The sequence below is a fragment of the Fringilla coelebs genome, assembly GCF_963513975.1.
Source record: "Fringilla coelebs genome assembly, chromosome: 5".
NCBI classification, from domain to species: Eukaryota; Metazoa; Chordata; class Aves; order Passeriformes; family Fringillidae; genus Fringilla; species Fringilla coelebs.
Genome location: NC_140033.1, coordinates 70,842,428 through 71,130,785, shown reverse-complemented (window position 1 = coordinate 71,130,785; position 288,358 = coordinate 70,842,428). Strand labels below are relative to the sequence as shown.

Sequence of the window (288,358 nt, the reverse complement as noted above, 5' to 3'; positions counted from 1 at the left end):
CAACCCTGCCTTAAATTCACCTAGTGCTTATTAAAAATCCCACTCTTGTGAGGTGTAAATAACATCTTGCCCCAGCAAAAAGATGTTTGACAAGAGAAAATTATGTAATTAGGATTAGGTCTGCATGTGGCTTGGTCCAAGAGCAGCCTCAGGAGAATTAACTCTGGTTCTGTGTTTGACACATCCCTGGAGGGGAACGACTACAGGGTTTCTGTCAGCCTGGGGGAAAGGGATGGAAGGGGGTAGGACTTGCATGGGGCTGCCTTCTGTCACCACTGCAATCTGCCTCTGGCCAGACAAACTCTGGGAAAAGGTTTTGGAGGAGCAGGCTGGCTGCAGGGAGGTGGAGCTGGCTGTCAGAAAGCACGAGGCAGCGCTGCACAGAACACCCCTGATGCCTTGTGCTGCTCATCCAGCAGCAAGTGACATCTGCTCCTGTCATTATGGGCTAATTCACAGATTCTGGGCGCTCTCTAATTGTGAAATTGGCTTCAGTAAGTGAGAGCCCCTGTGTGTGCACACTACTGGGTGCAAAGGAGAGGGTTTTGATATTGTAGAAATTAAGTGAGGTTATTGGTGCCTGCATAAGCATGGGCTGGGTACTCAGATAACACTAAATCCTGGATGTGCTCAGTTACCAATCCCATCTCCTGTTTCACAGGAATTACATTTGCTCAGTGCATCCCTTCTGTTTCCTCCATGCTCCAGTTGCATGATGCTGGGACAGATGTTTAAGAAGCTGGGAGGATGTCTATTATGTTTATCAGCATTTTATTTAGATCAGATCTCAAATCGTGGGGGAATACGACAATTTATTCACTTTTGTGAACATTTAATGGCTTATGGTCATGCTCAAAAATCAGAGTTCCACTGTTGCTATCCCTTATTTACCCAGTTCTCAATATACCAGTGAAAGTCTTGTAATCTTATTTTTTTTTCCTTAGAATCACAGTTTCTGAAAACAAGTAATTACTTAATGATGTTGTATTCACTTAGTGCAAGGTTAGGTTTCAAACCTTTGTGCTTGTAGACAGGGGGTTGAAAAATGAGACTTGAGGGAATTTCAAAGGCTGTATAAAAATACCCTCAAAATTCAAAGAGGCAAAAGCATTTATGATTATTGTGGTTTTAGTTTTTTTAAGTCTTAAAGCTGAGCACGAAAGCACCTCTGCAAAAAGAAATAAAGTGCTAAAAATTACAGATGATAACAGGAGGATCATGAATAAGATTTTAATTCTACATAACATCAAATTATGAATAATTAAATTATTATTAATTATAGTAATTATTAATAAAATCCATATAGAATTATTATGGACTGGATAGAAACACTTTCCAAAACTATGTTTCTCACAACTCCATTTTGCACACAAAGCCCCCCAACCCCTCCCAGGCTGGAACTGCAAACTTGGTGCTCTTGCACTTTCCCCACGGGAGTTGTGCTCTTATCCAGGATTTTCTGTGGGATATTTTCCCTCTCTGAAGGCACCACAGCTCCCAGACTGCTATCCTGCCATCTCCAACCAGAGATACTGATGGATGAAGGCTGATTAATGGGGCCTGGAGCAGCAAATATAAGCAGTCATAAAAAAAAGTCTTAAGTAGTGCCCTGAAACAATCAACAGCTTTGAGCTGTTTAACCAGCTGACCTAAGATAAACCGTGGATTTCAGGATGACTTGACAAAAAAAAAAAGGTTTTTTGGGTTTTTTTTTTCTCCTTGGCAAAAGTGATGCATTTCCACAGAAAATATCAATTTTGCTGTAACCACAAATGTCTGTCAAATCATTGCAACGGCAAAGTTTCCAACCAGCTCTAATCATTAGTCACTTGAAAATGTACACTGAAACAAAGGACGTTTCGGTGTACATCTGCAGCCAATCAAGAGATTAATTTGAAACAAAAGAAGTCCGTATACAGTTGGAAAAACAAAAAAAACAGCCAAAGTGAGCAGCTGCCAAGAATGCAACCTCGAGAGAGCATCTGAACGACACCAAGATATGCTGTTCCACACTGATCCCGGAGAACCTCGCTGGATTGGGATGGATTTCTGCCCTGTGCCACTCTTTAGCACAGCTCTGCAATGTTTAGGGCTACCCCAACATGTGACCATCCAATTCCATTCACCCTATTCTATTCTTCTGGGGTTTTGACAAAGCAAGGTTCTACTCCTTATATGAATTCTGAAGAATAAAACAAAGGAAAAGGGGGAGAAGGGGAGGAAGGAAAGGAAAAGGGGGGGGAAAGGAAAGGAAAAGGGGGGAGGAAAAGAGGGGGGAAAGAGGAAAGGAAAAGGGGGGAAAGGGAAAGAATTGGGAAAAGGAAAAGAAGGAAAAGGGGGAAAAGGGGAAAGGAAGGAAAGGAAAGGAAATTTCAAGGAAAGGAAAGTTCAAGGAAATTTCAGGGAAAGGGAAAGGGAAAGGAAAAGGGAGGGGAGGAAAGGGAAAAGGGAAAAGGGAAAAGAAAAGGAAAAGGAAAAGGAAAAGGAAAAGGAAAAGGAAAAGGAAAAGGAAAAGGAAAAGGAAAAGGAAAAGGAAAAGGAAAAAAAGGAAAAGGAAAAAAAGGAAAAGGAAAAAAAGGAAAAGGAAAAAAAGGAAAAGGAAAAAAAGGAAAAGGAAAAGAAAGGACCACTTGAGTAACTTTTATGGTTCTCAAGGATAATTCAGGTGCACACTGTAAGTGGCACCACCTCAAAGTCCTTTTAATGACAGCCTTTTATTGAAGAGCTACATTCAGCATCCTAAAACATTAGTTCTGAAAATGTAAATGGCTTTCAAAAAAAGAGCCCATTGTTTGGAAAAAAAACCAAATAACGTTAAATATCCCTCCTGGGAGTTCAAAATTTCTTCCTTGTCCCTGTTGTTCTAGTAAAACAGAGATCTGCTTAATTAATAACTAAAACAATTGGCAGCCTCTTTGCTTTCTCTAATTTACCAATGATACCAAAACCAATGTGAGAATTTCAACCAGCCTATTTAGGAAGAAGGAGGATGAGAATATGTGAAATATTCATCTAAAAGCTGCTGCAGCACCCCAGGTAGTATATATTTCAAAACTCAGCAGACACTGCACACAGGGAGGTCTGTAAGAGTTTGAAGTATGGACATGCAGTGAACATCCATCTACAAGAGCCTGGCAATAATTTATTTATGCCCTGAGAAAAATATTGGACATGTAGGTGCTGTCAGAAATGGAGACTGAACATCAGAATTGATGTTATTTTCCAGAAGAAAACCATCATTCTAGCAGGCAAAAACAAAGCCTCAAAGATAAAGTAGCTTCTAACACAGATCCCAAGCCCTGCAAGATGATACTGAAAGATGTGGCTCCTGCTGAAATGGGAATTGTCCCTGCCAGCCCAGGGATGGGATGGCAGTGCAATGCATACTCTGGGATGTTTGGTGGGGCAACACAATTTCACTGCCTGGAATGAGGACAGTGCCTCACAGGAGCATTTTAAATTTCAGTTTCCTGACCTGATTGTTGCCATGTTAACTCTGAGAGCTAATCCAAACTTGTCCTTCTGTTTGACCACTTCAGAGGGCCAGCCACGAGGATCAGTTTGTCAGGATCTCACAGCTGAAGCCACTCTCCAGGGCTGGTGAGGTGTCTGAAAAAAGAAAAAAAATTTAAAAATCACTGTGCCATGAAACATGGCAGGCCTGGTTTTTAACTCCCCTTCCAAGAGCTGCCTTCTTGTCTCTTCTTTCCTTTCCCTCCCTCCCCAAACACTGAGATTCCTGGCAGGACTGGTGCCGTGCTGAATTCCTGCTCTGCAGAGAGCAGTGGGAGCACAGGAGCAGCAAGTGGGGGCTCAGGGGGGAGACCTGGGGGTGTTCTGCCCTTCAGCAGTGTCTGAGTCCCAAACCAGCTTTGGGATCAAATCAGGCTTTGCCACTCCTGCAGGTCTGCAGCAGTTTGGGCAGGAAGGGAAGGGTTTGGAAATAGAACACATTCACAAGAACACCTTCCAAGTGAGGGGCTCCAAAATAGCATTCTCCTTTATAACCTGATTGAAATAATCAGCACACAGTTTGTTGGTTGCACTCAAAGCAAAACATGCTTCCAGCTGTGAGAGATAATTACTATTTATTGACTGGCTTTTGAGGACTTTCAGGCTATATTTAGTTTTAGGGCTGTTTGGGGTTTTTATTTGCATCAGAGGCATTGATGAAAAAGGCTGCTGCTTAGAGCAGTCAGCTGCCTTCTCATGATTAACCTCTTATTTCACTTCAGAATATGTTTCACCTGCAAATGTGCTGGGAAATCAAAATTAATCCTGGGCAAATTCCCACAAGGGCCCCGTTGAACCAGCAAGTGCATTCATCAGCACTCCCCACTGATGGCCCTTTGTTCCTGGGTAGTGCTGGGGGTTCTATTTGAGCATCCTCCCAAAGACCAGAAAGGACAGTTAATTATAACCAGCTTGTTACAGAGGGGGGATCTTAGAAGGGGCTGCAGCAGCTGGAACCAGTGTTCTCTCCAGTTAAGTGTTCCTACTGCCTTCAGTGACCTGCACTGAGGCAGAATCAGAAACCAAAAAATAAGCACAGAAGAGTTTTAACCCCTTCATCTCCAACAGTTACAGCAGGGCTACATTCTCAAGCCAAGAATTTCTAAATCTCTTCCGGGACAACTTTCTTGAATGCAATTTCTGTTAGCCTTCATCTTTATTTTGTTTGGAGGTGGCTCCAAGCAGGACTCAAGGTCTGTGAAGGCACTGAGGGAATCTGGCTGTCTGTGCTCTGCTTTCTTCCACTTTGCTGTGATGAGAGGACAGTGCAACCTGAGCTGTGCAAAAAATGCAAAAATGCAGTGGCAAACAGGAAAGCTCAGCCTGCAGCCTGGCAGCTGCAGACACGCAGAAGGGAAAAAGGCACAAAGAAGGAACAGTGGCTCAAAATCATTGAAAGGTTTTGCTAAAATATTTACTCAAAATCATTGAAAGGTCTTGCTAAAATATTCTTTCCTAAATCAAGATGTTTCTCTTTGGAACTGGGCCTGAATTTTAAGTCACCTAAAACTGAAGCATTTCATTTTGAAGCAAACAATGTCGCAACTGAAGCGCTGAAAACAAATTTTTTTTTCCCCCCTTATTTTGTTTTGTTTTCACTGAATGGCTCCAAAGATGTCTTCAGACAAATCCAAAACAGTTCTCATCTCCCCCAGCCTGTTGAATATATTCATTAGGGTCCCAAATGGTCTCATCACAACATGCCAATTGCAAAAGTCATCCCCTGCCTTTACAGGGAAGTTGTGGAGCACACATGACTGATCTCAGAATTAAAATAGCCAGAAAGGAACAGCAAGATCAAGCAATAATAATAATGTTAACTGTTTGTAAAAGGTGCAGGAGCACTGGCTACCAAAGAGGATTGAAAAGCTAAGCTTGCCTGTGGTTTTAAAGATAATTGGAATCTACAGGGAAAGTCAGTTTAATATGTCCTCCTTGTGAATTTGGGGTGTGGATTCAGACAATGTGTTGTAAAAATACATCTTTAGAGAAATGTTGCTATCAGCAGGGTAACTCACAATGTTCCACATTCCCCTTTCCTCTATACAGCCAGGAAACCACAGAGAAATAATAAAGAGTCAATTTAGGACTACTCTGAGGAAATTGGAGTCATTATACAGGGGTATTTTTCTGCACTGAATGCAAAGATGGGAGCAATAAAGAGAAGAAAGAGTTACAGAACAGCATTCCTGCTTCTGAAAGTGACAAATAAACTCATTTTGCAGAAGATTTAAGCATCAGACAAGTAGGGAGCTGAACCCCCCTTACCATGAAGGCTGAGATGCAGGCTGTCCTCTGGGTTACTGTAGCCAGCAGCAAACTAAAATCTCAATTGTAATTTCCCATCTGAGGATCCAGGCAGCATGCCTGTCTACAAACCAGGTGCTGCTTTGAGAAGGATTAAATTCTGTCTCCTCTTGGATTTAATGGAAGCCTTTTTTTAACTTCAGTGGGAGAGGGACTAGACCAATGATGAAAATCATCTCCTGAGGCAGAGTGAGATCAAAATATTCTTAACACTATGAAAATCCACAGAATTCCCAGAATGACTAGGTTGGAAGAGACAAGTCCAACCCAAATTACCATTTTATTTTAAAAATTAAAATTAACATATTATTGAAATTGCTGGAGAGTTCAAAATTAGATTCCAGTTGATTTGCAGGCTAAGGGTAGTCACTGAGTAAGGCATCCTCATGTTTGCAATGAAGGACAATAAACAGACAATAAACAGACAATTTTAAAGCAGAACATTCCATTTAAATAACCACCTTCTCTGAATCCAACCATGCTTGCACAAGACACTGAATAAGTGAATAAGATGAAAGAGAAAGTGAATAAGATGAAGCACAAAGTGAATAAAATGAAGCACAAGGTGAATAAGATGAAATTTGAGGTCACTGGGAAGTTGGGGCTCTTCTAGTGTGTCCCCTCCCAATAACATTTGCCATAGCACAAACAGCCAAAAGCCTTAAGGCATATTCTTAAAGACACTCCATAAAATTGACTCCAATTTGTTTTATCCCTCCTTAGCAAAACCTAAAATATAAGAGCAAAATAAAGAGTCAGGGGGTTGGGTTTTCTCCCCTCTGCTGTCACAGCATTGCTCAGTGCTGGTTTTCTAACCACAACTGCTGGCATCAAAAGAAATCAGAAATAAGGTTATTAGCCATGGCCCAGGGCAGCATGTCAGGGGGAGAGCTGCCTTCTCCACCCAGACAAAATGTGACAAATGTGACACTGATGGAGGGGCAAGATGCACTGCAGGACTGAGAATAAATGCTGCAGAATAACAAATCCATCCCACTGTCCCCCACTTTCAATCACAGCCTCTGTTTTGCTCCCCACCTCTAAAATCCACAGCACAGGCATGCCCAAAAGGAAGCAATAGAAACATTATTAGTGTGGTGGACTTGGCAATGCTGGGGGGACTTAATGACCTAAGGGGTCTTTTCCAAGCTAAATTATTCCAGTTTTCTGTGATTGTGAACATCACACCATACAACTCCTTCAAACCAGAAAAAACAAAATAAATTTGTTCTAAGTACTCCATGATGCACTCTGGTTTTCATTGGATAGAACTTGTAGAGAAGAATTCATGATATTAATCCAGTTTTCAGTTGGAAGTTGTGCATATCATCACCAGTCACCTCTTCTCAAATCACCATAAAATGAAAAGAACAATCTGTTTTCATGATTAGAGGTCAAAGCTGAGCTTATAAGTGTGTCTCTGCAGCAGGAACAAGAGAATGGAGAGTTGTCTTCATTGCTTGTTCATGCTGTACCTTGCCTTTAAATAAATGACTTGTTCTAATTCACAGTGAAGTCAACTAAACAACTCCCATTGTCCTAAATAATTAATCTAGTCCAGGAAATAATTTCAGAGCTTTTCAGCACCGCTAAATTAATTCAAGAAGAGGAAGAAAGAGGATAGATTACCCAAGCAAAATATTAAAACTAAATTCCATCTTCTGGTTTCAATGTGAGTGCATAAGATGCTGGACTGTGAGTTTGAAACACTGCCTGCAGTTCCCTGGGCTCTTTAATTTAACAGAACTTTTAAAGGAGGAATAGAAATTTTGAATACCACTATGAGCTGAGGCAGTTTTTTCAAGAAAAGCACATCTACAGCACATGGATTTTGGTCAATTAATTCAAGAAGAGGAAGAAAGAAGATAGATTACCCAAGCAAAATATTAAAACTAAATTCCATCTTCTGGTTTCAATGTGAGTACATAAGAAGCTGGCCTGTGACTTTGAAACACTGCCTGCAGTTCCCTGTGCTCTTTAACTTAACAGAACTTAACTTTTAAAGGAGGAATAGAAATTTTCAATACATCAACTATGAGCTGAGGCAGTTTTTTCAAGAAAAGCACATCTATAGCACATGGGTTTTGGTCAATTAATTCAAGAACATGAAGAAAGAAGATAGATTACCCAAGCAAAATATTAAAACTAAATTCCATCTTCTGGTTTCAATGTGAACGCATAAGATGCTGGCCTGTGACTTTGAAACACTGACTGCAGTTCCCTGGGCTCTTTAACTTAACAGAACTTAACTTTTAAAGGAGGAATAGAAATTTTCAATACCACTATGAGCTGAGGCAGTTTTTTCAAGAAGAGCACATCTACAGCACATGGGTTGTGGTCCCCTGGGGCAGGGACTGCATCACATCCCCGCATTACTCCGCATGAACAAAAAGTCCTCACCTGCAAAGGTGGCAGCAGGACTAGAAGGGCAGGTCAGCCTTGGGTCTGGGCATCCAAATCTCCCCTCTGCCTTTTGAATTCATCAGGCCAGAGCTCAGCTTTGCCCATAGGGGATGGAGATATTGTGATTTCCCAACCTAAGTGACACAAACACACCGAAATCTGAAAGTCCTGACACGCAAACAGGTGTTAAATTCACATCAGAGAGAGGAATAAACTTTAAAGGTGCACATCCCTGTTTCTGTGTGAACCTCCATGAACTTCCCCCGTGGATTAGGCCTTTCTAGCTGTGTTTACAGGAAACTGAAAAATGACTGTGTGGAAGAATACTACGGAAGAATACTGTTTTTTAAGGGCTCAGTTTGCAGATATTATAATGGATAGCTTAACAGATATTTTAATGCCTCTCTGACTAATGCTGTATTTCCTAGTAAATGTATAAATATATCATTGTTAAATAAACAGTCCTCTAACTTCTTGTAATTACACACAGCTGCAAAAACCTGTTTGCTCAAATGTCAGGAAGCAACACAGAACTTTTTGCCTTTTCAGATTTTCCCATAACCCCAGGCAATTTATCCTGAAGCTTAAGATGCCATATATATTTTTTTTTCCTTTTTTTATAATTAGAAATCAATTTTTATTTTTAAGCTTTCATGGTGCATTCATTAATAATATACTTATGTTTTGGCCTTTCCTTGGAGATCTTTGACTAGGCAAAGCTTTCACAAAGATTTTACTCGAAGCAAAAATGGTTGGAGGTCAATGCTGACAATCACAGGTGTCAGCTCCCCATGATGTCCACAGGTTCATTATCTGCAAATTGCTCTGCTATATTTTGCCAATTTAAATCATTGTGCTGCCTAAAGTGCCTGAAAGGGATTGAGTTTCCAATGGGGGAAAAAAACCAAAACCCAAGCAGGGTCATGAACCCACGGAAACCATTTAGAATGAAAGATGGCCCTAAATTAAAGCCTTGATCCAGACTCTCGACTGCAGCTGAAATTCAGGTCCAAACCTATTCACTCAGAAACCAGTGATGAGAGCCATACAAATATTTTAATACATCTACAATATTTCTATTCCTATAACTTCTTGTCTGGCTTCTTTCCTCGGAATGAATGAAATCAGAATCCCAAGTTCAAGCTCTCTATAAAATCTGGGAAATGTTTTATCCACCTCCAGACTCTGACAGCGTTACCCCCTGTTTGAATTCTATGCCAAATAAGAAGTAAAACTTCTGTTTTCCAAGCAGCCCATGATTTAATACTCCACTGTCATTGAAAGGAAAGGAAAATAAAGGAAAACCAAAGATCATAACCAAAATGCCCACTTCTCTAAACTCACTTCAATGTGTTAGAAGAGTTTATTCTTAACCTCTGCTTATCTATTCATCGAATAAGACTAAAGGGAAGTTTGATTTCTTACTACTCTGCAGGATAGATTCCGTTATTAAAAGGGGGTTCATTTAATTAAACTCTGGTAGCTCATTTATAAGCATAAAATTTAGGAATAAAAATTCTAAAGACAAGGATGAGCTCCCATCTGTTTTAGATAAGGTGCTCTCTAGGCCAAAAGGAGAAAGCTATAAATATTTTTAAGTTTAGTTGAGCTGTAGAGTTTTAATATCACCTGATCAAGGCAAAGCTGTGAATTTTATCTCAGAAGATACAAATATTTTAATTAAACAAACTTGTCATTGCCTATCTCCAAACCAACATCTCTGCCACAGGAATGCAGGTCAGACCTGGGAGGGGTCTGAAGGGAAAAGGGAAAAGGAAGAAAAGCCTGGGGGACTGCTTAGGACTCTAATCCCGGAGCATCCTCTTTCACCAGCTCCAAAAGTTCATGCATAGTGCTCTCTCCACACAGCCCAAGAGGATATGGCTGACAAATTCCAGGTGCAATGAAAACCTTTGGGAAGCATCTCAAAAAAAGCAAATCCTTCCACAAACTCTGATTCTTGACCTCGGTTCTTCCCATGAGAAAGCTGAGCAATCACAGTAAGTACCTAACAAAAATTAATTCATTCTCCTGGTGTAAATAGTGAGCAGTAGGAAAATCACAATGGTTTCCAGCAGCTGAAGTACATTTTGATCACAGGGGATTTCTGTAATTGATAAGTCAGGCACAGTTTTTGTCAGATGCATGGAGAAAACAGTGGCTGAAACAATTTCCAGCTTGTAATATTCACTAATATATTTCAACAAAATTCTTCCCTCTGGTTGCGTTTTGTTTTCGAGAGCGAGCTGAGCAGCATCTTTGTGCTAACATCCAGATTGTCAAACAGAGTTTCTAAACAGAGCAGGGGAGCTGCATTCTGAAGCACTTGGGAGCCAACAGGATTGTTAGAGGAGGAGGCTGATGCTCACGTTTCCTGACACACAGACAGGGCAGACACAGCACTCTGCTCCTGCTGAAGGGCTGGGATTTGGGCCAGGCAGCTGCGAGAGTCAGGTTGAGAGGACAGGCAGGCAAAATGATGCTGTGCAAGGGGAATATTCTGTGACCTCCCCAGGCTGGTGCAAACACAGGAACAATGCTGCTTCGCTGCTATTTTTCACCAGAAAAGGAATCTGGGCTTCTTTCCCCAGATGCTGAACTTTGAGTCTTTCCTCTCTGCTTATCAAAGCTGCAGGGAGCCAGGACTGCCTGCAGCTAGTGAAAGGTCTGCTGTTTGCACTCCAGCAGAAACAGATCTGGAGCTCAATGCATTAATGGGTCCGGTGAAATACAGAACATTACTACAATGGAAGGCCAGGCTCTTTTCTTTCATTCATTATTTTAATCACAACCACTTTCTTGACAAGCTGGAGAAGAGGCTAAGGTTCCCTGCTTCAGTGCTTCAGTCCCAGTTATCCCTTGCAGAAGAAAACCTCAGAGCCATTTCTGTGGATATCCATGCCAGCCATCTCATTGAGGCAGGACCAAAACAAGCTACCTCAAAAGTCTATTTTGTTCAGACACAGTTTGCCTCAGGAAACAATTTACTGGGCAGAACGTTCCTGCAGCTAACATGGCCTGCAGTGCTCAGAAACCAATTCTGACACACTTCCCTTAACCAGGGCCTCCCAGAGGAGCTTTCCTACCATCCCTTCTTGCCATCTGCCTGGCAGACACATGAGCAGTGCATGCTCCTCATCAGGAAAAGCTCCCAGCTCGACGAGGACCAGATGTTCCTGTGTCTCAGGAGGCCCCAGCCATGCAGGCACAGCTGGCAGGGCTCTAACGAGGCATGAACAGGTCTCAGCTTCAGCAGCCATCCCTCCATTGCCCAGCTGGTACATGGTCATACAGACACCTTAGGACTTTCAGCTGGCTGCTCAACTCGCCTTGGAGTCAAGGAGAAGGTGGTGTCCATGTCACAATGCCCCTCCTAAAAGTGTCTGACCCTTAGGACACTGCCAGGACCCCAAGCACGCCCCTTTGGCTCCATTAAAGCAAGGCAGGTGCACATCAGCTCCTCCCAGTTCAACTTGCAGCTGCATTACCTTGTTAAAGTTGTGTCTCAGCATTATCCATTGCTGTGGATGATACAAACATGTGGACTTCATCCTCAGAGCACACAGGTGGGGCTGGGGCATGGCTGTGTGCTCCAGCAGACGTGGACAAAGGCAGACAGGAGTTCTGGCAGCTTCCACTGAGGAAATCAGCAAATTGTTCTTGCAGAACTGTGTTTTTTACAGGGCAGGGTTCTGGGCACTCCCATCAGGTGCCTGGATCAGAGATTCTGATGTGCCTTATCACTGCTGCTGCACTTCTGGGTGCCAATTGTGGCACTGAATTATTTCTGCAGTGTTAGGATGACGTGGAAAGTGCACCTTTCCCCTGAGCAGGGCAGTCCTTGACACTGCTTATTCAAATTTTATTAATTTCAAGATGAAATTGCCATAGCCCACTTCTGTTTGAAGAGGTCCCTGAACTCCACCAGAAGCCTTCACAACTGCAGACCTCAGCCTTTCAGGTGAGGCAAGCTGCCATGAGTGCATAAAACATAAAGTGATCTCCCTCCACAGGGTCATTTCAACCAAAATAATTTTGTTGAAGCACTGCCTTATTTAAAATGCTTGTTACATCACTTCAGCTGCACTGAGAGTGTGAGAACCAGGGGGAGAAATGACAAGAAATGTCAAGTCCCTGTCACAAATGACTTGTTTTAAAAGTGTGCCAGGAACAGCTCTGGAAATGGATCATGGGAACAGCATGGGCACATATTCTCCACTAACAGGGATGTCAAGAGCCACAACTTGCTGCTAAGAAGTCTCTAATAATTCTAACTTTATGTGTTCTGCTCGATTTTTACACTGTGGAGAAACAGAGCATGAGCTCCCCAAGATGCCAGAAGATCTTGTTTAGATTTCAGAACACCTGAGGACAGAGAGGGAAGGAGAAGTGCTCTGCTGCACCAGCCTGGCAGCTGAGCTCAGGCTGTCCTGCCATTCCCTCCTGACATTCAAGCTTTGACCAAACTCATCACAGCCCCTGGCACAGGGTGCACACCATGGGGAGTCTGCAAACCAAACCCCCTGCCAGCAGGTACAGTCCTTGATTTTCCTCTCTGGAATGGATTTTCAAAAATCTTTTAGTCTGCTTTATTCCCTTACCAAGTGAATAGAACCTAGAAACCAGACTGAATAGATCTTGATTTTGAAAAATTAATCACCCCTTGGTTTCCTATTGCATCCCACCTCTCCTAGGCATTTATTCCTTGCTTTTACTGTCCTGGTGTTATTTATACTGGGGAAAGCACAGAGAAAGGCACAAAACCAGAGCTGCAAAGCCTGTTAAACCCAGTTCCTACAGGTGTAAATGCCTGCATGAAATTTAAGGAACTGAAGAATTAGGATTGGAGCGTTCAAGCCCTGAATGAAACAGGAACCAGAGCTGGCTGGGGGTTGGCTGCAGGATGAACTCTTCAAAAATAGACAGTAACCTTAGCTGCATGCAGGGGCAGCTTCAAAACCTCTGCATCTTCATCCAACAGAAAATTCCATTGCTCAACTCCAGCAGGATAAAAGAAACCCAAGCCCCTTGCTCTGTCTCAGACATGGAGATATCAGATTTTCAAGGGGTGAGTATACAGGCAATAACTTTTCTTGCAGAAACCCCATCACTGGGGGGATTTGTTACCTGTTGCAGGCCACATTTCAACCATGACAAGAAGAAAGGTGTGAAGGCAGAGCATGGCATGTAGGACAAAAGCAATTTACCTGCTCATGGCTCAGCAGTTATGGATTTTCATCAGTGACCTGATGGTCAGCCTGCCCAAACCCTCTCTGGCAGGATGAGAGCCAGGGCTGCTTGAGGTTTGAAGAAGATGTGATGAGAAAGCAGGACATTAAACACCAAAATTGTTCAGCCTTCTGTAGGTGTGGCTGAGGAATAACCCCGAACTCAAAAAAAAATTCACTTGTCAAGTGAAAAAGGTTTCTACTGTGTTAATTCAAACTTTGCAGGTACTTGCAGGCAATTTGAATTCAGTATCAAGGCTAGAGGAGCTTGCATAAACAATTCTCCTATAAGAGAGATCAGAATACACCTCATTTCAAGAATTTATGTATTTATGATTGGAGAGAAGCCTGGTTTTTAATCATTAACTGATGAACTCAATCCTGTGTCAGATCACCTTTTGAAATAAGATATGGAAAAGCAGTAAAGCAGACTTAGCAATCCCAGGATAAAACCCTCCTAAAATCTCAGGGCAAAAAGGAAAAAAACTAAATAGAATTAACTTAGGTCAGGTTTAGTGCATGGTGAGAGCAAGTGGAATACAAAAAAGTTTTTGTAGTGTGTTTTCCTTCCAGGTTAAAGCAATCTCCTACTAATTAGCTGATGTGATGGGCTATTACCATCATGCGTGTCCACATCCCAGATTTACAGCTGGCAAGGAATTCTCCCTTCTCCTGTAACACTTGGAAAGTTGCACAAACCCTGACTGATATGAATTTAGTATTGAAAGGGAGTCTTGGGTAATGAGAGGGGCTTGGAGAGGGAAAAGCACTTGCCTGGAATGATGTCTGGGGAGAAGGAAATACTCCAGAAGCAATGAATCTGCTCCAGAGCCTCCGGAAATGTTCTTCCCTCTTCCTGCTGGAGATTTGGCTGACAGAGACAGCAGGGATTGTGCTTCCCCTGCAAGGCACAGAAGAGATTATTCCATGATAAGAAATAGCAGCAGCTGAGGACCTTGTGGATAAAACAGGACAGAACAAGAAAGCAGCAGAGCTGAAATTTTGCAACCAAACACCTTAACTCTGTAAAACCCTTCTGTGGTTATTGTTGTTGGTTCAAGTCAGGAGTGGAGGGTGGAAACTGTGGCCCAATTCTGGATGTTACTGGAAAAGAAACAGGGGATTCATGCTAATGTTAGAAAGGGGGATACATGCATTTTCTACTTTAATTTTGTAGGGATTCAGTTTCTGGATTTACCAAACACAGTTTACTTTCCCCTAACAAGAATGGTTTCCTATCTGTGTGTGCATGAGCCCCCAGGGAGGGTGTGCTTATTTATTTCACATTTCTGAGCAAGGCCTCAGCCTGATTTAGAACACACATGGGAGGCAGCCCAAATATTTTGATTCTGGCCATTTCTGCTGTCATTAACCACTTGAAGGCTCCTAATTACAATGACAGACATCTGTCCAAATCAGATGCTGTTTCCTTTTAGGAAGTTGTCCTACCACCAGAGGGAATACATCTACATAAACTAAAAGCATGCCTGCACGACTGTGTGCCAGTACAGACAGCAGCCAGCACATATCCTACCCCATCCCTGTAGAGGTAAAAACCTTTTGCATCTTTTCCAGTCCTGCTGGAGCCCTGCCTTCCCCCTGGGAGGGGTAAAACCCCACTGAGTTCCCAATGGGAAGGCACTGCAACGTGGGGCAGAGATGCCCGGGGTGGATCCCCGTGGGAGCTGCTCACAGCCAGCACCTCTGCTGGGACATGGAATTCTAGATGGAATTCTGGTTGGAGCACCCACCTGAGCTCCAGGGGGGACTCTAGGGGGATCAGGGACAGCCAAAGGGATACAGAGATTCCATCATCAGAAGGCATGAAAAGACACTTTATCATTACAAATCTGTCAGGGTACCTGTTGCTGATCCATCGAGTTCTGGGACTCTGGCTGGGCCCTCCCATGGTCTCCCCTGTCTGGGCAGAGCCTCCTGGAGTGGTTCTGTGTCAGGAAAGAGAGACCCACTGGATCTTTTTTTGGTCTTCAGGTTCTTGTTTATTGTTATCTTATCTAAAGTTTTGCACGCTGTCCACACCAGGCTCAGCACACTGGAAAGGCACCACAGAATGGCCAACAAGCTCTTGGTACAAGGGCTTTTAAAGCTAAACTATCCAATTAAGAACTGACACCTGGATTATTTTCCCTTTTAACCCAATAACTGATCCCACAGAGCTGCAATTTTTTCTGCCCAGTTACAAAATGCCACCCAAACCCATGGAGAAGGAGGAAGAAGCAGCATGAAGAACAAACCCAGGATGACACCCTGTGCCCTCCATCCTGCTGCCATCCACAGCACACTAAAAACCCCAAACCCTCAATTTCTCACCCAGTGACACACCCACACTGCTCTCTATAATCCATTGCACACTTCTGTGGGTTCCAGTCTGTCTTGAAGTCTGGGAAACTTTCTCCATGGATGAGGGTCAGAGTCAGTGCTGCCCTGGGGGTCAGGGCACCCCAGAGCAGACAGAGAAATATTCCCAGAGCCCTGGGTTTGCACAGAAATCTACAGCTCTTACCAAAACTATGGTGGGCTTAAGACCTGATTGGTCTTTTTAGGAATCTTCTTTTCCACTATTAGTGAACTATGAATAGCACACTCTGGAGAACCATATCTATAAACAGTGCTTACAGAAAGAGAGATACCAACTGTTTGAATTCTTCTCAATTTCCTCCAGTTGTCACCCAGCTTCCCAGGATTTTCCTAGGAGAACCATGTCTCTCTCTGTTCAGAGGATATGTGATTACCACATCCACATCTCTGGGCTGTCCTCCCCAGCTTTGTGTGGCCATGGAAAAGGAGAAACCCCTCCAATGGGGCTCAAATGGCTCTCCCACCCCTTGGGGGGAGATGTCAGTGGAGCAGGAGAGCGTGTCCTTGGAGGAGATGTTCCCTCAGGACATGAGCTGAGCCCCAGCCCTCCTGCCCTCAGAAATCCCTCTCACAAGGTATCATCTCCCAGGTCAGAAGCACTGGCAGCTGGTGCTGAATAAATCACACCCTTTAATCTGTTTAATACAGCCTTGCTCCCAGCTCCTAATAAATGAAACTACGTTTCCTTTAATAAGAAATGCATGAAAGTGTGCCATTCATAAAAAGATCCAATTAAACATATGAAGCATATCCTGCTGTGACCCACATCCCAGTGACAATGTGACCTTTCTTTTGTGGCAGTGGGACTTGCTCGGGCAACTTTTGGTTTTGGTTTTTTTATTCTGGTTTTCCATTTAAAACACACAATTCATCCCATTCAGAAAACCACTTCAAATCTTCAGGATTAATTTTGCAAGAATAAAATAATTTTCTAGTGTGAAGGTAAAAATACAACTGCAAAATAAATACAACTAGTTATTTGAATAGAGGCTGTCAAATTGTAATTTTTTTTTTTCTCCCTGAAGCAGAAAAATAACTCTTAATGGAAAATATAGAGGAGTTTTGCTATGGCCCAATTAGATCAAAAGGAATAATGGCAAAATTATTCACAAGAGACAGATCTTTCTTCCCCAGGCTTTTATCTTCTAAATAATTATATTTGGGCCTGAATATATAAGACTAAAATGTTAGATTAAGAGCTGATTCTGCAGAAGTATTTTAAATACCTTTTGCCACCTTTGATTTCAACAGTCTGAGACAGGAAAGAGAGCCAGTGAAGGAAATTATTCACCCCAACAAGGGAGCCCAAAATCATTACCTTGAGAGAAAAGTCCACAAATGTACACCTCACCTTCATATTCATCTCTTGCACAGTATGAAACCACAAAAGTAGTGATTGCACTGAAATGTGAAATGTGGTATCCTAAGCAAATAGATTTCACTGGAAATACTCAAAGCAATTACTGAGCATTTATCTTTCTAATGCTTTTGCTGAAGAACAGGACCATTTAATTAGGAAATTAGATTAAATCCTGGCTCGCTGAAGTCAATGGGAGTCTGCTACTCACTCCACTGGTTTCATCTTCAGATTTCAGAAGGACTGCCTGTCAGCTGAAACTTGAACAAGTCCTTCAGTGCAGCAGGTCCTTAACCTCCAAGAGATAAAGAAAATGGATATTTATTGCTTATTTCTTTACAAAGAAAATGGAGATTTATTATTTATTTATTTATTAAGAAAATGGATATTTTCTTCGTGTGGAGACAAAGCTCAGCTGTGCAGGATGCTGAGTTTTCTGGGAGAATGGTTAAAAATCTCTCACAGAAGCTAAGGCAAGCCTTACCAGAGCCCAACCTGCATTCAAAGTGAACACCAAAGGCTTCTGTCCTTGCACTGCAAGTTTAGCACAAAAAAAAACCCCTGTACTTAGGGAAAACATTTTGGGATTAAAGCACAGCAAAGCCTTAATGCCTGTGGGCATATGATTACCTGAGGTGCCTACAAGAGATAAAAACGTTCACAGGACTAAAACACAGCTATTATAAAATACCTGATAGCACAAGTCTAGGTACCACTGGTATTAAATGTGTAATAAAAATTGATTTATTTCTAACTAAAACCAACACCATCAGAAAATACACCACCATGTTATTAAAAATGCATTACATAGGATTTTTTAAAAATCCATCAAGGCTCATGGAAGTGAGATTTCAGTGGGCATAGCCTGAGGCTCAAGAATAAGAAAAGGTGAGTGGAAATTCAGTCTCACACCATCCTTACAATGCCATGCTGTTGGCACTGGGTGATGCAGGCACATCTCAGCATTACCTGATGAGCTTTGTTCAGTGCTGCTGTGAATTAATTGAAAAGGTTAGCACAAAAGGCCACGGCAAGGACCTGTTACACACCTCAGCTGGATCATGAGACACATGAGAAATGATATGGAGTTTTTCTAAAAAAAAAAAAGAGAATTTATAAAGTTAACGAGGGAGGTCTTGGAGAAAAATGTTATTTATTGCCCCTACAGGTCTGGAAAAATCTGCTGCAGGCAAACTGCATTTCCCAGCACCATTCCTTGCCTGAGAGTCCCCAAGAACATGACAGCAGCCCAAGAGGCTGCTGAGTCTGTTCCAGCACCATGGTCACACACTGTGACATTTGCTGTCACAAATTTCAGTTCTCAAAACCAATTCATTCAATTTTCACAGAATTGGAGATATAACTTAGTTTTGTTTGCTTCTGGGGTAAGCTGACATTCACCTTAAACTGTATGAACACAAGAAATCCATATTTAGGGTCTTGTATAACATTTTGATCATCTCCTTTAAACACAAGAACATTACAGCCACACATGTATGTGCAAGTGCTAGTCAGTATTTTAAGGTCATCTACAGCATTAATCCTGCTTCATATTTTATTAAACCATCATTCTCTTCCACCAAAAATGTTATGTTGATCTCCTAAACCCCTCTGGCTCCAGCTGTAATTCTCTTCCACCGTGGGTTTAGTCTGTTGCAGAAGAAACCCCATTTCTCTGTGTAATCACTGAGATGAGTCAACAGCAGCTCTCACCATGTACCTAGGGGTCTGCATCTTTATTCATCAGCCCTGTCCTCCAGGGCCTGTCATGCTGAACCAAGAGGGATCATCTTGCCAATTAGGATTTTTCACTGTTGGATTGGGATTTTTACTGAGTCACACAGCACTGACATGAAAGCAGAGTGTCAGCCTAAACTCTGCATTGTGGATTCTGCTTAATTAAGACATAAGGTTGTGGCATCATGATCCCTAGCCAAGAGCAAGCATGGAACAGTAAAGAGAGCCCCACTGGAAATGCTCAGTATCAGTGAGAAAAGTAGCACAGCATCGTTTAAAAACTCTGCACTGGACAGGGACAGTGGCAGAAAGAGGCCTTTGAGAACAGAGGGTGACACTTCTGTGCAGAAATGTCAGTTTGGTGTGTTCCAAAAAATATTGTAACATTCAAATATCTGCCTTGAAATGATGCCTCAGGTTTAGCTTTTATATTTTCAGATTCTGTGCTGCTTTAGTGTGTGGGTCTGGGCTTCACATTATGGGATGGTGAGCTCTGTGCACAGAGCAGGGAGACAAAACAATTCCTGCTCCAGCTGGGCACCAAGGACAAATGACCCAAATCTCAGCCAGGATCACAAACCCCGTGGGCTGCAGAGAGAAAAACAAGCAGGGTGGGACTGCAGGGGCTGAAGCTGGGATGGGACAATGAACTGCAAGGTGCAAACGGAGCAGAGCTGATCCCAGGGAGAGACCCTGTGCCCGGCCGGGCATTTTGGGGCCATTTTGGGTCATCTTGGGTGCAGCCCTGGCTGGGCTCTGCTGCTGCCCCAGGTGGGTCCATGGAGGAGATCCTTTGGATAAATCCCTGCTTTATTCTGGAACTCTGCCCAGCCTCTGCTCTAGGGCAACCTCTCAAGGCACCAGAAAGAATTCTGTAAAGATAGAGAAGGTGACATTTTTAAAAGCCTACCCAAATGACACAGAGCTATCATTGTCAAGCACAGTCTTTGAGTAACTGAAAAATCTGAATTAAAAACAATTTGTTGCATAAAACCATATTTAGATACGTACTACATATTCAAATTAACAGCTGAGTTACTTCAGTAAAACAAACTCAAAAGAGTATCTAAGATACAGGCTGTAAACTCAGCCTTCCTTTCTTCTTAATTTTTGCTGCCATTTTATTTCCTGATTAGCCAGGCTTGTCAGGTACTTTCTCTCTGTTCCACATCTTGCCCATAAATTCATTTCATATGCACATTTTTCTCTCTTGTGCTCAGCTTAACAAGAATTAAACACATTATATCGAAAATGGATAAGCTATAATCAAACACAAGAGGCCAACAAAATCCTCCCCTTAATCTCTCATTGATTCTCAGCAATTTCATGTTCCAGAACTTTTGTTATTCATCCAGCACAAAGCACAACATTCCTCATCTGTGCATGTTTGTGAATCCACACATACATTTAGGAAAATTAAAGGCAGCCCTACCATCACAACTGAGTAGAAAAAAATGTTTCAGGAACTTACAGATTCTTTTGCAAATAATTGTGGTCTCTGAATGAAAGCTTCTTTTTTCACCCATATCTAGGTGTTAGTGGTTTCCATGACAACTTTTTGTCAGCATTCCAGCATGTCTTTGAATTGAAGTTTACATATGTTATTATTCAAAGATCAGTTTTAGTATTTTATGAACCCTCAAGTGTTCTTAACAGAGGCTGTTTAGGAGCTGATTTTGACAAAAATGTCACATGCCTGCAGACAAAAGGAAAATCCAACCCAACAATGACAACTCATGCAAACATACCCTTGTTATCGTGCAGCCTCAGTAGCCTAATCAGAGCACATCACTCAAACTCTGTAAGGGGAGAAAAACTTTGAAGAAAATCTTCCAAGAGAGAGATGTGGCAACTTGAGCCACAGCAATTAAAATTAAGGCTGCTGCAGTTTCCCTGGTTTGTAGTCAAAAGCCCTGTGGATACCTTGGGTCCCCTCTTGAGCCACAAAATTCACTTTGATTCCCCCAAGCTCATAAATGGTTGATTCATGAAAGTACCTCAGCTTTCAATTCAATGGAGAAAAAATATAAGTACAGAAAAAGCTTCTATGCAGAATAATGGGGCACTCAACATGGGCAAAGAATTCTGCAACTTCATTCATTAAATGACAAAACTTTTTATTTTCTGCAAAAGGTGGTGGGAAGAGATTTGTTACCATAAGGCACCTTCAGCTTCCAAAAGTGAAGACTGAGAGTTCTGCCATGTCAGAAAAGGGGAGATATTCCAGGAGAAAAAGTGCAACCCAACACCTGAAATTCTCAGGAGAGGCCAAACCTGATCCCTGTTCAGCTGCATCTCTTCTCAGTGCAGACATGGGGGATATCCCAGAGATTGAGAGCAGCTGGGGCTTGGGGGACAGGATTTAGATTTTGGGGGATTTTTTGGTGTGGTTTTTTTAGTGTGGATTTTTTGTTGTTGTTGTTTCGAAGTGGAACATTTGAAGTGATATACAATTCATATTGGCCTGAATAAAAACATGACCCTGTAAAGCATTTAAAATTGGCAAGCAGGCTGGGGTGAGCATTCAAGCAGCACAGCTGGGTGCCTGAAAAGGGAGAATCCAATCAGCAGTGATTGCACATGGATAAATCCTGTGAAGATGGGGGGAAAAAAAAGAATACTGGCAAATTTCTATCCTGCTTAGAACAGGGAAATGAAAACCTTGTGCTGACCTCAGGGAGAACAGTAACATTTAGAGAGTCAAACTTGAAAAGGGAAAATATTTCCTCTTACATTTGATGCTAGACTTCTCCCAAGAAGCATTTGGACACATGAGCTGGAGCAAGGAATGAAAGCACATTTGGGAAAGCCTCAGACTGTGCCCAACTGTGCACATCTGTGACTCTGCACTCAGTTATGCACTGTCTCCTTCAGCCAAACCTCTTTTTGAAACTGAACATCATCACCAAGCAATACAAAGCCAGCCCAAAGTGGAGAGTTTCAGATTTTCTAAAACCCCAAATAACAGGAGTTCCAAACCCAAAATAACACCAAGCATTGCCACGGGACAATCCTGTTTGCTCTGTGTGCATTAGACACACAACTTGAGGTACACAAAGGACTCTGAGCATACAAGAGTGACAAGACAGCAGCTCCTCCAGCCAGAACCATCCAAACGGGTCTTAAAAATGGGTTTAGCATTACTCAGTTCAATTTAATTGTTTTAATAACTTTAATTTAATTAATAACTTTATTTCCTGCCCACTGGGAAGCAGACAGGAAGACAGCCTTGTCCAGCTAATCCAGTGCCTTAATGCATCAGAGCTGTGTCACTTTTCAGAGTTAGGGTCTGGGGGAGATTTTTAGTACGTGGTTGGAGCTGCCCTGATGCTGTTTGCAGGAAAATCCTCACCTGTGAGTGCCAGGATGTTCAGGAATGCAGGAGTTTTCCTTCAGTCCAACTGCAGCAGCTCCTCTGAGGGTCCTCCCTGCTGCCTTTGCCACAGATGTTCTTCCATCTTTATCAGATGAAGATAACCTGAGAAAGATTTCCATCTTTATCAGAACCCATGATGTTCTGCTGCTTCTGCTGCCTCCATTGCCCTTGCAGCCAAGCCAAGTTTCTTCCCAAATCCTCAGAGCACCTCAGAGCTATTATTTACACCTGGGGGGCTCAGCAGAGACCAAGTTTTGGTCGTTTTTCAGTGAGTGAGACCATTTGGCTTTTTAAGCTAAAAGCAAAAGAGCTCAGTGAGCTATCCCAGCACCACAAGGTGGGAAGGAAATTGAAGTGAAGTCCCTCAGCCATCCTTTCTCCTCCTGGAAATATCCAATTCTCATTGCAGATAACAGGCAGGTGGTGACAGATTGTTTGATTCTCTTCTCCTGGTCTCAGGTGAGCATTGCACTGAGGTTTTGTGGCTTTCTCTGAGGGCCACCAATTTTTTCTCCTTCTTTGGAGAAACTGACTGTCCAGCAAACAGCAACAAAGGAAGAGCCCCATCCTCTGCAGAGTTTCCTCTCAGTAAGATCCTGGCCATGAATATTTAAAATAGTTCTGAAGCAAAGAAAAGGTCACAGTTATATATAATTGATTGCTGATTTTGGTATCATTATACTGATTTTAAATGTCATGCAGTGAACTAGTAACTGGGCATTGAGTTCCCCTCTTCACTGTACACAGAAATCAAAGGAATCTTGTTCCTTTCTCTAACAGGAAAAGGGAATTTTGGAGTCTGTTTCAGCTCATTGCCCAACATGACATCTATATTGTATATAAATTATAGATGTTCTTTTATTTGTATGTATATACCATATTTTTATGAGTCAGAACCATCACGTATTGCATTACATGAGGTGCTCAAAGATGTTGTGATCTGGACAAGAAAATGATCAGAGACAGAAGCAGTGGATGGGCCTGTAGCAGGAGACACTTCAGTTTGTAAGAGTTTTTGGGTTTCTACGTATGCCCAAGGTGTCATCACTTGGTTTTTCTATTTATTCAGACTGGCAAAGCTATAAAGCACTGCTCCCATAAGCATCTCTTCTTTCTAAGATGACAAAAACAAGGTTAAAAAATAAAAGCATCAACCCTTCCCAACCTGTCTCCTGAGAAACAAGAGACTTTTGCCCAGGGCAAGGAATCAGCTTGCAGCATCTCAAAGAGCAGGGCTGCAGCAGGGTCACAGATACAAAGCTCTCCCACCCTGAGCACATTGCTTTCACACAGACAGCAAACCTGAGCACAGAGCTGCAGCACTGAACACCCTGGAGAGTTTAAAGCAGAGCAAGAGGTCACCCTGCACCCCTGGGGAAGCAGAGTTCTGGGCAAACTCTCGAAGAACTCTGACAAAAACAGGCAGAGAAGAAATGTGATATTGGTAAAGAAAGTCATCTATCCAGGCACTACAACAATGCAGTCATAAAATGAAGGAAAATGTGTTTTATGATAGCTCTTGCATTTGTACTCAGTCATATTGTCTGAAGTTATTTTTCAAAGTTAATTTCTATGCCTGGTTTTTTCTGGGCCTACAATACCCACCAAAACTAAACCTAAGCCATCATTAATTGCATTGGTTTGTGTTGGACTCTACAGCACTCTCTCTTTAATGTGGGCAGCTGAATTTCACATAACAATTCCCAGCTGCTGCTCTCTCTCTGACAGTCAGCCCCAGTGATGGTGTCCAGCTGAGGTTATTCCAGCATTGTCCCAACTGATTCTTCCTTTTTGTTTTGCAGATTTTATTACCAGCACCTGGTGCAAAGCCACCTGCCTTAACTGAAGACCAAACACCCCTCACATCTATTTTAGTCAAAGCTTTTGCTCTATGCTGTGTGCATTGCCCCTGTAATGCCCTTTTCACTTTCCCCACCACCAGCACAAATTTCTCTATTTCTCTCTTTGGGTTGCTCACCCCCTTGATGTTTGTACTCAGCCTTTTCCACGGTTTCACACCAAAGAGGACTTGGAGGGACATTCAACAAACAGCCTGACCAGTGCCCACTCCAAGCATTTCTGTGATCTGGTTTAGTAAAGTTATGGAAATGTTGTGTTCTGTGCCTTATCCATGGGGAGAAAAAAGAAAATAAATCTCTTTTTTTAAAACTAGCAGAGCACAAAGATGTGAGATTGATGGAATTGCTTTCTTGCATTTCTTCATTTGCCATCTCAGAACAAACAGTCCCAAATCTTCCAATGACATCAAGGGCTGCCAGGGGGCTTTTGTATCACCATGGCAGTGAAATAAATGTCAGATATTTGAAAGTCAGATATTGGCAGATATTTGAAAGATGAAAAGAAGGCAGAGTTGGGTGAAATGTGAAGGTGCAGGTTCACATTTCAAACACAAACGATGGGACAGTGCCACACTGGATTTTACTACAAAAACAACTTCAATAAAATATTCCAAGGAGAATTTGTACTCTTGTCTGCAGCCAGAGGAGTAGTTCAGTCCCACATATACACAGAAATTATCTGGGGGAGAGGAGATGCTTAATCAGGAGCCAAAGAAGAGAAATTCTTCCCCAAAACATCTTTCAGCCCTGGCACCTTGCCATGTGACCAGCACTAAATCACAGCTTTAAACAGATTTGTAGAAACCATTTCTCTCAAACAAAATGTTTCAAGTTGTTCAGTCAAAGACTTTTAACTGAAAGACTTTTTCAGCTGAAGTTTAGGCTTTCCAATAAATGCTGGGGAGGAGTAGGAGAGAAAGAAGTGTAAGCTTGCTACAGAAAAATACATATTGCATCCCAAACTGGAAATCTCTTTTGATAACATGTTGTAGTTCAGGACCTTACTCTTGTTCACACTGTCTCAACTGGGCTCCTCAAACAGATTATATCTAACTATGCAAAGATTTCACAATTTTTATTATGAAATCTGTCCAGGCAGACTGGGAACAAAAGAAAACTGATCTACAACTTCCAAAAGTTCCTTTCTGCAGTGTTTTCAAACCAAATTATTTCATCCACAGGCAAACCTGTTCAGTTGTTTCAGAAAAGACAGAAAAGTTTTTCACCTTACCTTCTGTAAAACACAATGACTTGCTATTAAAACCAAAAAAAAAGGATTTGCAGATTAGTTTGTCCCACAGATGCTCAACTGAAATCCATGAACTACTGGGAGTAAAACTCACAAAGATATTTTAAGCCAAGTCCTAAAGGTAGCCTACCCCAGTCCCAGCCCAGCCTAAGTTAATAATGTGCTTTTAATTAATTTACTCTTCCCTTTGCCTAAGTTGAAGGGTCCAAGCTAATCATCTATACAAAGCTGCTTATCACAATGAGCATTCATAATTTCAAGTATTTGGGGTTATGCAGCTGAGATCCTTGTAAGGATGGGCAGAAGGATAGGAATCTATTTACACTGAAAATGCAAGTTTACAAAAGGGTTTTTTGTTGTTTGGGAGGGGCTGGGCTGTTTGTGATTTGTTTTTTAACAGTTCATCCATATCTACTAAGCTGCTGTGGTATTTCAGAGGCAATATTTCAACACTGGCTGACAAACTCCACAGAGGTCTTTGAGTCTTTAAACTCATTTTACAATTTAAAACATTAGAAATGTTTGCTCTCTGCTTTTCAACAAAATCACTACATTTGATAAATATGGACCAAATACTTTCTTGTCACAAAATATCAACTAAAACTGAAGGTTTAGATCTTAAAGATGCAAGTCTTTAAGATGCAAACCTTTCATCCATTAAAAAAAAAACTTAAAAATAAATTTGGTTGTGGTATATAAAACCTTTTGGCAGAACTGTGTTTAAAGTCCCTCTAGAGAAAATATTTTCCCTACCTGCAATTTTGCTTTGATTTCACAAGCTTCCTGTAGCCATATATTGAAGCATGCATAATTAACATATGGAAGGTCTCAGAACATATTACCACACATTCTAAATATAATCACTCCTCCAGTATGATGTCACCTGAAACTAATTCAGGCCCCTCACAGCAAGGCTGCCCTTTGAGCTCACACCAAACTGGCCATGGGTGTCCAATCTGTCCCCATCTCCTGCCTCCTCCTCCGTCATGGACAGATTTTCTGACAAATACTCTTGCTAGGATTTTTCTCCTGAGAAGTTGAAAACCTCAGAGGAAAAGAAAAACAGTGATTGTCTGCTGCTGTGGGATGCAACAGGTGCATCTTTGATTGGTCTCATGTGGTTGTTTTTAATTAATGGCCAATCCCAGTCCAGCTGTCTCAGACTCTCTGGTCAGTCACAAGATTTTATTATCATGTCTTTTCTATTCTTAGCCAGCCTTCTGATGAAATCCTTCCTTCTATTCTTTTAGTATAATTTTAATATATCATTTTCTTTTAATGCAATACATATCATAAAATACTAAATCAGCCTTCTGAACATGGAGTCAAGGTTCTCATCTCTTCCCTCGTTCTGGGACCCCTGTGGACAGCACCACACCTCCTCCAGAGGCTCAGGGGAGCCTCAGGGTCACCTCCAGTGCCACCCCTCCTGCCCAGGGCAGGGAGCCCAGCTGGCCCTGCCAGGTGACCTTCCCTGCTGTCCCTGGGGGTGGGGACAGTTCAGGTACAGCCCCCAAATCCATCAGAGAAATGTCCCCTCCTCGAGCTGGCTCCTCTTCCTCCTCTGCCCCTGTTCCCCTGCTGTCTGTAGCACACAGTTCTGGGGTTTGTGATGCTTTGGATCAGGGAGCAGGCTCATTTGGGCCAGAACCCACAGCCTGAATACTTGGCTTGCTTCTGCCCACAGGCACAGATTACCTTGAACAAAACCAGCCTAATGATCATGGCACCGTGCTCAGTTATTTCCTTTGCTACCAGCTCTGCTGGTAATAACAGCAGCTGCTGAGTAGTTGACACTTTTAAAAAGCAATTGTCCTTATTAAGTAAATAAATATCAAGTGAGGAACTTATCTTTGGGGACTCATTTTTTTTGTAAACCTTGGCCTTCCTCTGGCTGCTTTTGTTTTTCAAGCTAAATGAATTACAAGTATTATCCCACTGTTAATATCTACACCACTGAATGCCAGCATCAACAGATTCCATTGACAAGCTGTGCTCGGGCTTCCCCCTCCCTCTGTCAAATGTGCCAGTGCTTTAAAAATGTCCCCAAGTAATTGGAATTACTCCCTCAAAATGGAACTGCTGTAAACTTCCCTCTGTGTGGCAGATAATTAGTTCTGGGCATCTCATCCATTATGCCTCGGGGCATTTTCTGCAGATGCCCCCTAAAATTCCAGGAGCTGTGCTTTTCAGTGCAGAATCACAGCCAGCAGCGTGCCAGGAGCAGTAACAAGGCTGCTGACAGCCTCACAGCCCTCCTTCATTCAAAGCAATCCTCTGTGTTTTCAGCAGAGCTTTTTTCTCTGAATACATTTCCCTTCCCACAAATAAGGGCTTTGGAGAGCTCAGCCTTGATAAACAAAACCCAAACCCCCTTTAACAACACATGGAAGAAATGTTAACCCATCTCTAAAGCTTTTCCCTCTCATTCTCAAAATAATTATGCTGGTATAAATGAACAGTAGTTTTATTACAGCACCTGGTTTTATTTCAGTTTCCTACCTCTTCCCATTGCAGCAATAAATGGAGCCCAAGAACAGCTTTTTGCTTCTTATGCATGGAAGGATATTAAGTTTTAAAGCTTTTTGGCACAACCAGATAAGGCTGAGCATGACTTAAAATAAATTCAGTGTTATCCAGCCCAAGGTAACCATCCTATAGGAGCTACATCATTTTATAACATCACAGCAATCACTGAAAATAAACTGCATCATAGCTAACTTTTCTGATCTTGCATTCAGACACTGCCAAGGATTAAAAAAAAGCCCAGACACATATTTTATATCATAAATAAAGGATCAGCAGTTTAGAGATGCCAGCAAAGGCATCTCCACAGCCATGGGGCTCCATCCTGTTAGGCACCACAGACACCAAGACACAGATTTTATCCCACCCAGCTCACACTCTGAAGTTACACAGGAGAAATTTTTGGAGATAGAACACAGACAAAAAAATTCACATATGGATCATCAACTAAAATTAGAAACTTTAAACCTGGATGATTAGACACAACTATCTGTATTTGGACATTAATACAAAACTTTGGAAAACCCAGCACCATTTATTTACCTAAAAACGAATCCAGGTGCCACTGAAAGAGATTCAGCTACTTTCTCAATGTACCAGATTTTGTCTGGGGTTGAAAGAGGGATGCTGGCAATATTTTGTGCTTGTGACACAGGCACAAAGTCATTTCTGCTCCCTGCAGTGAGTTTATTAGGGTTTTTTTGTGCTCAGACAAAGGTTCTTTAGCCTTTTACTAACAGCTCTTAAAACTCCTTTGCTTTGCTGTGCCCTTCTAGTCAGCGTGAGTGGATGGAAAATAAATTGATTTAGAATTTGAACTGTTGGCAGGAAGCAAATCTATATTTTATTGCTCGAATCCATTCTGAGCTACACTGGAAGCAACCTAATCCACCTTTTACCTGCAAATCCTGACCTGGGGACTCCCACAGCAGCCAGGGATGCTTAGAAGAGGTGCTCCAACAAGGCAGGGGTTTTGTTAGGCGGGGATTTATCATCATGAGGAGGTGGTTGTTCCTCAGGAACAGACTTGTTAATGGAAAATGTGAAAAACTCCTTTGCTGCTCTGAATGGGGATCATACATCTACAGCAGACCAAATGAAAAAAATCCAATGTAAGTTCAAAAAGCTAAATTTAAGATAAATTAAATCTGAAATGGGGGGAGAAAAAATTCAAACAAAGAATCCTTGAAATAGAAATGCAGATCAGGCAGAAGATACCACACTAAAGACAAGGCAAAAGCAGAACCATAAAGACATAGGAAATCCTTTAGTATTAAGAAATTTTACTGAGTCTAAACATTGCCAATCTCTAAAACAATTGGAGTAAAAAAAAAAAAAAATAATAGGCAAAGAAGCCCAGAATGAAAATTAGGGCACACTTTAAAAAGAATATCCAGATCAGTTATCTCTAGTAAATCATTTCTTATGTTATGGGAAGCCATAATGGAGACCTAGCAGAGTGTTCTCATGGAATACTGTCAAAACTGTTCTACTAATAATGTTTATGACATGCAAGTAGTCATGAAGTCAAGGAGACACACAATATGCAGTCCCAAACCACAACACACTGTCTGGAACAAAATGTCAGATGGAGAGATTGGTAAGATTCAGGGCTGGCTTTAAAGACTCATCTTGGCAACCCTGAGCACAACTGGCAAGAGGGAAACACAGGAGGAAGGCCACTATTGTTCTGGTTTATTGAACTTTTTAGCACTGATGCTTGAAATGTCTCAGAAGAGACTTACAAGAATAGCAAGGGGAAAGGAAAAAGGCCCAGTTTACTGCAGCTGAAGGATTTTTCCATAAAAGGCAGAAAGAGGTATAAGAGAATGGGATGGTGTTGCCACCAAAGACATGAAAAGGAGTGACAAACATCTGAGCCAAAGCGGCAAAAAAATAAGGTAGAACCTGAGGAATAGTTGTTTAAAGTTGATATTAACTTTGGAAGGAAATCCTGCAGCTTGTTGAGGGACTTGGAGCTTGGCACAGCCAAGCTGGGATCGATTTCCACCGTTCCTGAGCCCACAGAAGGCTCCTGAAGAACTCTGTAACAGGACTCTCCTGCCCCAGCCTGCTCTGCAGCTGTCCAGGCACACAGTGCTCACTGGAAATCTTGGCAGAGGGCTTTTCTGGGAGCCACAGAAGGGAACTGAAAACAGACTCTGAAATTCTTCTTCTTCTTTTTTTTTTTTTTTTTTAATAATATTTGTTATTTTGGATTCAGGTTCAGTGAGAAGAGCAACAAGCAGAAATCAAGTTTCAAGGAAACAGCCTGAACTGGGGAGAAAATACAACTCAGCTTCCAAAGAAACTATATCAACAACCTTTCTGTTTCATATATTTGGATGGATTTCACTGAGAGCTGGAGCAGAAAGGCATTCTTCAAAAGCCTTAACCCAATTCTCTCCAAATTTGGTCAAAAAGGTTCTTTAATTGAATCACATTCAAAGGCAAAAAAAAAAAAAAAAAGGAAATAGAAAAAAATACTCCCATAAACTCAATTACCACCAGCACACATTTCAAAGTCAGCTATCTAGGCTGCATGTTTAGATTCTCATTTTGCAGCACAGTGGTATTTACACTATCAAAGCCAGAATCAACAGTGCTTGTTGTCAGTTGGTTTTTTCCTTCTCTTCCTCCCTTCCCTAAAAACTGGCTCTGGTCAAAGTCTGCAATAAGGCTGTGGCTCATCTGGGAGTCCATCCTGCAAAGGCAGAGAGGCAGGGATGAGGGGCACAGGAGGAATTGCAAAACTGTAAATGCTTGCTCTAATCTCAGCCTGTTTGAAAAATAAGCATATTTCTATCCCCAGTCTATCCTCTATCTTTCAAAATAATCTTGACAACACACACTGCCTGATAGAGTTGAAAGTGTCACAAATGTTTTTTTACAATCGAGTTATTTTCACAGTCAGGACAAACAACTACTCAGAGCTGACCTCAGAGATCTCTCCCAAGTTTTTTAAAGGATCTCTGTTCAGCTCAGCTGTGAAGAATAGCTCTGCCCTGGCTGCCAGGGCCAACAGCAATTGCTCACAGCTGTAACAACTCCAGTGTGCAAGCAGTGTGAAAGCAAACCACTAATCCCAGGCCAGGGCTGTGGACTGAAAGCAGGGCATGGAGGGAACCTTGCAGGAGTCTCATTCCTCTGAAGAAAGTACTAATAACTTAACTGGGCCCAGCAGGAGCCAAAGAAAAGAAAGCATTTTGGTCACAGCTCCTGCTGCTGCTGCTCTCCCGTCTCCAAATCCCGGGCGAGCCCCTCACGTTCTGCAGACAGCAGCACTCCTGGCTGGAGCATTCCCCAGGAGCCTGCCTGGTCAGCTCTGCTGGACTCCAACAACTCCTGCTGACAGCTGGGGATGCCACTAGAATGAAAAGAAAAACCATCTCTAACAAATAATCTCTTCTACCTCTTCAGCTCTCCTGCTAATCAGCGCTTGTCAGAGCCCCAGTCCCTCCTGGCCAGGACTGCCAGGGAAGCAAGGAGGAACAGGATTATTTCTGAGGCTGGTAATGAAAACACATTCACAGAGTGAAGCACTTGCAGAGGAACCCATAAAGAGAACAACTGGATGCCCAGCAAGTGCTTCCATTTTCCACTTCTCAAAGATGAGCTTTAAAAATTGACCCTGATCCACCAAAACTCAGGTAGTTTCTTGAATTAATCAGGACATGAACTATTATTGCCTTTTCCTTGTTTCTGAATCTTAATGCCATTAACAGATTAGCAGATTGATGTGCAATGCAGGTTCATTTTTCAAAGTGCAAACCCACCTTGCTCTTGCAGTGTTCCATAGAGTGCAGCCCTGACTTTCAGCACCAGCACACGCACCGAGGGAACAGCTCATGTGTGAAAGGGCAAAAATTATGACAACAGCTAAAAAACCCCCTCAGGCAGGAATTTCTCTACAGGATGGGAGTATATTTTCCTCCATGACATCTTGCATCCATAAGATTCTTCCAGAAAATCCTTTTACTCGCCCATCAAACCCCTTCCATTTACCTCTAAACACGAGGAGAGCAAAACCAATCCTCTGAATCAACCACACCCCTCCAACACAGAGGACTTCACTCTATGCCTTCAATAGCAAATAATTTATTCCATAACCCAAAGACCACACTTGCACTGCTTACAGTAAATCAATTTTGATATTCACCTGTTTGACCACTGTGATTACATTATCCCTGTGTGCTCTTATCTGCAGTGACAGTCTGCCAGAGCTCTTTTTGTTTGTGACTGCTATTATTTTATTTGCAATATGGGAGAACTGAAGAGCTGCTCTAATAGACACAGAAAAGAACAATAAAAACAGCCTCTGTCCTAAAGATTTCCCAGGTCCAAGTAATTTGCCCAGTCCTCCCTTTGTGTTTAATTTTTTGCCACTGATGAAACCCACTTATTTTACCCTCTTCAGATACTCAAATTTTTGTGTCTTCCACTATAGTTTCCTTTTTCTCTAGAAATGCACCTTTTGTAAATTGACCAGACAAGGCCCCTGTGTCCCCCCTTTCTTCAAAGCTGTCAGAAATACATAAAATTAAGGTCACTAAACCACTTACCTTAGCTCAGTAACTGGTAACAGAAATCAAAGCACCTTCCTCATGAAGGATGGAAACCTTTCATCTCATCCCTTTTAAATCCATCAATGGTGTCAAATATTTCCCCAGATATTATCATTACTTCTGTGTTGGTCAGAGAATGCCACTCATGGCTGCATTTTCACTCTTGCATGGTGCTCTCAAGGAGGAATGAGCAAGATGGGAGGGAGTTTTTGCCAGATGGAGTGGTGGGACAAGGGGGAATGGGTTAAACTGACAGGGAGTAGGTTTAGAGTGGATATTTGGAAGAAATTCTTCCTTGGGAGGTCCTGGATGCCCCTGGATCCCTGAAAGTGGCCAAGGCCAGGCTGGACATTGGGGCTTGGAGCAACCTGGGACAGTGGAAGGTGTCCCTGCCATGGCAGGGGGATGGAAGTGAAGATCTTCAAGGTCCTTTTCATCCCAAACCGTTCTGTCATTCTGTGATTCATTCCATAATTCTGGAACAGTACAGAGCTCTTATCAGACCTTCAGTCCAGAACAACTAATTTGGTATAAAATGAGAGCCCAGAGACCAGGCACAAGAGTTGCTCATTGTTCTGAATGACATGATTTGGTAAGGTATGTGAAGCCACCAATTAGCTGGTAATTGCCAGCAGAGCAACATACCAGAACTGTCTCACAATAGAGAAATCCCAGCCTTACCTTCTCAGGATTCTCAGAATTCAGCAAGTACAACAATTATGATGTACAAAAGAAAAGGAAGCCATCTCCCACACAGCACATGGGGTCACATCTCTCCCATTTCAAGTGGCTCTGTTACAGGGAATCCTCAAAGATCCTTGATGACTCAGTCTTTAAGAGTGTCTGAAAAATTCCTGCCAATTAAAAGAATCATGCAGAGGCACAGAGATGTCTTGGGGCAGAGGGGAGCCAGGCACAGTGAAGGGCTGACTTCTCAGTTCTTGCTTATTAATTACTTGCATTTATAGGCTCTAATCCACCTGCATGACTAATTAATCCATGAGGAAGGGAGCAGAAAACTCCACAGAGCAGCCAAGGAAGGTTTTTGAGAGACACTTATGTGTGAGCAAGCTCTGCAAGTGGTTCAGAGATCCTGAATTAGGAGGTTGCTCAGATGAGCTTTGCCTCTCCAGCCCTGAGTCACTGAAGGAGGTGAGCTGATGGGATTGGAACAGCCAGGCAGGCACTTCTCACCTCTCAGGTACAGGAGGGTGAGGTGTAAGGGATGGGACCCACATCATCACCCAAAATGTCAAACCCTGGCGCTCGTGGGTGGGAATGCAGTCCCTGGGCTCCTTTGGAAGGGTCAGGGATGAAAGGCAAACCTCTGCACCTTGAAAGAGCCTCCATCAAAGGTCCAGGCACAGATGATGACTAACTTCCTCCTGTGAAGAGAACCTTCAAAAGAAACCAGAAAAAGAAAGGGAAAACAGCCAAAGGGCTTGCAGGACTAAGCAGTGTGGATTTATCTGACCTTTGTAAAAGCAAAGATCAATAGGCCTGAGAGAACTTCACAAAAATGAAGGTGAAATCTTCCTCAGATCTCAAGAACAGCAGAATGGAAAAAGAGTGCAAAACTCTCCTAGTGCTGTCACAAAACCTGCTACCTGTGGGAAGCCCCATCCCCAGCACAGGGTGCCTTTTGTGCTCCTGCCATGTTAAATCTGTGACTCTCAGTGGCTGGTGATGCGTTTAGCACCACACTAAAATATGCTCCTTGTCACAAGTTCCCTGTTGTTTTGGTTTGGTTTCTGAGGAATCCTGACACAGAAGCCCTGCAGAACTTGCCTGAGAGCACGTTGTGGTGCAGAAGGCATCACACACAGAGCACTGATGAAACAGCCTCAGACAGATGTCCTCAACTGCTGCACTGATCACTCGGAGGATTCCTAAATGCTAAACTCAGGATGGCATCACGGAAAGGCATTGCCTCTGTTGGAGTGCCAGCTGTGTTTAGTGTAACCCAGAGACAAATAAGGCAGGGAGATGATTTGTTGGAGCTGTAGGGAGCTCAGCAGCCTTCCAGGAGCTACACAGATAAATTTTCTAACGAAAACATTATCACCTAACCGACCTCTAACATTTTGTAAAGGGCAGGATGAGCGCTCATACCAAACGTCTCAAGGATGTCTTTTCCCCACAGAGAGCATCAAGGGTGGATCTACTTGGTTCCCTCAAGCCCTGCAGTCAAGGCACAGGAGCAAAAAAACATGTTAAAAAAAGCTTTTGCAGGAGCTTGATGTCTTCCTTCTGCTTTTCTTGGACATGGCCAAGGTCTATACAGGTGTATGCCAGATGGGCACGGCCACGCTGCTTGTGTTGACAAGCACAACATTTCCAAGAGTTTTCTTGTTTTTCTTGGACACCCTTCTAGAGAATGCCTAAGATTTCTGCCATGTACTTCATTAAATTCTGGAAAATTTTAAACTTCCCTGCAGAAGCCAGGAGAAGATGAGAATGTTGCAGCTGGGGCTGGATGTTGTTCTGCTGGAGCTTGAGGTTTTTCTCCATTCTGTCAGATAGCTGGAGAAACTGGATTTAATGCACCCTTTGAAAGTGAAGAGTGGGCACAGCTGGCTTTGGGCTGACAGGGAGCAGTGAGAGGTGATGGAAGCTCAGCCAGGACCAGAAACACAAGAAGCTGCACGAGGCAGCACACAGAAAATGGGATCAGCTCCTGTGCTGCTCTTGCTGCATCCTCTGGGCTCTTTTCTGGAAGCTGGGCTGCAGGGAGAGAAAATTCTGGCAAAAGGGAAGCCAAAAGGTGCATCCACAAGCAGGAGAGCCATATTTTTTTTGTGATGTGCTGGGATCACCACCCTGAGGTCAGCTCTCCACAGTCCAAAAGCCCTTTTGTCCCAGTTCTGCACTTCCTTGCTGGTTTATTTCTGGGCATCTCCAGACACATAAATGAAGTGCAAGGTATTAAATTCCTTGTCCTTCTTGGTCCAGTTTGGTGGCAGATCTCACAGATGGAAGATGAGCATCATTTGCCTGTGATCATCACTCAGCTAAAGAGAGCTGAGGCCTTGCTGGCAGAAGTGAGGATCCTTAACCAGCAAAATGAAGTTGTTTTAAAAGTTCTCTTCAGAATCCATCAAATTTTCCAGCAAAATTTCATCCTTGTGTCTCAGCAGGGCACTGAGAATGTTCACAGCTGAGCAGCACTGTTCTATACATGAAACAGTTGGTTTATTTAAACCATTGAGAAAAAAGCTTCTACTTACACATTTAATCTTCAGTTCCCAGCATATCAGAGATGCCTGGAATAGAATTTAGCTCTCATTTGTGGATATATTTTAAAAGACATACCAAGAATCTCTGTAAATGTAGATAACTGTGTGTTTGCCAACTTTAAATTTCAGTGTATTAGATATCACTGTTCATAAAGAAGTATTCACCAAGTTTCTCCATATTGAGCCTTTTTTCTAGCATCCCAGAGAATATTGCTTCCACTTTCTGATTACTACCTCTGGATGCCTTCTAGGTTCCTTGGTCCCTTTTGCATTATTTGGCAATTACTCAGTTACTTAAGACTTTAAAAGAAGCCACTCTTTCTCAACAGTTTTCCAGCCTCTTCTCTTAAACATTCCTTCCAACCTAAGGGGCTGCTGACAGTTGCTGAATCCCTGCATTTCTTATAAATTTATTGTAGCACTTCGCAGTTTTTAGATCTCCTTTTGCTCTTTTAAGACCTAAAACGTTCAAATGCATTTATTAAAATGGAATACTGACGACTCAGTGATTCACTTTAAAGCGCAGATTTCCCAAAAACAAATCCTAAGCTGCCAAATCCAGCCCTGCCTTAGCCAGCCTCTGACGTTTTCATGAGGACATGACTGCCAAGAGATGTAAATTGAGTCATTTTATTCTGTCTTTGTCTTCTAGAGTTCAGATTCTCATTTCTCACTAAAGTCATTTGTAGGGCTCTCCTCTGGAAAAAAAAAAAAAGAAGGAAAAAATCAAGATGACCAACTCCCTCTTTTTTTAGCTGGTTCCCTTGTGTTTACTCATTCCTGACTGAGCTGTCACATCAAAGATATTCACCAACTCCATGCAATTATTGCAGTATCTCATTATCAAACACCAATTATTGCAGTATCTCATTATCAAACACCTAATGACTCAGGGTATATCTGTGAGTTTCCTCATCACAGAGTCAGTCACAATGCCATTCACTGGAGGTGAGAGAATGCATCTCATCTGCATGCTGACAGTGGGTCAGTTGTTGAAGCAGATAATTAGGAGTAGCCTCAGACCTTAGTGCTATTTTTCTTTGCACATGACACTGCACAATGCTCCTCAGTGGATTATGGTAGAAGTTTCTAAAGAAAACCTGAGAGCATACAACTGACTTCCTCTCCTTGCTACTTGATGGCTGCTCAGAGATTCTTACAGGACAAATTTATGCAATTTATACTCTGCCAGGCTGAAACTTTGGTCAATTCTTCTTTGGAAGTTTGTGCAATGTCACACAAGTATTTACCAGGGCTCACTTTGGTACATTTTGGTAACACCTATTCAACCACAGACCCCTCCTGGTCCTTGGCTTCCCTTAAGTCAGTGATTTTGTCACACATTTTGTCTTGCACAGCCCAGCCAGGGACTCTGCCCCACAGCAGCAGCTTGTGAGAACACCTCAGAGGGAGTTTGACAATTCTGATTTTATGCCCATGGGCAGGGTGGGCTTGGGCAGCTCTCACACACAAAAGGAACCCGAGCTCCAGGACATCTCCTTGGAATCCACCTCCCTCAAAGAAAACTCCAATACTGCCATTCCTTTTGTAGTTTCTACCTACTCCCCAAGAGGAGAGCATTTTTCCCCTCTCTCTTCTCTTTAAGATCCGTGCTCCATCAAGGCTTTTCCTTTCTGTTAAGAAAAGAGATTTTTCTAATACTATTTTCACTGAACTTGACTGGGTAAAATTACCCAGAGTCCCACAAATCATTTGGAAAGCTAAACATATTGATAAAATATGTACATTTAACATGAATATTGCCTACCTGCAAAACTTTGAGATATCTGCAAATAATAACATGCTTTCACTAGTTTATTAAGAAAATAAGCAAGTTATCAATATTTTTATCTTTACAGCATATTAATTTTATCCCTTGTAAATCCCATGAAAAAATAACACATCTGGTATTTTCCTTGTTATCTTAGACAGAATATCTGAACTTCCCAAGAGTTTGCATCTTAAAGCAGCTTGTGCAATATTCAGCTGTGACTTAGTGCCTTCTCCAAAAGCTCTTTTAGAAAGCACAGCACACTGTCAGAGCACAGAAGTGACGTGGAAAGCTAAGCCCTGCTTGCAGAAATGTCTGGAGCACTCAGAGAAATGGTTCTTACCCACCTAAAGAGCTCAGGCACATTTGCATTGCTCCTGTGCCCAACACCTGGTGCCAGACAGGAGTTTTACCTGTGTCAAATTGTGATTGCTCACTGCTTTATGAATTTCACTGTAATCATTATAATCACTCTGCATTTTAAACTCCAGGGTGAGTTGAGAGATGCAGTTTCTGCTGAAAACTGGTTGTGGTTTGACAACCAGTCTGTCAGTTCTGGTGCCCTGGTTGTGCATTTCACGTGTTGGAAGGAGACATCCAGCTGAGAATCACTCAGGACAACATTTTAATCTCCTCCACTGGACCTGCAAGCAGTGAGAGCAGTGAAAGTTGTTGATTTGAATAGCTTTCTGCTGAGAAATTGGGTAAGGCTGGGTCAGGGAGTGGCAGGACATTGGCAGAGGTGAGAGAAAAGTTATTTTCAAGAAATGATTGCCTTGGAGAGCACCAGCCCAGACCACCAGCAGAGCCCACATGACAAGGACAGCTGCCAGGCACAGGGATGCTGAACAAGCCTCTGGGATGAGGTCAGGCAGGGACACAGCATTCAGGTCCATTTCTTGTTTTCCAAAGGGCTGTTGGGATCTCTAAAGCTTTCCAGGCTACAGTCAAAAAACACATTTTGCTAATCCTACTGTCTTGCTCCCAGTCCCATCATTCCTAAGGGTTTTTCTGGTCAGCTCCCACAGTGCAGGTACTCTCTCACTGTGACACTGCCTTCTGTCTATTACTTGTTCTGATTCCCTCTTCACCATTTGCCCACTGCCAACCTATTCCTGATCTGTGCATCATCCCCACCCTCTCAGCTGAAAAATATAAAAGATTTGCTTGAATTCATTTAATTGGGAGCTGCACCATTCAGGGAGCTGTACCAAAAATAACTTGATTTATGAGCTGGCAGTGGAAGCAGCCCCTCAGCAGCACTTAACAAGGGCTGCTGATGCAAGATGTCTCTATTGATTCAGGGCCATCCAGGTTTGGGCAGAGTCAGGAGCTCCATCTCACATGCATCAGAGTGGCAGCTCACATTTGAGGAATAAACCTGGAACAGTTTTATGGGAAAAGCCAGTTAAGAGATACAGCAAAAATTTACTGTCAAATCTCTGCCTGGGAAAAAAAACCCCACCCCACATCCAGGCTTTTATTACCATTTTTGCATTAAATGCCAAGCAAGGGTAGTAAAATTAAAGTAAATATCTTCTCTCTGTACACTTTGTACTCACTTTTCCCTGCTGATACACTGAATTATGGGATAGGTGGAATATATTGTCTCTGCTTTCCTGCTTTAAACACAACCTGGTGAACTGGCTTTCCTGCAGTGAGCTTTAAGGTGCAAGAGAGTCAGGAACAACTTTGGCTCATCATTTTCACATGGTGCCTGCTCAACATGATCCTTTGTCACAAAGAAATACAAGAGCAGCCCATGGAAGATGCTGGGTGCTGAGCCAAGGAGCAGAGGATGAAATTTCACTTTCACTCTGTGATTCCCTCAATCATCAAGCCATTCAGGGTCACACCTAATAAAGGACATCAGGAAAAAGTCAAGCACTGTAATCCCATTTTTCCTTCAGCTCAGCTCCCCAGTGCACATCCCTGTTTCCAAGGGCAGGAGCAGGGTCCCTGGGGAAGGGAGGTGACTGATACGGGAAGGAAAGAGCAATTGGAAATTGTTATTTTCATATCTGCAGAGGCTCAAGGCTGGGGCAGAAATCTTCTGCTAGTGCCATGCCTCTGAGCAGGGGTGGGAAGAATCCAGCAAAAGAAAGCACATTGCAAGAGTTCACTCAGGAACAAGAGGAGATTCCAAAAGCTCCAGCACAGCCCTGGAGGGCCACAAGCCACTCTAAATGAATTCAATGATTTTGAAAGGTCTTAATTAAAAAAAAAAAAATCCCAAACTGTAATGACACATTTACAGGCAAGATATATCCTATAAAATCCGAAAGCAGAAAGACATAAATTTTGGGATGGGGACAATTACCCACTTGTAAATGTGGAAATAATAGCAGCCCTATGCCCAGTGGGCAATAAAACACATTATGGAGCAAGGCAGCAGAGGCTACAGGGGCTTGCTTGATCAGGGGAGTGAAAGAGATGAATGAAAAGGTCACTAGGTATGAATAGAAACATCTGAGCACTCTGAGGCTTTCACAATTTGTTAACCAAACAGAGATGCTGGAAGAATGGATACTGGAGAAAACAGGGGCAGAGAAATGGAGAGCAGCAGGAGGAAAAAAAACACAATGACTGAGTAATTCTCCTTAAACACAAAAGGCCAGAGGCAGGGTAGTAAAATTAAAGTAAATATTACTTTACTTAAAGTAAAACAAGGCACATGTACTTACAAAACTGTCTCACATAAATTATAGTGGAGTTGGTTGGGGTTTTTTTATGTAAAGAATTAGCTCACATGCTCGCTCCTTATGCAAAAAAAAAAAAAATAGGTGTGCACAGAGGCAGGGGAAGGGGGTGTTGTACAGCTTTAAATCCCATAAAAACAGGCATCAGTGCTGTGCTTCTTGTAGCTGGGCCAGCAGCAAACACATCCCAGGGAGCCAAGCCCCGTGATGGGCCCTGCACGTGTGCTGTGCTGGGGGAGATGTCATGTAGAGCACAGATAACTCCTCTGATGTGGCATTTGCTGGGGCAGCCAGGCACTCCTCTGAGCACAGCAAACCAAGGAACCGTGCAAAACCCACAGCTCATTGCTCTCCTCTTCCCTGAGGTTGAATCAACTCTTCTTTTTTTTTTTTTTTTAATGCAGTATTTAGCTCTTTGAGCCATTCATGTTTCTCCCTCTCTTGTGTTTTTTTTTTTTTCCCCAGCTGCTCTCCCATTTATGAATTTGTGCTGTATATGAATGGTGGCTGCAATTCATTCATGCTCTCTGCATTCAGGGGGTGCAGAAGAGAAAAGACAGGCACATTTCTGGATCCACAGCTCCAGCAGACACAGAGGTGGCCTTGGGTCTCTGAAGGAGGGCAGAGACAGCCTTCCAGCCCTGGCTCCCTCAGAGACAGCCTTCCAGAAAGGCCTCCTGGCTGGGGCTGCCATCCTCTGACTCTTGTGTTTGCAGGGAAATGCCTCAGCAAAGGATGAAGGCAGGAATGATGGATCTGACTCCGTGCTCTCAGAGGGCTGATTGATTACTTCATGCTACTCTATTATATTAAAGAATTCTGTACTATTCTAAAGAATACAGACAGGATACTTACAGAAGGCTCAAAAGATAATAATGAAAACTCCTGACTCTCTCCAGAGCCCCAAAACCGCTTGGTCCTGAGTGGCCAAAGAGTGAAAACAACTCAATAAAACAATCACCTGTGGGTGAACAATCTCCAAACACATTCCAGATCAGCAAAACAGAGGAGAAGAAATGAGATAAGAATTGTTTTCCTTTTCTCTGAGGCTTCTCAGCTTCCCAGGAGAGCACTCCTGGGCGAAGGGATTTTTTCAGAGGTGTGAATGCCACATAACTCATCAAGGCAGAATCCCCATTCCAGGCTGTGCCCTGCCTGGGTTAGGGCAGGAAATTGGAGCTCCCTGAGTGGTACCTGTGTGCTGGCCACGCTGCACTGCCCCTGCTCTCTCCAGCTCTCTCTTTGGGATCCTCTGCTAGACACAGGCTTCCAGCTCTCCTGCCAGAAATAGAGATTTATGATGAGTCGTTCTGGTTTTTTCCCCTACAAACATTCTGTAATTCAATGACTTTAAGACTGAAATTAAGACTAAAAAAAAAAATCTCCATTTTTGACTGGACAAATTTAAGATTTTATAACACCATGGTGCAACCTTTCAATGGCTTTGCATATCATAGCAGATTCTTGCTTATGGTTTTAAGTGCATAGTCACAAAACACAGAGTGGGGGAGGTTAACAGCACTCTTGGATTTATCAAGTTTTCCTGACTTGAATGTCAGTTTGTTTCTTATTTAAATATGTACATAGAGAGGCCTCTGGAGCTTTTAAAGGATATTGTCTATGACCACACACATACAGAGATGCTTGAATTCAATGTTTTAAAATGTTTGCTTACCAGGTGGTCTTATTTTCTCTCTCTCAAGAAAAAAGGCACACGTACATACAATATTGTCTCACATAAATTATAGTAAAGTTGGTTGTTTACATTTTTTATCTAAGGAATTAGCTCACACGCTCACTCCCTATGGAAAAAATAAAAATAAAAATAGGTGTGCACATGTCAAAGATTTCCAAGATGAGTATCCTATAGGAAAACATTGCATCTGGGAAGCAGCAGAAAACAGAACAGACCAAACATCTGTTTGGTTTGTTCTTTTTTTAATGATTTTTATTTTCCAGTGCAGCAGCTATGCATTTATCTGATTACTTTGACTCTCACAACAAGAGCCCTGCACCTGCACAGTCACTCACTGAATTCTAACTCATTACCAGGGAAGGGCTGGAGGGAATGGTGCTCCTGAAAACAGAGATCCCTGGGGATGGGGCTGCAGGAAGGGGTCCCTGCCCTGGCAGGGGGCTGCAACTGGGGGAGCCCCAGGGTCCCTCCAACCCAAACCATTCTGTGATTCTCAGCCTGCACCCCAAACCTGACCCTGCAGGGCTGCAGGATGTCCCAGGGCCATTCCCCCAGGGATAATTCAGGGAGGAAGCACTGAGAGATTGCTGTAAAAACAGCGCAGAGGGATCCCAGTGGGCAACTCTGGGCAGAGCTGGGCACAAAACCTCCCCCAGCAGGGACACAGCAGGGACACAGGGAGGGCTCACACCCAGCAGAACGTGCTGGAATTCCCCAGAGCTGAGCTCCTTCCAGACCCTGTGTGACCCCAGCCCTTCTGGAGGGGCTGGCCCTGCGCTGCAGCAGCTCCAAGCCCTGGTGGGGGCTGTTCCAGGACAGATTCTGGGAAATCCCACTTGAAATCAGGTGGGTCAGAGCAGGGAGAAGTCTCTCTGTTCCCATCTGCAAGGGCACAGCCATTATTTACAGAGAGAAGATGAAATTTAGTTTGAAAGCATGAATAATTTGTGTGCCAATAGGACTTCAGAGTTTTGCAGCAAGACTGATGAAATAAAAAGTTTTGCAGCAAGACTGATGAAATAAAAAGCAATTTGGCTTTGCACAGGACAGACCCTTAAGCATACATAGGCCTCTGCAGTAACAAAACTTCCTGTCTCTAGAACTTGATTTGGTTTGCTCTCTTTCCTAACTGCTGACTGGATGCCTTGACAACACAACAAACCTTTATTTCATTTTGAAGGTTCAGCATGTCATATAACAATAACCAGATCACTCCCCCTAATACACAGAAAAACAAAATTGCTCAGAAGAAAAATCCCATTTCTGTTGTTTGGCACCAATTATTCACCATGTGAATTACTCTGGAAAGCCTTTAAGCTCAAAACCCAGAATATTCATCAGCATCTGTGAAATGATTCCACAGGTATCAATTATTTGTCCTGAGATACAAGTTGAACCAGTGATTTCCTCCCCCAGTGAAGCCCAGAAACTTTTTGTCCTGACATTCATGAGAAGCAACCTACACCTAAAATGGAATGAAAGACAGGAAAGCAAAGCATACAACACGAAACTCGGGTATTTAGATCAGTGGGGACAGAAGAGGGAGAGCCTGCAGAATTAACTTGGATTGAAAACCTCAAAATTCTCATTAGGTGGAGAGGAACAGCTACTAAAACTGTTTTAAGCATGGGACCCAGCAGAAAGACACAACTTCTGTACCCACAGACAGATGAACAGAAGGTTATGCACCATCCATGTTATGGCTCAGAAAAAAGAACCCATCTCCTTCCTGGTACCTTTAAAAGAAAATGTTTTAAAAATCCAACACCTGAGGCTCCACCTCAGTGGATTTTTGCCAGCAGATCCAGATTCTCTGGGGAATTCTCTAGAAGCAATTGAGATGTGGGGAAATGCATGAACATAAAAGCTCCATCTGGGCAAAGTTTATTAAAGGAGTGGGATCCTAAGCTGCCCACACACTGCTGTACCCATTAATATTCTGTTTACAACAAGTAGTATCAAATGATTCACAGATGTTTTAATAATTGCCTTACAAGCCTATATAACAAACTGTGTTTCTATAAACTTGCAGGATATGCTAGATCACCACTTTTAACTGTTTTTAAATGAAAGCTTAACAGCAACTCTGATCTTTAATTTTTACATACAAATCATAAAACTACTAAAAGGATTATAGTTTTAGAAACCATGATTTCGAATGAAATCCAAGACTGAACTCCAGGGTTTGGGTTTCTATTTCCCAAATGCTAAGAACTAATTTTTTCCCCATGTTGTCTGAAACAAGCAGGTTTTTCCTGCCTGCAAACAAGGCTCAGAGGGGAAGAGATGGATTAAATGTTGACTGAGACACTTAAGGTCCTTCAGGAAGAAACACAAATGCCAGGTGCTGACCTAAGGTTCCAAAAGCCTGTATGCAGCATACAATAAAACTGAAATATTTCAAAGTCTCCTACCCTTTGACAGATGTTGCAATCATGTTGTTTCATTTTTCTGGTTTCAACACTCACATTCTTGTCCTTTGGACATTCCTCATGTTAAGCTCGTGCTTCTATCTGTTGTTTGCAGCAAGTCTCTAAGGCAACCACGGGGTTGGGCAAATAGTTTCACTTTGTGCAAGATAATAGGTAATTCAAAACATCTATTTTTTTCAAAGCAAACTGAAGTCATCTACACATCAAACACTGCAGCTGATGAAGAGTCCAAGAAAAACCAATCAACGTGGCCAGTTAGACAATAACAACTCAATCCCAAAGTGCTGCAGCTCCCATCAGCTTCCAGGGTCAGGGCTGAAATTCAGGGGTGTGTAAAGCACAGCCTGCTGCCAAACATCCACCCACTGCAGGACAGGGTGAGGAAAAGCCTGATTAACTGGGGGGTATTGCCAGAGGATACACAGATCCTGTAGGTGAAATTCATTTCAGCCCTTCTGGCACACACAAACCCAGCAGGTGCCTCTCATCCCAGCTCCAGGAGGGTCTGAGCCAGGGGAGAGACCACTCAAATAAAGCACATGAGAATGCACAGCTATCACCCCACTGGGCTGAAGGGGGGCCCTGTTTTCCCCTGAACACAAGTCAAACAGCAAGGGCTTGATCCTGCTGAGACAGGGGCACTTCTCAAGTTCCCTAAGACACACACAAGAGACAGGTCAAGCTCTGGGCTTGGCACACCGAGGTTAATTCCCCAACCTGAAAAAAAAAGGATCTGCCTGCTGTCCTTTTGGATGCAGGGGAACAGAGGAAATGACACTGATCAAACTCAACTGCCTGCACTCCTGTCTGCCAGGAGAAGAGCAGCTCCACTTCAAAATTTCCTGTTATTCTACAGTTGCCAAAAGATCAGAAAGCAGGACTGGACTAAGGCTCTCAGAGCCTTAACAAATGAACCCTTCAAGGGCTGATGTGCTTGGGGCCCTGCAGAGAGCCCTGAAAGGAGAGCCCAGAGCTGGGCCAGGCTCAGCAGGAAGGCTAGGAGCAGCAATGTGCTGCCAGGGCTGTGGCCAGCACCCATCACCCATCCCCTGGCGCAGCCCCTCGAGGACTGCAGAGGATGCAGATGGCACCACCCAGCCCAGAGCATCTCTCAGACATTCCAGGGCTGGGACCCATCCACAGGGGCTGGATTTACAGTCCTGACAGAGCTTTACTTACCACCTCCACTGCTTTATGGCTGTCCACTGTGCAGCCAGGAGGCCTCCAGCCAGTATTGCTGCCCTGAGCCCCTCTGCACAAGAGCATGTGAAGAAAAGGGATAGTTCATTAAAATAAATTAAAAAAAAGAAGTTCAGATTGATTGGCATGTTTTGCCTGGGCTAAGGGGGTGTTTGCTCAGCTCACACCCTGCAGGCCCAGGTACACCCACGGGTCTGCAGGCAGTTTTTCCCTGTTATCCTCACTTCGCAGAGGCGCCTGGAGCACCAAATCCACTCTGGAACAGAACTGCCTAAACCAGTGCCCCTTCAAAGCTTTGCACGTGCTCCTGGACAGCTCAGGAGTTGATCCTGCAAGCTCCTCACCCCCCACTGGAACTGGCTTTCATCCCAGACCAAGCAGGATCAGGCCCGTGACATTTTCTCCCATCTCAGCATTTCCCTGCCTTCTGTGTACTCAGGTGTTCCCAATTTCTAACTCAGCTGGTGACTGTGCTTAAAGCTAAGACAGTGATCCCAGAAACATCTGAGAAAGAGGATAACAGCAGCTTTGCAAGCCAGTTGCAACAATGTCAGTAAATCCTGTGGCCCCTGTAAAAGATGCTATTTTCCCTGAACTCCAGTAGTCTGAAATCAAAATACACGGTGCCCCAAGTGCTTGCAGAGTAAAGAAAGGTCACTCAGCTTAGCAGCAGCAACCCTGAGAGCCCAGCCAGCACAGATCTCACCACCAATGTTTGTCCCTCACGCTGGGGAAGCCCAGAATCTGTGGAGAACTCTTGTCCATCACGTGGAGTCCATCGCTCATGTCCTCCTCTGCCTCCTCCTCCCACGAAAGAGGCACCAGGGGTGCAGCCTGACTTTTCTTTTATTAAACTTCACTGTGCTTGGAAGTGCAAGAGCAGAGGCAGGTTCTGGGTTTTGGTAGAAACTTCTGTTACCTTGTGGTAAATGGTGATGGTTTGAGAAGGGACACAGACCCCTCAGAGTCAGGGGAACCCTGCACAGTTAAATGCAGTCATGAGTGGATTTTCTGATCCAGCAGCACAGATTGCTTCATCCCACAGAGATGCTCAACACATCATTCTACACATCTGATACCTTCACAGGACACCAAGAGCACCACCCAAGTCTGATGGAGAGTTTCACTGAGTTCCCAAAATATTTGGGGAGTGTCCAGTGAGAGGCTGTGCACGGTTTCAGAGGCTGCACAGCAGAACTGGCTGAGGAATTGTCCTTCAGCTGTGGTACACAGAAGACCACAGAAGTGCTCAAGAGCTTGCACAAGGTTTGCAGTTGGTGCCCCATAATATTCTGGAGCATATTATGGTCACAAAATGTCAACCCCACCTTGGGCATCAGCAGCGTTGAGGTGTCACACTCAGTTGTGCTCACACCATTCCATTATGGGAATTTGGAATGAGGGAGTTTGGAAGAGAAGAACCAGACCAAGTCCAAGCTCTACTGCTATTTACAAATCCCAAAGTCTGAAAGGCAGAAGGATTAACAAGAAAAGACCAGATTGTTGCAGTCACAGCTGGTAGCACTAATTTAGATAATGGTTGTAATGGGAATAAACCATCTTAGCTGGTTTTCTTCTGGCTCCCATTGTGCAGTTCCCTCACACCAGAGAGCAAACATCAGCTCATTGCAGATTCCTGAGGACATTTCCAAACCATGGGCTAAGCAGGGTGGTTCTGTTTGCTCAGGTCTGGACAAATTCCTACAGATTCCTGGAGAGTCCAGGTGTGAGTGTGGATTATTTCCTCCTCACTCACTTTTCCTTCAGAAAGATATCTGGTGAATGAGCAGAGCTGTGACAGGTGAGAGAACTGTCTTCTCAACTCACACAGCACCTGAGACACAAGCAGGTGAGAACACAAATTCATCTCATTTAGTTTCCCACTGTAAAATGCTGCCAACCACCTGCTCTGGTAGCTGCAGAGAGACACTTTGTGATAATAATTTTGCTCTCTGGTAAATTGTAGCTGTGTCACTGTAGAATGAATGCATTTCCTGGAAGCTCAGAGTTAAAAAACACTCCTGAGGATATGTGATGTGAATCACCCCTGTACCTGTATCTTCAGTCAGATATACACATGTATGAATTTAAATATATATGTTCAGTATGTATATAAACTCCTCCTGTAGAATCTGAAATGAAGCAAAACAGCCAGTTTTGAGGAAAACAGCATTAAAAAGCAGAGAGAAAAGAAGCAGACTCCTCCAGAGCATGGAAAAAGAGAGTGGTCAGGTACAAACACAACATCCTCTGGCCATGGGAAGGTCCTGTGTCCAAACCAGCTCTGGCCTGGGCTTCTCACCCATCCCACGCTGCCTTTGGAGAGGGGCAGCACACTGGGAGCAGGCAGGAGAGACAGAGAGGAGGAGCAGCCACTCCTCCATGGGGAAGGGAGAGGTGAAACACTTCATTTCTTTTTATACAAACATTTATATCCTCCTGGGGGCAATACCTGGCAGGTGAGCAGTGCCCCCAAGTCATTCCACAAGGGAAGCTACTCATCCCTCTCACCAGGGAGGATCCTAGAGGAAGGTTCCTCTATGGTGTTCCTCCATCCTCTGCTGTCTTTGTTCCTTCACAATCCCTCCCCTACAACCCCAGATGTTATCAGGGGACCATTTTTGGTGCCATGGAATTCCAGGCACTGCAGCATGACCCACCTGGGTTTCAGCCATTGTCACAGAAGGAGCAAAGTCTCCTACTGTGGATCTGCACTGCCTTTGTGCAAACACCCTGCAGATGAGAAAATGGCAATATTTTGGTGGGTGGTTGCTCCCCAGATGGCTTCTGTAGCCACAGTTGGAGTCGTTTTTCATTTTAGCTTCCTTACAAATATTTACCTTTTCTCCAGACACTGTAGCAGCACAAACAGGAACACGTGAGCCTGGTTTTGGAGCAGGGAATGAATGTCCAAACTTCTCTCTGCCCTGGGAGATGGTGCATAATGAACGCAGTGCTTTGTTTGGTATCTCACTCTCTGTACCCCTGCTTCTCTGGAGTACTTGGAATTAAAAAACAAACAAACCCCCTGCCAAACCCCAAAAACAAACAATAAACAAAACAAAACCCAAAAAAAACCAACAAAACCAACCAAAAAGTTCATAAGAAGTTTGAAGAAGAAACAAAGAGCTGCAGAAGAGAAACTCAGACTCTCCAGCTTGTTGTCAAGATTGCTGGGGTCAAAAATAAAGATCTCAAATCCTGACCAGAAGCACAGGGAGACAAATGCACTCCAAAGGAGGTCAATATTCAGAAGGCCACAGCACAACACTGCTGCAGCTGGGGCTCCTGCACACCTACACCGATTTCTACTTGCATGACTGTTTTCCTTGAAAAGCCCCTTTTGTGCATCTGAAGAATGGAATTATTGGCATGTCCTGTTAGAATGAAACAAAGGTATCATTGTCATGGAACTGCTTTTAAAAAAAAATAATAATTCCTAGACTGAAAGAAAAACAACTGGAGTCAGAGTTGGATCAAGAGGAACCAAAGCTCTTGGACTTGCATCCACTATGGCTGGGGGTGAATTGAAATAAACTTCCCATTCCACAGAGCTCTGGCAATCTCCTGGGAACTACACTCACCTCCAAAGCTATAAATAAATAAATAAGCAAATAAATAAATAAAAGCAGCAAGCCCAGACCTCCCACACCATCATATTTGACATAACAGTCCACACTTGGGTGGCCCAACTTGTAAACCAGCCTTATTTTTTTGACAGTAGAAAGCACTAAATCATGCTCATGAAAACTGGATATAGCTCCCAAAAAGACAGGAAAAAGAAACAGAACAAGAGCAAGAGTGAAAAGCGAGTGCAGTACTCAAGAAAGAAGGAGCTGAATGAAAGAAGACATTTAAATGTAAATTTTCTCTGTGCAAAGGGGCATACCCCAGTGCATTTTGATTCTTTTTGGTACTTTCCCCTTCTATTTTCTGAAAGATCCAAGCCTACAATAATATTGGCCAAGACATTCTCCTGCTCCCCACTAGAGAATCCCAATTGCTGCAGACCTGCAAGTGTCAAACACCTGGCATATTCTGGAAAAGAAAGACATTTCCTTCTGACAGAATTCCAGAAAAATGGCAGTGGCTGAGGGGAGTGCCAGAGGCTGCAGTGGTGCTGACCCTGCTCCTCAGGCTGCAGGCAGGGCTCATCATCATGATTCCATTATCAGCATTGCTTCAACAAGGGCTTGCAGCCCTCCCTGGAACAGCCCAAAATCAGAGAAGAAATGTAAGAACAAACACTGACACCCAGGGAATTCTGCCTATAGTTCCATGCAGCTCCTTTTGGAACCTGGACCACACCCTTGGCAAAGCCTGGAACACAGGCAGGTCCTAAACACTCAGTTCTCTGCTGATGTCCCACGTGCAACTGGTGATCCATTTAAAATTTCATAAATCTTTAGGAATAAAAATGGTCACATCCTTCTTTTGAGCCTACTTACAGAGCTCCCTGGAGCACATTTCTCTCTGCAGGGCTAGAGGCTCAGCTCCCACTACCACAGCTGAAAACTGTAACATCACAGCACAAAACCCAACCCCAGAGCATTGCAGAAGATGGATTCAGTCACTCAGATAAAACAGCAACGACAGATTGAACGTTCAGACCTTGGCTTGCAAATTCAGCTGGGTTTATAAGAGCAGCCCTTAGGGTTACATGGAGCTTACCTCTCACATTAACTCACGTGAGACTAAATGCCATCAGCCTGCCAATCACACCTTTCCTGCTCTGGAATAAACCTTGACTACTTGTCATTACAATTGCTTTCAGCTGCTTCAACTTATCAGAGAGAGAATTCTGGTGGATCTCACTTCCATCTCCCCCAGCCACACAATCCTGTGAAGATCCTGCTGTCCCACAGGTGCTGCCTTGTCCTAAAGTCTCACTGCAGGTCTCAGGTGCCCATGAGAAAAGCCTCTCCTCCACACAAAGTCCCAAAAAAACCCACCTGGTTACAATCATATCAGCTGCAAATAATAAAATTACATCATTCAAAAGCTTACATAAAACATCACTAATGGAGATGCACAGAAAAAAAAAATATTATAAAAATCAGCTTCTGGTACTTCACCAGAAAAATCAGTACTTTCTCTTCAAGACATCACATCATGCCATCTCCTTAATTTAAAAACATTCATCTTGCTCCTTTTTACAGAACAATGGTTTTACACCTTGGAAAATAAGGAAATGGGGAAAACCATGGACTCTGACCAGTGAGGATTGCCCCTAGGCTGGGGCTGAGCAGTCTGACACACAACTGCAGCTTGTGGCTCTCTGAAAGCTGCTCAGCAGACACAGGAGAGAGCAGGAGAGAGGAAACTCCAGTAAATTAGGTTTTCATGGCAAGAGGCTTCACAACAAATTCAGCAGCTGTGGACTTCCAATGCTGAAAAAGCTGTGTTACACTGGTAGCTTTAATTTGATCCTATTTAGGAACACACTATTGCAACAGCACCCTGTAGTGAGATGTCTACACTAAACTACAGTCTTAAAAAAAACCCAACTCCCCCAAAAAAATTTAAAAACCCAACAAAAAATAAAAAAGAAAACAAAAACCCAAACAAACTCACAGCTTCTTAATAAGAAGAATTAGTAAATAAGAATTATGAATAAATAAATAAGAAATATGAAAAGTCAAACATACAAAATTTGGTTTTCCTTTGTAGCACAGCTGACTCTCCTGCAGTGTGTCATTTTCAACCTTTTTTTAAAAATTTCTCATTGATTTTCTGAATTTGCCCATACATCAAAGTGCTGAAAAGACACCGATAAGCACAGCATATCTATTCTGTATTGATAATAGATATATGTTTAAGATTGTATGTAAATAAATACAGAACAGTCTGTTCTCTATTCTATCAACCCTATTCTATTATCCAGTGAGGCTAAAGAGACCCATGCCTTTAACTGCTAGCAGTTTTAAGGATTTATGGCTGTTTTGGAAATCCCAGCAGTATACAGCACATCTGATATTCAATTAAATGACACATAATGTCACCTCACTGGGGGGATGATGAAACCCAGCTACCTGAAAACACTCTCCTCAGTTTAGCTCTTGATTTCAAAAATGTTGATGTGACATCCAGCTACCTCCAGTCTCACACTTCTCAAGCACTATTCTGCACCAGCTCCTCATATTTTGCCCACAGTAAGAGGAGCAGTTGGAGCTTGATGCTTGCCACAAGGTGAGGTGCACAAAATTCCAGCTGGATGCCTGAATTGTCAGCAGCAGGATTAAAGTGCCTGCACCTTCCAAACCTGTCGGAGTACCTGCTGATTCTCCAACTTCTGGGACTCGGGCTGGGCCCTCCCAGGGTCTCCCCTGTCTGGGGAGAGCCTCCTGGAGTGGTTTTGTGTCAGGGAAGAGAGACACACTGGATCTTTTTGGTCTTCAGGTTCTTGTCTATTGATATCTTATCTAAAGTTTTGCACGCTGTCCACACCAGGCTCAGCACACTGGAAAAGCACCACAAAATGGCCAACAAGCTCTTGTTCCAAGGTCTTTTAAAGCTAAACTATCCAGTTAAGAACTGACAGCTGGATTATTTTCCCTTTTAACCCAATAACTGATCCCACAGAGCTGCAATGAGGATTTTTCTGCCCAGTTACAAAATGCCACCCAAACCCATGGAGAAGGAGGAAGCAGCAGCATGAAGAACAAACCCAGGATGACACCCTGTGCCCTCCATCCTGCTGCCATCCACAGCACACTAAAAACCCCAAACCCTCAATTTCTCACCCACTGCTCTCTATAATCTATTGCACACTTCTGTGGGTTCCAGTCTGTCTTGAAATCCGGGAAACTTTCTCCATGGATGAGGGTCAGAGTCAGTGCTGCCCTGGGGGTCAGGGCACCCCAGAGCACACAGGGAAATATTCCCAGTGCCCTGGGTTTGCACAGAAACTCACTCACCCTGTGCCTCCTTCTAAGAACCTGCTCACAAAGAAAAGCTCTGTGCTGGGCTTTCAGAGCAATCAATAAGGCAGGAATCCCTGGGAGGGAGGGACAGACATTTTTCACACAGCAGCATGCTGGAGTGTAGCTTCTCTTTTGCAGCCTGGCTTCAAACCTTGTTTGACCTTGTGGTTTGGTGTACTACAGGCAGATGCAATTTCCAGTGCCTCATGTTTTATTGCTGTGTTACAAGCAGGAGCAGCCTGCTGGCCATTACTACATGTACTCTTACTCATGCATGAGAGCCTGCTGTCTCTCATTTCCACACACACTCCAGGCTAAGCCTAGTTAATCTATCACTATCTCAGGGCTGCAAAACAAAGCCTGAGCTGAAATAAAAAAACCTTACAGAATTTTTTCCTTTCACGTAATCATCTCAAAGGCAGCTGCCTGATAAAACAGGCGTAGCACAGTGAATACTTTGTTAATTTAGAAATTCTAGCACAGCTAACTCCAGCATCAGCCCTAGACATGCTGTACTCTCTGCTGCTAAAACAGGACTTCCCGATAACTTGTGTTTACTGAAGGACTTGCTTAATGCATCAGCCCCTGGGTTTCTCATGGAACCTTGCTAATAATAGTGAACAGGTCCAGAAAACTGGAGTCATTTGGGGTCGTTTATCTAGCAGTATTAAACAGACCAGGAATGCAGCAAAAGCAGCAATCATGCCAGAACCCAGAAGTTCATGCAGAGGTAACTAAGAGTCCCCTGACTAGTAGGGCAAACGAGGGGCACAATGAGGCATTAACAGCAGGACAAGTTGCCTTTTTAATGTGGTTTGTGGGCATGTTTCCCCCTCAGTGATGGTGAGGGGGAATTTCTCCAGTGATGAAGAAATCCAAGAGATTTCCTTAGACTTTAAACCTTTACTGCTCCCTCCTTTAACTCTAGAAGTGTTCTTTTTTTAAAAAAAATCTACACATACAAACAAGACATCCAATACAGTTTGGTGTCATACATTAGAACTACAAACTGACTTTACACTGAGAAAAACAGAACCTGTCTGCATGACAAGCACAAAGGGATCTGGATCTGTATCCCAGCCACTTCCCAGTCAGGTATCACATCCTTTCTCAGATACATGTCCCTTCTCAGATGTCCTTTTCCTCCTGGCTGAGGAAAAGCCCTGGTGCCACTGCGGAAAATCAACTACACATTATTACAGGACTACACATTATTACAGGACTACATATTACTTCAGGAATACACAGGAATATGCACAGGAACTCACATCTTGCATCAGTAAGGCCTTGGGGAAATTCACTCTTTTAGACCCCGATGCACTGACAGAAGAGGTCCTTCTTCAGGGACTAGCTGTCCAAGAGATTCACCCCAGAGCACCCAGATGATTACACATTAATTCTCTCAGGTAGGATTAGGTTAAGCTGGACAGTAAAGAGAGTTGGTCTCATGCACACAGCAGATACACTCTGTATCTCTGTCTTGGAAAAAACCTTAAGTTTCTCTAGTCCCTTCTTGATAAAACTCGTCTGAACAGTAAACAAAAATACCCTTTCCTTTGTAGATGACTGAAGATAAAATGGATTTAAATCAAAATGTTTTAGAAAATGGGGGGGAGGGGGAAAGCTGTGTATGCTAATCAATAGAAATGAAAATTATCAGATGTAGACCATCAGAACAATATCCAAGTGAGGGTCTCAGTTTACTTTTTACACAGATTTCTGAAGTTAATTGTGCATCAACTCAGACAAATCCCCACACCACACTTCTGGGGCATTTCAACACCTGTTAGTGTATGCGGCTACTTCTTTGTAACAATTTTTAAAAGCAGCAGGGAGTCTGATTGCTATAGTGTAACACTTGTGCTGGTATGGAACAGAAGATTGAAAGCACATTTTGATATTCAGTGTTGATCAGCAGAATTAAAGTTTCAAGCAGTTTTGAAGGAGGTTGTAAGAAACATATTCCTTCACTCCTCCTTTCTGCCCATTCTCAGTTGGTGATGTTAAATCCAGGACCAAATTCCATCAACTTTGGCAAACATGTTATGCTTTGGTGAGGTGTCCCTGTGTTTGCTGACAGCAGAAAAAGGTACAACCTACTGCTGATGCCTCAGGTTTTAGCTTTTCTATTTTTCTGGTTCTGTGCTGCTTTAGTGTGTGGGTCTGGGCTCACATCAGGGGATGGTGAGCTCTGTGCACAGAGCAGGGAGACAAAACAATTCCTGCTCCAGCTGGGCACCAAGGACAAATGACCCAAATCTCAGCCCAGGAGCACAAACCCCGTGGGCTGCAGAGAGAAAAACAAGCAGGGTGGGACTGCAGGGGCTAAAGCTGGGATGGGACAATGAACTGCAAGGTGCAAATGGAGCAGAGCTGATCCCAGGGAGAGACCCCGTGCCCGGCCGGGCATTTTGGGGCCATTTTGGGTCATCTTGGGTGCAGCCCTGGCTGGGCTCTGGTGCTGCCCAAGGTGGGTCCATGGAGGAGATCCTTTGGATAAATCCCTGCTTTATTCTGGGACTCTGCCCAGCCTCTGCTCCAGGGCAGCCTGCACAAGGCATCACTGCCAGGGAGTTCATTTAACCCTCAGGAACAGAACACGGGGCTTTGCCTCCAAAGCTCACTGGTGTCCTGGGACGCTCCAGCACAGCTGGCCCCAGAGGGAGGGAGTCAGAGGAAGCACAGAGGACTGCAGCTGCAGGGCAAAAATGGAAAACTGTGGAGTAGATGTTGAATCATGACAACCCACACAGAAGAAATTGCTGGACACTAACAGAGGGTGCACGTGAAAGAATTTTTCTGTTCTACCCCCACCCCAGATTTGACCTGAAAAGCCTCCAGATAAGGAGGATGTTTAAGCACTGGAAATCTAACAAAGGTCAGAATAGAAGCAAACTGGCAATGCCAGAGCACCTTTTGTGCTTTTCCCCTGTGAACCATTTGCTGCTTTCCGGCCAAAAAACCCCCAAACCAACCAACAAAAAAGCCCCAAACCAAAACCAAATCGGCTCAGCTTCTTTTGTGGTATGACCACAAAAAAGCTCCCAAACTGAAGCCAATTGATTTTCAAAAGAGGAAAGAGGAAGAAAGTGCACACAAGAACAGAAGGATATGTTGACTTTTGGATTTATACTTTTAAAATACACAATCACTCAAAATGCACATCATCTGTCTCACTGACAGCTAAAACTTTGTCCCTTGTTATAAAAGAAACTGATGAAGTGCAGATGGCAGCTTGTGTATTGAGTTGGCTGCTTCATAAACTGTAATTATGGTGGATACGAAATGGTTCACCTCATCCATCTGGAATAAAAAATGGGATTATCACTTGGCAATTTTTTTTCTTTATAGGACTGCAAAATATCTTGCCTGTCGCTACTCTTTGGCACAGCTTGAGTATAACAATGAAATACAAAAGAATGCAGGGTTCAGATTATCTTTTATTTACAGAAGTGATAAATTAACCACTGGAAAGATAAAACCTGCCCAAGAAATCATTTCTCCTCACTGACCTCATGCTTAGGCACTGCTTGGAATGAAATCAGCTTTGGAAAAAGTTATCCATAATTGAAAACAAATGGTGACCATGCACAAAAAAGATATACCAATAACTGACTTGTAATTTCAAGAGTTTCCTAAGCTCCATGAAAGCCTGAACCTTCCCTAAGTATCCAGCCAGAACCTGGTGACATACTCACCACCACCTGCCAGATTACTGTCATGTGTACAGCATGACAACCAGTGGATTTGTTTGTGAAAAGAAAAAATAGGAAAAACGTGCTCCTTTTGGCTGTGCAAGCCACAAAACAGCAGATCTCACTATGAAGTTGACAGACACACACAAAGCACTGTGGAACACACATTATTATGACTCAAATCTCTCCTTACATGAGCTGACCTTTGGCTCTGTGGTACACAGGCACTCTGTGACTTTGTTACTCAGCATTTGTGAACTCACATTCAGGAGGCACTTCAGGGATGAACCTGAAAGAGTTACCCAAGTTATAGAACTCAAACCCTAAAGCTGATGTCACTGCTGTTGGGGGCAGGGAGGAAATCCACATGGAGAGTAAATGTACCTTCCATTTAGACAAAGATGCTGATTAGAAAGCTTGTAGACAAAGAAAAAACAACTTGCACCATAGATTACAAACAAGACAATCTGATTTCTTCTGCAACTTCTGCTGAGCACCCAGCCAGTATCAAAAAAAACCCCTTAAAACTACATGGATCATTTGAAAACAATTTACTTTGCACAAATGTGAAAAAAAATAGTTCTATCACTGCAAAAAATCCCCCAGAACATCTCAGTCCAGTTTTCAATTGTGACTCATTTACCCCTACCCCATGATTTCTAGATTTATAATCATCCCTTGCCTTCCACATGATGGCAGAATGAGCAAATAAATTCTACACTTCTGCTTTGGCAGTGCTTTGCACTCATTCTGGATAGCTACTGAGTTGAACAACAACAGTGAATTTCACTCAAATTCTAATATAGATGAGAAGTTTGCCAACCCTCCCCACCAAGCCCCCAACAAATAAATATCCACTCCCCATCAAATCAAGAACTGGACCTGCAGGCAGAGAAGAGAGGCTGTGCAAAAAACCTTCCTCTTACCACATTCCCCTTGCACGTCCTTGCCATAGCAATAGTGAGATTTAAGTCCAGATTGAGGGGTTGCCTGTGTTTCACACTTATCTGCCATTAATCTCATGCATTTTTAGCCTTCATTGTTGTCCAGAAACTGGAAAGTATCACCCCACTCCACACAGTGTACTGAGCTCTACCTGAAAGTGCAAAGAGCCAAGACTAACCAGGGGTGCAGCAGAAACTTGGCAGTGACATTACTGGAATCCCTGGAAAGCCACAGAGGGTGGTGAGAACCTGGCCACTTTCCAGGCAACTGCTCAATGCCACAATGAGAGCACCAGCCAGAGGGTTTGGGATGAGAGAAGGCTCAGGGTCTGCAGTTCCTGGGTTAGATGTGGGGCACAGCTTATCCATTGCTGTGTCCCTCCTCTGGGAGCCATGCAAGACAGTTTTTGAGGAGGCAGCTTGAATTTCAGGCTTTAAACATAAGCAAGAGAGACACTGCACATCACAGAAACATGGAATAGTTAGGGGTGGAAAAGATCTCTAAGATCCAACTGTCAACACAGAGATGCCTTGTTCATCACTAAAGCATGGCCCCAGTAACATATCCCTGTTTTTTGAACACTTCCAGGGACGGTGACTCACCCCACTGTGCTCACTGCATCAGCCTGCACCAGTCATGCAGCAATGCCAACCAACTCCCTCCTCACTGGGAACAGAACCACATCCCACCAGCTCACACTCACTGAAGGATAAAGGTTATGTAGGTCATTGCTACAAAACAGCAGACACCATTAGAGACCTCAGACCAATTAAGAAATACAGCAGAAAGCAAACAAAGTAACACCACTTTTTGGGCAAAGGGGTTTCTTGCAGAGTTCTACAAATACTACTAGACAATTCTAAAGGCAACTGCAGCTGGGAGTTTTGGAAGTTTGCTTTAATCCTGCCTTGTACATGGTTACCCATCTTACAGGCAAAAAATTTATTTTCCTGTGAAAGGATTACTCAGATGCAGAAGAAACCATGGTTCTGATTCCAGCAGCATTTTTCACAAAGTGGATAGTAATCTGAAAAGCTCTGCAATTTACAGGAACATAAAAGTTGTTTGGTTTGGGTCTGTTTGTTTTTAGCTCATGCTGAAATTGCCCAATGTTTCATTTCAGAAGGGAATAAAAGCCCAACCACCAATAATCTGATTACCTACACAATTGCATTTGACATGCAACCTACTTGAACAAAAAATACAGAATTCCTGCCATGTCCCTTTAGGAAAATAATCAGGCAGTCAAATGTGCAATCTTGGGCATCACTGGCAAAGAAAAAGTAATCAGAGAAGAGTGCCCAAGCACCATAATGACCCAGACAGGTTTTACAAAATTTGATAATGTTCAATCTTTTCAGTACTTGGGTAATAACAACTTCTTCCAAGAATTTTCAGTCTTGGGAGTCAGTTTTATTAAAAGAGAAGGCAGTTTCTCTTCTCCTCTGCAACATCTGAGAGACACAGACCAACCAGAAAAGCAGTGAGGAGAGCTGTAGTTAATTAACACAAAACTGCATCCTGTACCAAGAACCCAAACTGCACACAAGGAGGCTGGATTAGGAAAGGAAAACACCTTCAGCAGTCTCAGCACCAAGGGATATATTAATTTCTGCACAGTTTAGTGTGGTAGGCTGCTGCCACCTTTTGGTTACAGACCACTGAAATGAGATTTGATCCTGAAACACAGACACAGTGGAAATGTACTGTGACATGTGGGATCTGAGCACCTGGGAGAGCAGTGGGGTGGAACAGGAACATCATTTGTACTTTCTGTAAACTGCACAGTGTGTGGCTGCATGTCTTGGTATTTACTTGATATTTACTGTCTTCCAGCTTAAAATATCTTGAATCCTCTACTGCTGAAATCAGCTCCCACTGGAATGCATGTAATAGTTATTAAATGATGAAATGCCTTCTAAGATTAAAATTAACAAATATTTTAGCTGGGAAGAAAAGAAGAAAGAAGGGTCCAAGGAGATAAATACATCAGTAACTACTGTGAGTAGTTTGTACAGCTTGTAGTAATTACCCAGATGAGGCATCAGCCAAGGTAAGCTTTTGTTTGCACCTTTCCTCCACAGCAATTCACTTCTGAACAAAAAAAAAAATGCAACTTATTTTAAGACAGAGACCACATTTTATCCACAAACCAGCTCTCTGCAATTTTTACAACATACACACAATATTTATCTGCATCTGCCCATTTTAAAAGCTGTTTCTAACGAGTCAATGAGATGTAAACCACACAAAGAACTACCACCAGCATGCATTTGACCTGTGGAGCCTGTTACACCTCCAGCAGCAAATCCACACAGCTCTGCCCATGAGGAAAGTCTGTCCACACTCTGAGCTCTGACCACAACATGAATCTTCAGTCTCCACATCAATGGCAAACTCTCAACAACTGCAGAGGGAACAGCCACAACAAAACTACCAGATGAGCACAGGATTATTAGAGAACCTTCAGATCTATCTTCAGATCTCTCTTAAGGCCACAGAACCCCATCAAATGTCACTTGACTGAGGCAGCACAGGTGTCTGGGCAGCGAGGACACAGAATTCATGCACGGCTGCACAGCACAATGAAAAGGCAGCAACACCACATGATGGCTCTGAGGACAGGGGCAGAGGAAAATTTTTAATAAGTAATTACACATGAACTTGCTCACTGTCAGCAGAATGTCTCCTGACATCCTTTCTGCTTTCCTACCTCCTCACTTATTTAAAAAGAAAGAATCCAGCTGCAGGCAACTGCTAATTAAATACTTGGGCTTTCAGCTACAGTTGCTGTATGCACACATGTGCTCTGCAATAAACAGTTTTAAGTGTAATTGACTTATGTTCCATGCTCTAGGAGAGAATATTTACGGCAAGAAGAAAGAACAAGCAAGCAGGGTCCAAGCCCCTGCCTCATTTTCACTCGGAAGTAAAAGGTGCAAAGTGTTTAAAATTAGAACAGTTTAAAATGCTTTTATTGCTTAGGGGCAGTCTTGAATCTCAACATTCCAAGGTTTTACTCCCAAAATGATACATTTACTAATTTTTTGGCCTTGAAATTATGTAAATCCAAACATATATTTCACTGCCTAGACACGTTTAAGTGGCTCATGTTGAGCATTTTGGCTTAAAGGAATCACAAGCAACATCGTGTTCCATTCCCCCTGATTTCACAATCTGGGTTTCAGACAGGAGATTTGAACAGAGGCAGACAAGTCAAATATCCATAACAATGTCCTCCTAAAATCAACGAGGCATTGGTTAGGCTCCATATGTCTGTGCAAATCCCACCGAGCCACAGGAGCACAGACATCACATTTCATGGATGAAACAAGCCAAAAAACACAACTGAGCAATGACAGTGAGAAAAAGAAGATCTCAGAGTCTGGATGGGGCACTCAATTTCTAATCCTATATCCTGGTTTTGGCTGGGATGGAGTTCATTTTCTTCCTAGTAGCTGGTACAGTGCTGGTTTGGATTTAGGATGACAAATGGGCTGGTATCACACTGAGTTTTTACTTTTTGCTGAGAGAGCTCACAATCAGTCAAGGACAGGTCAGGTCATGCTGCCCTGCCAGGGGGTGGGCTGGGGGTGCCCATGACAGAATCAGGGCAGCTGACCCAACTGACCACAGGGGTATTCCTTCATCATTTCACAAGGTCTCCAAGTTGATCTTTTTCTCCAAGTCTCACCCTTTGAGGCAGTCAGTAGCCCTTGATTAGTCAGAGGGCTCCTGAGTGTCTCAAACCAGAGGCAGTTCTTCACAGTAAATCACTGTGGGGATCTCTCATCCTCCACTGAGGCTACAAACACAGGCAAAACACCAAGGATATTAAAATCTGACAATTCTTTTGAACAGCATCCAACAGACAGGACTCAAATCTCCTGTACACAAGCCAAGCCAAGGGGATGTTATCAGCAATTATTTCTCATTTGGGAAGAAATAAACAGATTTATCATATTACTTAGTATTTGTTGCTTTACTACCAAGGAGGATTTACTAAAGTTCAAAGGGCCAGTTTTAGAATTAGAAAAAACAAATAAAGTAGCATCAATCACAGCATATTAATCTTCACAAACAACTGCAGGACTTGAATTTATCCACAACTGGCTGACAACCAACAGCCCACTTTTTGTTTGTAATCAACACAATTTTATTCTCTTTACTCTTAGAACTACATTTCCTTAGTCTACTGTAAGTTAATTATGACATCAGACACATCCTGATTTTAACTCTCCTTTAGGTAAGTTAGAGGTAAGTGCATGGATGTATGTGGGAGAGAAGGGGCAATGAGCCTCACATCTCTAGACTACAGTTCATTCCAGTCTAGAGCTGAGCACAGTAACATGAATTCTCACCCTTCCAACAGCCCCAAAACTCACAGCAGCATCTCCTTCCCTTCTTTATGCAGGTCTGCACCCAGGATAACACTGACTCCTGGGCTGGGTCACTCCATGAGGACAGCTCAGCACCAGGAGCCCTGGGAATAACAAGTAATTCCCAGTCCTGCCATCACCCCTGAAAGGACAGCAAGCTGCTCTATATCAGAACTCGTACCTATTTTTATGTAAATTCAGAAATTACAAATTAAATTACTTTAAGGTTTTGTGTTGCTCACAGCAGTAGTGCAGGTGGTGCTTATCTCCCCTTCCCCCAAAACACAAAACAGAATTTTAAATAAAAGTTGCTTCAACAAAGTTTACCAGAATATTCTTTGCCTGGAATAAACAAACACCAATGGCTGAAAGAAGCCATGCATTCAGCTGCTTTTTTTAAATGCCAACTTTCCTATTATAGGACTTTTTCTGTTGTACCTGTCACACATTAATATTACAAGAGGAATACTTAGGATAGGTTCACTCACAAATTTAAAATGTCAAGGCAGAAAAGCATTAAGTGAGAGTAAACCATCAATTTCAGACTGAAGTATTAAACAAGACCAGAGTTCTGCACTAATTAATTCATACACAGTACAGAAAAGCTGAAGGGCACAGAAATCAACCACTCAAATTTTGATTATTAAGAACAATGCATGTTTGAACACAATTCACCTGTTTGTTCCAAATGAAGCAAGTCCAGAATTAATGTGCAATTCAATTTGAAATTCAATTTTATATAATTACTTCATGGACTATAGAGGGAAAATATATTGCAACCTATTGCACACTTTGGCCAAAACCTGAAAGACCCACAGTAATTTGAGAAAATTATATTCAAAGTAAGTGTAAGAAAAATACCAATTTGTTTCTGCTCTGTGTTTAATAAACTGATTATTAAGGTGCATTAGCAAACAGAGTAAGATCTAGTATCAAACAATCAGCTGTGTGCTATGCCCAAATGCCAGCCAGTTTTCCCAGACAAGAATTTCCATCTACTCAACAGGCAGAGCTGGTCTTTGAGCCCAAAAGCCAATCCCTCTCTCAAAAATCTTATTATTGCATTTTAGAAAACTGTACAATTCAAGCCAACACATTCCAAAAGAATGGGAGTTTGAACACAGATATTTGTGGGCACTGCAACTCCTGAAAAGTGTGACTTTCAAGGAGCTGACATTTCTTTGCAAAGAAAATAAACACTCAAGCTGGGAGGGAATGCAATCTGTCGATGTCTGGAAAATGTTCTTGAGAAAGACAGGGAGAAACCTTTAAATGTTACATCCCAAAAGAAAGCACATGGAATTACTTAAAAGGGGAGAGGCCAATTATTTCAGAAACACTTTTCAAGAGTAAGAATAAGATTATTTCCAGAACAAAAACATGATCAGTGCCCCCCAGCACACAGTGGCAGTTCCACCTACCTGGTATTCCAACAAAAGTGAAATCTACCCAGGGACAGACAAAAAACTGCAGCAGAGCTTTAGAGAACACACTGGCAACTGAAACAAAACACCACCAAGTAATTCCAAAATTTGTGGAATGCAAATAACTTTCAAGCATAAATAGTTTGTAGAAATTCACTTCCATAACTACAAGGCAAACACCAGCCAAATGTCCACTTACCTTTTGACTATTATGGAAAGTTCAATTAACTCTAGTGTATCCATTTCTCCACAGATGTTTGTTATTTAAACTGATTTTTCCTTCCAAAGCAGAAACTGCCATGAGAATACCAGGTAACAGTTTTCTCAAACCCAGGAGAGGTCACATTTTACATGAACACCACATTACTTGAATCCATGAATTCCCCCTTCTGTAAAGGTGTGTTACAACTTACAGAGGAAACAGCATCATTTTTATATTTGTTTTTGAAAACTCCATTGAAATCGTACAATTTTGAAGCTTATGAAGTTTGTTTGCTTTGTTTTATTAGAAAAAATACTCAGGCAAGGTCTACAATCATCTGTCAATTATAAATGACTTACAAGAAACTCATGAAGCAATAAAATTAAAAAAATACAAATACAAACTATATCTGAAACACTTCTATTTGGCAATTTTATAACAAATTCAAAAAAAAAGAAACAAAGATTATGGATTACTTTATAGGTACAGAAAAAGCAGTAGGTGAAGTGCTCAAGCAAAAAAAAAAAAAAAAACAAAAAAAACCAAAACACTGCATTTCTTCCAAAAATAAAGTCACGTCACTACAGATTTTATGAATAATACCCTTATTAAACAACCATTCCAGAACATCTTATATTAGTGGTGCTTTTAATCTGCACTTCATATCCTTGATAAGATTATTTTTTTGTGTATATAAGTAACATTTTTAACCCACTGGAGCTAAGCAAGACTCGTGTCAGTACCAATGCAGAACGCATTTGTATTACATTAGGATATGCTCACTTCTGCAACCAAAGGGTTACTTTAAGTCTTAATCTATTTAATAAAAATTTAGTGTAAAAACTGCTGGTTATTAGTTTCACTGTAGTAAATTCCTCCCCAATAAGGAGGACTAACTCTGCAGTTTGACTGCATATATCCATACAAATTTTACATATTAGTTCCTTCCGACAGTAAGGAAAAAACTAATTTTGTGTTCACTATTAGAAAGGAGTGCCATGAATTAATTATGGGTACTATTCATCCCTCTAAGATTTCTGGGAAGGATGTTCAATGTATTTTTGTTCTTACAACAGATACTAACAGTAGTATATAGTCCCTTAGGTATGTAAAAGAAGGTTTTTTTTACTGTTAAGGAAGGTGCTTTTTTTAAACAATTCTTCTGGCAGCACTAGTGAATTACAATATCCTTCAATATTATTTCTACCGTAATATATACATTTTAACTTTCATGCCTCTAGAAAAACATCTACAGTACATTTCATAATATAAAAATATATTACAAATCTGCTGAAATATTTACAAGCAATGTCCTATTATCTATATGCAACATTTTTGTCTCCATACAAAGACTAACAGGTTAGACGCATCTCTATTTGTCAGTTAAAAAAAATCCACGGCTCCTTGCTTATTAAGCAAGAAAATGATTTTACTTTCCTTTTCAAAGCCAACTTTGGTGCATAAAGGATTGAATTTCTAGATTAACTTTTTTTTTTAAAAAATACCATTTTCTTTACATCTAGAAAACATTAGGCCAAATAAAGTATACTTTACAAGTGATTGGGGATCCTAGAGGGTCAAAAAAGCAAAATAAATCACCAGTAACACTGACTGCTTACACCGAGGTTTCCCAAACCCGTCCATTGCTAGGAATCACACCAAAGCAGACCTGATGAACACACTACACTACTCCTGCAAAGGGGTCAGACAGACTGCAACACTCTGAACATCCTGCCACCTCACTATATGTATTCAGAGTTGACTGGAAAAGACAAGCATTCCATCAACATTTGTTTCAACACCATAATCCAACATATTTTGGGGAGCTGCGAAAGGACACAAGATCACAAATGACGAATGATTACTATCCACCATACTCAAAGGGCAACAGGATCATCCCTTGGTAGCTGTTCTATTGTCTGGCATGTGTTAGGTTTAGTTAACACTGACAGGAAGCCCAATAGCTTGTTAACAGTTCTCCTGGGAATCGGGAGGAAATGGTGATGGTTACTTTTTCTTTTCATCAAATATAGACTACTGTATTCACTAAAGAAAAAAGCAGCTTAAAGAAGCAAGCATGCAAAGCCTTTTAGTTGTTCCACTAAGTTGCCAGAAGAGTGTTTGCTCAGTCTCCCACTGTACCATTCCATGAAAATGTGGATATACAGTAATATATTAATATATTCCACGGAAGCATCAACTTCATTCACAGAATGTTTACACTAAGCATAAATATTTCTCTAAAAAAAAAAAAGAAAAGAAAAAAAAAAGAAACCAAAAGAAAAAAACAAAAGAAAAAAAAAAAAGAAAAAAAAAAAGATGGGATTTGACTAATGTGCAACTTTATTTCTAAATCCATTGTCAGTGACTAAGACTGCAGGTGTCCCCACTTGCTCGGTTTTTACCTCTTCAACCTCTTCTGGGGCATTGTTCTGTAAAAGAAGATGGTACAGCTTTACATTAAGACCCTGTGATGTATACACTGGTCAGCTGAATGCACTATGAAATCATGACTATACAAAATCTACTTTCATTTGATTGAAACCAAGAGCCATTTCAGATGATCTCACTAAAGTGTACATCTCAGATAATTATTTCAAACTTTCTATTAAAGCAGGCATTTTAGCATGACACTGAATTTCTTTAACTACTCTTTCCTCTTGAAAAGAAGTTTTGGTTTTTAAATTTACATCATTAAGCTCCCTCAGCTGGTCCCAAAAGCTCATTTCAATCACAGACGGATCCATACTGCTAAAAACAGAGCACAACATTACATGTGGGGACCTTAATTTTATGTGGGAGAGACAGAAAGGTCTGCTAATTTTTCTCCAAGGGCTTAATCCAGAGATCATTAAATTTTTAGTTTAAAAGGCTATTTTTTTCTTTTCAAAGCAAGCTAATCTATCAAGCTCAGCAAAGGTAATCAATATAAAATTTTAACACCTCAATTAGATTCTAAAGGTCACTGTGTTAAGCAGCTTTAAAACACACAATCCAATCTCACCATAACATTTTTATGATTTTACCATTAATAGCAATGATTCATAGGCTAAGGTAAGTACTTAAAACACACTTACAAAGATAGCAAATACAGTAGGATTGGTTTTCATATCATAAAGCAAGTTTTCATTAATTTGATTAGTGAAATACACTGAGTATTAAAGGTGAACTGAAAGGCTTATTGCATTGAAAGACCTCAGATTAGTGTTTTATTGACTCCTTAAGACTCTTGGTCACTGGATGTTAAGGAAAAAACATCGAAACACTGAACTTCTGTTATGACAAACTTTCATTCCAAAAGCCATTTTCATGGATTTTTAATATAATCACATATGGATCTATGGATGCTCAACATTTCAGAATGAATTAAGCATTTCAGATTACCTTTAAAAATTGTACACACAGAACTGTGGGTACTGACAATCATGGAAGAGCAGTAATAAAGGGGTGGGGGGGGGAGAATCAGGAAATTATTAGAAACCAGATGGATTAGAAGCCAATCTGAGGGCCTAAAAACAGAAATGTGAAAGTAGCTTAAAGACAAGTAACATGAATTGTTCCCTTTTGTCCCCCTATAAAGAATCTTGTAATAAAAAATAACAGTACTTGAACACAAGTACAAGTTTCAAGGTAATACTGCATGTATTACAGCTGAATATAATATGGAAAGATAAATTTGGACTTTAAAAAAATTGGTATACAAACCAGCATGTGATCTTAACAGAAGTGATCTTTCAGGATTCCACTGTATGTACCTCCTTTACTAGAATTTCTGTACACCAAGCACAAAAAAGTAAAATACACTTGGTAAATACACACATTCCCCGTTTCTCAGTCACTAGAGTTTAGTTCAAGAAGTAATTCTGAAATAACTTAAGACCTCAGAACTTAACTCCTGGACGTGTACAGCACCAAGGCTCCCTGATCTGGTGTATAATACATTAGCAATCCTGATTTTCCAACGTCAAAAAGTTAAGTGAGGCTTAAGATTACATTCAAGTAAAGAAAGTTGCAAAATGAAGATGTTACCTGTAAATGTTTGGGTCCAGAAGCAAGGCAGTATCTTTTGGTAGTTTTGATAAATGAACTACTTTAGTTTTTAATTGATGTCGCTCACTTTCATTTACCCACACATCAGGCAGACTATGAATAAATAAATAAAATAAAAATATTCAAAAAAGATCAACTGTTTTTCTTACCATAACATTATGTGGTAAACTAGTACACATGAAGCAAATTTCACATTTCCCTGGTTAAAAAGCATCTTCACCAGAGTGAGGAAAGGCAGCCAATCTTTACACATAATACTTTGAAGTTTTTCAGGTTCTCAGTTTGAAAAGACACTGAAGAGAATTTAGATTATTCCAGAAGTATATTCCAAATGTACAATGATAATGGCACTGCATTCTCCACTGTAATAATTTAATGTGAAAATGGGTAACAGAAAAAACCAGGCCTTTGAAAATGATTTATTTCACTGGCAGAAATTCCTTGATTCTGTTCAATTAAAGGACAGGATACACTGCAGGCACTGAGCTTTCAGTTATACTAATTTCCTTGCTCCAAGCTCAAAGGTTTCAAAGACAAAATGCTCCAACTTTGCTGAAGTTATTTGTTTGATTATCCTCTTTGGGTTTTTGGTGGGGTTTAAAAATTTTCTACATGTCCTACAAGCCAGAGATTAACTTCAGGTTGAGGGAGGAGTTTGTAATTAAGGTGACTTTGAAATGGGTTTCAAATTGAGAAGCGCAATACTTAAAACTAATTTTAGTGGCTCTTTCTCTGCAAAGCCAAATTTCACAGACTTTTGCACATTATTTCACTGAATCTGTATTTTGCAAAGATTTCACTTTGCATGAAAGTTAGCTGCAACTCAAATACAATTTTTTGGGTAATTCAAAACACGAAATGAAACCCAGAACCTCTAACCCAGCAGGAAAAGGAGTTTCTCCAATTAAACCTTTCAGATGATGGAGGGAGAAAAAAATTTAAAACAACAGGGCAGAGGGGGAGGGAGAACAACTCAGCAGGCAATCCATTTATTTACTAAGTCTCATGGATCTTGAAAGGTGGATCTCCATCATGGAAGTTTTTTAAATAAAGCCAAAAAAATCAGGTTTTGGACAACCATGGGAAGACATTTTCAGTGAGCAACATGCTCAAGATACAAACAGCAAAAAAGAAAACTTTTCACATGCAGAGATTTGAAATATACAGAAAGACAACAAGTCAGTAAGCTGATTTTTTTTTTTTTTTAAGATAAATTCCTGCTCTTAATAAAAACCAAAGCCAACAAAACAACCCCAACCCTCCCAGCCCACTAGAAGTTATTTCCCTCTTGTAGAGGAAATGACTTCAAGACTTGTATTTTACTTTTCCTGCCAAAACCCTGAACATATGGGCATCCTGGAGAAGTTGTGCAGTTTCTCAGGAGGACTCAGTGTGGAAGTTAAATCACTACTGCCAGCTCCATGGGGAAGGCTGATGAGCAGCTCAGGGGAGTGGAAAGGAACCACTCTGAGTGCATTTCACTTCCTGAAGTGTGAGTGCCCTGACAGGGTAACACAGACTGATGGTGTGTGCCAGGACACCTGGGCATCTCCTCTGCTTACATGGAATAATCAAGATGAACTGAATACTGAGTAATTTAAAACCACATCATTCAGTGCCTGAAACACCCACTCTACCTAACCCATCTAACCCAACCAGGATGCAGCAAACAGCAATATAAAACATATTTTTCCTCTGACCTGACAAACCCAATCAAAATTTCATTGGGAATGTCTTAACGTGACTTAACAACTTCTCTCCAATGCAGAAATTCTAATACTGAATTCACCTGCATGAGCAAAAAATTCATTCAACTCTGAATTTAAAAAAAAATAGAATCTGTATTCATTTTAAAAAGAAAAAATTCACAATGCTGTAAGTTATAATACTACCATCTGCCCTAAAAGGAATCCAAAAACTGCCTATTTTGTGAGAATATTTTAAGCTTCTGTCTCTGATGATGAATTGAAACTTGTGACAAAATGCATTAAAAATACAGACGGAAATTTAACTGAACTGGTATTAGAGCCCAGACTTGAAAGTGAAAGCAAAAATCAATACACTCTTTGTTTATTAATTTCTAAATTACTTTTTGAAAAGCATTTTTAAAATATTAATTTTAACACAAATATTCTAAGACACAAAATAATTTAGCAATAGTTCATTGATCCCACTGTAAATCCTTCCCCATTTAAAATGCATCACTAGCAATATACTCACATGTCCTCTGGTGTCCAATGAAGCAAGAGTTTTATTTTGCCAGAATCTTCTTTTCTTTTAGCTATTACCTAAAACAATTACAAAACCATAATTAAAACCAATTTACAGGGTTTTTTTCTCAAAAGTTGTTGTTCTTCATGTCCTACTAGACATTCATAGAAAGCAAAATGTTATACTGCTTGCAAGTTGTGTGTCTGCAATAAATATGCTCTGAAGACTTAAAACTGTTTTGCAAAGAACTTAAGTCCATTTAGGCTTTTAAGTGAAAACTCCAATTCAGCCAGATGTCCACTTAATCCAGCTTTATCTGGAAATAATCTTAATACACTCTCTACATTTCCTGCACTGTCCCAGAAACAAAATGGAAATTCCAAGCAAACGTGCATCAAAGTGGTTTCAAATCAGATATGGAGTTCTGCTGACCTCTTCTGGAAAAAGAAAACAATGTCACACTGTAAATTGTGTGCATTGTAGGCATCTCACTGGATTACTGCCTTACAATGTTTCAATATATTGAAACTATGTAACTAATTAAAATACATGTGACCACTGAACTCAAACACCTGAAAAAGCTAAAACCAGAGAACAGTTCAGTGTTCAATTGTTTTAGAGAATTAATTCAAGCCACTTCAAAAGTTGGAGGTGGCATGACAGGGTAACGTATAAGTTACATTTTTCAATCAGTGTAATATCTATTCCTCAGTTTAAGTAGACATGTTTGGCATGTCTACTTAATTAGATTAAGTAAACATTTAATTAATTTATTTATTCAGAAAATTAAAATACAAAGAATTTGACTCAATAAAAAAAAAGAAAGCAGAAAAAACCCCCTCATAATCAGGTCAAAGGTGTATTCTGTACAGCAAGCACATTTCTTCAGAAAGGTTTTATTAATAACTGCATTCTAAATCTCTCCATATCTACAAAGAAAAGGTTGTGTTAAAAAAGTATATATAAATGAAAGATGTGCCTTTTTAGAGAACATGAAAGGTATCTACAGTGACTGCTTAGAAATTCTTTATACTGGAATATCTGCCCTGAAATATACTGCATTGTGCTGACATTATTCTTATGCTGAGTCGAACAATAAAGCCACATCATTTATGTCTGTTTTCAGACAGCATGGCAATTTCATCTTCCTATTTTTCAAATTAATGTGTCTGTTAATTACACATTTTTTCTTCATCTGAGGGTGGACCACACAAACTTAATATGGCATTTAGCCAGTCACCATTCAGATCTCGTGTCCTAATGCCTTTAAGTGATGCAAATGAGTAGGTGTTTGCATCTGAGGTTAGCTCAGTGTAACACTCCACAAAGCAGCTCCTTGCCTACCTTTTCTTTTTAAAGCTGGTTTCAGGCTGTCTCATCCACAAAGCTGATGTCCAGCACAAGCCAGCACCCCAAAATACAGCATCCAGGGGCAGTGTGGGGCTGGAACCCCAGAGTAGCTCTCCCACTGGTACAAGCTCTCCCACAACTGAGGTTCAAGCAATTCCAGATTTAATCAACCTCCCACCATCTCAAGTGACACATGCACAGATGAGCTAAAAGGATTTGCACCACTTCCTTCAAGTTCATGGGAAGCAGTTCTAGAGGAGATTCCTCCCTCTAATTCCACCTCCTTATGAATTATTCCAACAGCCAGAGCTGTTCTTCCACAACTGAGCAGACTGCCTGGATCACCTTTCAGATTAAAGCAAGCTGTGAACTGGAGAAGAATCTGCTTTTGTCACAGCATTGTAAAATGCACAGTGGCCAGGGAAACTAGAATGAGATTTAAATACAGTAACAGCTAAGCCACCTGTAATCTGCCCTTGCAGCTGGTGCACAATGTACATAAAGTTCAGCAGAAATAATTTGGAAAAGATTTCCAATACAGGCCACAGGTATTTAGAACAATCATCAGCCTTGCAGAACAAGGTGAAATAAGCTTCATGCATACAAAATCATCTTTTATTTATGGAAAGAGACTGGTAGTTCAAGAGTTTGAATGCCATACCAAGATTAAGCTGTTGCTGAAGACATGTCAGCCAGACTCCTTGTTTGGACTATACTACCAATTTAAAACCATCTCTCCCCATTTTGTCCCATCTCTTTCTTCTTTTCTTCAGCCAAGTCTCCACCTTTTGCACGCCCTCATTTCCCAACATGCTTAAGAACACCTCAGGTTATTCAACTTTTTTAACTTCTGATCCTTCTACCCCAATTCAATATTTTATCCCTGGTTTAAACTCTTCTAAATTAATACTGATGTCTTTCCTATCCAAACACAAGTTCTCCACTTGGTTCTCGCCTCCTTCCGGCAATTCCCCAATATTTTGGTGGTAAGTTTATTGAAAGAAAAAATGGGGATGGCAAAAAATTAATTCAGGATTATATCTTTTAAATTGGAGGGAAAAAGGGAATAAACACATATTTCAGATCAGCATCTTTACATATTCAATTAGACACCAAAAATATCTCTTGTGATAAATGACCACTGTCACTCATGACCATGGAAATGCCATCTGAACTGTGCTCTTATTTAGAAGACAAAACCAATTTTCTTCTGCAACACAAAATTGCTGTTAGACATTTCCCAAATGGATCAGACAGGAAATGTTGCAATCCATTCAATCTGTGAGCTACAAAAACTACCACCAATACCTCTTAAAAGTTCATTTACTAACAACAGTGGACAGCTCCACAATACCAAAGAGCCACTATTGCTTATTTCTGATTAAATGTCTACAGCAGTAAGAGGAAAACAGAAATATTTCTTAAAGATTGGATTTTTTTAGACACACAGGTAAACAGAATTCATCATAGAAATACTTACAGTACTATGAAATACAACACTGTGGCCTTTTCCTAAACTTTCTATATGTGCTGAGAGGTTAAAGCAGATGGCTCGATGTCTTATAGCATCCAGTGTTTGTGCATCAAAGAAGTCATGAGGTCTTGCTGGAAAAAAGGAAAAGAGATCCTTAGTGTTCAACACACTGAAAGCATTCAAACACATTCAAGCATGTAAATAGGTCTGAAGTGTCATTAGTAAATCATTTATCCTTCTGTCAGCAGCACTACCTTGTCAGAGAGCTGCAAACATCATTGTTACTGAGAGGGAGAAATTATTCCTAGAGTAGCACAATTCAAGTTTGCTCAAAACACACTCCCTGTGAATAAAAGAGCCATTTCCAAAAATGCAACCACATCCACTCATTTCAGTTTCAATAATGCTGAATAGTCAGGTGAAACACTCCACACTATTACACATTTCTCTGTATGCACAAGTTGTCATTCCTTGTTCTTGGACTATTAGGAAACATTTTCTGCCTAAGAAGCACAAGCTGCATGCTTCACATTTTGCCTTCAATTTATAATGAGTAAAGCACAACTAACACCCATCTGAGATTTTCCAACCAGTATAAAAGCAGCAGGCATTATAAAGACCTTTTCCTTTTAGAAAAGGGTTTTTATAGCTAAGTGTTTCTTGAACAATAGAAAGATTATTGAATTTTGATTTAGGGTGTAAAAGCAAGTCCATCAATTCTACACTAAAAGTACTTAAACTAAAAAATAATTGCTATTAAGAACATATTTGCATGGTATTAGAAATATTTCACTGAAAAGTTTTAAAATATACCATATAAAACTGTAACTACATTACATTAGCAGAAAAGTTGGAATGAAAATATTCACATTTTTAAGCCTTACTTGAGAGCAGCAATTTATTAAATAACACACTGAAATTAAAACTAAGAATAGGAACTGGTATTACATTATCAACTATGCATTATCCTGAAATCTGCACAAACAGTGATTCAAACTTTTGCTGTCTTCATTTAAAACATCTTCTATATTCCTGTATCCATTATTTCAAAATGAACTACAAATTGCACTTGGAGCTTAGCACTTGCTGCACTCCTGGGGCTGGATTGTTGGTAAGCATTCATCTGTACATTCTGTCCTGTCCCTGCTCCATCTCAGCTGGACACTGCCAATTAGGCAATCATCTCCCTGCAATGAGTTCTCACTCTAAGTGGCAATGTAGGACCCCAGCTCGTGCTGCAGGTGCTCAGTGATGCAAGCATATAAATATTTGATAAATAAATCTGAGGGAGGAAAGGAGGGAGGTTGGAAAGAAGGAAAAAAAAAAACCCAACAAATTTTTGCTTTCAGGTTTATGCAACAACCTGCTCCAGGATTTACAGTGGAAAACATTCAGCACACTGAGAAGAACAGACACAATTTTTCAAAAGTGTGTGAATTATTTAAATTATTCTTAAGTGTTAGTATTTTCTATGCATCTTTATCCCAAAATGATTTTGAGGAAATGGATTTAAGCATCTTCCTTTGTGCTTAATAATGCAAGTTCCAAGCACATATCAGTTCCTTAAGTCAAATAAATTACAGCATCATATCAGTAACCCACCAAATGAAAACCAAGCCCTACAGAAGTAACAGAGTCTTACAGCAAATTTCATGAACAGAAAGCTTCTTTATCTCTTACATTCCTCCTGTGAACTTGATTATCATGCTTGTTAATAACTATAGTGTCATCTTTGCAATGAAAAAGCAAGTGACAATATTGTAGTCAGGGAAGCTTCAGAACAGCAATACTGTGACCTATTTTAGAGGTGCACACTTGCAATATATTTGGTTCTAAAAGCCCCTGTGCAGGAGTGAGAGAACATGAAAAAAGGCCACCCAGGAGAGAAAGCAAGCCATGGACTCCAATCCTGAATTACTCTACACCAAAATTTCTAAGACAAATAAGATCTCTACAGCACCATGAATGTGACCAGTTAAAAGGGTGCCACCAGTAAAACAAGCTTTTATAATAAAAGGCTGATTTTCAAACTTAGAAGAATAAAAACATAGGACAAAAGAAAAGTAAAACACTTTAAAATGGCAAGATCTTAAAAAAAACCAAGTAACAATAGAAATTCTCTTTTAAAAGTATCAGAAGATTGTAGTCTCATCACATATAGCCACAGTAAAGCCTCCTTTTTCATGATACATTTTCTCACAAAAAGGTGTTACCTTCACATATAAAAAGAGGAAGCAAATGTATAAATTTGCTGCACTTAAACTATTAAGAATCTATACATGAGCGTGCTTCAGTAACAGCATGTATCAGCCATTAATTGTCAATAAATATTTAGTAATCCACTTACATCTTTAAAAAAAAGCCAGGTTCTAATAAAACCATGAGGTAGAAAGAGCATACTGGCAACATTTTTTTTTTTCAGAGACAAATTGTTTTGTGCTGAAAAACTGCCAGTTTTGGTCAAATTATTATCTGCAAGTGATTTAAACAGATTGTTCACTATTAAATGGCATTTTGTTTTACATCCATATTATTAAGTCCTTGTAAGAGAAGAGAACTTGCAGAGAACCTGGTTACATGTGTTAAACATCTCTCCTTTTGGGCACTTAGAAATATCTAAATATAAATCCTTCTTACGTATTTAGCTTTATATACTCTAAAATGAAAATACTTAATGATGTTCATTGTGTTATTTTGGCTTCTTAGATAAAGCTTTTGCCTTCCCCCACGCTTCTTGTAAAGACAAAAGACACAAACTTGCACACTTCATTCTTTAACTAACACCAAGCTAAGAAACAAAGACAAGCAAGATTGTATCAGCCCTTTGTCACGCTCAGTTCACCAACAGTAACCCACACAAAGTTTGAAAGGAAAGCTGCCAATACTCAGCATTTTCAGAAAATGCCATCAACTTTGGATACATTTCTGGGTCACATACCCTCTGGAGAAATACATTACAGAAGTCAGTTCCCAATTCAGTTAGAGATGATTTCTGCCCCAAGGCAAAAGTCTACAGCCAGCATTGCATTTGTCTCAAGAGGCAAGAAGATAAGAAATTGCTCAAGCAGCTGTCATTTTTCTTCCTGTGCAACACTTGATCAAGACAGTAGACCATTCAAATACTGCAGTCTGGTCTTTAATATTCCCACAATATTTATTATTTCCATTTTTTGCCATAAATTCATTCATAACTTCTGCAGCAAATTCTTATTACAACTAAAGCATATTAACAGGTGATTTGAAGTTTTAATTATGAAGCTCTGATTTGAAATTTGTAAGTCAAATAATATGATGTTTATCAATTCCTAATAAAATGCCAACCTGAAAAACTACTTCTGCATGTAGTGGGGTGAAAATTAATTAAGATGCATTAAATCAGCCACCTAACAAAATCAATATGGAAAGGCAAGGTAACATGCAACTCAAGAACTCCTGAAAATGAGAATTTTCAAGTAACCAGTCTCAGACCTTTATATTTTGGGTGACAGTCAACAAATCATGATGATCCTTTAGGAATCTGCAATTACCTCAAGATGTCTCTCTCATTACATCTAAGATGCAAAAAGATGCTGCAAGGTGAGCCCATAACCCTTCGCTGATCAGCCCTCCCTTCTGCAACCTTCTCATTTACCCAGACCTCCACAGTGAAAGGGAAAGCTCTTTGAAAATCAAATTCTGAAAAGGACAGAAACAATTTTCTAATTTCTTTAAATGTTGAACCAAAACCAAAGGAATTCTTAAAATCTCTACTTTTAAGATGTGTTTCACAATACAATTTGCTCATATATATTTTAACAAAAATAAGAATTTTTAAGGAAACTTTTCAGAATTCCAGAGGATAATGTAACTTCCCAGGATATGCTTGTCTGCATGCAAGGCAGAAACATGACCACTGCTTCATAAATTTCCATGAAGTTAAGAGTTCAGGAGAAATAAAACTGGGGACAGTATGAGATTTTAAATGTCCAGTGTTTATAAAAAAAGATATCTTGTGCTACTTTCCAATACTGCAAGATGGATTTTGCACCACGAGTAAAAACACATGTAGTTTATTCTTCAGCTGTTGACATACCAGCAGAAAAAAATGTAATGGGGTTTTTTAATGCCTCTTCTAAAATGCAGGTGGCAGAGTAGCACTTTAATATTAGCAAATGATCAGTTTGGTACTGGAGAGTTGCATCCAAAGCAATTATAAGCCTAAGTAAAATATTTCAACAGTTGCCTAATCTTTCCTAACTATTTCTGTAGATTAGAATCTCTATAGAAATTTGATGTTTTATTAGTCTAATGCTAGGACAACTCAGGAATCAAACGACCAGATCCAAATGGACTAGAAGAGGTACTGGGTAAGTGGTGATTTCTCGCTAGAGGAAACAGTTCTCACTTTAAATGACAAATCACACCTCTCAGCACATTGGTTCATATAAAATTAATGAACATCAACTATGTGGAGATAGATTAAAAAAACATAGCAAGTCAATTCTGCCCAAAATTAGATCTTGGTTATGCTCATAAAACTGTCATTACCATAATGAAATGTTGTGCTCAAAAAAGAGCTTATATAACATGCATTTATCTCTAATTTATATGAATCTGCAATCTCTGTCTGAACTTCAGATCTCATTAGCATTAAACAGAACCCTTTCCAACAGTAATAAGAGTCAGTAAACAAAAAGCAACTCTGAAATGAAAAGCTTCTCTCAATTGGCAACTCCCATTGTTGCTCACAGGAAACTGATCTTTTTTCCTTGACACACAGATATTTACCCTGAAAAGGAACACAAACAGAATCTGGAATTGTTTTCTTCCCATCACAAGGAATGCCAACCCTACCAGATTCAAATCTGCAGAGAAACCACCAGAGTGAGGAGGAACTTTCACTCCAAGACAAGCCTTTCAAGAACTGCTGTGAAACACTTACGTAGTGATCGTCGTCTCTTGTTCTTCAATTTTCTTCTTTTATTCATTCCAGCTTTAGATGGAGATTCCTCTTTGGCCTTCGGCTGGCTGGCAACTTTAGAAGAGTTCTGCTGGCTGAAGTGTGTGGGCACATGACGGGCAAGTCCTCCCTGAGACGCAAAGCTGGCATTGCACCCACCAACTACACACTAGTGAGAAAAAAAGAGAACAACTGCATCAGTGCCCGTGTGGCACAGGAGCTTCAGACACCTTGGTGTGACTTTTCTGCCTCAACTTCCAACACACTAAAGCAAAACTAAATTCTTAATGACCATGCAATTCTTAAAAAGAAAAACCAAAACATATTCTGAAATACATTTGTTTGAAGTTTTTAACTGTCAATAATTATTTCATGATACAATATTTTTATGTCACACTGTATTTTATATAGTATAAGAATAATCTCAAACAATGCACCGGCAAACTTCCCTCTGCATAGACCAGCATTCTCTTGCCTTTCCAAACACTGTTACTGTTTCAGCACCTCTCCAATGCTCTCCATCTGGTAACAGTAACATCCTCCTTTCTTGTGACAAGGCAGAAGTAACAAATCCATCCTTACTCACATGAAATTTGAAAGAACTGAATGCTCTGTGTAAACACTATAAAAAGTCAATGAACAGCTGCCTTACAGTTCTGTCTAAAACTAACTTCAGTAAAGTAATAGTAGCAATTACTTATACATTCATTTTGGGATGCTACTATTAATTTAGGAACATCTAAGGCAGTTCCAATTTAAAGGAAATGTCCTCTCTCAACAGAAAAATAAGATCCAACAATAATCAAGATGAAACATACAAACAATGACAGCAGCAACTAAGCTTGTACTGGCTACAATTATTGGTATTTTTACAAGCATCTGATTCATATTTACAATTATTTCATTTACAAAAGAAATATTTAAATTATACCATTGGAGAGGGAAGCACAACCCTTTTCTATTGGGCTCTGAGCTTACACGGGTAATAGAAAACTAATTTTAGAATATGCATTTCATCACTGGCTGCAATTAGTTTTGAATCCATGATTGATTTTTCTTCTTGATTGGAAGACAAGAAAACAGCTTCAGAACTCCACATGTCCCACTTTTTGCCCCTAAATCCCAACTGTGTTGTTTTCTAACAATGACTGCAGAACTGAGAAGCCTATTTCTGCCTCAGGCTTAGCAACTGGTTTTCCATGATCAGTGGTAAAATACAGTGTCCACAAAGGGAAAAACTGTGCTTAATACTTGCTATAGGACTAAAAATATGTACACAGATTTCAAGACAGTAACAGGCAAAAAATGAAAGTTCTTCACTTTTTTTTGTGCGTTTGTTGTGTTTTTTAAAGGGAAGAATTCTTAGAGGGAGTTAGAGGAAGTTCTCTACGTAATGACCTAACTCAAATGTAAAATTCCCTGACAAAAAAAGCTTGAGCAACTTTCACATGGTATTTGTTCCTCCCTGTGTCCCCCACTAAGAAGCATTTTAAGAATTGTGAAGATTTCTACCAAAATCCCCCCCTATGCCTTTTAACCCTGCCCTAAGATTTCCCATGTTCAAGCAACAGCAATTTTGTCTACTTAGTGACTTGCAATGGAAGAAATCCCAGCACATCTGTGAGTCCCAACACACTCTGGATGCTGATCTCATTACACTGCAGTAACTCCAACACCATGTTCCTTACTTTAAATTCATACTGAACATGAAAATTTACACTTGCAGAATCACAGGGTGGTTTGGATTGGAAGGGTCCTTTAAAAGTCATTCAGTTCCAAGACCCTGCTGTGGGTAAGGCCAGCATCCACTAAATTAGATTGCTATGCCCCTCAAGCTGACCTTTAACCCAAACCACTTGTTTTTATGAAAGATGATTTAACTCATAATCAACAGATGAATCTACAATGCATGTGTGCATCAGTTTAAACATTTTCTGCTCTCCTTTTATTTTTTTTTTGTTTGTCCTTGAAATAGTTGTCTTGCCCATAAAAGCAGCTTCACAAAACTAAGCAAAATCTAAATTTCATGTTAACTTTCACTAATGTGCTCCTGACTTCATATTCCAGCTCTTTCTGATCATACAAACACTGTCAGGGGAAAAAAAAAAAAAAAGCTCCCCCATATCTTGAAATTCAGTCACACTGAAAAATTGAAATTTTAGTTTTACTAAAGCCTGCTGGAGGTCAAAAATAACCTAAAGCCTTGGTACAGAGCATGCATTACCATATTCCAAGTTAAATGTGGTATCAAAAAGGCAATGCCTTTGGGAAAAAAACACAAACTGTGTCAGGCACTTTTCTAAAACTTTTCAAACCCTAGCTGTGCGTCTTGTCAGGAGGGAAACATTGTTTTATGACTAACTGCAGGTTGACTCACGATGACATAACTTTTTTCTTGTCAGGTACAGAGCAAACAATTCCAAATATTCTATCTGGATTATCTACAGAAGCTATTGCTAACTTTTCTTGCTCTACCCAAGTTTTACTTTCAAAATCCCTAAACCAACATCCTTAGATCCTTGATATCTGCTACTTGCAACTAGAAATTGTCTTTTTCCAGAAAGTGTATTAATAGTCTACAGCCACAGTACAAAATATTTGCAGAAATTATTGCATTCAGATTTTGTTTACTTTGAGACTACCTGATCATGTCTTCAAATAATCAACAGCTGACAGATCAAAGATGCAGAGAATGCCTTTGCAGTAGACAGGAAATAGTAGAAGAGGAGAATGAAAAAATCTTACCTGTTTGTTCTTTTTTTTCTCTAAAATAATATATCCAGCAATCCGTTACTAATGGGTAAAGTCTCTTCTCTCCAAAGATAAAGGAGCAGTTCAGGCTGTCACTTCAGGATCTCTGGACGGTAAGTCACACCAAATCAGCTTCCCACCAGATAATTATATAACTCTAGAGGCCTTCTAATAAATCAAACTCAACTATTATGCACAACTTTGAACCAATCTTTTCATTGTTCCCCCAAAACCTAAATCTCAAATTTTTGCATTGAATTTGAAATACAACAGATTGGGTCCGGATTGGTGGATATGTTACTTCAAGAGAAAGGAAGTAAACATGTAAGAAGTTTAATTTCTCCAGTGTACCCATACCCACCATTATTAATGGGCAGTTATGACCAGTGACTTTAACAAACAGGATATAAAAGGATCTAGCAATGCAGGTTTTTGTTCTAAATTCAAAATAACCAAATCTCTCTCCTATTTGGGTTATTGAATGTGTAATTTTTTCTAGTAAATCTAACAGAAATAGTTTAGACATCTGGATTATCTTTCTTATTGTCTCAACATCTGAGTGTTTGGGCAGAGTGCCTTCACATTTTACATCTGCAGTGCTCTGATGGACAGAACATATTCTGCCAAGAGAGTAACAGACATGAATTGCCAATGAAGACTGGAGCTGCTCGCCTGTGTTTTCTACATTTCACCAAGCATTACTCTACTGAGAGCTGTATCAAATGCAGTCACCCCTTCATGAATTCTGGAAGTTACAGGGAACACCAAACTTCATTTTTAATACTACTTTCTTCCCCCATTTTAAGGAGAAGCCTGCAATGAACCTGTGCACTGCCATTTGTTGTCACTAGAAACATTTACCCCACAGCAGCAAGCCTTGCATGCCTGCTCTTGAACATGAAGAGCCCATCCACTGGAATCCATGGGTGGAAGCAGCTGCTAACACTCCCACATGCATCCTGATAGATTCATTTAGGTTGGAAGAGACCTTTGAGATCATCAACCCCAATTCTAATGCTACATGCAATTATTACTTTATTAGTTTTACTTTATTTTTATTTTATGAAATTATTTTGCAAAAAATCTCCCACTATTTTGTGCTCATCTACCATTTGTCCTTTCATTGTGCTCAACATCTAAGAGCTCGTTTGATGCGTCTTCAAGTAACCTTCAGTGCCAAGTGATACTTGATTAATTTAATTTTTCCCTGGCACACCAGGAACCATGCTGGAAAATGCAGGTTGTCACAACTCCTTTAGCTATTCCAATACTTGTAACAGCCAAGTTTAGGACAAGGAAGATCGATTATCTTATTATTCACTTCTTTTCAAGTTGCCATGGACAGTTTGTTGAAACCAGGATGTTTTCTGACTCAGCAGATTATTCTTTTACATCCTGTCTATAAAGTCTGAAAGCCAAGTTGCTGAACCCTCAACAGGACCAGCCCTGCATGCTGATGATAATCCAAAATATTCCACGGGTTTCTAAGAAGCTGCAAAATTGTGCAGTAAGAGATCTAAAAAACAATAATGTTGAAGGTTTTCTCTCTCAACTCTGTCTGTAAAATCATACACAAAGATGAGCATACTAAATGTCTTTGGAGAAAATACCTATATTCAATGAATATCTACAATGGCAAAAAAATATCAAAAGGACTGGCTAAAATCAGACTGTGAAGGAAATGACTCAGAGAGGAGCTGGATGTACACTACCAAAATATTGCCCCACAGAAAAAAGGAGCTAGCATAACAGTCTCAAAAAATAGGCATCCCTAAGAAATTCACCTTTTCTGTGACAGGTACTGCAATATTCATGATGAGAGGGACACACTAAGCCACACAACCAGGAAAAAAAAAGGATAAACTTATGAAAATATGAACCATTTTGCTTTTGCAATTTACAAGTGGGTTCATTTCTGTGACATATGAACTGCACAGTCACACGGTTGATAGGAATGAATGGAAAGGGCAGGTAAAACCCACAAAGACTTTCCAACAGGAAAGCAGAGCAGCTCATTTAGAGCTTTTAGTCAAAGGACAACTCCATGTGTACCACAAAAAGAGATAAACCCAAAACGTGCAACTACATCAAATGAGCCCATTTGCAAGCAAAAGGGGAGCTGGACAGGGATATATCCTTCTATGCAAAAGAGAGTTATGTTTGAGACAGTCCCCAATGCTTTTCAATTTAAGAAACTACATTTCTCTCTTTTTTTCACTAGAAATGTAAGAATATATCAATCTGTGATATACTTATTACTCTCTTCTGGTCACTGCTTGATCTACCTTTTCAAAAATAAGAATTCCAATTTTGTAGTTGTCATTTTTCCTAGCTAAGATTATTTGTTTTTCTTTTAAACATTCTAAACAACAGTTCTTCAGACAACAGCATAGAGCTGTACTATTTCCACTAGTGCTTCTTACAGCTTTCCTCAAAAATCCCAACATTATTTTTTAACTAAAACACTGAATGACTACTTTCTGCAAGTTTTCTAAAATGACAGATTCCTCCCTTTTATGTTAGGATTCAAGTATACCTTCAGGAGGCAACTGAAGTTTCATTTGCAATTTAGGTTTTGGGAGATATTTTGTCTGCAGTAATTATCAAGAACAGATCTTTAAACCAACTCTGACTTCAAAAAATCTGGCTTTCCCTGAAAGGTGAGCAATTAAGATTTATGAGACAAGCTAAATGCACAAAATAGACACATTGGCTCAATTTTTGACTGGCTGCCACAAAACAATTAATAAAAGGCTGTTCTTGGACTGGTCAAAACTAATATCCAACACTTCAAGTGTTTTTTGTCTCAGAGAGTAGATTTCTAAAGTTAGCATTAAAAAAAAAAAAAAAAAAGAAGCAGCAAATGAAGGAAGGGAGCCAGTTAATTAATAGATTGCCATCACAGACACTCACATACTTGGCTACCTCATGTGAGCCCTGAAGCTTATTTCAGCATAAATGACAGGGGAACAAAAGATGTTACAAAATTCTACTCAGACCACAATTATCCTCCATTCAAAGCTCCCAGGAACAGATTGAGAAATACAGGGATAAAAAACAAACACAGGGACTCCAGACAACAGTATGAAAAAATGCTGCAGTGACACACATTGAGCCAGGATGATTAACTACTGCAACCCTCCAATGTTTTGTTCTCTCCCTCAGCAGGACCAGAAAGGACAGAAAATCAGCTGGTGAAACAACAGATATTGAACACAAGATGATTATTATCAAAAACAATTGTGGACAATTTTAGGGCTCTAGCTGTAACCAGTCAAAAACACTAGGGTATCAACTGCCTTTGCCAGGTAAGGCTGACAGACTCAGAAGTATTACTGGTGCTTCTGAACTGTGTCCCCCTCTTCAACCCCATGTCTCTGCAACTGAACTTCTTTGATCTACACCAAATAAGAACACAGATTAAGCTATTAAAAGACTTTCATCCAAGAACAAAGCTTGCCATTATACTTAGAGGTAGACAACTATTTCATTCCAAAATAGAGAAAACCTAAGGTACAAGTTTCCTCTGGTAACTGGTGGTTGCTTTCTTTACAACTACTATTGCTACTGCTACCACTATTATTGTTATTATTATTAATAATAATCAGAGATTAGGATTTACTATTAGATCAATTCCTGGAACAACCATATCTGCAAACTTGCAGGGATCTATGATCCTTATGCTATCCTTCCAAAAAACTCATTCCTTCAAACACAGGGTATGATAACCTTAAAACTCATTTTCCTGTGGTTACTTTGAGTCAGAAATTTTCAGTCTAAACTACACAATTCAGTATGGAAAAAAAAAACTGTTTGGTAAAAAAATCTTTTTCACATGCAATGCACTATTTTTACTCTCTTGGTTTTGAGTTAATTTAGTTTTGTTTTCTGTCATAACTGTTATTAAAACCTATATAGAAAATGTAACTACAGAAAGAAACCCCTGTAACAGAGAAGTATTTTTAGTAATAAAGCTGCCTCAAAATAAATTTTTTTACAAGTGGAAGATATTACCTGAGGAGAAAGAGAAGAGAGGGAAGACAGGGACTAAAACTTGGTGAGGCTAGGGGTGGGAGAGAAGGAGGCATAAATTGCTACCTAAACTCAAAAAAAAAACCCAAATCCTATTTCATTTTCATATCCTACATGGAAGAACTTCAGTCTGAAGTAGTGTGGGTGGGACTTACCATCAAGTGATCCAGGACTGACAGCTATGAACTGCCCCAACTGTATCCATAAGAGGATGAAGCAACTCATTAATAACGGATTGGTGGATATGGGAATGATAAACACTACTATACCTAGAATTGCAGGTACAGATTAAGGGGAGAAAGAAAGAGAAAGTTAGAAAATACTGTGCAGGAAATACACTCAGGTCAATGGTCCTGCATTCCTGACTTCCTTATTCTGTTCAGAGAATGAACCATAAATAGTCACTGCCAGTGTTTCTACGGAGTTTAACAAAAGCAGCTCTTACTCAAGCAGGAATATGCACCATCAGCCATGATCCAAAACTCAATGTGGAAGTGTAAAGTATGAGAGAAAATATCTCAGTTACAGTGTAAGCAGCTCTACCTCAAAATGCACAAAGCCCCTGAACTTCAGCACTATTTACTTTTACACTCCCTGCCACTTATAGATTAAAAGAAACAGGGATAGAGAAGCAAAAAGAGTTTCTTCATCTGCTTTTGTAAAAGAACAGGACCTTTGGGCACTATTACTGCAAAGAAGAAAGCTCAGCTCGCTTTTCTTCAGCTCACTCCAGTGACGGTATTTTTCAACTGACATATTGTATTAGGAAAAATAAAGAGAATTTTTCTAAAAATGAGGGAGAATGTATGTTACAATGAGCCTTACCTTGAATGGTTTGTCCCCACTGTGTGTCAGCATATGCCTCTGCAACCAACTTTGACTTGTTGAAGGTGTATTATACACTTTGCAACCTTTCCACAAGCAAACAAACACCTAATAGAGTAAAAACGTGGTAAGTTTACACAAGTCAGAGAGAACAGTAAATAAAAAGCACGTTAGCAAAGAAGGCTGTTTTTACAACATCTCACAACATTTCAAAGAATTCTGAAGAACAACAATTTATTTCTAAATACACTTCTCATATCTCACCAAGGAAAAAATAATTACAACCTCAAGCATTCAATAAGAACAGGTCACCGGAAGAAAATACCAACAGACAGATGCTCCTCCAGATAAACACAATCTAGAGCAACAGGGTCGCTGCATTTGTGTTTGCACTCAGTATCTGTACCCACCAGATATGGAGTCAGAACATTTTTAAATGAAAAATTTGCATTTTCTGGGTAATAGTTATAGAAATAAAATAATTTATTCACGTAAGTAATTAATTTTATTCCTTGAGCATGAAAAAGTAAAAACTCTTAATTGCAATGCAGTCTATATATTGGAGTTTTGTATTCTGGAATACCAGATACTTCTAGTTAGGGCCTTACATTCAATTCCTGATGAAGGAAGCTACCAATTCTCATAGGATTCAAAACCTATGGCTGTTTTGTGATTCCAGTGTACAGAACAATCACATGCACAATAGTGCATTAAGGGGAGCAGAACTCACTCATGCTGCTTTTCTCTCTCCTCTCATTGTGTTTATCTGTAACTGAAGGAATAAAAAAGCTCAATGAACTTGCCTTTCATTAGAATTTCCTCAACAGGTCTGTGGGTGAAGGGAGGTAAAGCCCTAATTTGTCACAGTAAAAGAAAGTTCCCAGGAACAGCACTGTTCGTAACACAGGTTTTCAGAAATGCAGGAAACTAATTGGATTTCAGTTTCTTGTTCTCTTTTGGAGAATAAAACCCCCTCAACCTTCAAAAGATTTTATTTTCCAAATAAAAAGCAGCCACGGGAGTTCTGAGTTCTTGCTGTACAATAGATCCATAACCCAGCTTTAGTCAGACAAAGCTGGAAACCCCTCAGTGGCTGGGACTGATCCAGACCCACTGACACAAGGCCCAAGCCCCTGAACCTTTGGGGTCTGCCACTCCTCAGTTTTGAGATCCCCTCAAAGCCACAGGACTGGGATTTCTGAGATTTCTGGCTCTGCAGCAGCTCCATGAGTGTGCTGGCATTTTCAGCAGCAACTGCAGACTGAGGGGCACTTGGCAAAGGTGTTACTGGGAGCCTACAGTCAGGGGAAACACAAGGACCTGGGTTTGCAACCACGTGCCAGAAGTCTACACAAGGCTTCTTGGGAACCCCTGTCAAAAAGCTGAACCCAAAATATTTCTGAAATAACATCTTTCAAAAGCAAAACTGTTTTGTGAAAAAGCTTCCCAGACTCTTCATGGATGTATCTGGTTTGGACTGGAGCCATGACCTCGGTATTAGCTGGAAAAAGTACATTTTACCATGCAAAGATGTTTATCCTATTACCTTCCATTCTCAATACACAATTACTTAGGCCCCACTTTTCTTCACATTTAGAGCCATTGCAGTTAAGTAAGGTCTGAAATGCCATCAAAATCAAGAGACAACTTCCAACACACTTGAACACCTCACCGGCAGGTGGCAGACAAATCCCTGAAACAAACCCACCAGGACACATCCCCCTTCCACAGCCCTGCCTTGGAACTTCCCAAAAAATTAACTCAAGTAGAGGCATTCCAAAGGGTGAACTCAAATGCAACACTTTGTGCTTCCAACAACCTCCTCTTTCAAATACACAAATACAGTCCAATATTTTCTAAATAAAAATATCCACAAATCATGTCACATGAAATGTAAGTGACAAAAAAGAAAATACAGGAAAAAAAAAAACCCAAACCAAAATCTGCAAAATATTCCAGCCCCTTTTTAAGAAATGTAAAGGATGGGATAACAAAGATCCAAACACACCTTATTCATTTCATTGTTTCATGCAGGTTTCATGTAACACCTTTACACACCTCTGGACAGAACTCAGAAATCATCTCAAGGGTGGCTAAAAAGCCACCACACTGGATGGATGATTCTGCTCAAATACTGGACTGAAAAAAGCCATCAAATATGAAGCTGAAAAGTTCAATCATGCCAAAAAATATTATCTAAATACAGCCAGAGTCACAGCTGTCTCAGTGACACATTTACATAATAAATTATTTAAAGTAATGCAAATTAGTATTTTATTTAAGTTTCTTATTCACTGAAGATAAAGTGCAACAGCCTAACATTTTCCTTCTGAAGAACTGACAGGGCAAAAAGTCAAAAGATAACAACTATTCTACTTTGAGAACTGATATTCTCTCTCCCAGAAATTGAAAAGCTGCAACACACAGTGCCTAAAGCAGGCAGATTGCTTGTGCTGGATGTAAAGGTAGTTTACATGATATATTCCAGACATCAGAGGTAATTTTGGAACTTGAAGATGGGAGGTAGTTAAGTACAAAGTTGAAATTAGTCTACTAGAAGATGTTTTTAAACATTAAAATTGAGACCAATTATCATTTGACCAGGGATTAGACTGGAATTTACATGTTTATATATGCAACTCAATTTAAAAAAAAATTAGATGCAATTATATAAAAGGCAAAGTTGCCATCAGTATTACACACACAGAGCTGTTTTGTTAAGACTTTGTACTTGAGTCAGTTTTACATCTTCCCTACTGTACATTCTGGATGGATTTTACCTGTAGTGAGACTCCTTTGGTAACAGTAATTAAGATGTGACTTCACCTGAGCTCACATGCAGGAACACGTACACTAAGAGTTTAAGAAAATGAATTCCAAGTGTAAGCACTGCAAGACACACCAGCAGCTTCAGGATGCTGAGAAATCAACACACTATCAAAACCCTGGAAATCTCAATTTACGGAAAAGAACTGACTACATTCCTTTGCTGCCACTACCTAGCAAAAAGGAATTTTGAAACAAAAGTTGGTGCTGTCATTCAAGAGCAAAATATTGGCAAATAAGAAAGAAGGAAAACCCAAAGGTGACACCAACCCCTCCTCGCTGCCCGTCCACGTGGATGGAGCGAATGTGATCGGCCAGGTCCGGGCTGGAGCTGAAGCAGGCGTGGCAGTGATCCCAGCAGCAGTTGTAGGCAATGCTCTTGGCAGAGGAGGCAGGAACTCCCTGGCCATTCATCATCACTGGCGTGGAACGCCCACTGGAAATTGTGCTGTCTACATCCATGATAGTGCTGCTTATGCTGCAAGACAAAAAAAACCAAAACTAAATCAAAGTTTGTATTTGTTGCATATTAACAGAGCAAATCCAAACTGTAGCTCTTTTGTGCTGTTTATGTCCATGATAGTTCTGCTTATGCTGCAAGACAAAAAAAATCCCAAAACTGAATCAAAGTTTGTATTTGTTGCATGTTAACAGAGCAAATCCAAACTGTAGCTCTTTTGTTTCAGATATATTTAGACAGGGTGGAAAGAAAACCTTGCACAGATTTATTATTTATTGTGGTTCACTGCTTTATTAATAAATGTACAGTTAGGAAACAGCTACTATTATCAACAGCGTAACTTCTTCTGGACACTGGGAACAAAAGGGAGGAATGGAAAAGCCTGAATATATTGAGTCCAGCATCCCCTGCCAACATTAGAGCCTTAAAAAGAATACAGCACTTCAGTTCTACCCAGGGTTTAAGGCATTTCCACACGGCCCCAGCACAGTGTCCCTCAAGAGCATGGTCAAAACTGTTTGTTTTGGTTTTGCAAAACGTTTCCAGAGAAGCCAGAATCAGCAGAGGAAATCTGCAGCCAGCAGGGGTCACTTCCATCAGCCTTTCTGCTCTTTACCTCAGCAGATACAGAGACAGGCATCAAATACATCCGAATAAACTTGCAGAGATCAGGCTCTTTCCCTGTATAAGCAAAAGGATGGAGATGGATGCTCTTTCTCACTAAATACCTACTGATAACACCTTTTTTTATCTTGGTTATCCGCTCAGTTGCCATGAGGGCCTTTAAGTACTTCTCTTCCACAAAGCCACAGCATCACAGAACAGCTCATGTTTGACAGAACCTCAAAGACCAGGTGGTCAAATTTGCTTAAACAGGAACGAGTGAGATCAGCTTGCCTGTGGTCTTGTCCAGTGGAGTTGTTAATGGGTGTGTTCAAAGGCTGGCATTTCTGCTACCTCTGAACAATCTTCTCAATGGCTGACTAACCTTGTTCTGGGGGAGGGGGAAGTTTCCCAACATCTCATCAGAATTTCCAGTGCTGCAACTTCTGTCTCTTGTCTCTCATCCCTGGCAGCTGCAGGGTTGAGATGACTCTGCCTCCTCCATTGTTAAACCTCCCTATCAGATCACAGAACACAGAAAAACCCTGCCCTCCTCCTCCCAAAACTGAAGGAACACATGCACTCAGCCTCTGCGTGTTCTGGATTTGCTTCAGCACCCCAACCACCTTGGAGAGCCTCCACCAGATCCTCCCAGTACAAGTGGGACATGTTAAACTATTCTGCTTTTAAGATACAGGCATTGTTCCTCATTTTTACCATCACTGTTTACATGCCCAGTATTGTTCTATTACACACTGAGATGAATGAAAGAAAAAACACCATTAGTCAAAATCTGAAGATAGCATTAGCATGTTTGCTCCTCTGCTGTAAGAGTCTCTACTAGTGATTTCTCACATGATCTCTATCTTTCTGAATCACTACAATGCTAGCAGGTTCTTTCTGAGACAGATTTTAAAACAATCACAGATATTTGCTTTGTTTAGATTTCCCATTCTCACCCACCATGTAGATTCCACTACTTTTATCAGTAAAAAGTGGCTTGCCTTAGTCTAAATAACAGATTCTCTTTAGCAATGCTCCCAGTTATAAGTTTTAGTTTTAACTACCCTCAGTAATTTGGTTTCATGGACACTTATCTCAAGAGATACCAGCAACATAACAAATCCCAACCACAGAACCCTTAAAAATCATCTTCCAGCTCCATCTGTTATTAAAACTGACCAGCTATTTCAGGCCTTTGTGTTCCAAGTTAAAAAGAAAGTTTCAGATACCTTTTCAACACCTTTTGCTTTAATGAAGGTATATCAAATACATAGCTCCTAAATGATACACCAACACCACATGCCTTTCTTCCACCGCCCTCCCAATTTCAAACAAGGTCTAACTACTTAGAAGGCATAGTTTCCTACCCATGGCAGTCATACAGGCTATTTGCTGCTGCACAGAAAACTTCCAAATTTCCAGATTTCCATTATTTTTACTTTCTTCCCTTTTCTACACCCTGAATACACAGAGCTTTCCATGATCCCTCCCCATGTCTCCCTTCCCTCCTCAGTAATCTTGATTCTTTTTATGGCATACAACCTCCCAACTTGTCACTAGCAAGTAAAAAAGTATTCCACTGGCCCTGAGCTGAAGCTCCCAGCCCCAAGAGCATTAAGAGCCACTAACTACAGGCACTGCAACAGCATTTTAGGATCCCTGTACAAAATTGTCAGAAGCTTTATCTCCAAAACCTGTTGCAAATAATCCTAATTTTGCCACTGTGCCAGGCTCACAATAGATGCAATTATGGGACTGACATCTTCTTCCTCAACTGACGCCTAGGACAAAAAATGATCCCAAAAATAAAGCCTGTAAAACTGCACTGTGAAAGCAAAATTTACCCATGATGACAGAAAAATTGAATAATTAATTACAGTTAATTGTGCCACCACCTCACCTCCCCCTCAGTTTAAGCTATCCAAATGCAGCTTTCTCAAAATCACACTTGGAAGTAGGTTTGGACACACAGAGTGGCACAGAGCCCAACCACTTCTGCCACAGACAGCGCTGTTACACGGATCAGTGGTCCCGACAGGAAGCTGCTCAGCCAAGGATGGCAAAGCACTGCACACACAGCACTCGTGCAACAGCTGCCTCACACCAGCTCAGCTCCCTAAATAACCCTGCCTTTCCCACAGCTGAAAGGTACCAAAGGAAACTGCTTCCCAAACACTTTCAAGGAGGAGTTCAAGCTTCAAAGCTATTTCCAGTCTGTACGGGTTTCTACACCCACAGCCAGCATGAGGGCTGCTCTCACACACCCCACAAACACTACAAGCAGTACAAGCAGATTTCTGACTGAGAGGATGTGTGGTGCTGCTGACCACAGGGCAGAGTATGAGGGGTATTCAACAGTTCCCTGGTTTACAGTCTGGTCTCAAGTGGGAAAGCAATGAGAAAACATAACCCTGAACAAGTTCTGTGAAAGCATTTTGGGGCAGGGGAGAAGGGCACCCTCACACAGGTGTGTGTGTGTGTGGTTTCTCCGTTCCACAGGCATGAAATCCACTTAATTCCTCTGAGAAGAGATAAAAAACCCCCTGAAAATTATCAACCAAAAGCATGACAGTTTAGTTCACATGGCCAGTGCAGCACAACATACTCTGACACAAAATCAGGGGTCTCAAATTTTACAGCCTAAGGAATGCAAAGCCTAGGCTTTGTGGTTTTTTATAAGCTATCTACCTTCTTCTGGAGAAAAATATGCAAAAGTCAACTGATCCCAGCAAAAGCTATGATAAAGTGGGGTTATTAATGACATAAGAAACCAGTAACAAGCTAATTTAGCTATTACTGTTTAAATGTTTGCTGGGTTCAGGCTTAATAGCCTAAGTGTTTGCTAAGGGCCAACAGATTAACATGGTATCAAAATTTTGTATCAGAGGAACTGGAATAAAAAAAGGCTGCCCACAGCACTAAAACCAAGTAGTAGAATGTAGAATTTGGAAACTGAGAAAGAAGTGCTACACTGAACTATGATTCTATAAGCTATTCAAAATCCTGTCTAAAAATGGGAAAAAATATAACTCTAATCCAGTTGAGCAATAACAGCTTAATATTTAAGACAAAATGCCCTTCTTCCTTCTAGAAACTTACCGCCCTGGCACATTCCTTCTCTAGTAACAATCTGTTAAATAAAAATGGAACATACATTTTTTGTTTCCTCTTCTGTGCCTCCAGAACCAGTGTATTTCAGGTGATCAGGTGCCTCCCAGTACTAAGAAAATCTAGAATTACTTTCTGCCTCACTTAGCAAGTCCTGTCCCTCACTAAAGAGGTAAAGGCTGCAAAGAGAATCTATGAAAGACCAGTGCCCAACACAGCTCAAGCATGTGTAGTTTTCTCTGGTGTTTCTTACACTGAGAAAATATCAGGAAGCTTTTCAGAGAACAGTCTGCAGTGTATGCAACATCAAAGACACTGACTTGGGCGGTCTCTTGACCTGCCCATTTTGAGATGAAGCAGAAAGATAAGTTTTACAGTCAGAGCTGTGGCTGCTACTAAGTCTCTAAAGACTTAACTGCAACACTGTGTCTGTTAAGAGCTTCCCAATTCACCCACTTTTTTGTTTCTAAGAATTTCACAAAGGGCATGAGGAGAGGACACACAAACAAGTAAGATGTGTGCACAAACACGCAGCCCAAGATGGGCTTGGACTACAGAAAGTGTGTGCACCTTTCAGTCTATGACTGGGGCTTTTCTATCCAATACATCTTTCGGTCTGCTTGGGATGATCTGACAGAGGGAAAGGTTCCTTTACAAAGGGAAGGTAGTAATGGAAATTACACCCTTCTGCTTTCTCACCCCAAATCTATAAAGCCTACAAGTGGGAAGATAATAATGTGCATAAGAGGAGAAAACAAAGTAAGAAAAACACAGACATCTTGGTAATAGAACAGAGACACTGAAACAGATTTTTAGCTAAGTTAAAGCAAGTTTCTCTGCCTTTTGCCAAGTCCCTTTCTCACAGGCAGGGGATCTGTTTAAAGCCTGCCTGCCGCTATCAAAGCAGAATGACACGAGTAGAACTGAGGCGCTTGTGGCATTCCCCTCTTGCCAGTGACAGACAGGTCTGGGTTTGCTCCCAAGCTGTAGGCAGGCTCCAGCTCCATTGTAATGGATCTACAGACCATGGCCTGATGAAGAACATTAGACATTTGAGTTTCAGAGAGTTCAGCTCAGGGGTCATCCCAAACAATAGAGCATCAAAAACAGTCACTGCTGGAGAGAGCCTGCATACACAATAGCAGTTTTTAAGAAGCTCCTTTCAAAAGGCTGACTAATTACTAAAATTTAGAACTGTTACAGCAAGCACAACATGATCTTCGAGCTTATGTTGTCCCTATTTTCAACCTAATCGAGCACCTGAATCAACTTGATGTAAAAATCACAGGTCTAGAGGAAACAACTGAATGCCTTTCTGAAATGCCTTACTAAACCCACACCTCATTTCACCAAGTCTGCAAACACTGGCAGGGTCTGCCAAACGCAGCAAGGGAGAACTGAAAACACAGAATCTTCTCAGAGGGGTCAGATATTTTTCTCTCCTCCTACATATTTTCCTTCTACCAAGAGATCAACAGCTTTGAAACAATACTGACATTTAAAATGTGTTCATTAAGCAAAACCATGCAAGTTTAAATAGAGGAATCATTACCTCAAAGGCATTGTTTCAGGTTTTATTTTTACCCGTACTTATTTTACCTGTGGCTAGAAATAATACCATCTTCATTATCAAGAACATTAAGGTATTTTTTAGCAGCACTTTAATCTTAAAAGGTTAATGCTTACACAATTAAATGAGTCTAGCTGGTTACTTCAGTTCAAACTCTATTTAAAACAATCCTGAAACAAAAAATAATACCTAAAAACTTGTAAGAAGCTGCTAGTCATTTTCACTTCACAGAAAACAAAAAGCATTTTTCAAGCACTTTAAATTCTGGATTATTCTGTTCCTTTAAGGATCTGAGCAAAATTAAGACACTGTTGGAGTTTTGTAAATGTGGCTATTTTCTATAAGGAAAAAACAAAAATCCAAATTATTCGCAATTTAAAATGTACAAATTTTAAACTACATATTATACACCTGGGCCCTAATTTTTGTGTACATTTAAATGTGATTAAAAATATAATGCGATTATGATTTAATGCATTTAATAAAACGGTATAACTGCACATCACAGCGGACACACACACGGCTCTCCAAGGAGATTGTTTTCCTCACTACTGCAAGTAATTCCTCCTATTGAATTTAATGAATGAAATGCCCAAAATTTATTCTTTCCCTGATTTTGTTAATCTTCCGGAACAACAGAGAGCAAGAGTCGAGAAGGAATAACACCAAAAACCCTGAAAGAACAGCAAAATAATTTCATTTTTAGTTTCCACCAAGTCCCATTAGCAACCATCCACTTGAAGGGAGAGCAAAGCCAGGCACGGAACACATGCACAAAAGCCCAATCAATTTGCTATTATACTTTTAATGTCTGCTAAACATACTCCCTGTAGACCTTAACTGAAGTAACCTTCCCTGAGGCGAAATGCAGCCCTAACAGATGGGCCTTACACCGTGCCCCCGAGGGTCAACAAGCATCCCTTCAGGCCGACCAACAGGAGCTCATTTGGGGCAGAGCACCTCCACCAGAGCTTGCTCCCAGCGCCCACATGTGCCGTGCAGGAGGTGACCAAAGGACCCAGCTGAATTCAGCTGACACCAAACGATCCTGACAGATTCTATACGGAAAAACCTCCTCTTGGAAAGCATCAAATTAAAAATGAACAGCAACTGCAGCGAGCACGCGCTGCAGGGTGGCTGAAAGCAACACTGCTGAGCAGCCATCCAGCTGCACACTACACTACTGCAAGTTTAGAGAACAGTTTCTTCTGAAATACACCGATAATGCAGCCATGAAACATCAAACCAGCAGATTGGCTCCGAAACCAAATGCTACAAGCCTTGCTGGAAATAACAAAAAACAAAACAAACAAATAAACCAAACAAAAATAAGTACCCTGCTAGTTTCTTTTCTTTTACTAGTCAGTGAAATACTCTGCCATTTCCTGACCTACAGTGGTTCAATCCATGAGGGAAGCTCAAGAAAGAAAACTGAACTGTTACAGTCAGATAAAACAGCCTCCGAATAATGGGAACTGTGAATGACAGCCAGTCCCATCTCAGAGCAACTTCAAGGGTTAAAATCTAGACATCAACAGAAAAGCTTTTACCACCTGCAAGACTAAATCACAACTAGGTACTAATCCCAAAAGAAAACAAACAGCACCAACTGCAATCATTCAATTACAAACACCAAGTCAAAACAGAAACATTGAAAGAAAATAATAATGACATGCTTAGTGACATCCCCCAGCACCTCATTATTTTCATTTCACTAAGAAAACTCAAGAGTGAAAACAAAAACTTCACTATTTTCCCAACTACTCCTATTACTTTCCAAGATAAGAGGCGGAAAATTGTGGCGTACAGCTCTGGCCAATGGACTAGTTCCACAAAAACAGCAGCTTTTCAACATCACCAAATTCAAAGCAATTTGTGCTCACTACTTCCTAATGCAATCAAAGATTCAGCAAAGATAAACCCTCAGAAAACCTCAAAATTATCTAATTATTAACCCTCAGCTCCCATCCTTGAGAGGAGGATCTCCCACCTGTCCTATTTTAAAATATCTCCATCAATTCCAAACAGAGGAGCCACGAGTACAACAGATCAATAACAGATTAAATTAGTAACATTAGATTTTTGGCTCCTAAACAAAAGCAGAGGAAGAATAAATTTCTATCTTTTTGTAGTAACATTTAATTTTTGCTGACATTAAATGAGTATTAAGCAAACTTGCCTTAAGTCTTTGTGAAGGTACTGTCAGAACATCTGCATGGGGGTACCAGTACACAATAAAATGTTCATGGCAATTAGACACAGGTGGCTAAGGAGATTTCAGTTCATCTTGTATGTCCTTCAAATAATCATACCAATTTAAAAGTAATATTAAAACAGAGCTCCCAAAACATGAGCAATCACCATGAGCCAGCAACAGAGCAAGCAAGTTTGAGATCTGCCTTGTCCTTTTTTTGTTCCTCTGCCCATCTTGGGCAAATTTGGTATTTTATGATGCATCTAGATTGGTAATAGATAAACTCCTCCTACTAAATTTCAGTAATTTATCAATTTAATTCTCTAAACCAAACATTTCTGTTTCCCAAGCAAAACAGTTTGTTTTACTTTAATGGATGTAGTTCGATTGTGGCATGAAAATACCATTATGCTTTAGAACTCTTACAGTTCCTTTTCATCGAACCAGCAACCAGCCCAGAGAGAATCTTCAAAGGAGACAGAAAGCAACTCCAGCTACCTGCATATCTAAGGGGTTTTTCTGGCTGATTTTGCTGAGAAAACCATTTAAATTTAAACCTTTATATACAAAGTATCCAAAATAATTTCATGACTGATAATGAATTCAGGAAAACCTACCACCGGTAACAAAAAAATAGTGTAAGTGGATAAACCATCATAAAAAAAAAAAAAAAACAAACAACAGAGCAAAGAGAGAATGCAGAATACTAAATGGCTGCCAAAGAGAAAGATTACTCATGTGGCAGCAAGAAATCAGAATACCTGGATCAAAAAAATAAGCCAGGACTACATGAAGTGAAAGTCCACCACTGCGTTGCAAAGGCAGAACCTTCTCTTGAAACATGATACCCACAAAAACCCCTGGCAGACAGACAGACAGACACACAGAACTCCACAGCCCTTCACAGGCAAGGCAGGCAAAGCAGGATGGGCAAAAATAACTATAAGCAACATTAGACAACATAAAGAAAAAAGACCTTCACTTCCAGGGCTGCATGATTGAAGAAAGCACCCACTCACCTGGAAGCACTTGTGCTTCTGAATCACACAAGCATTTTTCTGGAAATCAAACCTATCAAATCTATGCTTTACACTGATTATGTGATTCTAACAAAAACTTCTCAAAACGAACAGACTCAAAAAGTGTTCATAAATAAATGTTCAGAACAAGACTGCAAAATTCTGTATTAAATATATGTATTGTTATATGACTACTGAGCTAGCAACACAGCAGAAAATAAAATAGTCAAGGGAGAGAATTCTATACAGCATGGCAAGTGGTAACATTAAAAGCTTGTTTTTAAATTCTTTTTGAAGCAGCAGCTTATTTTAGAGTAAAGCTATGTCTAGATAAGGTATAAACACCTAGAAAAGGGAACACTGCAAACACTTCAGCCTGATAATAGAAAACCAGGGAAGACAGGAAAGCTCTTTGAGATAGAGAAATTGAAGGAACTTAAAATAACAAACATGCACAGGAAACAAAACAAGACTGAGAAAGTGTGTTATGATTCACCACCTCTAGAGCTGTTTCCACTCTCCTGGATCACTAAATTTGATTATTTAGATTGTTATTCCTAGAATAGTTGGGTTCATAATACTTGCATAACACAAACCCAGAGCATCACAGGATTTGTAGCATACAGAGAAAATGGAAATGCAAGGAGGAAATTTGAAATGCCAAAATATCCGAAGAGCAGTGCAAAAATAGAGCAGGTTAAACATATGTGCCTTGTGATATGACAGCACAAAGATGACATTCTGCAAAAGGATTACACAAATCAAGAAACTGTACTCGATTCTGCCTTAAAGATACAAATAAAACTGCCTTTTATTTCTGGGAACCGTGTTATCTTCAACTCGACAATCTCCCTGAAAAGTTAGAGAACAGCAACAAGTGGTTCACAATTTTCAGTCTTTACTGAATAAGGAGTGTGTTTAGTAGCACAGCTTAGGAGAAGCAGAGAAAAAGAGAAAAATACTCAATAAAGGACCACCAGAAATAATTTATTCTTTTAACAGTGCTTCCCACTTTGAGAACCATAATCGCTACAAAATTGTCTAATCAGCACTGGAAGATAACAACCTTCAGGTGTGGTGTCAAGGAAATTTCATCTGCTGTAGGTATTACCCTCCCATTCTCTCAACCCCAGAACACAGAAAACAAATGGAACATAAAATGACCAAAGAAAGATGCAAACTCACAGAACAGATCTAAAAAGTTTCAGTTATCATCATGTTAAATTTACTTAGAAAAAAATACGCAGCTAGGATAGCATTGTAGAAAGTAGCAGCCTTGTCTATTTCTACCTCAGTGAATACTTGTTGCTTCAAGTATTGACCATGCACCAAAAGCAAAGAAACCAGCAAAGTACAACTCCACTAACTGGCTTAATTCATAACAAAAAGGTCATAAATGAAGGTTTGACTCCTGTTCTGTGGGATACTGAATTAACTTCTACTTGTACCAGCTGTCTAAGCTGTAACTTCACATTCATGTCAGCCCAAGGAAGTCTACTCAAAGGCATGCCAAAAAGAGTTTTATTTCAAAGGAAAAAGAAATATTTATATATCTTTGTTTGCATATATCAAAAATATTTTCTTTGCATTTTTAAGATTTTTTTTTCATTTGGAACCTAAGTCATTACTACAGCAAAATAAACTAAAATGCTCAAAATACAGACTTTACTGCAATTCTACAGGGGAGCTAGTAATTTATACAAAAGGCTACATGGAATGACATTAATAGTAAGTGGAAATTCTTTATGCTAGGTTCTTATTTAGGCATCTTTAATAAATCATAATACCACTGTATGAGCCAACAGTAAGTTTTTTACAAGTCTCAACTCAAACCACCAAGGTGCAGTTTTCTCCCTCTGACATTATACAAACTATTTGAATTACAGCACTCCTCTATGGTGCACCAGGATGACAACAGGACTTAAAAACCCATAAATCTTTTGCTTTACTCTATCAAATATCTTGGCATATACCTTAAGTAACCTCTATCAAATAAAGAAAGTATTCATTAAACATTAGTAACAGAAGTTCAGCGAAATTTATTTAAGAATGTAAATTCTAGTATAGAGAAGAAAATTAGATATGGGAAAAGAAATCCCAGGTCTTTCTTGCTTTACATTTCACCATTCTTAAGAGGGGGAAAAAGTACTTCAGCGTCTCAAAGGGCTTCAAAATTTTTCCCCAGTTCTTTGTTGGTTTTGAATGCTGCAAAACCACAATTGTAATCACTATCTCTGAGTATCACAAAACCAATGATAAGCAGCCAGCACAACGTGGAATATTTGTATTTCATTTTCTAAAACAAATATTTTTGAACAATCCCAGACAGAAAGACTACAGTTACAAAAAAGAATCAGTTACATGGATAGCCAAAGAAATCTGCACCTCAGGGAATCTTACAAGATTACCACTTTGTATTTCTGCAAGTCATGACATCGTAATTTTTAAACAGCAAGGGGGAGGGTGGATAAAACTCACTGTTCATAAAAAGAAGTTCCTTACCCTCTTCTGCTCTGTCTCCTGCACAACTTCACTGGAGATTACATTCCCACCTGTCTCAATGACTCCCTGCAATTACTTGGCTACTTTACAGCAGAGACCAATTTTTCACTTTCTTTGGGTCAAGTTCTCTTTTTTCCCCTCAGGCTATTAGACATATCTCATTCCCTCTCATCCCAGAAGTTTTCTGTGTGCGTCTCACATTCTCCCCTTGCCAGAAAACCTCTATTCCTGTCTCGAAAGCTCCATCTGCTTTTCATCTCCCTGCTCTGCTGCACCACTTTCCCAGCCAACACCAGACTGCTCTACAACCACCCCAGGCAAGGGGTTCTAGGTGGATTTCCACACTGCTGACTTCCGTACCAGTTCTCCGTGCTGCTCATTCCCCCACCGCTCCTCTCCAGCTGGGCAAAGGCGTTTAAAAAACATGCAAATATATGGAAGGTACTAGAAAGCTGTGGAAAGATCTGAGCACGAGTGATATGGTAGAACATTTCCACTGCATCATCCAAGAGTTGGTTTTATCTGTGACCAGCTCCAGAAATGTGATGTCACATCTCTGCCAAACGGCTGTTCAGGCTGCGTGTGACACCCTGTTTAACTTCATTTGAAATGAAACAGGGAAAGAAAAAAAAAAAGGGGAAGAAAAAGGAAAAACCAAGACAGATTTTTTTCCATTACTGCCTAGGAAATTCCCTGAAAAAACCCACCTATTAAACCTTGTATTTAGAAGTTACCAGACTTGATGATGTCACAAAGTTAACACAAAATGCACACAGACCGGTGTGGACGTTCAAATCCTACATAAAAGCAAAACTAATTCTGTCTTACACTGAATAGGAAAATGTTTTTCTCAAATTCTATGAAGTATATTTACATCTTACTACAATAACTATAACAGCTCATTATACCAAGCTCTTTCATCTAGTTCACAAAAAGACCTCATGTTAACCACTCAATTATACCAACCAACAGCTTTAGTAATAAAGATACTCACCATACAAAATATCTGGGCTGTTTTGTCTACCCATCAAAAGCTATTTTCTCCCGTGCCAGAAAGGCCTGAACATAACCATTACAGAAACAAGGGGTTTATTTTGCAATTTGAAAGCAAATAACTACAGCAACAATAAATGCAGTTAGAAATACTGCAAATACAATTTTCAGCAGAATTTCTGAAACTCGGGTAAACTTCTGTATAGCTCACTGTGACATGGCAATATTACACACACTTGAAAAAAAAATTTAACGACTTAACCACCTTGCCATAAGTGCTAATGAATGATTCTTCACTTCCTGCATAGGAACAAGTGAGACTATGCAGCAAAGAGAGGCCTGAAGCACTTTTTAATCTGCTCACATGGATCCATGAAACATACCTATTAGTACCACATGTCCTCAGGATTGTATTTCAAATTTACTGTTCTGCCTTCATAAATGTCACTCATACAACTTGTGTGCCACTGCCAAGCCAATCTTGAAAGTTCTTCGCTTTTAAGATTTTAAAAGATAAACAAAATAAAGACTGGAATTAAAAATAATTTTTTTAATCAGCATACATCTAAAAAGTTGACAAAGCCTTCATTCTACATGAGATTTAAAAAAACTCAGACTAGAGCCTGGAATTGTCATGTCTAAACCTCTTATCTTTCAACCCATTAGTTCCACCCTGTCATTTCACTCAGTAAAATGAAAAAACGTCATAATCTGAAGCACAGAAAAGTTTACTACCGAAAAACTTATCTGAAATGTGTTTTCCAAACTGCTCGCCCATTAAATAGGAACAGAATAATAACATTCCTAGAAGTATTTTGCAAGTCTTATGTGGTTAAGAACACAAATTGTCATTGAGTATTATTGAGTACTCCTTGAGTCAGGGCTTCTCAATAAATGACTCGATGGTGAATAACAAAACACATGAAAAGGTTATCCCCCTCCCAAAAAAAACCCAAACAAAAAAATAAAGGACAATAAAGCCTAACAAGTTGCATGAAAATTGCCTGTGAGATGGACATTATTTAGGGCTAAGCCTAAGGGAAAGATTACTACATAGGTGCAAAGACAACCTGTTACACTTGGCCTAGGAGCACGTCAATCAGCACTCCCAGCTCACGCAGCAGAACAGCTGATCCTGCAGCTTAAATGCACCTTTTCCATGCTCCTTACCCAGCCAGGAGGAGGAGGGAGCAAGGGATAAACTGCTAAGAGGGGTAAAGATAATGTAAGCATAGTAAACCAGGGGTAACTTCTAGGTGACAGTACAAAGACACAAGACAAATTCACAAAGGTGAACAAAAAACCTCTTCATACAGATTTACTACTTGAATTTCTGCTCAACATCTTCAAACTGCAAGACCTACCACTGCTTTTGAAATCAAACAAAATGTGATGATGAAACTATTTCAGATTTAAATATATTTCCATAATAAGTGTTCCAGTAAACAATATTTAAATTGTTTCAGTAAACTAAGTGTTTGTAAGAAAATATCATAATTCAGCAGTAACAAGAGCAGGGAGTTGCAGATGAATCTCCACCAGACTCAGCTCAGCTGGTTTATACCCAAATCCATGCACTTGCTTAGGTCCAGCCTCAGTGTTTATAGTTAACTGAACCATTATTTTTTCTTTTCGAGTCCTATCAGATGTTTCTCAGCATTGCAGCAAGACTAGCAGTGCCAGAGGACTCTGGAGGAACACATCCATCCTTCCAGCACAGGTCTCAAGTTGGGGAAAGCACAAGAAAATGAGCAGCATTCACGTGCTGATAATAGTCTTTGTTCCAACTGTAAATCCAGAGGATCACTAGGCTTGAATGCAGACTATTATTACTCAGCCAGCTGATCTGAGCTTGCTCACAAAAGTCCCAGACAAACTCCTGCGCAGCAGTGGGAACTTAGCACAATTCCCAGGGAAAAAAATGAAACTCCAACAGATCAACGAGATACCTGCAACTCCCAGAGTTGCTGCACTGAACTCTCCTGCTGAGCTGAAAATGCCACCTTGGTTACTTATGCTAGGTGCCAGTCTGGGCTTTGCTTTTTCCTTTCTGGGTTTTCTGGGAGGGAAGATAAGCATGTTGTAGCAAAGTACAAAGTCTAGCTGTGTACATGGAAATGGAGGGTTTAAATTCACCCTAAATTTCAGGGTATCAGTAGTCACCTCTATATTTATTTCTCATGCCATTGTAAATACTGACCAATTTCCTACAAGTTATTTCTTTCTGTCAGCAGGTACTCTTAAAATACAATAAAATGTTAAAAATAGAAGCTGTTGAACAGTAGCTCTATTTTGACCATAAGCAAGATTTTCCTCTTCATCTGCTTTATTTGTATTTGACATCACTAAAGGAAAAATCAGAGATGACACAACGCAGAGAACGATAAAGAACATGCACAAGGAAATGGGAATTTGATCACTCATGGAATTCAGGCCCTCTTACCACACCCTTTAATTCATTCAAATTTTCTAAAGAGGAAGCAAGAAAAAAAAATCCCAAGCCCAGGGGCATGATCTGAATGTTACCAAACCTGCTGACAGCAGGAGAGTCTTTACCCAGTACACTCTCTACCAGCTTCCTCTGGCTAAACCCAGGGTCTGAAAAGTCAAGCCTGTTAGCTCCATCTCTTCCCTTTTCTCTCTACTCCCTCCCCAGGGAATCTTACTTTACACCACACTGAGAGTCAGACACCGAGTTCCTCAGGACTTCGGAGACACAGGGAGTCAGCAAAGGTCATGAAGTACTGAACAGTAAACTACCCCATATAAAACAGCACTTAATAGACAAAATACTGTTCTCTAATAGTCACAGAACTTAACATTTTAATTCAGAGGTGACCAAATCAACAAATTAATTTATTCTTTCAGGATTTCAATATATTAAGTCTAAACTGTTTCCAGCTCTTCCTTGGTATTTCACTACTCCAATTTACACACTCTAACTCTTCAGCACATCCCTACCTTTTGCAACACTCTGCTTGTCTGTGTGATCATCTGAAAGGCACAGGATTATGTTGTGGCTGCCTTCCAAGCAGCAGCAATCATTTGGATCACAATGTCAAGCGAGCAACTTGCTGGACTACATGTGACAAAAATAATAAAGCATTCTAACACGCTGCAGCAAAGAGTGCACATCAAACGAAATTTTCCAACTCCAGGAATAACAAATGGCACTCCTGGTAGCATTGCTCTTCTCCCACCAACTCAACAAGCAGGCCTTGGAATTACAGCACAAAATGCACTCTCAACACCCCAAGTTTTCAACCTGGCAGGTCAAAAGAAAACTTTGCAAAGATTAAAAACAAGGCACAGTCCTTATTTAAACCACTAAACACAAAGAATCCCACTCCTGGTGGTAAAAGGAAGGAGCAAGGACACACAAACGTGGATTTAACCACTTAGAGCAAGAGAACCACGAGAACAATGACAGAGAAAGAAAGTAGCAACCAGCTCTGGAAGGCACAGGGCAAGGCACAATGACGCTACTTCCAGAAAACCCCTGCAAGTTAGTTCTGTTACTTCCTCAACCCTGACACCCACTTGGATAAGATCAGGATTAGATTTAGACTTTCACTCTTTGAGAAATAAGAAACTGTTATCTTACAGCTCCTGTATGTACCTGGTGCTTTTCCAGAAGTCTACTCTCGTACTTAGTCAATTGCACGTAAAATTTCAGCCTTTGAAAAAAACAGAAAACAAGCAAAACCTACAAACAAACCCCAACATCCACACCCCCTTTCCACTCGCATAAGTTTAGAAGAAAGAAAACGTGATTTCTAGGAGTCTCAAAAGTCTAATGGAAACCAAAGACCTGATTTTTTTTGTGTCTTCTTAAGACTTTTAGGCCAATTACATGGTTTTGGGGAACTGACTCACGAGGGGTTTGCTGGGCTGGTTTTAATCTTCGAGGTTAGGTCTAGTCATGCCCCGTTTTCATTCTGAAATATGGGTACTTGTACAGTTACAAAGACTTTGATCTAACATATATTCAAAGCACATTTCTGGACCAAAACACGTAATTTTCCACACTTAACAGTGAAACTATCTTAAGAAAATACAAATAAAATTCTGTTACTTAACTGTAACTCTAGCAGGGAAGTCTGATAGTTTTTCTGCTGAACATATAGAAAAATCGTACGACTTTCTTAAACTGTTTGAAAGGACTAATTAGCAAGGGGCACACAGCACTTTCACACTGTTTTTACATCCTTTTTCCATCCTATTTTCAGTTTTTCAAGCAAACTGTTGCATACAACATGCAGGAGAGCTACTACATAAGCCATGTTCTTTGAAATGCTTGACTCAGTAGGCTGAAACAGACCTGAATGGTCGAATTCAACCATGTGTGAGAATTCAGTTGTGCCTTTTCACCAGAACCGAGCTAGAATCTTGGTAAAATGAAATGTGTAGCTTTAACATACAAAAGCTCAAGAACTCATCCTAACAGATTCTGCAATTCACAATTACAGAACTCGTTCAAAGATGACTCTGAGCCTCACTTCACACCGTGCATGATTATTACTTGTGGACACGTAATGCAGGAAAGGCTGGTCTCCTTTTTATTTCAGCAAAATCGTTTTTTTTTTTTTTCTGCCTCATGTTTTAAGAGGCTTTCACTCGGTTTTCTCCGTCTAGAGCAGAGACCCTGTTGCGGGCGCAGGTAAAACCGCATCCAGAGATGCATTTCCCATCCCGAAGCTTCAGTACACCCCACCTGCGCTTTGCCGCAAGACACAGCCCTGAAGAACCCCGAAAGCACCATCTGAGAAAAATCCGCAGCTTCCGAGGAAAGAGGCCCCGGAGGAGGAGGCAGCGCCCGGCGGGGCCGCTCGGGGCTCTCACGGATCGGCGGCGACGGCCGGGGAGCGCCCCCTCCTCCGCGGCCAGGGCCGGGCAGCCGGGGGCCCAAGGAGCAGGGGCGGGGGCCCGGCACAAGTTGGCCGGAGAAACCTGTGGCTGCCGTGACAGCCCCGCGGCCGGGAGCGGGGCGGCGCCCGGGCAGCGGGGGCTGCCAAGGCGGGGACGCGGCCGGGCAGGGCCCCCGGGACGCGCCGGACACTGACCTGTCCTCCGAGTCCATGCGGCTCAGGGGCTCCCCGTCCGAGGACATCTCCAGGCTGCCCCGCCGGCCCCCCGACGTGGCGCTGCCGCAGCTGCTGCCGCCGCCCGTGCCGGGGCCGGTGCCGTATCCTTCGTCGCCGCCGCTGGACACGCTGCTGGAGCTGCTGCCGCCCCCGCCGCCGCCGCGGCCCGGCCCGTCCTCCTGGCTGCCCCGGGGGCCCTTGGGCTCCTCCTTGGCGTCGGCCTCGCTGCCGCCGCCGGGGCTCGGCGAGCGGGTCTCGTCGCTGCAGCAGCCGCTGCTCGTGCTGCTGCTGCTGCTGCCCACCAGGCTGCTCTCCTCCTCCTCGCCGCCCTCCTCCTCCTCCTCCTCTTCCTCCTCCTCGTCCTCGTCCTCCCCGTCCCCGGCCTGGCTGGCGCTCTCCGGGCTCGGCTCCGACATGCTCTCCGCCTCGCCGTTCAGCAGCAGCAGCGGCTCCGGCTCCGCCGCGGCCGAGGACGAGGACGAAGGCGGCGGCGGCGGCGACGACGAGGAGGATCCAGCCTCACCGGCGGCCGCCACCTCCGCCGCCACCTCCGCCTCCTCCTCCTCCTCGGCGGGCGCCGCCTGCCCGGGAAGGCGCCGCTGGGGCTCCGCCATGTCGCTGCAGCGAGCGGCCGCCATGGCGCCTGCGAGTCGCTGCCGCGCGCGCGGGGCCGGCCGCGGGCGTGCGCACGGCGGGGGCGTGCGCGCGCGGCCCCGTGCGCGCCCGCGCGGCCGGTGCGCGCTCCCGCCGCCCGCGCGCCCCCCCCTCCTTCCTTCGCCCTACTCGCGCACCCGCACCGCCGGGGAGGGGCGGGGCGGGGCCCGGCTCGTGCCGCCGCCGCCGCACGCGCTACGGAGCGCGCCGGGGGACAAACAACGGGGAGGGCGGAGCGGCGGCGGCCACCGCCCCCGGCGCGAAGGGGCGGTGGCGCGCGAGCGACGGGATCCCGGCTGGAGTCTGCCGGGCATCCCACCGTGAATCCCTCAGGGATCCCAGCTGGAATCTCCAGGGAATCCCGGTTCGAATCCCCCAGGCATCCCGGCGCCCCGCTGGAATGGCGTGATCCCAGCCCCCGGCTCCATGGATAGCGGGGAGTGCCGCGGGACGCGCCGGGAGCCGGGAACGAAGCGCTCCGGGACAAATCCCGGCTGCACCAGTGTCCCACAGCGGGGCAGGGACATTCCCGGCTGGCGCTAGAGAAGGAGCAGAGCCGGAGCAGGGTGGCCCCGGCGGAGGGCGGGGCAGGCAGGGCTCCGGTGGTACCGGGCATGGCGGGTTCCCCTCAGGGGCATGGGGGCATCCCCTCAGGGGCACGGCGGGTTCCCCTCACGGGCATGGGGGCATCCCCTCAGGGGCACGGCGGGTTCCCTCACGGGCATGGGGGCATCCCCTCAGGGGCACGGCGGGTTCCCCTCAGGGGCACGGCGGGTTCCCCTCAGGGGCATGGGGGCATCCCCTCAGGGGCACGGCGGTGGGAAAGGGGACAGGGAGCGCACGGAACGGGAGAAGCGAGGCTCCTCGGGGAGAGCTGCAGGGGCTGAGGAGCCAGCCGGGCAGGAGTGCCACAGCACGGCTCGGCCGAGGCAGGAAGGAGACGGGGAAAGGGTTCCAGCACCGCTGGAAAAGGAGTGAAAAACACCGCGCTGTGCAGGGAGGAGAGAGAAAGAACCAGAGCAAACTGGTCTGAAACCTCTCTTGGCGGGGAAGACGATTCTCGGTTCCTGGGGAAAAGCTCTGTGACCAAAGGGGATGGTGAAATATCACAGGATGGTTTGGATTGAAAGGAACCTTAAAGATAATCTAATTCTAAACCAGATGCCTTCCACCAGACCAGGTAGCTCAGAGCCCCATCCAGCCTGGCGCCTTGGACACTTCCAGGGATCCAGGGGCAGCCACAGCCTCTCTGGGCAGCCTGTGCCAGGGCATCACCACCCTCACAGGGAAGGATTTCTCCCTAATACCCGATCTAAACCTAAGGGTGTATAAAAGGGGAAAGGTGAAACCTCAACAGGATGACTGTCAATCACATAGAAGCTTTCAGAGCAGAGTTTGAAAATGAAGGTCATTTAATGAACATGTAAAATGGGATAAAGTTTACTATAAAGTACATAGGATGGGGATTGGCAGTAGAACAGAAAGGTAGAATCTGAATACAGAGATATAATCAGGTAGTTTGACAGGTTATTGGAGAGATGAGAAGGGTAGTTGAAAGCTATTGAATCAAAGGTAAATAAAAAGGTAATAAAATGCTATTCTTTGTCAATTTTAAATATCCTACATCTGTCAGTCTTTAGCCAATGCTTACAGGGCTTGGCACATTTAACACAAAAATCATGAAGCCATAGCAGTGAAGTTTAAAAACAAACACAGAACCACAGCTCAGTCCAGAAAAGCCTTGTGTCTCCTGCACATGAGGAAGAACATCACCAGCTCAAGTTGCAGCAGGCATATCTGGCATGTCCACAGAGATCCTGGATTCCAGGAGAAGTTAACTGCGTAGGATTAAAATCTGGAGAAGGTGCTCCGAAGACCTGCATTTGCATAGCTGGTGATGGCTCGCAGCCCATCAACAGATGTAGCTGTGAGCAGCAACAAGAACAAGCTGTGGTGTAGCAGCCAAAATAGAGAGCCACAGCACTGAAACAGCAACAGGGGGTCGGGGACTCAACACTGGATTAGTCTTTGAAAACAAACCAATAACATATTTAGCCCGCAGAGGAGCATAAGCAAATTTTGGAAACAAACAGCAACGAAAAAGTGATGATAATTCCTCAGATTTCTAGAAACCAGCCTCAGCTAGAACTCGGAAATACTAAGAATGCTTAAAAAAAAAAAAAAATCCAGAGGGAGGAAAAAAGACAAGAACAGCTGCAATGCTGCTTCTCATCTGTGCAAGATGTGCATTGCAGGTCTCCTAACTCCACCAAAACAGTCACCAACCCCTGATTTTCTGTGCCGTGTTCTGCCCTTCCTCCTGGTAACAGTGCGTGCTGTGCTTTGCTCCCCGCGGAGGAAGGCATGGGGCTCCGGGTGCGTGTTGCAGTCACTGGTCTAATCAAACACCAAGTGTGACGTTTGAAAAACACCCCAGCTTTTGATTCAGCCCAGAAACGGCGGTAGCTGAAATCATTCCTATTATTCCTGGTCTCTACAACCCACTGATGCCCTCCTGCAGTTCTGTGCCGCAGCAAAGGACAGAATCAGGGAGGTATCGGGTCATGAGAAACCAAAAATACATGAAGGGCTTCGGTAAAAAACACCTTTCACAAACGATGAATATGAGATAAAGAGGAGAAAAGTCATCACAAAGAACTCTCTGTACCCCGATGTCAGTTGTCCTGATCGGCTCCGCTGTGTGCTCAAATGTCTTTTTTTCCCCAGGTCTCTCTGGGTTTCTCGAGGTGCTGTGCGCACGCAAAGCCTCCTTGTGTTTGGCACTGAAAGCGAGCAGAGTGATTCGACCTCCCACTTTCCGCTCTCCTAAGCAGGGCGGTAGAGACGCCAGCTCGTTAGGTAATCTGTGTATTCAGAGAGGGTCAGGGAAGGAAACCTCGGGACTTTTCTATTGCCTGATGGAAATCACTTGGCATTTAAGCAAGCGCTCAGTACCAACGGGGTCACTGCTGCAGCAGGCAGGCATCAAAGAAAAGCTCCGCGGTAATCTCTCGGTGTCCTGCTCTCAGGTTTTCAAACACACAAAATTCTGCGTCCAGGCTCGGCCCTTGAGTGCTGTAATAAAGTCCTAATCAAGTGCAAGCAGCAGTGATTATTGCTCACTGAGCTTTCTCTGTACAAACCCACGCAGCTTACCGAAGCTGGATTTCCTTTTTTCCCAAGGTTTTTTGACTTTTCAAACCTTTTGAAAGAGATCTGTCAGAGAACAGGTGATTCCACAACTTGCAAGAGCATCTAAATCATTTACATTTGAATGTTGTGATAAAAGCTCAAAGGAGGAGACTCCTGTTAGGAAATCCTTTAAAGAAAAAACACATCGTTCACTTGGGTGGATGTTACTCTGTCGTTCACACAAAAGGTTTCTGATGTGCTTGGTATGATCACCTTACAACGATGATTTAAAGCTCAGCCATTTGTGTTGAGGAATCAACAAAGTACAAAATAATAAAATTCATTTTAAAAAGCTGGTAGATAAACCACGAGAAGCCTGTTCACAGGCAAAAGATTCCAAGCAGGACCATTAGTTCAAGAACAAACAACTTGTAGACACAGCAGAGCAGGGAGAAGAAATGAAGATTTTATTCTCTTACCTCAGGTACACCAGGGTGCAGGGCATTCACAGTGACAGCAGGATCAGTAACAAGCACACTCCAGAGAAGTAGTTTCTTCTTTTCTTGATTCACAGCAATTTTGCTGTTTTGTGGGGTTTTCTTGAAGGACACTTAGGTGAGATCACCAGAAGATGTATGTAAGGCTGGTTTCTTGAGGTTTTTTCCCTAACTTTGATCAGCATTATAGTACTATTTTATACAGTATACAAGCAAAACACTTCAATACAGCAAGAAAGGCCTAAAAAGAGAGAAGAAAAATTAAATAGGCCTGAGATACAGAAAAGGTGACACCCAGTCTTCCACTTGCTGGGATACCAGGAGAGATTCTGTAAAGCCCAGCATCTGCTCCCTGAGCTCCCTTCTCCAACCCTTGCCTCCCCATGCACGACTCAAGCAGTGCAGGAAATTCCTGCTGCCTGCACCTCATGACTCACCTTGCTCAGCATTCTGCCTACTCAGCAGCCTCTGCAAACTGCACCTTCCCTTCTTTCTGCCCCACCCTTCCCCATCCCAATTCGAGGGCTGGAGGAAGAGGCTGCCATCTGTCATTGCTTCAAGTGAGCAGCGCTGGGTTCTCACCCTTCCCTTCAGACTGGGCTGAAATTGCCTCCTGATGCAATTCTGACCCCACCCTCTCCCGCAGCACCCAGTTAATTCTCCCTTTAAACTCAGATGCCATGCTCTTTTCTTTTTTAAAGCTGCCTTTAATCTTTGTGCTGTCTGCTTAGAAACCATGACTCTAAGAAACTACAAGCCACGCTTAGGCTGGGCCAACCAAAAGAAGGCTGCAGGGAATGCATGTTGGGAAAGGGTCCCTCGTCCCTCCCCAGGAGTGTTGAGCCCTCTCTGGGATTGTAACTGGCTTTGAAAAACATTTTGCTGCAAAATGAATTCTTGATACTGCTTGGCACCTTCTTCCTGCTCTGCCCTGCCCCTGTTTAGTGTCACGCTGATCTGCTGCCTCTTCTCTGGTGCCAGCACAGCTGTCCCTGAAATTCCTGCCATGATCTAGACCAGGGAACTGCTTTTAGTGGTAACTAGGAGGAAAAAAAATAAAATGGCATTCTGTTCCTGTTAGGTCATGAAGCTTCAGAAAGCTCCAGACAGCTCAGTCAAATGTGACTCTCTGGGAATAGGGAAAAGAGAAACAAAAAAAGTTAAAAACTTGCTAAGGTGACATGAAGAACCAGGGGTTACTTCAGGAATGGAAAACCCCATTCTGTCATTCTGGAGCTCATCCAAAAGCTCATCCTAACATTCATTCTATTTGCACTTGTGGTGAACTCCAGCCAGCCCAGTGGAGATGAGGGCACCTCTGCTTTGAGCCATCTATAAACACCAACAGTGAAAGGAAGGCCATGTTCCATAGATATCCTGATGTATCTGAAAGGAATCAGATACCTCACAGATCGATGAAACCTCTAAAATGCACACTAATTGATGCTCAATTTGTTGTCAAGTTGTATTGAAGGAAAAGAGGAAATGCAAAATCATAAAGCCTGAAAATTTCTTGTAAATGAAAGGTGAAAAAGCTGTGAGTTCAAGGCATTAGGAGGCCTTGTCATATGGTTCATTGATGTGCTCTACAGGTTGCTGCAAAACCTGAAATATAAGCACAGAATTTCAAGTAGGTACTATTCGGTGATATCCTGTTAGTTATTATAGATACCACTGAGAATGAACTCGGAATGTCCTTCAGAAACAAAAGCTACCCTCAGTACATTTGCACTGGTATAGCTGAGTATTAATCCTGTCACCCCACGTCTCTCAATTTTTGTGACTTCCAGGGACTTGCATAAGTACATGCTAAAAGTGCATTGTGCTTTTCTTTGAAACTGTTGGGAAAGTTTTTCAAGTGGAAAATTTCAATAACTGATGCAATATATCATATGAACAAGTCAAACAGTAATATATGTGGGACTGTACAAGCAAATAGAGCATCTTTTCTCTGTCATCAGTATTGTCAATATTTTTATTTATGACTAAAATCTACATAAATTATCAGAAATACTTTCTTTTCCTCCCTAAGTATGATAAACCTCCTTGTGTACATTTTCTTTTTGGCACAGTTTGCTCTTTTTCAGTAAAGGCAGCCAAAATTCTTAAGTCTCGGAAGAATCAACATCCTTAAATGCTGTAATTTAGATTCATTTTAGCCAGAGATAATTAAAATATTTGCTTCCAGATTACAGAGTCTTTACATGCTGTTAATTTGGGGAATTGGTTTTCTCAACATTCTTATGCAAAACAGAGCTGGATTCCAGCTTTAAATGAAGGTGTGTGCCTGAGCACATGTAGAAGGTTGTCACCAGGGTGTCCATTTATTTTCTGCAGAAATAAATTTGCTGCAGATCCTCACAGTAAAACCAGGGGAGGCCATCCCAGCTGAGGGAGCAATTCTGCACAAGCCCATTAGGCAGTAAATCCCGTTTTTTCCCTAAAAATATGGACATGAAGTCAGGAGCAGAGGCTTTTTTGCACACATGGAAATTCTTTTCAAAAACCATAAAAGCAATCAAGATCTTGCAAGTTGCAAAACCGGTGTGTAACCATTACAACCAAACAGAAATGCATAATTAATTGAATGCTAATTAAATACAAATCACAGCTTGGAAGGAGTACAAGTTTACAACAGCTTTTCCTTGTTCTAGGATTACTTTAAAACTCCCCTTCTTCAGCTTGTGGTAACTCCCCTTCTTCAATTTGTAGTGGTAAGCAGAATATGGGTTTTCCATAGAAGGGTTTTAGATTTCTTTAAGTTATGTTTCATAAAATTTAAACAAAAATCCCCTTGAAGAAATTTAGTTATAAAGTTTATGTGCTTTTTTTTTTCTTTTTTCTTGAAATAATCTCCTGTCCTTCCAAGATCAAACTCTTGTGAACACATGTCCTTCCAAATAAAGTTCTCAGCTTCCCAGAACATGCTGTGGTGGGCCCTGTAAGGGGCCCTGAAGATAATTAAGGGAGTGGAGCATGTCAGATGAGGAGCAGCTGAGAGAGCTGGGACTGTTCAGCCCCAAAAAGTGAAGGCTCAGGGGGATCTTATCAAGGCATAAATATCTGAGAGGGGAAGTAAAGAAATGGAGCCAGACTTAGTAGTGTCTGGTAAGGGCAAGAGTCAATGGTCACAAACTGAGATGCAGAACATTAATCCTATTTAAATGTAAGAAGAAACTTTTTCACTTTCAAGCAGTGGGAAAGATTGCCCAGAGAGGTTGTGGCATTGCTGTTTGTGAAGTTATTCAAATCTCATCTGGACATGGCCCTGAGCAGCCTGTTCCAGCTGTTGCTGCTTGGAGCAGGGTCTTGGACTCTATGAAGTCCTGAGGTGCCTTCCAACCTTAACTTTTCTGTGATTCTGTAAAATTGAGACATTATTCCCATGTTACACAGACACACAGCCTTTGCTAAATCTACAAAGCCAGTATTTTTCTGGGTTCCCAAATATCACCATATACCCTGGCTTTGCCCCAGCCTGATGGGGGGGATGAAAATCATAATTGACACCACTCCTGCCTTGCAGCATGCTTTGTAAAGATGAGAAGGGAGTCCTGGTGGAGCCACAACAGCTGAGTTGGGCTGCGTGACTGGGACCAAGCCCTGAGTCCCTGCAGGCAGGTCTGGATGCAGCCTGAATGGCTCCAATCAGAATTCCCAAGCTGGCCAAATTTAGGGTCCTGCTACATCCCCTGAGATTAGAAATGACAAGCAAGTGAGATTACATGTTTTCCATGACTGCCAGATCTTGGCAAGCCAGAGACTTAAGGGAGAGAGGTTATCCTTAAGAGAGGCATTTATCACACACTCTGGCCAGCCTTGGGCAAAATACTTGGAGAGGGTGTCAAAGTCCAGATTTCCCAAAACCTTAACAGCTGGACAATTCATCTTCTCTCCCCACTGTTCTGCTTATGCTACAAGAAAAATTCATGTAATGGGAAGTTTATCAAACAGCTTATCAACAGATATATACAGAATTAATTTATGTAAATAGAATTTATTATTTGGTAGGCCTGAGCACAAGCAAACACATGAATTTCAGAAAAGTTCAGAATTGCATCCAAAGATGTGAATTGCCATTATGGCTTCTCTGTGAACAGGGAAGTCATACTCAAATTAATCAAAACTAATTTAACAATTACAAAACCAGCAGGATGACTTCATTGTCGTTTGCCACTAATGACAAATGTTTATTACAGATAGTGTATTTGTCTTCCGAGCTATTAAAACCCCGTTTGCTATTCATAGCCCTCAAACCTTTCCTGTAAGATGAAGGATCCATCATGTTCACAGAAAATAAGCCAAGCTTGTAGAAGTACAGCACCCCTCCCTATTCTCAATCAATCAAATCTGAGAGAGAGAGAGAGGGAGACTGATGAGAACAACCTACTTTTCTGTGCGTGGCATTCACTGAATGTGAAAAGGGGTTTCAGCAGGACCGAGAAAGTAGCTGTTGTCATGACAGCACCGGGAAGCCCAGGGACTGAAAAGATCTTCATCAGCTCACTGCAGCAATGCTGTGCCAAAGGAACTGTGCTGCCTGTCTGCAGGCTGACAACAGAGCCAGGGGAATGCCTGCTTGTCAAACCTCCGTGGTTTTACTCTGCAAACTTCCCCACTCCTGGCCTCTGAAGCTGCAATACAGTTGCAATCTGGCAAAAATGGATCTCTCCTACCCCCCTCCTTCCCGTTCAATATTCCCCATGCTTTCTGGTTCTCTCTCTGGTTTAACAGGGGCAGCACCCAGCCCTCCTCCACTCCCTTTCTCCACAAAAATGCCATGCTGAAGGCAGCAGGAGCCTGTAAAAAAACCCAGTCAAACAGCTCATTCTGCAGTCCAGCTCCATCGATGTAATGCCTGCCACTCCTGCATCCTCAGTGCAAGGGGCAGCGTGTCTGTGTGCTCTGCTGCTCACCTGGCTGCTCTGGGGCAAGAGGCTGAGGATTTCTCTGGCAGGATCTGCTCCTTGGGTCATACCCTTGGCAGGGATGGAATGTTACCTGCTCAGCTCTGACCACTCCAAGTCAATGCATTGCCTCTCACACTGAGTTAGGCTGCCTGCTGTCTGTGCTCACTGTAATCACCACCAGCACCAGTTCTGAGAGAACTGCGAGACTGTTCTATTCCCAGTGGAGTTTTATTTTACAGAAATGACTAAAAATGGTTGCTGCATAGGTGAGATCCTCATAATTTAGACAAGGAATGAGAAAGTAAGGTCTTTTTGGCTGTGCACATATTCTGGTGCTATTTATTTGAAGCAGTGGGAAATGAGAATATTTGGAAACTTGTGTTTTGCCCCCACTGGTTATCACTGATGGAACGAAAACTGAGAGTGAGTGCTTTACACCCAATCTTGCAGCAGCCACCTTTATTGCAAACTAAATGCTCAGACATATGTGCTCTCAGAGGAATTTTACAGGCTTTGTCTGAAACTTTGGCGTCTCTGGTATTGATTGCAAAATTCACATTGACCTCAGTGGGGCCAGACTATCAAACTCAGCCTTAGAGCTGGGCAGTTAAGGAGTTTGGAGGAACTCACAGCAAATCCTGATATCCTGATATTATTGATGGCTGCTAGGAGGTGGGGACTTGGCCCCTACTGCACAGGAGAGCCCAAGTTGCACTGTGTTCAGAATTTCACCCTCTATCAGTGAGAAGTTCAATAGTTCAGAGGTCCACTCTCTCAGGAAGCCTGGAATACGTGGTAGAATTGGGAGATGTAGATCCTAAATTAGCTCAATGCCCTGTGGATGCACTGAATGTCCTGTAATAGGCAAAACAGTGATTCCCCTCTCCTGAATTCTATTCCCAGCTCAGCTGCTCCCAGATTTTCCAAACAGCTGACTGCATAGGAGTGGGCAAAACATTTCAGCATGTTGTTCTGCAGAAATTCATGCATCTTGGTTAGGATATGCTTAAGAGAGCCTCTTTCCCAAGACTGCTCTGAGGTGCAGTTTGCCTTTGAAGCCTTCCAGTGAAAGCTGCTGTGAAACCCACAGATGGGCTTTCTCAGCAGGGACAGGCCTGACTTTTAATGACATAATGCTTTTCAGTCTAGTCAGTCTTTTAAAACTGTTTTGTTTTTCAGTCAAGGTGAGCATCATGTGCTTGATGATTTTTGCCTAGTGACACATGCAACCAAATTCAAGAAACAAATACTATCCTAACAAATACTATCCTATTTCCTAGGCAGATCAGTGCCCCAAAACAACCTCACATAATACTGAAGTTACAGTAGGAAAAGGGGCCCTATATATTCTTGGCAAGCTGTTGCTCTAGAGGCATCCTGTCAGCAGCAGCTTGGCTTTATATTGCATTTAACTGATAATTTATCAGAACCATCATCTTTGCAGTTGGATTTCTGTCTGGGTTTGGCAATGCTAAGCATTTGTTTCATCTTGGTGAAAAGTGGATTCGGCTATTTAAAACCTGGAAAATAAGGAGACTTTTCAGAGCAAGGTGAAAAAGAGCTGATTTTAAATGTGGTGACTTACAGTCCATGCCTACATAAAACTGGGCTCTCTTAAATTGAGGAAGCTATTTGATTTAGGTTGTGCTAGTGCATAAGAGGTACAACAAAGAGGGATGTATGATAAAGTGTAACTCAGGCACTGAAAGCATTAAGGTATCAGCGCTGCAGAGAGCCATGACCTACTTCTGCCTTGTTTCTTCCAAGGAAAATCCTTTGGCACCACTTCAGGCCATGGTTTCTGTTCTCCTTGCTATCTTGAGGACCTGATCTTACACAAAAGTGCCTCAGACACGTTCACATCCCGGTTTCTCAAGCCCGAGTTTCATGTAGAGAGGAAGCAAAGCAGCCAATTTAAAATGGGACTTTACAGAAAAAAACCCCAAACATTCTCCTCACCATCCTCAATGAAACATAAATTAAGTGCTGGACCAATGTCCATGAACCACTTGTGTTTCAGATTTTTTGTAACAGTACATATTTTGGAAGTATTTTGGATATGAATACAGTCAGATTTTGGGACTTTCTTATATTGCAGTAAGTGATCTCAGTCCACCACCTGCACTGCACTATGGTAACTCCTTTTGGAACACTGCATGCATTTTATTTTCCCTTACATGCACCATATTCTCATCAGCTGATGTTCTACAGTAAAACCTCAACAACTCAGTTTATATCACGCTTAACAAAGTATGACAAAATAAATGCTGGTTTAAAAGCCATATAAATATTGAAACATGAAGCATTTGAAAGCTACTCCCCTCCTCCCCAATCTAATTATCCTATTAATAAGCAACATGCAGAATTTCATCTGAGATGTAGGAACCACAAGAGATCAGATTTTTACACAAATTCTCTCCTGTATCATAATGGTTGCAGTGTGAGTGTGTTTAACTTTAAATCATGCAATGTGTTCACCTGAAACCAAAAGGGCTGTTCCCATCTGGGCTCAGATCTGCTGCATCAACACTAATTCTGTTGCCCTGGTTATGTGCAACTGCAGCTAAGGCCAAGAACACATTTTCTCTGTTTTGCAGTAATTTGTCTTGCAATTTCAGTCTAATACCATTGTCCCCTTTTTATCTTTAATTGTTGCTGTGCAGCATTAAGCAGCAGCATCACGATATTTAAAAGTCACTTTGTCTTTCCATTTGGTGAAGCAACCCCATTTTATGGGCAAAAGAAGGCTCTGAGATGTGGCTGCAACCTTGCAAAGAAACCTGTTTATGCAAAGTCCTATCGAGAACTTCTTTCATTTAGGTTAAAGGATCAAGTCCTTAACATTTGAAAATGCACAATAAACACACAACACTGCATCATTGAGTGGGAAGGTTAATAAAAATACAGCCTGGCATTAACATTAAAAAGGCTCTAAATTTTTTCTTCACAGGTAATTAGTTCACACAATGAAATAATCTCCTTTCTTATCCTGGAAACACATGCATAAAACAGCTCAGATAACATCATTTACATACAGGCTGCTGCATCCGCATGTTAATGTCTGGCAGTGAAAAGTTCAGACAAGTTTGTAATCCCCGATTTCCTGCGCGTGCTCGGCACCCAGATTCCCAGAAGGAAAGGAGAGGGATACTAAATATTCCTGAGATGACAGGTCAGCTGCAGCCCGCCACATCTGGGCAGCTTGCACAGTTACAGAGTTTCTCAGAGCACGGGGGCTGAGAAATCTCCAGACACTGCTGGAGATTTTTTTTTAAAACTCATCTTGGTATTTGTTCCTTTTGTCAGTCACTTCTGGCCATGGCCATCACCCTAAGCCTATTGTGCTGCCGCCGCTGGCTTTGTCCGCCTCGCTCCATCGCGTGGTACCGGAGCAATCTGCATTCCCATTTAAAGCACTATCATGTCACCCATCAGCGATCGCTCGCTTTCATCCCCCAAAACTCCCACACAATGGCAACCACGCCGAGAGGACAAAGGGCCGGGCAGAGGGGGAAAGGGAGGGAAAGAAGCAGCAACAGCAGCTGCAGCCGGGCTAACTTTGCTCTGCCGGGGTCCTTCTGGGCGAGCTCTTGAACTTGGGCTGGTAACACCCGTGCCCTTCATCTCCTGCTTCCCCTCCTGGCACAACTGCTGTGCCCAGGGCACTGGAAGGAAGCGTGGCAGCTCCTGCATCCAGGCCAACAGGCGACGAGGGTGTTTTTGCAGCCGTGCCCTCGGCCAGCTGCAGGAGAAAGGGAGGGAAAGCCTCCTCCTGCAGGGATACTGATCGCCAGCAGCACTTCCCAAAACACCAATCCAGCCTGCTGGGCAGCCTGGATCTACCATCTCCAAAAAGTGGAAAATCTACAGCTCCTGCAGCAGTTGCTGGAGGCAGCCGTCCATTGAAGTGCGCAGCAATCCGGCTGGCTGCGTTCAGAGATGCAGGCACAGCAGCCAAGGGTTTGGGAATCGCTGGAGAGTCTGCAGCGCTAAAGCTTTAACAAGGATTCACTCCCCAACACTGACATCCCCTTAAGAGTTTGGAGCCATCAGCTGTAGAGACCTTAGAATTCACACACCGCCTCTGATTAATTGCCTGAAAACGTTGTGGAAGTCAGGGATTCCGTTTGCAGGTGAAATAACCGCAGTGCTCCAGCCTGGGAACAGCCAGCCAGGGGAGGATGGATGGGAAGCACTCCCGTGAAACAGGCACGGCTCAAAGCAAGGCTTTAGAGTCCCACTTCTCACAAACATGACCCAGCTGTGCTCCTTGGGGTCCACAAGATTTTAATGAGGCAAAAATGATCAAAATGTCACGACCTCTGTTCTCCCTTGTCCTAAAATCTGGATGATGGAAATGAAGTGGAGCTTAGCTAGGTTATATTTAGCTGATCACACAGAATAGAATAGCTTTAAGATCATGAAATAAAAGTTTCAAAATAAAAAACTGTGAGGTCAGAGTAGTTACACACCCAAATCAGCTTATATAAGCAAGTGTGGTTTTCCCAGGGTTGTAGTCCATGAATATTAACCAATTCCTCTTCACTAAGGCAATCTCCTAAATGGCTGAGGCTGGTTGGTTAATTTGTAGCTGCTACCTTGTAAATAGCAGTCAGGATTTCACAAATTATTCAGGCACTTTGTCTTTATTAAAATTATTTATTATTTGTAGGCACAATATACTAGAAGCAGTAGTTACAAAAAATTATGGGTCTGTTGGCACAGGCTAAGAAAACAGCCAGGAATGTTATTCAAAGGTGATTTTGGTTTCCAGGCAATTTCCCTGCTCACAAAATGACACCTCTAGCTAGACCTGACTCCTACAAGCTGGCTTCCCTGTAGTACCAGCATGTGCAAACTCTCTGAGAAATTCTCCAGGTAGCCAAAAAACAAACACCAAATAACATCAGGAAACATTCATCAGAAAGTTTAGCTGTCTTTTTTCCCCCTCTGTCTAGATATGAGCATTTCAGTGTATAAAAAGAGTAAACCCAACAGCCATTAACAGCTGTTTCCTAGACTGGTGGATGAGCATACTAAAAAAAGAAACAAAAAAACCCCAAAAACATTCGTATTTAAAGCCAAAACATCTGAAACAGCCTCCATGTTCTTGCTGACTTGGGAATTTATCAAGAAGAAAGTTTCACAGTATGAAGCACTCAACTTACATGTGTAATCAAGTGTCAAGACTCACCAGAAATTCACATTGTAAAGCACTGATTTATGAGTTGAGTTGCTGAATTTTTGCAGTCTTTTTCCTCCCTCAATTGCTTTGAAATGTACTGTCAATTAATGACAATTTTCTCAAATAAATTCTTAGGCATTTGTTTATATACCCACTAATTATTTTATTTATAGTAAGGTGACTATTACTTAGAGAAAAAGGTTTTTTTCTAAATAGACTCCATTGCTGAAAATAAAGGAGATTTAAATGCAAGTTACTTGGGAACCTTGGGTGTCTCTCATTATGTGCGTTGACTCAATCTTTCAGGATGATAAGCACCTGCAGATTTCCACCACTCCAAACAAGAAACTGATTGCCTGGATTCAGCTGCTCATGTAGGGACAGACAGCTGGGGTGTGGATAAGGCAGTTTTTCTCCAGATAAGGAATGCAGAATATTTTACAAATTGGGCTGTAATGGATTTAAAGATGCAGAAGAGAGTCCAGTCACTTCACTGTGACACAGAGCAGATAACAACAACTCGAGGCTGTAAGTAAATCCTCCTTGTTCTACATATAAAGTTAAACATGCAAAGTCTACTTTTTTTTTTCTTTTTTTAAACAGTACTCATTTCACCTTCAAAAGAGCAAGAGGGTGTTTCCATTTTTAGTCTGAAATACTTTGAAGTATTCCCTTCCACAGAACAGGGATCTGGATAGTATTTGACAAAAAGAAAAAATTAATTCCTTATTTTCATTTTAGTTTCAGTAATAAAGAAGTTAATGATCCCACATCTGGTTTTGTCCAGATATACTCTACAGCAGCCCACTGAAAACAGCACTGTTTGCTTCTAGCTTTACTTTTATCCCAAAGAGAACCTAATCCAGCCTGAATAAGTGTTCTTAAGCACATCCCTAGCCAGACTGCCACACGAGGCAATTAGCAACCTCTGTGCTGATGTCACTTACCCAGAGCTGCAATTAAGAGTTGCTTGCAGTGTCACCACAGCAGCCAGATAATATTTACACAGGCCTTAAAAAACATCTTCCCTGGCATACCACAGAATGAAGAAACACCACAAAAAAAGCACCAAAATCTTCATTCCACAAGTAACATTTGAATGCTGACGCATCTGGAACAGCTGGGTAACAAGTTGTGCATGTCAAGTTCAGAAAGCAGCTGCTTTCAGCCTTCATTTTGGGTCAGGCATTTGTTTGCAGCCACCAGTATATTCTGTTTTATTTTGTAGCAGCTTCTTCAGTGTTCCCATATGGACAAGTCAAACAGCTCCTAGGATATACCAGCAAGCATTTATAATGTTCTTTAGAAGAAATGAAAGCCAGATGTTGCTTTGTTATCTCCATGTGCATCCTTAAAAAAGTTAGATGAAGTTGTTTCAGATATATTATCAGTGCCAGGTACAGGCAATTTGTTTATCAGCCATTTAAATGTCAACTTTCTAAAGGACAGAAAATAACATTTTAACTTAGGATTTTAACTGATATAAGATTAAACTACCCTAGAATAACTTCAGAAAATAATTATAGCACAATCCAGGATCACAGGGACAAAATAGTAGTGTGTAGAAAAGACATGATGGGCCATTTCTGAGATCTGAATGAGTACTACTTATGGCTTATTAGAAAAGGAAAAATAAAACCTCTTTAAAATATAATGAAAAGTTTGAGGTAAGGCTTATCCAACAGCACCAGTGATTCAAGTTCTTCTATTCTGCTGCTTTGCTCACCCAGGGTACAACTTAATCCATTAGTCTAAATCCTAGAGAATTTAATAAATCTGTTACTGACAGTGTAATTCATTAATGTTTTTCATGTATGCACTCCTGCTACATCCAGTGGATCCAATGGGGTGGATAAGAATTCTGTCACCGACTGTCCAATTAATGTGATTTAGATTGAAAGGTGCAAGTTTTTGTTCTGATTTCCTGAAAACAGAACATTACTGGATTCATTTTATGATGCATATTTCTGAGGAAATGTGAAGAACTTTTTCCACCTCAGTGCTAACATAAACAAGGTTTGGGTTTCAGCTGCCTGGTGAGGTCTTTCCCTTTGAGCCAGTCCACAACACACAAAAACTGCCAAGACACCAACGATAACTTTTTGAGTAATGTCACTTTATTAAGGGACTTAAAAGATTCACATTCTCTAGTAGCCTTGGAACAATGCAAATGGTGAACAAAAGACAAAAATAGATGTAATTGGTTCTGAAAAGCATGAACATCTGTAGAGAATGTGTTGCATTATTCCTAAGGACTCTTGCTTTTGAAAAAAAAGCACGTTTCATATATACAAGTGTCAGTGCAATAGCCAATAAAGCAATCAGTCAGAAATATAAAAATATCCTAGATACAAACTTAAAATAGATGTTTGAAGGCTGACCATATCAGTATTCTGATATTTCTATATCTCAGGAGTACGATCACTGGGATGAGTTATTCTGATGAGGTAAGAAACAGTAGATGCTCTGTGATAACACAAAGCCATACATTTATTATTATTTTTTTCCATAAGACAAAAAAATAGAGCACCCAATGAAACTCTTAAGTCCTTGCAGCAAGTGCCCACAGGAAGTGAAATTATAGTCTGTGATCATTACTACATTCCTGCATCATTCACCTTTGCTGTCTTTGCCAACAGTTCTATCAGCAAAACTTGCTCATTCTCCCCCCCTTGCCCAGCTCCATTATAAACTGCATGTTCCTTGCAGATATACCAAACCAACAACTGCTTTAGACACAGGCAGCATCTATAAATGTCCAAAAATCACTTACTATAAATGTCCAAAAATCACTTAGTCATTCTTTCCTTTATTGGTTGCAATTCTTTTCTTGGCAGCAAGGGCAGAAAGAGATTGCAAAACTTGACAGCCAACAGCTCTCTCTAGAAGGGTTAGGGAGAGAACAGGGTGTGTCCTATCTGCTTTGCCTCAGGTGTTCCACTGAACACTTAAGCCTTGCTCGGTTGTGCAATAAAATCACATTCCTCTTCTTTGCTCTGTCTTTTGATTGGAAGGATGCACTAATTGGGGCTGCTGTTCCAAAAAACAGAGGGCGATGTGGTAGCTGCCTGCATCATCACTCATCTTCCCTTCAGCCACCTCTTCCACTGTGACCCCTCCAGGCTCTGCTGCTGAATTCTGATGCCTGTTTTTTTTTTACTTTTCAGAGAAAATGGCAGAACAACAGGCAGCCAGACAACATACTCTGTATCTCTGCAGCAAAGAGCACCAGGAACAACTGGCAGCAGAGTTGGGAGTGCCAGAAGAATCCAACAAACACAAACTCCTTGGGGAGAAGGGCAATGGTAAATTAATTCCAAACTGTGAGACAGAATCAGGCACTCCTCTATGGAAAAGCACAATGAATTATATAGCTTCTAGAACAGCAATATTAACTTGATCAGGATATGATTTGTATGATAAAAAAAAAGCACAACAGGAGCTGGCAGCTGCCTTCCTGTGAAACTTGCCTTACCACTTATGGCACACACATGCAATGAAGCACACAGCAGTTGCCTGAACCTGCAAAAGATTCCTTAGCTTTACATCCTAAGACTCAAAAGCTTTCTCTGAAATATTTTTATTTCTCTTAGTTCTTTTCTAACCCTCTTCTGTCTCAGGCAAATTCAGGCAGCTGTGCGAGACGGAACAGCGAAGCTGGTAACATCTGTAGTGTGACAACACTTGACAGATTATTTCAGGTTTTCTTTCAGTTTCTGGAAGATGCTATGCAGATGCCAAAGCCTCCAGGAATCATCACACTTCTCTCCTTAACCCCAGTGAACTTGGCAATCAGCGTTTGCAAATATTGAATTACTGCTCACCACACCCCACTAAGACAGGCTATTACCTCCCGAGTAAACAGGCAGGGAATGGAGGAGCAGAATGACTAAGTGATTATTCCAGTATCACAACACAAGTCTGGGAGAGCCAGGAGCTGAACCTGTATTTCTTGCATCTCAGTCTCAGGTTGTCTGTTTTGTTCTGTGCTGCAGCCTTAATTCTTTCCTGAAGAGGAAGACTGGGATCTCTTAAGAGTCTGTCACTGCTACTCTGGTTGACAGGTGATGTTGCCAGTGGGGTAGGAATTGTTGCATTCCCCACATCAAAAGGTGGAACACAGTGTGACATCTGTTTGCTGGAAGAAATACTAACCATACAAGTCCTTAAGAACATCAACATTTATTTAATATGATATAAAAGAAATGGGATATGAACATTCGTATCTGAACAATAATAAGTGGCTTCTTATACTTACATCATATGTGCTCATTGTATAATATATACACAATGAACATAATTACATTTGTACACAAACTAAGTACTGGATTGAAAACCTGCTTATTGCTGTACACACCCCAACCCCATCAAGGAAAAGCCCAGTACCTCAAAATACCTACACTCCATTTTAGTCAAGAAAAAGGAACCACTAACATTAATGTCTATGTTGACAGAAGTGTGGCAGTAACTGCTGACATTGCAACCTGACCAAGAAATCATTACAGCAGAAACAGGACAGCTCTTACTAAGCAATAATAAAAATGGCACATTTTAAATATATCTATATGTATATATATATATAAAAACTTTACAAATAAATTGTTAAAACAATAAATTGTAATGTTGAAAAAGTGTAAAACAAGGTTTAGTGGTGATATGTAAAATTAACTGAGTTATGCATCTAAAAGAAGCAAAAAAAGTAAACTTATATGATCCATCATTAAAGGAACATTAAATTCTGAAGAAGAGCAAATAAAGTTTTGACTGTAGGCTGCACATTAAAAAGAGCCTTTGTTTTATGTGCACAGAAATCGTAGCAGCAAGCTGGTATCAGGAGAACAATCTGAAGGTTGTTGAGTGTACACGTGGGCCATTTAAAGCTCTCTTGGAATAAACATTTTCCAGGAAGTGATAAAACGATGCTCTGTGGCCAAAAGCATCAGAACTATGAATTTCATAGATTTAAAATATACTGTACAATATCTTCTCATATTTTCATAGGTCAGGTCCATACATCTCAGGCATGAATTGTTTCAACAGGAGCCGTTAGAGCTGGAAGACAGACACAGATTAAGTTACTCTATTTTAGCAACAGAATATCATCTAAAGAACTCAGGGGATTAAACACAGCAAAGAGCTCCTGACCTCAACATAGCAATGTAGGTGTAGAACATAAGAAAATATCTTAGAAATCAGTTGTTTCCAAAATCTGTTTTCCTGATGAATACTGCTGTCAAGATATTTCAACAGAAAGCAAAGCCAGGATTTTTTTTTTCCAAATTTACACCACTTTGAATGAAAGTCTGTTTACTCTGAGAGTTTTATCCTGTTACTCATGGTCACCTCCAAATGCTCTTCACTTAAAACCAGCAATAACAGCAAAGATCCTAACTAGTCTTAGAAATGTAAGGCACATTTTGAAGAGGGATGCAGAATTACTGAGTTGCTACCCTGCACTGGCAGTGTAGCTCAAATGCTCTACCCAGAGCTGGCTGTATTTTGGTAACTGCTGCAAGGACTTCTAGAAATAAGTTTTAACAGTTCATTGGTAAAAATGTTCCTGGGCTTTGAACCCAGGTGCTGTATAAAATTTCATTATCCCCCCATTACTCAGTGCAAATGCAATGCTTAAAATCTAATAGGGCTGGTGGTACACACAGAGATTTGTCTCTGCAGAATAAGGGCTGTGACAAAAAAGGAGCCTTGTGTTAAGGGGTTTCTCCTTAGTCCTACAATATCCTGTGCCACCAATTTCCTATGGCAAATTCCCCTGGCATTGTGCCAAGAGTATCCTTTTTCTAATTGACTGTAAAAGCCAAATACAGGTATTACCTCTTTATTCCCTGAAATCCACTATACATTTTCCAGATGCTGCCTGAAAAATTTGCTTGCATATGACCAGGGCTGATCCTACAGCCTGAAAGTTCCCTTTGCTACTTAAGACTTTTTGAAAATGAGCGATGCTGAATTCCTGTGTGTTGAAAGATGTGCCAGAATTCTTCAGCACAGCACTGGAATATTGGAACCACAGCCCCAGGAGGTGAAGGGCAGTAAGCACTGTGCTCCATCCATCTCCTCTGTGTGCTAAGCCCAGCTCATGGTACAAATCTATTTTGGAACTCCAAGGAAACAACCAACAGAGGCATCAGGTGGAATGTAGGTGCACCCAGCTAAGAGCTTTCCCCAGCTCAACCCACACACTGAACAGCCACAAGGGATGTGGCTGAAGTGCTGGGATCCTCTCTCCATCAGGGAATCAGACTGATTCCCAAGTGCCATTCCAGATGGACCATTCTGTCAGAACACTAAAGCAATTAAAGCCTCTTCAGGGGCTTCTGAGGGTACAGGTGTCCTGAACACAGGAATGCTTCACCTGCAGAACTGGCTGTGTGGATACACTTCCCCAAGGGGGGCCAAGCCTTTTCCTACTAATTTCTATTTTATTTAGCATAAATCCTAAAGGAAATGAATTTGCTGATCTGATCATCTGAGCTGAGAGCAGCTTTTAATGCAATTGGTGACAGATTTCTGGTTGCTCCCCCCTTCCTGACAGGTGCCCTGTGCCTACAGACAGAATCCAGCAGTGCACTTTCACTTTCCTTACTGACCCAAACCTCAGCTGATGGGGGGAATGTTTGTCCTACTTAAAAATGGAGATGCATGATAAATGTGGGTATATTTATACAGTGTGTATATATATATATAAAAATAGAAAAATTTATATATAAATATATTTATACAGTGAACATGAAAAGCACTAACACAAATCAGTATTCCCAGAGAGAAAGTCCCACTAGTTTTCTTTTAAATAGTTCTGTAATAAACATTTTGAACTAAAGTACAAAAATTCAAGCTAAATCTAATCATGGCAGACCACACCCATCAGGAAGGCAGGAGCAGTGTCAGAGCTGAATGTAAAAATGGCATTTTCCACTTTCTCAAAAGGAGAAAATATTTTAATAATATTTTAATAATTTTCTTTTATTTTTAAGGAGTATAAATAGTTTCTTGCCTTTAGTTTATATTAAAAAGGTCTCTCTGATGACTAACAAGTCTAATTTTGCTAAAATTAAACCTTGGCAATTGAGACTGAAGAGAGTAAGTTTTAAAAAATGCATTTTCAGATCTCCTCATGCTAAATGACCGCAAATGTCTCAATTTCAAATTGTTCTTGATTTTAAAGTCTTCCTAAGTTACACTTGCTATGGCATTTAACATTGCCATTGAAACAAAGCTCATTCTTTTAGCAGAAAGCTTATTTAAACAGACACTTCCTGACAACAAAGAAATGTGGATTGATTTAAATGCTGCTAAAGTGCTGAAGCATTCACACTGCTATCCTACTAATTTTAAACTCTTGCCTAAACAAACACACACTTTATATTTCCATTGCCGTTCATCAAGTGGGTGACAGCACAGGTAAATTGTAAATCTAGCCTAACTCGTGCTTTCTAACTTGTTTTGTAGAAGCAATCACCCACTACGGCAGGAAAGAGCAGCTGCGTAGAGCTTTCTCTACAGAAAGAAAGAAAAGAAAAGTTTTGTCATTGCTGTTTCTGTGTCTTAAGCCATGAATTCTTTAGGCCATGACCCATTCCCTCCTGGGCATCACCAGCTCTGAGCTCTGGTGCCCATTCTGCCCATGGCTGAAGCATCGAGACTCATCTGCACCTGTGCAGTGCTGCTCATGCCTTAACTCCCTGGTTTGGAGCAGCTCAGGCTGTTTTTTCCAAGGCTGTCACCCTGCCAGCTGTGGAGAACATGCCTGATAAACCAATTAGCCCTTGACAAACCAATCAGCCCCTTCTCTTTGTAGCTGGACAGAGAATGCACTCCTTGCAAACTAATCAATACACAAATTTATTTGTTTTCTGGCTCATTTATACTCAGCACTGCAGGTGACCCTGTCTTGCTGAATATCAGATGTTTCTCCCAAAAATAAGAGCACCCAAATAACCTGGAAGAATATTAGGAACAGGAGAGGTGGGAAAGCAAGCACCTACTTGTCTGTAACTATACACACATGAAATGGGATCCCTCTGTCAGCTGGGGCTGTGTGGATGGAGCTGGTGACAAGGACGATTCTGGTGAGGAAGGCAAACTTTTCACTGCCAGTCATACAGCAAAAGAAAGAAGAGTACAAGTTACAGAAGCTGTAATAAAGATCAGCTTGAAAAAGCACCATTTCAGGCCAGAGCAAATATAAGCAGAAACAAATGAAAGCTACACAAGTTAAGGCTTAAAATCTGATGAGCACAAAAAGCACAGCTTCAAGGGAGAGCACAGCTGATCCTTAATCAGGCTTAGAAATAACTAGCAGAACAGCAAACACAGGAATGCTGATGTTTTATGTTGCCAAGAAAGAGAAGGGAGGAAAAAAAAGTAAAATTGAAGTAGTTGGGATAGGCCCAGACCCACCTTCATATCCCAGCTCAGATGAACTAAGCTTTCTCATTCTGCTGAGCAGTGCAAAATGCACAGACAAGTTCTGGTTTTGATTATCAAGTCCCAGAAAGGATTGCTGACTGCACTACAAAGGTCCAGATCACCTTTTATATCCATAAGTTGAACCATTTGGCTTACTTAACCATTCCCATCAGCAAATAATATCTTGAATTCTATCTTCTCCCTTCCTCCTTCCCTACTCACTCCCTTTTCTTTTTTCCTTCTTTGCACACAGTTTTGCTTTATTTCACTCTTCTCTTCTTGCTGGCCACCACCACTCACTGTACCAGTCAGGTGCTGTTTTCTGCTTTCTTCATCTTTCTTACTCCTCAAAACATGGCCAAACTGGGGTCTTTTACTTGTTAGTTTAAAATATTGGAAATTCTCAATAATTCCACAATTTTGGGCATATCTAAGGTCACTCAGCAGCAGGGAGCAATAGTAAAATGTCTACACATACCCAGGACTGAAATGAAAAAGGAAGGATTTGCTCCAACCAACAACTACAGCATGACTCAATTTTTGGCAACAGTTATTTAAATCCCTGAATTAGCAACTATAAAAGCTATATTAAAACCTCAGGAAAATGGAGTTTCTGTAGCTGTCCACTGGGAAAGTATTTTTCTGTGTATTAAACTGTACACTTCACATGTAGACTAGTTCAGCATTTTCAATTCACAAGGGTTTCAGAGCATCAAAAGACACAATGAAAATGAAATAAAGTTTTACATATGTACTGAGTAAGTCATGCTTCAGTCAAACTCTTTTCCATACCTGCTGCTGCCTGATTTCCTTTTGAAGACTGTGCTGCTAATTCAAATGAAGACACAATCCCTTCTTGTTCTTGAACACTGAGTATTTCACTTTCTTCTGAGCTGCTTTTGGGTTTGTGGTTTGCAACTGTGGTCACACTCTGCAAGCTGCTTTAAAAAAGCACAGCATTTAGAACCTGCTCCAACTTAATTTCAGGTGTTAACCGCTAAGTATAGGAGCTATAATTTCATTTTCTCCTGTTAACAGGAAAAAAAGCTGCAACTTGCAAGTCTGGGTAGCATAAATTAAGCAGGCATCTTGAAATCCTTCTACTTTGTGTAGTCACACTTTTTAAAAAGCACCTGGGATTTAATTCCTTTCCTTTCTGCACTCCTGCAGTTTCCTACTGCTGCAGGGACCTGTGACAAGTCATGACCTAAAGTGAGAACTCAGGACCTGCAGTGCAACTTCCACCAAAGCTAGGAATTGTTAGAGAGAAATATCCAAGGTATAATATCCCTCTAATTCTGCAACCCTGCAAAGCAGTGAGGTAAAAAATGAGGCAGAAGATGTAGAAGATCTTTAGTTTGCTCCCAAATTAATCAGCAATAAAGAGCATGCTGTGGGAGCACTGGCTGGAGTGCTCATAATAAATTGATACAAAGCTTGAAGTGACATTATTAAACACATTTTGGAGGCCAAGACAAGGATTATGAATGCATTCTGGTTATAACTGGGAAAATAAACACTGCTTCACCCTCCAAGTCATCAGCTCTGACTGAACCCCTGCAGCATCAAGCCTCTCCCTAGATTTCCCTGTATATAAACCTCTCAAAGCCATATAAATAAACCTTTTCAGTATTTATGGCCATTGCTTGGTCCATTCAGCTAATAAATACAGCATGCAAGTTTAAAATAGCCTCAGAACATCTTGTTTGATTTTTACCTTATATCACCATCATGTGTTTCTTCCAATTTATTTTTCTTTTCTGCTTTCTCTTCATTACTCCCTTCTTTTGAGTCAGATACAACATGTGCATCTGATAAAAGATCATCAGTTTTTGACAGCTATAAAAAAATTGAAATCATGAAACAAAAAGCTGTAACACACGCTAAGTGGCAGATAAGAAATACAGTACCAGGAAACAGTTTTATTAACAGACAAATTTTGCCATCATGTATACTTAGTAACTCAGAATTACATAACTTAAGAAATTTTTATCAATACCATGCAGGTTAATAGAGTTATCCTAAAACTTATACCAGAGGCCAGGGGCAGGGTTTGCCTTAATAACTTCCAGAACTTCTCTGAACTCTCTGGATTGCAGCCTGCCTGTTTTTTCATGCTATCCCTCTCTTCATGATGCCAACAAAAATTCCAGATGCTGCAATATTTTGCTGATAAGACTGAATGCTGCTTTTAAGGTCTGATTACATATAAACAATTTGAATGTATCACATAATTTTCCTTTTGAAATATTTGCATATTTAACAAAGCAACAGTCTCTCAATAAGGAAGTTTTCCCAATGGATAACAATAGGAATTAGTTATTTGATTTTATACCATTCTCTGTCAGATGTATATATATTTAAAAAACTAAATATAAAATAGGAAAACAAAAGGATTATTAAACAAAAGGATGATTAACTGAGGAATGTAAATACAGAAGAAGGAAAAAGACCTCTACACAATACTTAAAAAAATTAAACTATAAACAGGATATGATTATGTAGAAGCAACTCTATAATCCCTTCTTCACAGTCAGTCTGGTTTTGCTGAGTGTTAAGGGCACTTTAGTACCAGAAACACCAAGGTAATTCCCTTCCAAGTGTGTTTCACACCATTGCAAGGCAGAAATCAAAGCAGTGAAAAATACCTACAAGTCCAGGTACTGCCTAGTTCCATGTGCAATTTGTTGTGTCAGCTTTATTCTGCTTTCTCTAAACCATTTGATGCACTACAGCCAACCAAACTAAAATTCAGGGAGATTAAATGGCTGTCAAAAATAGGGTAGCCTAAGCAATGAATGTGTCAATGACTATTATTTAAAGAAAATTCAATGTCTCAGCTATAGACAGATCCCATTGAATTTTGTGATTCTCTATAGCATATTGTATTTTCAACAAGAAGTCTTTATCTTCCAAGCAAAAGGAACTGGCTCACTTTCCCATCCTCTGGTGTGTGTGTGTCTCAAAATAGTTTTGTTACTGCAAGACAAGCTGATGAGCAGTTTAATAAAGAATAGTTCTGTACCTCTTTAGCAAAATTTGAATTATGTTCTGGATCTCCATCATTTTTGAGTTGTGCTATTTCTTCTCCAGGACTTCCATTATTTTGTTTCAAATTATTTTCTCTACTGGAGCTCTCGAACTCCTTCATGTTACCAGATACTGTATCATCCTTTTTCCGATTCTGAGGAACAGAATTGGTACATGGACAAATTGTTACAAAAGTTATCACAGTTCTGAGCCTTCTGCTGCCCTCTGACTGATTAAAAAAGAAATACTTGGAAAAACTTTACGCACAGATTGCAATAAGGAAAATGGAAATCATTAAGAACTCGAAATTTTCTCATTTTTGTACCCTTCAAGACAGTTCAGCCTAACATTTCTTTGTCTGCAGGATTATTGTGCTTTCTGCCCCACCTTCCTCTCCAGCATTTCAATGTCACCCTTATCTTCTGAAATTTCATTCATATTTAGCTCAGTCACAAATCAGCTCAGCAGCATTCTTACTTGCATTCAGAAGCACTGCTCTTTTTATAAAATAGCCTTTTCTGGTTTAAGAACAAAAATCGATAAAAATCTGCTTTCAGCACAAAATTCTCAGTGCACCTGCATGCATTTCCTCCAATTATCCTGGGTATCCTCCAAGCCTGTGGTGTGAGCTGATTTAATAGAGGACAACACAGTATCTGATAATGGCAGAGGATATTAATTATTTCTCTATAAAAAATTAATCCATTGCGCAGAGAGTAAGTTGATATAAAAATTCTGAGGAGGGAGGAGGTGACTCAGGATTGTGAACTGTGAACATGATACTGGCAGAGCTGAAGGGAGGCTCATCTGAGACCTGGAGCTGAGAAAAATAGGAGCCATGGAAGCAGTAAATCTCGAAGCTGAACTCCTGTGATCTAACACATGCACCCCATTAAGAGGAAATTCCACCTAAGTCAGTTCATAAATCAGTGTCTGCTCTCCTGAATTCAAGTATGCATCCCTTATCATCTGCTCATCCCAACAACAGTTGTGAAGCAACTTCCTTTTGGATTACGGTAATCACTTCAAAATTACACAGCAGGCCATTTATAAAATCCTCTTCCCCCTCCAATTCTTAAATAACCAAACCCCAGTCGGAAAGACTTCCAGCAGTTAATGCCACTGCATCATTTTTCTAAAAATCAATAGACATAAAAACGATGCTTTTAGAAATAAAAGCTATTACTCAGCATAATACCTCATCCTGGGGCTTCCAGCCAAACAGCATTCTGGAAGAATTCAAATTATGGTAGAAAAAGTAACTTTGTAACGTGGACTAGTAGCTGAATATTCTATTCAGAGATTTTCTCACTAATTCTATAAATTCCTTCTCACCCACAGAGGCCTGATTTCCCAGAGGAGACTGAGGAACATGGTGCACTGAACAGAATTACTCTGAATTCTGGCCCCACTCTGCTGCCCAGGTGTGACACACAGGACTGCAGCTCCCTCCCCCTGAGGTATGGAATGACACCACAGGGAAGAGGCAAAGCTTAAACTTTCCTTTTCAGTAAAAACCACTGAAAGAAACATCTGCAAAGCTTTGCTGGGCACGACCTCTTCTAGAGAAAGGCAGAGTTAATCACAGAAATATTTGCAGGAACTCCCTTCACTTGTAGCATTCCTGATGTCAGCCCAAATGCAGATGCTGGGCTGCAAAGGCTAAACTGGAATTCAGTCTTCTGGGGATGGCAAATTCTTGAAGAAAAAGTAACATTTGTATAGCTCTGTAGCAGCTTATCATGCTGAGAGGGGAAAAACCAACCCAAAATGCAAAGCTGAAACATCTTTGGAAATACCTGATTCCTGACACTGCAATATATTTAATCTGCTTTTGGAAAATCAGGTGTTTAAATGCCTACAAAACAACAACAAAAAGAAGGCATTTCCATGCCAGTAGAAAAGCAGATAATAGTAATTAAAAAAGGGCCAGTAAACAGTGTGGTCTGAAGAAAAAAGTATTCTAGAAGAAACCCAAAGAAACCAAAAACCAACCAAAAATAAAGTCCATTAAGCTACTGGAAAAGCAAACTAATTTTAAATATCTGGAAAGTAGGAGGCTGCCTAATATCTGCTATCCTATATCTGGGTTTGGTTTGGCTTGTTGGGTTTTGTTTGATTCTTCAGGCGTTTTCTAGATATATATTCAGAATAATATTTCGTGGTTAATAACAAGTAGTTGTATCTTCCTCTCCTCTCCCCATCTCTTACCCATGAATTAACTTTTTAGGTAAATAAACAAGTTTAAGAATGGTGAAAACGAAAGTGTGGGTTCTATTTTAATGCATTTATGGGCTCAAACACACACAGCAGAAGAGCACCACTGAGGAGCTCTGAACATAAATATACATTTCTACCTAAAAATGCTGCAGATGTTTGAATGCACTACAGGCAGAAAAATCAGCACTGACTCCATTTCAACATCAATGGAGTCACAATTCTCCCTGATCTTGTTTTCAGTCCCAAACCTTGCAATTTCACCTTGTTTGCTAAATTTAACCAAAACACCCTGCCCTGCTCCCAAACATCACAGTGCACAATCAAAGGGCTGAGGATTTGAGCTGTTTGCTCCCCAAAAAGGCAAAGGAGTGGCACAAAGGCTGTCCTGTTGGGTCTGAGAGTCCACCAGGAGTCTCACACCAACTCCTCTGGTTTGTAACTGGACACATCAAAGCTTCAGACCCACCTGTGCCAGTCTGAGTGGATTATCCCTGACATAGGACAAGCTCTGGGAGGGAGACTGCTCTGAAACACCAAGAATGTTGAGTCCTTTCCTCTTCTCTCTCAGACAAGCTTGTTGGTGCCTCTTTATTCTTTCCATCTGCTCCTCCACAGTCATTCGAGGCCTTGAGCCTTCTGCAAGGCACAGCTGCTCCACTGCACTCCTTGGTCTTTCCTTAAATGGAAGAAAAAATAAATATATATATGTTTCACCAAAAACTAAGATTTCAGACTGGTAACTTACCAGAAGAGATCACCTGATCATTTACTAAAGAGCAGAAAAATAATGGGCAAATAAAGACCTCCTATGTACGTGAGAAAAACCCAGTAAAAATACCAATTATCAATAATGAACACTGAAATGCAAAATGAAAGGAAGGAATAATTTGCTCTTCTGAACAACAACATTATCATCACCAACAATAAACATCAGGAGAATGGGTAGATGCTCTCTAAGCCACCCTCTCAAGCTGAAACAATTTACCAGACATTATAAAACTGGCAAACACAAGATATTTGACTTAGACAGAAACATAATTGAAATTTAATGATCCAGGACATTTATGCCAGTTGATTTAATAGTAATTTCTGTATTTTATTTCAAGAAAAACTACAGCTGGGCATCATTTAACTGAGAGTGCAGGCTGAAACAAAGTGAATTTACTACCACTTAAAAATCTGTAATTCTAAGCATTATATTTTTCATAAAATAACACCCATTTACCTAATCTCTTCTTGAAATTCACTGGTTTTCAGGCAGATTTGTACTTTTTATGACAGACAAAAATGATTTCAGGTTAATCAGCTGCATTCAGTACACTTACAGGAACTGATTTGATTATGAAAAGTGGTATTCTTTCTCAGTCAGCATCCTGGGAGTTTCTCTCTCCTCTCCCAGTCTCCTCACAACTCCTCCTCTACCATTTGTGCTGTAACTCTGGCAAAAGTTTTCCTCTTTTTTGCATGAACTCCATGTAAATGTGTGTCTTTAACCCAGAGACTACACAACTGTCCAATCTGAATTCCAGGCTCATTACCTGCACACTGCTGACTACATCCTTATTTTCTGTCTGGCTTTAGCTATTTCCCAAATTGTTTTAGAACTGAAATAAATGACAGCCTGAGTTTGTTATAAAGGGGCTGTTAAAATTGCCAAATACAAGTGCTTGAAAGACGCTTCATGTGCTTTCAACTCAAGCCTGAATTTCAGCAGATTTATCATTCCCCACTGCCCAGTTTGGGGTTCTCCATGCAGTTTAACAAGTACAGCATTTATAATTTTATCATTCTTTCTATAGATGCCTCTGCAAGAATTTTGGATGTTCAGAATTTTAGACTTTTTGTGCTTTTAGACTTTTAAGAAAACACTACAGTGACTTGAGATTGCAGAGAAAGTTTCTAAACTTGAGATTCTAAGTGTGTATTTTAAATAGAAGTGTGTAATATCACAATAATGGAAAAATTAGAGTTTAAAGTTTTAGAATATAGTAATATAAATAAAGCTAAGATAGAAGTTCTAAGATAGCTAGTTTTTGTCTTCACCTTTGTTACTTTTTTCTTTATGGGTTTGAGTGGGATTTTGCAATTAGACAGAAAAGTCTGCATTGTGGGACACAAGTAAAATTTAAGTGTCATTTCCTAATTAAATAGCTTTTCTTTAAAAGACTTTGTAGAGATAAATAAGGAGCTATTTTGTAGTTTAATTAGCCAAATGTCGTACAACTCACAGCTTGTAAGACTGCAATATAGATAAAAAATAACAAACATCTGAGTCCCAACACAAAATACCATCTCGAGTGCTTTCAATCCCAACCCTGACCATGCAAAAAAACCCCAAAAGAATCCAACTAGTATAATGAATTAAGTATATAATGATTAATCGAGTATATAATGCTTCTATATCAGTGATTATTAATTCTTTCTTTCTTTATTTTGTAAAGATGATGAAAATAACTTCAACTTTTGGAATAACTCCCAAACTTAAAAATGCATAATTTAATCCAGTATACAATACTTCTATAAAAGTGATCTTCCTTTCTTTTTTTTTTTTGTAAAGATAATGAAAATAACTTCAACTTTTGAAGCAACTCCCAAACTTAAACATGTATAATTTAATCCAGTATATAATGCTCCTATAACAGTGATTTTATTTCTTTGATTTTTCTTTTGGTAAAGATAATGAAAATAACGTCAACTTTTGGAGTAACTCCCAAACTTAAACATGTATAATTTAATCCAGTACATTATGCTACTATAACAGTGATTTCTCTTTCTTTCTTTCTTTGCTTTTTTTTTTTTAAAGATGATGAAAATAACTTCAACTTTTGGAGTAACTCCCAAACTTAAACATGTATAATTTAATCCAGTATATAATGCTCCTTTAACAGCGATTTTTATTTCTTTCATTTTTCTTTTGGTAAAGATGATGAAAATAACTTCAACTTTTGGCATAACTACCAAACTTAAAAATGTATAATTTAATCCAGTATATAATGCTTCTATAACAGTGATTTCTCTTTCTTTCTTTGCTTTCTTTCATATTTTTTTTTTAAAGATGATGAAAATAATTTCAACTTTTGGAGTAACTCCCAAACTTAAACATGTATAATTTAATCTAGCATATAATGCTTCTATAACAGTGATTTTTCTTTCTTTCTTTTATAATTTTTTTTTGGTAAAGATAACCAAAATAACTTAAACCTTTTGGAGTAACTCCCAAACTTAAAAATGAGCACATCCAACCCTCAAAGGTCATTTTAAAGTACCGTTCTTAGATCTATCTTCTTGTTCTTCCTCAAGGTGACATAGGATGCTATTGTGGAGGACTCTGGCGTTGGGGACTTGGTTCTGGGTGGTACAACTCCCACAGGGAAATGTGAGCCTGCAAAACAGCAAAGCAACACACTGAGTGCTGTGCAAAACACTGCCAAAAACACTGCCAAAACTGGGGATTTGTCTTCTAGAAAAGACAGACTGTCAGACACACTTTGGGAGCTCTTCTCCAAAAGGCAGATTCAGAAAGGGGTGCTGAGGGTTGGTGGGTGCAGACATGGAGAGGGAGGCAGCTCCTGGATGGTCTCATTTGTGTGTGCACACCCATGCTGATGGCTGTGTGTGAATGAAATGAACCTGCTCAGCTGTGATGAAAACAGGAGCTGGGGATGTTCTGCTATAGAGCAGCAGTTTGGGTCTCCTTTAGACATAAAAAAGGATAAAACACAGCAGAATTCCATTTTCTTACGTACCACGTGGGTCACAAACACTCCTCTGCTCTCATATTTGACATGCTCCCATTTCCTCTTTAATTGATGTTTGAAAAGAGGGAAATGGCTGGCATGGGAAGTGCTTAGCACACCAACCACAGTGCACAACCACTAGAAAAACCTTTTTAAATTTCCTCTGCAAATATTTATTTTTAGAACCACCCTCAATAAGAAACTACCATCATTGAGGTATAACTTCTTTAAACAGCAAGGTAGAAAAAACTCAGAGATGAGCTGCCTTTAAATTTTTTTTCCTCATCAGCTTAAAAACTTAAGACAGAATGGCATAAAAATGCTTCCTGTCGTGGCTTAGACACTATAACAGAACTGAAACAATCACACATGGTTCCATTTTCCTACTGCACAGGGATTGTTACTGTGAGTGAATGCCCAGAACAAGAAATGTCTGTTAGAAAATTCACCTGCTCAAATGATAAAACACAGCTATGATAAACCACACACTGAAGGGAGTTTTAGAGTATACAGAGCCTCTCACTGCTTGCTACCACTGCAGTTATTCTGCTCCACACCTCTAAACATTATTTATCTTAGAGGAACTTGCACTATTGCTTTCCCTGACTGAGGACTGTTTCTCCACAAATGGACAGAATAAAACAATTTCTGTCTTTGAGACAGAAAGCAGATTAGGGTGCTTAAAAAGTGCTGGGTTTCTTTACATAGTGTAGATTTTCTCATTTTGTCTTTATCATTATTTCACCTCTTGACATAAATTACTGTGAATAATCAGAAACATCACAGGTCAGTGAAGCCTAGGCATGTTGTCAGAAGGACAAGTTTCTCAATTTAGGTCATTGATGATTAGCAAATCTCAGGATAAATATTCCATTTTCTGCCACCAAGTTAACAGCAATTTAATTATGTGCCTTAACATTGTATCTCAGCAAATTCCCCAGAGAGTCTGAATTGACAAATTGTGTGGTAAGTGCAAGCTTAATTATATCACAGGGCCATTCACATAGTTTATACCCAAATTGTATGCTAACCTTGGTGTTAAAAACCTCTATGACCATTCTGATGAAAACAATATCTTTGTATAATCACAAATCTTGGTAAAATTCTGTTACCATTGCATCAGCCTGCTCTGTAAATGCTCACAGCACCAAAACAGAAGGCAGTGATCCTGCTGCCACTGGCAACATCAATCCTTGGGGTAAAAAAAAATTAGCTAAGTTTAGGTAGCTTTCCTCAAAGTTCTTAATATGGTTTTTGGGAGGTGTTAAAGCTGAGCTTTTTCCTCAAGTCACCTTTAACAAACTATTCTGTGTGTTTTAACAAACAGAATTGAGAAGCACTTCCTGGTAAAAGACTCTACCAAGCAATTAGTAGCTTTTATGGGAGCTAGATGAAGAGAAGAATCTAAAGCATTTAGCAATTGCAAAGACCTTTATTGTCTGTACACTCCAAGGTCATGATCATTATTCCTATTATATCAGAGGACAGAAGGCAATCCAACAATTACAAGATTAAAAAAAAGAAAAAGACATTGTTTCCCTGCCTTATGAGAGCCTGAAAATTCTGTGGTGCTGCCTTTTTGGAGGTTCCAGCGACATAACATCGGGAGCTCGATTCAAAAACTCAGTAATTGTTCAAGGGCAAGAACATAAAATGGGTAATTGTTCAAGGGAATGGTGTGTGGGGAATGTGAGTGATGTGATTAGACATGGTGTCAATAAGGATTTCAGGCTTGTTGGTGAGTGTAATGTTTGATTTTTCTGCGGTGTAATTGACTGAAATTTCTCTCGTCATATAATTAAATCATTATTTTATTGTGGAAGCTGCTCCATCAAACTGAGAAATGGACAGGCTGCAAAGGCACAAACCATCAGGCAGCTTCTACAACACAGCTGAGCTCTTGTGAGGAAGCTGAAAGGTTGCAAACACCGTGCCTGGGGACAAACCTTTAGCAGAAGATTCTGATTCTGAAACTGGTTCTGTTTTTTCTTCACCATTAGACTCATCCACTTCTGCTACTGTAGTTAACTCGGGTTCACTCTTATAAAGCCTATAATCAGGACCCTGAGGAACAGCAAGGGATGAGGTAAATAAACAGGCACTTTGCTACAAGGATTTATGTCTTAAGACTCAAACCAATTATTTTGTGGTAACTCTGCTCTCACTTGAAGACAGTGTTCCATCCTTCAAGTGGTAGGAAAAAAGTGTTTTCTGGTAGTTAATTTGAGTAACAACATTTGCAGACAATCAGAAAAAATTGCCATAGAAAGGCAGAGTTGTGGGGTTTTTTTAATGATGTTCTGGAAACAAATTGGTATAAGCTTCAAAAGCTGAGCCCAGGGTTTTCTAAAGAACCAGTGAGGAGAAGAATCTAAATGTATCAAATTTAAGTCTTAAGACATTTTATATACGCACAGAACAGATGAAAGGAGAATGTGAAGAGCAAATGATGCAGCTCTAAACAAAACCAAATAAAAGTGAAACCATAAGACAGAAGTAGCCAGATGAGTAAACAAAAACGGTGGTTGTGCAAAGGAGGGAGGATGCTTCAAGAACAACGTGGCAGTTGAAGCCACTTACACAGTAAGATCCATTTCTCTGATATCCTTGAACTTGGTACATCTTCTTTTCTTCTGTCAGATGTACTGGGCCCCTGCTATAACAGAGCAAGGAGCTGCTATCACAGGGCAGAGGGGGGATTATGGGAGGATGCTCTGTAAAGTCATAGGACCGAGGGAGTGGAGGACGAGGTGGGACTACTTCCTCTTCCTAAAGATTGTAGAATAGTCACCTTATTTAGACATGAGCACCTGGTACAGTTATTTATAACTTAAAAAGAAAAATATATTACCATGGCTACAGCAGCTATAGATTTTGCAGTTAAAGGGACAATGTCACATTTAACAAAAAAGGAAAAAAATAAATCTAGCACCTGCACGTTCTGTTGCACAGGCACAACCTCTCTCAATCCTGCTTTTGAAAATGAAATCCATTATCTTTTGAAAGATTTTTACATAAATGAGACTTTTAGAAAGTTCTGTAAGCCAGATGGATATTGCACACACTTTGGATAACCATGACAATGTCCCTTTAAAACTGTAACTTCCAGCCAGATTTTCAGAGGAATTGAACATTTGGGAGCTCCCACAGTCTCAGCTCTTCTTGTGGGTGCTCTGGCCATCTGAGAACCAGGCTCAATATCTGAATAAACATATAAAGCAATGTATTTCTTCCCATGAAAAGTGTGGTGGGTAGAAAACACATCCACAAATCAGGGTTTATATTTCTATGTTAAGAGCCTAGGGAGAGGAAAAGGTAAGAAATGGAAAAGAGAAACATACCAGTGAGAATACAGAGACACAGTACAAATGAGTGTTAGAATTACTAGTGGAGCTATCAGTCTTTAAAACTAGTTCATAATATGGTGTTTTCACAGAAACATACTGAATACATCCTTCAGACATCCTTCAAATATTCACAGTAACACTTGTTTTTATCATAGCCACATTACAACTTCCATAATGCTAAAATAGTAAATATGCTAAAACCATACCTCATTTTTATATTTAATAGAAGAAAATGTCCTTGATACCATGATGCCTGTTTGGGGGAAGGTGTGGGGAAAAAAAAAGAGAAAAATGGTTTTCAATAAACAGCTTTAAAATATGAACTCTAACCTGTTATTATCAACCAAATACACCAAGCATCAACTTAATGAAGTATTTGCTTTGGTTTTTTTTTCTTAGCCATTGTGCCATTTTTGCAAACATACAAAAGCAATGATGGAGCTTTTATTTAAAAAATTTATATGATCCAATTTCACTCCCTATTGCTTACCTGCCTCAGAAGAGCTTCTTTGCTGTTTATGTTTAAGTAAACCCTCCATGACATCCTGAATTCTCCACAGTTCCTTCTGAATCTGAGCACGTTGTATCCCTGCTGATTCAGTCTGCCAGCAAAGAAACAGCATATATGGCCCCTAATTACCAAATGTATAACAGAATCTAGTATATAATGCTTCTATAACAGTGATTTTTATTGCTTTCTTTCATTATTTTTTTTTGTAAAGATAATGAAAATAACTTCAACTTTTGGAGTAACTCCCAAACTTAAAAATGTATAATTGAATCTAGTATATAATGCTTCTATAACAATGAGTTTTATTTCTTTCTTTTTTTTTTATTTTGTGAAGATAATGAAAATAACTTCAACTTCTGGAGTAACTACCAAACTTAAAAATGAACACATCCAATGCTCAATATACTGCAAGTGGAAAAAAAAGGGGAAAATCTTTCTCTCTCTTTAGACTGCTCTGCATATCCTTTCAGAGTGAAGGAAAATAAAAGGCAGTAATGATAGACCCTCTCCCATAAAGCATTCAAATATTGTCTGGAACAAAAAATACAAGACTGACTCATTTCATAATGCCTCGGTCAATTTGAGAGCAACCTGCTAATTCAAACTTCACTTCAAGAACAGAATTTCATCCATGGTCTCCAAAGAAAATGCAGGCAGACTTTGCACAGGAGACACACATACAGCCATGGAAAGGGAACCAAAACAGGTGGAGATGGACCCAGTGTTTGCATATAAATGTATTTACACGCACACTGTGCACCAGTCAATGCAGAATTTCCAGATTTTGGGCTTCTTTGTAATTTCTTTTGTAGCTGCCCAGAAAATCAACCCCTGGAGCAAAGATCCTGCAGTGCAGAGCACACCCATGTGCCCGTCCCAGATCTCTGTGCACACCTGCATGTCCATCTCTGTGAGTGTGCCACAGAGAGCTCTCCTCAGGAATTCAGCACCAATTCCTGAGAACTAAAATACACAGCAGAACCCTTGGTTTGTAAGGCCTGAGGCAACACCTACAGCATTTCCTGTAATAACTCCTTTTGATAAAATGATTTAATTTTAAAATACTCAGTGAAACTGAAGGAGTGAAGATGTATTATGACTGTCAGAGAAACTAAGGTCTGAGAAAGCCACCCTGTTTCAAACCTGCTCACTGAAACAAAAAAAGGAAGCTTCCAGACAAAGGAATATCAGTGTTAAAATGTGAAAAAAAAGAGGAAAACCTGAAGACTTCTTCAGAACTTACAAGATAGAAAAAGAAATTAAAAGTTTGTAAGTTAGTTCACCATTTGTCCCCCTTTTTTCATTTGTATGGTTTTAAAACTCATAGAAAGTCCAAGTGAACTGAGGGTACTTTAAGATCTTTGCCACACCTGAATTTCTCCAAGCCGGTCGAGCTGCTCCTGCATGTGGTTCCTTGTTACAGTCACATCATACTCCAATTTATCATATTCTCTCCAAGCTCTTTCCAATTCCTAAGTATATAACAAATGTAAAGAATTATGGATGCAGTTCAACTAAAAAAAAGTTTTTTTTCCCTTTTTCCAGTGGCATGAAACTTCAGGAAGTAACACATAAATAGACACCAGCAATAAATAAATAGATACATAATTTAGAGAATGCAATGCTTAAACAGCTTTTTGATTTTCTAATGATACTGAACAAAATTTAAACAAACAGCATTTTGAAAATTCAAACAAACAGCACTGACAAAAAAGGCAAGATCAAATTCTTCAGAAAATGCATTTATAGTCAGCAGGCATGTGGATCTTAAGCTGTCTTTCCAGCGAGGCAGAAAAGCCACAAAAATGGATGCAAATTTGTCTCTTTTATCACCCAGAATACACATGTGTGAGTGCACAGCACGTGTGTGCACAGGCAGTGCATTATGCAGGGAAAATGCAACTCATCCAGCCCTGCTGCAAGGCTGCCAACACACCACTGCTCTACACACGTGCAGCTGCAAACACCACAAGGAAAAGGTGAAAAAAAAAAAAAAATCATTCTTCTTTGAGGTCAGCCCCACTGTCTCACTTTTGCAGCCTACATCAAGCAATTGACTCATTTAGAATAAATTGAAAAGTTAATGAGGGAAAGAGTGTCTGGAGGATTTCCTTTCCCCTGGTTGCCTTTGCTGCGTCCAACCAATTCCTGCTACAAGGCAGGAACACTCAGACTGCAACCAGGATTTTAGGGCTGACATCCTGACAGGTTTCACCACAGGCACCCCCTGGAATCTGACACCTTTTTGGAAATATCTGTAAGTAGGCAAAAAATTATTCATTGTCATCACAAAGTAAAAAAGGACAGTAAACAGCAATTTCCTCCCTATCCTTTTTCTTTAAAAAAAAAAAACTTTTGGAAGTGAATAATTTGAAAGATCTTTTAAATGTAATGGCCCAATATTAGAGAGAGACTCTGGCAGTCCTGCAGCTGCTTTTGCTTAAAGTAAGTGGAATACAGTTGGTGCTTGACACTATTTTGCCATCACGTGAAATAGCTTATTTGCATTATTTGTTATCAATTTCTCGATAATAAAGAAATTTTTATCTTCTGTTATCAATTTCTCATATTTCAAAGATGATAATTACCACACCAATTAAGACAGTATACACACATTCCTGGTCAGAAAAAACCAACAAAATCAGAGAAAGATGATGATGAATCATCTTTCAGTGCAATGAAATAATCATGGATTATTTCCCCCGATGAATGCAGGGAGAAGATCACTTTCCATCCACCTTTGACAAAAACACAAGCAAGTAAAAACAACTCAGTTTTTGCTGGGATGCAGGTAAAAAAAAAAATCAAGCAGAACCAATGCAATTAGGAATAGGAATGTAATAATTTCCCACTTGATGAAGTTTTGGTGGAAAGAACGTGGTACTTACTGCAGTGGCTCGGGACACCTCCCGACAGGTGCTGAGCAGTCCATTCTGCAAGTCATCCCTCTGCAGGACCACATTCTGTATGGCTGCTGGGTTATCTGCATTCATCTCTATCTCCTGACTTGCTGAGAGCAAAGCTTGCTCAAGCGTGTACTATTGTAATAAAAAGAATTATTTTTAATGCGCTGCACCGTTGGGCTGATTTTCCTTTTATTTCAGCTATCAATGTTCTGATAATAAGCATGTAAAATAACATCCACTTTAGGTAATAAATACAGTTGTCCTACTTTCTCCTTGTGTAGCTGTTGAAGCTTCTCCTCCAGTGCTTGCACGACTTTATCCTGTTCACATAAACGGCTAAGCTTAGCCTAGGGTAGAGCAGAAAATCACCACAATTAGCATTTTGTTATTTGCATCTTCAGCAATCAAAATCTAACTTCATCAAATCATAACATAAATCCATAGAAAATATTAAAATAAGAATTCTAAAATTATGTAGGCATCAAGTCTTGCATTTTGAAATTACTTAAGAAACCCTCTTAAGAAACTATGAAGTGCTATTATAACTTGAAGCAGCATGGCTCAAAACATATAATTTATGATTCTACAGCTAAATCCTTACAACTTAATAATAGGTATTAGATTCTATTTTAATTTACATATTGCTTAGTATTACAAAATTACAAAGATTTTATACATTCGCAGTCTGTCCCCTGGTTTCTCAGCTGATTGTATCAAACAGTTAAAATTTCAGCCTAAAATGTAATATTTCCTGCAAGTTAGAAGCTTATTACAGAGACATGTCCCTCTATATCATCATGCAGTTTCTGCTGGCAATCTCGTGGGGTTTCAAACCCAAAATCCAAGAGGAAAATTATTATCAAAAAAAAGAGACAAATACCAACATTTACAAGGAAGAAGGAATACTAATGACTTACATCAATGTCCAGCTCTTCAGTTCTATATTTGTATAGAGTACCCCTACATTCTTCTTGTGTTAACTATAAGGAAGAATAATATTGCCATAAAACAACTTAGTTGGACTGTGACAATGAAAACTAATATTCAGCTTAAGAGTTTTAACACAGAAATCAGCTTTTGCTTGAAAGGTAAACCTGCCACATAGAATAATATATATTTAGCCAATATACATTAATGAGGGTAACTAAATGGAATGTCTAGCAGACTGTCAGTAGAGCTGCAGTAAATTAACAGGCTGTTTCTAATGCAAACTGCAGTTTAAAAGATGTACAACTCAACCAAACATGGATTATGGAGGAAGATGAAATTGCCAGAGTACATCTAAATAATGATGCATCATTGTGCCTAAGTTTTGTTACATTAATTCTAAACAGAAGGGCTCATTCTACTCTGAATTAACCATTCTAGGCCCACTAAGGTCAGGTGTTTCACAAGCAGGGTGATCTGAGCTGAAGCCAAAACCAGAGCAGAATGACCCAAGTTTACAAGATTTATGTAAATATTTTGTTAGAGATACATCCAATAAGTGCCACCACTTTTCATACTGATTTTTCATGTGGATTTCCTCCTTTTCCTAGGATCTCCTCCCCTCCAACAGAGCATCACCAGAAATGCCACAAATGGAAGTTTTTCTATTTTATCTTTGGACCTAGGCAAACTTGTCACCTTGTGCTAGTCAGGATGCAAAGCACCTCAAACTACTTTCATACAGCCCCTCACATAAAGTTCTTAACTTGTTCAACCTGTTACTGACCAGGAACAAGATTTTATAATATTTTACAAGGAAAAAGGCAGCTCCTTGCTTTAGAGTGAACTGTCACACACAGCAACTACTTAATACCCTAAACAGTGATGAAGGACATAACACTATCAACCTTCATATTCTAATTAATTAAAAAAACATTGTGTGTACAGAGTCCCAACAGAGATGCTTTCCTTCCATGTGTCTGTCAGAATTAGGGAATTGTCACTTAATAGTACAAGGAAGACTACTGAGACACAAGTCCATGTTAAGGGACACTTATAAATAAAAGGACCAGGGAAGGGTTCATGAGACAAGCATTCCAAACATAAAATAAACCTTCAACACACTAAAGTGTTTCATTTCACGATATTATGTCCACATACCTCATGCAAATGTACCTGGTGACAATTTAGAAGTATGAAGAGTGTATTAAAAACACAGAATAACTTTCTTTGAAATGGACATTTCATGAAAATGAATGTTGGAATATGAAAAAAGCCACAGCACTTTTGCACCTCATGAATGGCACACAAATTAAAATAGCTATTTAAACTCCCACTATTGCAGAGTTGTGTTGTTTTACTGTTGATTTTATCACAATGAGAGAAAAATGAGGAATGGAAATATTTAAATAAAACTCATAAACATGGCCAAACGTCTTTAACTTGCAGAGGAAACCTAGTTATATTTCACAACAGGAAGATTTTACAGAAGGAAGATTATCCCCTATTACATAAATACACCTTTCCAAGTCACTGCTCAGCATTTTATGTGGCTTGGCTGGAAAAATATATTGCTTTTTCAAGCCAGTATTTTTGATACTTTTTTAAAAAGAAAGACACTTATTTTTTTCTGTCATTTCAACCTCAATTATAGCCGAGTTTAAAACAGTTTGCCAATTCAGCATCCCTACGCCTCAGAACATCCTGAAAGGAATACATTTTAAGTATTAGACAAAGAAAACAGTTTTTCAAAGAACACTACAGTCGTGCTAATTCTCCTTATTAAAATCCTATCACACTTTTCAAACTGCTGCCCACTTCTTGCTTCGGTCAGCAGCACCAGCTCCACCCAGCAGGCACTGCTGGGGAGCCACCTCATCCCAACATTTCCACTGACATTTTGCCCAGGCTTAGCACAAAATCACCCCAAACAGTGTGAATAACTAAATCCATCCCTGCCAAAAGCAGCTCCAACTCTCCCAGCCCACTGAATCCATCCCTGCCAAAAGCAGCTCCAACTCTCCCAGCCCACTGAATCCATCCCTGCCAAAAGCAGCTCCAACTCTCCCAGCCCATCAGTGAATGCGCTGGGGGCCAGAGGCGCGGGATGCGATCGCGTCCTGATGGAGGGATGGGGAGATGTGGCAGGCAAAGCCCAATGACACACCTCAGGCAAGGTCAACAGCCTCAGAACCCTGAGAAACCACAGCCCCAGAATCCTGGAAACAACAGCCCCAGAACCCTGGGAAACACATTAGCAGAGCTCCAGTGACCAAGTTATCAAAATGTCCTTCGAGTCACGTTCTACCAACGCCTTTCTTGCCAAATCGCTCCTGCAGAGGCTCTGCCAGGGCAGGAACTCCAGAGCAAGAGTGCCATCTACTGAACCCGGGACAGGAGATGCTGCTGGCCTCCCTCTGCCTGCTCAAACACACCAAATCCACTCTCTTAACACCAAAAACCTCCCAGTCCCGAGGGAGCAGCACCCTGAGAGCTAGGAACAGAACTCAGCATTTTTCAAAGGCAAGCTGCACATGCAGAGTTTGGCCAGATGTGTTATCTTGTCTGTGAAAAAGCAAAATTACTTTAAGTGAACCTCCCTCTTAGCTTAGGAATCATTTGTCATCATCTGTACAGTCCCCACCTCTGTCACACACCAGCAGCAGATGATTTCCAAAAAGGAAGAGATCCCCTGTGCTGGACACCCTGGGGTACAAGTGGCTGAACTATTTAAGGAGTTGATATTAGAAACTTTGAAGTGACAGCATTATTTCATGACTCTGTAAGCCATTTTCATATTCCACCTACTGTTTTGATTCAATGAATATCCTGGAGGATGTTTCACACCCCAAAAGCAAGTTATGCACCTCTACAGGATGCTGCACTTGAAATTAAAACAGGACAACCCAGGACATTTTGTTGTTAAGCAAAAGATTAAAATCAAGACTTCCCAGGGGCTCTTTTGTTCACTTCTTGCTGCCAGGAGGCAGGGCAAATGGGCATTTATCCCCATTAAGCAAGATTCTCCTCTAATTTTGAATTCTGTGACCTAAAACATTTCAAATACAAATTAAAAATACAAGATTTTTAACTCAAACACCATCATCTTGTATTCATAACAAAACCTGAAACATCTCAAAATTTAACATGCTCAACAATTTAAGTTTATGCAGCTCCTATAACAATAATAACAAGCCATAAGCAAAACCTCCCTATCCTTACAGGAACAAAAAACTTAAGGGCTATTTTTCAGTGTTTTTAACGTAATAAGAACAATTCTCCATGGCAAGATCTGGATGTTACCTTGTTGCACTCAGATTTTAATTTTTCCTCCTTAAGGGAACTCACACATATAAGAGGAATTGAGGAAAATTTTGCTTTTTAAAGTCAGTCTGTACTGCTTTAGAGAAAAAGACTGGAGAACAAGATTAACATTCTTCATCTAGTATCAGAAAGAAGCAAAAAACCCCAAACCAAGGTAGAAATGGGTCTAGTCTATAAAAATCCTTCTTTTTTTTGTCTGTACATATGGAATAATTTCCATGGCCTGCACTTGTGAATTTATAGCACAGTCTGCAGAGCAGACTGATGCAAGTCAAGTGATTTAAATAACTTTGAAGATGTAACAAATCACAAGCAAAAGTGCCTTATAAATAACACATTTGAAATGGTAGAGGTTTTTGCTGTTTTACTAAAGAACCATTAATCATTACAAAAAGGAAGCTAGACAAATTAAATACAAACTTTTCTTGCTTTCCTTTGCTTAACTCTAAATGAGCTCAGACCTAAAACTGAACTGAATAAAATGAAGCTGAGAAAGATCCTTTTCTTTATCCACAGGAATGGTTGCAGTTATCACAAACTATTTTAGCATCCTGACAACAAAACAAGTTTTAGTCACTTACACAGAGGCTTCTCCCAATTATTTACATGACTTTAAAACTGCAGCAGGAAAGATGACTGTTAAACCAATTTATTTCATTTGAGTAAGAAATTATACGTTGTTTAGACTTTAAATAAGGTTGTCAGAATTTTTAAGGGTTTGGTTTTGCATTACAAAAGTTTAGAATACTATTTAGACAGTGAAATTTTGAGTGCATTTTTAGCCTCTCCAGAAAGTCATTTAATACAACACCTCACACAGGAAACTTTATCCATGGAAGCAGAAGATGTTGTGACTCCTCAGCTATGGCAGCTTCTGCAGAAGCTTGCAGCATGTCACAAACCCTCTGACCTGAAGAGATCACATCTCCAGTGGCAACAGGTTATTCAGTCCTCAGGACCTGTTAGAGTCACTGCTTCTCTGACAAGAATGCCAAAAAGGTGTTTATTCAGTGTCAGATGTGCCTGCAAGGCAAAGGCAGACACTGCAGCAGGCAGCAGAGCTTGCCCAGGGCAGCACTTGGGAATTTATTGGCATCCCCAAAGGTAGGAGCAGATTAGCCCAGGCACAGCTATCCCAAATATGCCTATTTAATATTAGAAGCTTGGGCTAGTTTCCCTTAACACATCTCAAACACCTCTGCTCATTGTACACCCATTAGATCTATTTGTCTTACATACTCTATCACACAGAACTGACTTGCTTTTAAAAAATTCTAACAGTCAGGCTCCTTGAAAAAAATTACAACAAACCCCTAAAATTTCATTTAGGGCTCCAGGGCACCTTACTTCTCTTATTCCTCTCCAAATATTCCAATTTCCCTCCAGGTTCCAAGTTAAAGCTCCTCTTTTGCATGTAGGAGCATAAATAGTATGGTCATGAAATCAGTCACTCACATCCCAACTTCCTTTGGAAAGCTGAGATTTTTTTTTTTTGGCAGCATTTCTGGATCGGAAGGAAACTTACGATGTGGAGTTGACTTTAAAAAAAAAAAGAAATATTGGATTAAGCTGCAGCATTTTTTTGAAACATGGCAGTAATAAACATCTGTTTTACATGGCAGAACATCTCCTTTTCTTCAAACTGTGCAACCTTTATGCATAATTTTGGCTCACAAGGGCAAAAACGTAAATGCAAGGGAACTGGCCAGATATTCCCTTGTGAGAACAACACCTTCATTGTGGCTGAGGCAAGAAATTTCTCAAACACCCCCTGACATGACAGGGGCTGTTCAGCTCGGCCCCAGCACCAACGGAGAGGGATTGGCCATGCTCATAAGTTAGTGCAGGTCTCAACTCCCAGCCAATATTTCCATTCACATTTCTGATTCTTCTTCCATCTTACCATTGCCAACCAGCACCAGATACTCTGTAAGTGTGCACAGTAAAGTCTGCTGTGACTTTATGAACAGACACTGCCTTTTGGATTTACAGGCCCCAGATCAAAGCAATTTTGATCCTTTCTTTCTTCAGTGGCTAAAGGCTTGGTAGGTGCAAACAAAAACTTGTAAATCCACTTCCTAAAACGAAACAAAATTGCCAGAAATGACCAGGTAAACACCGCTCACATGCTTTTGTAGTGGTCAAAAGAAAGAAGCACCTTTGAACACTAATTGCAGAGAATCATGCTAAGACAAATGCTGGAAGCTCACTGGAAGTTTCATGAATTTTACTGGACACCTGCATAAAGCACCAGCTAATTAAAGAGTCTAGACAGAGAGGAGTTATTCAGAAGAGTACATTGAATAGTAAACAACGAAAAGGCAGCGGAAGCCATGCCAACGATACTGCAGCGCTTCGGGAAGCATGGATGACTTGTGGGTTTCCAAAGCAAAGGAGAGAAACACCAATGTCATGGATAAATCTGAGGGACAACCAAAACTGTCACTAAGGAAAATTCTGGCAGATGATAAAGCAATTTCATTCACTCTCCAAGACCTTACTTGATGGTACAGTTGCGGTCTTAGCGCCGAGTTCTCAATCATAGTGTGAACCATGGTGATTAAAGGTTCATTCTCTTTCATCTATTTCAAATCAGGAGGAGCATACAGCAAACATCAGTTTACAGCATGGCTAGATTTGAAAGACGACACTGTAAAATACAGCCTCTACTTTAATTCTTTCTAATAATGCAGTAGATTACATTTTAACCCATGCTTTTTATATATTCCATCATTCAGTAATACCAACATCTGAAAAGTTTAATAATATCAAACAAATATATCAAAAGTAACATAAACGCTCAACACCAATGTAATATTTATTCACCAACACTCTCCCTTTTTAAAAATAAAAAAGCTTAAAACAAGTTTGGTTTTGCATGGTATTGAAATGAAAAGGATTATTGGATTTTGCAGCAGGAACACTCAAACCTTTATCAGAAAACCTTTTAAATTATAGAAATAATAACTCAGTGTACATTAAAAAGATATAAGCATTCCCAGCCTGTGAATAGACTCATGTCCACGTATCACAAAATGCCTTTATATACTGCACTGATTTATATCCTTTGGAGCTTTGAATCATCACCTGTTGCATTTATCCACCCCCATACACAGGAGTGAAACTATTTTGGAACTGGCCAGATATTTTCTATAATGATTAGTATTTATTGCTAAGTGTGCAAATGTCAAAATCAGGTATTTTATTACACATTGCATACATTTAGGGTTTCAGAAAAGTGTGCAACGCAGGAGAAAAGTATGGGATTTTGGTCTTAAAAAGGAGACTTTCCTAACAATAAGGGGAAAATTATGAAAACAGGTGGTTTACTTCTCCAAAAGAAAACTGAAAAGTTATTTGATGCACAATTCTCCTCCTATTTTTGTTGGAAACTTCAGGATCTGTTGGATACTTTAGCAATACCTGCTTCAGGTATGGTTACACAAAGTGTGAGAAGGAGCATTCATGATCCTTCACTTTGCATTTATATGCACTCTCCATGAATTTGCATAGCAAGGTTTTCTTTCGTAGATGGAAATGCAACAGGATGAGTTTCTGATGCCTTCTAATATTTCTTGCCCAAAATTATTTAGAAAAAACCGAACTTTTACATTTGGAGGGCTATTTTTTTCATCTTATTTTTTCTTGTTGTAGATTGAGGATCTTTTTGTTGTTGTTGTTTTTTGTCCATTGCAAAGTCTGATCAGCTGGTAAGTTAATCAGCCAATAAAAGGTACCTCAAGAAACTTATGATGCTCTGTTTGTTCAATGCAGGGAAAAACCCCTAAACAAGCAGCCCCCAGCACTTACTCCACCATCTCCAGTACATGTAAACAGAAAACCAGAACTGACACAAGAAGCTGTTCTCCCTCTACATTAAAATTTTTGTCCAGAGAATGGGTGCATTCCAGAGAGTGGTGATACTAAAAGAGATCTCAATAAGGAGACCAACAATAAGGCCCAGAGCCAAGCAATCAAATACAACCAACTAAAATAAATTAATAAAAGAAACATTTCTCTGAGGCTCAACTATCTTATTAGGAACATACAGGTTTGTATGCGTTTTTATTATCAGGATTTCAACCACTTCATATCCTCTACCTAATACCTTTCTACAAGATTTCATATTTTCCTTTTCTGACCAGTAACAGGCAGTGCCAGAATTAATTTCTGTTGAACTCTTCAAAGTTTGTTTAAATCCAGATTAGAAAACAAGCAACGTGGATTTGCTCAAAAGACATTTTGACGTAATGTCTGGTCTTCTAGAAGCTCCAACTTTGATTTACAGCAGTTCTTCCAACATTTTTACTACCACTGAATCTCTCCCCCAACTCTGCAAACCTTGAGCCAGCAGAGTGATTTAAAAAGAAAAGGGTTCTGGACCACCTTAATTTGGCCCTAAGACAGGGAAGAAATCATATTGCTGGGTATCTGTGGGCCAAGTCTTTTCAGGCTTTTCTTCCCCCCCTCTCTCTGAACTCCAACAACAACAACAAAAACTCCGAAAGCACAATACACAACCATCAGGAAGTGTAAGGTGAGAATTTCTGAGCATTGCCCAAGGAAACAGCAGTACAAAAACAAAGCATGATTTCAAAAAGGTGATTAAATATTCTTGATTCTTGACAAGAAAACCACCTAATCAGCAGCCAGCTTATTGCAGCAGAATCCAAGTTACCTCCCCTACACATGAACTTTAGTCTGCCTGAAAAGTCACCTGTGCAACCTCTGTTACAAATTTACTATTTATTGTTTTGTTATTGTTGTGTACTGAGCTCTTTGTGACCAAGAAGGTGAGAGTTGAGGATACAGGGACTGGAGTCCCACCATGTGCCATAAGCAAAGTAGGTTCTGACAATATTTCCAGAGATTAAACACAAGTGGAAATACCTAATTTAGGTACATAGGACATTTGAAATCCAGAGAGGGTAAGAGATTATACACGCTGGTTACAGATGCTGGTAACAAGGAGGAAAGGCCTCAATTACACTGAATGAAATTTTGACTTTTTTAATGCTTTTAGCATAAAGGGAAATTGGTATTTGGCAAAGTAATGAAAAGCTTTAAATGTGATACCACCCCTAGAAGCAATGGTACTCAAAGCAGAAAGACTTTCAGGGGGATTTGTTTCCTACAGGTAGATGACATTATCATAAAACAAGAGAAATGAGTATTCCAACCTGCTCTTCCATGATTTTGTGATTAAGGTAATAGATTTTAGACTTGATTTCTAAGTTGTCCTGATTCCCTGCATCTCTGGTATGGCACAACTGTCGACTTACACACTTTCCTAAATTAATGCTTACCACATCACATCTCTAAATTTTATCTGGTGCACGTGAAAGGAAAATAATTTTTACTACTTTGCATCTTGTACATGGACAATTCCCCCCATTATACTCACAAGCTTGGCTAACCAAGCAATAACAACAATTTTACACTTCACATTGACAGTTAATCCTTGACAATGAATTACACTGTTGAAGACAGAATCACTCCCTTATTCCAAAACATTTTAGACTGGAAATATTTGAGTTGGGATGAAATATTTTGGTCTAATTTAGCAAGCAATGTGTCCCTGCTGTTTTGGACCTGCTGCAGCCCCTTAAATAAAACAATACAGAGATATTTGGAAATGCATTACCATCAAAATGAATTGATCACAATTCCCACCCTGTTTTCAAGAGGTAATAGGAAAATAAAGTCAACCAAGCCCATGTGAGAGTGTGTATTGTGTGTGTCTGTGCACAGCTGAATAACTCACTGAAACCCCTGTAGAGGAACATATAAGTTCTAACAGTTTCTTTTAAGTGTAAGGCTCAAAAGTTTCAATAAAAGACATAATAAATATAAAAGATTCTTACAAAAAGTGATTTTTATCTTTTTAACCAATGGTCATCCAGTTGCTTATTTTAGTTCTAAGCACTTATGACTGTCTTTTATAACTGCTAGCAGAAAAAAAAAAACCACTTCAAAACTTCTCAAGCACAACTTGCACAGAAATCCCATTTGGTCATGCAACAAGGCCATAAAGAGAGGCATTGCAATTCTTCACTTGGCAGTCAATTATGTTAGTGAAGACCTGTACCCTAGTGAAGAACTGAACCTTCACTCCATAAGATACCAGAAATTGGAAGGACTTAAACTTTATTCTTATATAAATTCTTCAGAATGAACTGAGAAAAATGAGACATGCTATGATTTGTTTAAAATATTTCTTCATGTTTGACCTCCTCATCATTTAATGTCCTGTAGAAACATCTAATTCTTTTTAATTTGAAAAACTGAAATTCTCAGAAGTGCCCATTTTTTATAAATTGCATGTGTGTCATATGAGCTTGGAAACATATTAGGACTGGTTAAAGAAGGTAAAATGCTACAGTTAGTGTTATTATGAAAAAGAAATTAGGAACATATTTAGAACAGAAAAATGAATTGGTGATTGGCTGCTGTTTTCTGACAAATTTTAAATTGAGGGATTCTTTTTCCCCATAAGAGCTTAAATTTGTGATCAATTGAGACATTCTATGCTGTGGGCATCATCCAACTTCACAAAAAGCACTGAAAATCCTTCTCCCCAAATATTTCCAGCTTTGACAGGAGCAGGCAAAAAGCATTAAGAAATATAAACACACAAGTAAATTGCAAATCCCACCTGGTGATCCAAATATATGGCATTCCTTTGAAGGTGATGTGAAAGAATCTCATTCTAGCAGGCAGCAGTCAGAGGGGAAAAGGAAAGGGACAGAAGGTGCAGAATGCATGAAAAGAGCTTGAAAGGATGTAAAGTAGACAGTGATAGACAGTTCTGTTTTATGGAGAAATACAATGCTGTTTTAAACTGCCTTTTTTAGTGAAATGTTAACAAGTTTTGAGCCTGAAACAGAAATGATGAAAGTTTGCTACGAATCAGACCAGGAACTACTACAATTCATTCTGGTTTACACATAAAACACAGTAAGCTTATGTCAATGTCCACTACACAGGTAACTATGAACCCTTTGATAAATCCATGCTTTCAACATGTCCTGCTTTTTGTACAATACCACAAACAAGATGGAATCTGATCGGAGGCTGCATAAACAGCAGATCAATCTCAATCTATCATGACCAATTTTGCTTGTAATACAAAATAATAGATGAAAACCACTTCATTTTAAACCTGAATCGTCCTGGGGTGACTTTCTGATGTTTTGCCTGTTTAGCCCAGAACTCCAGCGAGCCACAAGGCGCTTTAAAACACTCCCAGGTGATTTTGGTATTTCAAAAACGAAAACCTCAAAGGGTTGATAGCGCAGCACCACGCACACACGGGATTAATTCCACTCTCACAGGAGCCAGGGAATTTTGCACAAAGCAGACTCAGGTTAATGAATGGCTGTGGGTTAGTGAGGATGGAGCAGGACACACATTGCTGGATGGCTGACCTTTGGGCTGCTGGCCTCAAGCTTTAGCTGCATGAGCTGTGCTAGTGTGTGCTCCCGGATACTACTCAGCTCCGCCTGCTGCCGTCTCAGCTTTATGAGCAGCAGGGTCAGCTCCTCCGGCTGAGGGAGTGCAGTGTGAGAAGCCAAAGAGCAGAGAAAAGGTTAATTGGTACCCCAAACAACCCCTCACTAAAACAAGGCACGCCTCATAAAAGGTTTGCTTCTAAAAAGTGAAGTAAGGTGCACCCGTCAGAGCGCCTTGCTGGAACTCTGGCAGGGATACAACACAAGAGAAAACATCTTCCCCAATTGAACTCTTCCAAATATAAAATGAAGGCTTAGCCTTTGACTGCTCAAACCAGCAAATGCCATAAAAGTCAAACATTCTGTATTAAGGAGAAAAATAACTGAGGATTTTGCCGGGCAAAGTCTGTGCAGTCCTCGGTTTTCCTGACATGCATATCAAATTGGTGATATTGACTTAAATCAAGGAGAAACAATTCCAGCCCTCAGGATGTTGTTACCTGTATGTGGGCAGCCATTTGAGCTCACATTGAGGTGAAAGAATCAAAACATGCCCTCAAGAAAATGTAGCTTTAAAAATAATTCTTCAGATAATTATTTAAAATAATTCTTCAAATGTATGCGTCAAAATTGAGAGGAAAAAATGATGACAATCCCATGTTTACTGAACTACCTCAGAAATAATCACCTTTCACAAAATATAGCTGCACAAGCATGACAAAAATAATTTTCCATCCCACCTTTCTGAGGCCTTCAGTTATTTTATTGCTTAACTTTTATGACTAAGCTGTACTATACAGCCTTAGGAAGGGATGAAGAATAGCATTTAAGACTTATTATAGATTACATGCATTATGGAAATAAAGTCCACCTCAATTGAGTGTTTTTTAGGTAATTCCACACAGATCAGCTTAGGTCAGTTTGGGAAATTCTACCTGAACCATCCCTGGGGACCAATTCTATTAGCAAGTTGTCCAAAGAAAACAAACCACTGAGAATCACAAGTATTTTGGTGAAGTTCCTGTTTGCTTCTGTTTCTTACACTTCTCCAGAAATCAGCCTTACAAGAGGTTAAATATTCATCCAGCATTTTCATTTTCTCACAAGCCCTGTGAGTTAAACAAAGCCAAACACAAAATGCTCCTAAACCCCTGCTTGCTCTCTCCCACAGGCACAGAACTTCCCCAAAGCAAAGAAGTAAAGAGCTCCAGAGAAGCCCACATTAAAAAAGCTGAAAGTGAATCCCAGTTTCTCAGTATAAAGAGGGAGAATCCCTGAGAAGCAGCATGGCACCAGCACTTCTGTGAGTTCAGAACAGAGGAGCCCACAAGAGGGAGCAAGGGATTTCCACATAGCTTCAGTTGGCTCATTTTCTTTTGAGGGAAAACCAACACCAAACCCAAACTGTCTGATGGCAGTTTTCCTTCTTACAGCTCTCCTTCAATAGCTGGATTTAAAATACTGAATTCCAGAGGGCAAGTGGAAGAATGTGGACTGCTATACAAGGCATTTTGGAGGTCTCTCCAAAAACAGGCAACAGTGCTTTCAGTCTGGGAAGTAACATCCACTCAAAGCACAAGGAGTCTAATTTTTAGGAATATGAGAACAAAAAGTAACATCTTGAAGCAAAAGGAGCAATGATCCACTTTTTCAAGATCAAAACTCCTTTTGGTACATTCTGAAAAGCCCAATTTTAGTGCATTAGGAATAACTTATTTCATGGCACTCCAACCCAAACTTTTTCTCCACAGAGGAGCTCTTAGAACAGAACTTCTACTCCTCTCTAGACATTGATAAAGCTGCTGCAGGTGCTGTGCATTTGATGCAGGTCTTGGGACTCCTGCAACAACCACAACACAAACTTTTCTCAGGGCTACCTCCAGGTTTCCTCCCCTGGCCCTGCACTGTTCTGCTGTGGGTTTCTGGTTGGTTTCCTGGACCTGCTTGTCCCTCTGGAGATCAGCTCAGCAGAGCTGAGGGGGCCACGAACGCCAGGAAATGTCTGGAAGGCTCCAGATGCCAAAGGCCAACCCCAAAAGTCTCTGAAGGTGCCAGAAATCTGTGCTGGGAAGTGCAGGAAACAGGCAGTGGAAGGACTGGCTGCCCACATTATGATCCAAAAATTAAAAAAAAAAAAATCTGTTTTCTAAGTTAATAACTCTCTCAGTCGGTATTTCCAGATGGACAGAGAGATGACAAAAAAAGGAGACAAAAACTGGTAAAGAAGTGACATAAATTTAGGGCAATTTTTTGGCTGAGAGTCATGTTTCAATGAGGAAAGTGGAGAGTATTCACCAACATCACTTAGATGAAATATCTTCAATGAGAATTTCAGCTCTAGCACAGTACAGTGTCAGAAAGGACATCCTTTTAGAAAACACTCTTTTACATTTCCAAAAAAGCCAAACTTTACTTCTAGGATTTTCTAAATAATTAATGGAGAAATAAGTGTTCTGTGATGTAGTCTACCCTCTCCCAGGAATTTCAGCAATGTATCAACAATGATTAAAAAATAATAAATCTGTAATTCCCAAGGAAAACCTTGACTCAGCAGCTACATGATATCCTTAAAATTCTGTGGAATCACAGAGTAGTTCTTCCCCTGATAATTTAAATAAAGGTTACATTTAAAGCAAGCTTTAACTAGAATAAAATTTCAATGTTGCCTCTTCATACATAAAGGATTATTCTTTAAAAAAACCCTGATGTACCAAATAAAAATCCAACTCACTGTTTTGCCTTGGAGGCTCTGAGGAGTAACAGGCTGTAAACTCAGACCTGCTGGCATCGACCTTCTGTCAGGCACAAAGACATGCTGCACAAAAAAAAATAGCACAGTGTGACCCACAGTTATTTCTAAAGACTCAAAAACTTTCAAATGCTAACACAAAAACACCAAGACAACTTCCCCCTCATGAAAATTTGCTATGATTTGTGCCAGTCATGCTCCCTGTTGATTTACTACCTAGGTTACTCAAGCCCCTAAATTTTTGAAATACCCCAAATTTTATATTTGATTTAATTAACAGTTCTCCATCATTACTGTTGCTCTATGGACAGAGTGCTGACCACAAGCAAGGTCTACCCACAAATCACATTTATTTCTGAGAGAGACTCCCACTACAGTTCTATTTCCAAAACACATGCAATAACCAGTAACAGTCACCAAAGTGGGTGTTTATCTCTTAAATGTACATTATTATCACTTAAATATATGCTAAATAAATGTAGACATCAGCTAAGAACATTGAAAAATATTAAATATTCACAAATATGAAATGTTTTGTAGCAATTTTAAAAGAATCCTGGAAAACAACAGACAGATTTAGCATAAAAAGTCATGGCAAATTACCTTAGGAAAGTACATCTACAATGATTTGTGATTAAAAAAAATAAAAATAAAAATTGAGGACTTATTTCCTTTAGCAGTGTTCCAAAGGGAACTCCTAGGACACAGTTCATTTAAGGACAGCTGAATAACAGCAATTTGGGGAGGCAGTCTTTTTCTGTCTTGCTGTACTCTCAAAATATTAGGGGCAGATTGCTAGATAAAGTAAATTCTGTGGGTGTCATGCAGCATTCTCAGGGCTGCAGATGTCACTTCTATTTCAAGAATAATAGGGAAGGTCTTGGAATAGTAAGGAAAGACACAACAAGACAGAAAAATTGTTGATGTGAAAAGAAATACGAAATAAAATTTTCAAGCTGCAGGGTGGCTACTTGGTATTAGGGAATGCCAGTTAAACCCATACAGGCAATCAACTCAAAACCACATGCTGTAAAAAAAATTAGAAGGTTTTGGCATCTGCTCACGATGTTCATTCCTCAAACCATGTCTTCATTGACTTCTCAAACTGAAACAGTCACACACAAGGGGGTTCATGCACTAAGTGGACATTAGTCTCCTTTCTGTCTTGTACACAATAAAGAGTATTTGAGCTGCTTTCTGTCCTTCTCCAGATATTCTTTCTAACTCATCACTTGGGAACAAGTTTAAAAAAGGCAATGGCTTAAAAGGATAACAAATGCTAGCAGGTATAGGAGACAAACTATGACATCACACTGCTACATCCAGGAATTCTGCAAATGTGAGAGTCCAGCCTGCGATGATAAGATTACAGTCTTGTAGCACATGGAGAAAAATATATTGGTGGCAAAAATTGATCTTCATGTGGGTAAATGCTCCAGCCTGTAACAACTGACATATTATGAGGAACACTGTTTTAACGTCTCATGATAGAAGAATTACAGAACATTGGATAAATTCTAGACCTTTCTGTTTGGCTATCTATGCAGAAGTGCAGCACTGTAAATGACAAATATTGGCTATACAGCTCTGGAGAGGAAAATCCATCCCACCTCTCAACTTGGGAGAGTGCTTAATGGACATAGATGGGACTGAGCTCTGGAGAGACACAGCCTGGCATTTTCAAATCACTGTCAAAGAGGGGTTTCAGCAGGATTTTGAGAACCTAAGAACAGAAAGCCAACCATTGAAAGCCACAGAAAAACCTAAGATCTCTATGTAGATGGGCTTCAGATGTTAAATTTACCCTACTGATTTCAAATAATCAGGCTTCTAATTACCCACCTCTTAAAGACAGGGGTGTTTTTAAAGTTAATGGCAAAAGCTGGTTGTGCAACTAATTAAATACAAACCAAACAGCATGAAAAACTCAAGGGAAACAGGAGGTTTGTATAAAAGATACTCAATACTAAATGAAAGACTAGCATAAAGTGTTCAACAAGGAATAAAACATCAGGAAGCAAAACAAGTAATACACACTCTGCAGCACTGACCCAGTGGTATTTCTCAGATATGTGAGAAACATTGATTACTAAATTTCTAGAGCAGTCGAGACATAAAGGATGCCAAAGCAAAATTACTCCTTTGGCAATAGGGATCTAAAAAACTTTAAAATCCAACACCTGATAATCAACTCTAAGTTGTTTAAATTGCTTTAAGTTTTAGTTATAGATTTTTTTCTTTCCCTGCATCAAAAAGAAGACATCCAAGGATAAAGTTTTTAGAAAAAATGCTCAGGAGCATTTTACATTGAACTGAAGCAGTAATTTTTATTTAATTATTTCCAATCTGGTAACACAAGCGTGCTGGATGCAGCAGAGCAGCACATATGGCACTCAAGTTCACAATTCTTCATGTCTCCCTCTCAGTGGTCAAGCACTAAGGCTGTGTGCACTTAGACAGATCTTCAGTGATCTCCCTAAGAGCCCAAAGGCATAAAAAGGAACAATATACTCGATTTGCTGCTGGAGCCCAAGGCAGCCAAACTTGTTGCTGAAGGACAGAAAGCAGCATCTCTAAAGAAATGGGATTCTGAGTCCTCCTGGTGCTAGAAAGGAGTCAGAGTTCTGTACATGCATGAGGTATTCTGAATAATTTGCTTATTGACTCCTTATTTTTTTTAGAGGAAACATATTATCATGAGCACTAATATCAGGACATGCTTTCATCTTCTAGTGTTTTAAAAAATACATTTTTACTACCCATAGATTTTACAGTCCTTTTTAAAACCAAACCTTTCTCTGCAAAAACAGCGGTGCAACAATCTCCGTTACAGTAAAACATACTCAGGTACAACAGTTTTCCAGTTTCTACTGAAGAGCCCTGCAGGTGAGAGCTTTAAATATCAGAGGAAGCTTTTTTTACCTTGGTGTGATGCGTCCTGTGCCTGCGGTCGATGGTGACATCTCCCCTCTGCACCGGCGACGACACCTCCGAGCGGTACGTCCGCTGCGGGGAGAATCCCTGGAAAGCCGCGATGGAGCCGTGCGAGGGGGACGTGGGGATGGAGTGCATGGTCTGATCGGAGATGTTGATCATGGTCTTGGGGCTGCTCAGGGTGCTGTGCCTGCTCAGAGTGCTCTGCTTGTTGTAGAACTGGCGCTGCTGCCACTCGTAGAGCTGCCACATCGTGTCGTCGCGCATGGAGCGCCGCTTGTCCTCGGCGCTGGCGGGTCCCACGGCTCTGTCGTAGGGAGCCACGCTGCAGAGGCTTTCTGGACGTGTCTTGCTGTTCCTCGGCAGCGTCCTGTACCCCTCTGGGTACCGGGGCAGCACCTGAGCTCGATGGCTTGGCATGTTCCTCGGCAGCGTCTGGTAGGAGATGATGCTGGAAACACAAGTTTCCTTTTGTTAGCGTTAACGTTATGGCCATCGGAAGTTGTTCGCTGCGGGTTGGGTTTATCCTGCTCTCACCTTTTATAATACTTTGAATGCCATTTAAAAAAAGCTCAAGAAATTCAAAGCAAATTCAAGAATCAATGATTCTGACTGAATGCACTGTAGCAGCCAAAAGTGGATGTTTCCTCTCTGGTTAGCGCTTGCTGATATAATCCATATTTCATCGTTTTACCAGTTTGCCAGTCTAGTACCCTACTGGACTGGCAAACTTGGTTTCAAGTTTTGATTAAATCTTGGAACTTGTCTATATGTTGGATAGGTAAAGTTTTGAAACCTTTGAAGTTCTACACTGTTTCCACATGCTTTCCATATTTCCATTTGAAATGTTTGCTTTCTCAAAAGTTAAAAAATCCTTTTGTTTCCCTAAGAAAATCTTGAGCAATTACTAGGGACATAAAAAAAAAAAAAAGAAGATTCTTTTAACAGCAGTCCATGGGAAAACTGCAGTAATTGTCTGAAGAAATTATATTTTGTAATTGTCAAGGACAAGCCATTCCATATCAGTCATTCAAGTGAAACAAAGAGCAATACACGTCTTTGTTTGATAATAATATTTTATTGCTTTTCAACTGAGATATGAATTCAAAGGATTATTTCCTTAATTTTTTGCCCCATTAAAAGTCTGGAGTTCTACAGTCACTTAGCAACTTTCAGCATTAGCTGAAATACTAAATAATTTTCTATACCAAGGATTGATGCGTGCCTAAGTATGACAAAGCACTTCTTGTTAATTTATTTCAGAGGACAAAATCTAGGTCATAAACATGGATTTATTCCTCCCTTATCTAAAATGCAAATGAGCTCCTCTTACAGCCTTTTGCTACAGAGCATGCACATGATTGATGCTTCCTTACAGACAACACCAGCCTCAAATTGGACCTGATTTAGCCATGAGAGGGCAGCAGCTTCCAGCTACACCCCACACTAAGCCGAACTAAAATCCCTGCACCATGAAGCACCAGAACCTGGAGATGGTTTTGAGTTATTTCAGTGCCACAAGAAAAAAAAAACCCATTAAGGAAATTATGTAGATCAAATGGCAAGATAAACTAGCATTATGCATGTGAGATCCTTATGGAATAACTATGAGGGAAATTGATGATGGTGAAACACGCTTTTCTGAAAATAGTTAAGCTGAGTATTTACGATCACCTGCAACATTTTGAAGATGAAAACTGCTATAAAGAGCTTTATGTACAAAATCTGCTACAGTTTCTGAAGCTTTTCAAGAATTACTGAAGAATTATTCCCACTTTGTATTGGACAGCTTCCCATTCTTGCAAAAAATTACAAAAAGGGAAAAGGGATTCCAAGTCCTAGTCTTCTGTTGCCAAATCTGCTTAAATACCTCCAAATTTCTTTAGTAACATACCATTAATGACTAGGCTTTGGTCATCTCCATTTTTAAAACCAAACAAACAGAATGCTTTTGAATTCCATTTATAGCTTTCAAAATAGAATTGTAGCTATATCCCATAACAGCTACAGTAAGGCCTGACATTTTCATGAATATATTTAGTAGCAAGACACACCTCACTCACTGAAGTTCCTCACACATTTTATTAATTAAAGGGGCAGTGTAATCCTGTTGGCACCTTTAAATATCCTGAACTTGCAAAAAAGCTGTCTGAAGTTCTTACTGTGCAAAGACATCAATTAAAAATTTGCATGCAATTACTTATATTCTGGAACATTTGGAAAGATAACATAATCCATCTTCAATTGGTAAACCATGAAAACCGTAAAAAGCTCAACCACCTCAATATTAAGCCTTGTTTTACATAATTTGAAAAAATCAAAACAGATTCACCCATGTCCTGTTGATACTTGCAAAAATGTCATTCCAGTTAAACCCAAGACCCAACTGCAGACAGAGCTGCAGCTTCCAGCTGCCCTGCACACAAGGGGAGGCTGCTGCAAGCTGGGTCTGAGGTTGTAAAATATTTCTGCAGCTGCCATCACAAATAGTTCCATATAATTGCTCCCATATGAGAAAGAGCCTTCCACATGTGTTTACAGACACCTTGAGAGATTGTTTCTTTGGTAGCAAGAGCGATTCTGGTGTCTGAGTTGGACTCTTTGGGTGTCTTAGGTGGGAAATCCAAGATGTGGCTGGGGGTGTGCATTCTGTTGCCATCTCTTTAGAGGTGGGGCAGTTTGCTTTATCTCTCCCACAGCCAATCCTCCCCCAGGAGATCTCTGCTGTTCATGGGCCATTAATTATTAATTATCTTCATGGCCAGTGAGTGTCCCTGCAGGGCTGATCAAATTCCATCATCCCATGGGGAGATGCTGTGCCCAGGGCAGGAGCCAAGCATTCCTACCTGGATCCAATCTGCCCTGGAACAGCCCAGCAGCCTTTGCCCCCTGCATTCCCAGAGGAGCAGCTTTCTCCTGCCCTGCATTCCCAGAGGGAGAGCAGGCCCATCTCCAGCAGCCCTGCAGCTGCAGAGGAAAACTCCCCCCTTGTGCAGGATCTGCTGCAGCAGAGCCACAGCTGGCACTGCAGGAGGGCTGAGCCCCATGGGATGGGACTGTGCCACCCCTGGGATGGGACTGTGCCACCACCCTGGGATGGGACTGTGCCACCCCCTGGGATGGGACTGTGCCACCCATGGGATGGGGGATGGGGCTGTGCCACCACCATGGGATGGGATGGGACTGTGCCACCACCCTGGGACTGTGCCACCCTGGGATGGGACTGTGCCACCACCCTGGGACTGTGCCACCACCCTGGGATGGGATGGGACTGTGCCACCACCATGGGAGGGGACTGTGCCACCACCCTGGGAGGGGATGGGACTGTGCCACCACCCTGACACACAGGGGGCAGGGCATGCTCTGACTCTGGCAGTGGTTCATTCTCTTTTTTTGTACTATTGCATTTGTCTTTATTTTCCTAGTAAAGAAGTGTTACTCCTATTTCCATATCTTTCCCTGAGAGCCTCTTAATTTCAAAATCATAATTCACAGGGAGAGGGTTTACACTTTCCATTTCAAGGGAGGCTCCTGCCTTCCTTAGCAGACACCTGGCTGTTCAAACAAACACATTGGGAAAGCAACTTTGCTGCTAGGCCCCTTTGGGGGCTCAGTGCTGCAATGTTGTGAATATCCTCAGATTGAAACCTCAGAACAGCCCCTCATCCTCATGAACACAAACACCAGCTGGCCCCAAATACAGAACTTCCACAGAATCAAAAATACAGAATCAAGAAAGGGTGGCAGAGTGAAGATGGATGCCTGGTGTTTTATTGCAGGCATGTATTATTTTGGATCAATCTTAGATAGGCAAGGCAGAGAGAACAGGCCCACATCCTGGGTTAGGAGCAACAAAAAACATCCCTTAGTACCAAACAACCTTTATGTATTTTTTCACATTTGAGAAAAAGCACTCAAGTGAACCACTTTTACGAAAAACATTTTTTTTCATAACTGACTAGTACAAAATTAAATAAAATGATACTGAAGTGGAATGTGTATAATTTTTATTCAAAGCACATTTATTTTTGGTTTTAAAAAGGTTTGCCTTCCTTAAGGCAGCAGTTTATTCATGAGGCTTTTGCCAAACTCGATGTCTAGATCCATGGAAACAACAGGTAACAGCTTCAAGAATTAAAATCTACATTGCTGTCATTCTCATTACTTTTTTGGGCAATCAAACTACGGAGGGGTCAGACTGTTCCTCTAAAAAAATTAGTAGCTGTATAGTGAACCTTTTTCATTCTATAGTAAGGACAGCTAAGACCTCCTCTTTTCTTTAGTCATTTAATTGAACATCTTTGTTAACATTTTAGCAGTAATTCCATTTTTTTTTGCAGTCTGACACACCAGAGATACTCAGTTGGGTCCTCCATGATTTCTGTGATGCAGACACAATAATACAGATGCACTGGAAAGCAGCTTGGTGGAGAGTCAGCAACATTCCCCCATTAAGTAAAGACTAGCTTTTTTCAAAAATTCTAGTTATGAGTTTTACAGGTCTTAAACAGCCTTAGGATCCTCTCACCCCAACCTTAAGCTTTAGGATAAACCAGACCTTTTTTCCCACTCTCATTCACCAACTTTGATTCTACTTAAATTTCTGTCTCCAGCCAGAAACTGGCAACCTGAACAAAAATTAAATTTTAAATTTAAATGAAGCCCCATTTAAAAGACATCACTATATACATTAGAAATTTGCATCATTATTCAAGGCTGTTTCCATGAAAAGCAAAAAAGATAGCTCAAGGCAAATCTTCAGTTTGCTACTTTAATGTAGAACTGCTTTTGAAAGCATTTATATTATCAGTGCCACCCTTATCTAGGCAAACAAGTGTTCCCTATACTCAGGAATAAAATATTGTTAATTAGTAACATATTGTTAATAGCACTTCCCTCTATTTGATTCCCCCTATGAAATCAGGTTTAGGGTTTTTATACTTGTTCAGAACTGAAAAATAGCACAGCTATTCTAGTTTCTTCTGTTTGGTTGCAAGTTTTAAAGTCCAATTAAAAAAATTAACTGCATCAAAGAGCCTTCTGAGTTCTCATTATGCAAGTCTGAATAGTAAGATAAATGTCAGGGTCTGCAAGTCCCTGTCTGTATCACAAGTTCAGACTTGATCAAACTACTTACGATGAGCATTTCATGAAACACCACATTAACAATTCCTAATTACATGTAATGAAAGGCTAAAAGCAGTGAGGAAATGTTCAACCTTGCCAAGTGGAAGCCAAGTTCATGGAAATGTTTGAAGATTTTGCAAGAACTGAGAAGGCCCCAGGTACATATCTCAAAGTTTGTGAGGGAAACACATTTTCTGAACTTGGTTTCCCTGAAACCAAGTTGCAGAGCTCTGCTCTGCCATCCATCTATACACAAAATCCTTAATTTCCAGCCCTTCAAAGTATCCCCTGTGATAGCATCTCCATACTTCCTATCAAATGTAATATTAAAAACCTTTTGCATTTTCCTGCTGGAGCTGCTTGTCTGTAAGGCAGCCTGGAAGCAAAGTCCCTACTCTTCTGTCAGACAGAGAAATTGCTATTGGCATGACATTCAATATTGCCAATCATTCACACATCGTTCTAAAGCTTCATGAATAAACACTAGAGCTCAATATTATAACTGGCTGATAGCTAATTTCATGAGAAGAGAAGCTTTAAGCATCAAGTTAGATTCTGTGTTTTATTTTTAGATAGCTCTTCTCTCTCTCCCTCTTCATTTAAAGCTGGTTTAAAGTTTAAAAGCTCCCAGGAATATTTTTTAAAAAGAATTTCAAATAAAATGTTATTACAATAATTTGTGAGCAAAAAATGCAGAAGAAAAGGCAATTTCAAGAACAGATTTTTATGACTGATGACATATTTTCCCTGCTAGGACAGGAAAATTTCTAACACCCAAAAAGGGTTTCCGGCCATTTTTATTTATTGAGTTATTAATATACCTTATTAATAATAATAATTATTCAAATGCTAATAGAAGAAACTTACATACATCTGTTCTGAGAAGTCCTCAAATGTAGAAGTGAGGGCAATTTCAAGAACAAATTTTAAGAGGAAATAGAATTTTTGTGAGTGATTACATCTCCCTGCTAGGGCAGGGAAATGCCTGACACCCAAAAAAGGTTTATGGCCATTTTTATTTATTATTAATATACTTTAGTTTATTAATAACCATTCAAATGCTAATAAAAGAAACTTCCATACATCTGTTCTGAGAAGGCACCCAGGCATTTCTTAGAGAATGAAGAATGCGATTATATAATATGAATCCAGAACGAAAGAAACTAACCAGAGTACAAATGTATTATTTAATAGAACATCTAAAAATAAAATTACCCAGTACTCACCCTCTTGTTTCCTCCTCCTGTCCTTTCCCCCTCTGGATTTTAATCCACTGCTCCAGCTGCAGCATGGAGTTGGTTCTCTGCATGACGCGCTCGGAGTCGGCGTGCGGCGGCAGCGCGTTGTGATGGGCTCCATCCCCAACATCCACAACTCCCAGGGATTTGCTCTCAGATCCATTCAAATGGACAGGCCTGAAGTGCCCACCTGGAATTGTGCTTATGGGCAAAGTCCTGTACTCGGATCCCAAAGGGTTCAGCTTCACACTGTTGATTTTTGTTAATGGTCTGTCCTGCCCGACTTTCTGGAATCCGTATTTTTCAGCTTCCAAAGCTTTCTTCTCCTCGTTTTTGTTCACTTCTCTGTTCTTCTGGTTGTTTTGTGCCTCTGGCTTAATTAGCACCCGATGGTTTGAAATGTTATTTACCTCTCGAGGTGATGTATTTTCAACCGTGAACTTCTCTATTCTGGAAGGGAACACATGACAAGTTATAATAGCAAAAAAATGTTCCTCACAAATAGCAATAAAAAATTGGAAATTATTTCAGTGAGCCCCCACCATATATTTTACAACAATATCTTGACTTTGAGAGAAAAATCAGGACATTTTCACAATAATCAAGGAGAGGTTGGGGGGTTTGTGGCTGTTGTTTTGGTGTTTTTCTTTTGTTTTTAATTTTCTTTGGGGATCGGTGGTAGTGCTTGATTGGTTTGGTTTTTGGTTGGTTGATTTGGGGTTTTTCTGGTTGGCAAGGGTATTGTTTTCTTCTACACTTTTTATTTGCTGTTTTAAAAACAATTATAACATGAGGTAATTTATTAAAAATTCAACAGTCAATTAACCCCCTAGAAAACATGTGCACAACAGAAAATAAAGCCAGAGAATGAAAAGTGGATGTTCAGCTCCTGGAGGGCTGAAAATTCAAAGGGTGAAAATATTCAGTGGCTCTCCAAGAGCTACAGCTTCCAAATGTCAACAGCCTGAAATTCAGATGGTTTTCAAAGTCAGCTTGTGATTCACAATACTGCTGAATTTAGCATATAATGAGCTCCCTTCAAGAAAGCAAATGACTTTTCATGGTCACTGGTATCAATTAGGTTTCTCTGGTGTGTTATCACTTTGGCTGGCACACATTTTGCAGAAAATGACTGTGGCTTTTTCTAATTTTAAGGGGGCAAAACAGCTGCTGACTTAAGGAACTGTACCACAGAAATAATGATATTTTTGGAATTGCTACTGCTTTACAGTATTTACACAAGTACTCAGTGTGTGCAGTTCTATTAGTGATCTTCTTTTTAAAATTTCAAAATGTCAAGAGGCTCTATCTTTTGCCATACTGGGAGGACCAGAATTTCAATTCCAGCTCAAAAAGTGACTTTTGGGTTTAGTTCCCTAGAAAAATAACCCCACCACTTTAAAATGTTTTGCTCTACATTTTTTGGTCTGGGAGGAAAGAAGAGGAAGAGATATAATTTCTTAAGATTACATCTCTGTATAAAACCAAACTAACAACAGCACTTTATTTTAAGAAGATGTTGAATTAACTTTTCATTTTGTTTTGCATCTTTTTTTTAAAAATGCATTATTCATCTTTATAACTGCATCCAGTTCAAGTGTCTGTAAAAAGGCCATCACACACACAACTTACCAGGAGCACAAGAAGACTGACTACACACACAGCTGTAAGCATTATTGCTTACCCCATCGTGAAAAAAAGCCATTTATTTTGCCCCCCAAGATCTTAAATCTCTCCCAAGACCAAATATTTGTGCCTAGGTTCCTTCTCAAGGTTATGGAAAAGAAAAGGATCACTTCCTCACTCCTACCTCAAAACTGCACTACCCAGTGTTCTACCAGCAACCAAAGGAATGTGAATTAAAAACTCCATTTCATACAATTATCAAGTAAAAAAGGGCGTTAAGATTTCAGTTTTCAGTCAGCACTCTGGAGTTGACAAATGAATTTCAAGACTACCTTGCAAATAATCCTGAACGTGGGCATTAATATTAGCAGCATATCTCAACAGCACCACCTACCCCATTATATAATATAAAACTTAATATAAATCTTTCTCAGGTGACTTTAGAGCAGAGGAAAAGGTGGAAAATCCACGGTGGAGAGGGAGAGTGGCATCTCCAGGACACTCATCACAGAAGTGGCAAACTCAAGCTTTGGCACTGTGCTCAGTTCACACTCTCATACTTTCCACTGTTTTTTAATTAAAAACCAGCAACTCCCAAAATCACAGAATTGGTTTTCCATGCTGCAATCCCTCATTACTATGGTTATACAGAGCCAAACATTTACATTTTACACTCCTTGGGATGGTGTAGAGGCTGCAGGACTGACATTCAGCCTGCTGGGCTCTCTCAACCTGGTGAAACCAAACCAGCCAAGTCTGAGTGAGCAAGGGATTTCTTTCCACACTGAAGGATCCATATGGGAAAAAATTATCAGAAACAAATGTAAGAAACATAAATCCATATGTATATTTGGCTCCATATTTATAGCTAGCTCTCAAAGGCATATTCAACAAAGCTTGCAGGCTGTTTGAGGATGGGAAGGGAATAGAGAAGAGAATGAGCATTGAACATGGGTCTTTCAGCATATGCTGAACGCAATTTATATATTTCTGCAACCAAAAAGGAATCACATGTACAATATACAGCACAGGAGAAGTACTATTTTATGCTGGTTTATATAAAGAAATAATTCTGAAAGGGTTGGAGGGGGGGAGCACGTGATTAATGATCGGATGGACAGGAGGGCTGTGATTTAACAAAGCAGGGCAGAGGCATTTGAAAAGGAAAAGCCATCTTTTCTGAGCACACTGACGTCAGCCAGCCCCCACTGTGGATGTCTCTATGCTAACAAGTGCTTTTTTGGCAGCCTGGCTTATTCTGTTCAGGGAAAGTAACTACCCCAGGAGGGAAAAAAGCAATCTTTTCTTAGTACATGCTGCATCACTGAGAAGAAACAAAGGCTGCAGCACACAAGCTGACAGTGAAAGGACAGAAAATGGCACTCAAACCTGGGAGAGCAGGGAAGCAGCATTTAGGGTAAAATGGTAAATCACTGTGTTGGTGGACACTACCATCTACAAACACAAGCAAGCACCCAGAGAGGGTGTTTGAGATCATATTTTGAGTCATAAGCTTCAACAGCTCCTCACTGACTAAAGTGCTTGGTTTAATTATTTTAATAGGCCTCTCAGTACATTATTAAACTTGAATGTACTATCTAGGTAAAATCAAAACTGTTTAGAAAGGAGCAATTACAATTAAGTCAACCGGGCCAAATACTGCTTGTCCTTCCCTGTAGCTAAACATCAGAAGGGAACATTTCTGCTGCTAACAGAGACCAGTTCTAAGAGAAAAGGGTACATTTTTACTTTCTCACTTCAGTATCTCATTTGTGGTTTACATGGCTAACTATGTGTGGAAAATAAGAGTAGTTTATAAAAACTTGGCAACACCCCTTCCCTCCCACCAACTTAATGTTTTAAATATTCCTTTTATCTTTATCCTCTCCAAGGAATTCACATCTGCAGAAAAACAGACACAAAAATGTGCTAAAATTATCTAAAAGATTCAGTTTAACAGACTGTTGGATTTGATTTCCAGAGTATCATAAGCAGTGAAGTATCTTCTAGATTTAAAGAACTATACTGTAAAAAGCTCTTGATTTATCATTGGGCATTTTATATTAACATGCAATTAAATGTGGCCCAACATTAGTTAACATGGATAATTTAAGGAAGCAAGTTCTTAATTACTCATTTGTTGTATTGCAAGTATCTAGTCTGCTAGAAAGCTGTATTCAGTGCAATGTCAGAACCTCTAAAAAAACAACTCAGTAACAAAAGCACTGCCAAATTTGACTGAACCAAAACCATTTATGCTTAAGCTCTATCTATGCCAAACTTCAGGTTACTTGGAGATGAGGTAATAAGACACTTAATACTTAACAGATTTTTACAGGGAAGGAACAGTATTTCTCCTACATAAGATCATATCCTGCTATGTTTCATTTTAAGAACTTAAAAAACAGCCAAAAAATGGATTCCTTAGAAAACAGATGTCTTAAGGGTTCTCTTCCTTATTATAGCTAACAGATTTTTAACTTCTTTGAGATTTGGTCTTGAAATCTATTTTCTCTGAAGCAATTATTTCAAGGCTAACAACAAAGTGTTCAAAGAGGTCACATCTACTTCTGTTTCATTCTGAGGTTTCTTGCCTGAATCAAAACAACAAGATGGTGTTATATAAGTTGCTTTTCTGACAACTGTCTGGCTGCTGGCAAGCCTGTTCTGCCTGTGATTTCCAGGCAGATATTCACAGTATTGCACACATCAAATGAAGGTCATTTCAGCAGCTCAGAAAAAGATTGAGAATGACCCCCTTCAGTTTTTTTCCCCTACAAAGTTTTTATACAATTGATATGTGATTTTTGGTTGAAGTAAAGTGGGTTTGATTTGGTTTAATAACCTCCATATGTAAGTTACTATTGTATCTGCAATACAAACCCAACTTTTCAGATAAAGTTTATTACTACTAAACTTCTCTGGAACCTGTGTCCATGAGATTTTTCTATTACTTTTTTAAACTCAGAGTTCCTCAGCACTGCTGACTCTATTTAGCTCCAGGGTAGCCGGAACTAACGGAGAGGAGAACAGATCAAGTGACAGCAGCCATCAGCAATAACTTCTGTGCTGTCAATAACAAGGAGCTTTTAAACTTTCAATTGATGAGGTTTCCATTCCAGATGCCAGGGAGCTGACCCTAGGGACCACATTCTGAGAGCAAATGACTCTCACTGGAGAGACAGCAGCAGACAGGGCTCAGTCTCTGAGAGCACAAAGCTTCTGGTGATAATTTGCTTTTCACTGTCAACACACGGGCACAGGAAGGTGAGGCTCCAGATCAGGTAAGCATAAATTTGGTGACAGCTTAATGATGAACAGGAATGGCTCCCCACAGGTTGCCCACAGGTACAAGTGGTTAATTTAGCCAGAAACTCCAGCTGTGAATTTGAGGATTGTGACAGCTTTAAGCTGAAGGCTGCCACCAGTTGAGCTGCTGTTGCTATTCAGTCAGGAGGGCAGGGAAGTCAAACGTGCCTGCACACAGAATTTGTCATAGCACTTCTTCTGATGCACTGAAGGGATAGTTCAATTTTTTTCTTCTAGCTCCTGACAATCAGTATTCAGAACAGAACTAAGATTATTTTTGCTGCTTCAAAATTTTATCCAACACTGTCCAGTTAGTAAGAGGTCTTCAATATAAGGAGAAATCACTTCGGGCAATTTACATTCTATTTCAGTCTTTCATTAAACAAATCAAACTAAACAAGAGAAAGCAATACACTGTCCCACTGCTTTGTCAAGCCACACTACCTTTTCACAGGCTCTGTTTGCACAAGTGCTGCATCTATCATGGCTTTCATCCACAACTCCATTTCCTTCCCTGTATCTGTGCAGAAATAATAGGTCCTCATGTTTGGATGAGCTGCCTGATTGGAAATGACATGGTCATTGCAATAAAAATGTAAGGTTCTGTAAAAGAAGAGAGGCAAATATTGTTACTGCATATTCACTCTAATGCTTTCTCTGAGAAGATTTCTTCAAATAATATGCTCAGAAAAAAAAATCCAAAGGAACACTACAGTGTTTCTTAGTCACTGCATTCGTGTTTTCAAAATAACTGCCTGTAATTTTCAATCATAGCTGCTTCTTCATTAATACATTAAACAAAAAGCCCTTAAATTTCTTCAATCTACTAAAAAGGATACTGAGCATTCATTAGTGTAGATTAATATAATTCTTATAAATAAGATTTTAGCATAGATTTTGGCAGTCTGAATGATACAGTAAGTTTTTAATTTGTACTTACCATAGTAAATAAATGATGTCTTGGTTAGGAGACCAAACAAAGTGCCAAAAGGAGCTCATAAAACAACAATAAAAAAAAGTCAGGACAAAATGCTCAGTAAAATAATTTATATCATGATTTAAGATAGTAATAAAACACTCCTAAGAATGATTAATGTAATATTGTGGTTTTTAAGTGAAAATAAGTTCTTATTTTTATTTATGTGCCAAGATACTTTATATTACATAACGAATGAACTTTCATTAGTGGGATAAATTCAGCTGCAGATGCTGGTTTATAATTCTAAATTATAATTCACCACACAGGATTTAAGACCCAAGAAGTAAAAAAAAAAAAAAAAAAAGATCCTGCTAGTAAGTGATATCCATCCATTTCCCCATTCTAGCAATTCTGTCTATATTGATATCAGACTAAGCACTTGAAACTTTTGCTACTCTATTATGCAAAAATCAGCCCCAGAGCTGTTTGTCAATCAATTCAAATGCTAATAAAAGAAACTTCCACACATCTGTCCTGAGAAGTCCTCAAATGCAGAAGAGAGGGCAATTTCAAGAGCAGACTTTAAGAGGAAAAAGAATTTTTATGAGTGATGACACCTTCTCTCTGCTAGGATAGCAACATTTCTAACACCCAGAAAGGATTTATGGCCATTTTTATTTATTATTAATATATTTTAGTTTATTAATAACCATTCAAATTCTAACAAAAGCAACTTTGATACATCTGTTCTGAGAAGTCACCCAGGCATTTCTTACAGAGAACAAAGAATGCAATTATATAATATAGATCTAGAAGTAAAGAAATTAACCAGGGTACAAATGTATTATTTACTACGTATTATTTACTAATTTGCTATTAACAACTCTGTAAAATGAGCTTTTGTGACCAGGCTCTTGTGCTTTCAGACACAAAATCAGATGGCAAAGCTGCTCTCCTCACCTTGAAGGCGAATTTGCGGTTGATGTGGTCCTCAGCAGACAGCACAGATATCTGGAAACTAGGCAGAAGTATGCTCCCCAGGATTCCTTCTTCCTTCTCATCTGGGAATGCACACTGGCATTAGAAAATGGCCCTTGGACACACAACACTTGCACTCTGACACTTCATGAAACTCCTTCAGCCACACAGGAGCACGAGCAGGGAGTTTAGCTCAGAGGAGAATGCATTAAGAACCAGAAGTCCAGACTAACAGTGAAGAGCAGGTGGAAGTCAAGCCCCTAATTCAGTGACAAAGAACCAGAATTGTCAGAACCCAGGACATCCCTCTGGCTGCCCTGGATGGCTCGAGCCCCTGGCAAGGAGTTCAGAGACCTTGGCACAAAGCCAAAGACACCTGTGCCTTTGATTTTTGCCCATGGAAACAATTACCAACTTTATGTGAAGATTTAGGAGAGTTTAAGCAGAATGATAGTTAGTTAGTCACAAGGTGGAAAAGTAGAATTTTGGGGTTTTAGAATGGGGTTCAGAAGCCAAGATGAAGGGATTTGGGTGTGCCTTGTTCTTCCTCTTTCTTCTTCCTAGCCTCCATCCTCTGTGTGATGGTGACACTGCTGGATTGGTTTAGAGTAGAAACTGTCTAACATAGGTGATAGGTATTGGAAAATTATTGTAAATAAAGTACAGGTAGTTTTTAGTATAAAAAGCCAGCACTGCCTCAGGGGCAGGCAGTGTGCCACAGCCCAACCTGCTGGACAGATCTCAGCAGGTCAGAGAAGGAATGTCATAGATAAGAGATAATAAACAACCTTGAAAACCAGAGCTGAGGAATCCTGACTCCTCCTTCAATTGCTGGGCTGGGAAAAAGAGACTTTCTGACACCTCGGGGTCATCCTGAGCATAGAGACCCCGAGACAGAGCAGCACACATCTCCTGCAGGCTGACTAAAAACACCTCTGACAGCACAAGGGCTTAAAACCACTGCTCATGACTGCTGGCAGTTTAGAGAAAATGTGCACATTCTTCTGATCCCAGGCATATTATGCTACATAATCCCCATTATAATATTTAATTATGAATTATCATTATAATTCCCACAAAGAGTTTACACTCAATTACATTCCATTTGCAAAGATTCCACACGTTTCAGATAATTTGTAAAAAAAAGCTCTCCCCCAAAACAAATACCCTTTTCCCAGAGCCTTGTTTTACATAAAATTTTAGATCAACAGATCATAACAAAAAATTGACATTTTAATTGAAAGCCACAATCAGCTTTTAAATTCAATTATACTTTAATAAAAGAATAATTGGATGTAATTCATAAAGTCTGTCTTAATTGTATTTCACGAACAGAACTTCTATTCACAATCACTATCTTAGAGACTGTCCCCCATGACACTTCTCTTAGTAGAAAACAGTGCCCACAATAAATCCACAAAATTAAGATGAAAACAGGCATTGCAAAATTTCTATGAAAAATTAACACTGTTACAAGTAAAATACACTTAAACAGCATTCCAGGACTCTTGCTTATGTGTGGACTTAAAAATTTTTCCAGGTTCTCATTTACTCTTAGATTTTGAAAAGGCAGAACCCTAATTTAAATTAATTATATGGGGAAAGTTGTGCCCAGCCACTTGAGTATCCCATGACAGATTAGATGTAGAAACTGTGCTTTTTGGGATAGTTGTTTAATAGCTGAGCATAAATTCATTCCTATTATAAGGCAGAAAAGAAATGGAGTGGATTTACTTCCAGCAACTCAGTACCTTTAAATATGACTGAACCCATCCCACCTTCCCTTCAAATATTGACTCCTTGCCAGCCACACACAATAATGTGCCCTGTCCCCAAACACATACTGGGCAAACATTGGGGTTTACTTTATTTGGACTTCTGTTTGGGGGAAAAGTTCTCTTTTCCTAGATCATTTGATATTCCTAGATATTTTGACTCATGACTGAGTAAATCCCCCACTAGTGCCACATAACAGCATTCAGCATTTTTGTTCCACTGAACAGCTGCATGTCTGGAGCACTTTGGTCTTTGTTGAAGACATGCTGCCACATTCCAGCTCCAGATTTTAAAAATCTGTTCCAAATCACGTTTGCTTTTATCTACACATCCCACTGCCCCATATTAACTTTACTTGTGTGCAGTGTATGAACAGTACACAAGAAAAGTAGATCTTCTGTCCAGTCCTAAGAACTTTTATTTGTGCTAACAACAACCTTGCAATATGAAACTGGATGGTCCTTCATTCCTTGGGGGAACAGAAAAAGAGTATTCTCTAAGCTGTGAGAAAATACTATGACATGATTTTTCCTTTCATCTATAAATTGGATTTCAGCTACTAACATTGTAACACAATTCTGGAAATTTAGTAAGATTTACTAAGAAAACCAAAGAAACCGAACAACCACAACTGCACAACCACAAACAGGTCTGTGGTTTCACCTGTGGGCAAGTGCATGACCCCCCCCTTTCCTATTTTTTCACTGCCTGAGAATTAACAGAAACATTAATGGGTTTAGACTAAAAGCTTTTTATATTTTATCAGCCACTTCTAAGACATTTTGGACTATCACTGCACATATTTAATTCCAGTTTAACAGTTTTAACTACTTTCTAGTGAGTGATAAGAGCTGCATTTATCACATAAACAATTTAGATTATTCTGCTTGTATTTCAGAATGTTGGGCCATGTAGAAAATAAAAAGATTATAGAGCTGTTTATATATTTGTTGTTGGTTTTGCTTATTGCTTTTTTTTGTTTTATTTTGACAAACTTCCCGTGCAGTGCTTAAATTCAAGTTAATCTGTTCTTAAGGCAGCTATAATGTAGCACTTTCTTTATAACTTTTTGAAGAAGGAGCCTGAAGAGGTGTTTAAAATAAACCTGTAAAAAGCACAGAGTATGCAATGACCACTTAGATAACCACAGTGTATCTGTATCACTCAGTTGATGACTCCACAACTGGAATTTCAGCCTGATTTTTGACTCAGCAGGAGCTTATCCAACTATGTGTACCACTTGGTGTAGAAAAACAAAGCCCAATGATCATATTTGAGTAATTCAGAATTTGTTAACTGAACCAGTTGCAAACAGAGCTTTTGTTTCAGACCTGGTTGGTCTTTGATTGGATCTGCACTTCCAGAGAACACCATTTGAAATTCATCAGTCTCAGCTTTCAGCATCACCAGCATCAGCAGCAGTACCACCAATTCCAAAGTTTCATCCCAAACTGAAACCCTTTGTTGCCCTTCACCCACAGTTAAGGCTGCAGGTGACCCTGTTTACATTCCTCTATTTTGCCATGCTCCTCCTCACTCTCAGCCCCCTTTAAACTAAAATGTACACTTTAAACAAAAATGTACACTTTATTTCAGGATTGTCCATGTTTCCCTGTGCCCAAGTCCATTTGTTTCTGGAGGAGCACTACAGTTCACAATCTGCGGTGCTGAAGGGATCACTAACCCACCTAACTCCAGACTAGAATGAGAAGCAGCTAATTTTTCCCATGTAAAAAGTCTGATCTAGCTACATGAGGTTACTAACAGATTCTTTTGTTCCCAATACAGCAGAGACTTCTACTCATGTGGAACTGGACGATGTTCCATTTTCGAAGTATTCATGAACACTGATTAGAGTTCCCAAAGGCATATATACCCTCTTTATCATTCTAAAGGCAGAGTTTCAGCTCCCCTGCACTATTATCCCTTCCCTATCCCCATTTCAGCTACTTAACTCACATAAAAATCAGATTTAACCTGACATACTTAGTTTCTAGCAACAGAAGCTGTGAAGAAAAACTAAAACCCAGAATTTAGTAACAGAGGTGGCTGTGAATGGGCTTGCCCTTTGAGCACAGCCTGGCAGGCAGGAAGCAATTAAGTGAAACTGGTAATTAAGAGAGAAAGAAAGAAAGAAAAAAAAAAAAGAGTAGCAGGCCTGGATATTGACAACTATACAACTATTTTAATCCATCAAGTTAAGCAGCAGCTTATTTCTTACATCTGACTGGTGTGTCAAAATTTATCTGCTCCCAGTAAAATTAGCCAAGGAGTTAACTTACCTCTGTAGTAGAAGAGACACAGATCTGAGAGCACAAACCAGCGTTTCTTCCACAGCTTCATCCCAGTGCTGTCCTGCAGGAATCACAGGGGCCAAGTCAGAAAACACACACTGGGGACAGCTCTGGCTCCCAGCACAAACCAGGAGCTGCACAGCTGCTGCAACCCTGGACACTGAGAATTTCAGACTTTCTGTGCTCCCCCAAGAGAACACTGCATTGATCTGAGGCCGTGGAGAAGCTTCCAGAATGGAATGGCAGAACTGGGATTGTGGGTGTAGAGTTTGGATAGAAGTGTGTGATATCACAGGGTGGAGTTTAAGGGTTTAGAATACAGTGATATAAAGCAAGATAGAGGTTTTAGGGTGGAGGTTGGTCATTCTTCTTCACCTTCTCCATGGGTTTGGGTGGTTTTGTGTAATTGGATAAAAAAAAGTCCCCATTGCGGGCACAGGTGGGCGGTTATTGGGTTAAAAGTGAAAATAATTAAGGTGTCATTTCTTAATTGGACAGTTTATTCTTAAAAGGCCTTGTAGAGAGAGAGATGGGGCTCCATTTTCAGTTTGTCAGAGTGAAGTGCTGTAGCACCCAGGGTCTGTGTGACTGTGACATAGATAAGAACTGATAAACATCTGAGTCCCAACGAGAAATTCCATCTCGCGATTTAATCCCGACCCTGGAAAAGGAAGATAAAAACTCGACACACAACTGTGCTGGGTGTGCTGCCAGCTCAATCTCTTGGCTGTTTCAAGTATTTGACTTCTCATCCTGAGCTGTCGCTGCAAACAAAGGCTGTGACCCAGGAATCCTGAACAGGGAGTCACGGAATTGCTGGGGTTGGAAAAGGCCGTTTAGGTCCTCGAGTCCAGCTGTTACCCAGCACTGCCAAGCCCACCACTAAACCCTGTCCCCAAGTGCCACATTAACACATCTAATTACACCTTCAGGGCTGGGGACCTGACCACTTCCCTGGGCAGCCAGTTCCAATGCTTGACAGCCCCTCTGGTGAAGAACTTTTCCCCAATATTCAACCTAAAACTTGAGGGTATTTCCTTTTGTCTTGTCACGTGTCACCTGGGAGAAGAGAGCAGCCCCCACCTCACTACATCCTCCTCTTTGGAAGCTGTAGAGAGTAGGGAGGGCCTCTCTGAGCCTTCTTTTCTCCAGGCATGCTAGGTATTACAACCTACAGTCTAACTAATTAAAAAAAAATAACCAAAAAACCAAAACCTACACTTTTTTTCTCTTAAAGAGCAAGATAACACTTCAGGTACATCTTCCTTTGTTTCCTGAAGGAACTCTCTGTTGAACTTTGTCTTTTATTACCACTCACATATATAGACCAAATTTCTTTCCCAAATAAAGTTTATTCCTACAGCAATTTAATTTTCTTTTATGCTTATGACCAATTTGCACCACACAACTCAGAATGAAAGACTGCCACCAGTGCTGCAGTTTAAATAAGACAGAGTGCTGCAGCACATACATCCTGGCAGAATCAGATTTAATAAATATTTTAATCTGTTCCTAGAAGAAAAATATGTGTGAATTGGCAATACTCTTGTAGTAAATAGGTTCTGTGACAATGAAGAAGAACTCTCTAATGAAAAACTGTGGGGTGGGTTTGTTTTGGGCTTAAGGCTGCAGGTGTTCCTGTTTACATTCCTCTATTTTGCCATGCTGCACAAACCTCATCCCTCTCAGCCTCCTTTAAAATAAAATGTTTAAAATTTTAACCATTTAAACTAAAATGGTTTTAAAAAAAATCCAGGCCAACAAAAGTCAGGATGATTTTTAGCCTTGTATTTCAAACTCTGCTCTTTTGGAGTAGGAGAAATGAGTTGAAAGAAAAAGAGAGAATAAACCAAGCATTAGCTAGGAAACATTGTTCAGAAAAGTTATGTTCTCTGTAAACATCTTCCAAAAGAGGAGTTGGCTCTGGATTTAAAAATTAGCAGAAAAATGACAGAAGAGGATCACTACGTGTACCTAGACAGCACACTCGGAGTTTTTGAGAGTAACAAAAATTGCCACTCTGTGTGATTACATAAATGTTATTTTACTATCAGAAAGAAACCTGCACAAGCTTTCACTGTGCATTTCTGAAGATCATATCTGTTGATAAAATTGACTAAATTGGCTCTCAATGACTACTCCAACGTGGAAATCCACAGCAGCACCTTTTCTTACAAACACCAATCAAACATCACAGCATTTGAATTGTTTCCCACATGAACCATCTCCAGCCCTGAGGTTAAACACTGGCTCAAGTGCCAGCCCCAGGGGGTGGGTGGCCAGTGTCTCGTGGCCAAGACAATTTAACAACTTCATTAATGAGCTGCACACAGAGCTCACCCTGAGCCAGTCTGCACAGAGTTGTGAGGAGTGCCTCATACTCAGATGGTTGTGCTGTCATCCAGAGGGACTGGACAGGCTGGGAAATTGGGCAGAGAAGGATCTTTTGGAGCTCAACAGAGGGAAATGCTCAGTTCTCCATCTGGAGAGGAATGACCCCCTGCAGCAACATGAGCCAGGAGTGCACCTTGTAGCAAAGGAGGGCAGCAGCATCCCAGACTGCATCAGCAGGACATCCTTCCTCTCTGCTCAGCACCACAGAGGACTGGCTGCAGTGCAGCCCCTGCTCTGGGCTCACTGGTGCAGGAAAAATGTGAACACAGCAAAGGGCCATGGAGATGACTGAGAGACTGGAGCACCTTCACATGGAAACAGGGTGAGAGAGCTGGCACTGCTCAGTCTGGGGAGAGAGCAGCTTAGCAGGCATCCTATCAGTATAAACATCTGGGGAAAGACTGTAAAGAACGTGGAGCCAAACTTTTGCCAAGGGCAAGAAAAGAAACAGTGGACACAAATTTAGAAGCACAAAATTCTGCCTCAGCAGAGGCAAAACTTTTTATGGTCAAATACTGTCACAAGTTGCCAGAGAGGTTGTGGTGCAGTCTTTATCTGTGAGGATATTCAAAGCCCAGCTGGAAAAAGTCCTGCCCAAGACTTTCAAGCACATGGTGTGATTCTGGGGGTGTCCTGTGCAGGGCCAGGAGTCGGAGTCCATGATCCTGATGGGTTCCTTCCATGATTTTCCATGACTCTGTGACCCTGCCCATGACTTGCCATGCTTCTATGACCCTGCCCATGACTTTCCATGATTCTGTGACCCTGTTCTAGCTGAGCCTGGCTAATTCTGTTAGATTATTATGGGTCCCTTCCAACCAAGACAACTGTGTGATTCTGTGCCCCAAAAAACCACAACAAAATCACCTTTGTGAGGATCTTTTACTCTCAGCATTCACATCTCAGAATTCTCTTCACTCTCAGAGTAGAGGCCACAGGATTGTCTAAATCTGGGAAAATCTTCCACTAAATAGACACTTCTAGATTTTATTATCTGAGCAGTTTTTAAAAACTGACTCATCACCAGCACTCAGAAATCTACGCAGGTCATTCCAGTCTATCTGAGTAGGCACAGCAAATGACAATGTAGATCAAAATTACATACACACATTTGTCTCAGCTGAGTTTAAATGATGAGTTCTCAAAGATTCTTGGTGGATTGTAAAAACAGATTTGTAATATCAACCAGAACAGCAAATTTACAGCAGGCTAGAACACAGTCCTAAAATTAAAGAGCACATACTTCAGATTAATTCACACTCCATGGGAAAACCTAAAATAATCTCTGGTTTTAACATGGTTATCTTTGAATTAAGGAAATAGACATACCTATGTGAAATATAGGAAGAAGTGGCTCCACATAGTATTTTTTTGTTGAAAGTATTACTTTCAGTAAAAAGAAAAAGATACATAGTGTAACAAAAGAAAATTAAAAACCCCAATCTTCTGGGTCATACCTTTTGTCCCATCATCTCTACATACCTGAAATTAAATCAGGTATTATTACTAAAATCTGCTCAGCTCTTTTACAGAGAATCATGTATATATATAAATATAATCTATCAATATTCTTTACTTGTCTGATGTCTTTATTTGTATCAGACTCATATCCAGTAAGGAATTAATGAATTGAAGAACACAGTTTATAGCTTCATTCTGCTATTGCTATCATTGTATTTTATAAAAATTGTTGTCTTTTGTACCACACAGTAGATGAAAAAAAAAGAGAGGAGGTGAGGAAAGTCTGAGTACCTGTTTGTAGAGCCAGCCTCGTCTGACAACTGGTGCATTAGGATTTCTCTTTATGGAGTTGGATCTCTTCCCAAAATTATGAACCTTCTTTGAAGATCGTGATGTCTAAATTGAATTGAACACGTTATAGAAACCATGACATCAATAACTGTACAAAAATCAAAATGCTTTTCTTTTCTCTAAGATTTTTTTCTTATATGTGCTTCTCTTGGGGACTGCAGAACACAAACTCTATTCTTTTTTTAGATAAATAATTACTACAATGGTTCTGCTGGTTTCAGCATTTCTTTCTTTTCTTCTGCAGAGAATATAAAGATAAATCCCAAGACAAGTACTAAGAGATGTTCTGGGTTTTTTTTAAACAAGAAAAACCCAGCCAAATACATATCTGACCTTCTTCTGAGATAGGCAGAATGCCTACTGAGCTGTAGGAAGAGAAGTAAACTCACAGAACTATTATTAATTATGAAAAATGACATCACCTGGGCAAGAAACCCCACTCTGTCCTGCTTCCAACACTGAATTAACACATGAAAGTTTTTCAGATTCCAACAAGATATCATTCCCCCATTCCTAAAATAAATAAATTTTTTTGTGTTTCTTCTTTGTTCTGTGATCTCTTGGTTGGTTTGAATATTCATTATTTTACTTGCTTGCACTAAAGTCTACTTAGAAACCTTTCCATGGAACTCCAGAGCTCATATCAGCTCTTAGTTCTACTTTTTACAATTATGCAATGATCACCTATGATTAAGGGAAGTAGGAAAAATAAAGCATTTTAGATTTCATCCTTCTACTTGAATAACCACAAGAAACTGGAAAAGGCACAAAGAAACCTGCAGTGCTTTGCCAATTCACACTTCATTCTTCTCAGCCTACACTTAGAAAGTTTGCTCTGCAACTAAAGGAGCTGAACTCGAGTTTTAAATCCTGTAAGAATTCAGACACCATGAGATGCAGCAAAGTACACTCCTGTGCTGAAGAAATCGAGTTCAAGTGAGTTTTTAAAGCTGCATTTCAAATCCACCATTTGGACTGAGACAATGATAATCCTGTGTTTCAGCTTCCCTCTCTCTGCTACTGGGACTAATCATGAGGTTATGCAAAATTCCTGAAGGAGGAAAGCTTGACAAGCGCTCAGGTTTTGTTGCAAATGAGGTGTGGGGTTTCTCTGTGGAAATTCTCTCAACACTCATCACAGAACTAAGCTGGGTTTTACTCATGCTTCAGAGAAAATCCCACAGTAGCTGAAAAATCATAAACTGAGAACTTGATTTAAAATTATGTGCAGCTTTTGTCAATGATGCCATTAACTGAAAAATACAACAGTGCTTGGCAAAAAAAACCCCAAAAAACATTACAAAAGCTATGTGTGCCTGCCTAGAGTCTACAACACAAAACACATGTTGTATTTCTTTGTTGCAAGAATCATGAGGGAATATAAAAACAATCAGAGTGCTTTTAATTTCCCTTGGAGATAGAGAAATTTGACTCAGTTCTGAAAAGCAAGCAATTGAAAACCTAATTAAGAATAAAAGTAAAAAACTTTCACATTTTCTTCTGAAAAATTCTATCAGTGCAAAATGGACCAAGATTTCTAAGAAGCCAAGAGAATTATGACAGCCAGCTGTGAAAAAGGAATACATAACAAAGAACATTTAAAAATGCAGTTATGAAGTGAACTAGAGCTCTCTCTGTTAACCTGTATGACTGCTGTATTGGCACATCACACAAAAGCTGTGCTAACACTTGGATCAGAAATAATTTCTAACACTTACACCTACTCTAATATTAGCTACTAAAGGTTCAGAACCCCTCAAGAGTGCTCCAGAATTCCTACACTTGTAAAAAGAGTTGATGCATTGAGGCTGCTTCTGAAGACAACCAAGCACTTGTGTCAAGTCTAACAAATTCAGATAATTTAGACAGCTGTCTCTAAGGTAGGCCTGATAAAAACCCATATTGACTCCAGTTTCACTGAGCCAACAGCAGAGTTTTAATGGGTTACATCCTACCCACTGTGAATACAAACTTCCTTCAATTAAATGCAGCATCACAACTGCTTTCTAATTTTAGTTAATCCAGAGAACACTTTAGATGACTTGTAATTAGCTTGCCACACGCTGCATAAAGGGAATAACTTCACAACAAACTCTGAACCTTAAGACAATGAGTATTTTGGGACATTGAAACACTCTAGGTGAGTATAGAAACTAATTATGGGTTCTCAGACTTTAGATCCCCTCCTCCTCTGTTATGGGATGGATCCCTGGCCATCTCTGGTCTCTCATTCATAACTAATTATCTCAAACTGTGACAGGGGAAAATATAAAAATAAAGAACTGAAGGGTTGAAGTACTTTTTACCCCACAGCACAAAAAACAACAACAACAAAAAATACAGGACATATTGCCCAGCTCCAGCTCCTGGAGAAGAGAAAGAGAGGATAGTGAAGGAATGATCCAGCCCCTCATCACCTGCTGGAAGGTGCAGAAGGTGACAGAGCAAGCAGAGCCACCCCTGGTACCACCTGATCCATTCCAAGGCACAGCAACTCAGATGTCTCCAAAATCAGATCCTGTGAAAAGAGCTCTGCACAAACCCAGTGCTGAGAAAGAAGCCAGGATGTCCAGCCAGTGATGGTAACTGCTTTCCAAAAGTGAAAAAAACCAAACAACCAGCAAGGTTTTGAACTCTGGACAACAGAGCACTCAGCAACTGGGGGTTTTCTCCCTGCAAGTGGCTTCTCTCTCTGCTTAGGTGGTAGGAAAACACAGGGTTTATGTGAGGCTCCTTTCCCAGTTTCAGAACTAGCACAAAAGTCATTAACTAACATTAAATTTATTGCATGTAAATTTAAAAAGCATAGGTTGAGAACCTTGCTAATAATGAAATTTTCTGTGTGTAAACTCAGGGAGTACAAATCTGTATCTTTGTTACTTTCAACTTCTGTTTAAACATATGTTTCTGGTGTTCAAGGCTTCCATTATCTTCCAAACCACAAAACAACAGGATGCTGCTTTCTGGATTTTTTAGGCAATTTTGGTGCCTTCCAATGCTGCAGTTTTCCATGAGCTGAGTGGGTTTCTGCCTCAGCATTTTAGCTTGGATCAGGAGGTTGCTCTTGAAGCAAACCTCCCCAGCCTTCACTCTTAGTGTGCTTCAGCTTGCATAATAAAGCAAACTGGATTCCATTTAGGCAGGACTAAAATATAAGATGCACAAGGAGCACTACTGGGCTGGTTTGAATATAAATCACAAAACACAGTGCAGACATCCAGCTCTGAGCACCAGGAGTGCCCTTCACAGCCCTCCTGTTCACTGTGCTGTTTGCTAATGAATTTTACTAATAAATAATAATAATCTTAATTTCTGTTACTCAGAAATTTCCAGGTAACCTGGATCCTGAGCAGACCTGTATGGCTGCACCTACACTAGCCATTCAAAGCTGGACTGAACTGAAATATCTATTAACAAACTGATTAATATTTGTGAGCACTGGGAAACATCCCAGCTGTACTGGAGTCACCAAGAGCTCTCCTGGCCTAACTCCACATTACTTTCTGTGAGAAAAATGTTATTTTTATATTATTCTGCTGATAATCAGGACAGCAATGAAGAGCAGCAGATCTGAACTGTGGAGGGTGTCTGGAAATGTGACTGACTTTACACATTAAAAAGCAATTTATGACACATAATCCTGTTTGTCTAGGTAGTGATTTTAACAGCAGGGAGAAAAATAAGATTAAAAAAAAAAGACAACTACAAAAACAGTTTCTTCATGCCACAGAGAGATGAAAATAAATACTTCTGGAGCAATCTGAAGCCTGTGGGTTTTCCCAGCCAGGGGTCTGTGCTACTGCCTTCATGTCTGGAAGTACACTTCAAGCTACAGGAAATAGGCAGCACTTAACAGAGCTGTAATTTGTTATTTGGCCCCCCTCGTGTATACAGTGGGAAAGGAAGATCAGAATTAAGACTTTTTCTGGGCAGGAACTGATTTTTGCCTCACCTCATACTAGCCTCTGGTCAGCAACAGCAACAGACTCCAGAGAGTCTGACAGAAAACAGAAACTTTTCCAAGTTCCATGTCTATCAGGGATCAATTCACATTAATGCAAGGAAAACTTCCTCCTGTACCCCTTAACTGCCTGAAACTTCAGTTGTACCCCAATTTTTTTTCCCCCCATTCCTCATTATATTCTAATATCAGGTGTGGTCATGATTTATCTCTGAAAACAAAAAACACCTAAAAAAATTGGTTGGGTGACCACATGAAGCATCCTTCTCCTCTGTAATCAATTCTCTAACTTCCCTCACCAACATTTTATTCCTGTTTTATTGTGCTATAATACTACTATTGTATTAATATAATACTGCATATATATGTATATAATAGATATAAATAAATATATAATATGTATTACATTATATTTTATATATATACATCTCCCTCTATATATATACACATACACACTATATATATATACAATACTACAAACTACATATTATAGTCAAAACTTAAGAATTCCAGGCCCTACTGTTTGAAGACATGAGTAAAAACAAAAGAAAATCAGTTTTGTATCCAGGTACAACCCCTGGGCCATATCTACAGTTATCTTTAGAAAGGGTTCAGCTCATTATCCTTGAATAGCTGCCAGAAAAGGCAGACTGATATTAACTGTGGTTCTGCTCTCCCAAAAATTCACCTCCCCAAAACCAACACTTTTTAAATGGTGTTGCACTAATTCAGACAAATGCACATCTGAAAACTGATGTACAGCAATTCCACATGCAGCCACAATAATCATAGTAATATTTTAAGTACATTTAAATAACTAGAAGAGGAGGAACAAGAAGCAGAACAATCTATTTTTTCAAAATGTTATTTTCCCAGGAAACTAAAGTGTCATTAATCAATGAAAGTAGAAGAAATCACATTAACTGGGCCATAGAAATCTCAATTTCCTTCATGAAGACTATGAAATAAACTCTAGGCTAAAGGGCATTTTCAACTTCTTTTGAAAGAGAAGTGAAAAAAATTTAAGACACATGCTCCTAAATTGTAATTAATTTTGCATATTTGACCTGAGATTGCTTCCCAGAAAATGAATTTTGAGAGTACTAGCTAAGTAATTATTGCATTCTACATCACTGTTATGACTCTGACAAAAAATAACCTGGGTTTTTCTGCTTTCTTAGTTGTTTTAGGGCTTAGCTGGTTTTGAGTTTGTTTTTTACTCTTCTTGTTTGGGGGTTTTCTAGTCTGTTGTATTTTAAACTGGTTTTCCTGCGTGGACTTAAACATGATCACATGAAAGTTGAGATGGATTTTGTTACTGCTCATAATACATCTGTGGCTCTCTATTTTTCCCCCCAGCAACACTGATAGATCAAGACACTTTTCTGATTAAATAACACTTTTCTAACGTAGGTCAAGGATTCTGCCTGTCTCATGAGATATTTAAAACAACAAAAAATTTGCACAATGCACTGGAAGGAACCTTGCAATGTTTCTTACCACATGGAAAGTCAATTATTTCAATCCAAGTTTCTGACATTAAGGAATTTGCTCAGTTAGAACAGATTCCAAAGTTTATTTTTCCCTTGCAGGCTGGATTAATTTGCTGAAAAAGCACTTCTCAGGGTTAACATTTTCAATGAGTAGTTAAAGCACAGGGTTTTTCCCCTTGTTTAGCTGTTAACTACTGGCTAGAAGAGATGACAGCCTTGTCTGTCATCACTGATCAAAGCTGTTTTTATGGTCTCCTAGAAAACTTAAGGCACTTCTTAATTTTGCAGCAAGTGCACTTCTCTCTCAGGGAAGCTGAAAATTAAAAAAAAAAATTTAAATTCACACAATAGGCTCACCAGCTTTATCCAATAAACCTAAAAGTTGGTGAGAAAATCTGGGCATTCCTTAACCTCCTGAGAAACTGGGTGAATGGAGAAGTAAAACATTAATTAAAGTGACCCTAGGATTCTCCCAAACATTTAGCAGGAGTTTTTCTAGGAAGCCAGGACTTCTGCTGCTGGCCCAGTGTCACCTGCTGTGTAGCACAGGGTCACCTCCCCCTCTCTCACAACTACTTCTTGCACACAATCCCAACTCCCTCTGTTTTACCTGGACACATCCAGGCCACTGTCTGTGATGGAGCAATTTCTGCAAAAGTGTTGGCCCAGATGCCCCAGGGCACTGGGAGTCACTCAGACACTCAGGGTTCTGCTGTTCACACGGATCACAAAGGTCAGTTTAAGTCACAAGATCTGAGATACCTGATAAAAATTACAGCTCCAGTGACAATTTGTTTGAGACACCTCAATTTCCAAATTAAACCTGGAAGGAGTCAAATACCCTTAAAAATATGAAAGCTTTGTTTCTCTTTTTCAGTGGAACACCAACACACAGCACTGTCTAGCAGCTTGTGGAATAACTGAATTACTTTAGTTCTAATTTATTTGGACATAAAGACTTACTCTGCCCACAGGGCTCATTGGATGAGCAGCATAATCTGATGCCAGATTATAGTTAGTTGCTTCACAAATCATGCTTACAGGTCGCTCCTTCTTTTCTTCAGATGACATTGCTGCAGCAGTCCTGAAAATAGAATATGTAATAGCACTGGAACATGCTGTGTGTGCAGACTGCTAATAAAAAGCACCCCTAGATGCAGCTTTGTACAGCCTGTGTCCTACTTTTCCAATCTGAAAGCAATTCACACTTCATTGCAGAGTTACCTGTGCTGTGTTTTAATCTCCAAACTGTGACAGATGAATTTTAAGATGTCGCTTAAAACCAGAATTTCTCTCTTAGCGCCAGGTGTTGGTGGGAGGGAAAAAGACAGGTATGAGTGTGGGATGGACATGGGAAGAAATGCTCTCCAAAGGCCACCTCTGGCTTTGCCCCCCTTTCACATGGGTGAAGTTTGGCCAGTTCTGGTGGTTTTCACTGGAGCCACCGTGTCATGTGTTACAGCAATGGTGCTGGGGAGGATACCCAGAGACTCAACAAAATCCTGAGCTCAGGCACCAGCTCCATGCAGACCTTCTTGTACTGCTCTACAAAACTGATGCAAAGACAGCAAGTCTGAGTATTCATCCAGTGATTCAGAACGTGCCCCAACTGGCCAAGGAAATAATCAATTGAGGAGAAACTATCAGGCAAAACATTATAGATTAATAGCTTGTGATTGTCCCTAAGTGATTCTAAAATTTATCCCTTTCTGGAAGTTCATTTGATTGTCATATAATATTTAGGCTGCTTACTAAAATTACAGAGTAATTAAAGAGACAAGAGGAAATTCATACAGTGCATAAATGCGATGCATTTCTATCACACAACTAATTTGAGCTATGTTTTCTATCTTAATAATTAGTATAAAATATTTATCATTGCTTTCAAGTAATTTAAACAAGTAAAACTATCTACATGTTGATCTGACTTGGAAAAAATAAATATTGCCACTAGTAATCCCTGAATCTTACTTCATTATTAATGGGCTTTAAGACCTGTGTTTTCTAGAGTGAAACAGAAGGCACTTACTGCTCATTCACAACAAAAATACAGTTGTCCTGGGAAGGCTGTCCTGTCACTGGATGTTTGCAGGTCACTTTTCGTTCATTATGACTGTGAAAGAGAGAAAGAAAAGTATTAGGCAATAAGTTTTGATTTTCCAGCTCAGTTTTGTAAATCCAGTACATCAAATGTATCAGTTAAGTGAAAACAGTTAAGAATATTTCATTATGGCATATAACAACAGAAGTGCACACATATACACACACACAAAGAAAAAGGATGAGAACTGAAGCCCAATTCTTTGCACTTCCCCTACTGGGATTTTAGAAACAAACTAATGCCTAAATGGAGAGACCATGTTACAGAGCTTCATGATGAGCTGGCAAGTGCCAGTGCTTTATCTTTGTTCTGAGTTCAGCAGATTTCTAAGTTTAGACCCTGAAGGAGCTGTTGTTGCAGAAATGGATCAATTACAACGAGGAGACAGGAAAAGAGACACTCTGAGGACAGTCTGTGCCGTTCCCAATTGCCCTAGTCATGCAATGCCTCTCAAGGAAATGATTAAAGAAAACTTGGGTTCAAAACATCCCTGAGGAAGCATCCAGGTTTCTTTGGTTTGGTTGGGGTTTTTTGGTGGTTTTTTTTTTGTTGTTGTTTTTTTTTTTTTTTTTTTTTTTTTAATTTTGTTGTGGTTTTGTTTTTTGTTTTTTTTTTTGTTAGTCCCCTTTTTTTCCCCTTCCAAACCCCTTTTTTCCCCTCTGACATTTCAGAAACTCTCACACCTAAGTAAAAAGAAAAAAACCCACAAAACACACAAACTATGGATATGAGCTGTCCAAAACACTTTGGCAAAACACTGCCTTCTTGCTCTCATTAAACCTTGACAGGTGACTGTCAGCTGCATCCATACATGTGGAAATAAGTGGATCAGGACTTCTGCTCAGGGACCCTTTAGAAATGCTCAGGTCCACCCAAAGTGAGGCACATGCCATGTTTTGTGTGAGTGCACATCACTGATGATGCAGAAGATGCCACACCCAAGGACTGCAGTGGGGAAACCACACAAAACCAGGGGGGAAAGAAGGGAGAGGGCAGAAAAGTGAGAGAGGAGAGCAGAGGAAGCAATACTCAAGAACATTTTGTTTCAGGTTTGAGTCACATATCAAGCTAGCATTCCAAAAGCACCAAAAAATCCTTGAACAAAACACAGTTTTCCCCACTAGTCACACAGATGTTGAGATGTATGGGAGGTAGTTAAAATTACATTAAAAGGGCAGAAAACATATCACAGACATGAACCATGCTCCTGAGGATTGTACAGCACTGTCCTTCTAGACCTGAATAGTCACTCCCTTCTAAGAGGGTAAAGCAAAGGGAAAATAGGCTTTTTTTTTTCCTTCAAAACAAAGGGAAAGCAGTTTTTATTCTCCTTCTGCTTAGACACAAGTGAAATCTCATGGGTGAGCACTGGAAATTCAGCTTGTGCAACTAGGAGTGATGACTGTAAATATGTCTAACTGGATGAACAGATTTTAAATACTTCCATTTGAAAACTTTTTCATTACTCATCTAATGATTGCATTTTTGGCAGTAATTTACCTGGTATTTTGACAAGGCTCCTCAAAATACCTGTGCAAGGTGTAGTGAAGCTTGATAATTATTGTCATAACCCTCCCACATAACAGTAGGTTAAGGCATTTGTTTTAAACTCTATCTTGCAGAGCACAGAGAGTTTTATTCAAACCAGGCTACAGCTTGATATTCACAATCTTCAACATCCAATTTAGACAGCTGTTCAGTTATCCATAAATTCCTGGCTACACACACACACACATTTAGAATTTCATTTATTATACTACAATAATCTATATTTCATTAATAAATCTCAGGGGAAATAAAGCAAAAACATAATTTTTTTTTTCTGAGAACTCTAATTTCAACTTTCTACCAAGTCCAATGTGCAATTCAGAGTTTCAACCCTGCATATTTATGTGTCTGTACTTTATTTTGTGGAAAGAGAGCCATTCACTTTGACACAACCAGCTAGAAGCCAGTGTGTTACTTTTCACTCACACAGAGGTACATCCTCTTCCTTCTCCTTCCAGTTTTTCCCATGTTTTGAGAACACAGGACAGCCACACACAAAGTCTTTTGCACTTTTTCTGAAGGCTGTAACTGACCTTTACTATTTTAGGGTCTGTATTAATGGCATGCTAAACACTAGGGACAAAGGCAAAAATTCCCTGTGTATTTCATTACTGTTCATGAGCATTCTCCAGACTTGGTATGTGGCACAAACTATTCCTCATTAATATTTGCTACTGGAATGTGCTGGGCTCCAGAAATCTACACTAAGATGACATGAGAGAAGCAATTCAATGCAAAATAAAACATAATTCTTGCATGTATCAAGATAATATTCTTTCTGCTTGACTCCAGTAGTGGTTTTATATCTGCCATGAAAGAATCAAAACCAAACTAAAGCAAACCAACCATAAATGTGAAAACAAGCAACCCTAACCACACCAAAATAGCCTCACATGGGTAGAAGTTCATTTTTAGATATCTCAGTGCAAGACAACTGGTACCAACCTAACAGCACCAACTTAACTTGACCCCTTTTCTCCAGAATTTTCAAACCTTTCCTTTCCAATCCTTTCCCCTGAAAGCTGCAAGCTTTGGCATCATTTATAAGGTAGCTTAGTTCTGGCACATGGACAAGCCCCCAGAACAAAAGGATTTGTCCTGTTCAGGTTAGAAATGACAGCAACCTTGAATTTGACTCACATTATTTGCCTTCTTATCTACTCTCTCTCTCCCTTCCATCCTTTGAGACTCTTAATCTCTTTAGAAGACAGGATTATTTTACTTATTTTCTAGACGTGTTCAAAAAAGAAACTTTGTTGTGCAGTTTTAATCTACTTACTAAATGTACAGTCAACAGCAATCTCTTTGTTGGTTTAATGTGATCCAAGGACTACTGAAAAAAAAAAAAAAAAGCCCTCAAATATATAATTCAGAGATATTATTCTATTTGTAAGCAGCAGCTGAGCGCATCGTTCCAGGCGCAGAGCTTGCCAACACAAGTCCTACACAAGCAGGTTTTTTTGTTTTCTATCTTGTGTTTTCAGGACTGCTGACCCAAAATGCTGTGCACCACTGTTTTGTTCTAACACACATTACAAAAGTCAGCCAAATCAAAACTCTGATCATTTTTGCTGTTTTGAAGTCACTATCATCTTTGTCAGTATATTGCATAGGAAATTAACTCAGATAACTGCAGTTGGAATGGAAAAGGAGATATGTAATCCAGTTGTACACTTAAAATGAAGGGTTAGACCACTTTTCTTCTGGAACAACACAGTTCACTCAAAAGTGGCAGCAAACATCAAAGGACCAGGGAGGAAACAGTTGGTTTGGGGTCTCTCCATTGAATGATTTGGTTGAGCTCCCTGTCCTCTTAAAAAATAAAAAGAGCTGGGCCAGAACTCCCAAAGACACATCTGGTTTTCTCCCACTCAAATTAAAGCTAGATGCCACTTCAAAGCTTCTCCCATGCCCTTTCTTTGCAGCCTTTATTTATGTGTTCCTCAGTGCTAAGGCCTTCTCATTTGCTTATTGTCAATGTGGCCATCAAAGCAGAGGCTGAATACAAACAAAATCACAACCCAGGACACAACTTTTAAGAGGCCTCCACATCTTTTATTTAGAAACACTGTTCCTTTTGACAAATGAGCACTGAAGAACACATTTCAGAAGAATGCTACACCAAAATATCTGCTTCCTAAAATTTATTCCTAACATTTATTCTAGGTCTTAACATTCACAGGCTGGCAATCTAATCTCTATTATGGATATACACTATCCCTACATAGCAGCAATATGCTGAGAAATATTTCTTATGAGAAGCAGTTTTATGCATTTTTCATGACAAAATACTTGAAAAGATGACAAATAAGGTAAGAAGACCAAGATTACCAGAGCAATAAAGTCATTCTCTCTGCATTCATGCTGAATTCCTGCACTGATATTTACACGCAAGATTCAACTGGAAATGAACATAAAACGAGTCTAGGGCAGATTTGTTTGGCTTCTGTGAATGAAAGCCTTCTTTCCTCACCTGGGCTGGGGGGCTGAATCAAATCAGCCACTTCTACCTTGTGTGCTTGCTCTGCAGCATAAGAATGTCTCATTTCTAACAGCAATAAATTCAGTTATACTTACCTAACCAAGAGTTGTCTGAACTTGGAAAAAAATTAAGTAAATGCAGTCCCTACACAACAGCAAGCAAGGATGTGGTCTGTGGCTATGCTGCCACTTCTGTTTTACTGAATCTGTAATGCCACATTTTACAGCAAACAGCAAATGCAAGCACTTTTTTGCCAGTGCTATCATACCCTAGAATTACACGAGCCTTTTTTCAATTAAGGTTTTTCAACGACAAGTTTGGAAAGGGGGCTGCATGGCTCCACAGGGAAACATCTGAGCCTGGTAACTAAACATCAGGGAGCCCCAGGAAAAGTGGGAGTGAAGAGACAGCCAGTCCCAAAGCGCTGACAGACCCGTAACACGTCCCAGACGCTGCTGAGAACAAAGTGTTTGTGACCCTTTGGGTGTGCACACGCTTTTGGGAAGGTGCAGACAGAATTCTACTCGTTTTCTTGGCCGACAATGTAACACCTAAACTGTAGTTCCTGCTGCCACCATTTTTCTGGGCTGCTCTGAGTTTATTTTTTCAGGCAACCTGCCAGCTCTGTAGACTTTCCTTTTTGTATCTTCAGGGAGGGCTCAGAGCGGGGACTCTGAGGCCCAGCAATGGTGGGACAAGAGGAATTCCTGGGCAGGAACTGATGCCCAGGTTCCACCCAAACACGAGGAAGAACTTCCACCCCGTGGGCTGTGCCGACCAGGATTGCCCAGGGAGGTCATCTGCCTCTCTGGAGAACTTCCAGAACCATCTGGAGACACTGCTGTGTCTTCAGGGAGGGCTCAGAGCATGGACTGTGAGGCCCAGCAATGGTGGGACAAGAGGAATGGGCAGGCACTGATGCCCAGGTTCAGGTTCCACCTGAACAGGAGGAAGAGCTTCCACCCTGTGGGCTGTGCAGACCAAGACTGCCCAGGGAGGTCATCTCCCTCTCTGGAGATGTTCTAGAACCATCTGGACACACTGTGGTCTTCAGGGAGGGCTCGGAGCATGGATTGTGAGGCCCAGCAATAGTGGGACAAGAGGAACTCCTTGACGCCCAGGTTCCACCTGAACAGGAGGAAGAGCTTCCACCCTGTGGGCTGTGCAGACCAGGATTGCCCAGGGAGGTTTTCTCCCTCTCTGGAGATGTTCTAGAACCATCTGGAGATACTGCTGTGTCTTCAGGGAGGGCTCAGAGCCGGGACTCTGAGGCCCAGCAATGGTGGGACAAGAGGAATGGGCAGGCACTGATGCCCAGGTTCAGGTTCACCCAAACAGGAGGAAGAACTTCCACCCCGTGGGCTGTGCAGACCAAGACTGCCCAGGGAGGTCATCTCCCTCTCTGGAGATGTTCTAGAACCATCTGAACACACTGTGCATCTTCAGGGAGGGCTCAGAGCATGGATTGTGAGGCCCAGCAATGGTGGGACAAGAGGAATTCCTTGATGCCCAGGTTCCACCTGAACAGGAGGAAGAGCTTCCACCCTGTGGGCTGTGCAGACCAGGATTGCCCAGGGAGGTCATCTGCCTCATGGAGAACTTCCAGAACCATCTGCACACACAGCTGTGCCTGTGCTCTGGGGTGAGCTCCAGATGCCCTCTGTGGTCCTTCCAGCCTGACCAGCCTGGCATTCTGTGAAGAATGACAGCAGATGTCTGATGATTTCCAAAATCCTGCTTCCCTGATGCAGGAGGGACACTGCAGCCTCTCCTGAAGAGGTAGAACAAGTAAAGCTAACTTGTACAGAGGGCAACAAAAGGCCACATTCAATTAAAAAAACCCACAAAAACAACCAACCAACAAAATCCCTAAAACAAACAAACATGCCCCCAAAACAAAAAACCCAAACAAAAAAACCTTGTTCCAAAACAAACAAAAAGCTGTCTGCTGCTGGGGTTTGACAACTCAGATTGGCACACTAATAAATTGGGACATTTCATTAATAGGGGTTAATTAGAAACCACTAATTGGTGTTTTCTTACATATACAGTATTAGAGATTTTCAGAACAAGAAAAGAACCTGACTTGAATTTACAAGGGACAAATGGTCACAGATTGCATCAGCACAACCGTACAACACTACCAGAAGAAATTCATCACACCAAGTAAATTAGAGATAATTGAGATAATTGAGCTCTCTTAGCCACCCCCTCCACGACTACAAGCATCAAATTCAGTAAAAAAACTTTTAGCAAATGCTTTTAGAGCAACTTTTACTGTTTTCAAAGCTCACTAGACAGAAAATGATCTTCACCACATTCCACTAAGCTCAGTTATGCAAGCCTTGGCCTATTTCATTTATTAAAAGCCTAAGTGAGATGTGCTCTTGAGCAAGCTTTAGAAACAGAATTCAAAAAGCAGTTCTGACTTATGCTTCCAGTTCGCTGTATGAAAATTAGAGGTATTTTACAAGAGAAAGCAACTTTAATAGCAATTCCTCTTAGCAATTTTAACATGTTTTTAAATAATTTTATTTTGAAAAAAAAAAGCTAAAAATACTTCTAAGAAAAGTGACTGCAGACAATTTAAGCAGGGTAATACCTACTGACATGGAAACAATTGTGCATTTGTTCAACAAACTCCTCCTACAGAATTGCAAAAAAGTAAAGTTCCTGAATTTATTGAGCTACAAATCCAGTAGATCCATAAAAACAGAAAATATGTATAATTTCAGTGAATTACTACCTCAAATTGAACAGCAGAATACCATCAGACATTTGGTAAAGCCACAGTGTTGCTTTGCAAATCTCTCTAAGCACACTGGGATCAAAAAAGCAATATTCATTAACAGTAGTTAAATACCTTATTTATCTTAAGTTTTCTACCTTTGGTGACATTTCTCTCTTTCTCTCATCTGGTAGTATTTATCATTACTCAGGTTTGTTTGCTTTTTGGGGTTTTTTTGTATGAATGGTGGGTTGCTTTGGGTTTTTTTTTTGTATGAATGGTGGGTTGCTTTGGGTTTTTTTTGCACTTGGTGTTTTCCTAAGATTGTGTAAATCACACCAATCCTTTAATCATCTTAGCCAAGGTTATACAGAAGTGTAACAACAGTGCACTGTCTCCAGACAGCTACACAACTTCCATTTCTTGATCACTTCAGATACCTGGGAGCTGGCAAAGTCACCACACAATCACACCTCTGGGAAACAGCCATTTTTATGAAATAAAACCACATTTCTATTAGCAACTCAGCAGAAGTTCTAAAAGAAAACCATGCTTATCAAGCACTTATATCAGAATACACCAGGTCACAACTAGACCTTTCCTAAGTCTGCTGAGAGAGAAAAATGGTCTGGCAAACTTCTGCCCAGTCACTGTCACCTGGGAAATGATTAGAAATCTTTCTTTTAGCAATCTGACAGAAGAAAGCAGCTGAAATGCTGGTGCACCCACTTGTCTATCAGTTGTGACCGTGGGTCCTATTCAGACACATCCTGTATTTCAAGCTGTCCCTCCCAATGGATCCTGCTTTGCAAGAAATAAGCACTGAGACTGAAATTTATAAAAATAATTATTTTATAAATGAACAGTCATCACTGAGGCTTTAATCACTGGCCTTCTTAAAGCCATTGTGAGGTTTTAATTGAATAATCTTGGTGGTCCACTGATACAGGATATGCAAATATGTGCAGCAGGCCCCAGAGGATAATTAATTGAAGCTTGCACCATGTGTGGGCCTGCATTCATCTCAGACAAAAGAGTACAAACTCCATTAAAAATATTCATTGCCTGTGACGTGAAGTTCAAGCCCAGAGACACACGGGGTACAAAGTGTGGCGCTGAGCTGGAACGCTGAACGTGTCACTTGTCATCCCCAAGGTCCCAGCTGAGCCTCCCTGAGCTCTCCTTTCTTTCAGTTCATATGGGTGCAGCTTCAGGAGCTGATCATCTCAGAAAAATAACAATATTTGTGCCTTAGAATAGCAGCAAGTTGTTCTACAAGTCTCCAAAAGATTAAAACGTGAGCTACAAATAAAATTGGTTTGGGATTTGTTTGGCATCACAAGCAGATCAGGAATTATCCCAGGATTTTTTTGGAACCCTCACATCCTTTAAAAGAGACCCCTAATGCTCATTTGCTCCTAAATCAGACTAACAATCCTGGTGCAGATAAAATGTATTTTAATTTAGAGGTGTGGACACCAGAACTAATCTAATTGCAGAGAACTTACATATCCCCTCTATTAATTTATTTTAAATTCATCATTGTTCATCTTGTTAACTTCAAGAATTTATAAAAAGTAGGCAAGCACCAACTGCTTTTGAGGAAAAACAAAAAATTCTGCTTTTCAGGAAAAGCATCCTTACACTACCCACAGAATAACACCAGAGAGTATCGTACTTTGATGTGGTGCTCTCACAACTTAAAACATCAACAAGTCCTTATCAGGCAGAGAATGTCAGCCCAAATGGACCTACCCATGTACAAAATATCCACAATGAAAGTTATTTTGAGAAAATGAATTCATCTTTAGAACCAGTCAAATAGCAAAAAAAAAAGGCAAATCAGCCTGAATACACTAAAAGATTAAATCCTATTTCCTTAAGCAATGTTTTAATTCTTCCCATCTCAATGCCAAGTTTCTTATAAAATAAATGAAAACCACAATTTAGACAGATGGTTGAAGAGGCAGCAACACCAATACTCACTATCAGGTAAGGAAGCAGAGCAGATGAAGAGCAACACTTTCTCTCTAATTAAAGTAATTTGGCCTTTTTTAATTAAGGAAAAAAATCTGTATAATGGGTAAACACAAATTAATTATTTAAAGTGCTATAATAAATACACTACAATTAAAAAAACAAACCAAAAAACCCAACAGATTTGCTTTTTAGAATGTGCTTCATGTCAGGTGTTTTAAAGGTGACTTGGCCAAAGTAAGTACCCCAAGAAAAACAGCATTTAGGTAGCAGGAGATATCATCATTCCATTTACCAGATGAGATTTTAAAACTCCATCTGATCAAGAGTTTACGTCTGCCACCCACTGCTTATATGCAGACTGTCAATCACTTTGATGCCTGTTGGTCTCATATAATCAAACTGTTGGCTCTAGAAGTCCAGAAATTTCCATTTGACAAAAAGTATTTCTTGGCTGCCTCCCCTTGTATTTTCACATCTTCGATTTCAACACCTACACAGATTGATCTGCATTATCCTTTTACTTCATGAATGCAGAGGAACAACTACACTTTATTTACAAACTGAACTGTCAGCACATTTGACAGCTCTGCAGGAAAAATACCCAGCAAAAAAACCCATTATCATTCAGTAGTCCCCCAGTTTTACATCTCACAACTGTATCCTTACCTCACAGTACAACAGAAATAACAATCAGTATTATTAAAGACTTCTGCTGACCCAGCAACACATTCTTCTTCAGCAAATGGCACACCAGCTTGTTCCTTCCAAGGTTAAACTGCAGAGAAAACTAGAGGAGAACACCTCTTGAACAGACATGATGCCACCAATGACCTTCCATTAAATTCATACCTCAGTGACAGCCAGGACCTGGGAGCTGGTTTTCTTTCTCAGGTGGTTTTTTTTCAAGCTCAGGGTACAGCCAAGTGACAAGGAACTGGCTTTTTTGGCAACAGCTGACTATTGTGTAAGGACATCCTCAGCCTCAAGCAGGCAAAAAGTGATTTTTCAATGTGTTTTTAATGTGAGAGCAATTCATCTGTACCTGATATTTCTAAGAGTGTAACTATATGGTAATGAAAACTACTCTGGTGAAGACTCAGTTCATTGAGAAACTCCTTATGGGAAGTGAAAATCAGTTTATTTCATTTGTGTCAGAGCAAGGGGTCAGGGACAGAAGAACACTGGGATCACACTCAATGTCAGTCATTTAATGGGATTTTAAAATGGCAAAGAAAACCCCACAGAAAACCACCCTCTGTATTGGGTGGGAACATCATTTTTTATAGACTTCTTTAGGAACTTGTTTAAGTTTTTCTTCTGTTTCTTCTGGCCTTGGAAACACTTTTAAAGGACTAGTAAAATCGTATCCAAAGAAGTCAAATTAACTGCTGTTTACCATATGGAGCATTACTCCATTCTCCTCTTACCAGCAGAAAACATGAACATAAGGAAGAGATTTGCAAGGCAGGGAATATTCATACGAAACCCAGAAGTGAAAACTCCTTCCCCCACCTTTTTTCTTTCTGGATTACACACTGTTTCAGAAAAGCAGATTTTAGGCTGCATTTCAAGGCTATAAACCAGGGGATTTGTAAAGAAATATGTTTTTACAGTATCTCTCACCTTACATCCTCTTTGCAGAATCAGCAACTTTAGAGATGTTCCAGATCTATAAAGTAACTACGCTATGCAGAATTTTTACAGCTCTCCAGCTACTCAGTACAGTTCTACTTGTTATGTACCTTCTGACATTCCATTTTCTGTTTCAAGTTTCTGAATGATTTTCTTCTGGCATGCCAAATGTTGCATTCTTTATGAGGATCCAGCCTCTCTATGGGTGTACCTCCCTTTCCTAACTCCAAAGCATGGCAAGTTTGGATATCTATTTATGGCCAGCAGGTTTGGAGTAGCACAATACTTTAGAACTGGCAAAGAGGAAAAAAACCCAACAGCCCTGGTCATTCCTGGCTGAAAATACCAGTATTTATTTGTTTCTTTGCTTTAAACCTGGAATCCTGGTGCCCACAGGAGCTCCAGGCACCACAGAACTCATGATCTGATGAAGATGGCAATGAAATCTCTAGAACAGAAATACAGACCCCTCTATGGGTGTAGTTCCCTTCCTAATCCCAAAGTGTGGCAAGTTTTTATTTATGGCCAGCAGGTTTGGAGTAGCCCAATACTTTAGAACTGGCAAAGAGGAAAAACACCCAACACCCCTGATCATTCCTGGCTGAAAATACCAATATTTATTTGTTTTATACCTGGATTCCTGGTGCCCACTGGAGCTCCAGGCACCACAGGGCTCATGGAACAGGAATCACAGAGCGTGTTTAACTCTTTATCAGCCTGGTTTTGTGCCTCCTGCTCTGATGAAGGTGGCAATGAAATCTCTAGAACAGGCTGCTGGCTAGAGCTGTATGGACAGCAATGCTGCTCTTTAATGGTGGACATCACAGTAAGAGTCTCTTGAAGACAGAGCCTTTGAAGGTATTTTTGATATATTTTTTTCCTCATATACAATTTGCAGAAATTCATAAAGCAATGAATTTTAACAGCAGAAGCTGGGAGGGGAAAAAAAATTGACACCAGTTCACCAGCAATTTCTCATTCCACATGAAGAATGGGGACTAAAGTAAGTTTTGCATGTTGAAAACAGTCACTTGAAGAACTCCTCCATGGAGTAGGAATTTAGGGAGTTTGGCCATACTGATGCCTTGGGCTGGCAGGTCTCCCCATGCCTGCTGTTTATAGGGTTGCTAACACCCAGCACACTCCCGGATCCATGCCTGCCTCAGGCAGGGCTCTGAGGATGCTCTGCCAAGGACAAGTCAGCAAAAAATATCTGCCATGGTCTCCTCCCTCCTCATGCCCTTTTCCTGGAGATAATTAAGGCAAAACCACCCAAACCAAACAATCCAGCCTACTCAACACATTTTAAAGGAACAGAAAATGCACAAGCCAAAATACATATTGGTTAAACAACTTCAGATAAAATTTATTTTCACTTTTGCTTGGAGAGTTCCAACCCTGAAATGACTGGCATTGCCTCATAACTAAAGTTTTAAACGATTTAAAGCCAAGCTAAAAGCTTAATTTCATAGAGTGTTGTGTTATGTTATAAAAGCAAACATGGTCTTCACAAAATAAGTGTTTTCAGTGTTCTGCAAAAAAAAACCCAAACATTCTAGAAAGTGAAAATTGATCAATGTATGAGGAAAATAAAAAAAAATGTTAAGTTCAAGTAATGAATTCATCAGCTTCCCCAAAAGCAAGTATGAACAAGCAACAGTGCCTTGCCATGAATGTTGTTCATATTTTTCCTCATTAGGCAGAAGGTATTTTGAGGTAAAGAATTTGTTCCATGATCATGGCTCCAAACTACCTCACTGCTCAGGTGAAATCAGAAATTTATCCCTTCCCCTCTCCACCTCCCAAAATAAACACTGCACTTGAAGCTCTTGATATTTTTTCTCTGTATGACAGCTTTCACTTGTTTACTGCAAAAAATTTCCCTTACCTATGGCTAGGTAAGGGAATCTGCAGAAGACACTGAGTGTTCACACCTGGGATTCCAGCAGGGATGATATTATTTAGACAAAACAGGAGTTTCAATACCAAAACAACCACATGCAACCCCCTTTCCTGAGTAAAACAGCAGACTGATACACCTGGCTCAGTTTAGAGGCAAAGCCAGAAGTTTCTTTCAGTCACGTAGCTCAGTGACACACAGATTTAAACACATCAATATATTCCTCTTCTAGCTTATGTCAGGTAGCCACACATTTAAATGAAGATATATTTTAAGGTTTAAAAACCTTGTTCATACTTAAACTGTATCCTTTTATTGTTTGAAAAAACCAAAACCCAACAACCTGAATCCTGCAAGAAAATGGGAAACTTAGAAGCTAGAATGTGACTCCTATGGGTTGGAAAAAGTAACTGGAAAATTCCAGCTATCACCACCCCAACTATGGCTCCATTCAGCTAACCAAGAAACCCAGAAAGTTTCATTTTAGCAGCCATGATCAAGCTAACATATGCAGTAAGCATTTCTAGCCCTATACTTAAGAAAGGCCCCTCATTCCATTCCCTTTTCTTTTCTGGAAAGAATTTAAGCACATTATTATTTGCTTAACTGATTAACTTAAATGTATAGCTGCATGGGCATTTTTTGCTAAAGAAAAGCAGCAAATTAGAAGTTTATGTACAATCCTAAATTCCTGTTAACAGAACAGCACAACAGCTATTTGTGCCATTCAAGCTATACAATTCCAAACCTAAAATGCTACCAGCACTTCATTTTTGTGCACAGCCTCTGTATTTATTTCCATCTAATAGTACATTCAATATACCAAAAAGCACAGCACACTTTAAACATCTGTGAGGACAGTTTGATATAACTGCCTATAAAAAACTATAATGGCTAAGCCCAAATCACACTAAAAAAAAAAGCCAACAAAACAAACCAGTGATAAAACTTGCATTAAAATTTAACTTATCAAGCTTAAAGAGAAATATAAAAAAGGCATCAAGTTGGTAAGATAAGCATCTCACTAAAATTAAACATTCAGATTTATCCAAATTCAACATTAGAATTTATTTGGGAACTATAATGACACAGAAAATAGTTTTTCTATTCACAACAACAGAATTAAAAAAGCTTTTCCCAGAGCTCATTGTTTTTAGTTCTGGGTTGGGAGCCAAACCACCTACATGAAGAGTCAGAGCTACAAAGGAACTTCAATGCTAACAGTCACCTTCCAAATCACGTAAATCATAAATATTACATCAATTCTGCATCTGCAATACATCACCACCACACCACTGTACCACAAGAATTGCCAGTTGCTGCATTAATGAAATTACCCTAAGCACAGGTTCCTGGAAGCTGATGTATTACATCCACCCACAGCTCTGATTCAGACCATCCAAATTCAGCCTGGAATTATTTCCTGATGAAAATCAATACCTAACTTTTACTGAGATGAGTTGCAATATTCCCCAGAATCTTCAAACAGATGAATAAGACAATTTTTTTTGCATGTATTCATCCATCAAGACTTGTCATCCTTAAAGGAACACCGAAAGAAACCAAAACCAAAGTGACACAGCAAAACCCTGGGCTTCCCTTGCTAAATGCCTCTCTGGAGATAGCTGTGCTGTAATTTTCTAGCTATAAAACATAAAAACCTTCTCAAAATTGGAATCTGACAAGATTTCCAAGTGTCACAGGACTGCAACACTTTTACAATTAGACTTTTAACTGCCAGGGAGGAGAAAACACAAGCATTTTCTATTTCCCCTACGAAGAGAAAACAGTTACCATGAAGTGGAAACTGAAGTGTTTTTCAGTTATTTAAATCCTAAGCTACAACCAGATACTGTTTTGTGGGTTGGCTGGTGTTTTTTTCTGAAATAATTTTTATGCTGACAGATTTTGCAGCTCATTAGACGACATCCCTACAGAAATAAACACCCAGCTTTGCAGGTGATATACACACAGAGATATATACACTGACTGGAAATGTACCTGGTTTTCTGTTTTGTACCCTCCACAAGCACTTAAAAAATCCCATTTGAAACCTGGCATCCAGTAACACTGCCATATGAGCTGTGTGTTAAAATCAGGTACCTTACAAGTGTCTATTTGGAAAGTACTTCCCATCCAGCATTGCAAGCTAATTTAAAAAAGCTCAAATTCCTGCTACATTCAATCTCTATGACATGATTTAGCAGACAAGCATGCCTAAATAAAAATCTTGGAAGTGAGACACAGCTACAGTAAGTAATAAACACAACCTCTACCCACAATTAGGCTTCTACTTGAAATCTTAACTTGAACTCTGATGAAGTTGTGTTCTGCTTTGCATATATTGCGAGTTATTGAATGCTGGATTTAAAAAATCTTTTAAAAAGCATTTTTTCCAAAGTGGGAGGAAATGCTTTATGTCTTAGGAAAAACAATCATTAAAATGTATAAGAATTACTCACCAGCCTCCAGAGACATGAATTCTTTAGCACAAGCTTGACACACAAACAGGAGAACACCCGTAAGGATGTGAGGGACGACCCTTTTCTCTTGGAAGCTGTTTCCCAGTGAGTGCTGCACAGCCCTGACCCAGAGGAAAAGCAACTTAGCTGTCAGGATTGCTAGACTCTGAGAAAGCTGATCCCAGAGTGATGTCACTTATTCCTGAAATGTTACTGCAGCTCCAAACTATTGACTCTCTCCTCCCAATAAAATCTCATCCTCCAGATGATGGAAAACAAAACGTTTAACTACAAGATTGAGTTTCAACAGGAGATGATAGGAGAGATTTTAACAACATATCTTGAGCTTAGACAAACTATTACAGTCAGAAAAAAGTAAAAAAAAAAAACAAAACAAAACCAAACCACCAAACACAAAAAAGGCCCCAGATGTTATCTAAATATGCTCTTCTAATTATCTCTAACCTGCAAGGATTTTCTTTCTGGCAGCAATAGTCAGAAAATACTCCCTGAGATGAAGGGGAAGAGCAAAGACTGGCACCACAGCACTGGGCATCTGCCTACAAAGCTCCAGCTAACTCAGCTGAGAAGTTCTTCGCCTGGCAGTGGCCCCTCAACCAGGTCACCTTTCTCCCTTTTTTGACTTCCTCCTGCCCCAAGGTGTGCCCCACAATGGAAGCTCAATCCTCAGGATTTTGGACAACTCCATTGGGAAACATTTTTTTTTGATGAAAAGAAAAAAAATAAAATAATAATGAGCAAACCCCATAATGCTCGTGTGCTAAAATCAGGAAGTTTTTATACTGAAATAGATGCATCCAAACTATTAATGCAGCTGTAATGTGAAGAACACCACAGAAAGGAAAGAAATTATCACAACAGGCACTGCAGGAAATTTCTGTACAGGACAGAAAAATCAGGGACTAATACTCTAAAAATATAAAGCAAGAAGGAGATGAATAAATTATTGGTGCATAAAATTCACCATTAGTAAAAAGCAGAGTTGCCATTGAAGGGATGTCTGGGGTCTTCTACAAAATCCCAAATTTTACACTAGAGCGCAGAGATTTCATATTAAAACCCTAAACATCAAATATTATCTTCATTAATATCTTCAAATGAGCGTCACACACATCTTTAAATACGACAGCCCACAGATTTCCAACAGTCCTGAGTGAACACCATCCTAAATTAGAGCTGGTTAGCAACCAACAGGGCACTGCGTGGGCAAGCAGCACCTTCAGTCACTGCACTGAAGGACTGGATTTTTGTACATTTATTAGTGAAAATATGTGAGCTATGAAGAGACAAGTGTTGCAGAAAAAGAAAAAAAGAAATTCACGAGATAAATCGCTGCTTTTTGAAAAATGATCCCACACGTGCGAGATGGGAAATGCTAAGGAATGCATAAAGTAACAAACTAGAGGGAACAGAGAGGCCTTCAAAGCAAAGAAATGGCAACTCAAGTTAGAACAACAGAGAACATTCCTCTGATAGGAATGGGAAAACACCCCAAAAGTGGCAGGCAGTCAGAAAAGCCTTTAAATGGGGATTGAATCCTGAGTTATCCCTCAATTTTCAGTGTGAGCAGCATCAAAAGCAGAAGCTGGGGGCAGAATGAAGTAGAAATAAATCAGGATACAAGCTGCCATGGAAGGAACTGGTTAAAGAGAAGCAGCCAAATGCTCAAGCAGTGCCCAGGACACTCCTGCCAGAAGCCTCCTCAGAGCTAAGGGGTGAGATCATCAAACCCTTCTGTGTCAGAAACAGGCTGGCTCCAAAACCCACAAGTGCTAAACCCCGAAGGCAAGTGACCTATTTTGAAACAATTTCACCTGTCACACTCAGAATTGCAAAAATCTGGAGTGCAAAACCTGTGAAATGCTGTTTTCCGAAAAAGTATGGAGTGTGAGACTTGAGCCAAGTATTAACAATGCAGAAACGAGTTGGAAAATGTGAGAGCTTCACCATCAGTCTATGGTAATGCAAAGCCATACACTGGATTTCAAAATGTGACTGGGTGGATTAATAAATTCAGGTTCTATTAATCTGATATTTTTTAAAAATTAAATTTTTTCAGACTTAAATAAATAGAAATCACCATGGGTGGACTAAAATTGTGGGATTCAAAGTTGTGGTATTATACAGGCATGTGTTAAGTGGTCAGTATTAGAGACTGTGCCTCCTTTTCTCATTTAATTTACAATACTGATCCTTGAAATGAAGTTAGCAATCTTCTCCTCCTCTTTTTGATAGCATATGATAAGTTTTATAGAAGCAATTAATCTCCTGTTAGTTCTGTGGCATTACAGCCTCTCTTCGTAAGAGCTGTGCTATTTCCAGAAGAATCTAAATTTTATTAATAGCCTCCAGCCCTGAGTTCAGCGTTAACACTTGATGAAGCATTACCACATGACACTGGAAGACAAAGATCTACAAGTTTTGAGAGACAGAAGCTTGCTAGAATGTAAGAGCCGATTTTGAAAGAGAAAATATTCAATTACACCAACCTTCTGGTTTTGTCCAGTTTTGAATTTCATTTAAAAATTAGCTATTTATGAAGGCTTTCAAACTGAGATTACAGTCAGTGCTAAAGCACCATAATTTTCAACAGAGCTTAACTTCCTAAAAGTATAAGAGAGCTAAGATTAATCCTAACAGTCTAAATCAGAGTAGCACAACAGGACACACACTTTGTCACTGTTGAACTAGAGTTAAGTTCCACTTAACATCATTTGCTATTTTCAAGAAGAAAAATTTTGGTTTTTTCCAGCCAAACCAACATAATTAAGCCCAAGGAACAGGAGAAAATAAAATTGCTCTGGGCACATATGTATAGACAACCACATGGCAATCTTACCTGTATTTTCCACAGAATTTAGGGGTTTATGTTCATGTCTAAGTTGCTAAGACCTTTGGTAAGTTATTTTACTGAAGTCTTTAGACATTTGATTTAGGGAACATGCTTCTGGTTAGTTCAAGAGGCTGCCTTATGGACAGTCAGTGTAAATGCTATAATGTACAAAAACCTTAGGTCAAAAAGATGTCACACAGGAGTGAGGCTCATACAGAAATGTCAGATGAACAAGACTCTTGGTGGTCATCAAGCTCAACCTCATGCTCAGAGGTAAATCCAAGGCCAGATCAGATTGCAAAGGTCCTTGCCCAGTTGAGGTTCAAAAAATCTTCAAGAAAGACTTGGAGTCATTCTCTGCTTAAGAGGCTTGGGTTTTTTACTACTATTTTTATTTTAATCTGTTAGAATGTGCCTTACTGCAGTTTATGACCATTGCTCTTTCTACAGTTCTGAAGAGAGTCTGTCTCATTCACAAAGTCCATGTAGCTAATGAAGGCTGCAGTTAAGTCCCTGCTTTTGTCATCTCTTCAGGCTAAACACATGAATCTCCTTCAGCCTCTTGAGCAGACAATGATTCCAAATATTTCTTGAAGATTTTTGAAACTCAACTGGACAAGGGCCTTTGCAATCTGATCTGGCATTGGATTTACCTCTGAGCATGAGGTTGAACTTGATGACCACCAAGAGTCTTGTTCATCTGACATTTCTGCATGAGCCTCACTCCTGTGTGAGGAACCGACTTGCTGATCAGTGACAAAACAGTTCCACCCCAGCAGCAACTCCAGGAAAGACTCCCTGCAAACAGCCACTGAACTGAAACTTCAAATTACTGATTGTTTATGGTGCAGTCAATTCCTCATCATTCATCCCATCCATGCTCAGACACAAAGGTACCACAAGAAGATAAATTCAGCAAGGCTTTTCATGTATGTGGTTTCCACTGTTTCCCCCTCAGCTGCAGAAGCAGTCACTGTAGGAGCTAGCCAGGTTGGTCAGGCAAGATTTTTCCTTGATATATCCAAGCTGGCTGTTTCCAATTACCTTCCTGTCTTTTACATGCCTAGGAACACTTTAAATGAGAACTTGCTCCTTAATATTCCCAGGGGAAGAGGTGAAGCTGACCAGTGTTTAGTTGCCTGGATCCCCTTTCTTGCCTTTTTTTTTTGAACACAGCAATGTTTGTCTGTTTGTCATCAGGATTATCCATGTTGATAAAAATCACTCTCATGGTGACATCTGTCAGCTTACTCAGCACCCTCAGCTGTTTATGCTCCTAGAATAAGAATCCATGGCTGTTTCAAGCATCAGTCAAAAAATAATTTTAAAGTGAATATCATATTAAAGAAAAGAACAACACCACAACAAAAAGCCATCTAGGAGGGGTAAGGGCCTTAAGGCAGCTTGTATCTGTCAAAACAAACAAAAAAAAAAGAGGTGGAACAACAAATGACCCCATAAGAAACACATCACTGGTCCAGGTTGCTGGAATGCTCCAGGATCTGCTGGGAGCTGCTACCTGGTATTTCCTCTGCATCCACAACCCTGCTGTAAATCTCTCTACTGAGAGCACTAAGGTGGCACCCAAACATTTCTTTAAGCTTTCTCTGCTTCGTTTAAGCTCTGTACACCACGAGCAAAAACGATAATGAATTTGAAAGCAGGAATTTCGACTGCTTGCTGTCGACAGTACAGACAGAACGATTCTCCCAAAGGGAAAGCCCAACCTTGGCTTGCAACTGGAATGCCTTGTTCTGTCCCAAACATCAAAGAATTTAAAGACAGGTAATGGGAACTGCATGCAGCATGAACATTACCAGTCCAGCAACCTCAGCAGGCAAGGCAAGCCCTCAACAGCCCAGGGGGCACTTTGTGTGTCATGTAATTGGGAAAAAGACACTGACAGAGAACCTTAAATGAGCTTGGGAATAACCAGGCATTTAGAGTTGCAGTCATTCTAGAATAACATGTTTATAGTTTATATACAGACTTTGATTCTGTGCATTGAAAATGCAAAAAAAAGCAAAGTGAATGCTTCCTCCTTCCCAATGCTTTCAGAGGAAGGGAACAGCATTTTTAGATTTACTGCTGAAATACCAAGATTAAAGCAAATGTCTGGTTAAAGAATGCATTAATTTTACAAACATATATACATTTCTACAGCATTTTTTAGTAAAGCAAACTGCACTCTCATGCTGAAGGAGTTGCCATTAGGCAACAGCTGAAACAAAAATGTTCCAGGGAATTTTAGCTCACTGCTGAAGCCAACACCGGTCAGAACCTACTCTTCACTCAATCACAGAAAGGTCTGGGTTGGAAGGAGCTTCAAAGATCCTCTGGTTCCACCCCCCTGCCATGGGCAGGGACACCTTCCACCATCCCAGGGTGCTCCAAGACCTGTCCAACCTATTAAATTTCAGGGATGAAGCATTCACAGCTTCTCTGGGCAACCTGTGCCACCATCTCACCAGCCTCACAGTAAGGAATTTCTCCCGAATACCCAACTAAAGCTGCTTTTTTCAGTTTAAAAGCACTGCCCTCACCCTGTCACTATCTGCCTGGGTAAGTTCCTCTCCTTCCTTTTTCTAAGCCCCCTTGGCTCCTTCCCTTGCTTTTCTAAAGTGCACTTCATGTTTAACCCAGGATGCAACTCTTCAGGAAAGAGCAATCCCAAAACCCGATTATCTAGAGATTTTATTCACTGGAAAACAGATTTTCCAGCATGTGCCAGACATGAAGGACCCACAGTCTCCCTCAACTAATCATTAAGGCCTGAATCTTCTGAGATGGAAGACAGACACTTATTCCATTCCCTGAAGCCTGTGACAGTCTTCTGCTCCCCCCAGTGGCAAAAACCCAAATATAATCCACAAGGAGGCCACTGAAGCAGCATCACACACTCACACAACACTGTTCTCAGAGGTTCTTCAAACCCAAAATTTCCACTATGCAAAGGATTTTTGTTCTACAAAAAAATAAACAACAGTCTAAATCAACATTTATCGTGGTTTGTGCAAAAAAAAAAAAAGTTTTCAGAATTGATAAATATCAAGTAGTTGAAAATGGAAACATTTAAAATTAATCTATAATCCTACCACTGACAGCAATTTTCTTGGGTTATGATAAAGAAAAAAAATAACTTAAAAATAAAAATATTTTTCGTACAAGCATTAGTAGAAATCTTCTGTTTAAAAAAAAGTCACAGGAAGCTGCAGCCACACCAGTATCACTTGCCTACTTGCCTTCTGATGTTTTTTTCTCTTAAGCTTCAAAACATTTTTAAAAAGTGAGCATAGTAATACTATTCCTGAAAGATGAACCAAACAATTAAACAATAATTTTGACAGTGTAATTTGAGGATATGTATCTTAAATACAGTAAACACTTTTCTATATTAAGAGACTGACTGCAAAATGACATTATTTGAAATATTTTTTGGCTTATATTAGTTGTACCGGTGATTCCTTACCTTCAGTGAGGAATGGTAAGAAAAGAACCCCAGGGATTTTATTTTTTATTTAATGCACTGCATGAGGTGGTGAGCCACTGAACCTACATCTGAAGGTCCAAAACATTAACACAAGACTTTAAACTTTAAGAAAATCAGTTACTGAATCTCAAGTCCAAACTGAACCCATTGCACAAATATGCAACTGAATAAAGTTACCCTAAAACTTAATTCTAAAATTTACAAGAGGTTTTATGCAGCCCAAACACTTTCCAACATAGACATGGGAAATCACCTGTAGGCTGTGCTGCTTTGAAATATATTTGAATGTGCAATATTTAAACTAAGTCAAAGCTAGCTAATAGGTTTGAGAAGTCCCAAATGTTATTGCAGTTAATATGGTTTAAACTGCACCTAAAGAACTTCTACGTGGGAGTTTTTCCTCTTACTTCCAAGAATTATTTCTAAAACAGAGAAATAGCAGTCTGCATTATTCTTGCATAATTCAAGTTTCTTTAGAGCTATTAAGTTAAAGCCCTTGGACTGTCACAAAGTGGTTCCAGGCAGGAATAACATCCCTGATTTTGATTTACCCTGAGGAACTAAACAAGGAACTCCCACTGCCAGTGAAATAAGCGCTACCCACGTGGAGTAATGATGCCAAATGTGTCTTAGGTTGAAAGATGTAATGGGGTGTGCATTCTACTCCTACCTGTGAGACATGGGGCAGTTCTCTGCTCTTCATGGGGCAGTTTGCTTTATCTCTCCCACAGCCAATCCTCCCTCCAGGAGATCTCTTCTGATAATGAGCCATTAATTATTAATTATCTCCTGTCCATGGCCACTGAGTGTCCCTGCAGGGCTGATCAAATTCCACCATCCCATGGGGAGATGCTGTGCCCAGGGCAGGAGCCAAGCATTCCTACCTGGATCCAATCTGCCTTGGAACAGCACAGCAGCCTTTGCCCCCTGCATTCCCAGAGGAGCAGCTTTCTCCTGCCCTGCATTCCCAGAGGGAGAGCAGGCCCATCTCCAGCAGCCCTGCAGCTGCAGAGGAAAACTCCCCCCTTGTGCAGGATCCTGCTGCAGCAGAGCCACAGCTGGCACTGCAGGAGGGCTGAGCCCCCCTGGGATGGGGCTGTGCCACCCCATGGGATGGGACTGTGCCACCACCCTGGGACTGTGACACCCAGGGATGGGACTGTGCCACCACCTGGGACTGTGCCACCACCCTGGGATGGGACTGTGCCACCCCCCTGGGATGGGACTGTGCCACCCCCCTGGGATGGGACTGTGCCACCCCCCTGGGATGGGACTGTGCCACCCCCCTGGGACAGGATGGGACTGTGCCACCACCCTGGGACAGGATGGGACTGTGCCACCACCCTGGGACAGGATGGGACTGTGCCACCACCCTGGGATACAGGGGCCAGGCTGGATTCTGACTCTGGCAGTGAGTTTTTTTTTGTTTGTTTGTACTACTGTACTTGTATTTTTAATTTCCCTAATAAAGAACTGTTATTCCTGCTCCCATATCTTTGCCTGGGAGCCCCTTGATTTCAAAATTATAACTCAGAAGGAGGGGGTTTACATTTTCCATTTCAAGGGAGGCTCCTGCCTTCCTCAGCAGACACCTGGCTGTTCAAACCAGGTCATGCTGATATCAGCATTACCACAAGCTGCACTGAGGCCAGCAAGGCAGGGTCTGCACCAGGATCTTTCATTGCATCCATGGACTCTGCTGGAAATGGGTGACCAGCAAAGAGCTATTGCTCAAACTTAAAGGCAGCACTGCTCTTCGAGTCAGGAGAGCTGAAACCTTGCTGAGTTGAAATTAGGTGTGTCCATCACACCAACAAGAAGACAAGGAGGTTTTACACTCCAGTAAAGGGGAGCAAGACTCATTCATTTCATTCTCTATTATTCCTCCTTTTTCTCTCTCCCTAAAAAGGAAGTTGCTGAATTGGTGGGATTGGCTGAAGTGGTCCCAAGAATTATGTGCTTTAAAACCACTGAGTTCATGAGTTTTAAGACCTAACAGCTTTTTAAATTTCATTTCCATGCTTGTCTTTCAAATGTATTTTGCAGACTTTCCCTGAAGATTAAGATGACAATGTGACAAGCAGCTTTCTAAGGATTTTTCTCCACTGTCTTTTAACGATTTTGCAAATGTTTATGCCAGTGCACAGCAGTTGCTTAGCTTCACTGGCATGGTTTCTGTAAGAACATTCCAGTCAGGTTAGGTTAGTCATTTTGATATCTCAAAAATAATCAGGATATCAAATATTCACTACTTGAGCTTGAGAAAACACATTACCCCAATAATTATAACAAGACTCACAAACAGTTCAGCTCTTTGCAGAATGAATTCTGATGAACCACATCTATTGGATGCTGCCTGTCAGAAAATATGAATTCAAGTTTGGAAAGATACAGAATTACTCATAACCATCTCCAGTGTCATAAAGGACTTGATACACTCTGAAAAAAATTCTGGTTAGAAGTTATAAGCTTCTCTATTCTACACACTGGGGTAGTTGTTTCTAACAGAGATGACATGCCAAAGTTATTTATCAGTAACATTAAACCTGTAAATTATAATTTCTGCCTCTAGAGCAAGGATGGTGATGTCAACAGAATCAGCAAAGGAATCTATTGTCTTCAACTCATTTCTTTTACAGATAAAGAGCAACAGGGTCTTACTGATTATTCCTTATTACTGTAACTCTTCATTGAAAAAGGTTTCTTCTATTTTCATTCCCTATGAGAAAGCTGCAGAGCAGTGGAAGTGTATTCAGCAGTCACAGTGTCTACATTTTTATCAGTAAGAATGCTACTGGTGTGTGCAGGAGGTGCCCCAAGTTAAGACTAAAGAAAGTGTAGATTATTTTCAGACACTGAAATGCTTTTCAGTGTAAAAGGGTCCACTGGTTCAGTGTTCAAATTGTAAACTTTTCCTCAATGCCACAGGGACATCAGAACTTTGCAGGGAACCAGCTGGAAAACATTTTAAAACTATCGAAAGCATTTTTCTTCTAATATTTTTCAAGGAAATGGCTGTGCCATTTTCATTTAATCTTTTATATAAAACTATGGAGGTAACAAGAGACAAAAAATTGAGTCTGGGAAGCTAAAGAGCTTTCTGGATCAGAAAATCTAGAAGTGTTAGAGGAACTACAACATGGTTGTGGTTAGTGTAAAGCAGAGGCTAAACTTCTGTACAGGTATGGACACAGCCCCTGCCCTCACATGACGCTGACATTTCTGAGCTTCTCTCCTCCTGACTGTGCTATTACTTTTCCACAGAGTTCTCTGACTTTGTTCCAGCTTTACATGGGTGCAGAAGACGCTTTCATAAATTTTTGTGTGAAAATGGAGAAGGGGAATGCAGTCAGAGACTCTCAATATCATTTCAACACAGTTGTCAGAAAATGACACATTACCACTCTACTAGACATGTCACTATAACATCAAATGAAGAAATTAAATCTAATTCTGTTGAAGTCCCACACTGATTAATACATTTAGTAGTCCTGTCTTAACAAAATTGAAACTGTTCTTACTTGGTTTCAACACAGACAAGGTAATGAAATAAAAAACTGCATCAATCTGAAATTATCAATCTGAATCTGTCCTGTGAATGTGACTCATTACAGGACACAACAAGACAAGAACATCTTGGTGCTCAGGGCTCTGAGCTGATGAATTTAGGAAGGACCTTAAACCTCCTGTGTTGCAGGGCAGGGCCACAGTAAGATACCAGAAAAGAAATCCTAAATGGAATAATGCAAAGCTGGTAGCTAAGATATTGAAGCCAATCCAGCTTCATGAACAAGAACTTTCTCTGGGGCTATTTGGCTTTTCTCCCTGTGGGGCCAGGTGCAGCTTTGCACTGACATGCATTTGAGGTATTTGACTGACAGTCATCATCAAGCAAACTGCACCAGGGATGTGCCCTTTGGCTTCACCAGGCTTCCTCTGTCATCCTGGCTCAGTAAACCTCACTTTCCACTCCCAATTTGTACTATCATGATATAAAATACTCCCCACCATTAAAACAGCTAAATACAACTAAACAGCTAAATACAACTAAAACAACAGCTAAATACAACAGCTTAATGTTAAGTAAACCTCTCTTTCCATTCCCAATTTGTACTGTCATGATATAAAATACTCCTCAACCATTTGAACAGATAAATACAACCACACAGCTAAATACAACAGCTGAATGTTAAGTAAACCTCAGTTTCCATTCCCAGTTTGTCCTATCATGATATAAAATATTCCCCACCATTGCAACAGCTAAATGCAACAGAGCTAAATGCAACCATGAGACACTAATGCTGCACTGGAAGGTTGTGGGGAACATTCCCAACCTATTTCTGATCATTTAGGCAGCTGGAAATTCAATTCAGCTGCTCCTGCAGGAAGCACACCACAGCCAGAAGCACACTGTACTTGGAGACACTTCCAGAGGCAGCATTAAAGAACTTATTTTGACAGCCCCAGTTTGAGGGCTACTAAGGATATCTGTCTTGTCTTTGCTCATAGAGAGAAGAAATGCACTGGGCAGAGTGGGCTGAAGCAGATGGTATTACCAAAAGTGGTGTTGTTTAAGTCATGCCTTTCGTTCTCTGCTATGACAACCTTGATGGCTTGGGCTATTTTCTCCAAGAGGAAAAAAAATTAAAAATCATCCTATTTCTCAGAGCAGTAAAAAAAAATTAAAATTTTCAAACACAGATTTCCCAGGCAAGATACAATGTCTCATATCAGACAAATTTCTATTGAGTAAAATTGTTAAGACTTGAAATGATATCCTGTGTTTTAATGACAGCTCTGAAAACCTTTTTTGTACTTCTTGTTTCTCCTTGTATTTTTTCCCCTCCAAAACCCCCATTTTATGCTGAACCCATCCTGTCAAAAAGAACTGCCCATTTAAAATAAAGCATTAAATCCATTTTGCTGGTTTTGTTTTTATCCTAATCATGGATCACACCCAAAGGGACCTCAAGACTCCACACAGCAAATCCTGTTCCATGAAAACATTGCAGGTCCTTCCACTAAAGATGTTACTCAGTGTTGTCTCCAAACACAACATTTTCACTGCTTAAAAGGTTTTTATTCAGCTGCCCATATGCTGATGTTCATGTAAATGACAGATTTTCCACCAATATGGTTGTGTTATGATATCTATATAATTGCCTGGAAAAAATCCCTGTACACATTATTTTATATATATTATGGTAAAAGAAGCAAAGGGACCATCTGAAATATAAAGACAGCCAAATTTGGGAATAAACTTTAAAGACTGAAAATACTGAAATTCTAATTAAGTTAATAATTTCCATATACACAGGGAAGTATAAAACATGGAAACCTTTTGATACTTGAGGCAAGATATAAATTAATTTGATTTTTTGGGCAGGATATAAAATGCACACAAGTTCCTTCAAGTGGCCTGAAGTACATCATAATTAACATTTCCTTTCTTTTTTCCTCAATGGCCATACTTTGAAAGAGCATCAAGTTTTGTTTGGCTTGGAAAAAATGAAGTCACTGTATGGTACATGCTTCCATTAAATTCAGATTAGCTTAAGGAAAACACAGAGCAATTCCAGTTTTCTTACAGCCACTGACATGTTCAAATGCTGAACTGTTGTCTCCTCATCACAGCACTGAAATGTGCATAAAACTGAATATCCTGAAAACATTGTATAATATGGAAACATGCATAAACATAAGGAAAGTGATGTTGTACTGAAAACACACTGAAAAAATTCAAGCTTATGTATCATTTTGAGAGACATTCCTGGTTTTTTTTTTCTTTCTTTTTGTTTTTTCCCTTTTCTCTTTCCTATGTTCTTGGGGAGGGGGGGATGGAAATTCTGATCAACAAAAAGAAATGTTTTACTTAATTCTTGGTCACCTTTCAGGAAATTTAAAGCTCCAAACAACTCCTTTGTACAAAATCATTTGCTAAATTTTCATTGACAAATATTCCCAATAAATACCTACTCGCTACTGAATTGTAATGATCTAGTGTATTCATGGCAAAAATCTGCCAAAATTCACAGGACTCTACTTAATACCCATTTTAAACCTCAGTGTACTGAAAAAGTAGACAATTTTTAGCTCATTCAGCAAGGACTTAGCCAGCTCATTATTTCCACTCTCATGGTACAAAAAAAAAAAAAAAAAAAAAAAAAAAAAAAAAAAAAAAAAAAAAAAAAAAAAAAAAAGCCAAAATTTTTTACAAATAACACAATCCCAAATATTTTCATTTTTCACTTTAACAGATCCATTTCTCAACTTACACCAGACACATATAGAAAGAACTAATAATGCCCTCTTTACTTTCCCATAAAATCTCAGACTCAATTATACATGGCTGACACTAGAGCCAATTATTTTAAATGAGAACTGGTGCACATTTTCTTTTTCACTTGGAAAAACAAATTTTCAGCTCATGCTTGTGAAACATAGCTCCACTCCTTCCTCCACTTCATAAAGAAAAAACAACCCACAAAAAACTAATAAATGGCAATATCAGATTGTAGCAAACTGTCTAAAATAGGTCAAGATCTGATGCAGAATGCTGACAAGGTTTTCAGACACAACCTTCAGCCTAAAATTGTCACAGGCTCTCCATCCTCTCCATCTGGCACACCAACTGAGTATGTGCAATTGTCAGCAGTAGTAAAATCTCTTATTTAGAGCACAGTGTGAATGGAAAAAGGCTGAGCCTTCACTGCCCAAAAGATTTTAATAATTCAAAACACAGTTGGCAGGCAGCTAAAGTGATACATAGACAAGCTTCCCCTTCACCCCACATCCTTAACTGATTTTTTCCCCTGTACAAACAATTCTATTTATGAACATTCAAGCAAAAAGTTTATTTAAACATTATTTCAGCAGTGGTGCTCCCTCAAAAGGACTAAAGCCACCACCACATTCTCACTGCTCTCCTGGCAAAGAAGTGCCACAGAAGTCAGTGACTTTTGATTCATGTGTAAAAAACAAGTAATTATTTTTTCATCCTCTTCAAAAAATAACTCAGCAGGTTGAATTACATGCCTTACATTTGCAGTCACATCAGTGAGTTCCTCAAGCTCCTTCCAGAGACCTCCAGTTTCTAAAAATCAGCACACCTACATGGCACAATCCTAGGAACTTAAACTTTTCACCCTGTTATTTTATTGCCAGTTACAATATACTGATCCACAATAAAATACAAGAGAATCCTAATGATGGCTGACATTTCTAGAATGACTGAATAACAACATTCCTTAGCATGGAAAAGCATAATTTTATTCAATTTCAGTCCTCAATTCAGTGCAATTTAAATGCATTTTGAATAATCTTGTTCAGCCAGCAGCCCTTACACACACTCACCTCCCTCTCTGCATGTTCTCTGTGTATATTTTTTTTAAAATATATATATTTAAGCACACACACATCTAGAAATATAAAGAAACCAACAAAACTAGCACAGAGTAAAACTGCAACAAAACAAAAGGCAATATATTGTTGTCAACTTTTCTGAGTTACCTTTTTATGCACAACTACCATTAAGATATAAACACAAGGCAGATTTTACTTTGTTTTCCCATGACCCAAAGCGGACTTCCATGTTCAATAAAATGGTTACAGACAAGAGAAGCTCTGCAGAGGAGACAGTTCATTACCTACAAAATTCAGCTAACCTTTGTAGCAGTAATATAAGAATTCACCTTTTTTGGAAAAACTAACCAGAGTCAGCACTTACTTCAAAGGAAAGAACAAATAATATCCTGAAGAGTAAAATAGACACGATCAAGGTTATAAAAATAGCTTGTGATGTTTAACACTTGCAAATTTCTACTTTCCTTTAGACAAAAAACTGTTCTTTCACAAAACCTGTGAAATACAACTTCCTGAGAGGTTTGGAGTTCTCTAGGATTGCTGTTTGTCCAGAAATTCTCTATGGTAAATCTGCATAGCTTCCTATTATCCTGCAGATCTCTGTAAGACACAGCTCAAGGCACCTGAAGGCACCACCACTATCACACAACATGTTCCAGCTATGAGTGAAAACTCATATTACCAATAATAAGCTAATAATTAGAAATAGTAACTCATTATAATAACTAATATTAGAAATATCAAATAATGCTTTGAAGGTAACGAGTTGGTGTAACAAGTAAATGTTGGTTCTTGTTTAGGTTTTTTTTTTTCTTTTTTTTGGTTGAGGTTGGGATTGAAAGTTTTGAGATGATACTTTGTGTTTAGACTTAAATGTTTATTTTTTAAATCTATGTTACAGTCTCACAAGCAGTGAGTTTTGTAGTATTTTACTAACAAGTTACAAAATGGTTAACTACCTTTTTTGTAAGGTCTTTTAAGTCGGAACTATCTAATTAAGATATGACACTTAAATTATTTTTATTTTTAACTTAATAACTAATCTCTCAAAGTCTGCAATGTGGACTTTTTTGTTTAGCTATAAAATACTACTTAAACTTATGAACAAGAAGGTGAAGAAGGACTAGCTTCTGCTTTAAAACTTTTATCTTGTTTTTTATGTATTATTATATTCTAGAACACCAAACTCTAAGATTTTTACTTTGTGGTATTACACACTTCTAATCAAAGTAGATACTCTTTATCTTAGGGTTATCAATTAATTGGGAAGGTTTCTCTGTGGCCTCAGGTCAAATGCAGTGCTCTCCTAGGGGTCAGAGTCTGAAGTGTAAAATCCTCAGCACCCAGGGCTCCAGCAGCAGCAGCAGTGATGGGTTTTGCTCAGCACAGGTCTGCAGTTCCCCCTGGCTGCCTCTCTCTCATCACCTGTCAGAGCAGCAATCCAGAACCCTGTTCTGGCAGCCCAGGCACAGCTTTCCTGATGGGTTATGACAGCCCTCTGCCACCACGAGGCCTCAATTAAATGCATCACCCTCAGGCTTTAACAAAATCTCAACTCCTGCACCCATTTAGATCATTTTCCCCAGAAACCCCACATTAGGGGGTCAAGCAAACTCATGTTCCAGTACTCAAGATTCACAGGTCACCCTCCCTCTCCTCCCTCTCCCAACCAGGAGTGTCAGAGCGGTGATGAAGCTTAAGGGCTTATTGATTCTGCTCATATAAATCAGGTCAGCTGGAATCATAACAGGGGCTGTGCTTGGCAAGAGCCTCTTTGGCAGACTCAGCAAATTCACTGACAAGCAGCTTTTCCCATTGTAATTCAAATCTTTTCTCCAAAAGACTGAGGTATATATCCACAATCACAACAGGATAAAGGCTATCCACTTGTAAAAACAAGCTCCCCTCCCAACCACAAAATATTTGTGAAGGCATTAGTACCAAGAGCTCCAATCTCAATCCAGTGATGAACTGTGTCACACCAAAACCATAAAACACACAGAGTTCAGCCATGATATTAAATCATCTTTATTCACCCACAGGTAAGTGAAATCAGGAAACAACTTTTTTTTTTGGGGAATGGAAGTGGGTGGTGTCAGTTTATCAATTTGCTCCCTGCTTCTTACAACCCCAATTTAGAGGTTTTAAAAATATATTGTCAACTGATTTTTTGCTGGAGGTTAAATGCCTTGCATTAAAGAATTTAAAAGTTGAAATTTGCAGATGTTCTTAGAGGAAAACAAGATTTTAAATCAAGTGCAAAAAGTAAGCCCTGATAATACTTTGAATCATAAATCCTGCCTTCCCCAGAGTTAATGAGAAGTTAATTAAATCTTAAGCCGTATCAAGCATTCACCTTAACTACTACAAAGACTCTAAATTTGTTCAGAAATTCCTACTATATCTTACCAAGGTGCCAAATCTCAGTTGTAACAAAGAACTAGGAGATAGCTTTTCCCATTCCTTAGCTGGTTAAAGAAGGAAATACATGCACAGCAGCAAAACTAACATGACAACACCTAACTTACCCTGTTGAGCAATTTGTCTTGAAATCAAGTACTGTAAATATCTTTCAGCATTGTCTTAAATAATCCTCTTTTGCAAGACTACTCAAACTCCCTCTAAAATATGAGATCCACAAAATAATCCAGGTTTTAAACCAAAATTGGTTTAAAAGAACATAATGAAAAATGACTGAGAAGTGATGGCTGAAGAACTGTTGCTATATTTAGAATAGTTAGCTAATTTGAAGTCAGAGGAAAAAAAAAAATTATGCTCATTTTTCTGCCCAGCCCAGCATTCCTGTTAAAAAAGCAATTCTTCTACTGTAAAGAAATTAATACACATATTATTTCACTGAAGTGAAGCACGGCAGAGCCGTTTCAAACAGATCCCATTATCAGAGCAGAGAGCCAAGTGCGAAGCTGAGTTTTATCTGAGATATCTAAAGGCATCAGAAAGGAAAAGAGATGAATATCAACTCACCAAAAGCAGCAAGGCTTGTCTCACATCTCCACTTGCCAGTTCCAAGAGGAATCATATGTGCACTGATAGAAGGATGACAAAAGGGCATGCTGCGCTCTCCTCCACCCCCCTTGAGTGACAGCTCTTCTCACAGACACACACTGCAAAATCTCAAACAGTGGGGACCTGAGAGAGCATGCTCAGTGCCTAATTTAAAATGGCCTGATGCTTCATCTCAGCAGGAGATGGCCTACTTCCAAACAATTTCAGAACTTTAAGTCAAATCTAAAATCGTTAATTGGAATACGCAAAACTCAGCCACCAAGCAGCATCGATTTTTTTTCACCCCCCCCTCCTCTCATTTTTGTTTTAAATCTGGGCTGATGCACAGATAATTATTTGCACTACTTCCCTGAAGGGCATCCTGAGGCTTAAACACTATCATCATGTGCTTCACTGTAATTACACGATGCCACTGCAATGGATTGAAAACCTTTTTTAGGACAGGATACGGTTTGAACACTCAGCAGCACAATTCATAAATTACACAAAGACAACAGATCTGCTGAATAGTGTCCATATGGATTTAGGAATTAGCCTACTTGCTGATTTCTAGGCAGGTTTTTAAATTAGTTATTAATGTTTTTTTTTTTTAGGGTGAGGGAGGCAAGACAAAAGGCTTGGGAACTGTCTAACAAGTGGCTGCTTGAGAACAGTCTAGCAAATGATTTATGTTCCAGAGCCATTTACCTCCACTTAAAGTCTCTTTATACATAAAGAAACCACTTTGCTTCTTAATGAAACAATTTATTTGGATATCAGAAGTCAGGTTATTCACATGCAAAAATCCTGTGAAGCAGATATTCAAACCTTTTCCCCTCAGGAGATGAACATCTTTTAATACACCCACACTCAAGTGGAACAGAAGCCTTCCGTGTTTTGGTTTCCTCTATCTCACAATCCTCTTTCCATATTTATTGTATATTCATTTTTTCAAATGAATACACAAAGTTTTCCTCCTCTTGTGAGAAGAAAAAAGCTGTGCCCCAGGCATTTCTGGTTTTTTAAAATGCTTTCCTGCATATCATTCAAGCTGAAAGCAGAGCAGGCTACTTTACAAATGCTGTATTTTAAAGATGCTGTATAAAAGAGCAGCACAGCCCTCCTCGGCTGTACCACACCTGGGCATAGGAAAAAGATTTGGAATAAACTCTACCATCAAATCCTCCACTTCCAGGATGGTGGATATTGGTGAATACAAGGGTTGGTGGAGAAGCAGCACAATGTTCTTAAGCTTCACTAATGTCTACAACTAACCTAAAAATTGGATTTTCCTATCTTATCAAAAAAATGCTTAGATTTACTGCGAGGATCTGCAACTTCACACACAGTTTGGAGTCTAACACATTCACTCTACAGTCCAATGCCTTAAAAATCCTCTTTACTAAGGTAATTATTTAAACATGAATCCTTGCTCCTTTCCTTTGAATAGGCACAAAATGAGAGGAAGCATTTCAACTTCAGCAATTCCTTCCAGCCATAAACCCAGAAGCCAAGGTGCACAACAGAACTGTGGCACAGCTGAACCTGATTTCATAAACACACCCAAACATCCCAGTCTATAATCCAGAGACACTAGAAAAAGCAGTTTATCTATAGTCACACATCACATAATACCTTGGTGGTTAATTTTCTTACACCAAAACATACAAAAGAATCCTTGCTACAATATTTGTCCACATTGCAACATTCAGATGAATTCTGCAGTCTGCCATTAGCAATGAAAAGCCATCTTCTTGATTAGAATGTCACTATTTATTTCCAGGCTTGCTCTAGCTTAGTTCAGAAAACAAAATAAATAAATAAAATGCTATTGAAGAAAGATTTCTTGTACAAATCCACAGCTACCTAATCAGTAGTTTGCAGTTTCTACACATAGAAAATGAGGAAGGGGAAAAAGAAGCTGTTAGTAAAACCCATTAAAAATGAAATAAACACTGTTCCCTTGTTTCAAGTTCATTCCCCTTCTCTTCCCAAAATCCCATCAAGCTGAGCACAAGTTACAAGAAATTTCTTTGAGCTAAACAACAGTTCACAAGTTCAAAAGGTCTGCTCTGAAGTTAAATTTCTGTGGGTATATTCTCCCCCAAAAGACAAATTTTCATGGGAAAAAAACCAAACCAAAACCCTCTGCACTTCCTGGACAAGTGCCCATAAGGAAATTTTAGGACAATTTTTTTTTCCTGTTGATGAATCTGTATTTTATTGTTTTAATGGCCTACAAATTGTAGCCACAATAATGAAATGCAAGGGGGTTATGAGTAGCACATAAAGCCAAAATAATTTGATTTCACAACTAATGCAGAACAGTTGCAAAGCACTCTCTTGCTGACCTTGAAAATGTTCCTTTACAAAGACATAAATTTGAGTTTCAAGATCTTGATAAGGAAGTTTTATAGTAAGTGAGAGTAAATTTGCCAATTTGCCATCTAATAAACATGTCTTGAAAGCAAAAAATAATTGAATTAAATACATAAGTAGGGAAATGTAGCCTGTACACAGGAGTACTAAGAAAATAATTCTTCTGAACACGACAAAGCTGGGATTAAAATCAAACAGCCCTGGAAGCTGAAACATTTTTCTAGAGTTTCTGCACTGATATCCAAACCAAACCACACAAAACACTAAAATCATGCCAGACCACTGTGTTATAAAGACAGTGAGCCTCAGAGAGTGCTGCAGGAACACAATTAATTTCAGTCAACTCTCTGCACACAGAAGGTAAGCTGGAAAATGTCTAACAACTGAAAAATGATGGTGGTGGGGTTTTTTTCCTTTTCTTTTAATGAATTTAACAAGAAATCAGGTGGCAAATACTTGAAACATCTTTCTCACCAACAGCTTCACAAAAGTTCACCCACAAACAGCCCTGGTCACCTGCTCTGACAGCAGAGCAGCTCATTTGAATAAGATGGGTGTTCAGCAGTATATTCATTTTCAGTCTCAGTATCCAACTCACCACTCTTTCACAATGAAATATGATGCACTTTTAGGGTTAGAACTAGGCTTTATATGGATTTTATTAAGAGCCTGGACTTATGGAATTGACTTTTTTAACTAAACATGATAAATTCTTCAGTAAATTATATGCAGCTGAGTTTCTGGCACCCTAAAAAGAATTCCACAAGGATGTCTCTTACACATGAGCTCTCAGCTCTCCTCTCAGCCTTGGCATGATGTCACAAGCAGCTTTCCTGAATTTGCTTACCAGCAGTAATAGCTCAAGATGTCTCTCTCAAACACTACATCACAGATATGTTAAGAATTCTTCCATTTCTATATAAAGCTACATTCTCCAGAAATGTGTAGCAATTTAAAATCTGTTTGCCATTATGTTATTATATCTTATCTATCAGCTGACCTATTCAAGTGGAAAGAACATTTTTCAAACAAAATGAAGTAAAAGGATATATCTGTGTCTAGACAACCACAGGGGGAAAATTACATGCGCAAAGTTCAAAAGATGATTATTTTTTTCCTATTTCTATAATATAATTTACATTCTTGGTTCTATTCACAGTTTTGACAGTGCTACATTTTTTCACTGTTTCTGTTGTGTAATGTATATTCCTCCCTTTTTTGTTATTTTCTAATTATTTTTGCACCTCACTTGAAGACACAGTCGTGGTTTACAGCGTTTCTTTCCATCCCAAGTAATTTTTGCCTTCTTTAACTTTCTTTTCTCATATTTTCCCTGTTAACCCATGTCCTAATGTCTTCAATGCTGAGAAAAATGAAATAGATATTGACTCTCTCGTGGGGCAAAGAGAACCAAAGGACTCACAAAGCACATGTACATTTAGTACACCAGCTGATAAGTACCTTGGATTTTATTTCTTAAATTATTGCAATGTCCTGATAAGTCTGATTCTTTACAGTCTTGCACTCTCCAAATGCCCACAATAAGACTGAATTGTCAATTGAATTGAGCATTCCCATTTCTGTTGTCATTTCATTTTTAAATATAGGTTTGTGCTCAAGATACAACACTTTGTGTGTATCTCACGCTCTTGAAGAAGTAAAATGGAAAAATAAGGTTTATATCTGCTGTTCACAGCTTATAAAAGCAGGCTGCCTGTTGGTCTTGAATAAATGACCATAATGATTCATCTGGAAAATTGTATCAGACAATGTGCCAGAACATATAAAACTGCCACTGCTGCCCACACTGTGCTGGTGCCCAAGTTTAAATATATATATTTATATTGTAGGGTGTCTGAGACTAAGACCAGGTCTGAAGTGAGCACCTTTCAATAAATCCAAGCTCCAGCTGTGCCTATCCCAAAGACAAGCTCCAACTACCCAGCCAAACCTCTGCCTATCCTCAGAGACAATTCCCTTTCACCCACCATTCTCTTAATACATTTGCTTGTCTTTTAAAAATAATCTAAAATTATTAAAATTATTCATTAGATTAACACATTCAATGTGGGCAAGAGAACAACAGTCCCTGACGAAGGAACTGCACTTGCTAGGGTAAAATTGTTGCTGTTTGTAAAATTCAACCTGTTAGTGACATTCCTTTTAATTTTATGTTGATTCCCAGAATTGCTAAAAAGAAATGAAATCTAGTAAAAAATTCCATATATAAGTTTACTTTTGCTGCAAGACTGATGACCTCAGGAATCCAATCTGAATCCTTCATCTTAATGCCCAATGCAATTAATTTTTCTACAAAATGTTGCTACTGCAAGAGTTGTATAAGTCAAAGAAAATGTTTTAGGGCAACATCACCACTGAGCTGGTCAGCTGAGAACACATCCTTCTGCTCTAGCTGACATCATCCAAAGCAGCATAAAATGTTTTCCACTTTTTGATGCAACACAGAAGTGAAACAACACTTACAACACTTCAAATCAAGTTTCATAAAAAAAAAAAAAATCCAAGTTTCAACCCATAAAATAGAAGTTTCTGTGTAAGAAACACTGAAGCTCAGCAGCTCTTTTGTGCTGCAAGACCTACACACATTTTCAAATCCTTATTCAATAATTGTCACAAAGCACAAACCCCTTTTATTAACTGATAAATTCAGAGCTAAATCTGCTGTGATCCCATCTGGAAAATATCTCAGTTCTCCTCTCAGAGTAACTTTCCAGTCAGCCAAAGCTCTTTGCAACATCCTTAAACTCATTCTGAATTGCAGCTACATATGTGCTCATTAAGCTGCTTCTTTCTATTAATGGCAGGAACTGTAGTAAAAATACCCTTTTGTAAAGTTACCAGTTTATAAAAACAAATAGAATGAATTTAAAATTAACTACTTAGAAGAACATGCTATTCTGACAACTTGCTGACTGTGTAGAGAGAGAATTACAGAGCAGAATTACAAGCATGAACCATTCTGAACAAGCACAAGATCTCTGCCTCATCTCCCAAGTCTCTCAATATGTAAAAATTAAGTTGATTAAATGCTTGCAGTGAAAGAGTGGAGGAAAAACTCCTCTGCACTAGAGAAAATGTAATGTACTGCAAGGGAAATGTGAATAACACTCAAAATTAATAAAAGCAAAATACGGAGCAGCATCACTAAATAGCAAAGTAAGAGAAGTTTACTGAAACAAAGAAAAATTCTCAAAGTATTCATATGGAAAAAGGAATACAAAGTTGAAAACTCATAGGTCAAAAGATAAATACATTGCAGACTGTGAGGAATCACTTGCAAATGTGTAGAGAACAAAAAGGAGTGACAGGCCCATATCTCAAACTTAACACAGCTCATCCTTCAAACTTCACAATCAGAAAATTATTCAACAACAATAACAAAAATTAAAAAAATAAATAACATTCACAACAGCTTTTGAAAATGAACGCCATAGTTCAGAGAACTATCAGGTAAAACAACAACAACAACAAAACAGAAACCAAACAAGTGAACAAACAAATGAACAAAAGTCACAAAAAAAAAAAAGAAAAAAAAAAAAAGAATCTAACAGACTTCTCAGCTCACAAAAAATCTGCTTTTCCTCAAAGTACCTTATAAGGTCACTTGTTAAAGCTCCTGAAAGAAACTAAGGTGCCAGAGGTTAAGAGATGGCAATGGGCTCACAACAGTGAGAGGACACAAACTAATAAACCTGCAGGGACCTGAGCTCACAAACTGCACCCTGATTTCAAAGAGGGAGTGAACACAAGTGAAACTTTATCACTACTCCCAGCACCAAGGGTGCCATTCAGCAGAAGGGCCCAAAGAAGGAGTTACACAGGATTAGAAACACAGGCAGTAAAAAAGCAAATGACATTTAACAGTGGCAGTGTAACCTGGTACAAATGAAAAATCACCTCTGTGCTTTCTGTATTTCACACAAGAGCGTGCAGGGATGGGACAAGAGGGAATGGCTGCCAGCTGGAAGAGTGGAGAGTTACATGAGATATTGGAAAGAATTCTTTGCTGGAGGGTGGTGACACACTGGAACAAGTTAGCCAAAAGAAGCTTTGGACATCCCATCTCTGGAGGTGTTCAAGGGCAGGTTGGACAGGGCTTTGAACAACCTGGCTGTGTGGTGTCACCCTGATTTTTAAAGTTTTTCTAAGCTTTTTGATGTTTACATTCTTGTAACGAACTTTCTCACACGCTTTCTGTAAATAACTTACTGTTTATGTAAAAAACTTATTGTTTACTTTATGTAAATAACTTACTGACTTCTTAAACAACTCGTTGTATTCTTTTATAGAAGAAGAAAAATTTGGTAGACTGTTGGTTTGTCCAGTGTCATTGGAGAGGCGGCACTGTCACCCTCTAATCCCCTGTCACTTTCAGAAATCTATAAATGTTGGAGTCAGAAATTAAAAATTCTCTTTTTGCCTTAGAAGAGGTGCAGGAACAAAATGTAATCAATGATTGTCTGCTGCTGTGGGATGCAACAGGTGGAGCTGGGATTGGTCTCATGTGGTTGTTTCTAATTAATGGCCAATCCCAGTCCAGCTGTCCAGACTGTCTTGGTCAGAGACAAACCTTTGTTATCATTCTTATTCTATTCTTAGATGAGTCTTCTGATGAAATCCTTCCTTCTATTCTTTTAGTATAGTTTTTAATAATATATATAATAAAATTATAAATCAGCCTTCTGAACATGGAGTCAACATTCTCATCTCCTCCCTCATCCTGGGACTCCCGTGAGCACCACCACAAGGGGTGAATACAGAAACCCACCAGTGCAGTTAAATACAAAGATATGAAGTCACTGAAGTCACTGAAGTCACTGAACCACAGACAGGTGGTGGCCAGGAATTCTTGAGCAGGTTCTCCAAAACACCTCTGAAACAAATCCTCACCTCTGGCAATCTCTGTTTCTGGCGAATGCAGCAAACCCCAGGCAATGCACAGTCCAAGAAACCATGAAGACAGCACATGTGCGACTGCTGCAGATCATTTCTCCCACATTTGGCTGCTTTTCTCAGCTAAAGTGAAGCCCAGTAGGAATGATGATACAGCATCACCTTATTAGAAACTAAGGTTCTGTCTTTTCAAATTTAAAGGTAACTTCCAACAGACTTTTTCTATTCCCCTGGCTTCTTCACCTTTTCAACAAGGTAGGGCCTGATCCACCCACTTGTGGCACAGAGCTGACTTCCACTTTAAACTGCACAAGCTTGCCAAATAAGAACATCTCCCTCCAGCAGGCCAGAGCTTTACCCACTGTTCCCTATTTCCCTGGAAATTGATGCAGCATGGATTGTGGGAGGGAGAGCAGAGTAATTCTCAAGCCACAGACACTGAAAGATTATGAAACCAGTGAACAGGATAATTAAACCCTGAACAATCCACAGCTAATTTGCAGTTGAACTTCCCTACACAACACAGGTCTGTAATTATAAATTTCCATCAGATGCTTGATATGATTCCTTGTCAGGGGGTTTTCACAGGCAGATGCCTGAAACAGGGATACTGTTTATTATACTTGGACAACAAAATTCACCAGCCATGGTGTAGCTGTTTAATTTTGCTGTCAGCTGAATCACTGGATCCAGCAGAGTGGATTAGCCCCTAATAGCACAGGCTTTCCTTCTGTCCAAGCTGCCACCAGCTCAGCATTGCCCTCCCCAAGAAGTCCACGTCAGACAGCAACCTCCTAAAGCTGCTGAAAGAAAATTAATCACAGTGACAGCTCAAATAAAACCAGCACAGATGAAAATCATCATATTCTGGCTTTCCCTTTTGTTAAAATAGAGTTAACTGATATAATGAGCTTTATATTCTTCTCAGTAGGAAAAAGCCTTCATACATCAATAAGAACTGGAGGGAGCAACATTTGAAATGCTTTTATAATTGACTTTTGTTTTCAGGATAACAGCCCAGGGATAAAGTTTCATTAGCACTCCAATATTTTTTGCCCTTCAAAAAGTACACAATTTATTCTCAGGATACCATTCTAACATGATTCACAGGAAATAAACTAAAAACAGAACCACAAGAAAAGCTACAATTCAATTGGATTTACATGACTAATAAAAGCCTCTTCAGTTTTGAATCCTCCAGTCCAATTTTTTTTAAGGTAGTATAAACCAAGAACATTTTGCAAGGTGATTATATTTTTTTTGAATTCTCATCTTTAAGATTACTACCACTGACATGCAGGCATGTGTATTTACAGCACCTTTAAGAACAGAAAAGTAAACACTGGAGCTTTGACTTCCTGTAAGCAAAAGACTCATTATCATCCAAAGAACTTAAAAAAAAAGAAAAATCAAGGGAAATTTGAGAGGTAAAGTGCATTGTATATTACATGCTGAAACCACACTACAAAAACCCTGTTAGTCCAAAAAGAAAAGAAAAAAATTAATGAGCAAGATAGCCAAAATGTGTTCCTTCATTGAAAGCCAGAGGCAATTCATTCACAGCTTTACTTTTTCTTTCAAGCAGCCTCTGATGGGTTTTTCTTAAGGCTAAGGTATTACTTAGAAATATACACACAGAAAATACAAACAGTCACAAAGCAGCATTGAAAGTGAAAATTAAAAAAAAATGTTTGGACATCCTAGTTGAAAACCATAAAAATAAAAGATCAAATGCTTTATTCTACAGTGATTATTACATGAGAACACGATTACTTTAATCCTCTGCTGTGGAGATGAGAAGAAAAAAAATCAAAATTTGCTTGTGTTTTGAAACTGCTGCTGATTCTGCACCTTTTAAGCCATTTGTGACCCAAGATTTCAGAGCAAACTGCTTGAAAGACACAAAAAACCCCTAATTAATTGCATAAATTCAAATAAAATAAAAAAATGTGGTTTTGGTCTTTAATGAAAATGAAGAAAATTATATAAAAAGACAGAATTACTTTCAGTGACAGTCTGAGAAACAGAAGCTTGTACAGTGCAAGTTCAGGCACACCACAAGTGTGCAAACAGCCTAAATGGACACAACCTGTAAATGTGGCTGTTCCAACTTGTCTACCAGCTCCTCTGCCCACCAGCAGCTCTGTCTGCAATACCAAAATTCACCAAGGAGTTTGCAATGTGCAGTTTTACAGTCAGTGGCTTTGTAGGCAGAAGTCTCCATGTCTGACCTGCAGGACTCGACCATGCACACAGCAAACCCTCCTGGCCCATCTTTCTGTCATGAGTAGCTCCAAAATTCTGAGGAAAGCATCTCCACACAAATCAAAATTTAACATTTTTATCACATTAATTCCTCCATCTAAAGAAATCTGTTGCTTTAAGTGCTTTTAAACAATTTATGTAGAGCTACAGATCCCCATGCAATATCCTATGCTGCACTTCAAACATATCAAATTATATCTGAAAAGCCTTGAAACAATAACCTAATTGACTCTGTATATAAACATGTAGTATTGCAGAATAATTATGAAAGAGCATTAATTATGGATTAATACTCTTTCTTGGTAAATCCTTAGCTGTTAAGACTATAATGCTGAGATATTGTAATATTAGCAAAATGAATCATTGTGCTCTCAGTTAGAGCCATGCCAACAGAGCTGAAATGGGCTGGCAGCATCCTGCCACTGGGGAAAAACAAGAATTTGTTTATTTCCTCACCAAATGTGTCTTACAGGTGTTGACACCTGCCAAATCTTGTACTTGCAAGGGCTAATGAGACAGCAGTGTGAACTATTAACTGAGGATTATTAACTGAATATTAATGGATTTTTTATTTGTCCATCTACAACAGGGCAGCTCCTGAGGCACACACCTGCAGCTTCCAGCTCCAAGGAAATCACAGCCCATCAGGATTTACAGGGTTGCACAGCAGGGCTTGAAGATTCATTGACATCTTTCCCCTCTTTTTGACTAATTTATTAATGTGTGTAAAGCAAACAAACAAAACACAACCCCTGTTGAGAGCTCCACACTCAAACACTCCCCACTCAGGGTCTGAAATTCAGTCATTTGTTCAGAACTGAAGTTTGATAGAAAGAAAAAAGTGCTTTTCCAAAAAGTTCCAATTAATGTGCTAAAACCCTAATCCCTCTCCTTGATACTTGTGCTATTTTTTAAAGATTAAATCAACCTAAATAAGATACTCACAGTGTTCTTATTGCACCCAAATATCAAAATAATCTATGAGCAGTATTAAAAAACCTAATTCTGCTCTAAGTTTTAAAACAACCGTTCCTATTAAATCTATTGAAGGCAAAATACTCCCATATTCTGAAAATAACTTTTTGTTCTAGCTAGCATTATGCAGTGTATTACTAAATAATTTCTGTTAAATGCAGGAGTTGCAGGGTTTGTTTGTTACTTTGTTTCCTGGGTTGACTTTGGTTTTGATTTTTTTTTTTAAATAGCTAGTAATAGGTTAATATTCAGAGAAATCCTTTACTTACCAGCTCCCAGATTTTAGAGTTGCAATTTCCTTTAGGATTTATAATGGGAAGTGTGGAAAAAAAAATAAAAATCAATCTCCACAAGCAATAATCGAGTACTCCACTGCCAAGCCATGTAAATAAGAATCATCCAAATAGCACATTCAGGTAAAAAATGCTCCCAAAAGTTTGTTAGAAACACCAGTACCTGAATTGCACACATACAGATATTTCAGTGCCATTACTGGGTGATCAATCAAAATTACACCACCACTTCACATTTCAAAGGTGATAAAGAACGTTCTAAATGCACTAAAAAGAATGCAGTAAAGAACTTCAAACTGCCTTGTTTTTCTTTCATACAGGGTATTTTGATTCTTTAGTGTTACATTGTGGCATAGTACTTTTTTCCTTTTCATCTCTTTAGGCAAACAGATTTTTGTGTGCTTGAGAAATGACTTGTGCAAGTTGACTGACAGGCATTTGAATTTCCTGTTGAGTGTGAAGACAGAAGTTACCTTTGATGATTATCACATTTATTCCTTCTGGATATGAATTTTAAACCCTCATTTTTATTTTAAAGACAATATCTAGCATTTCTGCTTTTTTAAGCCTTGGTTAAAGCTACTCAAACATGAAGTGTCAGCATTCATGTTTGCCTGTAACATGCATTTCCTCCAAAGATTTTGATTTTATTAACTCAAAAGCAGCATTAACCCTCATATTTTATCCAAGTTTTAAAGTTTGGAAGCAGCTTTAGAAAGATGAACTGGCTGTTAGCCAGATATCCTCTCACAAAAGCAGCTCTCTGCTTTTGAACTATATACAGAATATTTATGCCTCTTCTTGGATGAGCACAACAGGCAACAGGTTCATTCTAAAAATCATTCCCAAACTCCCTTTCACTCTTGAAAACATTAAGAAATTCTACTTAGATGCCAACTTCCTTCCCCAGAATTCTTACCAGTATCCCAGAACAGCCCATATTTAAGTGATTCAGACATGCATAACCTAAACAGTTGGAAAAACAGGTTTTATTCATGATGGTAAGTACAATGTAATTATTAATTGTATAAAGTACATCTGAGAATAATTACACATAAACTAGACCTCTTTGGCACTGCAGTACTAGGCATGGTTTTTTCAACCTCGAGTCACTTCACCTGGAAAATCTTATTCTTGTGCCAAGGAGTCAAATATATGCTGCATTAATATTTTAATGTGGAACACACATAGCTTATTCACAGAAGCATGTGAAAGGAGTAACTTGATCTGCACTGTAAGCTAATATATAAATGCAACTTAAAAAAAAAAAAAAATTAACAATACCCCACCAAATAAAAACTAAATCCCATCCAAATATTTAGCCTGTCCAAAAAAAAAAAAAAAAATGAAGCTCATAATGTAAGTCTACTTTATTAACATGAGCCTCAAGTGCTCTTCCAAAATACAAAAAAAAAAAAAAATTTGGGTTGAACAGCAAGAGCAGGAAGGTTTCCACAGAAATGGTCTTTCCCTAGGTAAAAGCCTTTTTAAGTAGTAAAAGAGACACAAGGTAAATTTCTTCAGAAAAAAAAAAACCCAAACCCCTCAAACCCAAACCCCCAAACAGTCTCACATTTGTTTGTTTGTTTGTTTTAGACTTCATCTCAAGTTTCAGAGCTGCTGAGAAAGGACTGCTGTGGTTTATCCCCCTAAATCTTTTACATAAATTTTTATACAAAGAGCAGAATTCACCTTCAGAGCATGGAAAATATAAAGTTTCCTAGAGAAAAATACTACTTTTTTTCCTCTGGGCTATCTACTCAGGGCTGGGACAGAAAGGAGGGAGAGGGAAAGAGAGCAAGAATGGATTAAAGAATCACAAATTTCTGCTCCCAGAGATGGCAGAATTACTCTACTTTTGAAATCTTTCACCATTACAAAAGTCACTCTTTCTTCCTCTGAATCAAGGACTGTTTTAATCACACTGATATATTTGTAACCCACCAGTGCAAGACACAAGGACTTGGTCAGCTCCAGCAGATTTACAGCCCAAAAATGCAGTGAGTGAGATTCCATTAGGAAAGTGCCACATTATTTAACATTCACAGCACAGGTATGATGGAGTTCTTCCATAAAGGCTAATGTCTTTACCAGTCAGTGAATTACATCTTCTTTAGGAGATTTTCCATCTACTTTCTGATGATCTTTAAGTGTCTAACACGACTGGCAAAAAATACGCAAATGTTTTTGTTAACAGGAAGAACACGATAAACAGATTTTAACTGCATTTTCAATATGTTCCTTGAATTGGTTTGGATACAAAAGTCAACACTTCCATAATGCAATGAACTATTTCCATTCCCTCCCCTACATTCAATCATTTCAAGGACATAAAAAGCAACATTTAAAAATATTTTGACACTTTCCTCCCCTTTAGATATATATACACTAACTGGTTGAAAGCACAGTTAATCCAATGAAGCCAAGCATGCTTTTTTCTTCCCCCACAGGAAGGATGAAAACACCAAATAATGCAATTTTCTTTACCCTTAACATACCTACTTTTACCACACCATCCTCATTTGTGTGGTATTCCACATCCTACCCCAACACTGCTTTTTTGTCCTCTTAGTCCACTTCTAAGCTTATGCCAAAGTAAAATGTTAGACCTGACATCAGCTGTGTTCTTGCAGCAAGTTTGCAAAGAGGAAGAAATACTGAGAGCTTGAAAGAAAGCCTGAAAATACCACCTGAATAATCTCTGCCATTGAGGCAAGGCAATATTAATGACAGATTTTTTTCCTAGAATAATCCTAGTCTTTATGTTCAAATTCAATTTAATTAATCTTAATGTGGTATAATCAGTCTTTAATGTAGTGTGCTACATATGTACACTGTATTTATAGTCTGTGCATACTGCATCCAGATTTGTACAACAGAGAAGCATCATCTCTTACTCAGAGGCTGAGCTGCTCAATCTCCTCTGAAAAACTCCACACCACCAAGAAAAAGAAAAATAAAAACCACTCCTGAGCCAAGGTGCCCAGCATAAACCACGTCCCAAAAGGTTCTGCACCCTCGGCAGTGCTTGCTCCAAGTCTGGGAGAAAGCTGACAAAAATCTCCCTCCCTTGCCCACAAATCCAATGAATCCAGCTCCTCCAGGGATGGGCAGGAGAACAGGCAGTAAATGCTGCCATCTACCAGAAATTCAGGATTTTTCTATTTCAGCTGGCAGTAGGAAAGCAGGGAGCTGGGGGCAAGGCAGGGGAGCTGCTGGGTAAACACAGCAGCCAGCTCTTATCCAGTCATAATCTTTAAAACATAAAAGCCACTAAATAAAACCCACAAGGAAAAAGACCTTTCAGAAAGTGGAACCCGGTCCAAGTATGGAAAGCAAAAATGTAAAGCCACAATTCAGCAGGCCAAGAAAAATTGCCTCTGGCATATGGCACAAAAATCGAACACAGGCTTGCTCCAAACAGAGGAAATTCTCTTAGAATCTTAAGGAGAGGTTTGATCTGAAGAGGCAGAAAGAGCACTCAAGACAGGCAAAACCACAGTAAAACAGCCAGCCACGTTTTTCTCACTGGAAAAACCAAGTTCCCCTTGGAAGCACTGAGGAGTTTCCTTATAGGCAACAGAGTTATAAAGTGTCCCAAAGCAATGTCACTCCAGAAGTTTTATTTTAGAGAAGTGGTAAGTGAACTGCAATAAAACCACCTGGTTAAATTAGTATTTATTTAATTATTATAAGGAAATAAGGAAAAAATTAGTAGTATGACATAATGGCTGCACTTTGCATATAAACTAACATTTTTATCAGAAGAATGTGGTGATCCTGTCTGCTCTTCACTTCTCCACTCTTTTCCAAATTCAGGCTCTGTATTGGGTGGTTATCAGGTACTCAGAAGAACATCATTATCAGGTATTCAGAGAAGAACATAATTAACAGAAATTTTAGTGCACAGATTATACTGTGAAAAAACTGGTATCACCTCTGTAGGGGAAAGCCTCACCTTGCACATTTATTGTAATGGAATCATATTAATCAGAGACACATGGTTATCTGTAAAAATGTGATTTTTTTTTTTTTAAAGTCCTTCATTCAGATCTCTTAAAGAAGCCTCATAGTAATGAAACAAAATCTGAGCCCTGTGTATGTAGGGGTAGGAATATGCAGAATATGAGACACATTATACTCAGATATTCATATGCTCTCTGAAAAAGAAAGTGAAATACATAGGAATAACTTGCACTTGATAGAAAATTATTCAGGACAGGGAAATTTGATTGAAGAGGGCTGCTGAGAAAACTCACAATAGCCTGTGCCTGAGATACAAGATAGCAACTGAAAGGGGGTGCATTAATTGAAAAGGATTCTTACAGGAAACTGAAGTGCAGCCAAAGATCAGGCTTGGATGAGGTGCTTGCTGCCTCTCAGAAAAGAGCTGGAAACACTTTTCAAGTTTCAAAAAGCATCAGCCCAGAGGCAGGAAAAAAAAAAAAAGGTGGAACAGCAGCCAGCCCTGTCCCCATGGAATTCCAGGGCCATGGAGATCCAGCCTTGGGCCCTGACTCCAGCACCTGCTGGGTTCAACTGGGCTCAGCTCAGGTGGAGCAGTACTGGGAAGTGATACTGAAAACTCCCCCTGCACAGGAAGCACTCATCACTTCCCCAGGGGAAACAGTGGCAATGGGAATAGTGGCTTCACTGAAAAGCAAGTTTTGTTCATCAAAAGAAACAAATGGAACAAATTCTTTCTCCCCCATCACAAAGTATTCTGGAGAGAAAAAAAAAAAACAACACATGCATATGCAAAATAAAAGCACTAAAATACCACAACATGCTTTGGTGCAGCATTTAGCTACACCCACACACCCAACAGATACCCTGTTTTTATGTATTCTTTCCTAAAGGTCTCAACATTCATCACACACAGGTCTCCTTGGTCTGTCTGCCTAGTACAACCATTTTGAGGTTATCCTCCAGATGACCATTGATTAAAACAAAAAACAAAAGCAAGCCTCCATTTACTAAACAATTAAAATTGAGCTATAAAATTCAACCACTTGGACAAAATGTCCCAAAGGCAGCCTCAATTTTTATTTTTTTTTTTCCACAGAACCATTGGTATCAGTGTAATAACAAAATAAAACACGATTACAATAAAATCCTACCCTGAATATGCACTTAGGGAATGCACTAGAATTGTTTTGAAACTAGTATATAATCCTTTATGAGAACAAACTGATGCTTGTGGGGCTTTTCTCCCCTCCACTTCATAAAAAAGAATATGCTTAATCAATATTAATGTCAGAGCATAGAACCTGCACTCCCAGTTAACTGCTTTATTAACAAATAAAAAAATCTATTACTCCCAACAAGAATATTTTCACACTCCATCACAAATTTAATTACTAATGGCACTTCAGGCATCACACCAAATTTCAAGCCTAACCCTTTTATCCCCTACATCACAGCAAGGTTAACATTATAACTCAGGTGAACTGACTTCACCTTCCATCAAGAATTTCACCAGCAATCACAGAAAGCAACTCTTGAGTGCTAAAGCACTAAAAGCCTCATTATTTGTTTTCCAGGCAGCCTGTTCAGCCATTGCTACACATATATTTTTAAGAAACACAGCATTAACTCCCAAAAGACAAAATTAATTCCCCTGCAGGAGGCTTGTAAAATCTTGGTAACCAGATGAACAAATGAAAATAAAAAAATTTGGCTCCCCAAAGAAAACACTTGGTTTAGCACACAAAGTGAGGCAGATTCCTAAAGGTGACAGTAAATTAGATTATGCTGGTTCCAGCCTTTAATAACCACTGAATAGACACCACATAACACAGCTGCTCTGATACCTGACACCACTGCACACACACAGAGGCCAGCAGCTGCCTCAGTTTTAACTCAGAAAATCCCTTTCTTGGCACAGAAACCAAGTAGTGTTTTCATTTGTGCACTACACATGATACAGGACAACTCAGTCAAGGACTAGTACCTTACCAGCCATATAAGCATAAAATAAAACCTCTTACTTCAAAGAGATTTACATTCATAGAGGGGAAAAGCAGGCCAAAAATGCAGACAATATGCAACAGAATTCACCTAATGAATTACTGCTGGAAAGCTAACAAATCCATCCTGAAATATGTATTTGTAAAGTCTTTCAGAATGCAGCATCAAAAAAAAACCCCAAACAAAACCCATCCCAAGACTGAACAAACACCAATTCAAAAATCTGTGTGAAAGTTTAACACATGCCCAAAGTGACATCATAATTTCAGAATAAAAACAAAAATACTCATGCACAGCCCATTCTTAGCCAATCAATCCAGGCTACAGCTAGATATGTGAATGCTTTCATCACATGTTTAATAAACAAAACAGCCATCTGAACACCATGACTCCAAACACAGACTGCAATTGTAATCTGACCCATCCAGGCTTTTGAAACTATCAGGAACATTCTCCCCTTTACACTCTTTTTTGAGCATTGGTACTTGTCCCAACTACCATTCAGAGAAGACCAATTGCTCTCACTTTGCTGTAGCTGTTAGTGTATTTCTGGAGGTCCATTCCCTTCCAGCCTCTTCCTCTGTAGGCTACATAATCTCTCCCTACAGGTTGTGTTTCCCTGTTTTTGGTAATTTCAAGGTTTGCACTGCCTAGATGTGATTTCACCAGATTAGTGCTTAAACACAGTGCACCCATAAATTTACAACTCTTTCACTATTTTCTACAGAATGTTTGATGTAACTGGTGAAGAAAGTGGAAATGTGCATATTCTGCAATCCACTACTGCCTTTAACAGAGGTCTCATCCACCATAACCAGATTTCCACTGTAACAAAAACAGCTGGGGATTTCACAATCCAAGATTCCTAGCATGGATGAAATCACCAGCACTGCTCATCCTCAACAGGCACACTTCAGTATCTTCAATATTGAACTATTTGGGGTATTTTTAGTTCATCTCTATGGCTGAGGATGCATCTATGCAGCACTCTCAGAATAACACAGATCAATTGTAGAGCAAGATCCAGTTACCAGTTCTAGCCAGGATGACCAATCCTGGTGTGAGAGGATACAAGAACAAGATTGTCCTCCAGCAAGGACAGAAGAATTAGCAAATTCTTATAATAAAACTACTGCATTGCTGACAGGGAAATTGAGAGGCTTTCATTAAGTCAGTTAATTACATGTGGCCTTGAAAGCGATCTTGCAGCAAGGAAATCTTACTGGACAGAGTTTTACAGAGGAATCTCATGTTGATCTTACAATAATACCAACACTTTTAAACAAAGCAAACATGTCACTACAGTATTTACAACTTGGGAATACACTTCCCTTTTGTAAAGAAACCCTTACTCTACTACAAGCCCTAAAAATCTGCCTCAGTTTCCTTCCAGAGCAACAATCATTGCATATGAACATTCAAAACAGTCTCTTCATCTGCTCCACTTAAGTCACAGCTCCAATTCTTCCCTTAATGAGGCAAATCGAGCACTTTTTGAGGTTCCTTCCTGGCTGTTTTCTGAGAATGAAGAAACATGCAGCAGGAGCAGAGCTACAAATGAGCCACCATGATGCCTGTGCACAGCATGGACTGGGAATGACCCACACCCAAATGGGCTTCCAACTTCTGTACAGAAGTATTGTTCCATAACTGTGACATCAAAAACATAATTAGATATTCAATCCAATTAATTCCAATTAATATCTATTTCTTTATTCATCTTGTGTATCTTTTTAATAGGAACTTACATTGATTACAGATTTTAATACCAAATAATTTCCCCCATATAACTACTGTCAATCCCAGACTAAGCAACTGTAATGAGCACTAAACAAATCAAGCTTTTCCAAATATTAATTTGTATTTTTGGAAAGGAGCAAGAGGGATACTGATCCAACTTGTACATTTTACCAATGCATCAGGATGGGGAAAAAAAAAATTTGGAACAAAAAGGAAGAGAACAGTTTGCCCATGGAGAGTAATAATATAGGATCAATTTACACATTAATGAATAAATTATTAACAACATAATAATGCAATTTCCTTAAATGATGAGCTATTTCCTCTTTACTACAATATTTTTCAGCTTACCTATGTACATTTGCATATTTATGTGAGTGCTTCATAATCCCAGAATACAGGGCAAAATTAGACATGAAAATCTTCAGTACCAACCCCTGGAGCACTCAGAGAGTCTCTGCTGCCAAAAGCACTTCAGACAGGACTGGTTTTAATGGGAGCTGAATATCAATTGACTGGATACCAGCTTCTACAGTAACCAAGGTTGACCAGAAAAGTCAATTTCTAGGATGCTCCTAAGAATGGCAGAGGAGCAGCTTCAGCAAGGAAGCAGACTGAGAAGCCCTCCAAAAGGACAACAGTATGGCCCTGCTGGAGTTTAAGCAATCCATTGCATCTTAAAGTTTTTGTGCCCTTCTCCTGCCTGACATGCCAGGCAGGGAGGGCAAGAGAAGATTAAAATGAGTACAAAAGGAGAATAATAGGTTTTGTGCCAGACTACAGCAGTGGCAAACCTGGCCTTGCCACTAATTCCAAGTTGAGGCACCAAATCTCATAACAAGAATGCACAGGGTCTCAGAGGAGGAGATCAAGTATGAAAAAATGATCCAGTATTTATAAAGAAATAAGCTGGAGGAAACTTGGAAGAGCTCCAGCAAGCCATAGAAGCAGTTCAAAGCACTACCAAAGACAATTCACTCAATGCCAGGCCTTCCTCTCAACTGGAACAAAGATCAAGCTCACAAACTACCAATTAGTTCAGACTGCATTAGACTGTCAGAACACTTTGGGGCTACCCTAGCCAAACTAACCAATTATTTCATTCTTTCCTTTCCCAGATTTAGAGACTTCCTTGTCCAGGATTCCCCTACCAATACTCCATCAGATACTAAATACTTGTTTTTTATATATATCCTGTGAGAGTCACCTTAACAAAATAACATGGGTTCCCATTTGCATTCTGGTTTTCTCCACTTTTTCTTCTTATATTCTGAATTCTCACTTTTCATTGCACATCTCCACAACTTTAACTTCCCCAAGTTAGGGCATCCCTTTTTTTGTGTCAGAAAAACTCTTGCATTAATTTGCCTCTTCTTATTTCACTTCCTTTTAGAGCAGGTTCAGTCCTCTTGATACCACCCTAATAGTAAAAAATAAGAATCCAAACAACCTCTACAGGTTCCTTGCAAAGGAAATAAAGGAATTAAATACTTCATTTTAAAGCATCTTCCTTGGAGTACATCCAGAACTGCCTCTCATTTCACACAGATCAAGACTATTACTCCTCACACACTTCATAAGAGATCCTGATTACTACTGACCTGAGAAATGGAACTCCTTTCATAAACACCATCCCCCAGCCCCTTCCTGACACTAAGGTGGGACCCCAAAAACAACAAACAAAAATCAAGTTACAAGGTCTTTCTTAACATCATAATCTGAGGTGACAGCCTAGAGGCACGTGGTAGCAGCTTCCTCAAGGCATCATTTTTATTTCAAAAGCCAGTTTGAACACAGTTAGGAAATGTGGGAACAGGCTTTTGTCTACACAAAGTCACACAGGAGGGCCACAGGGATCCAAAGAGCAGATGAAAACCTGGAGCTGATGGTGATTCTGATGCTGATGTGAAGAGATCCCTCACCTCCTGCCCTGAAAAGTTCTACATGATTTTAAAGCAGCAACACAACCACACACTGCAGATTGTTTTGGTAAAGAATATCCAACCATGAGGGGGTTACACACTCAGCTGTTAGGACAGTGAGATCCACACTTTCCAGCTCATGGGATTTAACATCCTAGCTGACATTTCTTTAGGTAAAATCTACTGCTTTAAGGTGGTGTCAGTCTGGTAGCAAGTCAAAATCTCCCAGTTTTAGGTTATGTTTCATCACTGATACCTGCTGGTGAGGAGGAACAAGAGACAAACTTAAAAATGCTCATTGTAAGCAGCTCTTTGAGTAACAACACCCTTTGGAAGAATCTGGTATTTGACTAGAGAAGCTACATGAAAGAGATGATTTAATTTACAGCTTTACTGTGCAAGACACAAAGCAATCTTGCTAAAAGCTATGGAAGCATTTAGAATTCAGCAGGACAGAACACAGACTGTAATGAAGGAGCTGCTAAATGCTCTTATAATAACTATGAGCTTCATCACAACAGCAGCAGCACAGAAGAGCCTTGTACTCCCTTTCCTAAAATCTGGCACAATAGAAGTAACGTACATGAAAGTATAAAAATGTAGGAATTACCAGGGAGGAACTGCAGAGGGAATTTTGAGGTGAAAGCAGAGCAGTGACAGTGGGAAGAAAGCTTCAAAAACATGTCAAGTTCTATCTATCTTTCTCTCAGGTTTAACCACATTTGGTGTGTAAGCAAAGCCTTTAAAAAGTCAGCTCAGGAATCACTACACCAGTGTAAGCATCAACACAGACATCCCTTTTGAAATGATTTCTGGGGTGCCCGAAGCTACAAGATTAAATCCCTAAGGAATTCTGACTCCAAACACTAACCCATTTACAATAACAACTTGAGTGTTGTTGATGTGGAGGTTCCAGCAGGATTTGCTGGCAGGCAAATCACCACAAACTCATCCCAATGCTCAGCTACATCCACCACACTGCTGCCTTACGTCACCTTAACTGAGCAGAAAGCAACTTAACTTGTGCTGACTGCTGACAGACAGAAAGACTAATCTGGAGGCACATTTCCAAAACTGACCTGCTGTCTGAAGTGATGTGATTTATTCCTGACTCTGAAAACCAGGACAGGGCTCCTGAGCTGGTGGAGCATTGGGCTGAGCGGCAGAACGCAAACATTCTGGTTCTCATCCCAGCCCGCTGCGGGGATGTGACAGGCTCAGAAGGGCATTCTCCACCAGCCAGCTTCCACTACTGCTTTTCTGACTGCTCCCCAGCAAGGAGATGCAAAATATGCAAACTTTTACGGCCTGTTTTTGAGAGGAAATTGTGCAAAACCTCGCTGGAATGCACAGAGCTTTCTAGCAAGAGTAAATAACCACGCGCTGCCCTGCTGCCCTGGAGCAGGGATAGAGCTGCAGCTGAATTCCAGCTCTGCCCATCAGGTAGCTTTGAACAGCTGCAGAATGCTGCTTTGAAGAGGTCATCTTTTAGTGTTTAGAAGATCACTGTCCTGTTATGCCTCAGCCTGAAATAATGGCATTCACAACATCTACATACTATATTTAGTTCGTTCTGTTTATATATTTAGCCTGTTATGTTTTCAGTGACTAATTAGAAAAGAAAGATGCTTGTTGCCTACAAGCCAAAAAAACCCCAACCAAAAATAATCCAAAAAACACCCAAGGCAACCTTTTTTACTCCTAGAAAAACAAGTTATTTTACTTTTCCGCTGATGGTTCCCTAAGAATCAGAATGAACCCAAAATAAAGACTTTTAACCTACAAGCTGCAGTGGTTTTTTTTTTTCTGCAGATACCTTGAATTTCTGAGCTATACAGCAGCAGTCAAAACACAAATTAACTCTGAACATGGCCATGTTGAGTTAACTGAGATGTTTGGTTCACACAGCAGTGATCATTTGAATAAACATGATGCAAGCTCTTTAAAGAAGGCAGTGCTGCAATCTGAAGTTTATATTATGCAACTTGTATTAATTGGCCTGTTCACTGTACAGGAAGATTCCACCAGCTGCAATCTTTGTGTGACTACAGCAAAGGAGCAGATTTCAACTCTATTTTTTAAAAATTAAATGTTATGCCTTTAAAATAGAAAGTATTTTTATGGAAAAAAAAAATGAAAACCAACAACTTCCTGCAGCTATTTCCTGAGAAACATTTTACTGATTTTTTACATGCAATGAAGCTAAAGAGTCAGAAAGAAATGCTCAGTATTGGAACTCTTTAAATGAAATTCAATACAAATTCATTTACAGCCAGTTTCTACACTGCCAGTTTGGGATTATTACCATTTATGTATCAAAGTCATGCACCACTTTGGAGGCTTTTGCAAACCTTTGCTGCTTGCAAGAACAAGATAAAATGATTAGTAACCCATAGAATTCTTCATTATTTTTATCTTGTTAAAAAATCAAGGGGCTCATGCAAGAAGAACATATGGAAAGTGCTCTTTTGAAACAAAGAGAGGCAGGAAAAAGAAAAAGTAAATCCAGGGAGGGAGCAGTAGTGCAGCTCAGGTCCACATGGGGGACCCAAGGCTAACACTTCAACAGCTCTGGCACTGAAAATCACCGAGACATCACAGCTCTGGGAGGTGTTTCAAGTCTTCCTGAAGTGGCACATCCAGAGAAATCATCTTTTGGATTATGGCAGGAGTGAGAATTAAAGGCATGCAAGCAGAGAGGAGGGAAGGGAAGAGGAGGACAAGCACCCACCCACCAAGGGACAGGACAAGGGGGGACTGACCCCATCCCTGACCCAATATTTGACAAACCCAACTTCACACTTCTTCCTTGAATTTCTTCCTTGAATTTCTTCCTTGACTCATGGGCCCCCTCTACCTGGGGTGGCAGTCTTTAGTGTTGTGAAGTTGTGTCATAAAAACCTCCAAGAGGCCAAAACAGCCAGGCCCCAAACATTCTAGAACACTGAGGAATTTTCTTGGCACTTCTTCATTGGTTGTCGCCACGTTGAATATTCCAAAATAATTTCTCATTGTTTCTCCCCAGAGCCATTTCCTTCTTAAATAGTGACTACTTAAAAGCAAAGGCAATACCCCAAAAGCATTTTAATATCCAAGAAAATGACTTCAAGTTGCAGCACCATGGCAACTACGAGTTGCTATGCATTTTAAGTTTATCACTTCTTATGAATTTCCATTTATAACAAACCAGAGTTGTTCAACACCCAAACACAGTGACAGCCCAACCCTCCAAACAATGACATATTCAAGTGTGATTCTCCAGTAATCAACAAACAAAACAAGAAAAAAAGTTAATAAAAAGTGTTTTCCTGGTAAGAATAAATACTGAAATAATGAGGGATGGAGTGACCCTCATAAATTGCTTACTGCTGTAAGAACTGATAACATTCTTGCAAGTCTTTTCACGTGGAGAGGTGTGGGTCACAGGGAAGTGAATGTGCTCACATGAGGTAAGAAAAAATGAGAAATGCCTAGAATGGGAATGGGAAGCCACAGTAGGATAACTGAGGATATAAAGCAGAGATGAACACCTGGCAGGAATATCCAAGCTTTAACAAAAATTAAAGTATTCACCATGTGGCTGCAGAATGTCTTTACAATTCCATTTCCAACTACCTTCCAAGTCTAAAGTCTTCAAATCTGTGTATGCAATACACCTGAAGATGAACATCAGAGTACAAACTAAGATCCCCCTTTTTTTTTTTTAAAGAGGGAACAATTTTTGAGGAAAATAGTAAATTTCTAAAAGTTACAGAATCCATAGTGATCAATTTCCCAGATGCTTTAGGCAAGAAGAGATCTCAATGAGTTAGTACCTTTCTTAACACTCTTCACATTTAAGCACTTTCAGACCTGTTCTAATTCCTGTGCAGAAAAAATAAGAAAAGAAAAATATCCCAAGACAACAATGCAGCTCAGATTCAGTTCTTATGATTATGTTCTTCTTCAGCAGAAGAGTTTTGTGGTTTATGGTTTTTTTTTTTTAACAGAATTGTTATTTTTAAGCTTTCCTATGTTTTGGACTTCTGATGAGATCAAAATACTGCTCCTATCAGAAGAGTCACTGAATCCAAATGTTTACAGAAAACTTAAACACAGGGCAATTGCTAAGCACACAGCACAAGCAAAGCTCTGTGGAAATGCAGTATTTGGGCTATACTGTAGAAGTTTCCTTCTGGATTTACTGCAGCCCAGTTCCAGTACTGACAAAGTTGAAACCAGAACTAATTATTTTTTGTTACAAGGTTTTTTTAAAGCTAAAATGGTTAATTAAGAAATGATATTTAAATGATTTTCACTTTAAATTTAATAACTAATTTTTCAAAGACCGCACTGTGGACTTTTTTATGTAATTACAAGTATTACTTAAACTTATGAAAAAAAAGAAAAAGTAAATAAAAACAACTTATTTCTACCTTAAAACTTCTATTTTGCTTCATATTTATTACTATATCCTAAAACTTTAAACTCAAAGTTTTTTACTTTGTAATATTATACGCTTCTAAGTATACACTCGTAATTTTAGTGTCATTAATTAACTTTATAAATCTATTCCATAGTCTTAAGTAAAATATAATGCTCTTTGAAGTGTTAAAATTTGCATAACAAGTTTAAAATTCTCAACATTTAAAACTCCAACACAGAACCATTTTCTTATTTACAAAACTGAAAGGCTCAAATAAATATTTTTCTACTGTAAAGCACAGTAGAAGTCCATAGATATTATGGACTACATATACTATGAACATCATATATTTATAGATATATAAAATATGATATATTTATATATAACTCTAATTATACATTTCAGCATTATATATTTCAACAGTTTGCTTCATAATGAAATGAGAAAAAAGATGAGATATTTCATGGTTTTGTTTTGTATTTTTGCAGCTGACTGTGCCACAATAGTCACTTCTGCTATTGAAGTTAAAAGTTAAAACTAATGTTGGCAGTCTTTATGCACTTCAATAAAAGATAGATAATGGATTACTTCTCCATTTCTGGATGAAATATTTTGCTTTCTGAAAACAGTTCATAGGTATTATGGACTATACCATGAACATCATATTTATATATATATAATAATTTCTATATAATTCTATATTATTTCAGAATTATATATTTCAGAAATATGCTTCATAATGAAATGAGAAAAAATATGAAATATTTTATATTTTTGTTCTGTATTTTTGCAGCTGACTGTGCTATAATACTAACTTTTGCTATGGAAGTTACAGTTAAAACTAATGTTGACAGTATTTATGCACTTAAATAAAAGATAGAAGTGGATTACTTTTCCATTTCTATAGGAAATATTCAAATAAAGCAAATACATCCAGCAAGAGGTTGTGTAAAATTTACAGATTACAGATATTAAGTGTTTAATAGAATAATTGTTTAACTGCAAGGCATCCTGTGTGACCACCTTTGCTGAAAAGGCCCCAGGATCCACTAAAACAGGAAAGGGATGAAAAGTTCATGAAAATTTTTAATGGTCTACAAGGTGAATATCTCAAAAAATTAAGAATTTTTACTCTGCTGCTTTAATTGGCATTTCAAAACTGGGAGATTTCTGAGCAGAAAGCAACACAAAGGATTACATAATGGAAGGCACTCTACAAAACCAAGGACTTCCAGATTTTTGGAAAGGAAAGAAGAATTAAAAGATTCACCAACTGAAAGGAGGCACGTCACAAAACATTTAAAATCCTGAGCAGTCACAATCCATGAAAACTTGAAGAGATGGGGAAATAAGCAGAGAAATACATCAGAAACTGATTGTATTATTTTGACCATTGTCCATTTCCTGCTGATAAATAACCAACAGCCTCTTTTAAAAAACCCTGTGAGCAATTAAAAGGTCACAACAAGCACATTTGACAGTAATTGACTACAGAAACAAGTAGAAGAAACAGGAACAGAACTTTAAAAGCAAAACCTTTTGTGCCAAGGACTTTACACATTTCAGGTTAGGTTTTGTTTTCAAATACACCTGAGGAGTACAAATTACTCCCATAGGTTATTCCCAGAAACAGAGCACATGAAAAGGAAAATTTAAGCTACTATTTCTGCTTCCCTGGCCTCTCTTGGCTGACAGAGTTGAGCTGCAGTTCCACATTTTCTGGAGGAATGATCTGTGGAAGCTCAGAGATGCTCAGCACAGAAATCTCCCCAGTTTCCAACAGAGGGAGCTGGCCAGACTTGCGTGGTAGTCTTGATAAGTCTCAAAATAAAACTCAGAGGTAAACCAAACACATGGAATAACTTATTCTCACCTCTGCAGGAAGCAGAATTTAAACATGCCAGCAGCCAGGCTATATAAAAATGGGGAAAATGTCACATCATTTCTTATAAAAACAAACAAAAAAAAAACCCTCAACCAAACAAAACAACAAACAAGCAAAAAAAAAAGACCAACAAAAAAAAATCCAGAATATGTTAAGACAAATAAGTAGCAAGATGTTTAGTTTTATTTGAGACACTTCAGCTGAGTATGATTACTTAAAAATCTGTAATCTTTTCCATTTAATAGGCTGCTTACAGGTCACGAACAGACCATCAGAGGGGGCTCCCTTATAGCCCAGTGGGCAGCTGCAAATCAGCTGACAATGATTCCAGTAATCTGAAAACTAGGCTTTATTAAAGGGGATTCTTCAGGTGTAACCATGACTGCAAGACCAAAAAAAAAAAAAAAAAAAAAAACCAAACCACAAACAAACAAAAAAAATCCCCACCCCCCCCCCCCACACAAAAAAGCCCAGAAAAAAAAGACGTTTAGAAGATTTTTTTCCCTGGGTTTAAAAGCTACTAAAAATCCAGAGCGTTGCTGAATCTTCTCCTTTTCTGCAATTGCATAAGAAACCACGACAGCGAATTATTCATTGTCACAAGTGCGAATGTCAAGCTGTGACCATCCTGACTCCGGACAGTTTGTGAAAGAAGCCTTTGATGTGGATTTAAATTAAAAGGGCTCTTCCTCTTGCCCCCAAGGTGCAGTAAAATTCAAATGCAGACCTCAGTATTCTGGCTTCATTTATAAATTACTTTTTGACTGACAGAAGGCTTCCAAGAGATTCTCTTTAAAGTAGATGGGAAGATAAGAAGGTGGCTGTTAATCATACCCATAACATGCATGCATATTGCAGTTACCAGCCTCAAAATTACCAGGATTTTATATTTTTAGCCCTTGAAATTCTTGCAGAAGCAAAATTATGTTCCTAACATTTCTCAGAAGAAAAAAGCGAGACACTTCTGTATTTTCACATGTAAGAGCTACTTGAATTAAGGGCTGATAAGGATCTGTAACTAATTGATTAAGATGCCAGTTGATATCTACTAAAGATAAAACACAAATGAGCAAAATCCTCTCATATATTACATACACAATTCATGCCTCTCTACTTTTGGAAAAAAAAAACCGGAGATATTAGTTTTATCAGGTTACTTGAGGTTATGAGAAGACTTCCAAACACACTTCTGTGCATCCCCTCCCCCCAGAATATCTAAAAACTGGTACTTGACAGCTCAGGGATGCACTCTGGCAATACAAGAACTAAGGCACATTAAAATATGTGCTAATTTGTGAACTGTAAGCTATAGATTTTCTTTATGATGTGCTACAAAGAACAGAAACATCTCTTGCTGCATTTTATTTCCTAAGAGAATGACACAAAAATACCTTAGGTAGAAGTGGAAAAGGAAAAGAGCCTCTTAACTTCTAAGCAAGGAAACCTCTTAAACCACTGTAAAATGCTGAAGTCTGTCTGGAAGTAGACTCATTAAGGGACAAGCTCAGCTTCCATATCTTGCAAGTTTCCAGTCATTATTCCCCTGCACTGGTTCTGTACACTCATTTATGTAACACATACAGTGCAGTCCATTTTCTGCCATATTCAGATTGGAGACTCCCTTCAGAAAAGTTTAAGGATGCATCTGCCACCTTAAGCACCTCCTCACCCAGAAAAATGACTTAAAATAGCTCTGAACTACCTACCACTTTTGACAGCTACTCAACTTCATTATTTCAGAAGTTCTGATGTTCTTATCACTGCTGCTGGTGAATTCTAAGCACCAAAAGTCTTGGAAGATGCTTGACTCTGCCCCTTTGCCCAGGCAACAAATCCAAAATCTCAAAATGCTTAACACTGAACAACTTTTATTAGCACTGTACTGAGTCATTCCTTCTGCTCTTGCTCTTTCCTCTTCTTAGCTTTGCTGTTTTCATTTATTTTAATTTATGAGTTGTCATGCAATAAATTCAACTTAGACTTATTTTTTGGTGGGTACCAATGTGATACACCATTTTCCATGTTAAATATCAACACACACTCACATTCATGGAAGTACTTCCTGCCCTGAGGGATTTTTGTCCTGCCTCAGTGTTGAATCTTCTTCCTAAAAGATTAAACTTTAATCTCTCTAAGCCAAATTTATTTAAATATTTTGGTCTGAAAATTATAAATCTCAGTAATACAAAGCTGTGTTTACATAGTCCTACAGTTCTCACTTGCTCCTTCTTTCACACTGGCATAACAGTTTCTCAACAAAGCAAAAAATTCATCACCAGCATTAAAGTTTGTGCAATCCTAAATTATTTTAAAAGAGAAAAAAATATAAAAAAAAAAAGAAGAAAAGAAAATCCTTAAGAACTTCACAGCAGCCACCAGGTACTCACCCTGGGGCCTAAAACAAGTTTTTCTTGTTGACCACACCAACCATAAAGTTCATAGTTTAGCATGGAAGAACACACTCCAATTAAGCAGTGGTGTGCAGAAAGGATGTTTACCTTTTCCTTCTGTGCTAGACCTTGTTCATTTATAATCAAGGTAAGATAATTAATTGCCAAGGCTCCTCCACCCCAGCATTACTCATGTTTTAAGCAAGAAGTGGAACAAAACAGTGAAAAGCTTAGGAGACACTGTGTTTAAATCAAAGAACACAAACAGCTAAGCCAGCGTTTTATTGCTGTTACCTGTTTGACTACACTTGAAAGACAAGGTCCTAAACTGGTTGTAAATTGTTGTAACTCCAAGTTCATCACCTGCACCACCACCCAGGAGAGCTCCAATCACATGGACAACGTTGTGCAATACACTTAATAAAGGTAATAAAAATCTCAACCCCACGTTCAGCACAGCTTCATTGGGTCATTTCTGAGAGCTACAACACTGTGGGTCTTAAAGCAATAAATGAACTTTGCTGATCCATGTCCTCCATTCTTCCACGTGGTGCTGGTAAAAAGGACTCACAGAAAAGGCAACTGACTGCTTTTCTTGCTGCCAAAGAGGAGCCTTTCATGTCTGAGCAAATGCTCACCAAAAGGGATGTTGAGCACCTATGGAAGAAGTTTTACACACTTCTGTTTCATGATGTCAGATAAGAAAGGTACTGAAGTTTGGGACACAGGATTGCTCAGTTTTGAGGGGCGTCTAAGAAAAATATGTGGTGGATCTTTTAAACATCTGATTAAACATCCAGATGCCATTAAAAAAGCGAAGAGGAAAATATTGCAATGTTGTCATCGTATTGCAAAGCTCTCATACCTTCTCAGTGATTTCTCATGGGCAGTTCCTCACAGCACTGATTCCTTCTTCACAGCCAACTCCCAACTCTCTTCACAGCACAGCCAACAAACCCCAACTCTCTCCTCAACCAGCTAACCCACTCTTCTGTAGCACTCTTCTTATCAGACACACCTGGGGCCCATTAAGGGCAGGCCTGTTCCTAATCTTTGGGGATTAGTACAGCTGTAACTCCTCAGGTGTGAGACTACCTTCTGCACTATCTTTATTTTCTTATATTCTATCCCCCCACATTACAAGACAGCTCTCTGAAGCTCAAAAAAATTAGGCACTTTCACACACTGCCACAACAGACATAATAACAGGACTCCTTCTGCCATAGATGAAAAGTCTTGCTTTATGCTTTGAAGCATATTATTAGTCTAAAATACAGGTGTTTATTCCACTTCATTTCAACCTGTCTGCCTTATGAGAGAAAAGGTGAGGGCTACAGTTTAACATGTGGGTCACTTCAACAAGAAGCTTGAGTTCTGTTTGCCTTCTGCTTCTGTGAGTCAAAAAACAACCCCTGTCCTAAATTCCCAAATTACTCTTGCTCAGAGTTTTGAACTCCTGTCCTGGCAATTAGTACCCTCCTTAAGCAGTCAAGCTGCAAAGTTAGGAGTAGTCTCTACTTAAGGAAACCCAGAGCAATGCAGTCAGAACTGGATCACTCCCATAGGACAGGGACAGCACTCCCACCAGGAACAGGTGGAACAATTTCATTTTACAGTCTCTGTGTGTAGAAGGAAGGCTCTGAGCCCATTAAGCCTCAATAGCCCTGCATCATTTACAGCCTTTAAGTAGTGTCAGTGGTTCCTTGTCCTGTGCTAAACTCCTGCAGTTTTCTTCCTAAATAACATTTCTAATAGAAGAGCACTCTTGCTCAAAAATAACCTACCACAAGGAACAGCCACCCCTAAGCCCCACAACAAATGTACACTGATTTTACTTCCAAAACCACTGTCAGAGAAATTAGCATGAGTTAGATAAAAGATCAAAGCTTCTCCTGCAAGGTGACACAACTGCAGCCATGACTCACATTCCTTCTGTTTCTGAAGGAAACAGGTTTGACCAAGTGAAGAAGCTGCAGACTCAGCATGTAGGGTGTTCTCAATATCCTGCTCCATAAATGAGCTGCTTACAGCGTCATTGTTACTCCTGCAAATAGTTTGTCTGGTCCAGATGAAACCATGGCAGTCAAACAATTTCCCCAGTGTCTTTTAAGACTTATTTCCCCCTACATCATTCAGCAGTTACTGCCATGATGGGGCAGGGAGCTGGGGTTGCCCATGCATCCTCTAACTTAGAATTTCCTCCAGTCCATTCCTCGTTGTACCACTTCTTCTCTGCTTTCAAATTTTTTCCAGACACATGAGCTGAAATTAACTGCAGCGATGAGCTCACCAACACAGACTCGCTCAAGGAGGTGCCCAAAGTTCATGCTGGCTCTATTTTCTGGAGGCTGGAAAAGTCCACACTTTTGGTTAGGCAGCCTCCTCTGTGCTCTACCAGGGAATGGCAGGAAATTTAGGGCAAGTTAAAGATGTGAAAGCACAGTGGAAATCTCTGAGAGCCATCAAACTGGAAATACTTGCACACAACACAATGCTGCTCTGCTCTGGAGCTAGCACAGAAGCATGCCAGAGATGAAAAACAAACGATCTGAAAACCTTTTCATGCTCCACAAGATTCACTCAGGAAAGATTTCTTGATTAAGTAGTGGATTCTCTAGCGTATCACACAGAAATTAATTTCTCAACTTCTCCATAATATTTTCTCCCCCACAGAATAAATGCTTCTATCTGTTTACACAAAACCTTGTAGGGATTAATCATGTTTGAGCTCTAACCCACAGCAGGCACGTTTGAAATTACTAACAGCAGATAAATGCCATTATAAACATGCAACAAATTCATCCCTTCATGGTCACACTGGAGCCCTGTGCCTGTTGGCTTGGCTGCCTCTGGGCTGAAAATCAAGGCTGAGGACAGCACCACCTAAATCAACATCTCACAGTGCTCTCAAGCTGACACAGGTGACAACAGCTACAACAGAAATTGAGGTTTTAAATACAGTGGCAAGAGGGAAGATGCACAAGGAAAACAGAGGCAATGAGACAACGAAGGTGTCCCAGGGTAGCTGTACCCACACTTGTTGATTTTCTCCCACATAAAGAGGAAAAGCTGTTTTTCTCTGAGGTGATCTGCATTTGCCAAAGGAAAGTTCCACTAATTGGTGCTTTCAAAGAGGGCACAAACCCAGTCAATCCAAAAAAGTGACCTCAACTGAGTTACAAGCCTCTGTGTGACCACAGCCACAAGCCCAAAGCTTCTCCCCACAATTATTTCTTGTACCTATGGAACAAGATCAGGAAATTCATCTACTGGCACAAAAATGCAGTAGTTACAAAAGAGAGTAAAAATTAAAAAAACCTAAACTTCCAAAATAAGTGCATTTGTTATCAAGCTTCTATAACATGCTCTGGTACAAACAAAAAAATGAAGATGAACTCATCAGCACACATTTTCCACAGAAGTCCATGCTCCTCTCTTCCCATTTTGGATTCCCACTTAACAGAGGGAACTGTTAAGTTTTAAAATTAGATTTGAAGCATAAATTAAACTAGGATTACTTCTAACCACCAAAAAAAACCCCTCAATAACGCAAGTACCAACAACAGGCTCCCCAAATTTAAGGAAGTTAAAGGTAACATTCACAGCTACACTACATACTTTAAAACTAAATGCAAAAAATAAGACTACTGGTTTCTAGACTTTTAGGTCTTTTCAAAAGAGAAGAAAAGAAAAATAGAAGCACCTATATATCACATCAAAAAACAAATATATGAAATAAAATCATGTTATGGAGAGATGTTCAGTACCTAAAAGCCTATACACACCTAAGATTTAATAATATACAGTTTGTTTGAAGGTACTGCACCAACAAAACAGTCAACTCCCATAATAAATATATAATGGTAGATGACATCTGCACTGTTAAAGTGCTTGGAGCCCTACTCTTATTAACATTGCTTAATTCAATTTATTTTATACACATAGCAAACCAGAAACATCTAGGCAAGCATTGTGCCTATAACGATTGTAAGTAAATATTCAACTGCCACTGAATTCAAAACAGAGCAAAAGACAACAACCAAACAAGAACAACAATAGCAACAAAAATCAAACAACTTATTTGATTTATGCTTTATCAAATCAAACTTAGTTTGTGTGATAACACCCAGAAAAGCTGTCACACTCAATTATCCTCCAATTTAATTTTAAATGATTTAGCATCAAATGCATCATGGACAAGCACATATAAAAGCACAAAAACACATTACAAGTAAAAAAACCCACCAAAACATAAAAACATAAACAGACTTTAACATTTGAGTTCTTTTGCTGTCTGTCCACAAGGAAAAAAAACAACAACATGAACCAAACAGAAACACAATCTCATCATCATCCATGGGACTGAAAGTGTTCAAAAAGCAAAAGAGATTTTCCTCTCTCTTACACAGTAATATTTTACTGAACCAAACCAGAAATGAGACAGCTTACAACACTGCTCTGCAGCCTCACTGCATGTTTGTGTTTCTGCACCACAAAGCTCTCCCAAGAAGGTGCACAAGTGTTGGATTGTTTTGGTTGGCTGCTGCTGTTTTTAGACAATTTAAAGACACCACCAAGCTCCCTCTGCTGTTCTATTTATTCCTGAGATGTCAGTAAAGCACAAAGCCAGGAAAAATGCCTTCTCCTGGACAGACATGCATCCTAAAAGAAGAGATAATTTGATTACTAAGACTTATTTTAACTTTAAAAAAAAAAAAATTGCCAAGTGCTACATTCCAAATTCAATGTAGTATAGAGAAGATTTTCCTTAGTAGTTATTGTAGCACTTAGCACTTCCAAACAAAATATGCAAACTATTAGGAAGTACATAATAATCCATGCCACCAAAAAAAACCCTATAAACATAAATCATATTAAACATAAATCATATTAAACATAAATCATATTAAACATAAATCATATTAAACATAATAAAAATTAAATATAAATAATGTATTTTATGTAAATAAAATCTGTAAACATAACAAACCCCACTAAAAACACTCAACAAAAGCATTGTAAATTTCTCCTTCACAGTTCACCACGTTCAGGACAAGCTGGTGCCTTAACCCACTTCCACTAACTTTCATTCTGCATTTCAAATATTGATCTTTTATGATATCCACTCAGATATATATACAAGGGGGTCTTTAAGCATTCTCTTAACGTCCCAGCAAACTCCAGCACTGCAAATAAAGTCAAGGTGCAGCTGTTGTGAGGAGCCTGGGCATGGGGCTTGCTCCCAGAATTCATCCCAATCCAGAGTCAGCTCTGAACTAACTTTGAGTCAAGCACCTCAGTCTGAGCTTGAGTTCCCTCCCAGGGACACACAGACGAGATTTTAGAAGTTTACATTCAAGGTGGGTCTCTTTTTTTTTAGTTCAGGGACTAAACTGAACATCACCTCCCACTGGTACTGGGATCCACAAATGCACCCAGTTTTCATCATTACTGAGCAAACTGCTATTTCAGAGACATTTCCAAGCCTCTGTAACCCACAACTGTATTGGCAACCACAAAAGCACCCAAAAAACCCAACCTCCACTCACCCTGGTATCACTGACTTCTCAGAACAGATCTGTGTTTGCAGCTACATTTTTGCTTAGTGCTCATCCTTCCACACCTCAGCCACAAACTGATGTCCATGGGGGGAAAACAAAATCTGTAGTATTATCATCTAAAAAGAGCCACTGCTTCAGTGACAAAACATCACCCCACGATTTAGGCTGGGAGACACCTCTGGAGCTGATTTATTCTGACCCCATGCTCCAAGCAGGAACAGCCTCAAACCTAGCTCAGGTTAATTAGAACCTTGTGCAGTCAACTTTCAACAATCTTCAAAGACAGAGACCCCACGGCCTTTCTGGTCAAGAGCTGAGATGAAGCAGGTCACAGATTATGCTCCTATCAAGGATAATTACATTTCTTTATCATCAAGAGCTGGCAAAAGCCCCTGCCATTGCTGACAAAATGATATTTGCTGTGTCAAATAGCCCTGGAAGAGTTAGCAGCAGCAGCAGCAGCTGTCAACTTCCAATAACAGAGTTTTTGCACTGAAAACTGTTTCTGACAGTATTTTTAAAAGCAAAACCATTTCCTGAAATCATCTTGCCAAAACTGACAAAACTCTGGGTATTCAGTCAGAAATACTCCCTCTATTTCTAGGCACAGAGGTCCATATATTTACTGCTATGCTGTGATAACAGGTGGATCAAATACAGAAAATGTTTTCTGCCTTTAAACCCAGCAGACACATCAAATAATCCATGGAGAAAAACCAGTGCTTACAATCAACTCAGCTAAATGAATGGCCTTTTCCCCTAGTTTATTAATGTGATGAATGATTTGCTAAATCACTTCTGAGCTCAACTTCCTTTGTTGTTTGGGGTTTTTGTTTTGTTTGGTTTTAATCAATTATAGTAACAAGTCAAAGAGAACCTTAAGATTTAAATTCCCCCAGGATGTTGTAGCCAAGGTAAACATTCCTTTGGCCATTATTTTCTCTTCCCTCCTTGATTGAAAAACAAACCTTTACCTGCTCACTCAGCTTGGCACTCATTTTCTTATGTTAACTTCAATAGTTCAGTCTCTAGATATGACCTAGAAGGCCAAGAGAGGACCTGAATTTTTGATATTGAAACTGGCAGTAAAAAACACACTAAATATCAAAAGTTTGTTTCAAAGGCATGCAAACATGTGACAGTCAAAAGAAAACATCCAGTAGCTTTCCCCCAGTCCCAAAGTCACTTTAAAAAGTTCCTAAAAGTTTAGACTTGTACCTACAAGTGTTGTCCACAGTTTTACATTCACTTCAGAGAGATCTAGCTATTCAAGATCACAACACACACTGCAAAAACAGAGCAGTTAATTCCACAGTTCTGATGAATTCCTGGGAGTACAGTTACTTTTTAACCTGACTCATCTCCCATTTCAGCTATACCCAACAACATTCTTTTTCCAACTTCTGTGAACAGACAGGCAAGTTGTTCAACTCAATAAACAACATTCAGTTTTGCTGGGTTCTAAAGTTTCTGCTGATTTTGGAGGCAGCCATAAAAGCAGACTTCAAAGAATATCTTCACATCTTTTATTGAAATCTTTATTTCAATATGCCTCTTATGCTAGAAATAGCACCTACTTACTGTTTTAGTTAATCAAAGAAAGCTTTAGGTATAAATAGAAACACAAGTGAACTGCAGGGAAATACTGAGCTGGCATTATTAAGTATGCACATAAAAACACTGTATAAAAACTATAAGCAAATCTACATGTCAGATTTTTTTCCCCCCATATAGCAATACCAGGCAATGTGATATTTAGTGAGAAACATTTCAGCACTAACAAACCCTCTCAAGGCAGATGGAGCCCATGGCAGCATGAAAGTCTTTTCCCTGAATAGCTGAAACTGTCTGAGGAGCTGGTATTTGCAGCAGCTCTTCTGGAAAGTGGCACAGGTTCACATCAGCTCATGTCTCACTGTACATCAGCCCTACAATGGACACATTCTCAGTTTGATGACACTTGCCCTGTGGCTGCAAAGACTTCATGACCACAGGAAAAGGAATCTGTGGCACTGATAGTTTTTATAGTTCTGAGCCAATCTAAGCCAAGATGAACCAATCCTGGCAAAGTGCTCCAGAAGTACCATGAAAACACGAGCAAATAAAAACCCCTGAACACTTTTCTCCTTAGAGTGAGCCATGAACTTTGAGCTTCTGACAGTATTTTTCAAAGCCCAAAACTTCCTGAAGTCATCTTGCCAAAACTGACAAAACTCTGGGTATTCAGTCAGAAATACTCCCTCTATTTCTAGGCACAGAGGTCCAAATATTTACTGCTATGCTGTGATAACAGGTAGATCAAATACAGAAAATGTTTTCTGCCTTTAAACCCAGCAGACACATCAAATAATCCATGGAGAAAAAAACAGTGCTTACAATCAACTCAGCTAAATGAATGGTCTTTTCCCTTATTTTATTAATGTGATGTTTGAGCTTGGCAAACCCACATCCACCCTGTGTAATTCTCTGTCTGCAGCTGGGATGGTTGTGCCTGGAGAAGGTCAGGCTTAGGTGTCACCTAACTGTGTCCTTCCAGTGCAGGAAGGGAGCCTGCAGGAAAGATGGAGAGGGATGATTTCTAAGGGTCTGCAGGGAACAGCTTCAAACTTACAGAGGGTAGGTCTAGATTGGATATTGGGAAGAAATTCTTCATTGTGAGGTTGGTGAGGCCCTGGCACAGGGTTGCCCTGTGGCTGCCCCATCTCTGGAAATGTCCAAGGCCAGGTTGGATGGGCCCTGAGCAACCTGAGATGGTGTCCCTGCCATGGATGATCTTTAAGGTCCCCCCCAAGCCAAGCCAAGCCATTCTACAATACAAAACTGTACAGCAGAGCCTGAAGAAGATCCTTTGTCATCCTTCCCCTATTCTGCTTACACACTTTATACTGTCAGCACTTAAAGCAGCCTCAATCCACCATTGCTTCCAGCCTGCTCAAAAATTACACATCAAACAGTGGCAGAGAGCAAATGCTGCTTTGATAAATGCAGCTTTGACATAACTTCTAAGTTATGTCAAATTCCTCATCTTGTTCCCTGTATTCCCATTTCTTCAGCTATTACAAAGAGTTCTGAAGAATTAGGTCCCAAGAGTTTTTTGTAGAGAATGAAAATCAGAAAGCTGCACCCCAATAATTGTCGGTGTGGACATGCCACTGCATTAGATTAGGTGCAAGTAATTAGGTGAGCTAAAAAGCTTGCACAGAAAACAAAAACTATTTTTAGGTAAAAATAGATTTCAAGTGTCATTATTGTAGGCAGAAGAATGTTAAAGTAAGTGCATAGAAAGCTGTTGTAGTCCCTCTAGAATGGACTCCATTTTCCATTTAAACTTGCTTGTGGAAGGCTGGAGACTTAATTTTTTTTTTCTTTTCCAAAGTTCTGTTCGTGCTTTTGCTGTCAGCAACCTGGCTTAAAAAGCAGAAGGCAGTGCCAAGATACTGGTTGCTGACTTCTCTGCCAAACAATTCTTCTATTGTTTCTCAGGATTTAAACTGACTTCTTTTTGGATAAAGGAGTAGTCACAAACCAGTCCAAATTAAAGAGCCTGAAAATTGGGAAAGCATGGCAAGATCTTTATCAGGATTTGGAAACTCACTCAACTATTCTTTAGTTTTATTTCCTTATTCTCTCTTCAGAAATGGATAACCATGCAAAAAAAAAAAAAAGCCACCAAATGCCTTTAAAAGCTTTGCAGAATACCTGGTAGGATTTAATTCAGGCAGTGCTGGTAGAAGCTTCACAACCTAATTTCTGGTGATGAACAACTTAAATGAACAAAGTTGATTTAAGAAGTGTTAGTTTCCAATACTGCTGTTACTCAGTTCTCCCTTGTTCACTAGATCACATGAGGACCCAGGTTTCCAGTGCTATCAGATAACTTATGCCTGATCTTGCTCCTCCCAGCCCAAATGAGAAATCATTAAAACCCTACAGCAGGAATCCAGCTGTTGCTACACTAAGCTGCTTTCACCAGCTAAATTCTCTTTATAGCATTTTCTTCATATTTTAAAGATATTCCAGTGGCACATCCAGCAAATTTAGGAATTGATTCCCATCTTTTGAGAGAGTTTGCAAGTCTATCCCCATAAATGCAGTTTAACAGCAAACCCCACCATTTTGTCAGAGCAGTAATCTGTATTTCCACTCTTCCAAACATCTAAAAAGGAACAACACCACATTGTTTGATAGCATGAGATAATACTGAGTCCAAAACACCAAACCTTTCACAGAATTTCTAACACAGAGTTCTTGTCCTCCAAACTCTTTTGGAGTTATGTTTATACAACCTACAGTGATATACTATTAGCAACACTCAGGTAAGTATTTGGCTTTCAGATTTTATGAATATACAACTCTAAATCCTGACATTATTGTCTTTGAAAAACAGAAATTCATGATCAGAGTTGATCAACATTGAGATCCATATGTAAAAAAGCTTCAGGATTCATTACTCAAATTCATAGTTTCACTAGTTAAAAGGAAAAATCCCCAAATCCTCATAACTTTAGAGAAAAACGTTGTCTAAATTATGATTGAACCTCTACCACATTTGTATCCCACTTGTTACATTTTCCAAAGAATTTATTTCTTGAGAGAATAACATAGAAAAGGTAGTTACTTCCTAATAATCTAAGTACTGATCTAGAGCTGAAGAAAAATCATTTTTCAAATGCCCATGTGCTTTGATAGAACAGATCTTTTGGGGAGAAAGGGAGAAAGAAAGAAAGAGAAGATTTCTTTTCGAGTAAGCAAATATTTCATCATTTAGACTGTTGTAAGCATCTTACTCTACCCTCCCCAAGCTTGTATCATCTAAATTAATCTCCTACTATCTCTAAAATGATCTCATGGGATTTCTGAAAGCAGGTACAAGTTTAATACTTCAAAATCCATTTATAATCTGAAAAACAATTCAGCTTTCAAATCTCTTTGCCAGGTTCCAAATCACTCACCCAAACCCCTTTGTGCAAAAAGTCAATTACACCAGTCTGAATCAATACTCAGCCAGCAGACAGTATCTAATGATTTCATAACTTTTATGTTTCTCTCATTAAATCTCTGCACCTAGTAAAGCTTCAGTAGGAAGATCAGTAAGATTTTCATGTTTACACAGTTTATTTTCAAAACAAGCTAAAGCCAAAACATCACTCTAAGCAAACTATTAAGTCTTCCCATGCAGCCATGCTTTGTGCACACACAGCACCCATCAAAGCTTTAGTGATAAGATACAGTCAGAGATACTCTGCAAGAGCTCCTCTGACTACCTGCAGCACCATAATTAAAACAACATTCCTCCCATTGACTCCTGGCCAATTAAAATGTATTCCCTGGTGATGAATGCTGCTCTCCAGAGCTGCTGGAGCAGGATGGAGCCACACAGCAGGGCTGGGATCAGCAGCAAACACCTGGCACAGGTGGGATGCACAGGGATGCCTTGTGCGCTATTTGCTGGGTTTCTAGGACGAAGGAGGAGATGATGAATTTGACTCCATGTTCTTAGAAGGTTGATATATTATTATATTATAGAATGCTAAACTAAAACTATACTAAAGAACAATGATACAGACAGAAGGCTAAAAGATAATAATGAAAAACTCGTGACTCTCTTTTCCAGAGTCTGACACAGCTTGACTGGGATTTGTCATTAAGTTAAAACAATTCACATGTGGGATAAACAATTTCCAGCCACATTCTAAAGCAGCAAATACAGGAGAAGCAAATCAGATAATTATTGTTTCCATTTTTCTCTGAGGCATCTCAGCTTCACAGGAGAAATTCCTGGGCAAAGAGATTCTTCCAGAAAATATGACAGTGACAGCCTTGCTTTGGCTGTCATTACAAGATTCAGAAGCAGGCTACCAAACGAAAGGAGTGAGCACAGGGTTCCATGGCTGCATGTGGACACACTTTCCAGGGGTTTTCAGCCACTTTCCTGAATGACAGGCATTTCATTCAGACCCCTGGAATACCAGCCACAAGGGCCAACTCCTCTTGATTTCTGATTCCTCCTGGTACTTCTCTTATTGGCATATACAGCAAATGTATATTTGTCTTGTCTTTCTACCCCTCCTGACTTTGGAGCCTTGCACTCCCAACCCTCAGTGAGGTATTCCAGGCATTCCCCAGATGAAGCTCTTCCATCTCTGAGCACCCCTGTCAAACTCCTCTGTGGCTCCACTTCCATTACATCACTTTCCTGCTAAACCAGTACTAATTTAGCATAGAACTCTGCTCCTATTTCTAGACATGCTGAACTGGAACAGTATTATTTCAGATGTCAGGCCTTTAAAAATTCCACTTTTCCAGCTGCAATTTGATTTTAAGAAGTCTGTTTTCTCTGCACTGTGGATGAAGGCCACAGCATCTGCTTCTTCTCCTAAATAAAAGTGATAAAATATAATCCAAATATCAATAGATAACATTTTTTTCCTCTCCTGAGGGCATGCAATTCTGTCAATTCATAAGCTTAGCATCATGAAGATATCAATCGAATTTGAGCAAGAAGTGCTGCCTTTCAAATAGGAAAAGGAAATCTTGTTAAAAAGAGGCAGAAATCCTGTCATGAAAAGGTCAGTGAAAAGCAGTGGTGTTGTGACAAAAAAGAGCACACCTAAAAATCAAAAAGAATTATCTCCTTTATACTTTCCAAATGAAATTATTAAAAACCTCCCTCTCCTAAACAGCTTATGACTCTCTAAGCACTAGAAATACCAATAAGGCAACAAATTGATATAGCTGCATGTAATTTTTTTTTTAAATGTATGCAGAGTTTCCTTGCTCAAACCACAAGAACATCCATTCAAAAAGCAACGTTTGCTCCAAGTTTATTTTAGCAAAGTGGAAATAAAAGATTCAATTAAGATACTGGCTCAAAAGGAGACATAAAGAGGAAAAACAAACAAACAAACAACTTATTCAACTTTGGAAAGTCATCACTAAAATTTAGGACCTGGTGGCTCCATAAGCTGAAGTGATAAAATAACATCTATTATCTGCAGATTGCCTTTGTAGAGGTTCAAATCTCATCAGGCAACAACAACAAAAAAGAAAAAAAAGAAAAAAAAAAGGAAAAAAATTAAAAAAAAGGAAAAAAATTAAAAAAAGGCAAGCTGTTATTTAACTCCAAGTTAAATTTTAATTTGAGTGCCCACTTCACAAAAATCTGTTCCACAATTCACAAGAGTTGGGATATATTTGAAAACCTTTGGAAGCCTAAAAGAAGGTGGAGCTTGTACTCCTGTGTACTGTGTGTTACTGCTGAATTCAGTATTCACCTTGATACACCCAAAGTGAGAGGGCAGTTTTCTTCCTGGTTATTTTAAATAAGAAACAGATTTTTATTTTAAAAAAATTTATTATTTAAAGAAACCAGTGGTAAAATCTGCAAGCAAAGGGATTTCAGTGTTCAAGTTGGTACCTAAAGAATGAACACTACGTGTCAGCTAAAAAGGGAAAAACCTTCAACCAGTACTAACACTACACAGATGTGCTTTTTCTGGTTATTAGTTTAATTTTGAAAAGTCCCTCTCCTCAGGCAAATGAAAAAAAAATAAAAAGAACAACAATTAAGTACTCAAAATGAGCAAGTATATAGAGGAAAAAACATTTACCAAAATAAATTCTCTACAGAATGCCATTACACAACTCATAACTTTTTTTACTGCTGACTACCTGTACAGGGTAACCAAGAAAATATTTTAATTGGCCTCTAACTTCATATTCTTCCACCTATTAATCTTGCTCCACAAAGAAAACCTTTAATCTGTTTTTGTGGCAAAACGATCTCCGACAAGCAGATGGTTAATTTTGGTTAGATTAAAAAAAAAAAAATCCTTTAAAAAGGAGAGCTGAGCCATGTAAAATATTTAACATGAACCACTTCAGCTGCCTTGAAACAGGTTAGAAAGATGCATCAACTCTAGATGAATTCACACTATTCAGTTCATCTGCTGCCAAGACAGGTCATATCTTGAAAACACTGCTGCTCTCCTCAGCTCAAAGGAAGCAGCTCCTGTATGCAAATTCCTGTCCTAATTTCATTTGAGGTGTTCATCACTCTCTCCTCAGCTGCCAGGACTGCACATCAATCCCGCACCTGAGCATTTGGAGAAACAATCTTTCTTGCAAATATTTTCTTTCCGCCATTAAAAGTTTTATTTTGAAGAAACGCGTCCATTCAGAGGGATGGACACAGAGCTCCCTATCCACTGCTGTAACTCACAAATATTCACACCCCTACAGCTGCTGATGCACATCAGCTCTTACTCTGTACCACTGCCTTCTTGTGGGACTTGCACCCCCTCAGCTTTTCATGAGTCAGTTTTCCCAAATTATTACCCTGGCCATTACCGCAGCACCAGGTGAATCACAAAGCAGGAACACTGGAAGGGGAGTACAGCAAATTACTGAAAACAAAATCCCAGCTTCAAAGACCCTTCCACACACAATATTTATATGCTCTTCTTTACTATGCCTTGAGCAAGTAAATATACACATATATATTTATTAAATATCCAAGTATAGCTCACAAACCAGCAATGGTCTTACATAATTTTTGGTGGTCAAAAGAATCACCAAAACAGCAATCAGAAATAGCTCAAAGCACTATCACCACAGAGCTCTGGAGCTAACATTTCCGTGGTATTTTGTGCAAAACATGGTCCAAAGAGCATGAAAAGCTGAGATGCTTTGAAAAATGAACAAACACGAGCAGTGGTTTTGTACACAAATTAAAAAAAAAAAAAAAATCATTTAAAAACATAGCCAACCCATGTTGCTAAATCATGGAAATGTATTATGAAATTACATTCTTCTCCATTCCCACCTCTTTTATTTGAGTGCTGAGTGCTAAGAATGTACCATTATGTGGAATTTAGTCAAGTAAATTTTTTTTTTGGTTTTACCATTTCAATACATAACTTGGAAAGCAACCAGTGAAATAACACAATTTATCTCTAAAAATAAGACCAGAGATTTTAGTGGCTCTTGATTATGTTTTCCTTACAAGGATCCTTTACAGAAAAGTACAAGTTTCAGTTTAGAGCCCTGATAATTAGTGCCTGTGGGAATAAAGCAAATTATTTTTTTCCACAGCAACATAATTTCCTGTAACTTTAATTTTTACATGATTATATTCCAGTGGTTGCTCAGACATAAGATTTTACTGTCTACAGTGTGATCAGGATTTGAAACAATTATCTGTGTTCACTTTAATCTCCCCCATCCAAAAAAAAAAAAAAGATTTATAGTTATTAAAAAACTGAGTATGATGAAAGATTATTTGCCAATAAGCTCCAAGCATAATTTTAGGGTTGCTAACAAATTCCTCTGCTGTTGGATTCAATTATTTAAGGTGACAAAATCCAACAGATGCCACCTGTAAGTGCACCTGCAGCAGAGGTGCTGCAGCCACCTTCCTGCAGATGAGAACTTATCCCAAAACTCAGAATCCACCTGCAGTGACTGGGAAAAGCTCAATGCACAGACAAGGGGTGCAGACAATGCTGAAGTGCAGATGCCAGAGCTGCCAGTGGTTTGCAGAGAGGCAACACTGCAGGGGTGATGTGAAAAATGTGCATTTTATGATTGGCTTTTTGCAAATATTCAAATGAATATTATAGGTGCTGTGTTAGAAAGTTATGCTGTGTTAATTTTCTGAAGTAGTGTGTTAAATATAGTTTTAGGTTATAACAAAATGTTAAAATAGAAACTATGTTAGGATAGTTTTTTTTAAAGAAAGGACTCGCACTGAGCAGTCACAGGACACCCAAATCTTTCAGAGAAAGAGAATTTATTGCCCCATTATCAGGAGAAGTTAACTTCTTCCTGCCTAGCTCATCCTCATCCCTGAGGATGCTGTCAGGATTCAGAGGAAGAAGCTGACACTGCCCAGCCAGAATCCTGTGTGTGAATGGAATTGATGCATCATAGATGAGGTGCATGAATGTGCAACAGGCTGTTGCTTTTAAGGGTTAATCCTCTGTTAACGTGGGTCCTTTTTCGGGCTTATTTTGCCCAGAATGAGGTACCCAGACTGCCCATAACTCTGTTTTTATTGTTTCATGTTGTCCTAATTCAAACTGTCCAAATTGCTATCACTCTAATTGTATTACTAATTTTATAACCATTTTATTACAATTAAACTTTTAAAATTTTAAAAACAATTTTTCACAGGTGACCCTCCAAAGTCACCCCCAAGGGGCATGCTGAGGAAACCTCTGCTGCTCTCAGAGTGGTTTATTTTCACTCAGCAATGGGATTAAACAGTGTCTTACAGGGCACAGAGCTGTGCAAAAGGCAGCAGATCCAAGCCACCCTTTCCTACTGAAATAAAAACCAAATATCAGCACTTTTTCCCAAGCCTTTATGATGCACGGGGATGCTATGTTTAATCATCACACCTCATGAGCAGGAATCATTAAACACTTCAAAAAAAGCTTCTAAAAAAGACCAGTGTTCTACTTGATTGAAAAAAAGAAACCCAAACAAACCCTACATTCCCTTGTAGACATCTCAGCCAGTAATGTTGGATCTGTCCCAAAATAAATGCTGGGGTTAGAGAATTGGAGCAGGAAATTCAGTGATGCCATGATGAGCCCAATGGACACCACGGTTCACTCAGCTCCAGAACCCAAACCAGACCAATCCAGAGGCTGAAGTGAGGCACTTATGGGTGTTTAAAACACCCTTAATCCCCGACTTTAGAAATTCAACAGCATTGCTGCAAAGTGTTGTAAAAACCAACAGTGAAACCTCACAAATCACAGCTAGTCACATGCCAGACTTCTTGCAATCCTGCTGATGAAATTCCCGTCATTTTCAAATGGACTTTGGGAATTACTATTACACCATGACATAAACAACAGCAAAAAACCCACACATACATTCTGTTATTAAGTAAAAAAACTGCCTTTCATTTTATTTTAAAAGAACAGAACTGATAGATGAGCTGATCCTACTCCTTCACAGCCTGAGTTTTTACTTGAATATTTTAAGGAATGGCCTACCAGCACACAGGTGTTTTCTCTATAGAAATGAAAAGCATAAAGGTATGAAATGTTCATCTCTCAAGTAAATTATTTCTAGTAAAAAATTATTTCTAGTAAATTATTTCTAGTAAAAAATGCTGTCCAAGGGCACAAAACTAAGTATTAATAAAGCTGTTCAAGGAATGCATTTTAGTGCTATTCTTGAAAGATAGCTTCACACTCCATAATAAATTCATCTTTGCTTCAGAATGAGTATTTCATAATGTATTCATTTGAACTTAACATTACTTTGCTTACATGACAGCTACTAATGCTGTTCATTTTAAAATCTGCTTTATTCTCTGTTCAGCACTGTAGTTTTTCATCAATACCTCTAACAGTTATTTTCAATACCCACTTTAATCCACTAAGAAAATCAAAGTGTAGCATTCAATAACCAAATATTCCTTCATCTGAGCATCACGAAATTTCCCAGACAAAACCACGAAACTTTACCAGGAACGTAACAAAAACATTGTGAAGCACTAGGGACTTATCTAACGACCACAACACTATTTATCTCCTCACAAAAATAAAACAGCTTTGATTTTTAAAGAAAGCAAACATTCCCTGACCACAAGCTGTATTTTTCTGTTGTCATTTCACTGTGACATTACCATGACATCTTAAAGACCTGGAGAAAGAATTGTTCTTGCCATGGTGCAGCCACCAGAAAATACCAAAGAACAACTCAACTCCTGGCTTGTCTATAAATATTCAGAGGTTATTTTCTTCTAATTTCATCAATTAGATGGATTCTTCCCCAAACTAAAGGCAGCCAGTCTTTCACAGACAACCGTCTGAAAGACAAAGAGAGATAAAATATTTCAATTTACTGACAGCAACCCTACACAGCAAAACCCCCTCGAGTTCAGTTGTTAATCTCTACTTCCCCTCCTGGTAAAACGAGAAGTTCTGGTCCCTAGCAGCACACAGATGCAAGCAATTCAAACTATCACATGGCAAATTAAAGAGCATCACTGAGCTGAAGGGATCACAGGGAGCAATTCTCCCTCAGAAGAATGGCCAGCAGGTTGTCTGGAGCTCAGGAGAAAGTCATCGAGAGCAATTTGTCTTTGCTGTGCCATGTGAGTTTACCCCTGCCAGTTCTTTGTCAGGCAGAAAGGGAGGAGTGAAGGTGAGGGGAAACATGGAGGAATAGATGGGCTGAAGATTTTATTTGCTATTTACAGCACATTAGTTGAACATTTAAGTGTCATTGTATTAAATATGTTGCAGGTGAGCATGCACACAGATTCACCTCTTCCTCATTTATAGGAATAAATCAACTAATCTAATCCATCAGTGTACAGAGAGAGGTTTCTAAACATATCTGTTCAGAAATTATTTCTACTAATATTATTTAGAAATAATTACCACAATTCTAGTGAGTAGTCCCTAGCGCACACTCTTTCATGTTAGGGGAAAAAATCTGTAAAGCTTAATATTTAATTCAAAGTCTTGACTTTTCAACATTTAGCAGTGTATCCTGAGCAGGTTTTAATTTCGACTGAATAGCAGAAAATCCTGCTGGGTTCATTTCAGGCTGCAGGCATTTGATACTGCACTGACCTCGCAGTATTTACATTCCCCTTAGGAAAATCTGGCATGCAGTCCAACTGGGGAAGATCATGTCAAACACTCCTTGAGCTACCAGTGCTAGAAGCAAGCAGAGTAACAGTGAAAATAGAAGGGTGAACAATAAGGGCATGTATACAGAAATAAAATAAAAAGGAAGAGAAAGAGAAGGTCAAACAGCAGAAGAAGAGAAGAACTGAAGAGACAAAGAGTTGGAGACAGTCGTTTTTTCCTGATATAAATAAATCCCTGTTCTTTTTTTTTTCCAAGCTAGTGGTGCAGAGAGGCTTTTAGACTACTAAAAAGCCAAATTACTTCAGCTCAAGGAAAAGAAACTGATCAGAAGACTTGAAATATTTGCCTCTGATCAAAACAAATTAACAACCTCCAACTGCACCTTTGTCTGCATTACATTTGATTTTTTGTTGTGGTTGACATATCTATGTCAAATTTGGGCAGAAAAAACCCCAAACCATAAAATCCTCCATAAACTCTGCTTTGACCATTCCCTCTACACTCCCAATAGAGACACTTGGTGAACCCAGCTGTTAAATCAAATCCACAGCCCATTCACCTCCATTCATTACAATTCAGGTCCCTACTGCTGCAAAGAAATTAGGTAGGAATACAAGAGACAATTTTCCACAAATTCTACTCCAATTTTTCTTAGACCCATCTTCAAACGAGTGAAACATTGTTTGCTCTTTACAGATTCACTCTTCCAGCAACATAATCTCCTGTATAGCAGGCCTGGTGAAAGTGTATGAGACACACAGGTTCTGAAACAGTGCCAGATTCATTTCTTCACCTCCTTGAAATAATAAATAAAAGCCTTACGTTACCAGAAGAAAACCCTGTTTACAATTGTGCAAGGCAGTTTTTCAAGGAAAATAATAAAAGCAAAAACTCTTGCTAAGCTAACGATTGCAATACTTGACAAAAACGATGTTACCTTCAATCCTCATTAAAAGTTTGAGAAGTCTCTGTCTGCACTAATGACTTAAAACCAGCATCACTAAAAGAAAGAAAAAACAACTCCATTACCGAGCAAAAGACTTCCTCCCCCTCTTCTTTAAGACCTGATAATTCCAGCTCCCCAGCCTGATGCAATCTTTGCTTAAATCATCGAGGGCTGTGAAACACAGCAAACCCCACTTAGAGCCTAATAGGACACCAGCACTTTAATCAACAGACTCTTTTCTACTTATGTCTCCCTCCTTTTTCAGCAACTAAATAGCGAGATTTTCAAGGAACTTACATATCTGAACTCCAAAGTGTTTTGAGGCAACAGGCACCCAAACAAAAGATTCTAATGAACAGGATAAAACACTGGCATTTGAATTGCTGAATTTGATAGCACTTTTTGTTGTTTTGAACCGCAAAACGAGCAATCAGAGGCACCAGAAATCCCGAATTTCTTGTTAGACAGGTTTGGCACTCTCACCTGAAGCTGGATGAAAACCGCAGGGTGAGCTCAACTCTGAAGCACACTGCAAAGTGTGTAGCTTAGAATGCAAGAATAAGGAGCACTTCAGGAAAAGGTGCGGATTTTTATTGCATTTTGGAAGTGAAGCAAAATGCAAATATTTCAGGTAAGTAGCTTGGGAGTGGGTGGTCTGCAGAAGAGGCATAAAGAACAATGTGCTGTGTATATATATCTGAGTGTATATATATATATGTAAGGAATAAACACTAATGGTAACAGGGAGACCAAAAGAATAACCTTTCATGAAATTTGCATTTAAACAGATATCACTTTACCATACTACTAGGCATCACTCATCTAAATAATTCTAAAATGTCACCTTTTATGCTCTTTACTACACACTGTGCAACATATTCAGCTAGAAAAGTAGGCAAATTTAATGGTTTTGTTATCAGTTTATCTGCTCTTAAGAACAAAAAACTTTCCTTAAACCCTCCTCTTTGTGGCAATCACTACAGAGAAAGTTTAAATCTGGGAAACTCTTAAATTCAACTTACAGGAGAAAACCCTTTCATTTAGTTATTGAATTGTCAGACAGACAGGAGTTGCAGATAAAGAAATACAAGGCTCAGAAGAGAGGAAATAAAAACACCTTTGGCAGCAGCGTTGGCACAGTTCACACCCTGCTTCCTTCCACAGCACTCCAAGGCAAGGTTGATGAAGAGACCTTGCAGATTGCAGGATTGTCAGCTCATTTCTACCTGGAGCTGAGCAAAAGGAGGGGCACAGGCAGGAGCCAAGGCTGCCTGGTAGGGATCAGGACATCCCTGCAGTGCCCAGGGATGGGTGTGGAACCAGGTAAGAAACCCCAACCCAGGGCTTTTTACAGACCACAAACTCCAAACACATAGCCCAAGACTCCCAAACTCTTCCAGTTGATTGACAGAAATTGACAGAAATTGACAGAAATTGACAGAAATTGACAGAAATTGACAGAATGACCAGGTTGGAAGAGACCTCCAAGACCACTGAGTCCAACCCAGCCCCAACACCAACAACTGGCAGCAGTGCCACATCCAGGCTTTGTTAAACACTCCCAGGGATGGGGACTCCACCACCTCCCTGGGCAGCCATTCCAGAACTTTATCTCCCTTTCTGTAAAAAACTTTTTTTAATATCCAGCCTGTATTTCCCTTGGTGCAGCTGGAGACTGTGTGCTCTAGTTGTGTCAGTGCCTGGAGAAAGAGCCCAGCCCCAGCTGAGCACAGGCACCTTCCAGGAGCTGAAGGGTGTAAGTCATGCAATAAGGGCACCTCTGAGCCTCCTTTTCTGCAGGCTGAGCACCCCCAGCTCCCTCTGTGGCTCCTCTCAGGGTTTGTGTTCCCAGCCCCTCTCCAGCCTCGCTGCCCCCTCTGGATGGACTCAAGGATCTCAACATCCTTCCCAAAGTGAGGGGCCAGAGCTGGGCACAGCACTCAGGGTGTGCCCTGCCCAGTGCCCAGGGCAGAATGACCCCCTGCTCCTGCTGCCACCCCATTCCTGATCACTGAGAGCCACCACCCTGCTCCTGCTGCCACCCCATCCCTGATCACTGAGAGCCACCACCCTGCTCCTGCTGGCCATCCATCCCTGATCACTGAGAGCCACCACCCTGCTCCTGCTGCCACCCCATTCCTGATCACTGAGAGCCACCACCCTGCTCCTGCTGCCACCCCATCCCTGATCACTGAGAGCCACCACCCTGCTCCTGCTGGCCATCCATCCCTGATCATTGAGAGCCACCACCCTGCTCCTGCTGGCCATCCATCCCTGATCACTGAGAGCCACCACCCTGCTCCTGCTGGCCATCCATTCCTGGTCACTGAGAGCCACCACCCTGCTCCTGCTGCCACCCCATCCCTGATCCTGAGAGCCACCACCCTGCTCCTGCTGGCCATCCATCCCTGATCACTGAGAGCCACCACCCTGCTCCTGCTGCCACTCCATTCCTGATCCCTGAGAGCCACCACCCTGCTCCTGCTGCCACCCCATCCCTGATCACTGAGAGCCACCACCCTGCTCCTGCTGGCCATCCATCCCTGATCACTGAGAGCCACCACCCTGCTCCTGCTGCCACCCCATCCCTGACCACTGAGAGCCACCACCCTGCTCCTGCTGCCACCCCATCCCTGATCACTGAGAGCCACCACCCTGCTCCTGCTGCCACCCCATCCCTGATCACTGAAAGCCACCACCCTGCTCCTGCTGGCCATCCATCCCTGATCCTGAGAGCCACCACCCTGCTCCTGCTGCCACTCCATTCCTGATCCCTGAGAGCCACCACCCTGCTCCTGCTGCCACCCCATTCCTGATCACTGAGAGCCACCACCCTGCTCCTGCTGCCACCCCATCCCTGACCACTGAGAGCCACCACCCTGCTCCTGCTGCCACCCCATCCCTGAGAGCCACCACCCTGCTCCTGCTGGCCATCCATCCCTGATCACTGAGAGCCACCACCCTGCTCCTGCTGGCCATCCATCCCTGACCCCTGAGAGCCACCACCCTGCTCCTGCTGGCCATCCATCCCTGATCCCTGAGAGCCACCACCCTGCTCCTGCTGCCACCCCATCCCTGATCACTGAGAGCCACCACCCTGCTCCTGCTGCCACTCCATCCCTGATCACTGAGAGCCACCACCCTGCTCCTGCTGGCCATCCATCCCTGATCACTGAGAGCCACCACCCTGCTCCTGCTGGCCATCCATTGTAGGACAATGCTCATAACCACCTCTGTCTGACCTAGGGTAGCTTTAGTGACCTACTCCTCCAAAATTCACTGTAACAGGGATATCTTTAGGTTTCAATTAAACCAGTTCAAAATTTATTGTTTCAAAAGTCAAATTATTTCAACTCTGCTGATAGAAAAAAGGAGATGAGTCAAACAGCAGAAGCTGAAATATTATTAATTAAAAAAAAAAAAAATAAGCTAACACTTGTGTGCTTTAACAACTGAAAATATTTCAGTGTTTCAGACCAGGTAAGCAACTGATACCCACATCAAGCAGAGAAGATCTGAGTTTGTACCACAAGAGAGATTTCAGATCAGAACAGATGATATGAATACCTAATGAGGTTTAGCTTGCATCATTCTTCTGATTAAAATTCATCATTAAAATGAACACTCGCTCTTACGACACTGATAGCTCAAACATGCATTTTGTTTGCAACTTTCTTTTTCAACCTTTGCATCAAACCTCACAAAAGATTTCAACCACAGAGTTTTTATATTCATCTAGAGGATTCTCCTTGTTCATCAAAAAATACAAAAGTAACCCCAAGAAATGGTGTGAACAACATCAAAAATCCACAAGAAAACTCTCCCCCACCACAGTCTTAGCCATGAGGAAACCAAGTTCCCCTTTTATTCAAGTAAATCAAATTAAAAGGTTTTCTTCTTCACCATAAGCATTTCAGAGCACCATGTGTTTATTCTTGTTGCTCACAAAATTTTACTGCACAGAGAGATTTCTGTCTTTTTTATAAGCCAAGTTCATTGAAAAATTTTAAAGATTATACATCACATGTTTTTACTCATCTCAAAAATAGATTCTCAGAAATTATAAATGTTACAGGCATTGGTCAGCAGCTGCATAATCTGCAGGATTTAATAAAAAAATATGGAATTAAAAAAAAAAATCCAGAATGACAGAATTTTGCTAGTAGTACAGCTCAGAACAAAATCCAAAGCTCTATTTTTGTAGGATTTGTGCAATTGCAGTATCCTGCTTATTCAGTGAGTAGTAAACACGATAAAAGCTTCCAGGAAATACTGGAATGGAAAGATGGCATTTGAAATTGGAACTTTCACCAGGCATTTTGCTTTCAAACACCTTTTCTTACTAGGACCTCTCTTGCCTGGTCTGACACAGTGAAACATTTCCAGTTAATAAAGCAAAAAATTTGTTTTTAAAGCACTTGTTTCTATTAAACACGATTTCTAATCGATCCTGGAAGAAGAAAAAGCAGGGAGCCAATTTTAAAGGTTAGGTTGCTTGGCAATATACCTTTCCTTGTAAATAATTGTTCTTACTAAATCACAGAGGAGAAAGCCATGAAGAACTAAGCTTGTGGAGCCTCCTGAATATGCAGAAATCTTTTTAATTGTTTATATGAAGCTTCAACACAATCACGGGCTACACAGGCATTCAAAATACTGTCTTAAAAGCCTTTTTTCCCCCTACCCCACAATTTCAAACAAGTATTCAATTCAAGTTTCATAGGTCTGGAGCAGAGAGATGCAACTTCACAACCAACCATCCAACCAGACCTTCCTGTCCTGGCCAGCACTGGGAAGCAGAGTTTCACTGCAGTGCCTCTGCTCTCAAGTTCTCATCCTCAAATTTCCACCTCTGATGGTGGCTCCTCATGCAGCTTCAACATCAGTGTCAGAGAACCCCTTCCCTTCAACCAAATGCAAGAGAACTGCAAGGCATGGTTATCTCACACATCCCAAGGCAAGAAGGCAAGGGAGGAGGGAGAGAGAGGAGGGAAAAGAGTTTAAATTTAGACATTTACTTACTGAAACACAGAAAAGAACACACATGCAGGCACCACTGCTGGCAGAAATCCCAGCAGTCAGGGCTGTAGAGATTCGCTTCCAGCAAGGATTTCTTTGCCTGGAGCTCCACAGGAGCCTTCTCTCCCTCTCTCAGGAGCAAACTGAGGAGTGCTCTGCACTGCCAGCCCCAGTGTATCTCAGCTTTAATGCAAGTGTAATTCATTAGAATAGGAGCTGGGGTAACATAAACATGTGCAGGAAAAACAGGCTTGGTGCAACACCACAACACACACCAGGTTTGATCAGCACACCAAAACTCTGTCAGACCACAGGGATAAAAAAAAAGAAAGTGGGTGCAACTCCTTTAAAGCTAAAGCAGGACATAAAAGGCACCAGGTGGAATCTGGACCTGTGAAAATTCTAACAAATATTGTAAAACAATAGAGGTGAGGTGGTTTTGGAAGTGTCCCTCAGCTCCAGGTGCTGCCAGATATGGGTACCAAGATGGGGAGAAGAAAAAGAACATGTGCAGCACCCAGAAACAACAGGAAGATGAAATAGCCCCAAAACCATTCTTAAGAAGGCACAAATTTTTGATTTTTTTTTTTTTTGCAAAGGGGGGAGGGTTTGGGGAAAAAAATGTAGCACTGAAAGTTTTGATTGATGAGCATTTCCTTCGCTTTTTGCCATCCTTCACACGTGGTGAATACCAAAAATAAAAGACTTCACTGTAGTAAATGTAGAGCATATCCACTTTATCTGCTATTAGTACTAAATCACCAAAAGAGACCAAAGCTAGGGAAAAGATCTTTCCACTTCAAAAACAAGGTTCTAAAGCTGGAGGCCAATTTACTAATCTGGTCACAAATATCAAAAAAGTTTGAGTGTCTTCAATATTTTTCTCATGGACTTCAATATTTCATGTAATTACTTATGTATAGATATTTTTGTGGTTTTAAATAATTATTCATTAATTCTTACAAGTGTTGAAAAACTTGGCAATGATTAAAAAAAAAGAAAATCAGTAAGCTTCCTCACACTTTCAAGTCTTTCTCAGTGAAACTGAAGCATTTAAGGTATTGCCCAATTTAGAAACACACTTCAGGAAAGAGACAGCTCAAAATATCAACCACAGACGTCACAGGCAAAAAGAGCCTTTAGAAGCACAGCAACTCCTAACATCCACATTTGATATTCCACCTCCCAGACTCACTTTGAAACAGACTCCTAAGCCAGGGATAATGGGCCCTCCCAGACCTGCACACGAGTCAGACAACTTGTTTGTGCAGGGTGAACTTTTGCCACCCTTCCCTCTGGGAGAAATCCCATTAAGTTTGCTCCTAGGAAATCAGCTCCCACTCCTTTTCCTGACTGCTCCTCTCTGCCTGGGTGTCTCTCCATTCTTTCTGCTCCCTTTTAAGCCTTCTCCTGCAGCCCAGCACTACCTACAGCCCTGTCCTTCCCCATCCAACCCATCAGAAGCTGCTTTTTGGATGCAGTCCCACCTCTGCTCTGACCCACACCCATCTCTTCCTGTGCCTAGAATCCTTCCACCTCCACACCCAGATTCAGCTCTGAGGTATTTTTGGTTCTTGGAATATTTCAGTGGAAGAAAGAAGCAAATGTTCAAACAGATAATAAATGTGCAGGCATTCCCCAAAAAGAGTTCTCCTTATCTGAGCAGCTTTGCTCACTACAAAAGGCACAGGGTAGCTTGTAGCTAAGTCCCTGTTTATCCATACACCATTACTCGGCCCACAGGTCTCACCATGTGAGAAAAAGAATTAGGTTTATTCTTCATTTTGGTAAAATAAAGGTTAGAGGTAACAAGAAAAAAACCCTGAACTTCTGGGAGGAATACTGCAATTGTTAGTCTTGGAGAAAAACAGCTTGATCTCTTCGTATTTTTCTCAAATTGCATTTTTCCTTTCAAGAAAGGGCTTTTCTGCAAACACCACTGGCTGTTCTTTGATTTTTCTGGAGAAAGTCTCAGCTGAATGGGAAAGGATCTTTAGAATGCACATAAAAGACAAAGGTTCAAACGAAAGCTGAATTCTCAATGAGCACAGGTTTATTTTAGTAAACAACAAAAACTCGGAGCTGAATGAGATCTTATCCCTTTTAATCACTTAATAAATTTTTTTTGCCTTCCCATTTTCAAGCTACATGTCCAAAATAAACAAACCTGCACTGACAAAAAAGTCTCTATAAAATCACAAAAAAACCTCTATTTGATGTGACAGTAAACTCACCTTGGCTTTGGCCAGGCTTTGCCAATGCCTTGATTCAGCCAGCAACAGGCAAAAACCATTCAGATGAGCACAGAAAAGGGTAAACATCAAGAGAAAACTCCAAAAATGAAACTTCAACCCTCTTAATGCTTTGGTTTTTAAGAACTTTTGCAGTCAGCTTTTGTACTGCCCAAAAAGTGTCAGTCTTACAGCAAAGTTAAGAAAAATGAAATTCTAACATGCAAACAGCTTACCTAACAGTACTTCTGTAGAAACCAGCCTAGGCAGAGTGATGCAAAATTGCACAAATATCATCTTTGGATTGATTTTTAGATCAACCTTATTTCATAAATTAGTAATTTAAATAATATAACCCTTGTTTGAAAAGAAAAATATATTTTAAAAATTGAACATATATTTAGAACTACTGCAGTGAGCACCAAAAAATGCAAGAAAAGTGAGCAAATGACTGAGTTTAGATCACTGGGTCATTTTAACCAAGAATAAGGGTTTCTCAAACACATCCATAAATGCACACAGACATTCATGTGATTTTATGGTCCTCAAACCCAGTGCTTTGGTGCCTAAATATTATGAAGCCATCACTAAATCCTAAAAACATCAAGCTGGAAATTCTCAATGATCTTACCAGGTGAGGAGTCTGAGGCCCATGAGCACTTCTCTACTGAGAAGTGTCATAATGGGATTTTCCTGTGGGGTACTTTTCCTCAGGCACTTCTAAATAACATCAATAACTTAAGCTTCCCATACTACTGCCCAGCTTAAATGTGTTTTGGGCAGAAAGCCCTTAATTTTTCAGAGTGCACAATACACTCAGAACAAGTAACCAGTCCAGTGAAGGACCCTAAGCAGGACAAAAGAAAAATAGCAAGTTTGCTGCTATTTTCAAGCCTCAAGAGTTTTGCTTCATAATACAGAAGATTCAATGCTTAACTGAAAGTAACAAATGTTGTAATTGAATGTTATCAGTCCTACAGTCAAGGGCCCTATATTCTGGGTAAAAGGTTAGTTGCAAAAATACCAAACCAAGCATTATTTCAGCAATGTTTACTCCTAGAGTTCTCACCGAGTGCCAATGAAGGGATGTCGGTGCACAGGTCTGATGTAAAGTAAATAAACCCAGATTTCTCACCCTGAAAGAGACCAAACTCCCAAACAATGTAACCACTCTCCTGAGAGCACACAAGGTATCCTGGCATTGAGCATTTTTTAAATCCAAACAGCAAAGGGAGGTGAGTGAGGAGGATGTAGGGAAATGATTCTATCATTAGCAAATATTCTACTTCTCAAAAACCCCACAAAAATAACATGCCAAAAAGGTCAAAGTCCTAACTAGCATCAACTTACTCTGACAACCCTACACCAACAGAAAACCACAGTATGCAATAGGAACAGCTCCTTATCTGTCCCTGTTTTAGTGTATCTTTCCACTTTAAAACTAGAACAAATTCAATGCCATGGGGGAGAAAAAAAATGTGTAAAATAGACATTGCTTGGTATTTACTTATTCTGAAACCAAGTGCACACATCCCAAGAAAAATACAGTGTCCTTTAAAAAGAATCACATTTCAGTGCAGTCTGTATACTGAGTCATTTGTTTGAAATGCCAGTGCAAGGAATGTTAAGATTTAGCTGACGATTATCTCCTCGACATTATCCCAATTTGATTATACAGTGTTTACTACATCAAAGCCAAAAAAAAGCATAGTAATAGATTCAGCAACACACCCACTTGGAACACTGAAGACCTATTATTAAAGAACCAGAAGAATAATTTTCAAAAGGTTTTTATTTTCAAACACAGTCTAGCATAAGATCTTACCATAAAGGAAGGTTGTTAAACATTTCTATTCAACCCACATATTTGAAGCCATGCCTCAGAAGTTAGGTCAAATTATTTATGTGATCAGGAAACTTGACTGCCCTTCTTGTCTAACTCTGACTGGACACAGGAATCCAACAGACAGGTTTCAGAGGCTGAAGCACCAAAAGCATGACATTAACATTCATTTCCTTGTACCTCATAAGGAACAGAAAGCAGTATGTTTCTTTCAGACCTAACCACGAACAAGCTTTCAATATTTATGGTTTTGCCATGGTTTTAATACGCTGCAATTGACATAACAAACGCTAATATTCAGCAAATCAGCGCACACAAACGAGCAGGTTATGGTTAAAAATCCACACGTGGGGGTGTTTGCATGGCAGGAGGTCACAACACACCGTGCTGTTTGCCCCTCGTGCAGAAGCCCCACGGTAGTTAAAATTCAGACAACCAGAATTATTGTAATCAACACATCACCCCGAGTGGCAGTGCCTAGGATTAGAAGACAGTGATTATAACGTTGTCTACGTTAGCTCTCACATCCTCTCCAGCACCAGCAGGGCTGAATGTGAGACAGCTTTAAAAGGAGAAGCTATCACTGGGCAGGAATTCAAATTCAGCCTGAGACTCTACACAACAAACCAGTATTTAACTTAAGGATGCCAAACTGGTCAGACCATGTGAACCTTTCAGCAGGCCTGACAGCACCAGCCCTGCTATCCTCCTACATCTGTCAAATCCCAGAGAAGCGTTTGTGCAACGTGTTTTCAAAGACAGCACAACTTCCAAACACAAACTGAGCTCTTTGGTGCTGGCTATCAGCAAAACAATCACAACTTCCAAACACAAACTGAGCTCTTTGGTGCTGGCTATCAGCAAAACAATCAGCTCCACGTGCATCCTCACAGTTATGGTAACACCTTGAATACAAGATCTTGGAAGGACAAGGGTACACAAACAACCTAGCACACAGTAAGTCTGACCAGAAGAGCTCTACAACAGCTGTTCACACACTTGTTTATTCCAGGACAACTCAAGTTACTATTTTCCAGGTACTACAGCTGGCCAACACACTGTTCATAAGCTTATTCTACAAGAAAAGGTTCCATCTCAAAGTCTAGAAGATTTTTTTTTCACATTGTATATACACATAAACACAGCTTTCTTTAATTCTCACTCGTCTTCATTTAACAATCTGCAAGAACTCCAGAGATAAAGTTCTCAATGGATCCCTGTCCTCAGTCTGGTTTATTTCTTGTCAATTTCTACTCAGCACTCCTGCAATGTCCATTGCAAGAAGGCAGAATGGAACAGAAAAACAAACATGTTGTTTATCAATAAACAATCTGCCCTCCTAGACCCCACAGCGCCTATTCTGGTCAGATTTTTGAGAGCATTATGCTTCAATATATGTTTTTAAATTTTGTTTAGGACCAAATCAAACACTCTCATATGAAATAAACCATGAAGCACACACATAACACTGTCTACAATGCATCTTACACAGAGCAGCAACCTTGTGTTCAACACAGCACAGAAAAAACCTACCTGCAGCCTATAAACTCTATCTGTAACCTTCACTCATAAAAGTTATCACACTAATGACATTTTTAATTTAAAGACAGCAAACCAAACAGTGCAGTGAGCAAAAACTCCTGAATGAATTGAGAAAAGCCTGTGAATTGTTAAACAGACGAAAAAGATGCAAATTAATCAAATACACATAGGTGCCACTTAAAAATTTTCCAGGTGAGGACAGTCTAACTATCTGGAGAGGAAAAGCCTGTAAGAAGTTTGTACAAATCCAATACACCCTCTGGACTTTTAGACAAGAACTTGATTTTCATGTCTCTCATCCAAAAAGACAATACAGGATCATCAAGGATACCACAGTGAACATGCTCCTCAAAACACACTAAAACCAGAACAAAACAGAACAAAAAGCAAATCAATGCTAGAAGCAGGAGGTCTGCAAAGAAAATGGCCAAATTAAACCTTCAGTGTGGCTTTAAACCATGTAATTAGAGAACAGGGCTGAAATCAAGACTTCTCCCAGTGATGAAGTAAGATCTTGCCTTTGTGAAAGCATTAATGGCACAAGAGGGTACACACACAAACGTCAAGCAAACAGACAAATTCAAGGTTTTCTTTGCTTGCAAGGGCATTTGTTGCTAGATGGTTACAGTCACAGCAGAAACTGCATTTGAATCTGCATCCTCAAACAGCTTTAATTAGCACAAACAGTCAAGAAATTGTTTTAGCTGTGCAGAATTCGGTAAACAAAGGACTACATACCCCATGACAAATTTAAATGCTCCTTTTGGATTTATAGCACAACATTGAAGTTCAGTATGGAAAGCAGTCAGAATTACAGCAACGTTTAGACAAACTAATTGAAAATTATAGTATTGTGACAAACATTCAACTTACTTTACATAATATCTTGCACCTTCAAAAGTATAGGCTTCCTCCCAACCTGTGGGTAAGTCTGGAAAACAAGCAGCAAAACATTCCAATTACCTTCTGAAATGAAAAATGATGCTAGCCATCCTGGTCTACTCCCTAACACCAAGGTAGTTCAAATACTGTGTCTGATTCCTCATGTTGAAAGCTTCAGTTCCAGAAACAAGGATTTCAGAATTGACTCACCAGACTGCCCAAGTGTGAATTCTGTAAGCCAAGAGAAGCTGCACACCTGAAAATCTGATTGGGGTTTCTGGTTCTCAAATAGTAACAAGGATGGTTTAAGTGTGCCCTCGTTTAACATTCCTTCCTTTGCCCAGAACTCAGGTCATCACCAGATCTCCCTGCCTTGAACTTCAGCAGCATCAGTTCACCTGGCAGACAGAGATCTGAACAAAAACCCATCTAACTGGGCAAAAAACCCACCTAACTGAGCTCCATGCAAGCCACAAGCTCCTTAAGAGGCACGATATCAACTGCACCACAGAGCATTAGCATTGTATTAGCATAATTCCACCACTGTTGTGACTAACAAGTGCTCCTGCAGTGTTTACAACTCTGTTGCATTTTACATGAAAATCGTTCTCAGTGTAAATCTAGGGGAGGATGTGCGTGCATTTCTTCATTTCTATTGTCAATCTTAAGAGTCAGGAGTCCAGATATTAAAAAAAAAAACCCCTACCACTAATGGTAAAAATTTCTCAAGTAACAGTTTCCTGGTGTGATGGAAGCTTTAGAGATGTTGGGCACCTCCACCCTTAAAAGTTTGCCCCCATCAATAAAAATAATGATTGATACATAGTGCTCTCTCATTGAATTATAAAAGCAAGAATGCATCTCCTAAATTAAAAAAAAAAAAACAGGCTGGGTTATGTGGTGGTTTTTATCCTCCTCATTACTTATTTGCTCTGGCTGCTTTTTTTCCTCACTCCCATCTTTCTGCAGAACAAAAAAATCAAGGTGTCTTTCTATAACAGCATGGGGCAAAGTACAGCAAACAGGAAGTCTCTCCAGCAGAAGTATTTATTGCTGCTCTAAGAACTTTGCAAAAAATACCCTTCCAGTGCTGAACAGCTCAAAGAATAAGAAGCACTTCAATCCATAATGGAGGATAAAGCTTTCCTCACCGTCTAGAACATGCCTCACAGAATTATTTAACAGAGAGCTTTACAATAATATACATCTGCAAAAGAAGTGCCATTCACTCAAAATTTGTTTCTTAAGAGAAAACATATTCTGAATGCATTTTGACTAGGTTCCAGAACAATGGTCAGAGCAAAGGAAGAGATAAACCCCAGAATAATTCTGTTTGATTATATCTGTGTATGGAGAGATTCATTAACCTACACATGAATGAGGAAAACTCCAGCAACAGATTTTGGTTTTAGACACTTAGGTATCTGATTGATGAACTATGGCCAGTGTATCCAAGGTCATACCTCAGCCTTGTGTTCAGAAACAAGTTTAATTTACCTGATGATAACTCTGCTCTGTTACAGACAATACTCCAGACACTCAAAAGCAAACTGCATTTCCTCTGGAAGGCACTTAACAGCAGAAACAAATGAGACACTTGGAAAATTACTGGGAGATCATCATCACTCAACAGGGACAGTGGGAATAGTTTAAAAAAAGAGTTGATACTCAGCTAATGCCGGTGTTGAACAAGAAAAGCACTTCACACACATCTGCCCCCATGCATGCTGCTGTAGATGAAGGCCACTTTCTCAATCTGAGCACCGAGAGCAGGAGCAAGAGGAGCCTGATAGCAATCAGCAGTTCCATTTCCCAGCATTAAATGACTTCTTACAAACAACAGAACCTTCGCTGCAAATCAAACTGCAGGGTTCTAATAGCCAGAAACCTGTGGCTTTTAAACTATTCCCAACTCGAAAACAAACAAAAAAAAAAAAAAAAGAAAGGCTGCCCAGTTTTCTAAAACGCTGTTTCTGATTCCTTAATGCATAAGTATTAACCAAACATAAAAAGCAAATAATCTGATACAGACCAATTCACTTGCAGATTATTTCCCCGTGATTATCCAAGTGCTTATACACATAAAAACAACTGCACGTATTACTACACTCCACCACCTCCCAGTGGCATATGCAGCCTGCGTGCAGCTCCAGCAGTCAGGAGTTTGGCTCCGGGTCTCTAGAGTGTCTGCTGTAAATCCTCCTCCTCCAGCACCTCCTGCTGATACTTCTCCAGAGTGGAACAAACAGCAGAAGCAAAGATTTGATTCCACCCTCCTCCCTTCCAAGTTATTTCTAATGTTTCAAGCCCCTTTTCCTCCTACCTATTCCACCTCTCTCAGTCACTTGGAAACCACACAGACTCTCAGCCTAGATGGAAGCGCAGGGAGAAAAAAAGGGTTTCTAGGTGACTAGCGAAATCAGCCCCTACATTTCTAGTACACCTATCGTGGTTAAATCTAGGCACTGCTGGAAATAGAAATACGATGAGTGGTTTCGTGCTAAACTGGGGAAGGATGCTATGCAGGTGGATAACCGGTCTCTAATGGTAACTACACGGGCTCGCAGGGGTGATACAAGGCAACGGAGGGAAAGCGGAGACAGATACATTACACAGGCACAACTCGGGGGCAGGGGGAGAGACAAGGCGCCTGAAGAAGCCGGCCAGCAGGCTGGGCATGCAGGACTGCACGGCGACCGCAGCGCTGCTCACTCCGGGGGGAACAACTGCGCGAAGTGCGGCCAAAGCGCGACCGGGACCTGTCCCGGGGGGCTGCGGGCTCCGCGGGCTGAGCCCGCCCGGGGCAGGGGCGGGCGGGGGCGGCCGAGCCGGGGGCTCCGGGCAGGGCTCCGGGCAGGGTCCTACCTGCGCTGCGGCGGTGCCCGGTGATCACGGCCTCGCCGGTGAGCGGGTGCAGCCAGGTCGTGCTCTTCGCCTCTTCGCTGCGGGGACGGACAGACGGACCGAGTCAGGCAGGCGCAGCCCCGCCGCCCCCTGCTCCCCCCCCTCCCCTCTCCTCTCTTCTCCTCTCCTTCCCTTCCCCGCACGCCCCTCCCGGCCCGGCCCCGCTCCCCTCCTGGCCGGCCCCGCGCTCACTTGATGAAGAAGACGCGGCCGCCCTGGCTGATCCCGTAACTCCAGCTGCCGGGCAGCGCCCGCAGCCGCTCGGCGCTCAGCTCCGCCATGGCCGAGCCGCCGCAGCCGGGGAGAGCCGGGCAGAGCCGAGGGGAGCGCGGGCGGGGGGGCGGCGCGGGCACGAGCGGCGAGCGCGTCCCCGCCGCCGCCGCCGCCAACACCTTGGGGAGGGGAGGGCGCAGCGCCCGCCCCGCCCCGCCCCGCCGCGGGGGCGCGCGGGCCGCGGGGGCGCGCCCGGCCGGCGGGGGCGGGTTCCGGCGGGCGGGGATGGAGGGAGCGCCGTGAGGCGGCCGGGGCCGTCCCGCGGGGACGGGGGCGGGATCCGATGTGCAGCGACCGTGCCGCGGGCAGGGAGGCGCGGACGGAGCGAGGCGGCCGCGCCCGGCCGGAGCGCGGCTCCGAGATCGCTCGGCTCGGCCCCGCGATCGTTCGCACCGGCCCCGCGATCGCTCCCCGGCCCCGCTCGTTCGCCCCGGCCCCGCTCGTTCGCCCCGCAGCTCTGCGAACTCCCGAATGCTCGGTTCCGCCGCTGGCAGCCCCTGATCGCGCCCGTAAGGACAAAGGAAATTGAAAGTTTTGTCCTATTTCCTCCCCCGGTGAACGCGCTCTTCTCACACCCTCCGCTTCGGGCGTTTTTGGAATTTCTTACGCAAAAGAAATTTGTGATTTCTTTGTGATTTCCTATCTTAGTCGTCAAAGTATAAAGGGATGACATGTTTTCCCCTTGATGCAAAGCGGGCTGTCCGTGCTCTGTGCCCCTATTCCAGAGGTGTGGGATGTGGCATGGATGCGTGTTTCAGTGTTTGGGGAGGTGGCAGTAATCCAGGTAGAATCCCCGGCTGCAGAAATGACTCTCTGTGCCAGTGTGTATAGTTTAATTCACGTGAGTAATCCGATCGCATGTGCATTTATGCACTGCCATCCACCCCTTCGATTTAAGTTACACATGACAAATGTCAATTACTAAAGCTGAGCCGTGGTCATGATATTTCTAAGAGAGCCTTGCCTTGCAAAACCACTTTCTTAATAAGCACTGGAGCTGGGAAGTCTCACAGCATTCCTGTGTCCACAAAACATTTTAAATTCACAGCTGACAGGCAGCTTTGTCCCCTCTCCCATTCTGAACACCTCAGGAAAAATAAAATTGGACAGACAAGCTGTTTTATGTGTTGGTCCCCATTGTGCCATGTGGTCAAAACTTTTAAGTCCCAGTCGTCCCACACAAGATATTCCAGACACGAAGAGCAGTGGATGGGAGGAGATCAGGAGTTATCTTTAAGTAACTGGATGCAAGATAAGAATTCCTCCCTGTCCAGCAATACCTTTCATTTCCACTCAGCACTGGCAGCACCTGGGATTTATGGACTACCAGAGGAACAACACTCTGGGGAAAACACAAGTCATTCTGTAAAGAGTTCCCTTCTCTCCTAAGAGCAAGAGCCCTTCGATGATGAGTAAATGAGTAATGGCTCTTCCTGAGAGGGGCTGTGGAAAGCTGCCTGGCAACAGCAAGGGGGAAATCGTGTGCATTTTGGGCTCCTGAGATGGGAGTGGTCATGTCCTAATATTTCCCCACACAGCCTAAGTAAAGCACAGAGCAAGTGCTCTTAATCCCCAGAACGCTGGATACCTTCCACCATGCAGAATATTTTTTTTTCCCTAGCAGAGAAGTGCCTGCAGCACAGCTAGACTGATATCGGCCTAGATCCATAAATTAGGTATTTAGGTAGAACTTAGGTGCATAAATCCCAGCGTGTGCTTTGCCAAATGGCTTCTTTAGGCAACTAAGTTCTGCCAGTCCCTTGCTTTGCAGATTTTTTCTGCTTTGCTTGTGCTTAGGTCTTGGTAAAGCCAGGATCATGGTACTTAAAATGTGCCCAACCCTGGCTGAATTCTCAGGCAAGGCATTATTGTCCCAAATGCCATGGAGGCTGGATAAATTGGCCGTGTTCAGGCCACACCTAAGAAAGACTTACAAGTTTTGTTTCTGAATAACTCACAGCAAACAGGCTGGCAGCAGAGTCATCACCCCCAGCAGTACAGGGAACATGTTCAGCCTCAAGGATGAAGGGTGTTCAAAACCATGCCACCCTATTCCCAGGAAAATGCTTTTTGCTCCGAGCCATGAGCTGTTCTGAAGCTGAGACTATTCTATGAGGATGCTGAAGGTGTTCCTCCTCCCCCTCACATTATTTTGCAAACATAATTATTGGGCTGTAGGGTGGTGGCATGACTTGCTGGGCTCATGAACAGGAAGCTCAGGCAGGGCATGATGGAAGACCTTGGTTCTACTTCACTCAGGGACATTGAGTTCAGGGACTCAGGTGCTTTATGTTAAGTAGCCATCAAATAAAATGTATATTTAGATGCTCACCCTGCCAGGTGCTATGCACCCTGAACTGCCAGTGATTTCTGGGAGCCCAAAGTTTTACCAATTTTTTGGAATAAAGGGTGTGAGGGAAACCACGTCTGCATCGTTTGTGCAGGCTGGTGATGGCAGTTTTTCTTTCTGCAGGCTGCTCTGTGTTCCACAGTTAAAACTTTTGCTGCAAAGTTGGTCTAAAAGTTTGATCAAAACAAATCACACATGGAGTGTTTTGCAAGGTTCAGTAATTGTACATATTTTCTACAGTCGGATAAGTGCATGAATGCTCTTAAAAGAGGGACTCAGGAACAACATTTAGAAAAAAAAAGGTTTATCACTAAGGGGAGTAAAACTCTTCTTTGAAAGGAGTTTATATCATCATAAAAACCACATGCATAATTCAAGACACTGCATATTGTACCTTTCACAGCATTCCTTTTTACTATAAAAATGAACTAATGATTCCAAATGTGAAACTGGTCAGTGTGATTTATAAAGCTCAGAGAAACCCATCACAGTGCTGCCAATGATTTTTTTTTTTTTTTTTCCCCAGAAGAGTTGAAGGCAGACTGCTGGAGTGGTGACCACCATTGGCACAGCTGCTCTCTGTGTGCATGGCCTTATTTATCTGCTGCTGCTGTCACTGATGGGAAGAGGATGTGGGGCAGGATGTTAGTCTGAGAGACAGAGCCCTCCCATCAGGACATTGGCCCCCCACCACTGTGAGCTTGGGATGAAGTAAAAACCCAGCTCCTCTGAGATTTTCCATGGGAAAAATTCAGTTTCTCTGTCCTGACCCAAGATTCTTCCCTTCCTCTTTCACCTCCACATGACAGAACCTTTCCTAGCAACTCCCTCAGGGCCAGGGAGTACTAAGGGAGAAGTAAGACTATTGATGTTTTAAGAAAATAATTTTGGCTCAATAATGTATTCATAATCAAAATACTTAAAATTCCTGGGGCAAAGGAACCCTGCCCACAAAACAATGAGTCCCTTTAAATGAGATTAATTAAAAACAGCGTTGAGAGAACAGTCATTGAATAGGACTCAGAGAATTCCATCCACACCTCTCCCAACAGGTATGAGGTGACAACAAAGATGATGAGCCGGTAAAAAAGGGCTAGACTCTGAGCATAGCATCTGACAAAGCCTCTGGAGCAGGGAGTGAACTGCAGTCAGAACATCCTGAGCTGGAAGAGACCCACAAGAATCATCAAAGTCCAACTCCTGGCCTTGCACAGAAAGCCTGAGGGACTTTTCCAAACCTTTCTTAAGCTCTGTCAGGCTTGGTGCCGTGACCACTTCTCTGGGGAGCCTGTTCCAGTGCCCAGCCACCCTATGGGTAGGACACCTTTTCCTGATACCCAACCTAACCCTCCCCTGCTGCAGCTACAGGCCATTCCCTTGGATCCTGCCGCTGGTCATGGAGTGAAGAGATCAGTGCCTGACCCTCCTCTTCCTCATGAAGATGCTATGACTGCAGTGAGGTCTCTCCTCAGTCTCCTCCAGTCTGAACAGACCCAGTGCCCTCAGCTGCTCCTCACAGGGCTTCCCCTGGATGCCCTTCA

The 288,358-nt window shown here is 40.2% G+C and overlaps 2 protein-coding genes across 10 annotated transcripts; both read right to left on the bottom strand.

Moving 5' to 3' along the window:
• Positions 1 to 63,573: 63,573 nt before the first annotated feature.
• On the bottom strand, positions 63,574 to 105,733 carry AEBP2 (AE binding protein 2; the record flags this gene model as incomplete). Of its 2 annotated transcripts, XM_084205918.1 has the most annotated exons (9): positions 63,574 to 65,533; positions 66,807 to 66,873; positions 67,131 to 67,244; positions 69,372 to 69,439; positions 72,193 to 72,317; positions 77,108 to 77,294; positions 84,734 to 84,841; positions 87,830 to 88,037; positions 105,075 to 105,733. In XM_084205918.1, the coding sequence occupies 8 exons, from the start codon at positions 105,731 to 105,733 to the stop codon at positions 66,819 to 66,821; spliced, it is 1,524 nt and encodes a 507-aa protein (XP_084062044.1). In that variant the 3' UTR covers positions 63,574 to 65,533; positions 66,807 to 66,818. The 2 variants fall into 2 exon arrangements, with proteins under 2 accessions (XP_084062044.1, XP_084062045.1); XM_084205919.1 differs by lacking the exon at positions 66,807 to 66,873 and having other exon boundaries at positions 105,075 to 105,722.
• A 17,332-nt stretch (positions 105,734 to 123,065) lies between these two features.
• PLEKHA5 (pleckstrin homology domain containing A5) lies at positions 123,066 to 284,512 on the bottom strand. 8 transcript variants are annotated; one of them, XM_084206411.1, is made up of 30 exons: positions 284,387 to 284,512; positions 284,156 to 284,232; positions 281,282 to 281,339; positions 189,993 to 190,076; positions 188,927 to 189,047; positions 182,450 to 182,554; positions 178,292 to 178,364; positions 174,216 to 174,316; positions 172,781 to 172,896; positions 167,390 to 167,851; positions 161,025 to 161,487; positions 158,085 to 158,168; positions 155,330 to 155,449; positions 154,558 to 154,611; positions 150,404 to 150,484; positions 144,569 to 144,631; positions 143,918 to 143,998; positions 143,634 to 143,783; positions 142,116 to 142,217; positions 140,725 to 140,836; positions 140,441 to 140,487; positions 139,468 to 139,656; positions 138,834 to 138,951; positions 136,417 to 136,532; positions 133,617 to 133,826; positions 130,926 to 131,084; positions 129,618 to 129,739; positions 128,693 to 128,838; positions 127,497 to 127,581; positions 123,066 to 124,525 (listed from the first exon to the last, which is right to left on the bottom strand). In XM_084206411.1, the coding sequence occupies exons 1-30, from the start codon at positions 284,473 to 284,475 to the stop codon at positions 124,507 to 124,509; spliced, it is 3,807 nt and encodes a 1,268-aa protein (XP_084062537.1). In that variant the 5' UTR covers positions 284,476 to 284,512; the 3' UTR covers positions 123,066 to 124,506. The 8 variants fall into 8 exon arrangements, with proteins under 8 accessions (XP_084062537.1, XP_084062532.1, XP_084062530.1 ...); XM_084206406.1 differs by lacking the exons at positions 139,468 to 139,656; positions 150,404 to 150,484; positions 154,558 to 154,611; positions 155,330 to 155,449 and having other exon boundaries at positions 127,477 to 127,581; positions 128,693 to 128,841; XM_084206404.1 differs by lacking the exons at positions 139,468 to 139,656; positions 150,404 to 150,484; positions 154,558 to 154,611; positions 155,330 to 155,449 and having other exon boundaries at positions 128,693 to 128,841.
• Positions 284,513 to 288,358: the final 3,846 nt, after the last annotated feature.

Coding starts and splice junctions, on each gene's coding strand:
- PLEKHA5 (XM_084206411.1), bottom strand. CDS start 284,475: ATGGCGGAGCTGAGCGCCGAGCGGCTGCGGGCGCTGCCCGGCAGCTGG. Junction 143,999..144,568: donor CTGAAGAGCTGGACATTGAT/GTAAGTCATTAG, acceptor GCTCTACCCTAG/GCTAAGCTTAGCCGTTTATG. Junction 140,837..142,115: donor ACCGGCTTGGAGAAATTCAG/GTGTGGCAAAGA, acceptor CTTTGCTGGCAG/ACTGAATCAGCAGGGATACA.